Source organism: Macaca nemestrina, chromosome 16 (assembly GCF_043159975.1).
Source record: "Macaca nemestrina isolate mMacNem1 chromosome 16, mMacNem.hap1, whole genome shotgun sequence".
Taxonomy (NCBI): domain Eukaryota; kingdom Metazoa; phylum Chordata; class Mammalia; order Primates; family Cercopithecidae; genus Macaca; species Macaca nemestrina.
This window is the reverse complement of record NC_092140.1, coordinates 31,522,255-31,810,612: the sequence shown is the minus strand read 5'-3', so window position 1 is coordinate 31,810,612 and position 288,358 is coordinate 31,522,255. Positions and strand designations below refer to the sequence as shown.

The 288,358-nt window shown below is 34.9% G+C and overlaps 1 long non-coding RNA gene across 2 annotated transcripts; it reads left to right on the top strand.

Annotated features, from left to right (window-relative positions):
- Window positions 1-51,113: 51,113 nt before the first annotated feature.
- On the top strand, window positions 51,114-222,348 carry LOC105481686 (uncharacterized). Of its 2 annotated transcripts, XR_003018023.2 has the most exons (7): window positions 51,114-51,259; window positions 51,757-51,829; window positions 83,159-83,227; window positions 209,245-212,628; window positions 214,173-214,320; window positions 219,821-219,946; window positions 222,311-222,348. It is a non-coding gene; the product is annotated as an uncharacterized lncRNA (long non-coding RNA). The 2 variants fall into 2 exon arrangements; XR_011614710.1 differs by lacking the exon at window positions 222,311-222,348 and having other exon boundaries at window positions 219,821-220,532.
- The last annotated feature ends 66,010 nt before the right edge of the window (window positions 222,349-288,358 follow it).

Below are 288,358 nucleotides of genomic sequence, written 5' to 3'. Positions count from 1 at the left end.
AAACATTTGTTCATAGGGTTTTTTTTTTTTCATTGAGGACATATGATTTCAACTGCAATTGATGGATTATACAAATACACTATGTTTAGCTTTTAAAAACTACCAAAGTGTCTTATACAGTGGTTGCAACTATTTTCATTCCCACCAGCAATGAATGAGAATTCCTGTTACTCCACATCCTTACTAGCAATTTGGAGTTGCCAGTGTTTTATTTTTTATTTCTTTTTAAGTTTAAAAAGTAGTTTACTAAACAGCTCTCATAGCATAGGAAAAAGTCCAGAAGGTTACACACCAAAATTCTTACAGAGGTTATATATTTTCATGGTAGGATTAAAGAGGCTTTTTTTGGTTTGTTTTTCAAATGCTCTCTGGCCATTTAATTAGTAATTATATCAAAAAGGCCTTGCTTTCATATTTCTAAAGTGAAAATTAACCCTCTGAACATTTGTTAATTCTAATTGAAGTTTTCATGGTTTTTAACATAAAGTTCAAGCAAGGAGAACATTACCAAATAAACACTGGAATTATAAAAGTGTATTTTAGATATTGCTATTTGTTGATGAAATAAATGATAATCAGATACTTTCTTTAAAGTTTATAAAATACAGACAACTAAGCATATAGCTTAATATTTTGTTTCTCAATAATCTTCATATCAAGGCACATTTGTCATTGTCGGAACTGACCATAATACATGTCATTTACAAAAATATTTGTTGGTTAGCTTTGTTAGTGGAAAGGTGAGGAAGTTGGACACTTGAGAATATACTTGACCAGCAAAGTTAATATGGAGAAGAGTTGATTTGTTTTTTGAGTTTACATAAGGTATACTGTCATTCCTAAAGTCAGAAGTGTATTAAGGGCCCAAAATTCAAACATACCCTTGTGCCATATTATGGACAAAGAAAGACCATCTAGCAATTAACTAATCAGGCTTAGCTAAGACTTTGCAAATTCAGGAGTCCCACAGTAGCTTTCTGTGTCTGTACATACTGTGGCTCCCTTCTTTTGGATTAGAGCTCTCTCTTTTTACATTTGTATTTTGAAAAAAAAATTAAACTTAAATAATACTTGCAGGAATTACTCAGTGAACTTCCACATACCCTTTATCTGGATTCACCAGTTGTTAACATTTTGCCACATTCACTTCACCACTTTCTACATAATGGTAGCGTTTTACTTTTACTCAACAATTTGAGAGTAGGTTGCAAACATCCTGGACCTCTCTTCTAAACGTTAGCATGCATGTGCTAAAAACAGATGTTCTTTTATGTAGTCCTGATACAGTGATCAAATTCAAGAAGTTAAACTTCGGCACAATGGTATCATATAAATACAGAGTTCATGTTAAATTAGTTTCTAATTATACCAACGTTTTCTTTTTTCTTTAAAATTTTTTTTTAGGTTCAAGGGTACAGGTACAGGTTTGCTATATAGGTAAAGTGCATGTTGCAGGGGTATGGTGTACAAGTTATTTCATCACCTAGGTAATAAGCATAGTACTCAATAGGTAGTTTTTCCATCCTCACCCTCCGCCAACCCTCCACCCTCAACAAGGCTCCAGTGTCCGTTTTTTCCTTCTTATCATTTGAGTGTGCACATGTGTGTTTGTGTTGTCTCTTTATGACACGTAAGAGTTCTTAAATATTCTTGCTGTGAGTCTCATCAGATTTATGATTTGCAAATATTTTCTCCCATCTTGTGGGTTTTCTTTTCAGTTTCTTGAGATTGTCCCTTCAGGAACAGAAGTTGTATTTTGGACTAAGTCCAACGTATGTATTTTTTCATTTATTACCTGTATTTTGATGTCATATCTAAGGAACCACTGCCAGGTTGGTGGTTAGAAATATTTGTGCCAATGTTTTCTTATCACATATTTGTACTTTTTCTTCTTACATTTCTGTATCTGATCTATTTTGAGTTAATTTTTGTATGCGATGTGAGTTATGAGTACATCTTGCTTCTGTGCATGTGAATATCCAATGGACTCAGCACCATTGATTGAAAATACTGTTCTTTCCCTGTTGAATGCCTTCGCACTCTTGTCAAAATCAATTAACCATGTTTGTTTGTTTTCTCTGGACTCTCAACTCTATTCTATTGATTTGCAAGTCTATCATATGCTGCTGCCACACTGCCTGGCTTACTGTTGCTTTGTCACAATTTTTGAAAGTAGAAAGAGTAGTTCCTCCATCTTTGTTCTTTTTCATGATTTTTTAGGTTATTTTGAGTCCTTTGAGTTCCTAAATTAAATGTAGAACTGCCAGTCTGTGCACACAAGCCTGCTGAGATTTTGATAAGAATTCCATTGAATTTGTAGATTAATTTGGGGAATACTACCATATTAACAATATTAAGTCTTAAGTTACATTAGCATGGATGCCTTCTATTTATTTAGATCTTTTATTTATTTCGTGACATTTTTGTACTTTTCAGAATATAAATTTTGCTGCTTTTGTTAAATTTATTCCTAAATATTTTTAATCTATTGCAAATGAAATTTTTTTATTAATGTCATTTTCCATTTGTTCACTGCTGTCCTACATATTTTTTCAACTCCATTTTGAACCTTGATAAGTACTATAGTGAGTTATATTAAAACTAATTAACAAATGTCTGAGTCAGATGTAATCTGGTATGTTCTGACATTCTAAATATTTCATTAATAGTTCTAAATAAATGATATAAAAGACAAAAATAAATCAATAATATATAAAATATTTAAAAGAGAATCTGTTCCAGTAGAAACAAAACTCAGTGCTATAAAACTTCATATTAAGGTATGGTAAGAATTTTGAATAGATTAAAATAATTTATCTCTACTTTGAAGGCGAGACCTTCAAAACTGATTTTAGAGCATGAATATATTATATTCCCCTCCCAAGATTTGTAATACTAGTTTAAACTTAACTACTTACTCAATTTTCAAGAAAAGATTTTATGTGAAATATGAAGCCTGAAATAATAATTTTCCAAAATATTTTTATTCATTTTGTAATAGTAAATCCCATAAATTAGGAGGTAACAAATTAATACACATCGTCTTCCTGGAAGCTGTTATAATAAACAAAGTAGAGCAAATATCTGTTGAAAAGAAAATACTTTCAAGATTGTTAAGTGAAATTAGCTGATGTGCAATTTGTGAGTCCTTGTTCACATGTACATACAGAATTTGTTTATATACCCTTGTTTTTTTGACAAGAAATATTTCATGGGCAATAAAATATTATTACAAACCACATTTTGTTTCACATTTTTTCTCTCTTGAAAAATTAATAAATTTGATAAAAGCAACCAGCTTAATGGGAAATTCAGGCTTCACTTTGTAAAAAATATATATATATATATTATTTGTACAGAATTTAATACAGATAGAAGGTGAATTCCTGAGATAGAATCAGTCATAAGATCTCAAATCTACTGCTTTCCTCTGCTACATTTCTGGGAGGCTGAAACCCTTAAAACATATTTAAAACACTGCACTGAAAAAACATTTACGTGCCAGGGAATTGACTTTGCTCTTTTTAAATGCTAATATGTGAGTCAGCTACATTTATATGGATGTTGACAGAAAATGCCAGATTCCTGGATCAGAAACAAAGAAATCATATCAGCATAGTTGTTCTGGTTTCTTCAACTCTAAATCCCACAGGGCATTGCCTAGGGCCAACTGATGCTGGCTTGTGTGGTGGATTATTCCACAGGAGAGGAACTCTGAGCCTGAGAAAGACATTGATGTAATCACAGGCAGGAAACAAGCCCACTCTCTTTGCAGAGAGAGGCATTTCTTTTCCTCTCCAAATCCCATAATGCATAAACAGGGCAGAAAAAAAAATGATCAACATTCAGGGTCTAATAATCCCAATTACATAGCAAGATCTATATGAGCACAATAACTTCATGGTGGACTTCCTCTCAACAATCCATCTTAGGCCATACAATTTATTGACCTCTGGAACATTTTCATATTAGTATGATATTCTATCAACTACTCTAAATAATGTGACACATAGAGGCTGGAACCGAATCCTTTCAATTTGTTTCATACAAGATTTAGCTAGTGTTCTTATCAACGGGACTCCAAGCAGGAAGATAAAGCTAAGATATAGTGTTTTTCTTAACCATACCTTCAATATTTCATGCCTATTCAGATGGGAAAAAAAAATCCCATACATCATTGAGTCTACCTTAGAAAACTAGGAGGCTTTCTTCTTAAATCTCTATTTTGAATTTCCATTTGCCCCAAAGTAATAATCCAACTATTTCAGGATTCATCACTTATTTCACTGACTGCCTACATCTGCAAGGGGAAAGTATTGGGCAATTCCATCAACCAGATCCACTACGTCCAGTGACTTGAACCTGACCTGATCATCTTCCAAGCGCAAGGTGGTGTTAATGATACTTTAAGCTAACATCAGGGAAAATAATCCTACTACATTTTCTAATTGAACAATCCCTATCCTAGCAATAAACTCCTACAGGTTGTGCATAAATCGTAAGGCAGTGATCACTCTAGTGAACTTCATCAAGTAACTTGGGGTCACCTCCTACTGGAGAGATTCTGCAGTTGTCTGAGGGCTACCGATAGAACAGAATTAGCATTTCTTAAAAATGTGAAATTATCTTTTGACTTCAACAATGCACAATGCATTACAGTTTGAGTAGCAGAAACATTTCTGCCAGGCTTCCACATAAAAAGTTTAATCATGTTGACACACATGGTGCCCTCAGGATAAACGTGTAATTGTCTCAACTGCTGTTTAGAATTTTCACACTAGAAATTTCTTTAGTTGGGAAGGGTGACTTGATTCCAATTGGTTGCATCAGAGAGCAGATCCTTACCGTGGGCATCTGCATTCGTAAATCAGACTTTCTGGTTGGCAATAAAGATTTTATTCCCTGACAGTTTACAGCTTCAAAGAGAAGTTTCTTTAATCTTCCATTATCTAGTCTCCAAAGTGGCAGTACAGACAGCTAGAGTGTAGGCAACAGCCTGAGATAATAAAAATGTCCCTAAGTTCATCAAAAGAAGTATTGGCTTGGTTATGGGTACTTTCTTGAGCTCTGCCAACTGAACAGATAGACCATATTGGCTTTGGTTGTATCTAGCTTATGCCGATTTTGGACAGATGGTTTTCCAAAGCAGTACAATGCACAGTATTATATTTCAGCATGGGCAAGCAATCAGTGAACCAAGTCCAAGCATTTAGGGAAACCTCTGTGAGTGTAAAGCCTCATTAAGCCAGCAGTTTTACTTAAGGCAGTGAAGTGAGAGATAAATTTTCCCCCAAAGAGGTAGCTTTTACTTTTTAGTATAAATCTGAGATGTTGCTAAAGCCATGTCAGCTGAACTCCTAAAAATACCATTTTTGTTTTTCTTGATAAGCAAGGCTGGTGGGCCCATTTCACCTTGTTTTTCATTAAGTCTAAGGTGATCCATCACAAGATACGTACATTAAGCTGGAGACTCACAGGCCTCCATGAATTCAGCTTTTTCAAAAGAAGCATACTTGGTGTTTATATCAGACAGGTGAAACCATTGCTCTGGGAAATAGCTTATCTAGTACCATGACTGCAGCCAATTTTCAAGCTAAAATATTATCTTCGTCCTCCTGTGATCATATATCATTTCTCCTGGGCTACCTGGGAGAGGATAGGAGGGCAGGTTGTAGAGTGAATTACATGTCTCTCTATCTCTGCACACAATTCTTCTTGAGTGGGAGGATCCTGTCTGCCATATATGGACTAAGAAAGTGCAAACATATAGGACATCAAACATGGGGGCTTAAGCAATAGTCAATTTAACATTTTTTCCTACTATAGATGCCTTCCAAGGCCTATTAAAAAAATTTGTGGTGCCCCTTTCTTCTATGGAACCAGCTAAAATAGTAATTTGGGCACTTCTTTCCAGTAGAGTCATGAAAATGTGTGTCTTCCATCCCCTTCCCTGGAAAGTTGCCACAATACTCATATCAAGTATGGCTTTGTCCCCACTGGAGGCAAGGAGACTACATCCATATTTTCCTTTAAAGTAAATAAAGTCAGGGTAAAGAAGCAGACTAGGATCTGGAAACACGCATACACACATGCGTACAGAGAGGTCATTTTCAGAAGCATTAGAGAAAAAGCCTGGGACAGTAAGAGCCTAAATGCCAGTCAATGATTCATCTATTATTTCCCACAAGAGGTTTTCAGTCTTATAAAACTCTCCTTGTATGAACCATAGCTCCCTTATAGCAGCCAGGACTCACTGCTGAAAACTTGGAGAGGCTTTATTGTCATCTCAAAATAGATTAAAGGTTGGCAAAAAAAAAAAAAAAATGTATATATATATGTGAGGAAATGAGCAGTAGGGCTTTCCACTTGCTGTCATTTCTTATTGTTGAGCATTATATGCCTCAAACCTGCATGACTCAGGTGAACTAGCCAATGCTGTAAATGTGGTTATAGAAGTCATGAATTTCTCTCAGTTCATGTTCACTGTAAGTTTATGTCTCTGTAGATATTGTCATATTGTCTGAAGTTGGTAGAACCTTCCTTCAACCCCAGAAGAAATTCATTGCTAATTGTCACAATGGGGCTGACAGCTGAATTGGCGAGGAGGTCCACATGCCTACAGGAAAGGTGTTTTGGAGCCTACTACCTGCTATTTGTCCCCTTTATTAAAAAGCTGCATGGTGGAGAGCTATTTGTTGGACAAAAGACTATATAATTTGTTCAATGTATCTACCACGGAAACTCAAGAACTTCCCTTAAATCTCATTAATTGGCTCTATTCCAGAAGGTCATATCTCTATCAGTATCCCATCTGTCTCATAAAAAGTGTAAAGGGATTGACTTTACCCTATTCATAAGTCAATAAATTTGTCTGATACAGTCATTGGATGCCGACAGAAGACCCAAGTGTCTGTGTCAGAGACAAAAAACTGTATTACTCATAGAATAAATAACAACCAGAATATCAGCAAAGTTGTAATCTGCATGGGCAATTAATTGCCTCATAATAAGAGAAATATGAGCTTAATTTCTGTCACTTTCATCGTAAGTAGTAAGCAATAATGTTAGTTGTGTAGAGAGAGATATGATATCACCTCTCAGAATTGCCAGTTGCATAAACAATCCTAAAAAATGGTCCCAGGTGAAATAGTGATCAGGTCTTGCAATTTTAAAACGGTCTGCAAGATGTGCACAGTTCAAAGGCCCATAGAGAGCTGTCTCCAAACACCACGTAACGAGTATCCAGAGTAAGAAACAGGGTATTACCAGCACCTGACAAACCATCCTTGTGCTACTTCCTTTCAATTACCACTTGCACTCTAAAAGTTTCCTTATTTCTAAATGTATATATATCTTCATTTCTAAATGCATCAATTACATTTTTATACTCAGATAAATTAGGAACAACCAGTATATTTTCATTTGAGTCTGGCTTCTTCTGCTAGAAATTATGTTGATGATATTCATCCATATGGCTGTATATAGTTGTGGATTGTTCATTCTCATTGCTGAATAGGATTCAATTCTGGGAATATAGGATGCCTTATTTATCCATTCTACTACTGGTGTACATTTATATAGTTTTCAGTTGGAAGGTGTTGTGAGTAGTGTTGATACAACCATTATAGTGTATGCTTTTCGATGAACATATTTATATATTTCTATAGAGTATATACCCAGGAGTAATACTATTGGGTCTTCGAAAATGCACCATTGCCTAACAGAATTCTAAAGTGATTGTAACAATTTGCACTCTCTACAAATATCCAGGTATTAAAAAAACAGTTGTTCAACATCTTCAACACATGGCATTTTTTATCATTTTCATTTTAGCGATTCTGGTGAGTGTGTAATGTTATTGTATCATCATTTTCATTTGCATTCTCTTGATGACTAAAGATGCTGAGTATTTACCCACATTTATTGGCAATTTTGATATTCTCTTTTTATAATGTAATCATTCCAAAATTGTTGAATTTTTATGTCTTCTTCCTAATAATTTTTGTAAGAATTTTATATAATTCTGAATTAAGTCTTTTGTTAAATATGAAAATATTTCACATACCTTTTCCAGTCTTAGCGTTGCCTATGTACTTTCCTAATATTATCTTTTGATGACCAGATGTTCATAATTTTAACACAGTGCCGAACACACACACACACACACACTTAGGTACTGTGCGTCTTGTTTCTTCAATCTTTGTCTATTCCAAAATCTTGCAGATGTTTCGTGATAATGTTTTCTTAAGCTTTTGTTGTATCTTTCATAATTAAATTAACCATCCATCTGATGTTGATTTTTTGTGCATGTGATTGGCTAGGTCTCATAAAGTGATTATTCCAGTGTACATGGCACTATTTATTGAAAAGACTCTTCTTTCTTTCTGTGTTCCATTTGTCATGAAACAAGTTACCTTTTATGTGAAAGACTACCACTAGGCTTTCTATTCTATTCTACTGCTCATGTTTTCTATTCTTGCACCATTGCCTTTCTGTCTTAATTATCTTAATTCATAATAGGTCTTATTAACTTATGGTATTAATATTTAGCTATAATTATTTTTGTTCAAGATTACCTTATTTATCCCAGAAAAAAATTGATTTTCATTTTCATAGGAATTTTATAATCAGCTTTCAATTTCATTACATACATGCATGCACATGCATATATTAATATATATATACATACACACACAAAACCTGAGGGTCAATATGTACTTGGATCTGTGGACAATTGACAACTTTAGAATATTGAGACTTTTAATTTATGATGCTAGAATATTCCTTCATTTATTTAGGTCTTGTTTTATTTCTCTCAAAAGTGTTCTATAATTTTTGGTATGGAGGACTTTTATCATTTTTCAATTAGATTTATTATAATAAATTTGATGTTTTTCTTGCTAGTGTGAATATTAATTTAAATTTAATTTTCTGTTATCTTGGCATAGAATAAGCAAATAATTACTTTTATATGAATGCCTTATGAAATTACTTTATTAATTTAGATTGTGTTATATGTATGTTCTTTTGAAATCCTTACATCATATGTAAATATTGTATGTAAGTAAGGAAGTTTAATTTCTTTCTTTCCAATTCTTATACTTTACATTTATTGATACATGCTATATTGCACTGACTAGTACCTACAGCACAATATTGAATAGAAGTGTCAATACTGAGCATCATAATTTTCTTCTTGATCTTGAGGAGATGGGAATGAATGTTTCACTATCGAAAACAGCATGGTACTGGTACCAAAACACATATATAGACCAATAGAACAGAACAGTGACCTCAGAAATAACACAGCACATCTACAACCATCTGATCTTTGACAAACCTGACAAAAACAAGCAATGGGGAAAGGATTCCCTGTTTAATAAATGGTACTGGGAAAACTGGCCAGTCATATGCAGAAACCTGAAACTGGACCCCTTCCTTACACCTTATACAAAAATTAACTCAAAATGGATTAAAGACTAAATGTAAAATCCAAAACTGTAAAAACCCTAGAAGAAAACCTAGGGCAATACCATTCAGGCCATAGGCATGGGCAAGAATTTTATGACTAAAACACTAAAAACCATTGCAACAAAAGCCAAAATTGACAAATGGAATTTAATTAAATTAAAGAGCTTCTGCAGAGCAAAAGAAACTAGCATAAGAGTGAATGGGTAAGCTACAGAATAGGAGAAAAGTTTTGCAATCTACCTATCTGGCAAAGGTCTAATATCCAGAATCTACAAGGAACTTAAATAAATTTACAAAAAAATTTATGGCCAAGCGCGGTGGCTCACGCCTGTAATCCCAGCACTTTGGGAGCCCAAGGCGGGTGGATCATGAGGTCAGGAGATCGAGACCATCCTGGCTAACATGGTGAAACCCCGTCTCCACTAAAAATACAAAAAAAAAAATTAGCCGGGTGTGGTGGCGGGGGCCTGTAGTCCCAGCTACTCGGGAGGCTGAGGCAGGAGAATGGTGTGAACCCAGAAGATGGAACTTGCAGTGAGCCGAGATTGCGCCACTGTACTCCAGCCTGGGAGACAGAGGGAGACTCTGTCTCAAAAAAAAAAAAAAAAAAAAAAAAATTTATGTGATATTTTTCTTTCTGTCCCAGGCTTATTTCACTTAACATAATGACCCTCAGTTCCATGTTCTGCAAATGACTGAATCTTATTATTTTTTAATGGCTGAATAGTACTCTGTTAAGTGTATTATGGTTACTGGAGGCTGAGATGGGCAATGGAGATGGGAGACCTAAAGTGGGGACGGTTAATAGATGCAAAAATACAGTTAGATAGAATGAATAAGATTTAGTAAATGATGACACAACAGCGTGACTACAGTCAATAATAATTTATAGTACATTTGAAAAGAACTAAAAGAATATAATTAGATTGTTCATAACACAAGGAAATGATAAATGGTGAGATAATGTATTCCTATTTACCCTGATGCGTTATTACACATTGTATGCCTGTATTAAAAATCTCATGTTCCCCATAAATATATATACCTACTATCTACCCATAAAAATTAAAAATTAAAAAGATGTATTTACCAGTGAAGACCCCTATACTTAAATTTCTTGAAGGTTGGATTTCAGCAAATAATTCAATTTATTTAATCTGTATAAGTTATTCAGATCTGTCTCTATTTCTTAAACATTAATAAGTTGTATTTTAGCCAGGTTTTCTAATTTACTATTCATAAGATCCTTTCATCTTTTTAAGGTCTGGAGGATCTGTACAGATTCTTTACTTTCATTCGTAATACTGGTAATTTTTCCTTGCCTCTCCCATTCCTCCCTCACCTCTCACTCCCTCTTTTCCTTCTGAAACACCCTCCCCACTCCTTCTCTTCCTCTTCTCCTCTTTCCCTCCCTCTTCTTTCTTTCATCAGACTAGCTATGGATAGACCAATTGTATTCTTTGTCTTAGAAAGCAGCATTCGTCCTTTTGATTCTCCTTGTTCAATTGATTTACATCCATAGAATAGATTGTTTTATGTTTATTTTCTTCTACTTTTGCTAAGTTCGTTTTTATATTTTCCTAATTTCTTTTTATGTAGAACCTTAAGTGTACGAATGTTAGCCTTTCTCATTTCAATTTATCTTTAGAAACTGCTTGAATTTATCAATTTATTTAAATTTATCTTTAGACACCTTAGACACTGCTTGAGTGGAAGGCTATAGAATGTGACATGCTCTAATTTCATTGCTGTTCATTTCAAAACATTTTCTAATTTTCATTTGACTTTCCATTGATGCACATAATGGTTTTACTTGCCAATGAACAAACCTGATATTTCCTCCTATGTAAGAGAACTTCCTTATTCCTGTAACATGGTATGCTAGAAAATGTGGACTGGGTGAATTGGTCAAAACAGTTGTCTTACAAATATCATTTTATTTGTTGCTATATTTTCCCAACTATGGTATCTTACACCACAATAATAAACAAGCTTAAAATATCAACAACTTTTCAGAACACGTGTTAATTTCTTGCTCACCCAGAGTCTTCTGCAGTTTTTGGTAAGTGCCCCGGGTCAACCCCCAAGCTGTTTAAATCTTGCTACTCTACTATCTAAACATGGACATTTTACATTATCCATGGTAAGGGAAAGAGACCGGTGACTCATCTGTGAACTGTCTCAGTCTCAAGTCATGTATAATACACATACCTGTCAACCATGTTTTAGTTACAAGGACTACTCCTATGAAAAATATAAGTATCTGGGAAATTAGATTTTGTGTCTATTCAAAGAAAATTGAGAGACAGATGTCAATAAATACCAGTAATGCCTACCACAGTTGGAAAAGATTGCTTTATAAATTCTGGACGTTTTTTGTCTTGGGTTGGAAATTACTTGTGAATCTCAAATTATCTATTTAATAGGTTTATTTATTTATGTTTATATAATTTTATAAATTAATAAATATGATTTTATTAATACAAATACCAGTTAGTATTCTGATGTTCAAAATGTTCAGCTTTGATCCAAATGCAGCCAATAGAGAGAACTTACTTTGCCCATATAGTGTTAAAAAGATTGTTTTATTTATAAACCAAATATATCCACTTTTTGTCATTTATTTAAAAGCAATTACAGTAGCCATTATCTGAAGCTGAGTAGTAAAAGCCATTTTTTGATAGCTTAAGAGTGTTTTATCTTACTTAATTTCTCACCATTATCTACTTTTCATGCACTGCTTGTTAAATCCTGGATTAAATTAATGATCCCAAAATACTCTTATATATGTTTAAATATAAATATCAATCCTGTGATAAGAGAGATATTTTTAATTGCTTTAACCAACATCACTGGTTAGTCTTCAATCGAGTGAGAACTTATGAGTACAGGTAAGAGAAAGTGTGTTAGAATGTTTCTGCTTAATTATTAACAAATAATGGTGACCATACATTCAAAAACTAAAATAAATATGTATTGAATTTAACAGAAAAATAATTGTTTGCATTTTTAGTTTGTTTTTCATTTTTAAATCAATGATGAGTTATCATGTAAAAGAGATAGATTTTTTAAAAATAAAAAATATAGAAGGTATACTGTTTAAATTGCTCTTGTCATTACATTTTGTTACCTTGGGGTTCTATTTGAAGAACCATTTGACAGAAGTTCTAAATTTATTTTGTGTTTTTATCATGTATGTATTTTAATTCCAAAAACTACCAAATAAAAACACTCATTTACTTTTTTGATTATTTTTTAATCCAATATTTTTATCTATATTATTTTTCTCATTTTATTGTAGCACACTAATATTTTCAGGGGTTTTTTTGTTTGCTTTTGTTTTGTTTTGTTTTTAATCCAATACCTGACTTCAGCGTCACAGAACTTTTTATTACTTTCTACTTGTACTCTGTTTGCCTGCATGTCTACTAGCTAATTTCCTCTGTTTTTTTCACAACATCACTATAATAATGTAGAAAATTTGGACCCAGAGGTTCCAAATGGCAATTTTTTACAAAAAGTTGTATACTTTGTTCTATTTTATTTTTTAAAAAGTGTGCTATATATTTGTGGACAAATATTAGTGCCTCATACTGAAATGAGAAAAGTAAGTCTGGAAAATTTCTGCAGGCAGTTCTGACATGAAAGGAGCCTGGAAGTCATCACTGCTGTTCTTATAACAGGAAGAAAGGAGAACACTAAGTATCAAAGATTTTTTATGGACTCAAAAAATTGAAGTCACAGGGAAAACCGCCAGCTGAAAATCTAGAATACAGAGAACCATAGCCAAAATCAGCTTACAACGAGCATAAGTTAGTGGATCTGATGGTGTATAATCTTGTAAGAATAAGAATTTCTTGGGGCCACAGTCTTACAAAGCCCTATACTTTTATGGAATTTACCTCCTATTACCCCTGAGGTTTTGACGGTAAAGATGTAAGAAAAACCCTCCCACTTCTGGCAGGGTGAGGGGAAGAGCAGCCATTGTGAAATACTCCCAAAGTGTTCAGCGACAAATGTATGGTCAGCAAAGGAAGATAAGTTAGACAGCTTTGGCTCTGAGTAGACTTCCTTTCTCACCTCAGGGAGGAAAAGCAAGAAAACTTAAGTTCACATCCAGAGAACACAGTTTAACCAAGATAATTTGATTTGATCATACAAATAGTAATTTGTATAGTATAACTTTACAGATAATAACAGTCATTGCATATAATAAACAAGTAACAATACATTGTTAATAATAGTAACAATGAATTGGGTGATGATAGTATATACTTAAGTGAAGTGAATTACAGCAATATTATAAGGGATGGAAGGAAAGAACTGGAAATAGTATATTATAAGCTAATTGCAGTACTTGTGAAGGGTTAATAGTGTTATTTAACAGTGGGATTCGGTTAGTTTAAATTCAAGTCTAGAGCAATCAATTAAAAGCTACACAAAGAAGTAAAATTGATATGCTAAGAGAGTAGAGAAAATTGAATCATATAAAATTCTCAATTAAAACCAGAGAAGGCAAAAAATAAAAGGTCAAAAATAGATAAGATTACATTTTTTTTTTAAAAAAAAGAATAAGGTCAACAAATAGAAAACTATTATAAATATGGTAGATATAAAATCAACTATATCAATAATTACTTTAAATGTGAATGATAGAAATACAAAACTTAGAAGACAAGAGATTGTGAGTTTGACAATGAGTTTGTAGATAAAATACCAAAAGCATGATCCATGAAAAAATTGATTAGTTGGATTTGATTAAAATTAAAACTTTAAATCTGCCAACGATCCTATTAAGGTAATTAAAAATATAAAGATAAGTATTAAAACTCAAAAATAAGAAAACACACCAATTAACAATATACAAATGATCAGAAAAACATGTCACCAAAAAGGTATACACATAGACAATAAGCATATTTGTACCATAAATTTGCTCATTATTAGGTTTTCACAGAACTTCAAATTGAAACAACAGTGATCTATCAATATAAAATATTTTAAAAAACTGAAAATACCAAATGCTAGTGGTTCTGAGGAGACAAAAAATTGTAATTCAGAGGCTCTTAAGAAAGTAAACATTTCATACTCTAAATTGAATCTCTGATGGCCTAATGCATAGAGTTCAGAAAAAAAAAAACAGGAAACAGATCAGATAAATGCTGTTGGATTGAGGCTGCTGGGTGAAGTGGCTCATCACTGTAATCTCCTGCTTTGGGAAGCCTACGAGGGAAAATTGAGGTACATTGCCCCTAATCTAATTATCTGTTTGGTGATTTAGTTAAAATTCCTTGAGAAAAGATCACATGATTCTTGGACTCTACAATTTTTCATACACTTTTTCAAATATTCATTATAGTTAAGACTTTTCTAAAGCATGAAAAGATAACCATCAAGAAGTCATGAGCATAACCATAGTAATCACATCAATGAAAAATAAGCACACCCAGGGACAGTGTTCAGAGAGAGGACAGCCATGAGCTACCTTTTGGAGAACCGCAATACTGAAAGAGGGAAAGAAGGGAAAGAAGGGAGTTGCTATTCCATTTTTAATGTGTGCTCCTTCAAGTATTTACACAGAAGTTTCTAGACTCAGTAGCTTTGGTTTGTTGGAAGAGATCTTTTTTCTATTTATTTCATTGAATATAGTAACGATTCATGAAAATATATTATGCACTTCTTAAAAATGATTAGCTTACTTCCAGTTGATAGAGAAATTTTTATTTTGAGTACTGGAATCAGAACATTTGGAAACGTAAAAATGCCTTGTGCAATACTTGGCTAGATCATCTAACTTTTGTAGAAAGTCTAAAGGCCAAAAGATGTACAAAAATATGCAATGTATGCATAAGGGAGAAAAATTAATGATCCAAATCTTGGAATTAGAAGATATGAAAAGCTTAAAGGGAAGATGACTAGGTAGCTTGAGAGAAGATTGCTGGCAGGAGACTTAATAACTTGTATTCTGTATGAGAATGGTCATTATATTTTTAAAAATGAATCCTTTTTTGAAGCAAGAGCCAAGGAAGCTGTATTTAATTATGGCAAGAAAGGTTTACATTTCACTGAATGAAACCATTTCAGCGTTTAGAATAGTCACTAATAAAATGGGTCTCTAAAAGTCTTTTTTTTCTTTGAATATTTAACATAATACCGATTTTGGACAGGTAATACGTAATTCTACCTTTAAAAATAAAAACGTTAAGGGAAATCAAAAATTGATAGTTTAGAAAGGGCTTCTAGGCCGGGCGCGGTGGCTCAAGCCTGTAATCCCAGCACTTTGGGAGGCCGAGACGGGCGGATCACGAGGTCAGGAGATCGTGACCAGCCTGGCTAACACGGTGAAACCCCGTCTCTACCAAAAAAAATACAAAAAACTAGCCGGGCGAGGTGGCGGGCGCCTGTAGTCCCAGCTACTCGGGAGGCTGAGGCAGGAGAATGGCGTAGACCCAGGAGGCGGAGCTTGCAGTGAGCTGAGATCCAGCCACTGCACTCCAGCCTGGGCGACAGAGCGAGACTCTGACTCAAAAAAAAAAAAAAAAAAAAAAAGAAAGGGCTTCTATATATTCAATTTAATGCTGAAGTTATTATGCAATTAACAGATCTGTTTCACAAGCAACTCTAACCTACAGCTGTGGCAATTATAATAATTAAATTAGTTATTTGTAAGCTAATAAGAACAGTTTAAGTGTAAATCTAAATATATACATATGAATTACAAAATATAATTCAACAATATTTTTAGGGTAACATTAGGGATACCCTTTTAATCTAACAATCTCATTGTTGGAATTTTTTTAATAGAAATGAAATCACAGGAATGTAAAAAAATCTAAGATATTTTAGCTTGCACAAAATATTTATTGTAGTATGATTTACAGTTTCAAAAACTTGCGAAACAAAGTGAATGGCTGTCAATACAATTTATGAAATGATTTTACATACCAATCAATAAAAATGACTCAGTTAAAAATTATAAATTTAAAATTTACCAGAAACATTTGCAGAGGCTATTGTTGAGTGAAAAAATGTAAAACAAATGCAGAAAGGTGGAGGTATGGTTACATTTTAATAAAAATAACTCTCTGGGCATGCATATAAATATGTGCACATATACATTTGCAAATACTTTATGAACATGGAGATTACAATAGAGATTGTTGCTTGTCAACATGGGTTGATGTAATAAATAATGAGGAAGAAACAGGGAGTAAGAAGCCAGCCTCCTCCCCAGAAAAGACAAAAGAATTTATGATCACTCAGAAAAAGGTTTGAGTACATTATGATACATTACATAAATTAAACATATTTAAAAAATAAAATCTAAAATAATTTAATGATGTATCGCATACTTCAAATTTATATGTTGTTCATATGATTATGACAAAGCACATCTTTATGAATTATTGGTGGAGACATGAATGCAAAATTCAGGGAACACTGATGAGAGAGGCAAAAAAACCCAGCATCCTATTGTCAAGGCACATTAACGTTAATATTACCTAACAAACTCAGATATAAAATACTTTTTCTGCTTTTTACTTACTAAAATTAAATAAATATGACAAATATAATTAAATAAAATATAATTGAAAATGTTTGTTCTCTTGAGAAATTTAATATTAGTCATTTTGTGGCTAGTTGATGGGGTTTCCCTGCTCGGGGGTTAGACAAGAATCTCAGAAATTTGGAAAACCTATGAGATACAGCAAAAGCAATACTAGGAAGGAAGTTAATAGCTGTAAGGGCCTACATCAAAAAACAGGAAAACCATCAAATAAACAACCTAACTGCATCATAAAGAATTAGAAAAGCAAGAGCAAACCAAACACTAAATTAGTAGAAGAAAAGAAATAATAAAGATCAGAGCAGAAATAAATGAATTTGAAATGAAGAAAACAATACAAAAGATAAATGAAACAGAAAGGTTTTTTTTTGAAAAGGTAAAGAAAATTAACAAACTTTTAGTGAGACTAAGAGAAAAAGACAGAAGATCCAAATAATAAATTCAGAGATGCAAAAGGGGAAATAGCAACTGAAATCCAAAGACTCTTTAGTGGCAAATATGAGCAACTATAAGATAATATACTGGGGAATTCTAGAGGAAATGGATGAATTCCTTGACACTTAGAACCTACCGAGATTAAGTGATGAAGACATTCAAAACCTAAAGAGACCAATATCAAGTAACTAGATCAAAGCTATAATAACAAGTTTCTCAGCAAAGAAAAGCCCAGGACTTGATGGCTTCATTGCTGAATTCTACCAAATGTTTAAAGAAGAACTAATACCAATTCTACTCAAACTATTTCAAAATATAGAAGAGGAGGGAATGCTTCCAAATGCATTCTGCAAGACTAGTATTACTCTGATACCAGAACCAAACAAAGAATACCTCAAAAATAATTTAAAAATAAAGCTACAGGCCAATATCCCTGATGAATATTGATGCAAAAAATTGTTAGCAAAACACTAGCAAACCAAATTCAAAAAGACAATGAAAAGATTATTCATTATGGCCAAGTGTGATTAATCCCAGGGATGCAAGGATTATTCAACATATGCAAATCAATTAATGTGGCACATCATATCAACAGAAATAAGGACAAAACCATATGATGTCAATTGATGCTTCAAAGCAGCTGATAAAATGCAACATCCTTTCATGATAAAAGCCTTCAAAAAAGTGGGAGTAGAAGGAACATATCTTAACATAATGAAAACCACACCTGGCTTTTATTAGGCTCATAGCTAGTATTATTCTGAATGGAGAAAAAGTGAAAGTCTTTAAGGTCAGAAACATTACAAGAATGCCCACTTGCACCCCTGTTATTCAACATAGGACTGGAAGTCTTAGCTAGAGCAAATAGGCTAGAGAAAGAAATAAAGGGCATCCAAATTGGAAAGGAAGAAGTCAGATTACCTTTGTTTGCAGATGATATAATCTTATGCTTGAAAAAAACCTCAAGACTCTACCAAAACAAACAATTAAAACTAATAAAGAAATTCAGTAAAGTTGCAGGATACCATTCAATGTACAAAAATAAGTAGGATTTCTATATGCCAACAGCAAACAATCTGAAAAGGAAATCAAGAAAATAACCCTATTTACAATAGCTACAATACAATACAATTTCTAGAAATTAACTAAAGAAGTGAAAGATCTCTACAGTAAGAAGTATAAAACATTGATGCAAGAAACTGAAGACAACACACAAAAATAGAAGGATATTCCATGTTTATGGATTGAAAGAATCAATGTTGTTAAAATACCTATACCACCCAAAGCAATTTATAGATTTATTGCATTTCCCATTAAAAAATAATGAAATTCTTCACAGAAACAGAAAAAAAGTATAAAGTTTATATGAAGTCATGAAAGACCTAGAATAGCCAAAGCTATCATAAACAAAAAAGAAAAAAAAAACTGAAGGAATCATATTACTTTACTTTAAATTATACTGCAGAGATACAGTATCCAAAAATGGCATGGTACTGGAAGAAAAATGGACAAATATATCAGTGGAACAGAATACAGATCCTAGAGATAAATCCATACATTTACAGTAAACTCATTTTTGACAGTGGTGCCAAGAACAAACATTGGGGAATGTACTCTCTTCAATAAAGATGCTGGGAAAACTGGATATCTATACACAGAAGAATGACACTTGACTCCCAATCTCTCTAAATATACAAAAATCAAATCAAAATGAATTAAAGACTTAAATCTAAGACATTAGAAGACAATACTGGAGAAACTATCCAGGACATTGGATTTGGCAAAGATTTATTGAGGAATCAACCACGAGCACAGGCACCCAAAGCAAAAATGGACTAACAGGATCCTATTAAAAAACTTATGCATAGTAAAGGAAACAATCAACAAGGTGAAGAGACAATCCACAGAATGAGAGAAAATATTTGCAAACTACCAATCTGACAAATGATTAATAATCAGAATATATAAGGAGCTCAATTGTATAGGAAAAAAAAAATCTCATTTTCTTAAAAAAAAGTGCAACATCTGATAGATATGTCTCAATAGTAGAGATACAAATGGCAAACAGGTATATGAGAAGGTGCTCAACCTCACTGATCATCAGAGGTATGGAAATCATAACTACAATAAGATATCATCTCAAATGATATATATCTCAAAAAGATGATATATCTCAAATGAAATGGTTTTTATTTAAAAGACAGGCAATAACAAATGCTGGTGAGGATGTGCAGAAAGGAGAACCCTCATACACTGTGGAAATGTAAATGAGTACAGTCATTATAGAGAACTGTTTGGAGATTCTTCAAAACTAAAAATAGAGCTACTATATGATCCAGCAATTCCACTGTTAGATATAAACTCAAAAGAAAGAAAGTAAATATCATGAAGAGATATCTGCACTGCCATGTTTATTGCAGCACTATTTACAATAGCCAAGATTTGGAAGCAACCTAAGTGTCCGTCAACAGAAGGAAACATAAAGAAAATGTGGTACATTGACATAACAAAGTACTATTCAGCCATTGAAATAAAGAGATGCTGTCATTTGCAACAACATGGATGGAACTGAAGGTCATTATGTTAAGTGAAATTATCTAGTCATGGAAACAAAAACTTGACAGGTTCTCACTTGTTTGTGGGAGTTAAACATTAAAATAATTAAACTCATGGAGACAGAGAGTAAAAGGATGTGTATCAGCAGCTGGGAAAGGGTATTGTGGTGGTGGTGAGAAGGAAGAAGGAAGTGGAGATGGTTAATGGATATGAAAAGTAGTTTGCAAAAATGAATAAGACCTAGTATTTGCTAGCAAAACAGGGAAGCTATAGTAAAAAAAAATGAGCATTTAAAAATAACTAAAAATGTGTAATTAGATTGTTTGTAACACTAACGATAAATTTTTGGGGTTATGGATACCTCTTTTACCCTGATGTGATTATGACACTTTGCATGTCTGTGTCAAGACTTCTCATGTACTTCATAGATATACCTACTATGTACTCACAAAAATTAATTAAAATTTTAACAACTATTAAATTATTTTAACTAAATTGCATGTGGGAATTAATTTATTAAATAAATTTGTTTAAGCTTCTTTTTTTTTCTTATTCATTTATTTATTTATTTTTATTATTATACTTTAAGTTCTAGGGTACATGTGCACAATGTGCAGGTTTGTTACATATGTATACTTGTGCCATGTATACATGTGCTGCACCCATCAACTCGTCATTTACATCAGGTATAACTCCCAATGCAGTCCCTCTCCCCTCCCCCCTCCCCATAATAGGCCCCAGTTTGTGATGTTCCCCTTCCCGAGTCCAAGTGCTCTCATTGTTCAATTCCCACCTATGAGTGAGAACATGCGGTGTTTGGTTTTCTGTTCTTGCGATAGTTTGCTGAGAATGGTGGTTTCCAGCTGCATCCATATCCCTACAAAGGACACAAACTCATCCCTTTTTATGACTGCATAGTATTCCATGGTGTATATGTGCCACATTTTCTTAATCTGATCTGTCACTGATGGACATTTGGGTTGATTCCAAGTCTTTGCTATTGTGAATAGTGCCGCAATAAACATACGTGTGCATGTGTCTTTATAGCAGCATGATTTATAACCCTTTGGGTATATCCCCAGTAATGGGATGGCTGGGTCATATGGTATTTCTAGTTCTAGATCCTTGAGGAATCGCTGTACTGTTTTCCACAATGGTTGAACTACTTTATAATCCCATCAACAGTGTAAAAGTGTTCCTATTTCTCCACATCCTCTCCAGCACCTGTTGTTTCCTGACTTTTTAATGATTGCCATTCTAACTGGTGTGAGATGGTATCTCTTTGTGGTTTTCATTTGCATTTCTCTGATGGCCAGTGATGATGAGCGTTTTTTCATGTGTCTGTTGGCTGTATGAATGTCTTCTTTTGAGAAATGTCTGTTCATATCCTTTGCCCACTTTTTGATGGAGTTGTTTGTTTTTTTCTTGTAAATTTGTTTGAGTTCTTTGTGGGTTCTGGATATTAGCCCTTTGTCAGATGAGTAGATTGCAAAAATTTTCTCCCATTCTGTAGGTTGCGTGTTCACTCTGATGGTAGTTTCTTTTGCTGTGCAGAAGCTCCTTAGTTGAATTAGATGCCATTTGTCAATTTTGACTTTTGTTGCCATTGCTTTTGGTGTTTTAGACATGAAGTCCTTACCCATGCCTGTGTCCTGAATGGTATTACCTAGGTTTTCTTCTAGGGTTTTTGTGGTATTAGGTCTAACATTTAAGTCTCTAATCCATCTTGAATTAAGCTTCTTTTTACTCTTTGTTCAGAATGCCTCAAACATTTACCAAGTCTCCATAACATTGACATGGCGCACATTCCTCACAAACCATAAGATATTACAGGCCTTCTAAACAAAAGGTCAACAAGCTTCTTTAAATAGCTAAGTAGTAAATATCTTAAGATTGTGAGCTATATGGTTTCTGCAGAAAGTATTTAACTCTCTCTTGTAGCAGGAAAGCAGTCTATGGCTGCTTGCTTGTAAACCAATAAGGATGACTCTGGTCTAACAAAATTTGATTTACAAAAACAGGCAATAGAAAGGAATTGGTATATGGTCCATATTTCAATGACCTCTGCTCTAAACCCTTGCCCTTCAACCTTTAAAATAGATAGAAACCTCATGCATTGATGAAGTTTGTTATGATAAAGTTGTAACAGGATGTTATAATCCAGTTTTTAATCTGGAATATCTTTGACAATATATATCTCTAGAATGCTGTTCCACAAATAATCCCAAGTTATCATGGGCTATTACTTGAAGCTATTACACACATTGACAAGACAAGGGCACATGAGACTTTGAATCACATGCCAAAATGCCTTGAAATTGATAGTGCATATGTATGTATGTGTGTACATAAGTGTGTAAAAGAGTAAACATGTTTGTCATTTCTTCTGAAAATTTCCATGCACAACCCCTTATTTGTATTATTTACTAATCTTATAATGACATTAACCCTATAACCAATAATCTCTAAATTTTTCTTAATTTCCCTAGGTAGGAAAGCACAGCCATCTCTTCTCTTTTCTCCTAAGCAGCACTCTAATTTTATCTTACACCTCAATATTATTTCTAAGTTTAGTAGAAGTACAAGATACAAAATCTGGCTTTATGTATCCTGTGTAGTCAAAGTTTTTTTAATTTTTAAATTAGATATGCCTATACATATACATACTTTCAAAGTCTTTGTGAAAAAATATATTCAAAGATTGAAAGAATGTAGGCCTATAGTAATAACTAAAATGTATAGCCCATACTCAGTATCAGGTACTGTGAAAGCATTTGGTGTGAATTAGTTCACGTAATATCACAATTGATGGGGTCAGTACTCATTAGAGGCCAATTTCATATATTAGAAACATAAACCTATTTTAGTGAAAATAACATACTAAAATGTTCGTAGCTATGTATCAGACTCAAGCTCTAAGACACCATAATGATTATAGTACTTGAAGGTACACGATGATATAATGTGACAAGTATGTTAGGCAATGAAATACAATATCTTACTTCCTCTGAAGCTATTCATCTTTTTATATGTTAATAATGGTTTCTTTTGGGAAACGTGAGATGTCACACTTCTACTCAACAAATATTGTTTGGCTAAGTTTATCTTCAGCTACAAAATGCATGTATAAAGATTTTCAATTGTGCCTTTTGGGGCAAGGAAAAGTAAATGAAATAGTGAATGTATTAAAATATATGTATATATCTATATATCATACTTAAGCATCTAGCATTGTTGAAAAGTAGAGAAGAATTCCATATTAGCAAAACTACATCAAACGGTCTTAGTTTTAAACACGTTTAACAGCATGGTACTGGTAGAAAACAAAAACAAAAGCACACACACATAGACAAATGGAACAGAATAGAGAAACCAGAAATAACACTGCATCTGATCTGCACAGCCATCTGATCTTGGACAAAGTTGACAAAAATAAGCAATGGGGATAGAATTCCCTATTCCATAATGCTGGGATAGCTGACTAGCCCTATGCAGAAAACTGAAACTGTACTTTTACTTTTCATCATATGCAAAAGTTAACTCCAGATGGATTAAATCCTTAAATGCAAGCCTTCAAACTGTAAAAATCTTAGAAGAAAACCTAGAAAACAACATTCTGGACATCAGCCTTGGAAAATAATTTATGATTAAGTCCTCAAAAGTAATTGCGAGAAAAACAAAAATTCACAAGTGGGACTTGATTAAAAGAATTTTGTGTAGCAAAAGAAAAAAGAAGCTATCAACAGAGTAGACAGACAATCTACAGAATGAGAGAAAATACTTGCAAACTGTCAAAGATCTAATATCCAGAATCTGGGCAAAAGACATAATCAGGTACTTATCAAAAGAAGACATGTAAGTGGCAAAAAAAATATGAAAACATGCCCTACATCACTAATCATTTGTTTTGTGCAAATCAAAACTGCAATCAGATACCATCTCACACCAATTAGAATGTCTATTATTAAAAAGTCAAAAAACAACAGACGCTGGTGAGGCTGGAGAGAAAAGGGGACACTTACACACTTGGTTGGAATGTGTATTAGGTTAGCCGCTGTGGAAAGCAGTTTGGAGATGTCTCAAAGAACTTAGAACAGACCTACCATTTGACCCAGCAACCCATTACTGATTATATATCCAAAATAAAATAAATTATTCTACCAAAAAGACTATGCACTTGTGTGTTTATTGCAGCACTATTCACAATAGCAAAGAAAAAGGACCAACCTAAGTGGCCATCAACAGTAGACTGGATAAAAAAGAAAATGTGGTATATATAGACCATGAAATACTATGCAGCCCTAAAAAAGAATAAAATCATGCCCTTTGCAGCAACATGGATGCAGCTGGAAGCCATTATACTCAGCAAATTAATGCAGGAACAGACAGGCAAACACTGCATGTTTTTACTTACAAGTAGTGGCTAAGCATTGAGCAGGCATGGACGTAAAGATGGAGACAATAGACACTCAGGAGTACCAGAAAATGGAGAGAGGAATGGCAGCAAGGGTTGAAAATTATCTATCGTGTACCATGCTCACTATCTTCATGACAGGATCATTCACACCCCAAACACCTCAGTGTCACACAATACACCCATGTAACAAACTTGCACATGTATTCCCTGTATCTAAAATAAAAGTTGAAATTATTAAAAAGAAAGAAGTAAAATGATGAACGGATTTAGGCAGGACTAGCTGAGAGATGTCTAGTGCATTCGATGTAGACAAGTGCAAAGGGAATTAAATTTAACAGAAAAGAGGAAACATAAAGGTAAATACATAGCAAAATGACATTAATATAATAAGAATAGAGTAGAAAACATTAATATATGTTGTCTATATAAGCCAAATCATTTATGTAGCACTTAAGCACAAAATTTATGTATCAAAAATCATTTGTTTATTCAAGAAATATTTGTGATTTTGTTGGCTCTGTCTGAATGGTCTGAGGCTGGGTTCTGAACAATCCAAGAGCTTGGAGGCCTTTGAACAGGACTGGCTACAGGGCAATGTAAAGTCAATCAAGTGCCTCTTGGAGGAAAATGACCAACTGAGGTGTTGTATCATGGAACATTAGAACAAGAGCTAGGCAGTAGAGCATCCAGAACCAGCATATGTTACATAGAAATCTTGTTTACTTGGCTACCATACAGACACCTGCCTAACCATGCTTCAAAAGTAATGGTTACTCTTCCAGTTGGTGGTTGTAAGTAATTGAATATATCTCCTTTGAAATGTTGACTGGATTTTTATCAACTCAACTGCTTAAGAGATGAATGAAACCAAGAAAATGGGAAAATGTGTGGCTGGGCGCAGTGGCTTACACCTGTAATCCCAACACTTTGTGAGGCCAAGATGGGTAGATCATGAGGTCAGATCCAGAACATCCTGGCTAACATGGTGAAACCCTGTCTCTACTAAAAACACAAAAATTTAGCTGGGTATGTTGGCGCATGCCTGTAGTTCCAGCTACTCAGGAGACTGAGGCAGGAGAATTGCTTGAACCCAGGAGGTGGAGGTTGCAGTGAGATGAAAAATTTAAAAAAGGGAAAATGTGAAGAAAGCTACTAAGACAACTGTGTTCTCATCACAAATATTTATTTTATTAATTTATCATATTCTGTAATGAGTAGACCTGGATGTGTTCTTTTCTGAAGTGAGAGAATGGGTGGCAAAGACAGGATGGGTAACTTCAAGCATACCTTTTTAGTTTCAAACTGAAAAGGGAACTGAGTAAGTGTTGAACAGCAGGAATTGGTGAGACTCATAATGACATGTGGAGCACGTGGCATCTAAGACTAAAAAGGGTAGCAGTGCCCATGTCAAAAAGTTCCCTGTACAACACAGCAGGAAATTTTATTTTATAGACGGCAGTTAAGTGTCCTATATTTACATACAGAGATTAGTGAATAAAACATGTGTTTTGAAAGGTCACTCATTGTAAAGATAGGATGAGAGAAAGATGAAATTAAGATAGGAAAAGCAATCAGGGAACTCTTCAAATAAACTATGCCAAAAAATAACAGTGGCTTAGAGGGAAGTGCTGTCAGTGAGAATAAAAAGAAGTGGATAGAATAAAGAGATGTGACACAGATAGTGAATATTAAGCACATCAGGATGCTGAGGGACAGGTGAAAACCAAGAATTCCTTTATTAATTCCTTCAACAAATGTCTATTGAGCGCCTATTTTATGCTTAACGACTTTATAGACACTTGGTGACCATGAACAAACAAGAGAGAGAAAAAAATCACTGACATCATGAAAGTAATGTTTTAGGGAAATACAGATAACTCAATACATATAATAGATAGAAAACAATAATGTATTTGAAGATAATAAGCAATACAGGCACAAAGGCAAAGAGCGAGTAAATAACATTAAGGTTAAAAGTTTTGGGAGGAGAAGAGTTTGTCTCCAGAAATATGGACAATTCTTTCAAAATAATTTATTGTAATGGGGAGAAAAGTAATGGAGTGGGACGTTTAAAAAGGAACTGCAGTTAAGAGAATGCCTTTTCTCTGGTAAAATATGAGTAAGAATACAATTTTTTGTGCATATGGAAATGATAAAGTGGTTAATAAAAAAAATTAAGATGCAAGGGAGTGAGAAGGAAAAACTGTGGAAGCAATGTCTTTGACTCAAGAGAGGATGATGTATGGTGCACCAGTCACATGAATTGAATCTTTCAGACTCACTCAGCTAGATGAATAATGGCCCCATTCACTGGGCCAAGATACACGGGAAGAAAATTCTGGAAGGAATAAACATAAACTCACATTTAGATGTATTATAAAAGTGGCATCCTTATGAAATGTGTATGTATATCTATACTTTTACCGAGGGCAAGAGTTCAAATAGTGTTTAAACTATAACATGCTAAATGCTTAAAATTTGCATATTAAACTAACCAACAACTAAATAATATTTGTTTTATTCTCCAACTTGACAACCATACATTCGCACTGGAAAAATAGTCCAACAGAGTAACTATAATCGATAGTAATTTAATTGTTCACTTTCAAATAACTGAAAGAGTATAATTGAGTTGTTTGTAACACAAAGGATAAGTGCTAAAGGGGGTGGATACCTTGTTTATCACGGTGGGATATCATTTATTCTTTGTTCAGAATGCCTCAAAACATTTACCAAGATTCTTACATATTGCCTACCTGTATCAAAGTATCTCATGTACACCATAAATATATACACCTGCTGTGTACACACAAAAAAATAAAGAAATAGAATGAGTTATAAACTTTTGGTATATGGCCAAAGCTGGCAAAATTGTGAAGACAACTGGATTATTTAGATCTATATAGTATCCCTCAGGTTTATCTTCTATAATATTTTAATCATTATTCTAATAAAGATAGTAGCACTATATTACTGATTTGTTGAAAAACTTCTCAATTGATTCAAATATTTTCCCATTAAGATTTCACCTTAATCTATAGTGCTCAGGATATAGTTTCTAACTAATCATTTTTTGCTTATTTTTTCATTATTATTACTATTATTACTATTATTCGAGATGGAGTCTTGATCTATCATCCCGGCTGAAGTGCAGTGGTGTGATCTCAGCTCACTGCAACCTCCGCCTCCCGGGTTCAAGTGATTCACTTGCCTTAGCCTCCTGAGTAGCTGGGATTGTAAGTATGTGCCACCACGCCTGGCTAATTTTTATATTTTTAGTAGAGACAGGGTTTCACCATGTTGGTGAGACTGGTCTCGAACTCCTGATCTCATGATCTGTCCGCCTCGGCCTCCCAAAGTGCTGGGATTACAGGCGTGAGCCACCACGCCCGGCCATTTTCTAAATTCTTAAAAACGTTATTGGAATAAAATCTTAGTGTACATTTCATATGTTAACTCTTTTGATTCAAGAAAAAACGTAATTTCTACGAGCTTAAAAAATATTTTTAAAATTATTTAAAATTAAAATATCCACATTAGAATCGTAATTTTAAGCTATTGCAATATATTTAGCATATATAAGTATAATATTCTATATCATTAAATATATAGTATACATAATATATGTAAATGATATGTGTTATATACATATTCTGAAACTACATCACAGTCATTAATTGAGCGTGTAAATCTAAGGCAATTTCATTTAGAATTCTTATAATTCTCTCTTCATATAAGGGATAGTTTTTTTTTCTTCCGTTAGTTTATTTAGTGTCTCATCTAAAGTAAATACTATTGAGTCAAGAGTATTTAAAAGGCAACCTCTCTGAGTTTTTGAGAATATCTTTGAGGTATGATGGGATCATAAAGATATTCTGACTGCAAGCAGCTCCAGAAATATCCTGCATAATTTTTTAATTGATATAAACATGGAATGGCTATTCATTTGTTGATCTTATGTCTCATGGTGACAAATTTAAACTATATACTGACAATGAAAACAAAAAATTTCTGGGCTTTTTGCCAAAATTTGGCTGATATGAAAACACTAATTTTTCATTACCATCTCCCTTAGAGCCATCAATACAATTTGAAAGACTTTTATTTAAACAACACTAAAATTGTTGTAATTTATTTTTAAAATGTTAATGTATTATATTACATAATTTATTGAATATAAAACTATTCACAATTCTTGTATTTAATATCATGTAATTGTCAAAGAACTCACATATGCTATAACTATACATATGCATATGTATATATACACACTCTCACATATATACACATATGTATTTATAAATTGTTTAAAATTCCAAAGTCTTTCCCAGTTATCATGTTCAATGTTTGTAAATGTTACATTCACTGAGCATTTCTGGAACCAAGAAGTAGAGCGTGGAGACAATCAAGAAAATTAATGCTTGACTCTACTGGAAAATAATACTTTGTTATGCAAGAATTATTAATTTGATTGCTCTGAGAGGAAAGATTTGAAAAGATAAAAGATGTGTCTTTTCACTTCTGTTAATTAAACTAGCCCTGAATTCTGAAGCGGTGCCTCTCAACATCATTGACACAGATACAACCAATGTCTCTTCACAGCATTCTTATGGTAGCCTTAGTTCCTAGGAAATAGAGCAAGAATTTATTTCTTTCTCTTTCTCTCTCTCTCTCTCTCTCTCTCTGTGTGTGTGTGTGTGTGTGTGTGTTACTTTCTCTCTCTCTGTGTATATATGTTCATGTACATGTGTGTATGATATACTGGCCCTTTTCAGCTTGGGGCCCATGTCAGCAGATACTTTCTGCCTGAGTCTAAGGGAACCAAAAAATGAAAAAGAATAGGCTGAATATAGAATGTAAATATAAAACATGTAGCACACAAAACTGAAACTATTGGAATTAGTTTCATAACAAATGAGGAGTGAAAAGAAAAAATAAAATTAAATGTTTCAGGGAAAAATATGTTAGATATGAATAGAAAATTAAAGTCGATTTAAAAATTACAAAGATCAACACGGGAAGTGGGAAGAAAGAATATATGGAACCACTTACTCTAAAATGGGAGAATTTTAATGAGGTAAATGAATAAATGCTGCAGAAATGTCTAATAAGATAATATCCAGAAATAATTTCATGTAGAGGAATACTATTAGTTGTCTGCCTGACAGCATTTTCCCAATTTGTTCTTTGTAGTAGGAATCTCATTTTGAGAATATAAATAAAAATAAGAATCTGTGTAGAGGGTTTAGAAAAGAAAAAGAATAGCAGAAAAAATAAAAAAGTAAGGATTTATGTAAGTCACAATGAGCCAAGTTTAGTAACAGATAAAAATGTTTGAAATGTTACATATGGATTAATAATTTGAATTGAAAAGATCAGTTACTTGCAAAAGTATGATTGTAAGTCTGTATTTTGTGGTGAATTGAAAAGTGAAGACTATAACAAGAGTGAGGATTGAACTTGCTCAATATCCTTTGCTTAGGAAGTTTGGAGTATACCTAGATGGATGCATGAGCTTGAAGGAAGTTCATTTAATTTTTGTTTTTTGTTTTATTATGTACTTTATAAAGACAATTTTTAAAGTGTTGTATAGCCAGAAAAACAAATAAACTTAAATTCTGCTTTCATAATTTCTGTTAGGATCCTGAGCTATCACTTTATCCACTAGGCCTGCATTTCCATATTTTCAAAAGGGATTTTGATAAATTTAACATCCGTTTCATTTCTGCTTCTGGCTGAAAAACCAGAAGCACAATCCATGATAGGTAATTTATATATCTAGGCTCTTTCAACTAAATCACATTGCTCTTGAATTTAATATTGCTTTTGTTTGACAATGACTAATATGAATATTATTGATCATTACAAGTTGACTTTCAGTTAACTCTTGAAAAAGTATGCCTATCTGTTTTATAATGATAGATAACAGAACAACTTTATGATGCATAAACAATGAATCATTGCAAGAAAGGGGTCACTAGAAATTTAAATGTTTATAGATAATAAAATGCATCAAAACTTCGTGACAAGTTAGGCAATAAAGAGCATATTCATTTTATAACTGTCAATTATTTTAATGAGTAAGATATTTTTCATAAGGAGTGTTATAATGATAAAAGGTTGTAAAATGAGCAATTTTTTAAAAGCTGGTTGATTTCAATTTGTTTATTGCATTAGTAATATACAAATACTTACAGTTAAATCATAATAAAAATTCATATGGTTACAGAAGGTTGAACGCTGCCATATTAATTAGTGAAAAATACAGTTTTAAAAGACTCTAGCAAGAGATAAAGTGATTATTTCTAAACCACATAAAGATATGCATTTTTATTTATGCAATACTATTTTGAATATTTCTGCAAATGATTCTGACTTAATTGGAGAACAGTTGAAAAACATATTCATTAAAGACATATTTGTGAGAGGCAACATAAAATGCACTTAGTATTCTAGTACAGTCTTACAAAAACAGGAAATTTTCCATTTTATAAAGGAAGAAAATGAAACACAGCAAGATACAATAATTAACCAGTGATTTAACATTTAATGAGTGGTGACTACAAATTTATTTTCCTCTCTATCTTGCTGCTTCCAATGAAATTTAAATTCATTAATCCTCATCTTATATTTTATTTAATAACATTTTATTCAAACTAGAATGCCTCTTTTTGAAAAAATATTTATCATAATAGTAGAAAAACATTCATATATGAGTATGTATTTTAGGTGAGCAAAATGAGTAATTACTTTTGTAGTAATGACTGTATATTTCATAACTTTTAAAGATAGACAACCAGGATGATAATTTGTAGTGTTCCAAAATTTGAGATTTCATTATTGAAAGGGATGTCCTAAAGCAAGACAAAAAATAATAGAATAACCAGATATGTGTAGGAATAATCCTCCACTATGATTGTGACTTTTAATTCATTTAGTAGTTTAATGAGCTAAGTTATTTAGTTAGCTTTATAACAAGTACACCACAAGGTGATATTAGTCTGAACATACTGGCTGACTTTATAAACAATAGAGTCGGCAGGGCGTAATGGCTCACGCCTGTAATCCCAGCTCTTTGGGAGGCCGAGGCGGGTGGATCACGAGGTCAGGAGATCGAGACCATTCTGGCTAACAGGGTGAAATCCCGTCTCTACTAAAAATATAAAAAAAAATAGCCGGGCGTCGTGGCGGGCGCCTGTAGTCCCAGCTACTCGGGAGGCTGAGGCAGGAGAATGGCGTGAACCCGGGAGGCGGAGCTTGCAGTGAGCAGAGATCCGGCCACTGCACTCCAGCCTGGGTGAAGGAGCAAGAATCCGTCTAAAAAAAAAAAAAAATAGAGTCATTGTCCCTTCTGGATTTAATATTTCAGTGAAGTTGCCACTCCTGTGAGTTAGAAACTCACTTCTATCTAACTACATACAGAAATTAGTCTTTGCAGATGAACTCGTATCCTCTACATTCATGAACCTCTTATTCCAAAGCCAAATCCATATAATAAAATAACTGTTCATAAAAGAGCTTTCCAAATTTGGAAGACATATTGTCACCATTTCAAATGTCATTTTCTATTTAACATGGTTAAGCTTATAACATCACATTACAGTTTTTTAACTAGTGTAATTTCAAGGTATTATAGAAATTCCCTCTGCTCCCAAAATAACTCCTCCTTCTTTCACACAGTTCTACATACTGATTGATGTGAGTGGGTTTTAGAGCAGGAATAATTTTCAAAAGTATCTGAATAAAAGCAAACTCTCTGTTCTAATAATAATTAAAACACTTTTTCAATGGTGTATGGAGGTTGGACATATCTGGCTCATCCAGATGTACAAAAAAGCATTATAAAATATGAAGTTGGTGCTAGATCACACATGGAGGTGAGAAGCTTAGCAGGAGACTCAGGAGGATTCTCATATGCCAAGGCTCTCTACAGCTAAAAATAACATGCTTACATTTCTGAAGAAAAAGAATAAATATAACTTTGCCTCCATACCACAAGACAGATTGAATTTGACTAAAATGTGAAGCCATTTCTCCGTGTGATAGACAAATCACTAAGGCACCAAGACCAATTCCGTAGGCAACGGGATACATCTATGCCTGCTTCTAATCTAAAAACTATGGCTAGGCAGGGGTTCTGTTGTTAGATGTTGGCCATGCTAGCAGAAGCCTACTAACAGTTTTTTAAAAGACAAATGTACCAAGACACATTATCATCAATATGGATTTGGCTGATGAGGTTATACAAACCCCTAAAGTGACATTATGAAAGTGACAATAAAGTACAGAGCAGTTGCTTCAAATAGACAAAAGGTATTCAGAGGACACTGCACATATAAGAACCTTGTAAGAGGGTATACCTGCTACCTCTGGTTTGGTTAGCCAAGCAGCTCAGGTAACTGCCTATTCTAACTATTTTAATTCAAAACTACTTTTTCTTTTTTTTTCTTTTTTTTTTTTTTTTTTTGAGACTGAGTCTCGCTCTGTCGCCCAGGCCGGAGTGCAGTGGCGCAATCTCTGCTCACTGCAAGCTCTGCCTCCCGGGTTCACACCATTCTCCGGCCTCAGCCTCCAGAGTAGCTGGGACTACAGGTGCCCACAACCACGTCTGGCTATTTTTTTTTTATTTTTAGTAGAGACAGGGTTTCACCGTGTTAGCCAGGATGGTCTCAATCTCCTGACCTCGTGATTCGCCCACCTTGGCCTCCCAAAGTGCTGGGATTACAGGCGTGGGCCACCGCGCCTGGCCCAAAACTGCTTATTCTAATTGAAAAGTTCTTTGCTATTCCTGAAGTAAGGTCTGATACAAGTTTTCTGATCTTTCTGCAAATAATAATTCTTATTTCTGTCACCCCTCTTTCTATCCACCATTGTTTTTTTATTTCATTTCATTTTATTTTATTTTATTTTTGAGACAGAGCCTCACTCTGTCGCCCAGGCTGGAGTGCAGTGGCACGATCTCAGCTCACTTCAAGCTTCACCTCCCGGGTTCACACCATTCTCCTGCCTCAGTCTCCTGAGTAGTTGGGACTACAGGCGCTCACCACCACGCCCAGCTAATTTTTTGTAATTTTTAGTAGAGACGGGATTTCACCGTATTACCCAGGATGGTCTCGATCTCCTGACCTTGTGATCCGCCCGCCTCAGCTTCCCAAAGTGCTGGGATTACAGACGTGAACCACCGTGCCTGGTCTTTTTTATGTTTTTGTGTACATTACTTAGTCATAGCTGTTCCATAAAGTAATGCATCTGGAACTGACAAAAAGAGTTGACATGATTTAGTAAGAGGTAGAAATGTTGGGATGTTTTCTTTTGGGAAAAGATGAATAGGTTTTATTTAGTTGAGAATGCAACAAGTGCATGCGTGGCATGAATTATAGGTATAGATACCAAAACACAAGTTGATGCTTCCCATTTGACACACATTATTCCATTTTATAGCAGCTATGGTATTTGGGTACAATTAACCTCAACGGGGCTAAGAAATTATTATATAAATTTAATACCTGGAAAAAAAAGTTTTGCCTTTTATCAAAAAAATTTTAAGAGGCTTATAATAGGGAGATCACAAATATACATTATGATGCTTCCAACTGTAAATAACACAAAACCCAGGCTCTTCTGGGTTAAAAAAAAAAAAAAAAAAAAAGCAAGGACACTACTAGGTCACATGTGTGAAAAATAATTTCCATAAAGTGCACAGAAGTTGTGGACTTCAGGCACATCTGATCAAGGTTCAAGAGGCCCGTAAGACTGTGATTCTATCTCTCAATGATTCTTGCATCTGCTAGGCTCCAAAATTTCAGCCTTCTTTGCCTGGCTAAAGATAACGTGATCTGCAATCACCTTCTCCATATATGGGAATGAAACCATTATCAAGCAGACTGCCAAGAGGGCTGCTGCTTCTGTTGTCAACCAATCAAAATAAAATGTTGTCAGTTTAGGGGTATTCTGTGGTAAAATAGAGGATAATCCTGATTAAAGGTTCTGGAAATGGGTAATATGTTTTAATTTTTTAATTTTCATCCATAATTCTTGACTTCCTATTGACTTGATTAGTGAAAATGACATTGGTATTCTCTTTTACTTTTCTCTTTCAGATAAGATATTAATTCTTGATTTTTTATTTTTTGTTTTGCTTTTCACTCTCACTGCTTTCTTGAAAGTTCAGACAATAATAATCTCCCTCCATGTGTTGTTCATTTCCAAACTATTATGGTGGTAGGGTAGATGATTAAGTCCCCATTTATTTCAAGTGAGCAGTCCATATTTTTAATAACCTCCACACTGCATGGATATCATTTTACAAATGCATCATTCATTAGTGAATCAGTTCTAAAATATTTACAGAGCATAAAATATGTTCTAAATTCTAGTCTGAGTATATAGCACACAACATTGGCTCTTATAAAACATGGGAGTATCTCCATTAATGTGTCTTATGATTTCATCACATATGTCTTCATCTGACATAGATATTCCACTATGAAAGAACTAATAACAGGGAAAAACTGAAGTATCTCCTTCAGTAATTTATCCTATTAAAAGTGAACAAAAGAAAGTTGAAATAAGGCAGAAGGCATTATCATTGGTCTGAGTGCAAATGTCCTTTTTTTTTTTTTTTTTTTTACCATGTTTGGCCATATTTATGCTAGTATATCAAAATAAGAATGATCGGCAACTAATTATGAAATATATTTACAATAAAATAAAGATAATGAAACAACTATTGGTGTATTTTCAGTATATATTTATTGTACAACATTAGACATCACATTTTAATCATATCCTTGACAAATTAAAGTATTCCTGGAAAAATACATAATAGCATTTAAAGGTTATTGTTTTATGACTACATAAATATACTATATACTATACTATATTAATATAATTTTGAGCTATTTTAGTTGTCACTATAATTTGTTAATGTCAATAAGAAGTGACATTTATTGAGTCTAGAAGCACATAGAAAATTGCCTAATGAAAGTTATATTAATTCATGAATCACAAATATCTGGTTTCCAAGAATTACAAAGGTTCTCTATGTATGGGAACAAGAGAATATATATATATATACACACACACACACACAGAGAGAGAGAGAGAGAGAGAGAAAAATGAAGAAGGAAGAGGAGGGGAAGAGGGGAAGGAGGAGGAGGAGGAGGGGAAGGGCAAAAAGACGTAGAATAAGGTGAACTCGGTATTATCAACTTTTAGGATTTTGTTCCAAAAAATTCTTTATTTGACATTTATTAGATACATTTATTATATGACTGGCATTACTTCTGTGTGGTAAATTATTCTTGTCACAGTTCTAAGAGGAAACAAATACAGTAAAATAAAATATCAATTTTTTAAAAATGCCCAAGGTATAAGAAAACCACAGGGAATGTTCAGTACTATTGAACTAGAAAGAGTTGGAGACCCTAGGAAAACCGAGTGGCAAACAGAGAGAGAAACTGATTATAAGACACTGGAAAAAACATGGTAGTTCTTTAATCTCCACCCTGTTTTCCATAGAGGCCGTACTAGTTTACATTCCTACCAGCAGTGTAGAAGTGTTCCCTGATTGCTGCATCCACGCCAACAACTACTATTTTTTGATTATTTGATTATGGCCATTCTCACAGGAGTAAGGTGGTATTGCATTGTGGGTTTGATTTTCATTTCCCTGATGATTAGTGATGGTTGAGCATTTTTTCATATGTTTGTTTGCCATTTGTATATATTCTGTTCATAATTGTCTATTCATAGCCTTAGCCCACTTTTTGATGGGTTTTTTTTTCACTGATTTGTTTGAGTTCGTTGTAGATTCTGGATATTAGTCCTTTGTCAGATGTACAGATTATAAAGATTTTCTCCCATTCTATGGGTTGTCTGTTTACTCTGCTGACTGTTCCTTTCGCTGTGCAAAATTTCTTTAGTTTAATTAGGTCCCAGCTATTCATCTTTGGTTTTATTGCAATTGATTTTGAATTTTGGGTCATGAAATCCTTGCCTAAGCCAATGTCTAGAAGGGTTTTTCCAATGTTATCTTCTAGAATTTTTATAGATTCAGGTCTTAGGTTTATGTCCTTCATCCATCTTGAGTTGATTTTTGCATAAGGTGAGAGATGAGGATCCAGTTTCATTCTCCTACATGTGGCTAGCCAATTATCCCAGCACCATTTGAAGAAAAGGGTGCCCTTTCCCCACTTCATGTTTTTGTTTGCTTTGTTGAAGATCATCCCACTACTGGGTATCTACCCAGAGGAAAGTAAGTGATTATTCAAAAAAGATACTTGCACACACATGTTTATAGTAGCACAATACATAATAGCAAAGTTGTGGAACCAACCCAAATGCCCATCAATCAATGAGTGGATAAAGAATGTCTGATATATATATATATATGTGTGTGTGTGTGTGTGTGTGTGTGTGTGTGTGTGTGTCTGTGTGTGTGTGTATATGATGAAATACTACTCAGCCATAAAAAGGAATGAATTAACAGCATTTGCAATGACCTGGATGAGATTAGAGACTATTATTCCGAGTGAGGTAACTCAGCAATGGAAAACCAAACATGTATGTTCTCACTGATATGTGGGAGCTAAGCTATGGGAATGCAAAGGCATAAGAATGATACAATGGACTTTGGGGACTTGGGGGTAAGATGGGAGGTGGGGATGGATAAAAGACAGGAAATATGTTGCAGTGTATACTGCCTGGGTGATGGGTGCACCAAGTTGTCACAAATCACCACTAAACTTACTCATGTAACCAAATACCACCTGTACCCCAATCACTTATGGAAAAATAAAATTTAAAAAAATAAGACACTGGAAACAAAACTACCACACAGAAGCTGTGACCTTTGGCCGATGGGTGAAACTGATGGTGTCCTCACAGGGAGTTAACTGAAGAAATAAATGACAACACTTAACTGTCTTTCCCCCTTTCTATTGTTTACCTCTGGCTGAATCTCAACCATTTAGAATCCCAAAGGCAAAGGACCCATTAATATAGTCTATTAGAGTCAAGCTACCAGGGAACAGAGGAGGGCAGTGGAGGATAAAGAGCACCTCTGAAGAGAGAGACGCTTGATATTTAGTCCATAGGAGAAAATGAAAAATTACAGATACATGTTAAAAAATGTTGTTGTTGTTGTTTTTTTTGTCAACCTTGTGGGACTTAGAGAGCTCTGTTTTTCATTGTTCACAGTTATATCCACTGAACTTACAGCATAGTGCCTAGTAAATTTTAGCAACACAGTGCAAATTTTTAAATAAATGAATGCATGAATAAGGAAGCATTGACATCTACTCTTAAATTATTTAAAAGTGGAATAAAGAGTACTCTTGTTTTACCTTGCTCCAGAGAATTAGAATTATGAACAGAGGATTATACATAAAAGGAGGCCAAACAAATGGAATACATTGTTTTAAAAAAACTAGAAATTGTCTGCTAGATAATAAAATGCCATATTAGTGCTGAGCTTTCTGCCAATGGACTCATTCAAGTAGAGATATGGTCTTTTAGAAAGGATAGAGTAGAATGAATACAGGCATTCAATAGGTTCTTGAACTGGCTGAACACTAATATCTCTACCACTTCTAAGAGCCTTCAATTATGGAGCTCACAGGAGAAATTTATTTCAGTCTTAGGATCAGGAGAGCTGTGCTTTTTCTTGAGGAACTGTTTGTTATTAGTCCCTTAGGATATTCTATATCTCTGCAAGGATCTTTGCTTTGACAGTTAGAAATTTTAGACTCAAATTTGTTGTCCATTTTAGCAAATATGTAGAATGTTTTATAACTGTAGGATTTGCATATTAACAGTACCTCTGGGTTTATCTTATTTTTCTTATGTGCACCATATATCTAATCTATTTTTTTAATATTATTGATTATTGTCTGATGTATTTATATGCCTTTGGGGGAAAGAAAGGATATAAACAAAGTCCATAATTCTGTTGTTTGAAAATTCTTAAATTCAAAGAGAAAAACATATGTGGCTGAAAATATATTTAAATTCTCTTACAAAATGCATATTACAGGGATGTGTTTGCACTGTAAATTTTACCTCACCCCTTCACCCTTCAGGAGGTAGATTTATAATTTTCCCAAAAGGGGCTGATGAATGTACATCTTATAAAATAAAAGTTAAAAAAAAAAGAATTTTAGCTAATTTATCTCCTTAAGTTTGAAATTATAAAAATATTTCTGATATTTGAGATAACCTTAGCACGGATTTGAGTACAGAAAAAAATATCAATAAATTCCTAGGAATAATTAATTCAAGTAAATAGATGGCCAGGTTCAATGCCAGAACTGAATCCACTGTGGTGTCAAGGTTGTGTTCATGTCATGTGGAGGCAGTGGGAAACCTCTCTGAAATCAACAACTTTAGAACTAGAAGTATACACTAAAATTAAAGACTGGGTGTGAATGAAAAAAATAAATACATAAGAAAAACAATTGGACAAAAAGATAAAATGGTGCAAGTTAAGCACATCTATGCATAAGAACAGTCTTGCCTTGTTTTTCCTGGACCTCACTCCAACATACAGGCACAGACACCAGGGGACCTCCATCATGAGAGAAAATGAGTCACTGCCACTTTCAAAGGGAACTTTTTTTTGGCAGTAAACCCCAATGTATTTCTCTGTCTGATGCTTATAACTAGGATAGACCTTGCCAACAATGTTTTGGACGTAATTATAATTCATGAAAATATTTGTATGTGTATGTGTTGCTAGTTGAAATATTAAGAAATATTAAGAAAATTTATATTGATTGTAGAAGAAGAAAGATGTTTTTCCTCACCCATTGCAATGTTCATGGTTGAGGCTCTTATAACAGATGACAGATTAAGAAAAGAAAAGCATACAAAAGTATTTAATATAAGCTTTGTATGACACAGGAGCTTTCATAAGGAAATAAAGACTCAAAAAAACAGGAAAATTTGTGTAATTTTATGCCTAGGTTTGATGAAGAGTGGACAGTCATGTGTGAAGTATGATTGGACAAAGGAGGCATGATGTTATGACAACACACTAATGGAAATTAGCAAGTCCTGTTTCTTCAGAGTTTTCTGTGTACCTGTGTCTGCAGGGATCAGGATGTGGCTTTCCTCTGGGTATGGTGAGTGCACTGTTTGAAGAAGGGTGGTGAAACTGCTATGCTCTCTGGGGTATATAACCTGGGGTTCGTTGTCACGTGCCAAGAAAGAATTCAGTACATGGACACATGTGGGTGGGTTAAGGAGTGTAAAGTTTAATAGAATAAAGGAGAGAAGAAAGCAGCTCCTTGCAAGAGAAAAATGTCCAAAAAGGAGGGAGGTGGCAGACTGCAGCAGATTTTATAGGCAGGTTGCAGAAAGCAGTGTCTGATTTATGTAGGGCTCACAGATTGGTTCAATCAGGTATGACATCTACATAGTGTGTGGGGAAGCTTGGTTGCCCACCCTGATCTTATTATGCAATGGACTTTCCAGTTGATCAGTGACATCTTGTTTGCTTCTTACTGTACATGTGGCTAACAAAGAGAAGGGAAGATGGAGCTGCCATCTTGAACATGATTGGTTGAACATGATTGATTGAACATGATTGGCATGACCGCCAGTATCTATGTCTGCAGCTCGATTTTACAGGCTGCTCTTTGTTAGAAAGAAAAATAATTTGGGACTGCTTTTCATTAAAAAGAAAAGCTTTACCAAGGACTCCCATGCCCTTGCTATTTGCCTAAGTAATTCCTTCTTAACTCCTATATCATTGTTATGATCTGTTTCAAAAGAGAAGGGTGAGAGGAAGTAAGAGAATGACCTTCTCACATTTTATTATCTGCTTCAGGAGAGAAAGGATGAGTGGAAGGTGAGAGTCACCTGGCTTCTGCAGCTTTCTCACATGCCTATGTGCCATATTTTGGGGTAGTGTGTACTGAACTCCATCACCAATTAAACTAAACTTAACATGTATGTTTAGTTTCCAGTAAGGAAAACAATTTTCTTTTGTATTGGCATTATTTGATGCTCAAAAAACCAAGTGAAATAAAAATGAAATACTTTAATCTCATTCAACAATCAAGCTTAGTGGGTTTATGTGACCTAAAGATGTCACTTACTATTAAACGAAATTAGAATTGTCATTTAAGCCTAGATTTTGCCTAACAGTTTTTGTCAGGCCTCTGAGCCCAAACTAAGTCATCATATCCCCTGTGACCTGCACGTACACATCCAGATGGCCAGTTCCTGCCTTAACTGATGACATTCCACCACAAAAGAAGTGAAAATGGCCTGTTTCTGCCTTAACTGATGGCATTACCTTGTGAAATTCCTTCTCCTGGCTCATCCTGGCTCAAAAACTCCCCATCTGAGCACCTTGTGACCCCCGACCCTGCCCACCAGAGAACAACCCCCTTTGACTATAATTTTCCTTTACCTACCCAAATCCTATAAAACGGTCTCACCCCTATCTCCCTTCACTGACTCTTTTTTCGGACTCAGCCCACCTGCACCCAGGTGAAATAAACAGGCTTGTTGCTCACACAAAGCCTGTTTGGTGGTCTCTTTTCATGGATGCGAGTTTGTTAGTTTACACACTAACAAAATGGGACTTCCAATCATGACTTATTTTACATCAATGAATAATGATACTAAGAGTTTACTAATACTATATTGTAGAATAATGTAAAATAAGAAACATCGTGCTCCTTTTATGGATAAATATGAATTTCTATAAATAAAGAACCATGTACTGTTTTGGGAAGTCAGGGACCCCAAACGGAGGGACCAGCTGAAGCCATGGCAGAAGAACATAAATTGTGAAGATTTCATGGACATCTATTAGTTCCCCAAATTAATACTTTTATAATTTCTTACACCTGTCTTTACTGCAGTCTCTGAACATAAATTGTGAAGATTTCATGGACATTTATCACTTCCCCAATCAATACTCTTATAATTTCCTATGCCTATCTTTAATCTTTTAATCCCATCATCTTCATAAGCTGAGGATGTATGTTGCCTCAGGACCCTGTGATGATTGTGTTATCTGTACAAATTGTTTGTAAAACATGTGTGTTTGAACAATATGAAATCTGGGCACCTTGAAAAAGAACAGGATAATGCAATTTTCAGGGAAAAAGGGAGATAACCATAAGGTCTGACTGCCTGTGTGGCTGGGCAGAACAGAGTCATATTTCTCTTCTTGCAGCAAGCGAATAGGAGAAATATCACTGAATTATTTTCCCAACAAGGAATAACCCTGGGAAGAGAATGCATTCCCAGAGGGAGATCTCTGAAATGGCCGCTCTGGGAGTGGCTGTCTTATGCGGTTGAAGATAAGGGATGAAATACGCCCTGGTCTCCTCCAATGCCCTCAGGCTTGCTAGTATTAGGAAATTCCAGCCTGGCAAATTCTAGTCACACCAGTTGTCTGTTCTCAAACCCTGTTTCCTGTTAAGATGTTCATCAAGACAATGTGTGCCCAGTGGGACATGGAACCTCATCAGTAATTCTAATTTTGCCCTGACCTTGTGATCTCCCTTCTGCCCTTTTAATCTTTTATTGCCCCTTGAATCATGTGATCTTTGTGATTTACTTCCTGTTCATACCCCCTTCCCCTTTTGAAATCCCTAATAAAAACTTGCTGGTTTTGTGGTTCAAGGGGCATCACGGAACCTGCTGACATGTAATGTCACCCCTGGAGGCCCAGCTGTAAAATTTCTCTCTTTTATGCTCATTCTCTTTATTTCTCAGACCGGCTGACACTTAGGGAAAATAGAAAATAATCTACATTGAAGTATTGGGGGCTGGTTCCCCCAGTAATATACATGTAAAAATATTCTCCTGAAAACATGTATGGCTAAAACAGAAGTTGAACAATTACCTATTTAGTTGAAGCCTGTCATTTTTAAGAATTCCAGTCCCATTGAAAGTGGGTACTGAAAATTTTGTAAACATCTATGTTCTAATCACATTTCACTGGGTAAATTGCTGTTTTAATCCAAAATACTTGTGGAAAACTTTTTGGGAATTCCATTTTGGAAAATGTAAATACTTTTTTACATTCCTACATGATTTTGCTACAGGGCTCACTGCTGTCTCAGTTTTTGAGGCTCAAGGGATCCTCCTGCCTCAGCCTCTTGGATAGCTGGAACTACAAGCATGTGCCACTATGCCTGGCTAAATTTTTGAATTTTTGTCAAGACAAGGTCTCACTTTTTTACCCAGGCTGGTCTCCTGGGATCAAGCAATGCTCCCAATTTAGCCTCCCAAAGTGCTGGGATTACAATCATGAGCCACCATGCCTGGCCTGAATGTATATTCAAAAAGAGAGCACATGGCCAAAACTCTGAAACTCATGCAGTGTAAATCTGAAAGCTGAAGTCATAGTTTTTAATACGTAACAGAACTGTGAGAAAATTTAAATGGTTTGGTCAAAATTATTGCATAATTGGCACCAAACACCTAGACAATTATAGTCAAAATTTCCTTAGTACAACACTCCTAAAAACTAGCTCTTTATAGAACATAAAATTTTTGTAAAAATCATTTTAGTATATAGCAAAAATAATTTTGTATTTTTGAAAAATTTTAGTCATACTTTGTATCTCCTTCTGTCTACGAAATAAGTAAAACTATAAATGTAGTCGAGGGAAGCCAAACTTAAACAACTTGTCAATTCAGCCAGTCACCAAGAAAAAACTGTTTGGACACCAATCATCTAGCAAAATGTTGGTGATAAGTAAATGTGTTGAGTTCAGTTGAATAGTGTTAACTTGTTATAACTATATTGAATTAGTGATATATTAAATATGGGTTTACTACAATCTAACATAAATGAACCTCCAACCTACTGCCCCTTCAGTCAAATAATAAAAGAATAAGACAAAAAATTAAATGCATACACACTCACACACACATACACAGACCCACAGGCAATTCACTCGTATATATTACTGGGGTAGACCTCATTAAAATGGTATCACATAGCAAAATGTAATATAAGAAAGGCTATTTAATATCAAATTCATTATTCCTAGACGTGAATATTTTCGGAAATACAAGATAGGTTAATTTAGGGAAAAAATGAAGAGGGGAGTGAGGAGGCTGATTGATGTGGCTGAACATTTGCTCTTATTCTGATGTACTATTAGCCAAGAAGCTTTAATCAATTTTCACTTTTAGCATGAGATGTGAAGAGCATACGTTTTTCTTTTTCTTTTCTTTTTTTTTTTTTTTTTTTGAGATGGAGTTTCACTCTTGTTGTCCAGGCTGGAGTGCAGTGGTGTAATGTCAGCTCACTGCAACCTCCACCTCCCGGGTTCAAGCAATTCTTCTGCCTCAGCCTCCCAAGTAGCTGGGACTACAGGGGCCTGCCATCACGCCTGGCTAATTTTTTGTATTTTTAGTAGAGTTGAAGTGTCACTATGCTGGCCAGGCTGCTGGTCTCGAACTCCTGACCTTGTGATGCACCTGCCTTGGCCTCCCAAAGTGCTGGGATTACAGGCATACTTTTTTATGCAGATCACCTCAAATTGCATGTGATTGAATTTTAGGATTTATATCCATTAGAATTTTTCAACATGAGATATTCAAAATAATGCCTTAAAAAATTTTTTTAAAGGTAACTCAAACAACTTTTAAAAGTTTATGAAATTTGACAAAGTTTCCTCTAAAAATAATTTTTCCTTTTTCTTTAAATATTAGTAATTTATATTCAAGCTAAATTTTATTTTAAGATTTTGAGTTTTAAATTAATAACTTATTATTAATTAAAAGATCATATATCAAAAGGTTTTTTTCTTTTTGGTATCATTTCACAGTTTACTCACTAAGTCTCACCCAATGAGTCTTATCTTTCTTCAGTGGTCTTAACAATTTTGGCCTTGAGTTAATTAATTCAAAGTCTTCAGGAATGAAAGAACAAACTAGGTTCAGCCATCTCATTTTCCATTGATGGTAAAAGAACTTTAGTAATGCAAGATACTAATCATAAGGCTTAAAACAAAACTGGGTTGCTGCATTATCTTCCAATAATTTAAACATACTAAATATTCAATATGTTTCCTGAAAAAAAATTCACATAACATTTACCTCTAAGTATGTTTCATTTTATAAGCACAGATTATTATTCTGATTTCTTTTATTTATATTTCTTACCTATATATCTTTACTTATATTTCTATATTTCTTTTCATCCAGTTAAATGTTTAAAAATTAAGGACCATGCCTTATCAATCAATGCATCTTTTAAGTCCTGTCACAGCCTGAAGTTTATTTCCAGTTTCTCAGCTGAAGAAACAGAGTTCAGCAGTGCATTTAATTGGAATTTACATGTCCTAACATTTTATTTCCCATCAGAGTGGTTTCAATTTCTGACAAATGGTCTGCTGCATTAAAGTAATCATCAATACAGGAAGTGTTAGTTTAAGAAAAAGATACTAGGAAAGTGAAGAATTTTAAATTACCGAGAGACCTATTTACATTTGAGATTTCCATACCTTTGAAATGTTTAAAACCACTAGCCCTACAAGAGGTATTATGCACCAGTGAGAACAGTTTAGGAAGATTACATTAGAAACTGCTTGCATTTCTCATTGAAGCAAAGATAAATTCATGTGTTCATTACAGTCAAAAAAAAGAAAATATGCAAAACTTTTTAATACTGTCTCGTATAAACACTAAAGACTAATTTATTTCATTGCTGAGAGCAAGTCTTAATTCTTCAATTTGTTAAAAGTAAAATTACTAAAATTATCCTAAGAACTTGTGGTGAAAACAGAAACCTCTTTCTTTTAGTCATGTGACACACATACACACACATAAACACAAGTTTATATTTCTATATTCTGGGAGTTGTAAAAGACAGCATGGATTTGATCCGTTAAATGGCATAAAAAGTGTTGGAAGGATGGATCCAATGTGAAGTAGCAAGGGTAAGGCAGATAATGAAATAATGTCCATGATAACTCTATAAATGGGGCATGAGAAAAAATAACTGTCTAAATTGTTATTTATTCTATCATTAGCACTAGTCTACAATCAGCAACCAAAGAATATGTGGTTTCAATCACATGAATATTTAATACTAGCAAGACATTTAGACAGAAATCCGAATTTATTCCTAATTTTGTAAAGTGTTCAGCAGTTTTCCATTAAGAGATATGTCCATAGACACCAGTATTTCACTTAGTGAACTGGGATGGGATAACGTTCTACTTCCAAGCCATCTTCCACAGCATTATTTTGAGTTTTCTTCCACTGTTCAATCCTTAAGGCAATGGCAGAATACATGATTAGTAAGAGAGGAGAATGCATGTATGCTAGATTCTTTTGGCACTATATTTGGATAAAGAACTTCAATCCAAAGTAGTATGAGCATACTCAGGTTATCTCTGAGATTACTATTTTCAAAGTATAATTGAGAGTAAGTAACTCTAAACAAGAAAGGTAGTAATTTGTATTTATGCTATGAACAGGATAAAGAAAAATAAGTTGTAATTCTCTTAAAGTATAAAAAACTAATTTAAATATTGCAAATTAATTAAAGAAAACAAAATATTGTACAACTAGCTAGTAAAACGAGCCTTAATTTGATGAGGTATTGATACACAAAGCATTGTGATTAATATCAGACTTATTATCTTTGAAGTTAAATAATATAAATACTGAATTTGCTGTATCTCAGAGGTTCTGGTATGTTACATTTTCATCTTCATTAATTATTTTTTAAATTTCTGTCTTAATTTTGTTGCTGACTAAAAGACAGTACAGGAGTATCTTGTTTAAACCATATGTATTTGTATAGCTTCAAGAGTTCCTCTTGAAATTGATGTCTAGTTTTATTTTGCTATTGTCTGATAAAATACTTGGTTTGATTTTGAGTTTTTAAAATTTATTGAGACTTGTTTTGTAGCCTAACAGATGGTCTATCTTGGAGTATGGAGTTAGTCCAACCTCTCCGGAAAACAGTATGAAGATTTCTCAAAGAATTAAAAATAGTTCTAACATTTGAACCAGATATGCTATTATTGGGTAACTATCCAAAGGAAAATAAATTATTATGTCAAAAAGATACCTGTATAGTATTAAAAAGATAGCTGTATAGTATCAAAAGTAGTATATTTATAGCAACACTATTTATAGTACCAGTAGTATATGGACTAAACCAAAGTGCTCATCAGTGGATGGTTAGATAAAGAATAATTGGTATATACGTATATAATAGAATAGTACTAAGCCATAAACAAGAATAAACTCATGTCTTTTGCAGTAACACGGATGGAACAGAAGGTCAATTATCTTAAGTGAAATAACTCAGAAACAGTCAAATACTGCATCTTCTTACTTATAAGTGAGAGCTAAGTAATATGTACACATGGACATAGAGTGTGGAACACTATACATTGGAGACTTGGAAGTGTGAGAGGGTGGGAGCAGGGTGAGGGATGAGAAATTACTTAAGGGATACAATGTACACTATTCACATATTCATGTCACAAAACTGCACTTGGGCCCCCTACATTTATACAAAATATATATATACACACATATGTATATATACATGTGTGTATATATACATATGTATACACATATATGTGTATATATACTGCTATTACAGAAGCTTCTATTTAATATTTAATATTATGCTGAAAGATAAAAGTAAAACCATTAGTACCTTACTAGTATACTAGTACCTTACTAGTATACTATTAACTACTTTAAAAATCTAAAAGAAAAAATACAGCCGGGCGCGGTGGCTCACGTCTGTAATCCCAGCACTTTGGGAGGCCGAGGCAGGCGGATCACGAGGTCAGGAGATGGAGACCATCCTGGCTAACACAGTGAAACCCTGTCTCTACTAAAAATACAAAAAATTAGCCGGGTGCTGTGGCGGGCGCCTGTAGTCCCAGTTACTCGGGAGGCTGAGGCGTGAACCTGGGAGACGGAGCTTGCAGTGAGCCGAGATCGCGCTACTACACTCCAGCCTGGGGGACAGAGCGAGACTCCGTCTCAAAAAAAAAAAAAAAAAGAAAAAGAAAAAATACAGTGAAAAAAATATATATTCACAGTCAGAATGTTTATAAGATTTCAAGGGATAATTTTTATAAGGTGTGTACTAGAACATAGAGAAAAGCAGAAATGTTACTAAAGGTCAACATGATATAAGAAGTTCATGAAAATTTGCACTGAATGTTGGACAGATGACAGTTATCTGTACCAGTTAAAACTGGATTTAATGCCTGTATTAGTCCATTGTCACACTGCTAATAAAGACATTCCTGAGACTGGAGAGTTTATAAAGGAAAGAGATTTAATTGACTCACAGTTCAGCATGACCAGGGAGGCCTCAGGAAACTTACAATTATGGCAGAAGGGGAAGCAAACATGTATTTTTTCACATGGTGTCAGGAAGGAGAGGAATGTGAACCAAGTGAAGGAGGAAGCCCCTTATAAAACCATGACATCTCATGAGAACTTACTATCACAAGAAGAGCGAGAGGGTAACCACTCCCATAATTCAGTTACCTCCCACTTGGTCCCTCCTGTGACACATAAGGATTATGGAAACTACAATTCAAGATGAGAGTTTGGTTGGGACACAACCAAACCATATCAATGGCATATAATATATATGTGTACGCAGAAACATATTAACATCAGGGTCTATGTTACTCATTCAACGTTTCTGGGCAGAACCTTCGTGGCTTGGTGAAGCTACTCAATGAAATCATCAATATCTTGGCTTCTTTTATCTTTCTCTTGCATTAATCTTAGCAGGAACATATTTTGAAGATAAACAGAATTTTATTGAACACGAGATATGGGGCTATAAATGAAAATGAGAAATCTCAATCACTACAAGTTTTTGAGTATCAATTTGAGGAACAGAGTTGTTATCAACTGAGATTGGTAAGATGCTGGTAGATACAGGGTAGATCAGTAGCTCATTATCAGTAGTTATGTAGGAAAGTGCATGCACAAGCCTGGACATGTCTATTCTGGAGATGTAATTTGGGATCATGATCATACACAGATATGAGTTAATGTAATGATACTGAAATTTATCCTCAAAGGAATATATGCAGATAGAAAAGAGGACCAAATACTGAGCCCTGAAAGAGTTCAACAGTATAAGTTAGCACAGGAGCAGAGAAACCAGCAAAAGAATCTTAAAAGTAGTGCCTGTTGAATCAAGTGAAAACATAAGAGAATAAGCTGACTTGGAAAAAAGTGAAAAGAATGAATTGAGGGTAGTTATCACAAAGAAAGGCCAACCAATGCAATGGAAGGAAAAAAAATGCAAAACATATATTTGGTAATAGTATATTAAGGAATCTATATAAGGAATTTCTACAACTTAAAAACAACAACCCAATTACAAATTATCAAAGGATTTTCTGTATTAGTCTGTTTTCATGCTGCTGAATACCTGAGACTGGGCAATTTACAAGAAAAAGAGATTTATTCACTCACAGTTCCACATGGCTGGGGAGGTCTCACAATCACGGTGGAAGGCAAGGAAAAGCAAGTTACACCTTATGTGGATGATAGCAGGCAAGAAGAGAGAGCTGTACAGAAAAACTCCCCCCCCCCCCTTTTTTTTTTGAGACGAAGTCTTGCTCTGTTGCCCAGGCTGGAGTGCAGTGGCACAATCTCTGCTCACTGCAAGCTCTGCCTCCCAGGTTCATGCCATTCTCGTGCCTCAGCCTCCGGAGTAGCTGGGACTACAGGTGCCCGCCACCACACCCTCCTATTTTTTGTGTTTTTAGTAGAGACGTGGTTTCACTGTGTTAGCCAGGATGGTCTCGATCTCCTGACCTGGTGATCCACCCTCCTCAGCCCTCCCAAGTGCTGGGATTACAGGCGTGAGCCACCGCGCCTGGCCGAGAGCTCCCATTTTTAAAATGGATCTTGTGAGACCCATTCACTTTCATGGAAAATGGCATGGGAAAGACCCGCCCCATTATTCAATCATCTCCCACTGGGTTCCTCCCACAACATGTGGAATTATGGGAGCTACAAGATGAGATTTGGATGAGGACACAGAGCCAAACCATATAAACTTAAACATACATTGCTCAAAGAAACATATATAAATGGCCAATAAGCACATGAAAAGATGCTCAACATTACTAATCATTAGAAAAGCAATTCAAAAGCTACAAACCACAATGAGATATTACCTTACACACATCAAGATGGGCATTATAAAAAAAAGAAAATAATAAAGGTTGGCAAGAGTAGAAGTTGGAACCCTTATGTACAGTTGGTGGGAATGTAAAATGTACTGCCATTGTAGAAAACAGTATTGAGGTGACTCTAAAAATAGAAAATAGAATTACCATTTGGATATAGCCCCACTAGTAGAATATACCCAGCAACGCTACTACTGGATATATATCCAAAGTAATTCAAAGCAGATTCCAAAGTGATGTTTGCATACTTTCGTCTACTATCGCCTTATTCACAATACCCAATAAGCAAAAGAAACTCAAATTTCCACTGTTGAATGAATGGGTTTAAAAATGTAACTCTATATATATGTATATATATATATATGAATATTATGCAGTGTTTAAAGAGAAGAAAATCTTCTCTCATACTATAATATGGATGAACCTCAAGGTCATTAAGCTAAGAGAAATAAGCCAGTCACAAAAGGAAAGGTACTGTATGATTCCAGTCACATAAAGCATGTAAAGTCATAAAAATTATAGAAGCACAAATAGAAAGATGATTACTGAGGTCTGGCTAAAGGGGGAGGAATTAATGTGTAGTGAGTACAAAGTTTCAGTGTTGCAAAATGAAAAATATTATACAACTCTTCTGCACAAAATGTGAATGTACTTACTACTGAACTGTAAACTGAGAGGAAAATATCTTAGGTCCCTTCAAGCTGGGAAATGCTCAGGACAAATCTGCCCCCCATTCTATTCAAAGTCATCTCTCTGCTTACAGGGATAGATGCATATTCTGATTGCCTCTTCCGGAAAGATTTATCAGCAACTCAAAAGGACACAACCATCTGTCTCTCACCTACCTGTGACCTGGAAGCCCCCAGTTGGTGGGGGTGGGGTGGGCCTTGCTTTGAGCTGTTTCCCCCTTTCTACACAGAACTAATGTACTTCTTACATATATTGGTTGATGTCTCATGTCTCCCTAAAATGCATAAAACCAAGCTGTGCCCTGACCAACTTGGGCACATGTCGTCAGGACATCCTGAGGCTGTGTCACGGGTGCATCCTCAACCTTGGCAAAATGAACTTTCTAAATTAACTGAGACCTGTCTCAAGTTTTGGGGGTTCACAACACTTAAAAATAGTTAAGATGGTAAATTTAATGTACTGTGTTTTTTTCTTACATTAAAAAAAGGATAAACTTAGAGCTTATGCCAAATGGTTCTGTGAGATCAAGCAGAAAATGAAGATCAAAAATAGACCATTGGTTTTAACAACATTGACTCATTGGTAGCTTCAAGAGCTGTAGTTTTGACAGCTTGGTGAAAGCTAGATTGTGTTGATTCAGACAGGAGTGAAAATGGGATTTGAGCCAGTGAGATTACATAACTTTTTTATTCTTTGAAGTGTTTTGTCCAAGGCGGAGCAAGTAAATATAGCTGTAGCTGGGTAGATATTTAGAAACTTCCCTTTCTCTCTCTCTGAGAAAAGGTAAGTTCCTTCCACCAGTGAGCCTGTATAATCAAAAGCCAAGTTAGTTACTTCCTAGATACAATGGGGGTATAGGCATTGGGTAAATACACCTGTTACAAATAGAAGAATTTGACTAAAACAAAGGGACTACATGCAAGTCTGAAATCCAACAAAGTAGTAAGTAAATCTTAAAGCTCTAAAATAATCTTGGAGAATCTCTCACTATATATATAGATATCTATATCTCTATATAAAGACAAATATGTGTCTATCTTTAGTAAAAACAAAATCCATGATGTTGCAGAGAGAAAAGAGTGTTAACTGATGTTCTTCCATAGCTGAAAGGAGTTAGGATCTAGTGTACATATAGAATGACTTGATTTTGATGGGAGCATCCATATTTGTAGGTTAATAGCTGGGAGCAATGTATGTGTAGATGTAGTGGTGTGAATTTTTGAATGGTTCCACACTGGCTGCTATTGTTTATTTCAGCTTCAGCTTTTCTCCTGCCTTCCTGGCAAGGGAAAATATAATGAAATAATGGTGAGAAAAAAATAGAGTTTATGTCAGGAAAGCAAAATTATCCCAGATATTCTCAGCAAATATCATTTATGGATATTCAGTGACCACCATTTTACCTAATGCTAATGAATGTTTTGCTTTATTTTTTCTAGGTGAGCATCTTATTGCCCTGGAAAAGATTGTGGTTTTGTTTCAAGGAAGAAGAGAAGAATGACATTTTTGCAGGTAAGAGGCCATCTATTTTATACTCAATGATTATCTCAAAATAATTTTTCATAGAAATTGACAAGCTGGAGTTAAAAGTCTTATAGACAAGAAAATTGCCAAAGAAAAAAATGTTTAATTAAAAAAAGGGTAGGCCAGGCACGGTGGCTCACGCCTGTAATCCAAGCACTTTGGGAGGCCGAGGTGGGCAGATCACGAGGTCAGGAGATCGAGACCATCCATGCTAACACGGCCTCCACTAAAAGTATAAAAAATTAGCCAGAGGTGGTGGCGGGCACCTGTAGTCCCAGCTACTCGGGAGGCTGAGGCAGGAGAATGGCATGAATCTGGGAGGCGGAGCTTGCAGTGAGCCGAGATCGCGCCACTGCACTCCAGGCTGGGTGACAGAGTGAGGCTCTGTCTCAAAAAACAAAACAAAGCAAGGGCAGCACATATGTGTATTCAGTGTCTGGCTATTAAAGCATTATCAAGCAATAGCAATTAAATGAGAAATGCTTCAGTTATAAACATTTATTAATATGACACAATATGGTCCAGAAAAATTATAATTCTAATGTAAACTAGAAGGCCTTAACACTCCGTTTGGCTTGACTAAGATATTCTCCCGACTCTAAGCCCCTGTCCCTCCATGTCTTAGAGGGCTTATTTTAGAAAAGTTATAATTGTAATGAGTTCTCAGGTACATTGAAATGTAAATCATCTCCTAAACTCTTGCCAGTTTTACAACCCAGGAATGCCTTGGACCTTGGAGTTATCCCTCTAAAATGTAATCTTTAAGAGAAGTAGAGCCTGTATCTTCCTCTGTCTGTGGGAAGGTAGGGGCCTAACTTCAATAAACACAAATTAACAAGCACACTGGCCTAATTTCACTGGCAACCCTGACTTTAACGTCCTCCAGTTGTTTTTTTCACTAAGTCACTTCGGTGCTTAAAAATTCTCCTGCATTTTTTTTCCACAAGAATTGGGTTTTGTCTCCCAATTAGGATAGACTTGACTGCAATTGCAATAGCCTTGAAGTCTTCCTTGCCTGCTTAACTCTCTCCTGGAATTTCTCTTTGACAAATGAAACTGTATGTGATGGCAGTGATATTACAAAGCTATAAAATTGTATGATTCTTTATTCATAAAATTGCATGAGAAGATTGGGTATCCAATTGGGGAATATATTTCTGTTTCACACTAATTGCAAAAATAAAATCCAAATAAGTTAAAAATATAAATGCTAAACAAATTCATGAAATTATAAAAATGTAAATTAATGCAGTTATTTTTTTTTCATAAAAATATATTTTGTATGCTTAATTTTTTTAGGAGGCTGGTATAAGCACTAGAAACTGATAAGACATATTATCCTTACTGTCATTAAAAATATCAATCTAAAGACAACTACCAAACCAAATATTCAATACTTCTATACTTCAAAAGATGTTGTACAAATAGAATAAATATTACTGACAACCTAAAAGGAAATATATCATACACACATGCTCACACACACACACACACAAACACGCATATGTAAGAATGCATCGCTCAGCATGGTGGATCATGCTTGTAAACTCAACCATTTGGAGGGTTGAGGCAGGAGGATCACTTGATGCTCGGAGTTTGAGAACACCCTGAGCAACATAGCAAGGCCCCATCTCTGCAAAAAGATAAAAAAGTGAGATGAGAGTGGGGATGTGCACCTGTAGTCCCAGTTACTCTGGATGCTAAGCCAGGGGGATCACTTGAGCCCAAGAGAAAAAGGAAGAAAGGGAAGGAAGGAAGGAGAAAAAAAAGAATATGTTGACCATATCTATAAAACAAAAAGTAGAAGTCTGCAAAGGAAGCCAGGCAAAATATATGAATAGATAATATATAGAAGAGCAACTTGGTTACAAAATGTTTAAAAAGGAAGCTCATGCTTTATAGATAAGCAATGCAAGTAAGCAAAAACAAAGCGAAGTATGTCATTCAAATAATTACAACTAACAATACATAGAAAAGTTTGGAAAATATTTAAAAGTGATTATATCAACCATCATGAACAAAAGTTATCACATCAACATTTGAAGCATAATTTTGCCCTATTCATATAAAACACCATGATATTGGAAAGCCAATTCTTAGTATATAACTAAAATAAGTGAGTTAAGCAAAGAATGCATGTGCAAGAAAACATTGCAGCTTTGTTTGTGATACAGAAAAAAGAACAAAAACAAAGAGCAAAAAGCAGAATTGGGTGACTCAAAAAGTAAATTGCAACACAGCAATTTAAAAATATACCAGAATATATGGCCTAGAATGAAAAGATAAATTTGTTAGTGCAAAACAACAAATAGGATGAACTGAATTCCAGACACATATTGAAATAGGCTCTCACATATGAACATACATATGCATAAAACCCCATTATATATTTTCATGGAGGCCTATAAAAATTGAATAAATATAGAGAATAGATTGAAATCAAATGCATAAAGCTTTATACAGCCAGAAGACTTTGGCCTTATTTTCAATGTGTAAATTTGTACAATGAGAATGTAATCTGGCATTATTTGGGAATTAAATTACTGCACAGAATAGAAAATCATTCCTAAATGTCTTAGAAATAATAATAATATTTAAAAATATGATAGCAGTATCAAATTGCTGGTCTCAAAGAAGAGCACTAGAAAATGTTTGAGTTTCCAAAGAAATGTATATTTCATTTAAGTTGGTTCTTATATAAAGTATTAATTAAATAAGTATGATCAAAACCTTTGACTGTGGGAATATTTATCTTAATATTTCAAGATATTTTGGTGTAGGGGCTGTTTAACTTTGTGACTTTGAAATTTCTTATTTTAATTTCTGACTTTACTAGATAATACCTATCAATGTGATCTAGAGTAAGGTATTAACTATCTCTATGAGAAAACACAGTACATGAAATAACTTCTACTTAATATGTTTATCACGTGCTTTAAATGCTTTTAACTATGTCAAATGCTTGAAAAAATGTCCGAGACACAGTAACAATTCAATAAATGTACACTGTTATTATAATTTCTAAAAATAAAAGTAACATAGAACAAGATATGTATATACTAACTAAAAAGCAATTCACTCTGAAAAAATCATAAGGGTTGTTATTTTTAAGTTTTATCTAAAACAAAAACAGGCGTGGTTTTGAAAAAAATATGTATATAATTTAACTAATATAATTACATTGGCTCAATATGCCAATGTGATTTTTGGCATATTGAGATTATATGCAAAGGGAAATGCAAATGTTAATTGAATAAATAGGTACAGATAAATAGATGGAAATCAAATGCATAAAACTCTATTCGGGCATGAACTGCGTAAGGAGGACTCTGGCTTTATATTTGCATTTCCCTTTGCATATAATCTCAATATGCGAAAAATATTATTACTATCTCTGCCTTTGACAATTCACATACCTACAACCCCACACTGAGGCCTGCACAAAGTATACTTCAAAGACTGATGCTCATCAAAGATAGGAAGTATTACTTCATTTGTTTATTTCTCAGTAACTCTGCTTTTCAAGTCCTTTAACTACAGGAAAAACACACAAAATTGAGGTGGGTCAAATCTTCTACCACTTACTTTGTAACTAAAATATTAGTATCATTTCTCAGTCAGGCAAAAATGACAATAGCAAAATTATTTCTAGTGGTGATTAAAACAACAAAAGCAACACTGTAGTTTTAATGCAGTTTATTAATGTATTATCAATGTAGTTTAATGTATGTTCACTTAAAAATGCCATAATATTATTGCAAAGAATCATCAAAACTTGACTTTAGAAATTCAATTTGATCACAATATTTTAATATGCTTCATTAAATCAAGATTTGGAAATCTGACAAATAAATTTCTGTTCAACCAAGAGGCTGACAGTAATATCAACCAAATATTCTTACAGGCAATATACTATCTAAACATAGAAGTAGTTTCTGATTTACTAAGCTATATTTCTTAAAGCTGATAGTAATTGCAATCGTAATGTAAGTAAAATTTACATGTAGAAAATTTAATAAGGAGGCTGCTGTTTAAAATTAGTTTTGCTTTTTAATTGTCTGCTTTCTGTCACTTTCCAAAACTATAAAAGAAGTTTGGTAATGTGCAATTTAACAGGCTGTGGGGGGTATACTTAGTTTACAAGTGTAATATTTTTCTAGAATGTGAATTGGATACTCTCTTTGCAGTTACATACTGGTAACTGTCTGAATGGCATTTGCTATTTTCTTTCAAAATATGCTCATTTTACATATAATTTAGTCACATAGTTTAAATTTTGCACAGCAGATTGAGCTACATGCATAATTCTTTCTTTTCATTGTTTATAAAATGTTTAAAATACATTTCACTCATTTAAGCTCCCTACTAAATCTATACCTCTTTGTCTTAAATTTGTTCCTTATTCGAGTTTTACATTCTGAGAGCCTCAATCACAATTTAGCACTTATAAAACAGAAAGACTTTGCACTTTTAGGGAACTGACAACTCATTTCTGGAAATTATGTTCCATCTGTCACTTCAGCAAATTTCAAGTGTTTCTTTTTATCAGTATTTTAATGTTCTATAATTTAATTTATAATTATTTCTAAAGATGACTCAAGTTCTTAGTAACTATGAAATCTCTTCTAGAGGAAACAAGTTAAAATACTTGAAATTATTTGCTTTTTATTTTCAACTACTTTCATTAACTAGAGATGCCTTTCACCATCTTGAGAAATATATATATATATATATATTTTTTTTTTTTTTTTGAGACGGAGTCTCGCTCTGTCGCCCAGGCTGGAGTGCAGTGGCCAGATCTCAGCTCACTGCAAGCTCCACCTCCCGGGTTCACGCCATTCTCCTGCTTCAGCCTCCCGAATAGCTGGGACTACAGGCGCCCGCCACCTCGCCCGGCTAGTTTTTTGTATTTTCTTTTTTTTTTAGTAGAGACGGGGTTTCACCGTGTTAGCCTGGATGGTCTCGATCTCCTGACCTCGTGATCCGCCCGTTTCTGCCTCCCAAAGTGCTGGGATTACAGCCTTGAGCCACCGCGCCCGGCCGGCAATTCAACTTATTGGAAAGACTTTGGATTTAAAAGCAAGAGACATGAGTTCAACTACTGTCTCTGTGATTTCATATTTCTATAGCTTTGGTAAAACTCTATATTCTGAATATGTTTCCTTCATTCATAAAGACAAGTTTGAGATAATTTTATTTTACAGTTATTCAGCCACTATTGGTTGATCTCTACCTATGTGCCAATATGTTTCTGACTGCTGAAGACATAGCATTGAAAAGAAAAATCCTTATTCTAAAAATTCTGAAGATAATTGGTTGGGTGAGGGTGAAAAATAAACAATAGTAAAGAGTAAATAAAATTAATAGGTTAAACTCTGTCCTTTAGATGATACTTCTTTTGAAAATAATAACAGAAAAAAATATATAGGGAGCATTGGATGTGGGAGAGAAGTTCAGATTTTTCTGTTTGTTAAGATAAAGTATAAGTAAAGTGCCTGTGGCCATCTTCTTGGAATTTCTAAGGCAGTACATAAATATTGGTTCTTCTGTCAAACATATAATTACATTATACATTCCATAGTTTAACTGTATATATTAATTAATTAATGTTTAAGGACATTTTTTTACTAGCTTATCTAGGTTAATCACAGGTAGGAGCCAAGGAAACTAAAAGTAGCTCATTTTATGTTTTGTTTTTCCTTTACCTTTGAGACTTGCAAAATATTACTTTTTTCTGCAATAGACATAGAACATATAACCATGTTTAGGCAAATTTTAAAATTCTGAAGTAAAATATCAAAGGATGAAAGATTGAAAAATACCAAAAGCTAAATTAAGCAAATGAAGAAACTCATAAAAAGCTATATACAGATGCATGATTAAATTGAGAAGAGAAAGTGCCATATATAAAAAGAAACTAAAAGGAGGATGAACACAACATGTTATGCAGAGAAAAGGGATGGAGGAAAATGGGTTGAGAGACTTAGCATTTTGTTTGTGTATGTATATGCCTCTACAGTTTACAATATCTATGTTAAGTTCAGTTCTCAAGACACCAAAGGAAAACAGTTTCTTTTTATATGGTTTCTTTATATTCTTATGGATTTTTTTTTTTTTTTTTTTTTTTTTTTTTTTTTTTTTTTTTTGAGACAGAGTCTCACACTGTTGCCCAGGCTGGAGTGCATTGGCACGATCTCGGCTCAGTGCAACCTCCACCTCCCAGGTTCAAGTGATCCTCCTGCCTCAGCCTCCCAAATAGCTGGGATTACAGGTGCTTGCCACCATGCCCAGCTAATTTTTGTATTCTAATGTTTTGTATTCTAATGTTTCTATGTATGGTTAAAGGTTACTTAACCTTTGAAAATTATTTTCCAGTTGGGAAATGTTTGTGAATTAAATTGCTATAAAACTTGCTTCTTGTATAAATCATGCCTGATTTACATGAATTTGTTTCCAAATAAGATAAGAATATCTAAATTCTGTAATAAAAGATAACTTTTATTTTACACTTCACTATATTTTTATTTTTATTTTTCTGTGGGCCCCCCCACCCCACCCCTGACAGGGCATTACAGTACCTTTTGTCTTCTTAGCTCTTAGCTCCTGTTGAACAATTTGCAACAATCCAGCCTTGTTTATCTTTTTTGCAACAAACTTCAGAGAACATGGCTCTGTACCTCAGGAGCACAGAACTTATGCGTTTACTTGAAAAAGAAAACAAAAAAGAAAATAGCGTAGGTTTATTCTTATCTCAAAATGCGATGTCAAATCATTAAAATATCTAATCCCTTCTTCCAAATGAGAATGGAAATTGATTCTTCTTGTTAAACCAAGAAAATATTTAATAGAAGTTGACAGTACACTTCCTGTTTTTTATTCTAGACTAGAATTAGGATATTCGATTTCTTCTACTGGAAGGGAAATCAAGAAATTGAGTGTTGGCCGGGCGCGGTGGCTCAAGCCTGTAATCCCAGCACTTTGGGAGGCCGAGGCGGGCAGATCACAAGGTCAGGAGATCGAGACCACAGTGAAACCTCGTCTCTACTAAAAATACAAAAAATTAGCTGGGCGCGGTGGCGGGCGCCTGTAGTCCTAGCTACTCAGGAGGCTGAGGCAGGAGAATGGCGTGAACCCAGGAGGCGGAGCTTGCAGTGAGCCGAGATCGCGCCACTGCACTCCAGCCTGGGCAACAGCGTGAGACTCCGTCTCAAAAAAAAAAAAAAAAAAAGAAATTGAGTGTCTGGCAAAAGGGATACCATTTTTCATGACAGACTCAAATAAATTGTGATTTATCCCCCCAAGCTGAGCACTGGCATCACTTTTCCTGAGGTAATAGGAGTGAAGAGTGGTTTCTGAATAGAAAACAAATAATATATTTATTGAAGTCATTATTATAACCAAATATTTTATCAAAATATCCTTTCATTTTTATATGTTCAGTTACATTGTGAAAATTTTACATATATATACATACACAGACATATATACATGTATATACTCACACACACATATACATATATATACACACACGCACACACGCCCACACAGAGAAAAGGAGAACAGAGAGTCAGTTGGGTGTTATGCTGTTTAAAGCATATCAATTCATGAGTTTATTAATTTTATCTATATTGTACTACAATTGTGGCTGAGTTTCATAGTTTTCTCTGATTATCTGTGTCTCTCCTGTCTTTTTAGTACCATAACCCTTTATGTTGCTGAAAATTTCTAAGATCGCTTTGCCAGCGGATTTGCCTATCTAGCTAAATCTCTGGCAATGACATGTAAAATGATGTGTCCTTATGTAATTCTGTAAAAAAAAAAAAAATTCCCTGAAATGTGAGGGATGTGCCCTTGTTTATCAGCTATTTTTCCTGTTTCCTTACATGTGCAGGTAGAAAATGGAGATCCAGCAGCCATCTTGGCTTATGCTATTATCGGAAATATTAATGTAGAAAGAAAGATGGAGCCTAGGTCCTGTGAACAAAAGTTCTCTGGAAAGTAATTTAGAGGAAAGAGACTTTATTTCAGTGAAGAGCTTGCGAACCAGGGAGAGACACCCTGTAAAATAAAGGTACAGTCCAGAAAACAAAGGGAGGATTTTTCTTTTTCAGAAATGATTCTGCCCAGGTGCCCACTCAGGTCTGCTTAGGCAAATGAAACATGCAAACTTACTTAGTTCTGGAATGATTGATGCTTGCTGAGTTCTGGTTCACTGACACAGGTCAAAGTCTATCGATGGGTTTAGGTGGGGAAAACAAGAGAAGGCAGCTATGAAAGCCCCAAAGTTTAGCAGGTCTGTGGGTTTTCTAGGAACTCAAAGTATGAGTATCACTTCCAGTCAGCAAATGGCCAATTGATTCAAATTTAAATTTAGACCCAGTTAGCCGCTTTGAATTCTTCTTGAGAGCTTGACTCTTTCCTGGGTTGCAGTCTTAACACCATGGAGCCATCACAACACAACAAACTGCCTACCTCCGGAATACTTTCATATGAGAAATAAAAATTTGTATGCTTTTTGGTAGCATTCTAATATTTTATGACTTTATAGCTAAATGCTATCCAATTGATATAAATGGATGAATAGTCTTTCTGTTCTCTTTTTAAATACTATTTCCTTGTAATTTTTGGATGGGTAAAGTTGCTATTCTGTTTTTCTCGTTATTAATAGGAATGTTCAAATGTACTTTTCCATTGTCTTATGAACTGTCATCTTTTTTTAGAGACACATTTATAGTGTGAAAAATATAACAGTGGATTTTTCTAGAAATGTGATAGACAAGATATCTAGAGAATTTCTTATAACAGCAAATATTTAAAATATGTTTGCAATATATAGTTTTACTGGAGATACTTAATGCACTAGATGCCTAAATTTATGAGAAAGAGGGGATAAAGAGATTTGTAATTTCTGAAGCTGGTGTTTGTTCTGGGGACATCTCATCATTTCTGGGTTGAGAGTAGAATTTAAATGGGGCCTATTATGTAAAAAAGGAAAGTATGTAATTGCAGATTGGAGTTTTACAATTAATTCAGGCTCAAGTGAATACAAAGAAAATACAGGACTCTCAGAGGGAAAAAGTCACAGTTATTTTTTGCAACCTACACTGTTCATAGATTGAAATAGAAAGAAGGAAGAGATAAGGAAAACAGAAGGAAGAAGGGAGGAAAGAAAAGAAGGGAAAGAAAAGAAAAAAACAGGATGGGAATGGGATAAAGGGACAAAAGCAGAATGACACTAGGAAAGAGTTCAGATGACTTGTACAAACCATTACCCCTTCCCCTAAAATAAAGCCATATATATATATGGCTTTATAAAATATCTATTATAAATCATATATAAAATATATTTTATATATTATATATGATATATAATACGTTTTATTTTATTTTGCTTATTTATTTAGTTTTTTGAGATGGAGTCTCATTCTCTTGCCCAGGCTGGAGTGCAGAGGCACGATCTCGGCTCACTGCAACCTCCGCCTGCTGGGTTCAAGTGATTCTTCTGTCTCGACCTCTCTAGTAGCTGAAATTACGGCATGTGCCACCACCCCCAGCCAATTTTTGTATTTTTAGTAGAGAAGGGGTTTCACCATATTGGCAAGGCTGGTCTCAAACTCCTGACCTCAGGTGATCTGCCCACCTTGGCCTCCCAAAGTGCTGGGATTACAGGTGTGAGCCACTGCACCCGGCTCAATATATATATTTTAAATTATATATATATTTTCTGATATTAAATTAATAGTTCTGAGGTGGTAGTATGGAAAAGTCCAAATACATGTAGGAATTTAACTTTAACACAATTCTTACATATTACCATAAATAAAGTTTAAATAATGTCACCTAAGTCAGTACAAAGAAAACTACAAAATTGGATACACAGAGAATGAATATATAATAAATGTCAGAGAATTTCACGCAAAAAGAAAGGGATAGAAGTAAAAAAGAATATCCATATTATCACTAAGAATGAACAATTATTAAAATTTCCTCAGCAGATTTGAAAAAGAGAAAAATATAATACTGTGAGGTGAAACATTGAGTAATTGAGTGCAGGAACTCAGTGTGTGAAACACATAGAAAATTTTGTAGACTTTAAGACAATATTAGTTGGCCAAGTCAGATTTATTCCTAAAATGCCATCATTGTGCAAGAAACAAAACTCATTCCATGGAATACACCACATTAACAGAGTAAAGGGAAGAAGCAACAATAACAACAAATGAACATCTCAAATGATCCAGAAAAACATTTGATAAAAGTCAACAAAATTGAATCATAAATTCGCTCAACAAACTGGGAATAGAAGGAAACTATGTCGACATGATGGAGGTTATATGTGACAATTCACAGCCAACATCATACTCAGTAATGTAAGACTGGAACGTTTTCCTCTAAGATCGAAAATGGAACAATTTTGACCATCTTAAATCCTTCTACTCAACATAGCATTGGAATTCCTACCCAGAACAACTAGGCAATTGAAAAAAGGCCTCCAAATTTGAAAGGAAAAAATAAAATTATTTCTGTTCACAGATGACTTTATATTACATACTGTAAAAATATATATAATATTTCATATCCCCTCACAAATACACAAAAGCTTGTCAGAATTAATTTTAAAAATTAGCAAAATTTCAGGATACAAAATAATACTCAAATGTCTGTTGCATTTCTATATGCTAAAAATGAATAATTCTAAAAAGGTAATTAAAACAACACATCCATTTACGATGGCATCAAAAAGAACAAACTTCTTCGGAATAAACTGAAGAGGCAATGTACACTGAAAACTAAAACATTGCTGAAAGAATTAAAGAAGACATCAACAAACGAAAAAACAACCTATGTTTATGGATTGTAAGACAAAATTGTTAAAATATCAATACTACCTAAAGTAATCTACAGATTCAGTCCATTGTCTATTATAATCCCAATTATAAACTGCTAGATGAGCCTGCAATAATTGTCACACTCTAATCTGCATTTACATATTGTCTTTTTTTCCTTCTACATAATAGGCCCTATTTAAATTCCGCTTTCAATCCCAGTCGCAATTGTACTTTCTTTGCAGAAATTTAAAAAATTACTCTAAAATTGATGTGGAACCTCAAGCAACCCCAAATAGAGAAAATAATCTTGAAAAAGGACAATCAGAACAATCATGTTTTCTGATTTCAAGACTTACTTTAAAGCTACAGATATCAAAACGGTCATATTAGCATAAAATGACAGGCATATAGACCAACGGAACAAGATAGCCCAGAAATAAGCCCTCACATATGTGTTCAAATGATTTTTAACAGGGTACCAAGATGATTCAATGTGGGAAAAACGGTATTTTCAACAAATGGTATTGGGAAAACTGGATAGTCATATGCAAAAGAGTGAAGTTGAACTCAGATTACTCCATATATAAAAACTAACTCATATGCATCAAAGCCCTAAACATGCAAACTAAAACTATAAAATTCTCAGAAGAAAATATGGGAAAAGTTTTGTGACATTGAATTTGCCAATTATTTCTTAAATATGACACCAGGAACACAGGCAACAGAATAAAATAATAATAAATTAGACTATATCAAAATTTAAAACTCTTGTATATCCAAGGATGCTAACAGCATAGAGTAAACACAACCTATGGTTTGGGAGAAAATATTTCCAAATCATGTGTCTAGTATATTTGAGTGCTAATTAGTGCCATTTACTTATGCTGATAATTCTTCTCTAACTTGCAATTGTTGATTTTTTTGTTCAACTTTATCCTACATGCTTTTGGGTACAAAAATGCCTGTATGCAAGAATTTTGAAGACGTTTTTGTTATGGATTAAGGGTTACACACTAATTGGGCTATATTTTATTTTAAATTCTAAGTTGTATTTTCTTGTAGCAAAGATAAAATATTATTTCAAAAATCAACCTTATACTTCGCACCAGTTTGAGATTTCAGCTTTCTGTAGATTTTTTTCATCTACCTTGACAGCTGGAAAACAGCAAACCTTGTGGCTGCAGTCCTGGCCATTGTCCTTTTATGCCCCTACCCGCTTATTTACCCTGGAAAATATATCAGTGCTCCAGCGTTACACACAGTGTACGTTAGTTGTAGCTCTCTAACCCACATTAAATAAGTTCTAAAAATTTTAGGTCACGGGGGCTTTAAAATCCTAATGTTTAATTCCAACCAGCTATATCAGTGTCTGATATTCCTGTGGTCCAGAAAGCCTTAGTTTTTTTGTTTGTTTGTTTGTTTGTTTACTATGTGGCACAGAGTTCTTTTACATTTTTTGCCACAGAGATTTCTATTTTTTTGTTTTGTGCTTGACACATATATTAAAGTTTCAGGATATTTTCTACAACTGTGTGTATTTGTAGTAGAAAAGATACACTTCTACATCAGCCTAGGTTGCCATTATTTCCTGAAGTCCTTATAATGCCTTCCGCAATACATGCAAATACACAGTATTGTAGTAGAACAGGAGATAACCTGCCTCATTATGCCTGAGATGGTAATGAAAAATCTTATAAGCCATATGCTAAATAATAAGTAGATGTTTAATGTGGTTAAAGCATACCAGACAATGGGGCTAGGAAGTGAAATAATTTAATGACAAAAAGAAAGCCATTTAGCATAATGCAGATAGTTAACAATTTATAAAGTTCTGGATGAATACGCAGGAGTTTTAGTAATATGAACTCATAGATTTATGAGTATAAGCTATCTTGGGTCATTCCAGACTAATTTCTTTTTCCTCAGATGTGCTCTGTATTCCTGCGTCTCTAAACATTTTTATATTTGGAATACATTTTCTCCACTACTACCATCACATTCTACCCACGAATCACAAGCTCCACTTCCAGCATTAAGATTTTCTTAACTCTTCATCCTCTCTTCCTGTTTTCTCTCCTTCGGTTTATATTTTTAAAAATATTTCTGCATTTGTTTTTTAAATTTTTTTCAATAGGACAACACTGGTATATTTCACTTTATTTAATTCTCAGAAACCCAAAATAAATCATTATCAATTCGCTACCTTTAACAAATAAGACAAATACTTACCTTTCCAAATATTTTTCAATAATTAGGTAGCAGTGCAAAGATTAGAACTAACACTTCTTAACTTCTTCTAAAACCATGCTTGCACCTCTCTGCTTGAAGACTAAGAGCCTGTCTTTGTCGTATTTTTTGGGGGGTGGGCACAGTTCCTAACATGAGGAATCTCAAATAAGTCAGAGTTCATTAAATGCTTGTTGAATTTAATTGACTCAGCTCTTTTCTAATCCACTCCCTACCTCAAGGTCTAAAGAAGAATTGCCTTTTCCAGGCTGGCACATTGGGCCTTCCTATAAAAAGCAGTGGCTATTGCCATTTCTCCAGGAAGATATGAATAATGACTTCAATTTTATGGCTATCAATCATAGAAAATAACTGACCAACAGGCTAATACAGAGTAGAAATCTGAGGATGGTTAGCAACTAAAACAACTGTGTCTCACCATCTTCTTTGTTAACATTCTCTGAAAAAAAAAAAAAAAGTGTTTCTCTTCTTTCTAGTCACTAGCACCATAGTGGAACCAGTAAGAGCCTGTGTATGTACTGTCAATCATTGTCTCTTATTTACAAAAAACTCTATATGATTTCTAAGTTAAATGCTTCATAAGTCATAACATTCAACACAAATATGCCTATTCTATTATTATTATTACTATTACTACTACTATTAATGTATTAATAGTAATATAATAAGTAATTGTTTGGTAAAGCAAAAATTAAGCAAGTGGGGAATAGCCTTAGAACTATAGCTTTGAGTATTTTTTACAGTCACACATTCACATTAGCAGCTGCTGTTAAATTAACTGTGTGAAACAGCGTTTATTCAGTTTGTTTATATAGTTTTATGAAGTGTCATTTAGCAAAGAGACTCAAAAAGAAATTACATTCTTATCTTCAGTTCTCCTTAAAGTTGGTTACTTGATTGTTCTTGTAGATGTCATAAATCTACACCTAAAATTATGCTGTTTATTATTAACAATACAAAAAATGACATTGCTTGGGCTAAATTGTTGAAATCCTCAATTAGCAAACATTGAAGATAATTTTAAAGATTCTTCTGCAATCAGATTTCTTGTAACTCTAATTGGAATATACCTGGTCTAGTGTAGTTGTTAGTTAGTGTTTGAACAAATGATTAGTTGCTTTAATTTGTATTAAAACAGATAACAATTTCTCCATAAAACTTAAAATTGAAAGAAAATAATACCAAGGATCACTTACGGAGTTATCTATAGGACAGTAAGAATTGATGTACAATGAAGGTCTCTTTTTTATGAGTTGAAATTTATTAATTATGTTACTGTTTTCATTAGTAATTACAGTTAAAACCTGATATTTTTATAAATAAAATTTTCTGTTGCAAAGTAAATTGTAAGTAATTTATTAAAATATACCTATTCACATGTTAGTCCCATGCTTATGAGAGAAGATACAGGGAAGAAAGGCAGAGATTCCTCAGGCATGTGATCTATTCAATCGCATTCACATGGACGCTACTTCTCAAATACTCACGATTTTAAAAAGCATGGTTGATCTTATAAATTAGAAAATTAGAAAATTCAGTACGAAAGGGCAGAATTTTACAAGGAAATGTCAGTTATCGCTATTACAAGATCCCATAGTTTTGGTAATATAACTTGCCTCTAAGTGACCCTCTTTTATATTTGCTGAACTTTATACATAGGTTACTTCTTTAGGTTAAGTCCAACAAAGTCAAGTTAAAAAGCAAATGTTCTCTATAAAGAAACATAAAAGCCATTATGATCATTTAAAAAGTACCTTTGAATAATTTGTGTTTGATCATACAGGTTGAGCTTGAAATGAGAAAGAATATCAAACAGCAAACTTTAATAGAATATAATAATTTTGGAGAGTAACTATGGAGAAGTTAGTGGATCTATCAAAGACATATTAAAGACATTAGAATATTGATATTGTTTTTCAAATTTGATCATTTCTAGCTATAGAAAACAAATTATGCATACTTCTCAATTTTACTTAAACTAGGTCCTTAAGAAAAACATGTAAGAATTCGTGCTGTATGTGGAGTAGATACAGAGATAAACTTAATTTATACACTGAAAGTAAGAACTACACATTAATCTAGGATTCAAATCCTAGGGAATGCCTTGTTAACTGTGTTTATCTTGAGCAAGCTGGAAATAACTCTTTCTACCTCTGTTTCCTAATCTATTTAGTGAGTATGATAATAATTCCTACCTTAAAGGTTATTATAAAAATTCCAGGAGCTTATGCATGTAAGACACTTAAAACAATGTTGAGCTTATCTTGAACACTAAGGATCAACTATTGCCATGGATGTATGGTTGAAACCTAGGATTCTTCAAAGCCAGCAATGTGTTCATGTTGTCCCTTCAATGAAATAACATTCTAGAAATTGGAAGTATTCTTACGCCTATATCTCTTATATTACTTACTCTCACTAACATCACTTTATTACACTATTAAATTGTCTGTAAAATATTACTACATTTAACCATATTAAATTGCCAATATTTGACAATTGTTCCTCCTCAGAAAAGTCAGTTTAAAATGACTCAATCTACTAATGATCCTTAATTTTTCACTTTTCTTTTAACTCCCTGCTTCCCTCCCTGTTCAATCTATCTATTGTGTTGCTGCAAAATTAATATTCTAAAATATAGTTTTATAGTCTGACAGCTCTCAGAAATCCTTAGGATTCCACTGATAATTTATTTTTCTAAATTCAAATGTGGAACAAGATTCCCTGTAATTTTTCCCCAAAGGTAAATTTTCAAATATATCTCAAAGATCATAGTTAAACATGCTCCTTTGGCTCTGGGCGGCACAGTTACTGCTACCCAAATAGATGACCCTGCACTTTTCCTGTAACTGGGGGATCCTTAGGAGACTTTAATCATCTTAGGACCCAGTAGTTGTGATTATAGTGCCCCAACCCCAATTCAAAAAAGGACACTTTTTTAAAAAAAGGGCATTTGGGTTTACACTATCTTCCGTTAAGCAATATTTTTCAATTACTTCTGTGTTGTCTTTCCTCCTACTGGTTTAAAAAATCACTTGTCACTGTAAGCTGTTAGAAAAGCTATTTAGAGGGACAGTTATGCAAAGTGTACCTTTGCCTAAGACTAAGAGATGAACACTCTCAAAAATGTTCACCAATATTTCTTAAAATCTTGTCCCAAAGACACACCTGGGACCGTTTAGCCCCTCATCAACTCTTGACCATTATATTGACTTAATAGATAATATAGATATTAAATTGATACAAATTCTACACATTTCATATCTAAATAGAATATGTATTCATCCTATGACAAAAGGCTTCTGTCATTTTACTTGAGGGACTGATACATAGAGTGGGAAGTGAATATTAGAAACCTGTGACGGTACCTAAAGGGGTAATAAGACACAGAAGAACTATCAAAGGCAGCTAGGTTTCAGCTTCCTGTATTGAGTTTCTGTTCTCCAACACTGACTCTATTACTACAAATAATTTTAGGCTTGCTAATGGTTTCTATTCTCTGAATACCCTAATGCTCTTCTTAGTTTCAGATCTTTTAATTTTCACAGTCCTCTATTTAAAATCTCTTATTGTAACATATTCAAATCTTACTCTTTATTGAGGCTAATAGTGATAGTTTCCTTTGAAACCTTCACTCCACAGTAGAACATAGTGTAAGATGAGGGGGTGCGATTTTTTTTCAATTTTCCCGGTATAGTCCTGGTTTGCATCAGTGGCCCCAGAAATTATTAATAGTATTCCTTTTCATATTTACAAATTTTCTGTTTTGGAAGATAAATTAAATAATGATAATGAAAAATAATAATGAAGTAACAGTAGTGTTTTTTATTCATGAAGTTTGTATAAATTTTAAGCTCCCACAATTTCATCATTTTTAAGCATACAATGAAATGACATGATTTTAACTTATTAGTAAACTTATTTCAGGTGCCTCATAATCTCTCTGAAATAATTACATGTTTTTGTTTCAAAATTCCAATTCACACATCTCATACTATATATTATATGTATATATTTTAAATTTAAAAGCTTTTAACTAATTTAAGACATATTATCTCTTCTGTGCCTTTTTCAGAATGTAATCTGCTACAAATATAATGTGATATATGAACACATTATAAAACAATAGAAAAATATTGTTTAATAAAATTGTAAATGGAAGCATTTGCTTTAATGACTTTTTTCTTTTTATTTTGTATACTTGATAACCAATAATAAAAGTGGAGATGGTAGGGAAACAAAAATATTAGCAATCCAACTCCAATTGTTTTGTTATGTTAAAAAATAATATTCTAGCAAATAAAACACAATCTTGTCAACCCAACAAAGCAATAACTTTAGGTGATAATCATTATATAGAACACACAACTGAAGCCAAATAACTCTTCACATTGTGCTGAAGCCCTCACTTTATGAAATGAATGATGGATACTTTTGCCTTCCCAGAATTCATTCTTCACATTTCTGGAAATAGCATTCCTTCACAAAATCGCTTTGGTAAATACAAACTTCTCTCATGAAACACAGTCTTGCCAGGATAACAGTTAACTGCCCTCCTGTTTCATGTTGCCCCATGCTGCATCAATCATATAATTTCTCACTGAAATTTAACACTGAGCAATGACATAAATGGGGGAAATGGATGACTGTGTGTGCTCTAAGGAAATTCTCCATTACTGCTTGTTAGACTCTACTGATGGCTTCATTCTTGCCATTTTTGATATAATGTTCTTCCAATTATATTTAAATTCTCTCAATTAATGTACCACTTTCTTATGTTAGTAGAATGCATTTCTGTAGCTTGTCGTTGAGGAATCCAAATGAATATATATTAAGACAGATATATATCATCTGGAACCATCTAGTGACAGGTGATTTAACATATTGTCCTTGTTCGGTTTATTAGACAGTTTAGGAAGTGATCCAGAGAGGCTATTTAATATGGTAGTTAAGAACACAAGCTCAAGTCAGATTACCTGATTTTGAATCATGAATTAACTGCCTATCAGCTATATGACCTTAGCCTCCCTGTCAGTGGCTCAGTTTCCTCAATTTCTCATGAGGATAAGAACATTATTTACTTCTTAGAAATATTAAGAGGAGTAAGTGTGCTTATAGATTTGGAGTCCTTTAAGTCCACATGAATAATTGCATGTGGCCAATAACTGACTGACTTTTTTATTATATGGAAGTATATAATGTATTGTTAATGATGTTTATGTGACCTATTTTAGTAAGATCAGGATGATAAATGTGTACTACCTATATAAGGTAAATCTTAGTCACTCAAAGAAACAAAGACAATGATCTAGCCCTGGAATTCTTTATTCCTAAACTACAGCATTAAGACTCAATATCATTCATTGTTAATTGTCAAATATAAACAAAACCAGTGGTAAAATCTAGACAATATGAACAAAAGTCTCAACTTTCTCACAGTGTTTTTTAGGAAGAGCTTGACAATTGTATAATAAAAACAGCATATTTATTTTGAAATATAATATGTTTTCCTTCTTATAATTTTTAATAGTATATCTGGTTCAAACAACATATTACAATTACTTCTTAAAATGCTGAAATTCTCTTTTATTTCAAACCATGATGCAAAATACATTTGCATATTTCCTAATCACACTTTTCATAAGAAAGCAAAAACTTTCACTTAATGAAAGAAAAAACCAAGGTAATAACATTACAGAATTTTGGTGTTGAACATTACACTTATAAACTGCTAAATTAAAATTATTTGTTGCTTATGTGTTTCCATGGAGAGTAGATGAACCCTAACTGAAAGAAGTATATGTTAAAACTTGTTAAAACGATAATATAGATGACAGTTCTAAACCAAATTTTCTGTATGTTGGCGGGGTAAAATAAAATGTCTGTAATACTGTTTATCTTGATTAGTGTGTGTATGTCAACATAATTTCATTTTGTAAGCTTAAGAAATTGGCATTGTTGTTTTTCTAGTTGAAATTAAATTACATTTAAGGTACAAATCTGTGAAATTTAGCTAAGCTATAGTAGTAGTAGAGTTTATTCAATAGTGATTAGAAAGAGTTATGTTTCTTGCTATGAAGAATTACCTTGTTTTAACAAAATTTCCTTCTGAAAATAACTAAATATGTTGGACTATATATATGTGTGTGTGTGTATAACAGTATAACAGATAATATATATATATACACACACATATATAGCTATAGTTCTACAGATATCTATCTATACAGATATAGATATATAGTGGGTGGTTACACATCAAGATGGATTTCTAAGTCTATTATCCTACTATAACCTGAACATTAATAATTTTTCACATATAAACTATAGCAGTCAATTGAAGATCACTAGAAACGACCAAGTAATAGATTATCAAAGAAATAAACATAAAACAAACAATGCAAAAACAAAAGGAAACAAGGTAATCCAAATTTTAGACATATCAAAGGGTTTTTAAAATACCAACATATTCAACAAAATATAGGAAATGATGAAGAAGTCCCTATGAACATGAAAATCTACATGAAAGAGTCAAATGAAAAATCTAGAACTGAAAATATAAGTAAGATTTAAAATGTAATATATTGATTTAATAAGAGATTTGGCATAACAGAAGAGAGGATGGATGACAGTAAGAGTCATTATAATATACTAAAACTGAAGTATATAAACATAAAAGAAACATAATTCAGAAACATGATATTAAATACAGATAGTAAATAAAGTTCTAATGTGCATATAATTGAAATTCTGGAAGGCAAGGACACAGAAAATGACTCGAAAGCATTATAGGAAACGACAAATTTTTGAAAATTATGAAAGTCATAATTCACTGATTTAAAAAACTTATTGAAACTCAAATAAGAAAAGTATGGAAAAATGACATTAGAACATTGATAAAAATCAAAGAAATAGGAAAAGGAAGAAAAGTGATACCAGTGACCAACTTTACAACAAAAATGATGGAAGCCAGGAGAAAAATGAAATGATATTTTTAAAATGCTGACAAAAAGAAGCCAGAAAAACAAAATCTTGACAGCTAGAAATCTATAGCTGGGGAAGATGCACTTTAAAGTATAAGTGAAATAAGGACATTTCACATAAACTAAATATGATAGAAATTATTTCCAGGAAATATGCATTAAAATTGAAAGTGAAATATTTCATCAGACAAAAGGAAATGATCCCATATGGAAATGCAATAATTTGGCAAAGAAGAAAAAAAAACATAATTTGTAATTGTGGGTAATTCTAAATGAATATGGTCAGCTTAAGTAAAAAATTATTAACCTATTTAACATTCAGAATTTACATGACAACAGTAGAACAAAGAATAAAATATATTAATTGATTTGCATGTATTGAAAGGAAAGTACATATGGAAAAAGAAATAAACATAATTCTAAGGAAGATTTCCATAAGTCATATATGAGCATTATAATTCTAGAACAAATGAATAAAATAAAATAAATAAGAAACAAGAAAATAAATGGAAAGATTCATGAATAAAAACACGCTAGACTAATCTACAAGAAGTAAAAGAGAAAAAAAGAAAAGAGAAACAGAACAGGTGTAACAAATAATAATCACCATCATGAATCTTAAATGTATCAACAATTTCAGTAAATGTGAGCAAACTAATAACAAAAAAATACTCGAATTAAAACAAGAGTTATAGAAAGGAGAAAATAAAACAAATCAAAATAAAATCTTTATGCTGCTTTTAAGAGATCTTAAGTATAAAGTACTAGAGAGACTAATGCAGGAAAGATACAGCATCTGTAACATTCACCTCTCAATTAGTTCAAAATTTTACCTACCACAGACATGTGAAAGATTTTTGCTGCCCCCCACCCTTCATTTCATGATTAGCACCAAAAAGGAATTGTTATAGGTGGTAGCTAGTCAGATATGAGCAGAGCAGGAGAGGGCATCCCCCACCCAACCACACACAACAGGAATGTCAGGTGACCATCAAGTGATGGTCAAGTGATTGTTAACTGTCTCTCTAAAATAATAATTTGTCACAGCCAGCACCAGGGAAAGACAGTCTCCCAACAGATAAAAAATTCTGAAATTGGTGATTGGCAACTTCTCGATAAAATCTCAGGAGTTGAGCAAGTGGGCTCAAGCATGCACACTATGGAAATATTTTGCAGACCCTGTGCTTGATGGATCAGCTGGCACCACCCAGACTGATAAATGGTCTCATCTGGTCTTGTGGCCTCCTCACCCAGGAACTGACCCAGTGGAAGAGGACAGCTTCGACTCCCTATGATTTCAACTCTGACCCAACCAATTAGCACTCCTGACTCACTGGCCCCCTACCTACCAAATTATTTGCACACTAAGAGGAAAATGGTGGATGAACTTCTTTTAGGAACATTGGCCTGGTAAGGGGAAAATGCCTCAAGTAAACATGGGTAAAACTCCAGTAAACACACGGCACATGTTCGCCTCTCAAACCTTAGCAGGCCACTGCACACGCTGACAGCCCACCCCAAGGGAAGAATCAGGGGGAAAGAGATGCAAGACCCCAGAAGTATGCCAATGTTTAAAACCCCAAGTTGAAGTTCAAACAGTGCAGTTGATCTCTCAAGTTGCCTACTTGCCCCTCTTCCAAGTAGGCTTTACTTTCTTTCATTCCTGCTCTAAAATTTTTTAATAAATTATCACTGCTGCTCAAAACCTGCCTCGGTCTCTCCTTATGCCTTATGCCCCTCAGTTGAATTTTTTCTTGAGAAATCAAGGATTGAGGTTGCTGCAGACCCGTATGGATTTGCCATCAGTAACATGCTTTGGTGACGTGACTTGGATATGATTGTTAGTGCCAACAGGCACAGTATTACAAAAGCACCAGTTCTTTAATCCTAGATATTTTCCAAGAAACGTGCTTTACAAAAGACTTTCACTGTTGAAGACAGATATTGAATGAAATCCATTTTTAAATAGCCTTCCTCATGAATTTGCAATAATTGCTTAATTTATCATGTGAACCTATTATATCATTAATGGTTAAATTTCATGATAGAACTGATGATAAGCTTTTGGTAGCAGAGATGTTTAAAAGCAGCTATTTTCTTATTTAAATATTTTATTGCATTTTTAGAATTACATTCAACCTGTGGTTCCTTTTGAAGTGATTCTTTAAAACCACTTGATCATTTCATTATGATTGTTATTTAAGTCTACTATCTAAAGCCAAGTTAATATAATTAGTTATAAGGAAATTATAATATCTCACAATATACTGCATTAGAAGTTATAAAATCTAAAATCTGCAGATTGAAAATATAAATAAGAATAGATTAAACAGATTAGCAAGATTAAAGATTATAACTAAAAATTATAGAAAGTGTGTTTGCACTTATAAGTGGGAAGAGACAGGACTAGCTGGATTTCCTAGGTCGACTAAGAATCCCTAAGCCTGGCTGGGAAGGTGACCACATCCACCTTTAAACATGGGGCTTGCAACTTAGCTCATATTGACCAATCAGGCAATAAAGAGAGCTCACTAAAATGCTAATTAGGCAAAAAAAGGAGGTAAAGAAATAGCCAATCATCTATCGCCTGAGAGCACAGCAGGAGGGACAATGATCAGGATATAAACCCAGGCATTCCAGCCAGCAATGGCTACCCTCTTTGGGTTTCCCCCCTTTGTATGGGAGCTCTGTTTTCACTCTATTAAATCTTTCAGCTGCACTCTCTTCTGGTCCATGGTTCTTACCGCTGGAGCTGAGCTTTCACTCGCTGCCCACCACTGCTGTTTGCTGCCATCGCGGACCCACCACTGACTTCCATTCCTCCAGATGAGGCAGGGTGTCCTCTGTGGTTCTAATCCAGCCAGGCGCCCATTGCCACTCCTGATCGGGCTACAGGCTGGCCATTTTTTCTGCACAGCTAAGTGCCCGGTTTGTCCTAATTGAGCTGAAGAATAGTCACTGGGTTCCACAGTTCTCTTCCATGACCCACAGCTTCTAATAGAGCTGTAACACTCACCGCATAGCCCAAGATTCCATTCCTTGGAATCCATGAGGCCGAGAACCCCAGGTCAGAGAACAGGAGGCTTGCCACCATCTTGGAAGCTGCCCGCTGTCATTTTGGAAGCGCCCGCCACCATCTTGGGAGCTCTGGGAGCAAGGACCCCTGGTAACAGTGGTGGGTAAACAATGGGTATACATAGATATACAGAATAAATAAACAAACAAGTAAAGTTAAACACTGCATTTTTGCACTTATAAGTGATGGATAAACAATGGGTATACATAGATGTTAGGCCTCTGAGCCCAAGCTAAACTATAATATCCCCTGTGACCTGCACGAATACATCCAGATAGCCTGAAACAAGTGAAGAATCACAAAAGAAGTGAAGATGACCAGTTCCTGCCTTAACTAATGACATTACCTTGTGAAATTCCTTGTCCTGGCTCAGAAGCTCCCCCACTGAGCACCTTGTGACCCCCGCCCCTGCCTGCCAGAGAACAATCCCCTTTGACTGTAATTTTCCACTACCTACCCAAATCCTATAAAACGGCCTCACCCCTATCTCCCTTAGTCTCAGCCCACCTGCACGCAGGTGATTAAAAAGCTTTATTGCTCACACAAAGCCTGTTTGGTGGTCTCTTCACAGGGACACGCATGGCAATAGACATACAGAGTAAATAATAGATATTGGAGACTCCAAAAAGTAGGAGGGTGGAGAGGGGTGAAGATCGAAAAATTACTATCTGGTAGAATATTCACTATTTGGGCAAATGGTGCTGTAAAACCCCAGACTTCACAACTACACAATGTATCCATGTAACAAAACTGAACTTGTGAAACCACCTTTGCAAACATTGTATCAGTGAGAAAATTATGGCAGTGGGGAAGATCTGATCTAGCCAACCCCCTGTCTCTTGCCTTTAACTTTAAAGTTGCCTTAATTATTTCTGGGCTTAGGCCAAGCTAGCTTTGGAAGACATTTACATTATAGTTTAAATGATGATAGCCTTCCCCAAAACTCAACCGCCTTTGTAAAGCTAATGAGAGACCACCAGGCTAGGCATAACTCAGGAGCCTGAATTCTGCTAGGGTGTAGATGCTCACAAGACATGCAACTTCCCCCATTACCCCTACAGATAACATCATGATTGTGGATCTGCCTTTTGAGAAATCTTCTCAGGTTTTTTGCAGGGCTGACACCTGATGTCTCCATTTGGACTTGCAAACCACTCCTGGGGTCCCTCCCAGAAGCGACTCATCTCAAGAAGACAGCCTTGACCCCCTGAGATTTAATCTCTGCCCCAAGCAATCAGCAGCAAGCACCCATTTCCTAGCCACCTCACCCCTTCCTGCAAACTGGGTTTGAAAAAAACCTTAAACCTAAGAGCTTTTGTTGAGATTGATTTGAGTAATAACTTTGTCTCCCACATGGCCTGGCTGTCCTCATGTCTAGTAAACTCTTTCTTTACTGCATTGCTGTGCTCTTTGCACAGTGGGCAGGAAGACTCTTCAGGAGGTTTCACTTATACTCTCTGAATCTGTTTTTTTTAAAAAGGCTCTTTAAAACAGATATTCAAAATTATGTATGGAAAAACAAAAAGAATGGTCATGCATTATTCTACATAAAATATTAATGCAATCTATAGAATGGTAGAAAACGCAACCTGTGGAATGGTAGACAATATTTGCAAACCGTATATCTGATAAGGTACTAATATAAAAATATACAAGAAACTCACTTAACGGCAAAAAAATAAATAACCTAAATTAAAATGGGCAAAGAACCTGAATAAACATTTATATGAACAAAATATACAAATGACAAATAGGCATATAAAAATGTACTCACCATTACTAATTGAATGTACATCAAAACCACAATGATGTATTACTTCATGCCTGTTAGAATGACTATGATGAAAAAGACTAGACATGACAAATACTGATGAGGGTGTGGAGAAAAGGGAACCCTTGAACACTGTTGGTGGAAATGTAAATTGGTACATCCATTATAGAAAATAATATGGAGGCTCTTCAACACAATAAAAATAGAACTACTGTATAATTCAGCAATCCCGTTTCTGGGTATATATCCAGAGAAAATGAAAAAAGTATCTCAGAAAGATATCTGCATCCCCACGTTCATTGGAGCCTTATTCAGAATAGCTAAAATACAGAAACAAATGTCCATCAATGAACGAATGAATAAGGAAATCACAGTATATGTATACAATGCAATATTATTCAGCCATAAAAAGAATAAAACTCATTTGCAACAGCACAGATGAGCCTGGAGGGCATTATGCTAATACAAAAAGACAAATATCGCATAACGTAACTTCTATATAAAATCTAAAATCTTAAAAAGTGTAACTGATAGAAGCAAATAATAGAGTGGTAATTGTCAAGGAATGAGGAATGGAGGAAACAGAGAGATGTTACTCAAAGCACACACTTTCAGTTATAAGATGAACAATTTCTGGGGCTATAATGTACAGCATGGGTGATAGAAGCATTAATTAAATTTATTGATGGTAATCATTATACAGTATACACATATATCAAATTATCACATTGTTCACCTTGAACGTATTCAGTCTTTGTCAATTACATATTTTTCTTAAATAAAAAACTGCTTAAAGTTTCTCAACCGATAAGAAAATATCAAGTGTTTAGAGGTGGGTGCAATGCTTACAGAGTTCTTGCTCTTAAGCACAATTCTGTCTCTTCTATCTCTCATTCAGATGTATTACTATTATTTTAAGACAGCATTATACTCAAATACCTTAAAATGGTCAGCAAGGTAGTACACAAATTGACATCTCCCCTCATGGCCCGTTATCTTACTTATCACAGTGGAGTCACTGTGATTATGTTGGTCCTGCTAATCTTGCAAATGTAAAAAAACCATTCCTGTCCTGGGACATTTTCGTTAGCTATTTGTCTGTTGGGAAGCCTCTAACTCCTGATAGCTACTTATCACTTGACCAATTTCCTCCCTTTCAATCTTTGCTTGGATGTAACTTTTTCCATGAAGATTAGTCTGGCTATCTTACACAGCCAGCACTCATAAAACCTATAACTACAGCAACTGCTACAACTCTGTTTTGCTTCTCTCTTTCTCTCTCCTCTACTCCAAATGTGTGTGTGTGTATGTGTGTATATCTTCTAGCATATTATGTAATTTGCAAAGCCAAGTAGAATCATAACTTAAGTGGTTGCTAATAGATCATGGTTTTTCAGAGGCATCATAAAGAGAAGCCACCCAAAGTGCTCCTTAATTTGCATAATTATAAAACCTTGACAGCTAAGAAGCAGGTATCTGATATTACCCACGACAAACCTCACAGTCCACTTTATTTCTCAGGTCAGAACCCACAGTGCCAGAGATCAATATTTGTGGAACAAATAACACTTTGAGGAGGAACTCTGTAACTTCACCTAAATTAATTAATTTATTTCTCTGATTCTTTTCAAATAGATGGGTAATGGTTTTCCCACGGCAAATACATACTTAGAAAAGGAAATATCCTGAGTTTTTAAGGATTCAGATTCTTAAATATAAACTCCAAACTAACACGAATGCCTAATGACTCAAAACATCATCATGATCCAAAATTAGAATGAGAACTAATGAATATTAAAAAGTAGGTAAAGTTTTCAGAAGGTGTCTAAAGGGATCTTGAGCTAATTGTCCTGGTTCATTAATATATAATTAGACAGACATAGTTACCAGCAGGTTGAATACTAGCATTTGTTCTTGATCTGTAGAAAAAGGATTATTACAGTAGGAAGAACAAATTGAAACCCTTAAAACTGTAAACCAATTGTGGCTTGACAGTAACCAAAAATCAGTGATGTGTTATGTGAGGGATTGTAGAGACAAATGTTACCAACATAGATGTGAAATTTGCAAAGTTTATTGTCCTAATTCATCTCTGTTGAATTTATTTATCTGCCTCTATAAATTCAGCTGTCTCACAGCAAATGACTACACACTATCATGAATTTAGTCATGTTGTAATCTCAAATTTAACTGTGGTGGAAAATGTAATATATTTACTGGAATCATTCAACAAATTTCATTAAGTGCATTATACTTGATATATTGGTATTTATTTGGCCAGTACTCTCATGTCCATGCTCATCATTAAGAATGAGCAAGGCTGGGCATGGTGGCTCACTCCTGTAATCCCAGCACTTTAGGAGGCTGAAGGGGGCAGACCACCTGAAGTCAGGAGTTTGAGACCAGCCTGCCCAACAGGGTAAAACCTCGTCTCTACTAAAAATACAAAAAAATAGCCCATTGTGGTGGTGAACGCCTGTAATCCTAGCTACTTGGGAGGCTGAGGCAGGAGAATTGCTTGAACCCAGGAGGCAGAGGGTACAGTGAGCCGAGATCACTTCATTCCAGGGCGACAAGAGTAAAACTCCATCTCAAAAAAAAAAAAAAAAAAAAGAATGATCAAAATATATGACAGAGATAGCAGTATACTTTTATTCACTTAAGTCAGTACTATCAGCTCTCCAGGTTTCTGTGCTCATATACTTCACAGGGATATAATTTATATTATTCTGTAGCTTTTTCCTATAGAGAACTTAAATTATGACAGCATGTTAACTGGATATCATGTTAATTTGATAATATTAACTGGTAACTCAGAAGTTGCAATTAAACAAGAAAACTTTGTAGGAAATATGTGAACCAGAGTTTGGAAAAAAACCCATGGAGATTAGGACGTCTGCCGTTAGGTGAGGTTTTAGGATCCTGTCATCAGGAACATATCAATGATATTCCTGCTAAAGTAAAAAATACAATGCTGATGGCCGGGCGCGGTGGCTCAAGCCTGTAATCCCAGCACTTTGGGAGGCCGAGGCGGGCGGATCACAAGGTCAGGAGATCGAGACCACAGTGAAACCCCGTCTCTACTAAAAATACAAAAAATTAGCCGGGCGCGGTGGCGGGCGCCTGTAGTCCCAGCTACTCAGGAGGCTGAGGCAGGAGAATGACGGGAACCCAGGAGGCGGAGCTTGCAGTGAGCCGAGATCGCGCCACTGCGCTCCAGCCTGGGCAACAGCGTGAGACTCCGTCTCAAAAAAAAAACAAAAAAACAAAAAAACAAAAAATACAATGCTGAATCTTGCCTATCACACCACTGAAAGATGCTCAATAATTGTTGAGTTTCCTTGCCTTTAAGATGTATGACACATTGATGTTGAATATGCTATGTCCCACTATTGAGTTATCTGGACAGTTATATTTTCAGTAGAGTTCAGAGCAAGAAATGACTCTGTATCAAGTCCAGGCTGCAGTGCAAGTCACTTTGCTTTTTGAGTATCATGATCCCATGGATGTGAGGTAACTAAAAGTATCTGGTAGACAAGATATTGTGATATTTCTGGCAAAACCCAACAGGAGAGTTGAAGTACAAAACTTGTATTCATTATCTGTCGCTGTGTAAAAATTACCTCAAACCTCTGTAGCTTTAACCAATAAAAGTTTATTATCTCAGTGTTTCTGTGGGTCAGGATTCTATCCATGGCTTTGCTAGGTACTTATTCTTTCTCTCACAAGGCTCCGGAACTGGTCTCATCCGAAAGCTCAAGTGGAAGAAGGGATGTACTCAGGATTATTTACATTGCCATTGTCAATTTCTTATTAACTTTTGGAATGACAACCCCAGTTTCTGATTTGTTGTAGTCAAAGACCTCTCTTGCCACATGAGTCTCTCCAGAGGGCAGCTCTCAGCATGGTAGATAATTTTTCTTCTGTACAAGTGAGAGAAAGAGACTGAGAGAGAGCACACAAGATGGAAGCCAGACTTGGTTTGTAACCCAATTTCAGATGTTATATCTCATAACTCTCAAAGCAGTGTAATTTCTAGAAATGAGTCACAAGATCCAGCCCACACTCAGAGGGATAGGATTAGACATTGGGAATATCAGGAGACATAAATCATTCATGGGCATCTTAGAAGCTACCGGTGACATATATCTTAGGATTTGGGGGCAAAGCCATCAAGACTTCTGCAGTAGAGAAATATCTTCTATGAAAAATATAAATATGATATTCTAGTAGGACTTCAGTACAGCTGATGAAATAGTAATGCTATATTAACTGACCATATATCTTGTGTTGCCTATTAGGAAGTAGATGTTATCTAATTTACTGAGTCAAAGGGCTGAGTGGAAATATTAATGGCTATAATCAAGACTTAAAAGGTGACGCCTTTGCCATTAGCACCATCTGAATATTAGGATTATCTGTGAATGTGTTCTACACATTACCTATGACCAAACTTTTCATTTTACAGAAAAGGAGGTGTGATAATAAGATCATAGAAATCTGATTTTCTTGTGTTTCGATGTAGCCAGTAACACAGAAATAATCACCCTGATATAAATTGGATTACACTTCTGAAGACTTGGTTAGGGAACTCTGTACTGTGGGGGCATTACCTTTCAGGATACAGCATGCATCTGGGATCAAATAAAAGTCACTGTGTTACTTAGAGCTAGTATACATAGTTCCTGGAACTTAGTTGTGGAATTGGTAATAGGTCCTCTTGCTAAAGCATCTAATGATTTTTATTCTAAATATTATAATCTCAGTCTTTGCTATTTTAGAAATATTCACATCTGAGGGTGGTGTTAGGGACGATTCTAGCAGAATAGACAATAATGGTTTCAGCAAACTGGAAGTTATGAAGACTACCTGCCCAGCACTGCATTGAAGTAATTGATTCTGGTTGCAAGGAGGAGATATGGTTGCTATTACACAGTGAAAGCTGGGAGGATTAAATGTGAAACCCGAGATTCATTGTAACATTACTGCTACCTCCATATGTGATAATGACTAGGTGTGCCAAACTATTGTAATCTCAAAACCATAAAAACAGTGCAACTGAGAGCACTTGGAGAATGATAGTCTGGATTATCCTGCCAGGCAAACAACTTATCAGGTGAGATATGGAGAGCCAATGGCATTTAAATGTGCAATAGAAGAAGAAGATTATTAGTATTAATTGCAGCCTTAGGAACAGCTGCAGCAATGGAGGCTGTAAAGTTTTTGTTACTAGCTCTCTCACCTTAGCCTTTAAGAAAATTACACATGGCCATCACTTTGAGGGAAATCCTTTAAATTTAAAACTTTTCGTTTTCCTTTGGAAGAATAAAAGACATTTTATCCTCATAGGAAATAATTGAGGCCAGATAATATAGTTTGTCCCCTAATTATAAAGAAAGGGCCAAAAAAAAAGGACCTAAGTAGAACATGGGATGGATACATTTGATACAGCCTGTGCTCCTCATTTTTCCTAACCATTGTTGTCTTTCTGTTTTTTAATTGATTATCCACCTATGCCAGGTCACCATTCTGCTTTCAAACTCAGAAAAACTATAAAGCAGAAAGTGTGGTGTGCTAGACACACCACTTTGCTATCCTCTTGCATATGTGAGAGGCCAGAGTGAATTACTACCCTCTCCCCTCAAAGCAGACTTTGACAAAACACTGATGGAAATAAACAGACCTCTTTGACTGGGATAGCTATGAGCTGTGATAAGAGTTTTACATTCTTTCATCAAAATTCTGTTAAGGATAAAAAAATCAAGTCATGCTTAGTGGTAGCTTATGATAACATCCTCTTTATCAGCTGATTTCCCTTCTCTGTCTGACTTTACACTTCTCTACTGGATCTCAAACCTTCAGTATAAGCCACTTGCAATTGAACAGTTGTCTTGAGTTGTGCTCAAGATAAATGGCCTCTGGTGCCCTAAGTAGCTGTCAAGGGACAGTCAAAATTAGGAAATAGAAAATGAGAGGGAACTTCACAGTGACACCCTCCTGGCTTTATCTCTTTCATAGATAGGTTCAAGATGTATATTGATGAGGATGTGGGGCAAGAAAATAAGTTAGAATTGAAAATGCACAGTGGAGACATAAATAAGCTTCGATAAAAATGCAAGGCAAAATCATATTACTTTTATATCAATCCCAACCAAAACATGAGGAGTAGACTTTTTCCAGTATTGGTTCTAAGACTTCATAAAGATAGTGCAGGCAAAATTATAGTGAAAACAAAAAAGTGAAATTTGTTATAAAATTAATCACGGTACGCCACTATCAAAGTTACTAGGAATTTTAAGAGTTCTAATTTTTATGCAAATTAGTATTTGTAGTTGTAATCTAGGATTTGGAACAGTGGTGGACACATACTTGCCGTTTGATATTTATTCTATTCTTTTTTCTTGCTAACAGAAATCGGATATTGTTTTGCTTTGGAGAGGGAATGCATTCCAATTTAAAAAGAAATTCCAGTTCCAGCTTGTGAGTAATTGACCTTTTCTGCTGCTATTTTTTTAATATTAAAAAGAGTAAGTAAAAATTGTTGCTATATATTCTTTTCCATTCTTGTGGTGTGTTGGATGTAAGATAACTGAAACAAAGCAGAATATGTGGATTACAATTTAGTCTGTTTGATCACATAGCTTCAGGCCTAGGTTGACAAATGGTTAGTAACTGCACTTAATTGAAAGGATTCTAGTTTTGCCTGTTTGTTCAATCCTTTCAGTTCTCCCAATTAATGAATACATACATCCACACAAACAAAGGGTGAAACATTCCTTATTTAGTATGAAAATATCTGAGACTTTCATGAGTTTACTGAAGGAAGGTTTCTATTAATGTTAATAGATAAAAGTGTTGGCCGGGCGCGGTGGCTCAAGCCTGTAATCCCAGCACTTTGGGAGGCCGAGGCGGGCGGATCACGAGGTCAGGAGATCGAGACCATCCTGGCTAACACGGTGAAACCCCGTCTCTACTAAAAATACAAAAAACTAGCCGGGCGCGGTGGCGGGCGCCTGTAGTCCCAGCTACTCGGGAGGCTGAGGCAGGAGAATGGCGTAAACCCGGGAGGCGGAGCTTGCAGTGAGCTGAGATCCGGCCACTGCACTCCAGCCTGGGCGACAGAGCAAGACTCCGTCTCAAAAAAAAAAAAAAAAAAAAAAAAAGAAGCTTTTCCCTTCAATTTTCTTCCAGTAATTTTACAGTTTCAGACCTTAAGTTCAAGCATTTTGATTTGATGCTTGCGTATAGTGTGAGATAAGGTACCAATGTTGTTCTTCTGCATGTGGATATCCACGTTTTCCCAAAACCATTTATTGAAGAGATGGTCTTTTCACCATTGTGTGTTCTTGATATTTTTGTCAAAGATCCATTGATGATAAGTGGGTGGATTTATTTCTAGACTCCTTATTCTGTTCTATTGTTCTACATGTCTGTCTTTATGACAATATCATGCTGCTGTGATTGTTATAACTTTGTAGTATATTTTGAAATCAGGTAGTATGTTGCCTCCACGTTTGCTCTCTTTGCTTCTATTCTGGGTCTTTTGTGTTTCTACATGAATTTTAAGATTAGCATGGGTGTGGAGAAAATGGAAACTTGGTACAATGTTGGTGGAAATGTAAATTAGTACAACCATCATTGAAAACAGTAAGTTCCTCAAAAAATTAAAAGCAGAATGACTCTGTGATTCAGAAATACTATCTCTGTGTCCAATATCCAAAGAAAATTAAATCATTATATGGAGGAGATATCTTCATTCTCATGTTCATATTAGCATTATTCACAATATCCATGATATGGAATCAATGTAACTGTCCATCAGCGGAGGAATAAATAAAGAAAATGGTGCATGTTCAGCCTTAAGAAAGGAAACTGATATTTGCTACAACATAAATGAAATTGCATGGCACTATGCTAAGTGAAATAAGCCAGTCACCGAAAAACAAATAATGCAAGATCTCATGTATGTGTGAAATCCAAAAAAGTGAAACTGAAGCAGAGAGCAGGAAGGTTTTTGCAAGGGGCTGGAGGTTGGTGGAAGTCAGGAAATGTTGTTCAAAAGAGATAGTGTTTCAGTTATGCAGATTGAATAAGTTCTGGAGGTCTAATATACAGCATAGTGACTGTAGTTAAAAATACTATATTGTATGCTTGAAATTCACTAAGAGAGGGAATCATACATGTTCTTGCCACTCAAAGGTAACTATAGAGGTGATGCATGTATTAATTTGTTTGATGGTAGTAATCATTTTACAATGGTATACATATATCAAAGCATCATGTTGTATTTCTTAAATATATGATTTTTTGTTTTTATTATAATTTAATAAAATAGAAAAAAATTATTTAGGGATTCTCTGTTATTAATAAAATGCTATAAAAAGTTAAGGAAATGATCTGAAATTTTAAAATCTTAGTGACTCCTGTGTAAACAAGATTGATCCAAATTGCCGCCCTATACCAAAAGAAACAATTTTTTTGTTTTTTGTTTTTTGTTTTGAGATGGAGTCTCACTCTGTCACCTAGACTGGGTGCAGTGGCACAATCTCGGCTCAGTGCAAGCTCCACCTCCCGGGTTCACATCATTCATCTGCCTCAGTCTCCCAAGTAGCTGGGACTACAGGTGCTCACTACCATGCCCGGTTAATTTGTTTTTGTATTTTTAGTAGAGACGGGGTTTCACCATGTTAGCCAGGATGGTCTTGATCTCCTGACCTCGTGATCTGCCCGTCTCGGCCTCCCAAAGTGCTAGGATTACAGGCGTGAGCCACCGCGCCCGGCACCAAAAGAAAATTTTAAACTCAGACATCTACTTAATGAGAATTAGAAACTAGTAAAGTTTATAAAATAAAGTTTCCTTTGAAAGTTTCAAAAGAAAACAATTATACAATTTTAAGCAGAATAAGGAAGTTGGCAAATACTAAGATTTATTGATTTCCTATGGATATCATAACGTTATGACAAACGGGTGCTTCAAACAATAAAAATTTATTTTTTAAAAGTTCTAAAGGTCTGAAGCCTAAAATCAGTATCACTGGGTGAAAGCAAGGTTTTGGCATTGCTGCACTCCTAGAGGCTTTGGGGAGAATTTATTCCTTCCCTCTTCCAGCTTCTAGCTGCTGGCATACATTAATTTGTGACCACATCACTCCAATCTCTTCCTCTCACTAGTCATATCCTTCATATATGCTTCTCTTCTCTGAGTGTGTCATTTCTCCCTCTGCTTTCCTCATATAAAGAAATATTGTCCGGGCGCAGTGGCTCACGCCTGTAATCCCAGCACTTTGGGAGGTCGAGAGGGGCGGTTCACAAGGTCAGGAGATGGAGGCCATTCTGGCTAACATGGTGAAACTCCATCTCTACTAAAAATACAAAAAAAAAAAAAAATTAGCCAGGTGTGGTGGCTGGCGCCTGTAGTCCCAGCTACTCAGGAGGCTGAGGCAGGAGAATGGCCTGAACCTGAGAGGCGGAGCTGGCAGTGAGCCAAGATTGCATCACTGCACTCCAGCCTGGGTGACAGAGTGAGACTCCGTTTCAAACAAACAAAAAAAAGAATATTTAACCGCATTTTGGACCCTACTTGATAAATCAAGATAATTCACTCATCTCGAGATCTTTAATCATAGCTGCAAGACTTTTCCATATAAGGTGATATTTATAGATCTAGAGAATAGATCATTATCTTTTGCAGGGACCGTTTTTCAGGGATCACAAAAAGCAAATATTATTACTTTTCATTATTTTTACACTAGCTGTACAAACCACTGAGATTGCTTTTATAAAAGAAATATTTCCTTTGTCATGTAACAAATTATATTTATTTTCATTTTTGAGTTGAAATTATTTATGTCATTCTTCCATAATTGTAATTAATACCCTATTTTCGAAAGAATAACTAGCCAGGACATGTCAGTCATCTTAAACGACAGAGCAAGACTCTGTCTCAAAAAAAAAAAAAAAAAAAAAAAAGAAATTAGGTTTTCAACTTCTTATTTTGACTATTTAGATTGTACTGAAATAGAATTAATATGAAATTGATAGTTTCTCTATGGATAGTCTATGTAATTTTATTTATTTATTTATTTATTGAGATGGAGTCTCACTCTGTGGCCCAGGCTGGAGTGCAGTGGTGCTATCTCAGCTCGCTTCAAGCTCCGCCTCCCGGATTCATGCCATTCTCCCGCCCCAGCCTCCGGAGTATCTGGAACTACAGGTGCCCGCCACCACGCATGGCTAATTTTTCTGAATTTTTAGTAGAGACCGGATTTTATGTGTTAGCCAGGATGATCTTGATCTCCTGACCTTGTGATCCGCCTGCCTCGGCCTCCCAAAGTGCTGGAATTACAGGCGTGAGCCACCGCGCCGGCCGAACAAATGTTCTTGTAGTTTTTTTAGAGAAATACTCTAACCAAGAAGTGGCTGCTGCAAGATAAAATGAGAGCTATCATTTAAGTTTCCCATCTACAAGAAAATGACAACATATACAAAATTAATGCTGTATGAAATACACCTAATAACTCATCATCTAAAATTTAATTAATCAAATGAAATGATCAGTCATAATAAGTACATGGGAAAGAATACTCGGAAATTAAGAAGTTACTAAATATGTCAGAGTCGGACATTTTTCTAATATTTATGCACAAAAATGAGCACTCCACTTCATTTATGATTACTGGGAGTTGATTTTTCCTTACCCACCTATAATTATTATGTAATTGAATCTGGATTTCTGCTATATTTAATGTATGCTTTGAAATTTTGAGTCTAAGAAAGCCACCTTTCTTCTTAGTTTTCAAAGACTTGCATATAAACATAATCTAATTATTTGATCGCTGTTGATACTATTAACTATTGCATCTCTGTCAGCATGCTTCATCTCTACCAAAAGGCATGACAAAAATTACTAACTCAATAAACAAACATATCATAAATTACTGGATTCATATTATTATCTATATTCTCATTAAATATATATGAGGAAGTTTCCATTGATCAGTATAATAAAGTATGTTGCTGAATATTATTAGTAGTATTTTTATCCATGCATGTGTGTATATATGAATGTATGTAACACATTATTTAATAGGTATATAAATGGCATACTATTACTGCAGTTTAAAATAAAAATCTGTGCCCAAATAGCTTTAAATGACTTTATTAGATCATGATTTGATTGAAATATTTTCAAATATAGAGATGTTTCCCTTCCCCACTCCTCATTCTCTTTCACTCTTTTCCCTCTTCTCCCTTCATTCTCCTATTCCCTCTTCTTTTTCTTTGATTTTGTCATTTCTAAATCACTATAGGTAAAAGTTTCTCAAAAACAGCACTTGAAACATTTTGGATTGCATAACGCTTTGTTGCGTGGGCTACCCAGTGCATTGTAAAATATTTTGCAGCATTTCTGTCTTCTACTCACTAGAAGACTGGAGCCACTCTACTGTTGTGAAAATAAAAAGTATCTTCAGATATTGCCCCAGGTACAAATGGTCAATTAGCCTTAGCATTGTTGTAATACCTTGGTGCAATATTTTGCACTTTTGGGCTTCTCAACAAGGCCAAATGCTAGATTCCTTATGTTATAAATTGTGCCTTGGACAGTCATCTTGCTTTTCAGTTGTTAAGGCCTATTGAAAGCTACAGAGAGGTAAAAGAAGAAAGTATTTAACAAACACAGCAGTTGAAAACTGTATTTAATCTGATCGTGTCTACTGAATATCAGTTTAGCCTTTGTACAACTGTCCCCTAAACAAGTTTGGTTGCATGTATGACTAGTATTCCAAACTCCTTAACATGTCAAAATTGAAGACAACCCTTTTCTCCACCCTTGCTTTTCTTATCCTGTCAGTTAAGTAATTGACACTTAGGATTTCTAAACAACTTTTTTCATTTTACTCATTTCTTAGACTGATTCTCTCCTTTGCTTTACAAAACTATTGATAAGTAAGCTTTTTCATTTTCTTGTAGGAACTTTCATGATATTCCTTGTGTTTAATCCATAGTCTCCATTAACATAATCACTGAATTGACTATAACACGCCACAGTTTTCAGAAACACATACAGAAGCAAAATGTGATACTGTTGACAGAAAACAGTCAGAAGACAAATATAGACAGACACATACTAAGGACATACACGATGTACCAGGAAGAAGCTAGCAGTTTTCAGGAAGTGGAATTGAGACAGTGGATAACAGTAACATGAAAGGTCATTCATACCTCAAATAAAAAACATTATATGATCATTTGTACCACAATTAAACAAAGAATAATTTTCCCAAATACAGCATGATATTTTAAGTCATAATTATATGAAATATAGATTTGGTCCTCTCCCTCTCAAAACGATTTTTATATCCATATTTTTTAAGTGAAATTCCTTTTATTTTCCAGTATATGAGTCATTTGTAAGATCATAATAGCCACAAAGTTTTGCAATTCTTTCTAATCCTTAATCCTTATTTTAAAAAATGGCAGACAAAATTTTTATTAAATTTCTACTTAAAATTAAATAAAATTGGACTCAAGACAATCAGGAAACAAACTCACACTGTTTTCAAGTGACATAGCAACATAATAAGAAGGGATTAGTGAGCAATGGAATAAAAATCTGCTAACATCAATGAATTGTGAGTATCACAAAGAGTCCATTAAGGAGAGGGGAAAAAAAATTAACACTTTGATGATCTTTTTCCATAGCAGAGAAAAGAACATAACAAGCAGAAAGCCCAAGTAGTAAAATTGGGAAAACAAACAAACAAACAACAACAACAACAGCAAAAACCAATGATCTATTGAAATAAATGTGAGGATTCCCCTTTAGGAATACGGCTCTAGCATTGAGGAAATAACTCCCTTCAAACACAATTTATCGTTTAGAGCAGGAGAGGAACCTAGAAAATGTGTGGTTCGTACCTTCAAAAAGATTAAAAAGAATCATTTCTCCTGAGAAAGTAGAGTTAGCCTTCACAAGAAAGGACATATCTGCAATAAAAATTATTAGATATTATACAAAAGCAATGTTGCCAAATTAAAAATTGAGACATATGCTCAATAAAAAACATAAAATCAAGCAAGAACATAAAACTGAAAGGAAGTACATATACAAGCATAGGCAAATATATACTGGCATACATGTAGCACATATTCATAAACACACATGCATGTATATACACATGAACATACACACACTTGTACAGAAACTCACATACACAAAAGTGCACATATATATATATATATATATAAAGAGACCAGATACATAGTCATACACTCCATGGTCCAGTGTCCAGGTATGTACATACAAACACATTCACATACATGAAAACATGTTTCACATACAAACACATATGCACACAAATCTATAGAGCACACAAATATACACATGCAAGCCACATAAAGACACAAATATGTGCATAATGCCTACACACAAAAGCAGATGCACACCTAGACAACGACACACAACCACAGGTGATATACACAAATACACACACAAAGCAAGGCGACTGCAAAAATATAAGGACTTTAAGGGGCAAAGATTATGGCATTAAAAGGAAGGTATAGAGAAAAAAATAGAAATAGGGATAGAAACTAATGAATATCAGAAAAAAACATCAAATTACCCAAGAGAAACTTAATAATCGCTGACAACTATCTCTAATAATAATAATGTATTAAAATAGAAAATATAAACATAAATTAAAACTTAGGTCTTGAAAAATAATCCCTTGTGAGTTACCTAAAACTTTCTCACTAGCATTTAGGTGAGAAAGAAAATCAAATATACATTTGTGGCTTTCTAATATTAAAAATGTAAAGGGGTCTCCTTATTCCTAGTGGAGCTAACCCTTTAATGTGTTGATTACAGTATATTATAATTTCTTCAAACAACTGGATGCTGGAGTTCATTTCTGTTTGAGATATAAAAACAATTTCCTAAAGAATGTTTCTGGAATTTACACCTGGGAATGATATCTCAGGCCACACATCAGATGATTTCCAAAATACTCATTTTTGACCATAACTTTGTTCAGCTTATTTGTTCCATAAATGCAAGTTGGAATAATAAAATTTAGACCCCATTTGATAATACTGACAAAACAAAACTTTTAGCTCAATTATCATACACAATATTTACTAAAATATTTAGATTCTGTTAGTCTGAATCATACGCTTTCCTGAACTTAACGTTCAGTCATTAGTCAGTAAGACAGGAGATTTTTGTGTAAAGTATTAGAGTCATTCTGAAGTAAAATTATTGACATAATATGCACAATTCCCAAGGTTTCTTTGTATCAACCCTTTCCCAAAATCAGATTGAGGACAGGGTATCACAGGAAGGGATGAGAGGTGTTGAGTGAAGAAAAGTACATAGGATTGTACATCAAAAGCAAACCGCTCTACTGTAAGTCATCACTCTACTCTGAGACATATTTCAAGTTATATATTTTTTGGTGATATAAACATTCTTCTCTAAGGCACTTATTTTGGCACACAATTGAGTCTCTCAAATGTTTGTGAGTTTGCGCACTTGTGAGTATTATATTCTGAACCTGATGATTCCATACTTATTTATCTGAGGATTGTTTCTGCCAGCTCTCCATTACAGATTCTTGTTTCCCCATGTTCCTTGAGATGCTTTATTGGGCGATCATGTGTGATCAAACTTTACCTGTGGCAATTCTTGGAAGAAAGAAGTCCTCTAGGAGGGCTTTTGTTTGGTTTACTAGGTATCTGGCTTACTAAGAAACAAGATAAACATTTTAAAACAGCTCCTTGCTTCCAAGGTTGTTGGATCTGAGGTTATTTTGTATTTAGGTCACAAACTCACATGTGGTTTGTGGTTGTCAATTTTCTAAGCTTTATTTTGTTTTCCCCAAGTTTTCACCTACTCATTGTGTGAGACATGGTCTCCCTTGTGGTCTCTCCTGTGGTCTCCCTCTGTGGATTTAGCTTTATTCTAGTTTACCTTTTACCAAGGATTTAGTTTTGGATTTTGCAGCTTTAGGCTTCTATCTCCTTTTGTTATCTCCATATAGGAAGGGTCTTGCATCCTGCTATTAAAAAAAAGTCTACTTTCTTCAATGGGATTCTAATTTTTTTTCTCACAGATTCACGATACACAATATCTGTATTACTTATGTGGGCCTTCACCAAAATGGCAATGCTTACTTTTTAAATTTCAAACACTCTGTTCCAGATTCAAATTTTTTATTTCAATTCAATATACATAGACACATGAGGGTCAGTATATCAGATTTTAATGTTTGTAACTATAATATCCTTTTATTTTTGACCATATATACATTTGAATTTATTTTTTAATACGTTATATATAAGTGTGAATTATATTAGGTTTAACACAGGACAGAAACAACTAATTGCAGCCATATTGTCCTCAATCCATTCCCTAATTTTTTTCATTTCAAGACACTTTAGACAAATGCTAAACTAATTTTTTCATGTATGGGGGCCAGTATTGAGGAAAAATAATTATTTGCATGCAATATTTACATTTTGAAACATGAAGAAATGGCCACTGGATATAAAACCAATATTTAAAACATGCAAGTGTGTTTGACAGTGAATATTTAAACATGACGGGAGTACATTGAGAAAACAAAAATAGTGGGGAATTTTATTCATGAATTATGGTAGAAACAAAAACTTGTTTCTGAATAAAAATGCTATAGCTGATCTCTATGTCAGCTACTAAGTGCATATATGTTTGCCAAATATATCATAGAGGTACACATATATTTTTATTATACATATTGTATTATATCATATATTATAATATGCAGATTATATATTACATTATATATAGTTTGTTATAAAATAATAAACTAGGCAAATTTCCATGACTCAGCTTGTATTAGTCCATTTTCATGCTGCTGATAAAGACATACCTGAGACTGGGCATTTACAAAAGAAAGAGGTTTAATTGGATTTACAGTTCCACATGACTGGGGAGGCCTCACAATCATGGGAGAAGGCAAGGAGGAACAAGTCGCATCTTTCATGAATGGTAGCAGACAAAGAGGGCTTGTGCAGGAAAACTCCCTGTTTTTAAAACCAACAGATCTCATGAGACTTGTTCACTATTATGAGAACAACATGGGAAAGACCTGTCTCCATGACTCAATTACTTCCCATCGGGTCCCTCACACAACACAAGGAAATTCAAGATTATATTTGGGTGGGGATATAGTCAAACCATATCGCAGCTTAAGAAATAAAATATCATCAGTATATTTATGACTTTTTTCAGTAGCACCCCATTTTTTCCTGTGTGTGGCTGCAACATATTTGTGTAACTCATAAACTTTTCTTTGATATTCTCTGATATAAAATAAAATACAACCTGATTTTTCTTTTCTATCTACATGCTACTTTCACTTATACCACCATCCCTCCTCCACACGAGAGGTTATGTTAGCCATCCCTTATTTTCCATGTAGCTATACAATATGTACATGTAGCCCTATAGCTTCTTATCTTGATTAAATGGAATTATATTTGTTTTAATCATCTTTTGCTCAACATTGTTTTGATTCATTCTTCTTGATGTGCATAGCTTCTGTACATTCATTATCACTGCTGCATGATATTTATAGTATGGACACATCTAGTCTTGTACATTTGAGTTGTAATTTGTTATCACATGCTATAAGCATTCAGATAAATGATTTTGGTAAAAAATTACAAGGATTTGTGTATTATACATACCAAATTGTTGAAATGCTGAATCATGAATCTTCAAAGTGGATAACATCAAATGATTTTACAAAGGATTGTAATTATTTATATTTGAATTGGCAGTAAATAAAAGTAAGTTATTCCACTTCCTCAGCAACAAATTGAAACATCAAATTTCTTTTTCTTTTTCTTTTTCTTTTTTTTTTTGAGACGGAGTTTCACTATTATTACCCAGGCTGGAGTACAATGGTGTGATCTTGGCTCACTGCAACCTCCACCTCCTGGGTTCAAGCGATCCTCCTGCCTCAGTCTCCCACGTAACTGGGATTACAGGCATGCACCACCACACCCGGCTATGTTTTTGTTTTTGTTGTTGTTGTTGTTTTTGTACAGACAGGGTTTCTCCATGTTGATCAGGCTGGTCTCAAACTTCCGACCTCAGATGATCCACCCGCGTCAGTCTCTCAAAGTGCTGGGATTAAAGGCATGAGTCACTACGTCCAGCCTGAAATATCGAATTTCTTAAAAATTAATAGAAGTCTTCACCAATCATCTCCCCACAAGGACACCAATTTGACAACTATTTATACAGAAAAAAAATTACCTTCATAAGAACCAAAACTTAGGTGAGCACTTGTAGTACCCGGGTTTTACTTTATAGCACTGAAAGAGACATTGAAGAGACAGACAAAACAGTCTTGAACCACTGATGCCTCCCCTCCCTAACCTTAGCAGCAGTGGTGTGGTGTGGAGAGCATCTCTGGGCACTGAGGGAGGGAGAACACAGCAATCTGAACTCAGTGCTATTCTGTTAGAGCAGAAAGCAAAACCATACCAAACTCGGCTGATGCCTGCCCATAGGGAAAGTATTTTAACCAGCCCTAGCCAGAGGGAAATTCTGAGCCCAGTGGTCCAAAATTGAGTTCTTGCAGACCTTGTTACTGAGGGCCAAAGTGCTGTGTATCTCCTGGTAAAACTGAAAAGCAGTCTAGGTCATAGGGCTGTGAACTTTCGGTGAGTCTTAGTGCTGAATGGGGCCCAGAGACAGTGGACTTGGGAGCTGCAGGGCATGCTGTTTACTGAGGTACCACCTAAGGCAGCCAAGGGTGTGCTAGCATCATCCCTCCCATAACCCCAGGCTGCAAAGCTCATGGCTCCAAAAGGGAACCCTTCCTTCCACTTGAGAAGAAGGAAAGGAAGGGGAAAGGGAAAAGGGAAGAGTTTGTCATACACCTTGGATACTGTTTCAGACACAGCAGGATAGGACAGTGCTCAGAGTTGTGAGGCCCCTGTTCCAGGCCCTAGGTCCCAGAAGAAGTTTATAGACATATTCTGGTCCAGAAAGGAAACTGCTGCCTTAAAGAACAGGACTCAGTTTGGCAGCATTCTTCTTCTGCTAACTGAAAAGCCGTTGGGCCCTGAATAACTAGCAGACATACCCAGGTACTACATTAAGGTCCTTGGGTGAGCCTCTGAGACTTGCTGGCTTCAAGTGTCAGCATGGCCACAGGGACTAGAGTACCAGGCAAGTCCTTGGGGCCCATGACTCCAGGACCTGACTACTGAATGGCATTTCTGGACCTTCCCTGGGCCAGAGGGGAGTTCACTTCACGGAAGGGTGAGTGCCAAGCCAGGCAGCATTCACCACAAGCTGACTGAGGAGCCCCTGGGCCTAAGGAAATACTGCTGGTAGTCTGTCAGTACACCTTATGGTCTAGGGTGGTGGTGGCTACAGGATGAGACCTGTCTGCCTTTGGCAAGGGGAGGAAAGAGTGAAAAAAAATTGTCTTATAATCGGAGTGGCAGCTCAGTTGCAGTAAAATAGAACAGCAAGTAGACTTCTAAGGTTTCTGGCTCTAGTACCTGAATCTCGGGTGGCACCTCTGGACCTACCCAGAGCCCAGAGACCTCGCTTCCCTAAAGGGAAGGACACATGTCTGGCTGGTTTTGCCACTGACTGAGTGTAGAGACCCAGGGCAATGGGCAACCATAGGCAGTAACCTGGGAATAGGACAACAAGCCTTGGATGAGATACAGTGCTATGGTGGCTTCAGATCTGATTAAGCACATTTATACTGCTGGTAGCCAAAGGGAAGCTTGTATCACTCCACTCCCAGCTTTAGGTAGCTCAGCACAGAGAGATTCCATTTGTTTGTAAGAAAGTAAGGGAAAAGAACAAGAGTCTCTGCCTGGTAATCCAGAGAATTCACCTGTATCTTGTCCAAGACTATCAAAGCAATACCTCTATGATTCTGCAAGAATTACAGCATTACTGGGCTTTGGGTGTTCCCTAAAGCAGATACAGCTTATATCAAACACCCAAGTTCCTCCAAGTATCTGCAGAGCCATCCTAAGAAGGTTGTACAAATAAACCAAGATACTGACAACTACAATAAATACCCAACTCTTCAATGCCCAGACACTGAAGAAGATCTACTAGCATCAACATCATCCAGGAAAACATGAGGAATACAGAATTCTATCAGATAAATTTAATGAAGAGATTGAAATAATTAAAAAGAATCATGTAAAAATCTAAAGCTAAAAAATGCAATTGGCATACTAAATAATGCAACAGTCTTTTAATAGCAGCATTGATTAAGCACAAGAAAGAATTAGTGAGCTTGAAGAGGCTATTTGAAAATGCACAGTCAGAGGAAACAGAACAAGAATAAAGAACAATTAAGTATATCTACAGGATTTAGAAAATAGACTCAAAAGAAAAAAATCTTAGAGTTGTTGTCCTTAAAGAGGAGTTAGAGAAAGAGATAGGAGTATAAAGTTTATTCAAAGGGGGCCAGGCACGGTGGCTCGTGCCTGTAATCCCAGCACTTTGAGAGTCCTAGGCAGGTGGATCACGAGGTCAGGAGATCGAGACCATCCTGGCTAACAGGGTGAAACCTTGTTTCTACTAAAAATACAAAAAATGAGCTGTGCATGGTGGTGGGTGCCTGTAGTCCCAGCTATTCGGGAGGCTGAAGCAGGAGAATGGCGTGAACCTGGGAGGCGGAACTTGCAGTGAGCCCAGATTGCACCACTGCACTCCAGCCTGGGTGACAGAGCGAGACCTCTGTCAAAAAAAAGAAAAAGAAAGAAAGAAAGAAAGAAAGAAAGAAAGAAAGAAAGAAAGAAAGAAAGAAAGAAAGAAAGAAAGAAAGAAAGAAAGAAAGAAAGAAAGAAAGAAAGAAAGAAAGAAAGAAAGAAAGAAAGAAAGAAAGAAAGAAAGAAAGAAAAGAAGAAAGAAAGAAAGAAACTTTATTCAAAGGGATAATAACAGAAAACTTTCTAAACCTAGACAAAAATATCAATATTTAATACAAAAAGTTATACAAAGCAGATTTAATCCAAAGATGACTATCTGTGATATGAAGAAATACAAGAGACTGGGTAATTCATAAAGGAAAGAAGTTTAATTGACTTACAGTTCCACATTACTGGGGAGGTTTCAGGAAACTTACAATCATGGTGGAAGCAAAGGAGAAGCAGGTACCTCTTCACAAGTTGGCAGGACAGAGTGAGTGCAAGCAAGTGAAATGCCAGAAGGTTATAAAACCATCAGATCTCATGAGAACTCACTCAATATCATAAGAACAACATGGGTAAAATCACCCCCAGCAATTTCCACCACTTCCTCCACCTGGTTCTTCCTGTAACATGTGGGGATTATGAAAATTATAATTTGAGGTTATATTTGGGTGGGAATACAGAGCCAAACCATATCATTCTGCCCCAGCCCCTCCCAGATATTATGTCTTTTCACATTTCAAAACCAATCATGCTTTCCTAACAGTCCCCTGAATTCTTAAATTATTTCAGCATTAACTCCAAAGTCCAAGTCCAAAGTCTCATCTGAGACATGGCAATTCCACCACTGAGCCTGTAAAATCAAAAGTAAGTTAGTTACTTCCTAGATACAATGGGGGATCTGGCATTAGCTAAATGTTCCCTTTCCAACTGGGAGAAATTGGCCCAAACCAAGAAGCTACAGGCCTCATGCAAGTCCAAAATCCAATAGAGCAATCATTAAACCTTAAAATTCCAAAATGATCTCCTTTGATTCCATGGGACAGAGGCCAGGGTGCTAAGAGCAGCTCAGCGCAGGCCTCTGAGTACCCCTCGTCATGGACAGCCTGGTTGCCGTGGATGGCATGTTGATGTCAGAGGAAGGGAGACAGGTTCATAGGCAGGAAGAGGAGGGTCTCTGGTGAAACCCCACCTTCAAGCCAGATGGACTAAAACCTTGGGGCCAGGCTGCCACATCTGGGGAGAGTCTGTGACCCAGTGTGAGAACTTCATTGATGTTTTTCAGCCAATGGTGCTTTTTCCAGGCCTGCTCATAGCTGCCCATGGGCCAGTTAGCATGCAGTTCCTCCATTCTGAGCACATGAAAACCCCAGACTCAACCACACTCAGACACTCTCTGGGAAAATTTGCCTGCAGAAAGGAGCTACTCACTTTGGGTCTCCTGAGAGTTGTTGTCAGTAAAGCTCCTCTCTGCTTTGCTCATCCCGAGTTGTCCTTTGTAACCTCATTCTTCCTGGACATTGGACTTGAGAACTCATGTACTGCAGGAGCTGTAACAAGTTTCTAACTGGCTCACCAAGCCACAGTCAGTGACGCACTTCCAGACTGTGGGAGTGAAGAGTGGAGACCCTTCTAGGGGCCCAGACCTCAGGGTTCCCCAAGCCAGATCTGCTATAACACTATAACCCTCCTGCCCTGTGACGGTACTGGATGGCTGCCATTCATAATGGGAAGTAGTGGCAGGGCTGGGCCAGCCCAGGAGTCATGGGTCAGAACAGGGCAGCAGGACTGAAAAAGCTGTAACACAAATGGGCTGAAACATGCTCCACTGAAACACCTTCACACCCTGCTTGTCACAATTCAGGCAGTGAGAAGTAGAGAAGAGTTCCTTCCTTTCTGGGAGCCCAGATCTTGGGGCTCCCAAAGCCTGGGCTGTGACACATGGTAAAACCCTCTTTGGGGCTCTGTGGTTCCTGGGGTCTCTGAGCTTTCAGGTGCCACCATGTTTCCTGGTGCCTATGGTGGAAGCCACTTTTGGTACACCTGGTTCAACTGCAGCCTCACACAGAGCTGGTGCCTGTGCCAGTGCCTGGAGCTGCCCACCCTGCCTCAGCTGGCACACCTGGCTGTGGGCAGTGGCTGGACCCTGCACTCACTTGCTCACACACCCTTTGCCATTCTGCACCTGGTCTGCCCTTTTCAGGTGTGGGATCCAGGTGAGTGATGCAAGCTGAGTGCAGCCCGCTGGGCCAAGTGGGCAGAATGGGCCAAGTGGGCATAATGAGTCCAGTGGGCATAGCAAAACCCAAGCAGAGGCGAGGCCAGCCACAGAGGTTCCCAGCTGGTGAAGTAACATCTTAAGTATCCTGTGACAAAATTAACTTAACCAAAGAAGTGAAAGATCTCTAAAATGGCACCTATAAAATACTGATGAAATAAATTAAGGAGGACACCAAAAATGGAAAAATATTCCATGTTTATGGATTGGAAGAATCAGTATTGCTAAAATGTCCATGCTACTCAAAGCAATCTACAGAGTCAATACAATCCCTATAAAAATATGAGTGACATTCTTCACAGAAATAGAAAACATAATCCTATAATTTATATGAAACCTATATAAATCCCATATAAATTCTAAAATTTATGTGACTAGTATGAAGACCCGTAATAGTCAAAGCCACCCAAAGCAAAAAGAGCAAAAGCAGAAGAATCACATTACTGACTTCAAATTATTCAGCAGAGCTATAATAACCAAAGCAGCATGGTACTGGCATAGAAACAGACATGTAGACTAATGGAATGGAACAGAGCACCCTGAAAGAAATCCACACATCTACAATGAGCTTATTTTTTATAAAGGTCCCAGGAATATACAGTAGGGAAAAAACAGTATCTTCGGTAAATGGTACTGGGAAAACTAGCTATCCATATGCAGAATAATGAAACTAGACCTTTATTTCTCATTGTATTCAAAAATCAAATCCAAGACTTAAATGTAAGATGTCAAACTATGAAACTACTACCAAAAAAGAAAAAAGAAAAAAAAACTTTGGAGAAGATCTTCAAGATACTGTTCTGGGAAAAAGCTTCTTCAGCAATACACTAGCAACCAAAGAACACTGGACAAATGGGATCACATCAAGTTAAAAACCTTCTCCATAGCAAAGGATACAATCGACAAAGCGAAGAAACAACCCACAGAAAGGTAGAAAATACTTGCAAATTACCCATCTGACAAGGGATTAATAATCAGAATTTATATGGAGCTCAAACAACCCTACAGGAAAAAATCTGACAATCTGATAAAAAAAATTGGTGAAAGATTTCAATAGATATTCCTCAAAGGAAGATATACAAGAGGCAAAGAGGGATATGAAAAGGTATTCAATATCACTGGTCATCAGAGAAACACAAATGAAAACTACGATGAGTTATTATCTCATCCCAGTTAAAATGGCTTATTTCCACAGTACAGGAAATAATAAATGCTGGCAAGGATGTGGACAAAAGGGAACCCTCATGAACTGTTGGTGTAAATTAGTAGAATCACTATGGAGAACGGTATGGAGGTTCCTCAAAGAACTGCAAATAGAACTACCATATGACCCAGCAATTCCAATCCCAAAGAAAGGAAATCAATATGGTTCTGAGAAAGCTGGAAATCCATATGCAGAAGAATAAAATTAGACCCCCATTTCTTGCCATACACAAACATCAGATCAAAGTGAATTAAAAACTTAAATCTGAGGCTTGAAACTATGAATCTAGGAAATCAGTATATCAAAGAGATATCTGCAATCCTGTTTGATGCAGCACTGTTTACAATAGTTAATATTTGGAAGCAACTTAAGTGTCCATCAGCAGGTGAATGGATAAAGAAAATGTACTATGTCAGCCATTAAAAAATGGCTGTACTAGTCAGCCATTAAAAAAAAAATGACATCAAGTCATTTGCAACAACACAGATAAAATTGGAGATCATTATTTTAAGTGAAATAAGCTAGGTACAGAAAGACAAACATCACATGTTCTCACTTGTGGGATATAAAAATCAAAACAATTGAACTCATGGACATAGAAAGTAGTAGCATGGTTACTGAGGCTGGTAAAAGAGTAGGAGGGGTGTAGGAAAAGGAGAGATAATTAATACGCACAAAAAAATAAAAAGAATGAATAAGGTCTACTATTTGATAGCACAACAGGGTTACTATAGTCAATAATAACTTAATTCTACACTTTAAAATAACTTGAGTGTACTTGGATTGTTTGTAACATAAAGGCTAAATGTTTGAGGGGAGGGATACCCCAGTCTTCATGATGTGCTTATTACACATTGCATGCCTGTGTTAAAATCTTATTATATATATATTTATATATGTAATATATGCTTACTATATACTCACATAAATATAGATACTTACTATATACTCACAAAAATTAAAAAGTAAAAAGTAAACAGTACTACTAAGTATAAAGTGGTAATAACTGGGTATATTATTTGCCCCTACCTGATTGCTATTCTGATTGCTAATTTTTTTCACACAGTTGTAAGCCATTTCCATAAACATTTCTTCGTGTTCAAATCTTTTGACTTTCGTTCCATTAGTTTTTTATTGTTTAATGTCTTTGTACTTTATATTATGGAAACAATGCTTTATTACATGTGTTGAAAATATGTAATTTCCATATTTGAAATATTGCATTCTTTCACTTTTTTGACTGTTTAAATAACTAGATATAAGTACCAAAAAAAGGTATTGAGATCAACATACAAAAAGTTTATCAATTAAAGGGATTTTTAAATCAAAAGTTTATGTTTTAGGACATTTTTAGATTAAAAAAAACCCACCTTGAGGTATTTAGTATATTGTCCTATATTTTTTTCAAAGATGTTATTTTATTTTATTTATTTATTTTTTTTTGAGACAGAGTCTCACTCTGTCACCCAGGCTGGAGTGCAGTGGTGTCATCTCAGCTCACTGCAAGCTCTGCCTCCTGGGTTCACACCATTCTCCTGCCTCAGCCTCCCGAGTAGCTGGGACTACAGGTGCCCGCCACTATGCACGGCTAATTTTTTTGTGTTTTTAGTAGAGACAGCGTTTCACTGTGTTAGCCAGGATGATCTTGATCTCCTGACCTCGTGATCCACCCACCTCGGCCTCCCAAAGTGTTGGAATTACAGGCGTGAGCCACTGTGCCCCGCCCAAAGATGTTATTTTTTTTCTTTTTGCAATTATATCATTAATTTATTTGTAATTGATTTTTATTTGATCTAGTGTAAGGTAGTGACGTAAACTATTGTCATTCATGCATAGCCAATAGTACTAGCAATATTTATTAAACAGCAATATGTTTATTAGAAATTGAAAGTGCTGGTTCTGGCATATGTCAAGTATAGTCTGAATGCATGCAGTAGTGGTTTTGTTTCCTGTATCATTGATTTCTGTGTCATGTCATGTTGTCTTAATTACTCTAGCTTTGGAATAAATTATGCTATTTTGATTTAAATTTTATCTAATATATAGAACAATTTAGGAATATTTAAATATATTTGATATGAAAAATTGCTATCAGATTGCATGGCTCAAATTAAACATTGTCTAATGTCTTTCAGTAAAGTTATGTGTGTCTCTCTCAAAAAAAGTGTTTCATATCTCAGAATTTTCCTAAGTATCTAATTTTTGTTGTAATGATAAAATAAAGACCTACCTCATCACACACACACATTGTATTATTTCAATTAACTGTTTAAAATTTCATTTGGAAAGCAAATCTATGTCAGGAAAAATGATAATTAAGCTGTAGAAAATTAAAGAAAATTAAAACAAAAATAAAACCTTGAAAGCAGACTGAGAGAAAAATCATACTATCTACAGGGAATCACCATTTCAAAAGATAGCACATTACTTATGTGAAAAGAAAATACCTTGGGCTCCTTCAAGCTGGGAACCATTCAGGGCAAATCTACCTTTTCTATTCAAAGTCATAGTTTCTCTGCTTTCAGAGATAGATGCATATTGAGAATGCCTCCTTTGGAAAGACTTATCAGAAACTCAGAAGAATGCAACCATCTGTCTCTCACCTACCTGTGACCTGGAAGCCCCCAGCCCCCAGTGGGAGGGCCTTGCTTTGAGTTGCATCAGGCTTTCTGGATGAAACTGCAATAGTTTTTACACATATTGATTTATGTCTCATGTCTCCCTAAAACGTATAAAACCAAGCTGTGCCCCAACCACCTTAGACACATGTCTTCAGGATCTCCTGAGGCTATCACGGGTGTGTCCTCAACCTTGGCAAAGTAAATTTTCTAAATTAACTGAGATCTGTCTCAAATTTCCTGGGTTTGCACTTATGTGAAATCATGGAGGTCAGCAGGAATTGGCATGATATTTTTCAAATGGTTAAGGAAAAGTGTTGTCAACTGAAAATTTTATATGCAACATCACTGTACTTCAGGGAAGAAAGAAAAATATAAGTATTCTCAAACAAAGATGTAAAATACTTGGTAGTAGGCCTGAAGACTGTCTAATGGAAATTTTTCTAGCAGAAAGAAAATGGTAGAAGTAGCAAATTTGGAACACTGAAGGAAGAAATAAAATAGAAAAAGAAAAAAATATATATTAGTATTTATAAGAGGCTGTCCTCTTAAGTTCCCAAATCATATGGTGATTTAAATAAAAATTATAACACCATCTGATTTTAAGGCTATGATATGTACCAGTGGCCAAAATAAAGGGAACTAAACTGAAGTCAGGTTTCCACACTACACATGCAAACATACATACACATGCACACATTCAAAATGAAAAAATATTGTTACCAATAGACTCTGATATGTTACATGTGTATATTCTAAAACTCAGAGCAACCACTAAAATATGTGCAAAGGAGATATACTCAAAATGCTATTATTAATCAAGATGGAATCCAAACTCCATATAGAAATAACCCAAAAGAAAGGCAATAAAAGATAAACAGATCATGTAAAGTGAAGTAACTAAGAAACAGAAAGTCAAATACCATATGTTCTCACATAAGCTGAAGCTAAATAATGTGTTCAAATAGACGTAAAACGTAGAATAATAAGCATTGCAGAGTTGGAAGAGTAGGATGGTGGGATGGCAATGAGGGATCAGATAACACTTAATGGGTACGATGTATGTGGGTGGTGGCTATAGTAAAAGCCCAAACTTCACCACTAAGAAATATATCCATGTAACAAAAGTGCACTTATATCTGCTAAATTGATACAAGTAAGACTTTTTTTTAAAAAGAAACAGAGGAATGAGAACCACAGAAAACAAATGAAATGTCAAACTTAAGCACTAACATAGCAATAATTAATGTAATTGATCTAAACATGTAAAAAAAGACAAGCTTGGCAGAATGGATAAGAAAATATGATCCAACTATATTCTCTTTACAAAAGTTGTAATTGGTCATAGCAAGTTATTGCAAAGATTTTTTTTCTCCTTCAGCAGAGTTTTTTTTTGTCTAGCCTTGGTTTTGTTATCTAAACAAGGAAGCTCCTGTACCATTCTGGGATTCAAATGCATTAAAATTCCCAGATGAGGAGATTGCTGTGATTCCACGGACTCCTTCTAAAGTTTACTCACTTTTATCCCTTACTCTCTGAGTGAGTATTTTTAGGGTTCCCCCCCATCACTTTCCTACAGGAAACATAAGAGATTTACTAGAATGATTGAACCTTGATATGTATTGTAAATTTCTTTACTTCTATTGCTTGGTTCAGATGAAAGATTGTGAAAAGAGATGGCTTTTATATTTATATAATTTTTATGTCTAGAATTGTCTCCTGATCAGTAAAGGGTTCCATCATATATAGTAACTTATAAAACAGTAATATGAAAAATTTTTGGTGTGTTACATTCCTGAGACTTTCTACAAAATCCAAAAATATTGATTTTGCCTCCAAAATATGCATTGTCTTCATTTTTTTCTATTCAGCCTTGCCTCTAATTCATCAAGCCATACTTAAACTCTCACCAAGCCTCCATTAGTTTTCTAAATTACTTTATTTCTTGATTCTTGCTTTATTCAATTCATTCTCCATAAATAAGTCATTTTTATGAAATATAAATCTCATTTTTGTATTATTCTACTTAAAATTGTCATTGGCTTCATATTTTTCTTGGAATAGGTATGACCAGTTCTACTACAACATAATAGTTTGCAGCTTATTTTCATCTTCAGCAAGTTTTTATTTTTATTATTTTATTTTTAATAGTTCACTAATATTTTATTGATACATGTTTAAATTATATTTATATATATTGAGTTTTAGACACAATAAATTATTAAAATTAATTTCAACTGTTTATCTTTTTTTAACTTTTGTTTCAAGTTCAGAGGTACAAGTGCAGGTTCATTACATAGATAAACTTGTGTCATGGGGGTTTGTTGTACAAATTATTTCATAATCCAGGTAGTTTTTTTATGGCTGCATAGTATTCCATGGTGTATATATACCACATTGTCTTTATCCTATCTATCATTGATAAGCATTTAGGTTGATTTCATGTGTTTATTATTGTGAACAGTGCTGCAATAAACATACATGTACGTGTGTCTTTACAATAGAATATATTACTTTGGATATATACCAAATAATGGGATTGCTAGGTCAAATAATATTTCTGTCTTTAGGTCTTTGAGGAATCACCACACTATCTTTCACAATGGCTAAACTAATTTACACTCCCATCAACAGTGGGAGTATAAGTGTCCCTTTTTCTCCACAACTTTATCTGCATCTGCTATTTTTTGACTTTCTAATAACAGACAACCTGCCTGGTGTGAGAGGGTATCTCGTTGTGGCTTTCATTTACATTTCTCTGATGATCAGTGATGTGCATTTTTTCATATGATTATTGGCTGCATGTATGTCTTCTTTTGAAAAGTGCCTATTCATGTCTTTTGCCCACTTTTTTATGGAACTGTTTTTTTTCTTGTAAATTTATTTAAATTTCTTATAGATGCTGGATATTAGACCTTTGTCAGATGCATAGTTTGCAAAAAATTTCTTCCATTCTGTACATTCTCTATTTACTCTGTTGATGGTGTTTTTTTGTTTGTTTGTTTGTTTGTTTTGTTTGTTTCTGTGGTTGTTTTTTTTTTTTTTTTGCTGTGCAGAAGCTCTTTAGTTTAATTAGATGCCATTTGTCAATTTTTGCTTTAGTTGCAATCCTTTTTGGTGTCTTTGTCATGAGATCTTTCCTGTGCCTTCGTCCAGAATGGCATTGCCTTCCAGGGTTTTCATAGTTTTGGGTTCCAAATCAATAAAAGTGATTAATCACATAAACAGACCTAAAGACAAAAACCACATGATTATCTCAATAGATACAGAAAAGGCTTTTGATAAAATTCAACATCCATTCATGTTACCAACATGGCACGTGTATACATATATAACAAACCTGCACGTTGTGCACATGTACCCCAGAACTTAAAGTAAAATAAAATTTTTTAAAAATTCTCAATAAACTAGGTATTAAAGAAGCATATATGACAAACCTGCACCCAGCCTCATACTGAATGCACAAAAACTGGAAGCATTCCCCTTTAAAACCAGCACAAGAAAAGGATGCCCTCTCTCACCACTCCTATTCAACACAGTATGGGACAATCAGACAAGAGAAAGAAATATAGGGCATCCAAATAGGAAGAGAGAGAGATAAGCTATTCCTTATTGTAGACAACATGATCCTATATCTAGAAAACCCAAGAGTCTCAGCCCAAAAGCTTCTTAAGCTGATAAACAACTTCAGCAGTATCGGGATAAAAAATCAATGTGCAAAAATTACTTGCATTCCTATATACCAGAAGGCAAGCTGAGAGCCAAAATGCAAATTAACTTTCATTCACAACCGCCACAAAAAGAATAAAATACCTAGGGATACAGCTAACTAGGGAGGTGAAAGATCTCTACAAGGAGAACTACAAACCACTGCTCAATGAAATCAGAAATAACACAAACAAATGGAAAAATATTCCATCCTCACGGATAGAATCAGTATCATTATAATGGCCCTACTGCCCAAAGCAGTTTATACATTCAATGCTATTCCTATTAAACTACCATTGACATTTTTCATGGAACTAGAGAAAGCTATTTTAAAATTCACTTGGAACCAAAAAAGAGCCCAAATAGCCAAGGCAATCCTAAGCAAAAAAGAACAAAGCTGGAAGCATCATGCTACCTGACTTCAAACTATGCTTCAGGGCTACAGTAACCAAAATAGTATGTTACAAGTACAGAAACAGACACACAGACCAATGGAACAGAATAGAGAACTCAGAAATAAGAATGCATACCTATAACCATCTGATCTTCGACAAACCTGACAAAAACAATGGGGAAAAGATTCCCTATTTAACAAATGGTGCTGGGGTAATAGGCTAGCCATATGCGGAAGACTAAAACTGGACCCCTTTCTTATACCACATACAAAAATTAACTCAAGATGGATTAAAACCTCCTTACTTTTTATATGTAAACAAAGGTCACTTCCATTACCAAATGAACAGTCTATGCTGTTGATTCTATGCTGTTACATTCACTCTATGCTGTTACAGAGTGAAACATTTGCAACAAATACAGTATTGACTATTCTACTAATTTTTTTTAGCTTTCATTTTAGGTTCAGGGTTACATGTGCATGTTTGTTATATAGGTAAATTGCATGTCACAGGGTTTTGGTGTATAAAATATTATGTCACCCAGGTAATAGGCATAGTACCCAACAGGTAGTTTTTCAATCCTCCCCCTCCTCCCACCCTTCACCCTCAAATAGGCCCTGCTATCAATTGTTTCCTTTTTTGTGTCCATGTGTTCTCAATATTTAGCTCCTAATTATAAGTGAGAACATGCGATGTTTGGTCACTTTGAATAATGGTCTCTAGCTCCGTTTATATTGCTGCAAAGGACACAATCTTATTCTTCTTTTAAGACTACATAGTATTTCTTGGTGTATGTGTGCCACATTTTGTTCATCCAGTCTACCATTGCTGAGCATTTAGGTTGACTCCATGTTTTTGCTCTTGCGAATGTTGCTGTAATAAACATCCTCATGGATGTGTCTTTATGGTAAAATGATTTATGTTCCTTTGGTTATATACTCAATATTGAAATTGCTAAGACAACTGGTAATTCTAAGTTCTTTGAGAAATCATCACATGGCTTTCCACAATGACTGAACTAACTTACATTCCCATCAGCAGTGTATAAGCATTCCCTATTAAACGTAGTACTAGAAGTCCTAGCCAGAGTAATCAGGCAACAGAAAGAAGTAAAAGGCATCCGAAAAAGAATAAAGAAAGTCAAACTCACTGTATTATTTCATTCTCGTGCTGCTGATAAAGACATACCCAAGAATGGGCAATTTATAAAAGAAAGAGGTTTAATACAATTTATAGCTCCATGTAGCTGGGGAAGCCTCACAAATGTGGCAGAAGGCAAGGAGGAGCAAGCCATTTCTTACATGGATGGCAGCAGGCAAAGAGAGAATGAGGAAGATGCAAAAACGTAAATGCCTGATTAAACCATCAGATCTTGTGAGACTTATTTATTACCATGGGAACAGTATGGGGGAAACCACCCTCATGATTTAATTATCTCCCACCAGATCTCTCCCACAACCATGGGAATTATGGAAGTACAATTCAAGATGATATTTCGGTGAGAACACAGAGCCAAACCATATCACTAACCCTGTTTGCAGACGATATGATTCTATACCTAGAAAACTCCATAGTCTCTCCTAAAAGCTCCTTGATCTGATAAACTACTTTAACAACATTTGGGGGTACAAAAGCAATATACAAAAATTATTAGTATTCCTATATACTAATAACATCCAGGATGATTGCCAAATTAAGAATGTAGTTCCATTCACAGTAGTCACAAACGAATAAAAAACCTAGGAATACAGCTAACAAGGAGATGAAATATTTCTGTACTGCTAATTTTTAGGAACTTTCTTTCCTTTTGACCTGTGGTTTTTCTGCTCCTGTTTGGCCTCTTGGATTTCTGTACATATATTTTCATTATCTCCAATGTATTTTACTTTTTTCACTATGAAATATCAGAAATTCTAAAAGCTTCATTCTCAGTCTTTATTACCATTGATTTTTTGTTATTATTATTAGTATTATTTTTATTATGTGTATGCTGTCCTTTCTTTGTCAGTAGTTCTTATCCAGAAGCACATATATAATGGCTATTTTAAGCTTTGTTAACATGTACATCCTGAGATCCCATTCTGGAAATTCTTTCTTAATTGATCTGCAGTGTTGCTCAAGTATTTTTGCTTATTATTAAATTATGCAATGTATGTAACACTGAGAACTTGTACCATAGAGACAATAATATTCACTCATAATTTGAATACTGTCTTTGTCTATTCGTTCTAAAACCTCCTTCTCTAATCCAAAACATTTTATTGAAGCCCAACATTCAACTACTCTCAAGAGCAGCTCCAATAAATAAGACCAAAAACAGAAAACAAGATCCATGAATTTCTTCCCTCCACTGTGCACATATACCAAACTTAATTGTCTGTTTTCTATTCCTTACTGGTTGTACTAAGGGCTAACTGGTTAACCAGTTTCCATTGTAAAGCAATAAACTATGTCTCAAACAGATTATCTTAGGCAGTGCCCAACAGACAGTAAATGAAAGAGTTGAAACCCAGTTTAAGAGTCTACAAATTTCAAGATTAGGTTTTGTTGTTTGCTTGTTTTCCTGCAAGCCAAGAGATTTGTGATATGATTGAAATGACTGTAAAATAATGTTTGTATTAATTATTTTTCAAATTCCTTGATTGTGGTTTAAGTGTCCATTTGTTTTAAGAGTTTAAAAAAAAAATCTGGAACAGATACAGTTCACTGACTACATAGGATGATGGTAAATTTGAAACATCACCTAGTATTCAAATAATCTCAAACAATTTAACTCTTGCCCCTGTTGAACTCATTGAAAGGCAAATGTCACTATTTAACTCCAATTAAAAAGATGAAAGGTAGGGGAAGAAAAGAGAGTGGAGGAGAGGGAGAAAGAGAGTATTAGAGATAGAGGAGATCACATCAATTTTCAGTCAAACATTAAGTGCTTATTTACTAGTCCTAATATAAATCTCTTTATCAGTCAGTGATGACTACCTTGATACTCATTAATTTGGTTGAAGGATCTTCTCCAGATAATTAGTTGATATTTTTAAATTAATATAAGTGATTCTGTTACTCAAAGTGATTTTTGTTTACAAAGGAGAAAAGACATAATGGGTTTCTATGTGACATTTTGTGGAATAATGATTCAATGGAAGGATAATCTTACGTTTTCCCTTACATTAAAGGGCAGACATGAAAGAGCTATGAATTACATAAATAAAAATGATAACTTCAAAACAATTATGGAATGCTGTGGGGGATTTAACTAATGAGTCTGTAATTACTAGTCCGTAACATTTTAATTAAGGTTCTAATTTGAAAATATGGTTGGCTATTTCACAGGGGTCTTTAATTTTCTTCTTATTATCATTTCTATTAATTAACCTTAAGTGATAGTTAAGGTTTCTTTAGCAGGTGAAGAAATAACTTGAAGGAAAACAACACCATCAGTGGGATGACAGGTTAACATAAAATTGTTGCAAAAATTACAAACGTAGAAACCTGTCACAATTGAAAAATATCCTATTACTGTTCACTCAATAGATTATACCATTTTAATCAGAAAAAATATGTGCTTAATCCACAGTAACAGCATCACAGTATTTTCACTTTTTAAAATTGTTTAAGTACATGTTCTCTCTTTTAATCTCTCCCATATATTATCGCTTTGATCTCTCCCACACATTTTGACCAAACATCTGTTACAGGTATCCATTTTGATAATTTGAAGGGCTCAGATTTGGTAAAAACATGAATTTTTTTTTTGCGTATTTATCAAATTCAACTCATTTTCTTGTTCATGGTTCACTTATTGGTGTATCCATGGAACATATGCAATTTATTTTATTTTACTTTTTATTTTATTTTATTTTATTTTATTTTATTTTATTTTATTTTATTTTTTGAGACAGAGTCTTGCTCTGTCACTCCAGGCTGGAGTGCAATGGCATGATCTCTGTGGCTCACTGCAACCTCCGCCTCCAGGTTTCAAGTGATTCTCCTGCCTCAGCTTCCTGAGTAGCTGGGATTACAGGTGTGCACCACCATGCCCAGCTAATTTTTGTATTTTTAGTACAGACGGGTTTCAGCGTGTTGGCCAGGCTGGTTTCAAACGGTGACCTCAAGTGATCCGCCTGCCTTAGCCTCCCAAAGTGCAGGGATTACAAGCATGAGTCACTGTGCTGGCCCCAAGCATATGCAAATTTAGTGAAATAAGCAAACAAACAAACAATATAAAGCTAATGGCTTACTACTGATTAAATTTCGACTATACATAAGATGGTTTTCTCTAATAGATCTAGAGGAGAAACTCAATGGGCAGTGGGACAAGGGCAACTGAAACATGGGCAAAGAATGAAGAAAGATGTTAATTCAAACTAATTGACTCTTAGTAAGAAATAATTCTTCTTATCTAAAATAATAGCAAGAGCCAATAAATTCTTCATCATTTCTTTTTTTTTTCCTCCTTGGCAAATTATTTTAGGGCTATCAGAGACAAATTCTTGGCTAGGTGGAGAAGGCCTAACTTGCTTGTCAAATATAATTCTAGCTTGTTTGCCTGCTTTAAACAAAGATGCCTTAAATACCAATCATACGTTTAGCAAGTTAAAAGGAATCATGCTTTAAGTCAAATGTGCTCACTTTTTATTTGGTAGAAATATTACCTGTGCTTTATTTATTTATTTATTTATCTTTTTTTATTTTTTATTTATTTTTATTTTTTATTTTATTTATTTATTTATTTATTTATTTATTTATTTATTTATTTATTTTAGACCGAATCTCACTCTGTCGCCCAGGCTGGAGTGCAGTGGCACAATCTCGACTCACTGCAAGCTTCGCCTCCCGGGTTCACGCCATTCTCCTGTCTCAGCCTCCCCAGCAGCTGGGACTACAGGCGCCTGCCGCCACGTCCAGCTAATTTTTTGTATTTTTAGTAGAGACGGGGTTTCACCATGTTAGCCAGGATGGTTTTGATCTCCTGACTTTGTGATCCACCCTCCTCAGCCTCCCAAAGTGCTGGGATTACAGGCGTGAGCCATCGCGCCTGGCCCACTTGTACTTTATTTTTAATATCTGTTAATTGTTCATTAGTGACATAATATTGTTCATAACTCAGAATGGTATCAAGATCCACCACAAGGAAAGAACTGAAAATCAACTGAAATTAAATTTTATAATATTTCATTTCTAATTTCTAATTTTTTTATTTCTTCAAATCTGGAGAAGCAGATTAAAACTGACAGCTCAATGCATATTAGAGTGGAATATTAACTGAAAGTTGAAGAATATATAATAGATTTTGACTTCTTTGTGACTTTGTGTCTCCTTTTGAGTAAAGAGTTTAAAAAGCTAAAATAAAGTGACTGCAGGAGAAAAAATTAAAAGTTAACCTCTACAATGATAAATAAAAGTGAACAGAAATATGTGTGTATGTATGTATATAGTGAAATATATTACAATATTTTGGATACATATACAATTTTCCTTCTTCTTTTCTTCTTGAGTGTAAGGACATAGCAGAAAATTAGAAACTGTCCAGTAAAAACCCACAAAGGTGTAAACCATTTCTAGTAAATTCATATGGACCTCTCAACAATTAGGCTAATGGATAGATTAATGTTGTTCATATTACTGAAAGCTGTGAGGTATATTAATAATGCAGCATTTAGGGTGAGTTTAAACATAAGATCTTTACTGGTAAATTGCACATATTTGCATAACATGATAATAGGGTCTTATGGGGAGGTGGTTAGTACAAACATTTATTTTTGTGCTTTCTGGGCTGAATTAATAGCTAATATGAGAACACTGAACACACATTCTGTGAAGATTGTCCTTCTCTGAAGTATATTCCAGAAATTACACAGAATTTTCAGCAGTTAGAATTTCATAATATTTAACCAACCAAAACCTACCTCCATTCTCCCACACACAAGTGCCATTAAGAGTCAGGTATGAGGCCATTTGTGAATCCAGATTAAGTTTTAATTAAGAGATCAGAGACATGTAGCTTAACCATTGGAGCTCTTGGATTAATACAACCAGTGTATTGAACAAGAATCCAACTGCAAAAAGCATGATTAGTAAGTTGATAGGGAGTAGAAGTGGGGAAGTAAAGAGGTAAAATACAATTATCAAGCACATTGCACTTTGAGAAAATGCAAATATTGGTGACATTGTCTAGTGCAGGACATAATAGTCTGAACACTTATGGAATCTCTGATGCTTAAGCAGTTCATATATAAGGAAGCTTTCAACAGTTAAGGTGAATAAGAAATTGTAAAGTGGTAAACATAAGTTTTAAAAATATGTTACGGGGCAAACCAAGCTCTAATAGCTGCTTTCTTGAAATACTCTTTGAATCCCAGATGATAGGACTCTTTCTGTCTCCACATTCCTTCTACATGCCCAGAGTACATTGTTTTAAGCTCCTCAGAGCTATTTCTTCATCAATCCAGTCAGTAAATATCTACTGAGAAACAACTAGGCACCAAACACTGGTCTAATTTGCAAAGTGAGTGACAATAATGGGAAAAAAAAAAAAAGGATAAAATTGCTTGCCTCATGGGGTTTATTTCTAGTAGAAGCTGTTAAGAAAAAATAATAATTTGGTTACAAAATGGATCTGTTCTTTGAAATAAATCAACCCTTCTGGGGGCACATATAGGCTTATATATCTTCTGAAGTGTGTGTGTGTGTGTGTGTGTGTGTGAGAGAGAGAGAGAGAGAGAGAGGAAGAGAATCGTGACAGTGACTTGGCAAGCTTAAATTTACTTGTATCTTTGAATCTACTGATTCATGCAACTCTCCTATCTTCATCTTAGGGAAATTCTCTCTGGCTTAACAATTAGGGTCAGAGCTAAAGTAAAAAGTATACATTTAGAATATGAGAAAATTTGAGCAAGAGTGTCCCATTTAGTATTACGAGGCTAACCTCAGCTCTGGCTACCACTTCCAGAGACCTTTGTAGCTTCAGGTTTCTTAAAAAAAATGTCTTAAAACATAACAGAATGCCAACCGTATGAGGTGCCTGTAATACACCTGGGCACTGCAGAAAAGACACCTGAGCACCTTAGCAGATGTGACTAAGAACACAGAGAGAACAGTAGTACCACATCACTAGGGGCTTAGGGTCTACATTGATCTGCATGCCAGGTTCAATGAAAAGGTCAAAGACTCACCCCTATTTCTGGTGCTTTGTCCAAAGATAGCCTCTGCTTCCAGTCATCTATTTTAAGTGCTGCTTCTCCCATGGTTATTGCTAAATTGTGCAACATCAATGTTTGTTCTTTTACATTTTGCTCTATTTTATAATATCAGGAAGCAGGGAATATGCAATTTTCCCAGTGCTTGAATATAGTAAGTACTTAATATATAATGAATTCACTTTCCATGATAAGAGATTTTACATCCTGTAGTATGTTACTATCCAGCCATACATCACATCAGAAACCTACTGTGGCAGAGTTTATCTGGGATTCTAATTCAACAGTCCTGTGGAAGCTATTGAAAATAAAGTTGAAAAAAATACCCTCTGCTATTTTTCAAGTGTTTGTGTTTAAGGATAGGAAAAATATTACAGGAATGTATTCTTAGAATAGGTCAAACACACTTACCTGGTTTCTATTAAGCATACAAATAACTGAAATATAGACTCTTCTGGCAACAATTTTCCTTTGGATTAGTCATTGAGCAAATATAGTGATAATCTACCACTTGAATACATAGTATCTAATCTTGCATTTTTTAAAAAAAAAGTCCTTGTCTTTTATATTATTTTTCCTTTAGAAAAACAATAATTGGGTAGAACAGGTATTCTTGTTATCTGGCAGATGAAGAATTTAAATCATAAAATTAAATGATTTTTGAAAGTTAAAAAGTGGTCAATATAGAAATTTAGACTCAATTGTTCTAAAACTAAATATCTAATTACAAATAACAAATGCAAGCTCAGTGATGTAACTAATTTAACATATATTTATTATAGGTACTTAGAATATCCTTCATTAAGTATTTGAGTTCTATATTGTCAGTGATGATAAGACAACTCATGATTTACAGTTTTCTTTTATTCTACTTTGTTCATATATGACAAAACAAAACAATATTTTGCACAAGAACTCAGCTTAGAGGGCTTACAACAAACACAGTGAGTCATCCCCATGAGCATGTCAACTTGCTGTACCTCTGTCACCTTTACTTTTTTTTTCCATCGACATCATTTAGATTCCTCTATACTGCTTTCTTCATTCTTCTCCATTTTTTCTTCTATAAAACCCATTTTAATCAGGCATTTGATCCTAGTAAAAATTCTCTTGTCAAGGTCACCAACAACGGCGACTTTGGTAAGTTCAGTCGTCTAGTCTCAGAAATCTCACTGTCTGCAGCCTTTAGTACAGTTGATATTCCCATCTTTCTCACTCCTTACTGCTAGTACAGTACAGTTTGTGCTCTTTCTGTATCAGTAGTAGCGGCTTTCCTGTTTTTCTTTATTGTTGTTTTTTTTGCTCTTCTCCCTGACTTGTGTACACTGGAGTGCCTTAAATCTTGATTTTTTAACACTTCTTTTCATATGTGCATCTGATGTGCTGGAGGTCTCCATCAGTCTCAGTACTTTGTGTTCTATTTATTTGATAGGCGACTCCTCAACTTGTTACTGTTCTGATTTGTCTCATAAACTCTCGATGTTGTATACGTTAAGCTTGATCTATCTCAAACTGTAATAGGCAAAACTAAACTAATGATCTTCAGTCCCAGACCTGCCCTCCTGACGTACGTGTTCCCCTTTCAGTCAATGATGATTGCCTTCTTCCATTTAAACAGATTTATTTTATTTTTAATGGCTACTCTTGACTCCTCTCTCAACTCACATGTGCTATTTCAGAACATTTTCTTGCATTCTTTAAAAATTATCCTGATTTCAACCACTTCTCCCTACTTCTGTTGCTTTTCCCTTAACACTCTCCAACATTGTTTCTGGCCTGGATTCTTTTAAATACCTCTTAATTGATCTCCTTGCTTTGAATCTTTCTCCACCTTGTATTTTATTGTCATCATAACACCCATAATAATTCTACAACATCAATCAGAAAGTCATTTCTCTGCTCTCCCTGCAATGGCTCTGTATTTCACCTAGAATCAAAGGCCTTAACAATGGCCTGTCAGTCTCCACAGCATCTGACCCTTTTCCTTTAACACCCGGATTGCACATCCTATTACTCTCTGGACTGCGTACTCTGTCTCACTACACTGGACTTGTCTCTATTCCTCACACCTTCTGTACGTGCTCTTGTATGGCTGTTCCCTCTTCCCAAACTTTTCTTGTTTCCCCAAATCACCATGGCTCCCTAATCTCTTTCAAATCATGAATCATTTTTCAAAGAGGCATAGTATGGCTACTCAAATTACAAGTCTTCTTCCACATCCACCATCACTGTAAGCTATGTTTTCCCATAAAATCTATCTTTGTCTTACCTATATAATACTTAAAATATTTACTCACTTGCTTACATGTCTAGACACAAAAAATAAGATTTATAATGGAGGACTTTCACTCACTTTGTTCAAAGATTTATATCCAATGCCTAAAATAGTGCCTGTCACATAGTAAGGGCTCAATATGAATATGTTGAATAAAATGAAACCATGATTCAATATCATTTTTATGTAGGACTCATATTGTCACAATAAGTAGTTGTACAATACACTTGTTGAGCTTAACAATTTGATAAGATGATTGAATATTTAGCGTTTCTTCTATAGCACCTATGATTTCTTTGTACTGAAAGTATATGAAATAGTATTTTATTATTAAACATTAATGTTATTTATAACAAAACTATTGAAATATTTAAAATATTGTATATTAAAGGCATTGAAATATGTAGCTTCAGGTGAAGGAAAAGAGATGCCTTTCTATAGATGTCTTCTGTCTTGCTTTATACTTTCAGTTACAGGGAGTTTTAAACAAAATACACTTATCATTACCACATTGCATGATCAAACACATGTATGGCAACTATTAGTCGCATTTATGTTTTTAATACATCTTAGAGTTTAAAGGAGTATGGATGATACATATAAAATAAAAGTGATCATGTGATTTAAAGACAACACTTCTTTTTTCCAGCATAGGATGGAGTCTTAATATACTAATGATAATTGTGCTATCTGAAGTAGGCATGAATTATAAGTCCTCATTGCACAAAGATAGAATATGACTCAGAGTTTTTTGACATTAACAAGCTATTACTTACAGCCAGTAAACTAAGCTGAACAAAAATCCCAGGTTCTCTGACCTCTGAGGTGCACTGTTCTTTCTCCTGACACATTTATTCACAACACATGTTTTTCTTGTAAATTTGATATGAAAGCCAATCACCAAATATTGATATCCTAAGTCAGGTGGTTTTGCTCAGAGAATAGTTCAGTGGCATATAGAGGAAAAAAATTACCCAATAATCAATATACTGCACTGCTGTTCTCTTCCCCACCTTATCTCAATGTATATTCTAGTGAGGCAAGACAGGTAATGAACAATAAACAAACAGCATGAAGTCATGAAAACCACAGAGGAAAACGGGGTTAAAAAAAAGGAGAGGTAGAAATTTAAAGGGGTGGAAGGAATATTCAAAATTTTGAAAGGAATAAAAGGAAGTATTTTCTGCATGAAAGGTGATTTCTTAGGGATGATTAAAAACAATAAATGAGACTGTGTTCTATTAACCTTCCTAGGGAAACTTTACTAGGATACATAGCTAATAGGTGTGGTGGGCAAAATAGTCCTTCCCTTAGCCAATGGTGTCTCAATCCCCACTACGTGTGAATATATTACCTTATGTGGCAAGATGAAATTAAGGTTGCTAACCAGCTGACCTTGAGATTAAGAGACGGCCTGGATTGCCCAGGTAGCCCCTATGCAATCTCAGCACCCTTATAAGTAAAAGAGGAAGAGAGAGGAGTCAGATTTAGAGAAGATACAATGCTGGAATCGAAGTCAGAGTGACGGGATCACTGGCTTTGAAGAAGCAAGAGAACCACAATCCAAGACACATGGGCAGCACAAGAATTTAGGAAAGGCAAACAGAGTATCTGTTAGAGCCTCCAGGAAAGAATACAGCTTGCCAACACTAATTTCTGCCCCGGGGGACTCATTAAGGATTTCTGATATCTAAAATAGTAAAATAAGATTTTTTTTTTAAGACACTAAATGTATGGTAACTTGTTATAGTGGCAATAGAAAATTAATATAATAGCTTTTGTTTTCTATTGTGTCATTTCTAAATTAGGAAATATTTAAAATGTTTAAAAATAAAAATGAGATACATTTCTATTTCATCGTTAGAGAAAAATAATACCTACAGTTTCTTTTTCTATATTATTTTTCACACGTCAATTTAACATTGCTAAGATAATATAGTTTTGTCTTTTGAAACTTAAAATAATTTTGTCTATATTTTGATTTTTTTTTTTCTTTTTTTTTGACAGAGTCTCACTCTGTCACCCAGGCTGGAGCGCAGTGATGCAATCTCGGCTCACTGTAACTTCTGCCTCCTGAATTCAAGCAATTCTCCTGCCTCAGCCTCTCAAGTACCTAGGACTACAGGTGCTCACCACTATGCTTAGCTAATTTTTGTCTTTCTAGTAGTGACTGGGTGTCACTATGTTAGCCAGGTTCGTCTTAGACTCCTGACCTAGTGATTTACCCTCCTCGTCCTCCCAAAGTGCATGGATTACAGGCATGAGCCAACGTGCCCAGCCTCGATGTTTTTTATAATGATGTATAAAGTGGAAACTTCTGATATTGTTAGTATCACTTATTATTGTAATTGCTTCTTACCATTTCATTATTTACTTATACTATAGCTATTTCTCTTCTGCTAAACATTTAACCTTTTCTTTTTATTGCAAATAATACTATAAATAAATTGAGTTATTTCTAATATTACTAATGCGTCATAATACTCTAGGTCCTGCTCTTTTCGGGCTATCAGTATTTCAGCACTCAGAAAAAAATAACTTTACTGAAGTAGGTCAACAAGAAAACCTCTATTTTTTATGATAAAAATAGGATGTCTAGATCAGTGACCATTTACTCTCATTCCCTCACATCAGTCCATGAAAAAAATAAATGTGTTAGTTCCTGTCTTGACATTTAAAGAAAATAGTACATCCCACTGAGAGCTTTACCCTTCCAATTAGCATTCCCCCAGAGATTTCTTTCCTTCACCAGATTAGTCAGCAGTAGTCTTCTGATGAGAATTTGAAGATACCAGTTTTCTTTTATTTGAACCCACCAAGAAGAAAATACATTCATGTTGCTCTCTTTGGCATAGGTAGCTCACCGTGGGTGATCATAAAGACTTGTTATTATTATTTGATATAATAATTTGGCAAGCTGGGATGATCAAAATGGTCTTGCAAGAAAGTGCATATCTATAAAAGGTGAAAAAAGTTACTTGCGCAAACCAGGGCACTATTCTATGCTTGAAAATATGAAACAGCATATTGAAAAATTAAAATATTGTGTGAATAATTTTGACAGATGAAAAGAAGCATATTAACTCTAAAATTAGTTTTCCCCATCTACTATTCAGCATGAAGGTGAATAATCATGCTCCTCTGTTCAATTCCAACTATATTTTAGTTGTCGTAAAGTTAATTTTTTTATTATTATTATACTTTAAGTTCTAGGGTACATGTGCACAACGTGCAGGTTTGTTACATATGTATACATGTGCCATGTTGGTGTGCTGCACCCATTAACTCGTCATTTACATTACGTATATCTCCTAATGCTATCCCTCCACGCCCCCCACCCCCCACAATAGGACCCTGTGTATGATGATCCCCTTGCTGTGTCCAGGTGATCTCATTGTTCAATTCCCACCTATGAGTGAGAACATGCGGTATTTGGTTTTCTGTTCTTGCGATAGTTTGCTGAGAATGATGGTTTCCAGCTGCATCCATGTCCCTACAAAGGACACGAACTCATCCTTTTTCATGGCTGCATAGTAGTCCATGGTGAATATGTGCCACATTTTCTTAATCCAGTCTGTCACAGATGGACATTTGGGTTGATTCCAAGTCTTTGCTATTGTGAATAGTGCTGCAATAAACATATGTGTGCATGTGTCTTTATAGTAGCATGACTTATAATCCTTTGGGTATATCCTCAGTAATGGGATGGCTGGGTCAAATGGTATTTCTAGTTCTACATCCTTGAGGAATTGCCACACTGTTTTCCACAATGGTTGAACTAGTTTATAGTCCCACCAACAGTATAAAAGTGTTCCTATTTCTCCACATTCTCTCCAGCACCTGTTGTTTCCTGACTTTTTAATGATCACCATTCTAACTGGTGTGAGATGGTATCTCATTGTGGTTTTGATTTGCATTTCTCTGATGGCCAGTGATGATGAGCATTTTTTCATGTGTCTGTCGGCTGTATGAATGTCTTCTTTTGAGAAATGTCTGTTCATATCCTTTGTCCATTTTTTGATGGGGTTGTTTTTTAAGCATATGGCCTTTAACACATGCAGGCTTCTGCTGACACATTTATTTTGAAAGAATGGAATGGGAGAGATGGAGATGCAAGTATTTGTATTTTAGTTTTTTTATTTTTTATTTTATTTTTGTTGTTCCTTACATAATAATTTTTATCAAGCAGCTTTTTGACATATCCTTTGTTTTTCTGAACATATCTAATCAACAAAGAATGAGTCCTCCAAGCATATAAAAATAAAATACTCATGGGCATTTAGCAATGAGGGATTAACTCCTGCCCCAGGGTTTGATAATCCCAGTGTTAGTGAAAAACTAAGGTTCTAAATATGTCTTGATAAGGAAAGAGAACCTGAGGTTCTCTTTCACTGTGAGGTGTATGGTGACTATAGAAGCTCTTGTCCCAAGATGACCCTTAACAAGCATTGCCTACTTTTCACATCCTGTTGTGATATCTCCCTACTTGCAATAGATCTGACCCTGAGGCTCACTTTAACTCACAGCATGGCAGAAGTAAGAGTGCCAACTTTGGGACTAAGTCTTAAGAAGGTTTGATAGAAGCTACTTTTGCACTTTTGGGAGCCTTGAGCTGCCAAATATGAAGTTCAGTTTCTTTATCGTACATACAAATGGATAGACTGTGTGGAGAAGCCAAATGAAGAGGAGGAGGTCCTGAGCATCCATACAAAGAGATGCAGCCTTCACATCTTCCCAGATGATCCAACCCTTCCAGCCCTTCATTCCTCAGAGCCAGGCAAATGAGTGGAATCATCCCGGACATCCCAGTCCCAGTGGCCATCTAATTACAAGTACATGAAAGACCCTAGGCAAAAACAGCAGAACTGCCTAACTAAGTCAGATAATAATGCATTCGTGCTTTAAGTCACTAATGTTTGTAGTGGTCTTAGAAACCAACAACCAAAGCAGTGATCTATGAACATGGGAGCAATCATAGAGGTCCTTTGGTTTATTATATGTCATCTGTCATTTTGTTATTTAAATGGGCCTATCACACAGCACTTTAGAAAACTAGGCCCTTATCAGAGATAAGAAAGCTGAATGTTTATACATTTTATGACAGGTTTTAAATATACTGAACCTATATTACACTCCATCTATGAAAAACTCAGTGAAAACCATTCGCATATGCATAAGACAGAAATGATCCTGTCACATTTTTGCTTAAAACTTTCCAGTGTTGGCCAGGCGCGGTGGCTCATGCCTGTAATCCCAGAACTTTAGGAGGCTGAGGTGGGTGGATCCTGAGGTCAAGAGATCGAGACCAACCTGGCCAACATGGTGAAACCCTGTCTCTACTAAAAATCCAAAAATTAGCTGGGCATGGTTGGCGCCTGTAGTCCCAGCTACTCAGAGGCTGAGACAGGAGAATCGCTTGAACCAGGGAGGCAGAAGTTGCAGGGAGCCTAGATCGCGCCTCTACACTCCAGCCTGACAACAGAGCGAAACTCCATCTAAAAAACAACAAAAAACAAAAAAATTTTCCAGTGTTTTCTCTTATTACCCAAAGCTAAATCCAAATCTTTACTTTGGCCTGGAAAACTCTAAATGTTCTCTGTCTCTGTAAGGTGCCTGATTCCATCCCTATTGGTATCTTTCTCTCACTTTCTCTCCCTCTCTCTCTCTCATCCTTTTTACTCACTTCTTCCCCCATCCCAATTTTATGTTGCCCGATTCCTTGATGTTCCTAGATTAGTACGTACATTCCTTGGAGTGTTTGCTTTTGTTGTTTTCTCTGTCAGTAATAACTGCTTAAATTGCTGAGTATTTAGTAGGTGACAGGCACTGAGCTTTAAAATTTTTGATGTAAACTGCAAATCAACTCATAAGGTATACTGCCCATTTGGAGAAACTGAGACAGAGAACATTAAAACCCTTGCCAAGATAGCAAGAGTCGTAATTATAAAGACTTATTATTATTTGATATAATAGTTTGACAAACTGGAATGATCAAAATGGTCTTGCACGAAAGTGTATATCTATAAAAGGTGAAAAAAGTTGCTTGAGCAAAGCAGGGCACTATTCTATGCTTGAAAATATGAATTACCATATTCAAAAAATAAATATTACATGTTTGAGCGTAGTGAATAATTTTGACAGGTGAAAAGAAGCATATTAACTCTAAAATTAGTTATTAATGAAAGAACCAAAATTTGATTACAAGCTGCCTGGCCTAGAATTCCTATACTTAAGCACCATAGTACAGCTCTCTGAAATACTCTTCCACTAAATACCTGAACAGTTATTTCTCAACTTTCTACATGCCTTTGCTCTAATGCAATCTCATAAGAAGGGTCACTTTTCTAACTCCATATAAAATTAGAAGCCTTATCGCCTCTTTCCTCTTACCCTACTTTATCTTTCTTCATAACACCAATCACGGTTTGGCATGCATATTTATTTGTTCATCGTTCGTCTCTTTCTCCTAGAAATTAAAAAAGTAGAGAATTTTTCCTTGCAGGTCACTTCCAAGTCCTAGTGCCAAGAAAGATATCCACAAAATAATAGGCACTAAATAAATATTTCTAAATGAAAAAAGAAGACATAACTTCAATCCACTTTGCAATCTGAATATAATTTGACCATATACTGCTTCTCTATTTTTATTCTATCATTACTGCAAATTGTTATTTAAATACTAATTTTCATTTATATTTTATATTTTCATTTATACTTTATATTTTGTGGCTCAAGTTGGTTATGGATTTTTTAAGTGCAGGATATAACTTATTTTTTAATAATCTATTACTTTATGCATTATGAACAAACAAATCCATTTAAGTGTGCCTGATTCTCTTTCATGAATTACAAACTCAACAACAAATTCAAGTAACAATGACTTCCAGATCTATACTGCAATATGTATCTAAATTCTGATTAATAGCATTAGCTCATATCTTACCATCACTTTTCTTATTGTAAAATGGGGATGATGGTATTAATGTCTTTATGTTTACCTATGAGTAATGATAGGTTGCATTATCATGCAATGACCATATGTTTTGGAATTCAAAATAAGTTTTGAGGGTGAGCTTTAGAAATGGTATATTAAAAATCCCCAGCAATGATTACAGTCATGTGTAAAACATTTATATTTCTGCATTGAAATCCATGAATACTTACCAATAGTAGAATTTTTAAAAGATAGCCAATAGCCTTAGGATAGAATAGTTCACAATTTGTCATGGCTTAGCTGCTACATGTTCTACTAAAACTTTCATCTTTGGAAGTTTTTATAAATGAGTCAGAAAGAAAAATGAGAAGTAAAATGACAAAAGTTTATAAATTTCTAACTTATGGAAGTCACTATATATAAAAAGTTGATCAACCTCTCTAATAGTAGTTGCACATTAAGTTTACACATACTGATTTTAACTAACATTATTACATCAAAATAATTCATAGTGCTAATATGGAGAATGTTGTGAAGATATAACCAATTTTATATGCTTTTATAAATACAGACAATCCCTGACTTATGATAATTCAACTTAAGATATTTCAAATTTATGATGGTACAAAAGCAATATGCATTCAATAGAAACTGTATTTTGAGTACCAATATAATTGTTCTGTTTTCCACTTTCAGCAGCATTCAATAAAGTACATCAGATATTTAACACTTTATTATGAAATAAATTTTCTGTTGGATGACTGCCCAACAGCAAGTCAATGTAAGTGTTCTGAGCACCTTAAAGGTAGGCTAGGCTAAGTTATGATGTTTAATAGGTTAGCATATGAAATTTATTGTTGATTTACAATATTTTCAACTTCTGATGAGTTTAGCGGGACAGAACCCCATCATAAGTCAAAGAGAATCTGTAGTGTAAATTGATAAAAATGGTTTTGGTGGTGGGAGGATCTTTCTAACCTGACATCTTCGCAGTAAGCCCGCATTCACCAATTTACACACATGTGAAAAGAGTTGTAATGTGACATATTTTGGTAACTTATAAGACAGATTCCTAAGTCCTTGGGTTTCATTATCCTTATAAGATATTGACAATAAACTAAATGTCATAAATGCCATCATGAAAACACTCCTCTTATAAATCTCTCAGCACTTAGGAATGGTGCAATTAATTATTTTAAAATACAGAGCTGCTGAATGGTATTGCCTACTGGAAAATATTTCAACATTAATGCACAAAAATTAAATAGAATGTCTTAAAATATATAGAAGCTAAAAGGCCTAAGCAAAGGCTAATGGCTTCTGTTTATTTCATTGTCCACTAGATTATCCCAAGAACAGAAAGTGCTTATTAATTCATTTAATTGAACATTTTAAATTTCTATTGCTCAACCAATTTGAATTATTATATATTCTTGATACTTTTAATACATATAATACAAATAGTTTGTGAAATTTGCACATTTTGCTGGTTGTTATTAGCTGACCAAAAAGCAAACAAAAATTCACTAGAATTGTTGAAGAATGAAATAAAATAGAAAACATATTACAATGTAAAATGAATAAGAAAGAAGTAAAATTTCAGAATATCTTGAAATGCTGACTTCAATGGAGTAAAGGATGATATTTACTCTTGGCCAAAGCAAATAGTAAATGTATTATTTTGGAGTGATAAAAAGTTGAGATACAGGCCAGGCACGGTGGCTCATGCCTGTAATCTCAGCACTTTGGGATGCCGTGGGTGGGTCGCCTGAGGTCAGGAGTTTGAGACCAGTCTGGCCAACATGGTGAAACTCTGTACAAAAATTAGCTGGGTGTGGTGGTAGGCACCTGTAGTCCTAGCTACCAGGAAGGCTGAGGCAGGAGAATCGTTTGAACCCAGGAGACTGAGGTTTCAACGACCGAGATGGAATCACTGCACTCCAGTCTGGGTGGCAAGACTCCGTTTCAAAAAAAAAAAATAGTTGAGTTACAGTTTTCAAGTACTTTTTGGTAATCATGGCCAAAAAAACTGCAATGTTTTTGTCTTAAACGTGATCGTCAACTTTTGACAAGATTTGCCGAAATGGAAATGGAAAATGGAACCATCAGAAAAGGTAAAATGGAACTATCAGAAAAATTGATCTTTCAATCAAGTAGTCATGCAATCATGAGGTTTTGATTAATTAAATAAGTGTCATGATGTTGTCAGAACTTGGGAAACTATAATTTCATAGAAAAACATTTTTAAGTTGTCAAGTGCCCTTATTTCTAATAGTGAAGATCCTTAAAAAAATCTCTTGACAATTATAACCCCAATTTATAATCATGAAAATATCCCCACTGTCAAAATAAAGGGGCTCAGACCAAAGTGCACGAAATGCCTCCTGAGGGTTCCTCTCATTACATTCAAGTAGATTTAAAGTACACGTGAGTGCATGACCAAAGAAGGCTAATAAGAAAAATAATATATGCCCCCTTTAAGATAATGCCATGTGGACTCACTTTAGAATAACTAATAATTGTAAATATATAATGAATACATAAAATGTCTATTAAGCATAAATAAGATAAATAAGGATGAATAATTAATCATTAATATGCTTCAAATAAGAACATGCTATTAAAATATGCCAGAGAAAATGTAGGCACTGTTAAATCAGGTTTAGTCTAAATCTACCTCCTTATATATTTTAAGTTCAGCCTGAAGGTTTCTCTGTACATTATGAATTTAACCTAAATGGAATTGTAAACAAACTGTTTACTGAGTTTTGGCCAATCAAAGGTGGGTGCTGAAACTGTGCTCAGATAAGGAAAATGCCAAGCTGTAACCAATCCAGTTGTTTCTGTACCTCACTTCCGTTTTCTGTATGCCACTTTCCTTTTTCTGTTCATATATTTTCGTGTACCACATGGCTGCGCTGGAGTATCTAAGCCTACTCTGGCTTGGGAGGTTGCCCAATTCTTGAATCACTCTTTGCTCAATTAAATTCTTTTAAATTTAATTTGGCTGGAGTTTTCTTCTAACAGCATATTCAGCCATTTTACTATTCTGCCTCTGCCAAAATTGATTCATGATTGGCCAATGTATCAGACAGCTTAAGTAAATCAAAAACCAAGATTAACAAAAAATAAGCAATGGTGTAATTGGAGAGACAGCGGGAAGAAAGACACAAAGTGAAAAAGAGGCAACTTTGGAAATATACTATTACTTATTTATTGCTAGAAAAAAACAAACAAATTACTTATTGTTCATACATGGGAGTCTTGAGAATGAAGACCCAACTTCCCAATGAGTTACAGAAACTTATATACCATTTGAAGGTTACAGAAAAAAATGGAGGCTTAGATTCTGGTAAAATAGGGTATGAGAGAAGGAGAAGAGGCTTGGCTCGGAAGGGTGGCCTTGTTATTTAGATGAAGACTGCTTCAGGGAGAATAGATGGCAAATGTCTATTTTCAGAATTTTAAAGATGTCAGATTCTTAATCTCTTCTGGACCTGGGAAAGGGATAGAAAGGGAGGGGCCATGCCTGCGTTAATGAAGATTTCTACAGATGCAAATTTTTCTCACTTAAGACAGCTTTGCAAGGCCTGTTTTTTCAGGATGGCCAAGTGGTAGTCATTTAAAAATAGACTGTTTATATTAAGTATAAAGGTAGTTGCATTGGGCAGGACTGGTATATATTTCTGAAGAACTGATTTAGGAAATTTCACTTGATGTACAAATGTTGTAGTTACTCTTTTGATTTTGAGAAATCACTTGGAATCACAACATATCAATGTGAAATGTTCACTATTTAGCTTAGAACCAGTTACTTAAACATTTCCCCTATTAAATGTGTGTGACTCTGAATTGGTCTTTTGAACAGTTTTTCAAGTTCTTCATTAAGATTACTATTATCAAGATTATATTTTCAAGGTGATCTATCTGTTGTTAGGAATTATAAAAGGTATTATTACTGAAGCAAATTAAGAAAATGTTTTATGATTTTTAACCAAGGTTGTATATGTTTAAGTCTCTTAAAGCAAAAAGAGTCAAATCAAATGAAATCATTAATACTGTCATTTTACTTTCACAGCAATTCTGCTGCATTTCTGTTGGTCAGGCAGCAAAAACATAGAATAATAAACCTTCATGAAATAAACTAATGAATTCATTACTTATTTACTCATTTACGCATATACTATTTTATTTTTCAAAATAATTTTGTAAACCAAAATTAAAATTCTATGCTCCCCAACAGACTGAACGTGTTCCTCATCTTGGCCAAGGGCATTCCAAAGTAAACCTGAAAAACTAGTTCTGGCTATGATGGGAAGGAGGGTCTGACATGACTCACTTCTCTCTTTGGAATTCAGGCACAACTGACCAGCATTAACATTAAAGCAGAGATCTTTTTTTTTTTTTTTTGAGACGGAGCCTCGCTCTGTCGCCCAGGCTGGAGTGCAGTGGGCGATCTCAGCTCACTGCAAGCTCCGCCTCCCGGGTTCACGCCATTCTCCTGCCTCAGCCTCCCGAGTAGCTGGGACTACAGGCGCTGCCACCGCGCCCGGCTAATTTTTTGTATTTTTAGTAGAGACGGGGTTTCAGCGGGTTAGCCAGGATGGTCTCGATCTCCTGACCTCGTGATCCGCCCGCCTCGGCCTCCCAAAGTGCTGGGATTACAGGCGTGAGCCACTGCGCCCGGCCTAAAGCAGAGATCTTAAGAGTAACAAAGCAGACTCTTTTAAACCATGAGGTACCAAATTCCAACCTGACTCAAGTATAGAAATACATGTCAGATAGGAGGCACTGAACGAAATCGAAATATTTTACCGCAAAATATGTTTGATGTGTTTTGAAATGGCCCAAAACTTTCTCTTGTGAGCAAAATCTACACTCGTAGAAATCTTCTTCTCTTTCTAGGTCTTTTCCTGATCTAGGAGAAACTAAATATGGCATCTTTTTAGTTCTGATTGGAGATGTTAACCATCTATTCTCTCTGTAGTCTGTTACCTAGAAGCTTTTTTTGCGTAATAAGAACCTTGTACTCCACAATTCCTTGTCTTAACCCAGGCACTATTTTCTATTGATTCCAGGTCTTTGGCTAATAACATAACCCTTCTACCAAATTGCCAATGAAAAAAAAAATCTTTGAATCCACCTGTGACCTGGAAGCCCCCACTTTGAGTTGTCATGCATTTCCAGGTTGAACCAAGGTACATCTTACATATATCGATTGATGTCTGCCTATAACTTCTGTCCCCCTAAAATGTGCAAAATCAAACTATAACCCAATCACAGTAGGCAAATGTCTCTGGACCTCTAGGGCTGTGTCACAGGTATTGGTCACTCATATTTGGCTCAGAATAAGCCTCTTTAAATATTTTACAGTTTAATGCTTTGTGTCAACATTTTTGTCTCTTAAAAATATTAATGAGCAAATGAAATATACTTAATTTGCTCTAGGTTATTCCTTTATTTCAGTTTCATTAATTGTAAACATAATGGAGGGATCATTCATTATTTTCTCCCAATGACTTATGTAATCAAACATAAATTTTATGTAAATTAACACACAGCATGTGTGCCTCTTAACAGAACTATAAATTAACCTTAATTAATAGATTTTTGTAACTCTCCTTGGCTCTATTTTAGTTGATGTTCAGTCATTAGATCAAATTAACTAAAGTCTTTATAGCCCTTAAATGTACTTAATGCATATTCACTTCCATTTTCTCTTTTGCTTCAAAGAGTTTAAGTAATTTGGTTCCAAGGTCATGGTGCTGTTAAGTTGCAAATTTAGGAATATAGAACTATCTAATGTTAAATTCTCACATTTTTTATTTTATTTTATTTTTTATTTATTTATTTATTTATTTATTTATTTTTTTTTGAGACGGAGTCTCACGCTGTTGCCCAGGCTGGAGTGCAGTGGCGCCATCTCGGCTCACTGCAAGCTCCGCCTCCCGGGTTCCCGCCATTCTCCTGCCTCAGCCTCCTGAGTAGCTGGGACTACAGGCGCCCGCCACCGCGCCCGGCTAATTTTTTGTATTTTTAGTAGAGACGGGGTTTCACTGTGGTCTCGATCTCCTGACCTTGTGATCCGCCCGCCTCGGCCTCCCAAAGTGCTAGGATTACAGGCTTGAGCCACCGCGCCCGGCCTTTTTTTTATTTATGCTTTCTAAAAATCTCTCTATGATACCACAAATACACACAGCTGATATTACTCCCATTGATATTTTCTCTATGTTGCTTAGCTCCTCCCTATTTCTGTTACCAGCAGCAAATCTGTCCAGGTCTGCAGCAACCTCAGTTCCTGCCCTCCCAGAAGAAAGAATTTGACCAAGGGGCATAAAGCAGAGTGAGAGATTGAACCAAGTTTTAGAGCTGGAGGGAAAGTTTTAAGAAAGTTTTAGAGTGGGAACGAAAGTAAAGTACACTTGGAAGAGGGCCAAAAAGTGACTTAAGAGATCAAGGCATGGTTTGACCTTTTAACTTCGGGTTTTATATGTTGGCATGCTTTTGGGGTCTTGTGTTACTTTTCTCCTGATTATTCCCTTGGAGCGGCTGTCCATATGTGCAGTGGCCTGCCAGCACTTGTGGGTGTGGAGGGGCGCATGTGCAGTGCGTTTACTGAAGTTGTGTACACACTCACTCGGGGGGTTCCTGTCTTACCAGTTGAGAGTTCCTGGAGGAAGGCCATACACCAGTTAAACCCTGCTATTTTTGCCTCTTAGTGTGTATGCTCGAGCCCACTCACCCAACTCCGGGGATCTTATCAGGAAGCTGCTGATCACCAGTTTCAGGTTTTTGTCTATTGGGAGACTGCGTTTCCCTGGTGCCAGTAGCAGGATCAATTATTATTTTAGAGAAACAATGTAGCAACTGCCTGACCATCACCTGATGGTAGCCTGACATTCCTGATTGGGTTGGGGGAGCCGTCTCCTGCTGTGTTCATGTCTGACTAGCTGCCCCTTGTAACTCTTCAAAGTTCATCTTCCCTCTTAGATCTTCACTGCCCATGCTACCCATTTTCTTCTTAATTAGAAGATGGACAGCTCTGCTTGTATAACTCAAGTATTTAATTCTAACCCCATAGAATCTCATCTTCAACTCCAATATTTTCACTTTTTCTGTTGCATATAGATTCAGCTATCCCTAAAACAAAAACAAACAAAAAACTGCTACTGTGTATACATTCTTGAAATACCTCTTTATAATTCACATTAAGACCAGTGTTATTACCTCTGTTTCACAGATATGGAATATAAGATTCAGGAAATTTCATTTACACAAAGACCGAAATAACCAGAAATTAAAACTTTTGAAATAAATAGTGGGTCTCATGGACTGTCTAGTAGAATAAGGATACCCAGGCTGCACTGTGTATTTATTTATTTTTATTTTTTATTTTTTTGAGACAGAGTTTCACTCTTGTTGCCTAGGCTGGAGTGCAATGGCGTGATCTTGGCTCACCGCAACCTCTGCCTCCCAGGTCCCGGTTCAAGCAGTTCTCCTGCCTCAGCCTCCTGAGCAGCTGGGATTACAGGCATGCACCACAACACCCAGCTAATTTTTGTATTTTTAGTGGAGACAGGGTTTCACCATGTTGTACAGGCTGGTCTCGAGCTCCTGACCTCGTGATCCACCCGCCTTGGCCTCCCAAAGTGCTGGGATTACAGGCATGAGCCACCATGCCCGGCTGCACTGTGTATTTAACTGAGTTTGGGAACCATGTATTTTTAAAGAAATTCATCACAGCTTTATGATTTTCTACAGCAGTAAAAAGCACCATGGGTTTATGCTTGGGGAAAAAAAAATAGGAGAACTGAGCTGCATTAGCATTTTACTAAGTGTGTAAATGAGAGATAGTAATAGGAATTGTTGAAAATCTTTCCAAAGAGTTTTAGGAGTGATAGATTGGACCATAACAAAGGGATGAAGGAGGGAAATAAAGACAAGTGGTAAATAAATATAGAAATACAACAGAGTTCTAGAACACCATTGGATTTCTTGATAAGTTCAATTAATAGACATAGTAGAAGTACTCAGCATACATTTTGGAACAAAATAAAGATTTATGTAATGACTAGATAATTTTAGAATTTCAGAAATAGATTATTTTCTTCTTATAATAAGGTCTAGTCTATTATTATGGGTTAGGGACATTCATAAATTTTTAAGTTTAAGAAACATAAAGATGAAAAGATTAAGGAACCAAGAGCCAAGATTTTACATAATACAGAATTTGGATAAAATCAGAATTGTTGAATTATTCTGAGATCCTTATTCTACTGCTGTTAAAAATATTTTAAAATTAAGCAATAATTGAATACTTTTACCCTTCATTTAATTAATATTATTAGAGTATGTCAACTTTTATTATTTTTATCTGATAATAATTTATTTTAACCTTTGTTGGCATTTAGGATCTCTGTCTTCTGGGTGAAAAATAAGGCAATGATTCTTACTTGGGAACAATGCCAAATAATAGTACATATAGCTGACTATCACAATAGGGTTAGAGGTTCAAAAATGCTATAAAAGGGAAGAGTTCTACATTGACAAGAAGATAGTCATAGCCAATAACATTCATCAAAAATTACCATCAATGGTCATTTCTAATACTTGGCACTTTCATACATGTACAAACAAGAAAGTTGCCATTTGCTTCCCTTAAAGCTGGGATGTCACGTCATTCTATTCTTTATGCAGGCTAGTTGGTCATTTTAACCAGATAATTTACTCTGCTTCTTATCCCAAAGTATGGTGAAGAAAATATAATTTTCCCTGGACTTCTTGTTTATTTTAATTTAAAAAATTATGGTCATCTTAGCTCTCAATTTTTTCCCCTGCTTATTTGGGATGTCAGTTGATGCCACATACACAAGAGTCAATTACACAAGCTTCCTGCTGTCAAACACGTCCTGCTTTTGTCTTTACCTCAAAATTGGTTTAGTTATCTCTCGCTGGTTTAACAGAAAATGTTGGAGCAACTTAGTACATTCTTGGATTTACAATATTTACATGATTTCATATGATCTTAAGTAACCAAATTCTAGTGCTGTAGATACAATTAAATCAATTTAAATCTGATAAAAAAGCCAATGTAAGAGATCTCATAATCAAAATCCAGCAATCAGAACTTAATTCATTAGCAATAAGAATTCAAGAAAGATGTCGAGTGGAGGATATTGATATAAAGCTTGGCCACCATTTTTCATGCATCCCTATATACACATCTTTCTTATGGTGCCTTACCATACTGACTAGAGATTTAGCCTTCGGATTCTTTTTCCAGCGAGTGGACAGTAGCATATTGGATGTAAGCAGAAGCTTGACAATTTGTGTTATGTCTCTGCTTACTTCCTGGGGCCCCTGCCAACAGGGCAAATCTACTGACATACGAGAGAGACCATGGGGAACAAAGCAATGTCATTGGAGTTAAGGCCATTAGGCTCATTCGGCTTAGCAAATAATTGCATATTCACAAATGGGCAGAGTCAAGATCAGCACACTCACTTGGTTATTGGTAGATTTGGGAGAAAATGTAAAAGCTCACTGTTTTTACGCTATAAGTTTGAGAGTAGTATGTTATACAGCAGTAGTTAATGACTAGAGAATGTTTATAATGAATAATATTTAAGACACCCTTGAGGAACTATCATTCTTCCAGATAATATGTATCTTCTAAAGTGGAAAGTTGTAATAGTACTGAGGGGAAGATGGACCAAAGATGAATCTCTTAAGTTTGAAGATATAACAACAAAAGAAAGATTTTGCTTTAACAGTTTATATTCTGCTCCAAATATCTATTATAGAATAATATTCAGGAATGTTCATTTCCTGATTGCATTATATCTAGCCAAAAACCTATAAGTTAACTTCTTTTAAATCATTCCAACTACAAAGGGCGGTGGCAAGTTTAAGGATGATGATCAAACCAAAAACTAATGGCTCAATTATTGTACTCATTTCTAAATCTTTCGAGGTAATTTTCAAGTTAGAACAGCAATGAAGGCTGTGAGCAGATCAAATCTTTGAAATAAGTTATAAAAATTTCAGTTATAACATGTGACAGACTAGAATGTTTTAGAACCCCTCTAATAGGTTTTTAAAACCATATGACTCAAAGACATAAGAATCATTGTCTGGAAATGTCAGTCTCAATAAAAATTCAGATTTCAAAATAAGATACACAATGAATATTCAGTGAGAGCATATAAAATGTATAAACCCATATAACGGGAATTGTATACAGTAAGCAGATTCAGGAAATAGAAAGTAAAATTTTATCTGAAAATAAAAGAAAGCCCAGGGCAACATGCGGAGGAAATATGGGAGAGAATAGAATAAAAGTTTATCTATTTGATGGTAATGTAGTGTTCAGTCCCTGAAGAAATTTAGATCCAGAGTCCTTGAACTTAATGCACTGCACAATAACACCTGCAGAACTTGTCTGATTTCATCTCTGCCACTGATCTTGAACAAATGGAGCATTTTATTTATCCCAATTTCCTTAGCATATAAAAATAGCAACGATTCATAGATGATTTGGGAGTACTAAATAGCAAAGCATGTGGGTAGCCTTTCATAATCAGACAGTAAAATTAATACCGAAACTGGTTTTTAACTAATTACCTAGCACACACCTATCAACTTCATGGTCCGCATAAAGCAATTCAAAATATTATTACAAATTATATACAAGAATATCTCATCTACCTCTAGACAACTCAAAATAGATAAAAAGGAAAGAAGAAAATGTTAAATTCTCAAATGTCCAGAATATACTAATATATAAATAACTATATATAAATGTGTTGATTGTACTGTACTTAAATTCAATGTGAATTTTAATAGATAGTAAATTATAATGGAGGGGATTATGATGTTGAAAATTGTAAGAGAAAGTAGCAAATAATTTGCTTTGTATGTGTAATAGTGGATTTACAAAGATAAATAAAAACTAATACTTCTGAGCATGATATAATTAAAAAACAGTCAGATAAGCTTCTGTAAAACTATAGACTTCAGTAAAATAATTACTTACATGACATTCTGAATTTTATTTTAGGATAGATATAATTTTAATAAATCTTTTCTAATGTACATATTCCACAGGAAGAACATATTTTGCTTAAACCATTTTATTAAATTTGATGACACAAACTACTATTAATAGAAAATAATTCAAATAAACTATGACGTAAAGTAAATTTAAAATCTTGTGAAGCACAAAATTAACAGAGTGTGTTATTGAACCTGTGGTTTTAATGGGAATATTAATCATTCAAATGTGTGAAAATCGCTGCTGTTCTCAGGAAGCAAGTCATCAATATAGCCTACATCTTTTAGAAACCGTCCTACCACATTACCCAGAGTATAAATGGGAAACTCTTCTCATGCTCCTGCCTATTTTTACAATCACATCACAATTCCTGACTTATTATTTTAATTTGGATTGTGTTCACCTCATGTCTCTTTGATAGAAATCTTTTTGTTTTCTGTACTTCAGTCAATATTTAGACCCTGGGTTCTAATACAAAGTATAATTGATGCAGGCAAAGTTCATAAAATGATGTTATAGAATTTTTATTATGAGATCGCTTCAAACCTAAAGAAAACTTGCAAAGTTCATCACAAAATTTACAACTTTCACCCAGATTAGTTACCTGGTACATTTTTATGTTTTCTTAATCGTTTTGTCTCTCTCTACACTTAGGCATGTACTTTGGAACTATGTAAATATCATTCTCCTCATTAATGTTTAATCCACAAATTTTAACACCCATAAATAACACTTGCATAAATCCGTGATTACTATCATGGTTTCAAAAGTGATTTTTAACTTTATTATTTCTAAGTGTTTTAATAGTTATTTGAGCCGGGCGCGGTGGCTCATGCCTGTAATCCCAACAATTTGGGAGGCTGAGGCGGGCGGATCACTGAGGTTGGAAGTTCAAGACCAGCCTAACCAACATGGAGAAATCCTGTCTTTACTAAAAACACAAAATTAGCCAGGCGTGGTGGCACATGCCTGTAATCCCAGCTACTCTGGAGGTTGAGGCAGAGGAATTGCTTGAACATGGGAGGAGGAGGTTGCGGTGAGCCAAGATCGCACCATTGCACTACAGCCTCGGCAAAAAGAGCAAAACTCTGTCTCAAAAAATAAAATAAAATAAAATAATTAGTTGATATTCTTCTGTAATGGGGAGCTGACCTTTCTCTGTTATCTGTTCATTTACATATCTATCTAGCTATCATATATCTATTATTTATTCTTATTTATTATCTATATGGACTCATGGGTTTCTTTTTAATGGAGTGACTTGTAATCCTAAACTGCCACCTTTTTTTTAATGTTTGAGTTTTCCTAGATTTGTCTAAGTGGGGACCCCTTCGATACAGCTCATGTGCTAACTGACATGACCCCACGACTCTGAACACTCCCTTACTTTCTAGCACAACAAGATGTTGCAGTTGCAGTTGCATTTGCAGCTTGTGCTTTCTCTGCCTGCAATCTCTGCCTGAGATCAGCTGTCCTTCTCTAAGCTACCTTCATTATTTTTATTAGGGAATGGTTTTTAAAATCAAAATCAGGGTCTAGATATGTTCATTGCTATTGATGCTACTGGAAGTCTTGTTTCAAAGCCCATTCAGCAAATCGAGTTACAAAATATACAGTACATGTATGTATGTTTGCATATATTAAAAAGAGGTATATTGATGTGTGTGTGTATTAAAATCATGAGTTTACACTGAAAATCCCATCTCTAATGCCGTCCACAAGCTCTTTCTAGCCTTCCCATATTTCATAGTTGTACCACTCTTCCCTAACATCATTCCGCAATGTATAGAAAGCTTTTATATAAATGTTACACTAATACCACTGTGAAAAACAATCCTACTAAGTCAAGTTCAAGATTATTATTATTATTTATATCTTTAGACTTTAAGATATATGCTTTTCTCCTTGGGTTTTCATTCTGCATCAATTCATATTATAATATATGTACACACAAACATATATATGTAATGTATATAATTGTTCTCTTTTTTAACAGTTTCATAGCAAAACATTGTGTGAATATAACCATTTTTTCAGCAGTCTCCTATGTATTAGAGTTTAGTTGCCTCCAATCTTTTGCAGTTACAAAACAATGCTGTAATGAATCATCTTATATGGATATATTTTTGAATTCTTAGAGAAACATCTTAAAAATAAATTTCTGCAAGGGGGATTTGTAGTTTTATTCCAGTTTATGTCAAATATTCTAAAGTATTATTTTGAATCATTACGAAAGCAAATTAATTGGACTTTCCACCTTACTGCACATATTCTTTAGCTTCAGTCCAGAGCCTATGACTAAATCTACAAGAAACAAGTAAAATCTAGAAATTGAACTAACTATAATTATATGGAAAAATACAAACACATTTCACAATATGTGGAGAAACAAAACAAAGCACAAAGAGCCTATACTTTATGATAACACATACGCATATATATGGACTCTTTTTGATTACACACACACATATACACATATATGTATATGTGTCTATATATACATACATGCATATATGTCTATATATGCATACCTACATATATGTGTATATGTAATATACGTACATAATATACATATATATGTATGTGTAAACATAAAGTATGGACTCTTTGTCCATATGTAAACATTAGCTTTATATATATATATGTCTCTTTATATATGCTATATAGCTCTCTCTATATGTGCTATATATAGATTAGCATATATGTCACACAAACAAGTAAATGCCATATATCCATATTTATATATACATTTCATATATACAACATATGGCATAAAAAAAGTAAAGCTAATCTCAGTGTTAAGACATCAGAACAGTTACTACTTTTGGAGGCTGATAGTGACAGAGGAAGAACAAAGAAGGTCAAAGTTGTTGAATAATATTCTGTGTCATGACCAGGGTACTCGTGAAGTGACAGTGCCCAACTGGGACATATTTGTTAAGCAGACAATTTATCAATTATATATTTTTGTGTATAAAGTAAGAAATTGTTTAACAAAACATTTAAAAGATAAAGTAAATCTTTTTTTATTATTTTTTTGCATTCTTTCCAAGTGTAAGAGAAAATATTTTGAGTTTAAGGATAGTTGTAAATGCAGCAACTTTGGGGACATACGTAAAACTTTAGAAAGAATATGCAGATTTTACAAAGGTAATGTTTTTGTGAGCTTACAAAATTGTGTGTATTATTTACCAATGTGGATAAATTTGGGACTTTTTAAAGATTTCACTATGTAAAAGCTTGCAGTGAAGATAGTTAATGTTAACTACTTTAATGGCAAATGCTAAAATCTCAGTAACAACTAAACCAAATTATATTTCTCATTAAAGAAAACTGATTTAGATCTGGTAACTATACAGGACATATTTATCCTATTTAGTAACTGTTATTCCAACATGTTTTACAATTATGGCTCCACCATCTCCACACATGGCCACCAAAGGCATTGCAAGGGGTGAGGAGATAAAGGCCAAGCATACTGGTGTTAACAGTCTCAACCTGAAGTGACATACTCACCATTCACTAGCCAGATAAGTCCTTGTGGCTTCAGCGTAACTGCAAGAGATACTTCTGGAGCCCTAATAGGGGAAAAGGTGTCAGGCTGGCAGGAGCAGAGGAAAGCAAAAAGAAAGAGCAGACAAGCTGTTTTAAGTCGGCCTTTCTTCATCTTCCAGGGCACATAGCCCTCCTGCGTAAATAACACAATATTCCTGCACCAGACTTGCAACAGACCCTCGGCTCATAGAAAATTTCAAGTTAGCTCACTGCAACCTTGGCATTTATCAGTACTACACGTAGCCCTCTCCAGCACAAGCACTGTCGTATGAAATCCCCAGCAAGCCTTTGTCTGTTTGCAGTCAGCATCTCTCTTGCTGCTCTTCCTATTGCTTTTCTGTAACGTATTTTCCTACTTTCTCTAATAAATCTGCCTTTCTTTACCTACAATGGTCTTGGTAAATTCTTTTCACCCCCAGTGTTACTGGCCCTAGCTTGTTGCTACCCACAGTAATACTGGGAAATGGAAATTAGTACTTACTGTCTTAACGGTAATGTGGCAGTCTAGCCACTAATGTCTTTGCTCCTGTTGTCTCTCACACTATTCCTTTCAAAAGGGGGAAAAAAAGAAGCCTGCAATCACTGCATACAGGTAATTTGCTACACAGCCATAGTAAACAAACAGATGATGTGCAGGTTTGATTGAAAGAGAACACAAAGGCGGGGTGCAGTGACTCACTCCCGTAATCCCAGCATTTTAGGAAGCCCGAGAGGGTGAGTCGAGGAGTTCCAGACCAACCTTGGCAACATAGTGAAATCCTGTCTCTACCAGAAATATAAAACTTAGCCAGTCTCATAACCCAGTCTCAAAATAAATAAATAGATTAAAATTTCCAAATAAAATAAAAAAGACAGAAATATTACAGAGACTGAAAACATCGATGAAGCCAAGTAATTCTAGTTTCAAAATTAGCATATAAACAAATACTATTTGCACCTGTAATTCTTTTCCCTTTTCTCCTTGATGCTAAATTATCTCCTGTATGTCTCCCTTAATTAAGAAGTCAAATAATACATGTGAGACTTTTTGGTTTTAAGAGCTTTACCACATGCTCTGAACAGCCCAATGAATATTGAAAGCTAAAATGTATTATTTAGTCAATAAGGGTATAATCTGTAGTGACTGCATGGTGGTATTGATTTGCACTTTGCCAGTTCATTATTCATCAATAACTATGAGTTCTTAGTATATCTCTTCTTATAGTTCTATTATGTTTCTTAAGAAGTGATGCAAAATTCCATAATAAAGTAAAGTGCTGGAGTATTACACATTTTATAAGTGAGTGATTCGTCTGCTAAAATGTTGAGAGCCTACAGAAAAGCTAGCAGAAGTGCTTAGTATGTCTCTATTATCTCTACCAAGGTGTCTTGATTTGATTTTATAATTCTTGAGAAGCTGTCTTTCTAAAATACGCATAATTTTTATTACAATACATTTTTATGGTTTAAATGCATCTAGAAATAAGTCTGAGAACTGGTTAGCTTCTGAAATCTGATGGATTATATATATTGCCAGCTCCAATAGGTCAAACCCTTACTTTCCCATTCTATCAGTTCACTCCCTTTTGAACTATTGTCAGATGAATTAGAGCTTCTCATTCTTCCCTACGTGTATCTTAACCTCTTTTTGGCTGATTTTTAGCTATCTAAATTTAATGTCATTAATATTTTTCACCATTGTCTTTTGCTATCTGATTTTTCTAGTTATTTTCTAGAACTTCCAGTTTGCTTCTCCTTTTTCCCGTTCTTCATGATCTTTTCTTTTCATTTATCTCAGTAATCTTATTACACATCAATAGGTGATATTTTCACATTGTTGTGTATTTCTAATCCTTAGGGCTCTTAATTGTCTTTTAGACAACCAGCTGACTCTCTCCATTGTTTTTCCATATTTCATGAGGATTGTATTTTGTTGGTTTCAAAATAATTGTTATTTTCACTTTATCACTCATGGTATTATTTAGTGTATAAATTATTAAAGGGGACAGTGTGCATTTTACATAAAGGGAATCAATGCAACTTCTTGTTTGTACCATTAAATTACTGTGAGAGAGTAATTACTGTGATTTATTACTTTATGTTATGAAATTATTTTGTACTTAGGTACAACAAAGTCTTCAAAGTTCAAATTAATTTCTATGTTCCTTATGAAGTTTTCACTCTATTCGTAGCATGTTCTCCTCTCTTATTTACCATATAAAGCTATAAATATTGAGGCTGCAAGTAACCTTAATCTTATGTAGAATAAAATGCAATTTTTATATTCCCAAAAACTCAGAGTGTTCCAGATTGACTTTCATCTATCTGTGCTTCTTGTTCTGATGTGAGATAAATAACCATAAATGATCCTAACTCTGTGTTCCAGTAAATGGTTATGTGGAACCCAATGCAACTGACCTAGGAATTATCACACCAAAATCACAAGGCTGAGGAATTTGTAAAAACTTAGAGAAGGAATTGGAATTTGGAATGTCCCGGAAGCCACTACAACTATCTACTAAAGCCCTCTAGATGGCAGTAACCAAAAAGGAGTTTTTCAACCAAAGGTACTTCCCTTGGTTTCTTCTGCTACGAAAGCCCACTGCTTACTTCAGATGCTAAATAGGCCATTATCCATTTCATTTGCTTATATGTTCTTTTCAGCTGGTTTCTGATGTGTTTGAGCAAAATGGTTTATTTAAATATTTATCATATTTTTCTGTACACTGTTGGACATAATGAATGTACTTTTCTAGTATATATGAAATTAAACTGAAGCTTAAAATCTTTCACATTCTGAATCATCACTGGTAAGTCACCTAGTATTCTTTGTGTCACTTTTTTTCTGTATATATTTATATATCTACATATTTAGTTATCCATAAGGTAAAAAGATAAAGTATCATGAGAAAATTAAACAATATTTAAATATAAAATATCAACAACATGAATACTACTGAAAGATGAATTAAGGAATACTAATACTAATACAAATATTAATATTAACATGAATAATAATATTAATTCACTTTGGCAGAAAATGACAATACAATTAGTGACAGAATATTATACAATGTATTCATATGAATATAATTTGTGAATATTATAATAGTTTTAAAAGATGACCTATTTTTATAATATAATTACTAATTTATTATACTAATCTACTTTTCCATATATTTGTTACCTATATTAAATAATTAATTAGTATGTTAATATGCTAGCACTAGATTGTTCACATTTTAAATTTTAAAATATTTACAAAAGCCCTTTAAGTTTGCTTCAGATGTGAACTTTTGTTCTTCGTATTGAATAATTGAATGCCAAATCATGTAAATATTTCACAGTTTTATGGACATAAGAAACCAATATTCACTTATTCTTAAAAAAGGGAAATTTAGATTTTAAAAAATCTTTCTATGTAACACCTTTTTATTCACGTTATCTTGTATTTTAATATTTTTCCAGCACTAAAGTTTTAATTATCAGTTTTAAGAAGCTCGGAAACAAAATTTTCAAATCCTTACTTCCTCCAAGAAAGTGTGTTTAAGGTTACATTACTTATAGAAGCTCTACATGTTTTTTTTATTTTCAAAATTGTTATACATTCCAAATAAAACAGTATTTTCTTCTGTTACATTGTGACATTTCAGATTTTAGTACTTTGCATTTCTAATGGTATAGATTTACAATAACTGCTAAAAATATTTTATGACTATTTATTTTCTATTATTTCCTCTCAGATTTTCCTTAAAGTCTGTTGAATTTATTCTGTTTTTATGTTAGTATAACTATAAGTTTTGTAAGGAAAAATACTACCTCTTCTCATTACATGATTATCAGTTTGTAACAATGAGCACAGCATGTAGAGCATCTGAAATAGGTTTCAAATGGTATCCCAAGATCATACTGGCAATCCTTGATAAGTTATTTGTGCTCCAGGGACGTCTGCTTTTAGAAAGAGTCACATAAAGATTTGTCTCTTTTTTCCTAAAATACTTTATCATTTACATCTTAAGCAATCTCATGTGTCAAACTAATTATATATAATAGAGAATAAAAATATTCTTTTTTTATTTTTAAATAATTTTAGACTAACAGTTTATGTTTCAGTAATATCTCACTTTGACTCATAACCTATCTTTTTTTGGTCTCTCATTTTTTGTATTATTTATTTGCTCAAGAATGTCCTAGGAAATTTAATTTTCCTGGTCTTCATACCATCAGTTTCAATATGATGTTAATAATATCAGAATAGATAACGCCAATAATAACATTATTAATAAAATATTCAGTATCATTCATTGATCTCACTACCACAATAGGCTGTTTAGGTATGTACCACCTATAGAGTCAAAATAAATTATGCAGAGATTAATACATGGAATAATTCCTGCCTTCAGGGATTTGATATCTCAGAGCAACAAGCAATATCATATAATACAGTGGATAAATAATATAATGCATTTAATTAAATAATATACATCACGTTAAATTGTACCTTTCTCATTTTTTTGAGTTATTTTTCTCTCTGGCTAATTGCATTGCTTTCATTCACGAGTAAGGAAAAAGTATGGAAGGACAATGGCAGCACAGAGATCAGAAAAGCACTGAGAGGTAGAGCAGTGGGTAAGAAAAGCCATGACTGTAATTCCAGAAATTTGGGAGGCTGAGGTGGGCAGGTCACCTGAGGTCAGGGGTTCAAGACCAGCCTGGCCAATATGGTGAAAACCCACTTTCTACTAAAAATACAAAAAAATAAAATAAAAAAAGATTAGCCAGGCATAGTGGTGCATGCCTGTAGTCCAGGCTACTCTGGAGGCTGAGACAGGAGAATTGCTTGAACCCAGGAGGCAGAGGTTGAAGTGAGCTGAGATAATGCCATTGCACTCCAGTGCAATGAAGGAAGGGAGGGAAATGAAGGGGAGGGAACGGGAGGAAGGAAGGAAGGATGAAAGAAAGAAAGGAAGGAAGGAAGGAAGGAAGGAAGGAAGGAAGGAAGGAAGGAATGAAGGAAGAAAGAAAGAAAGGGAAAGAAAGAAAGAAAAGCAAGGCAAGGCAGATAATTTGACAATGAAGAAAGACCCTGCTTGTAAACAAAGATAGAGGGAACTATAGTTTAGGAACATCATAAAATATGAAGGAGTTTCAATGCAAAATTTAGGAAGATAAAAGCATGCCCAAAAATTAACCCAAGATGGATTAAAAATTTAAATTTAAAACCCCAAACCATAAAAACCCTACAAGAAAACGTAGGAAATACCATTCAGGACATAGGTATGGGCAAAGACTTCATGATAAAAACACCAAAAGCAATTGCAACAAAAGCCAAAATTGACAAATGAGATCTAATTAAACTAAAGAGCTTCTACACAGCGAAGGAAACTATCATCAGAGTGAACACGAAACCTACAGAATGGGAGAAAATTTTTGCAATTCACCAATCTGACAAACATTTAGTATCCAGAATTTACAAGGAGCTTAAACATATTTACAAGAAAAAAAAAAAGAAACATCAAAAAGTGGGCAAAGGATATGAACAGACACTTCCCAAAAGAAGACATTTATGCGGCCAACAAGCATAGGAAAAAAAGCTCAACATCACTGATCATCAGAGAAATGCTAATGAAAACTACAATGAAATACCATCCCACGCCAGTCAGAACAGTGATTATTAAAAAGTCAGGGAATAATAGAGGCTGGTGAGGTTGTAGAGAAACAGGAACGCTTTTACACTGTTGGTGGGAATGTAAATTAGTTCAACTATTGTGCAAGACAGTATGGTGATTCTTCAAGAATCTAGACCCAGAAATACAATTTGACCCAGCAATCCCATTACTGAGTATATAAACAAAGGAATATAAATCATTCTACTATAAAGACACATGCACACATATGTTTATTTCTGTACTATTTACAAGAACGAACACATGGAACCAACCTCAATGCCCATCAGTGATAGACTGGATAAAGAAGATGTGGTACATATACACCATGGAATACTATGCAGCCATAAAAAGGAATGAGATCATGTCTTTTGCTGGGACGTGGATGAAGCTGGAAGCCATCATCCTCCGAAAACTAATATAGGAACAGAAAACCAAACACCACATGTTCTCATTCATAAGTGGGAGGTGAACATTAAGAAAACGTGGACACAGAGAGGGGAAGAGCACACACCAGGGCCTGGTAGGGGTTGGGGGCTGAGGGGAGGCATAGAGGATGGGTCAATAGGTGCAGCAAACCACCCTGGAACATGTATACCTATGTAAATACATGCACATGTATACCGATTTTGATTTATTTTTAGAAGACATTTTAAAAAAAAAGAAAAAGAAAAGAAAAGAATGTTCCAGACCTGTGGACAAGATTTACTCACAAGATTGACTCACCATCTGGAAGACTTGGCTAAGGAGAACAGAAAAGAGTAAATATTCCTCTGCTGTGAGCTCGACCACAAAGCTTCTGTCTGCAGAGGTTAAAAGTTACTACACAGTTTCAACCCCAGGCTTTAGGTCATCTGAATTTCTCAGTGCAGACACCTGAATCCAATTCAAACTGTAAGTTACTTTTTTTTAATTCAAGAGTTTATTAAATTTGTTTTTCTACACATTGCTGTCAGATTTTGGAGAGAAATTCTAATACTGTAAGAATTATTTTTTTTAGTGAATGGTATTATATGAAGGGAAGTAAGCACATAGAAATGGGTAACTAGATGATTTACCAAGGGTGAGTTTTACTCTTGGTTTCCCTTTATTTTGTTCTCCAATTATGTGACTAGTAATGGAAAAGAACATATACTATAAGATCCAAGACGCAGAGCTCCATAATGAAGACCAAATGTCAATACAATTATATAATAATTAAATACATCTTAGAAAATCTTCCTGATTATTAATTAATAAACATATTATTAAGTCCTAGTTTACATTACAAAAGAAACTACACTAAGAATGAAATCCTAAAATGTATTTTAAAAGGATCTAGAATATCTTGCTAATTCAGGGAAAGAAAACTGCCTGAAGCAGAAACCTAATCTTAGCAAGATTTATCATTTAGAATTGCTAAAAATAAGAATGGTGTAGGTGTCTAGGGAACTTACCCGTCATTCTGACATTTAAACTTTTTTTAGACTCTCACATTGTTCTTTGTTGAACCTAAATGCTCATGACTGTTTGTGCAAAATTCTTTCTTTGGAATTATCCTGAGACTCTAATTTACTACTTGACTTTGAAAATCCATCATTGTACTCAGAGGAACATGGTAATTTTACTATACTTTGGCAGAGTGACCTACTTAGAACTCAAGTTAGTAGATAAAGGTAAGATGAGCTTTTGTAGTAGTTACTATGATCATAGGTGTAAATAAAATAATGTCATAATTTTTGTGGCATTAAATTTAGAAGATATTATTAATTTTGTATCTCTTTAAATGAAGATAATCAGTTTTTTATTGTAACTACTGACAATAAAATTAGAGTTAATCAATAAATAATTTATGGCTGTATATTCTGATTATAAATCTTGGAGCCAAATGAAAATGAGTCAGACAAGTCATAGTATCTTTGCTCTTAGTAATTTTGTTTTGTTGGTGATTTCTCAGGAATGCTTAGAGATCTCTGCTATATAGTCCAAGCTAAAATACTTAAGTAAGACATTATTTCTTGTTTTCTTTTAATATGATTAGTAATCCCTCTTGTACTTCGGGCAATAGCACAAACAAACCTCTGCTTACCACTCACAAAACAGTACACCTAAGCAGATTTAAAAAAAAACACAAAAAAACTATTATTGAACAGAAATCAAAGGTGAGAGTATAGTTTCTGTCCATGGCAAAGAATCAATTTAAGAATTGAATAAAATTCTAACTGTAACATATTTCAATACAAAATTGATGCTGCTCATGTTAATTTAGCATTTTGTTTTCTTGCTAAAAATAAATTTGCAGTAGAAAGTTGAAAGCAATTTAGCATGAACAATTAGATAATTCCTCATACATATTGGGGAAAAATAAAGATAAACATGCAATTGCCATGGAGAGATTACCAGATGAATCTAAGATATCTGGGCAAGCATTTTAATCACATAAATGCTATCACTTTCAATTTTTTATTGATAAATCATTATAACATGTCTTATCATTATATATATAATATGCTGTATGAATTGCAGTTTAGAATTAAAAGTATATAAAATTTAAAAACCATTAATAAATTACAACTCTTTTAAAATGATATATTTCAGTTTGATTTTAATGTTATCTATAGTTTTTAATGTAAAAATTCAAGGAATGTATCATTTATATACTAACATACATGTTGAAATGTAAAGCCAAAAAAGACAATTAGGTGTATTTGTTTTAAAGGGAAAAGCTATTTGTAAAGCATTTTTGCTGCATTTCTGTAGATGTGCAGTTTCAGGTTAGTGGTGTTTGCTGTGCGTGCATCTCAAGCAACTTAGAGCAGAAAGCCATGGAGGCAGTCACAACAGGAGGCGTAGAAAGGCTAAATTCCCCTGGTTGCAGGCTTGTTTTTCTTCAGGAATCAAAATCTGTTAGCACAGAGAGGGAACAGAGAACAAAATAAAACAGAGAAATAGGGAAAAAATACATACATTGTGTGTGTGTGTGTGTGTGTATATATATATATGTATGAAATCAATGCAGTTATTTTGTAGTATATGTGGAGAAAACCCCCACAAAATATGAGGGAAGAATAGCCTTGAAATATATTTATTGTTGAAAATGACAACTTTTGTATACCTATTTTACTTCTAACCTATTTGGAAAAAGCCTCTTTTATGTGAAACAACATAGAAAAGTGAGGAGGACTTTAAAAAATTTGCTTTAAAATTAGACCAGAAGACCCAGTTAAACATGGCAGTTCACTGTATATGCTATTGTCTGTCTCTTCAACTAAATAACAACAAAAAAATAAAATGCCAACAAGGGGTGAAAAATATAGTTACCTGGAGAGAAAAGAAGAAATATGATAGAGTAGAAGTCTGAAAAATGGAAAGTGGAAGGCAGAGTTGATAATAGAGTTAATAGAGCAAAGCCTATTAGACTCAAATGCCTACAGCAACAAATGGCACTGATAAGAATAGAAACATTTTGTACTTTGAGAGGCTGAGGTGGGCAGATAACTTAAGCTCAAGAGTTGGAAACAAACCTGAGCAACACAGTGAAACCCCATCTCTAAAAAAAGAATAATAATAAACACAAAAATTAGCTGGGTATGATGACATGTCCTATAGTCCCAGCTACGCTGGAGGCTGAGGTAGGAGGATCACCTGAGCTAAGAAGGTCAAGGCTGCAGTGAGTTGTCACTGCACCACTGCACTCGAGCCTGGGTCACAGAGAGAGACCCTGTCAAAAAAAAAAAAAAAAAGAAAGAAAGAAAAGAAAGAAAGAAAGAACAGAACTATTTTTTGGCCACAGGATGAAATCTTTGAAAGCAGGCATTGAGTAAGGACTATGGTGTTATGTATTTATTAAAATTGACATCTGAATAAAGAATAGGAGGAGCATAATTAGGCAAAAAAAAAAAAAAGAAAATGTTGAACCATGATGAAGTCGAAGTAAAGCCTGGGTCAATCCCACAGAAATCTCTGAAACATACATGGCCTGTCAGAGTTTTTCACACGATGAGTCAAAATAGATCTTGATTCCATTGCTGAATACCTTAAGGTGTTGTTTTGCCAAGGGTGGGTCCTTGTGTAAGGAGGCTCTTGTTTTAAGATAATGCTTCTTAATCTGTAACATTTCAAGTCTCACAAGCAGGGGAACTGAAGCTCTTGGTCTTGCCAGTGATGTTTTCATGGCAAATAGTCAGGGAGGTTAGACATATGACCACTCCAAGGCAAAAGTCTGGTTTGTTTGATGTCTAGTACAAAAGAGACAAGGTCTCCTTTCAGGACAAAGATGGAGCTCCGAATCCCTCATAATAGATTGGGGTTACTGAAGTTTGAGGTTCCTCAACTACTATACAGCATTTGCCTGGTCTACCTCTGCATCACCCCTATAGGAATTGGGGAGCAAGAGAACTCATGCTCCTTGTGCCCTGAGTAATCATGTCTTTTGCCTCTGACACAGGAGTCTCTTGTCTTCTTCCATCATCTAGGAAGATGAGATGCCCAAAAGTTGTCGTAAAAGTAGGGTAAAATCTTTAACCCATCACAGTTCTTGACACTTTGTAGGGATGAGGATGGGATGCTAACAGAGATACGGCTTCCAAAGAAAAGCACAATGGCTCCCCATAGGCCGGTTAGGGCATTTAAGAAAATTCTATGGGATCTGATAGCAAATGCTTTACATGTGGTGGGTGATGGGGGAGAGTAAGGGTTCCCACTGTTTAGGGACTATCTGTTAATGAATGTTTAGAAGCTGTGTCAATAGGGATAATTAAAATAAGTTCCTTGAACATAGTTTGTTTTTTCTACATTGCCCTTTGGGTTGGGGGAAGATGAAATGTTATCATGGGGCAGCAAGGGAAAGTGTCAGTGAGGCAGCAAGCCCACCCAAAAGGCAATGTGTCTGCTGCTGCTAAGAGAAGGGATTCCCAAAGTGGACATAGAACTTTAGGTGCATCAAATTGAAAATCCGTTTTGGGGAACTGTGAGCATCTGTCACGAAGTTTTTGAAAATAGAAGTAAATGTGCTTTGCTTAGTGTTGTAGAATTGCTGTCTCTCTCCATGCCCTGTGATCCCTCTCTTGCCCTGTATCCTGATCACATTTGGTTTAAGAAAAAAAAATCAATATGATATTGGCTGTGGGTTTGCATTAATTGCTCTTATTATTTTGAGATATGTTCCACCAATACCTAATTTATTGAGAGTTTTTAACATGAAGCAATGTTGAATTTTATAAAAGGCCTTTTCTGCATCTATTGAGAAAATCGTGTGGTTTTGTGTTTGGTTCTCTTTATGTGATGGATTACGTTTGTTGATTTGCATTTGTTGAACCGGTCTTGCATCCCAGGGATGAAATCAACTTAATTGTGGTGGGAAAGTTTTTCGGTGTGCTGCTGGATTCGGTTTCCCACTATTTTCTTGAGGATTTTCACATCGTTGTTCATCAGGGATATTGGCCTGAAGTTTTCTTTTTGTTCTTGTGTCTCTTCCCAGTTTTGGTATCAGGATGATGCTGGCTTCATAAAATGAGTTAAGGAGGAGTCCCTCCTTTTCAATTGTTTGGAATAGTTTCAGAAGGAATGGTTCCAGCTACTTTTTGTATTTCTGATAGAATTCAGCTGTGAATCTGGATTCACAGAGCCTATTTGGGGGATAGGGTGAGGGGAGGGAACTTAGAAGATGGGTCAATAGGTGCAGCAAATTACCATGGCACATGTATACCTATGTAACAAACCTGTACATGTATCCTGTTTTTTGTTTTTTGTTTTTTTTTTACTTTTTTAGAAGAAATAAAGAAAAGATTAAAATAAAATAAAATGAGTATAAAAGGCAAAAAAGAAAAATAATAACTATGGGAGAAGATGAGGTCTCCCAGTTCCAGTGAAGGTTGAAGACCATTGCACTTGGGTGGGTATGCTGGGGAACTGGGGTTAGGAGGCTACAAAATTTTATGGCCCTATTAGATATAGGCATCAAAGTCACCGTCCAACCCCATCCTGTGGGCAGAGGTTTAATGATGGATTGTGGCCAGAGTTGACAGTTGGTGAGGTAATATAGTGTGACTTTGTAGGTGAGGCTCCACAGGCTAATTAAATATACTGCTTCTGTTGGTTTTATATGTGAATATATAATAGGAATTGATGTGGCATAAGTTTGCACATCCCTATGCCAAAACTTCCAGGGGGAAGCATCACTGTGGAGGAAGAGCTGCAGGTAAAGACAGGCTAGTGGGTCAAACTTCCCATTGATTTGCTGCTGGTATGTAGGTAATATTTTAACATGAATGATGCCTCTACCCACTGTCCAACGTTCTCACTCTATAGTGTTCTGTATTTGGCAAGTCAGAATCCTCAGTGCCCATTGTCCTGATTAGTATTATCACAACTCCTTCAGCAGAGTTGGCTGATAAATCCTGATAAAATTGGGAGGCTTGCTTCTGCTTGCAAAGTAAAGTTCCTTAGGACTATATGAGCAGAGTCACAACTCACTGCTAACAGCAATCAAGAAAAAACTGCTATCTCTCTGACCTTCACTGAGAAAAGTCCACACAATATTATTGGGTTCATTGGATATTGGAGAGAGCACACATCTCTGTGACTGATGGTTCTGTTGATTAGAGTTGCTGAGAAAGAGAGGCAGCCAACTTACAGAGGTGCCCTTTGAGATTTTGGACTCCTTGCCTCCCTGACATGGCTCTCAGGTTCATTATTATCATTATTATTATTATTATTACTATTATTATTATTATTGAGAAGCAGCTATTAGGTTTTCATAGACTCTGGTCAAGTTTAAATGGAGGCATTAGGAATGTCAGATTTTATATTCACATTTAATTTTTTGTCAACTCAGATTCTATGACTAATAGGACAGGAAAAGCCTAAAAAGCTTTGCTTGTTAAATGCAAATGATAGATTTAGGAACACATCACAAAGGGCACTAACTTTAAATAAAAAAGTGACAGATAATGCTTTAAAAAAACCCTTCATCTCCCACACTTCCCCAGATAGAAAGTTCCTAGCTTAATGGGGCACTCAAGTCATAAAATCCCTGAAATTTCTGGGCCTGATTCACAGATGTCTCAGCTAAACATAAACCTGGTGGTGCCCAACTAGGCTACCGTAGCTATTCAACCTCAGCACCAGTTCTACAGAAAATGAAAATGATAATTTCAGTCACTGAACAGACTAGCCAGTACTCTTCTTGATTAAACCTATTATTTTCTAAATAACTCTTAAGCTGCTATTAAAAGTCTGCAACTTAAAAAAAGCTATAGAAACTACCAAAATAAATTAATTTCTTTTTAAGTCCACAAACTTAGGGGTCATAATCACAGTCGTTGTTCAAACTCTGAAGGTCACACTTGTAAATACCCAACCTAAAGGCCCATTTTCTGCTGAGACTGAAATCAAGGTGCTGATTCAGCTTGCACCAACTAGACTGCCACTATTTGCTGCCTGGATTCATCATGAAATATTCACTGTTAAAGACTGAGTAGAAAGTTAAGGACAACATGTTTATGACGCAGAAGCTGCCACTGCACGTCATACTTACTCATCTGCCAGAAGCTGGCCTATTTGACTTGTAGTTGGGGAGACCATATTATGCAAAGAATGGTTCTCATCTGCTACTGACAGATTGACTATGTCGGACTTGTGAGACCCCTTTTGGGTTATCCATGGTGCCTTACCACTGCTGATATTTTTTTCGGATTACTGTCAGATGACCCTATTCACGTATTTGTAGCCCTTGAAATTAATCTGTGCAGGTTTCTGTTTCCTGGAATATTTGGAGCCTATTAACTCTGCTCCTTTTATCACAAAAGCCACTCAACAATGGACTATAGGCATCTGGTATGGCTGAGTGTTGGAAAATAAATATATTCATTTTCTCCTTCTACTTTCCTCACCTCCTAATCTGCACCATTTAGTAATGCAGTTGGAATATTGAATGTGACTGCCCCCCAAAAAGGGTTATCACTTCGTGGCTACCTCTTGTCTGAGATCAGGACAAAAGTGATGATGGCTTATACTGATCGATTTTCAAAATCAATACACATCCTGACTAGTTCCAGGCATGGCAAACTGTTTCCCTAACAGCAACCCAAGGCCAGTCTGCTTGGTATATTCACTGGATAAAAGCCTTGCTCAAAGAGAGCATTCAAGTTTAATTAAAAATATGAGTAAAAACAAAAGAAAAACAATAAATTCATAGTATACCAAAAAAGAAAACTCATTTATAAATCAAGAAGTTTATATATATATATATGAAGTTTATATATACATATAGAATTTATATTGAATAATACTAAATAATGATGACAAAATGAAAGAATATACAAATAAATAAATAACTGGTCTGTGTATATTTATTATCCATATTGGTAAGATGATAATGTAACCTGTGCAGTCTGTGTAATCCCAACAAAAATATCAGAAAGATCTTTTGTAAATGTTAACAAACTGATACTCCAATTTATATGAAAAGAAAGAGAAATTACAAACTGTTTTAAAACAGAAGAACAAAATAGGACAACTCCCAGTACCCAATTTCAAGACTCACTATAAGACTACAATAATCAAGGTATTATGGATTGGAGAAAGCATGGACACAGTGATCAATAAAATAGAATACAGAACTTCAAAATAGACCTACTCAAATACAACTAATAGTTGACAGAGATATGAATGTAAATCAATGGAAAAATGATAGTATTTCCATAATTTCCATGCTGTTGGAAACATTTAATGTTCATATGAAATGTTAAAAATTTGAATCTCCTAACATAACTCTTGTTTTATTGAAAAATTAATTTGAATGTGTGTTGAACCAAATGTAAGTGGTATAGGCATAGGATATTCAAAGGGAGATATGGGAAAACATTTGTGTCACCCAGTGTTTATCAAAGTTTTTACACATAATACCATAACACAAGCCATAGAAGAAATAAGTTGATTTATCCAAGTACATCAATATTGACAAATTTTTTTTACAAAATAAATGCTAAAAATACAAAGACAAACTACACATTAGAAGAAAAATATTTACTAATTACAACTGATAAAGAATGTTTATCCAAACTACATAAAATTTTCTCAAAACAAAACATTTATTAGATAATTTTTAAAATGTTTAAATGGGCAAAAGTCTATACAGACATTTTCTCAAATTTTATGTATATTGTTACCACATTAAGTATAAAAAAGTGCAGCATCAACAGTTATTAGTATAAAAAATACAAAGTAAAACCAAAACCAGACATCACAACATACTTAGTAGTCATACTTAGTAATAAACTCTGTACATTGTAATTGGAAGAATTAGTACAAATGGAATGATTCAGAAATATATTTATGTGTGTGTGCATATATACAGATAGATTCAGAAATGTATGTGTGTAAGTACACTTTTTGAAAATTTCAACTTTTATTTTAGATCCCGGGGATACATGTGCAGGTTCGTTATAGGTGCATGTTGCACCCAGGTAATTAATGTAATACTTAACAGATAGTTTTTCAAACCATTTCCTCCTCCATCCCTACTCCCTGTAGTGTGTGCAGCGTCTGTTGTTTCCATGTTTATGTCCATATGTGCTCAATGTTTTGCTCCCTCTAAGAAGTGAAAACATGCAGTATATGGTTTTCTGTGCTGTTTTAATTTACTTAGTATTAGGGCATCCAGCTCCATCCATGTTTTTGCAAAGGATATGGTTTCATTATTTTTGTAGCTGCATAGTATTCCATGGTGAATATGTACATTTTCTTCTTCCAATACACCATTGATGGGCACCTAAGTTGATATCATGTCTTTGCTATTGTGAATAGCATGGGGATGAACATAGGACTGGATGGACCGGATGTGTCTTTGGTGTAATGATCTATTTTCCATTTGGTATGTACCCAGTAATGGGATTGTTGCGTTGAATGATGGCTCTGTTTTAAGTTCTTTGAGTAATACCTAAACTATTTTTTTATAGTGGATGAACTAATTTACTTTCCCACCAACAAAGTAAAATTGTTCTCTTTTCTCCACAGCCTCACCAGCATCTGTTGTTTTTTGAGGTTTTTTGTTTGTTTTTTTATAGTAGCCATTCTGATTAGTGTGAGATGTTATCTCACTGTAGTTTTGATTAGCATTTTTGCATTTCCCTGATGATTAGGGATGATGAACATTTTTTCATATGTTTGTTTGCCACTTATATGTCTTCTTTTGGGAAGTATCTGTCTGTTTATGTCCTCTGCCCATTTTTTAATAGGATTATTGGTTTTTGCTTGTTGGTTTGCTTAAGTTCCCTATAGATTGTGCTTCTTAGACCTTTGTTGTATGCATAGTTTGCAAATACTTTCTCCTGTTTTTTAGAATGCCTGTTTACTCTGTTCATGGTTTCTTTTGTTGTGAAGAAGCTCTTTAGTTTAATTAGGTCACACTTGTGAATGTCTGTTTTTGTTGCAATTGCTTTTGGGGACTTAGCCAAAAATTATTTGCCATGATTGATATAGAGAATGGCATTTCCTGTTTTTTCAGGGATCTATATAATTGGAGGTCTTACACTTAAATATTTATTCCATCTTGGGTTAATTTTTGTTTATGGTGATAGGTAGGGGTCCAGTTTATTCTTCTGCATATGACTAGGCAGCTATCCCAACTTCATTTAGTGAATAGGGAGTCCTTTCACTATTACTTGCTTTTCTCAGTCTTGTCAACGATCAGATAGCTACAGGGACGCAGCTTTATTTCTGTTTTCTGTTCTGTTCCATTGGTCTATGTTTCTGTTTTTCTTTCTATTTATTTATTTGTTTATTTTTTATTATACTTTAAGTTCTAGGGTACATGTGTACAATGTACAGGTTTGTTACATATGTATACATGTACCATGTTGGTGTGCTGCACCCATTAACTCATCATTTACATTAGGTATATCCCCTAATGCTATCCCTCCCCCTCCACCCACCCCATGACAGGCCCCAGTGTGTGATGTTTCCCTTCCTGTGTCCAAGTGTATTCATTGTTCAATTCCTACCTATGAGTGAGAACATGTGTTGTTTGGTTTTCTGTTCTTGTGATAGTTTGCTGAGAATGATGGTTTCCAGCTGCATCCGTGTCCCTACAAAGGACATGTACTGATCTTCTTTTTTATGGCTGCATAGTATTCCATGGTGTATATGTGCCACATTTTCTTAATGCAGTCTGTCACTGATGGACATTTGGGTTGATTCCAAGTCTTTGCTATTGTGAGTAGTGCTGCAATAAACATATGTGTGCATGTGTCTTTATAGCATCATGATTTATAAACCTTTGGGTATATCACCAGTAATGGGATGGCTGGGTCAAATGGTATTTCTAGTTCTAGATCCTTGAGGAATCGCCACACTGTGTTCCACAATGGTTGAACTAGTTTACAGTCCCACCAACAGTGCAAAAGTGTTCCTATTTCTCCACATCGTCTCCAGCACCTGACTTTTTAATGATCACCATTCTAACTGGTGTTGATTACTGTGGCTTTTTAGTACAGTTTGAAGTCTGGTATGTGATGCCTCCAGCTTTGTTCTTTTTGCTTAAGATTACTTTGTCTATTTGGACTCTTTTTTGGTTCCACATAAATTTTAGAAATGTATCTTTTTTAATTCTGTGAAGAATGACATTAGCAGTTTGATAGAAAAGCTGTTAAATCTGTAAATTGCACTGAACAATACAGCCATTTTAATGATATTGATTGTTTCAATCCATGGTCATGGAATGCTTTCCCGTTTGTTTGGTTTATCTATGATATATTTCAGCAGTGTTTTGTACTTCTCCTTGTATTTATCTTTCACCTTCTTTCTTAGTTGTATTCCTAGGTATTTCATTTTCTTTGTGGTTATTGTAAATGGGATTGTGTTTATGATATGACTCTCAGCCTAGAAATTACTGATGTATAAAAATACTACTGATTTTTATTAATTAATTAATTCTGTATCCTGAAACCTTGCAAAAATTATTTATAAATTCTAGTGGCCTTTTGATGAAGTCTTTAGGTTTTTCTAAGTATAGAATAATTTTGTTGGCAAGGAGAGATAGTTTGATTTCTTCTTTTCCTATTTTGATGTCTTCTTTTTTTTCTCTTGCCTGATCTCTCTGACTAGGACTTCTAATGTTGTGTTGAATAGGAGTTGTGACAGTGGGCATCCTTGTCTCACTTCAGTTCACAAGGAAAATGATTTCAGCTTTTGCCCATTCAGTATGATGTTGGCTGTGGGTTCATGATAGATGGCTCTTATTATTTTTATGTATGGTCCTTTGATGCCTAGTCTCTTGAGGGCTTTCATGATGAAATAATGTTGCATTTTATTGAAGGATTTTTCTGCAACTACTGAGATGATCATATGGTTTTTGCTCTTAATTCTGTTTATGTGGCAAATCACGTTTATCAATTTGTGTATGTTGACCCAGCCTTGCACTCCAGTGACACAGCCTGCATGATTGTGGTGTATTAACTTTTTAATGTGCTGCTGGAGAGTAATGGCTGGTAGCTAGGCCAATACCCAGCCACAAAGCTATTTTGTACTCGCCCAGGTTGGCAGGCATACTCTCCAGTGTGAAGGGGAGAGAGAGAGCACCCTCATCCGGTCCTATGCCTACTTTTTTTTGTTAGGTGTTCTGGACTTTGGGGCCCCCTTGGACATGGGCTGTGGCAGAGAGATAGGCCACATCCTTTCTAGACCAGACCTGTGGAGGGAGACACACTCTGCTCCCACTCCTACTCAGGAACTCACATGTCTCACCCCTTTTAGTGTTCTGAGAACAGGGCTTCTACCCCTCCCCACCACCCGCCCACCAGTGCTGGTCATAGATCTTAGCTCCTAAGCTATCCTTAGTACTCCTAAGCTGTAAGTCACAGCCCTTGGGTTGCCAGGATGTACCCCAGCTTAGGGTCAGGCTCTGGCTTCACTGAGGGATCTGATGTGCTCCCTAGTCACCAGGAAAGTACTCAGGTGGAGCAATGTGCTAAGGCTGGGATGCAAGGCTGTGCTGTTCATCTATGACTTGAACAGCACAGCCTTGCATCCCAGCCTTGGCACTCTAGGGATGGACACTTGGAGGGACCAGCAGCAGCAGGGCTTTCAGAACAGACATGCCCCAGTCCCACAAGGAAACTGACCCACACGTCTTCTGACTCAGAAGAAGTCAGCTGTGGCCAGAGCCTACTGGAAGGAAATAGGGAGATCTGGAGGATTGGTGTCTATGACCACATTCTGCTGGAGCTTCCCAGCACACAAAAACTCCTGGGCTTTGCACATTCTGAAGGCCTGCCTCTGTCTGCTCACCATGGAACTCACACATCCACGGAGAACACAGAGTCCCCAGTAGCTAGAATCCTGGACGTCCATAGCAAGTTAGCCATCCATCATTTACCTCACTCAGCCTCTTCCTAGGAGCTGCTGGGGTCTAGAAACTAGCCCTAGTATTCAGGTACCCCATGCAGTGTTCTCAGCTTCCCCCTGATCAGCTTCAGCTTCAGTGTCACCTCCGTGCACTCTTGGCATTTCTACTGAAGATCTTTCCAAATTAGGGTAGTCTACTAGATGATTTGGTCGCTCTCAGTGGGCGCAGCACTTTCTAGCTGTGTCTTATCCCCATCTCCACATTTATTTTCTGAAAGAATGTTCAATGTCCAAAACTAAAATATTGAACAGGAATACAAATAAGGGTAGTATATGTTATAGCCCCCCCAAAAAATAAATAATATCAATGAGTTCATACTAAAATAATTGAATCAATAAACATGGAAAAAAAGACCTCTTTACAGAAAAATTCCGAGTAATAAAACTAGGAGGAATGAGGGAAACATAAACAACCATTAGAACGGCACAGTGATAATTTCTACTGGCAAAATAAAGAGATGAATGCTAAAATTAAGTTTTAAAAATAGTATAATCTCACAGCTTCAATGTGTCTCCTCTAAAATATTAGTTGAATATATATAAAAAGAAAATAATGATTTTACATTGAAGTACTGGGCAGATACGACCTTAAGCAAGATATAAAAGTTAGTATCACTGGTGTGTCTGGTCCCCTGCTAAGGTCTCTAAGAAGGGCACATTAGCTTTGAAGTATTTTCCTCAAACAATTTCCATGGCCTCTATCAAAGTAAATGTAACAGAAACCAAAATTGAGGAATATTTTACAAGAAACTTCACCAATCCTCTTCAAAAATATCAAGGTCATGAAAATTAAGAACAAACTAAAGAACTATCACTTATTGAAGGAGTATAAAGATCTTGACTAGCAAATTAAAAATGTAATCCTAGATAGTACCCAGGAATATAGAAAGCATATTGGTTTAAAAACTGATAAAAAAGAAACAAGATCTATAGTTTCTTAGTTTTGATAGTTGTACCATAAAAATATGAAATGTTAATATTATGAGGTACAAAGAAAATCAATTTTATCTGTATTAGTCCATTTTCAAGCTTCTGATAAAGACATACCTGAGACTGGGTAATTTATGAAGAAAAAGAAGTTTAATGGACTCACAGTTCCATGTGGCTAGGGAGGCCTCACAATCATGGGGGAAGGCGAAAGGCATGTCTTACTCGGCAGCAGACAAGAGAGAATGAGAGCCGAGTGAAAGGAGTTTCCCCTTATAAAACCGTCAGGTCTCCTGTGACTTATTCACTACCATGAGAACAGAAAGGGGGAAACTGCTCCTGTAATTCAATGATCTCCCACAGGGTCCCTCCCATGACATGTGAGAATTATGGGAGCTACAGTTTGAGATGAGATTTGGGTGGGGACACAGCCAAACCACATAATTCCACCCCAACCCCTCCCAAAACTCATGTCCTCACATTTCAAAACCTATCATGCATTCCCAAAATTCACCAGTCTTAACCCATTTCAGCATTTACTCAAAAGTCCACAGTCCAAAGTCTCATCTGAGACAAGGCAAGTCCCTTCCACCTATGAGCCTGTATCAAAAGTAAGTTAGTTACTTCCTAGATACAATGGGGTATAGGCATTGGGTAAATATAGTCATTCCAAATGGGAGAAATTGGCCAAAACAAAGGGGCTACAGGCCCCATGCAACTGTAAAATCCAGCAGGGGAGTCAAATCGTAAAGCTCCAAAATGATCTCCTTTGATTCCATGTTTCACACCTACATCACACTGGTGCAAGACATGGATTCCTATGTGGTCTTGGATAGCTCTCCCCCTATGGCTTTGCAGGGTACAGCACCCCTCTAGGCTGCTTTCATAGGCTGGTATTGAATGTGGGCAGATTTTCCAGGCACTTTTTCACAGTGCCACCTGTCAGTTGATCTATCATTCTAGTGTCTGGAGGGTAGTGGCCCTCTTCTCACAGCTCCATTAGACAGTGCCCTAGTGGGGACTCTGTGAGGAAGCTTCATCCCCAAATTTCCCTTCTGCACTGCCCTAGCAGAAGTTCTGTCCATGAGGACTCTGCCCCTGTAATACCTCTGCCTGGACATCCACACATTTCCATAAATCCTCTGAACTCTAAGCAGAGGTTTCCAAATATGAATTACTGATTTTGTTTAGCTCCAGGCTCAACACCATGTAGAAGCTGTCAAGCCTTGGGGCTTGCAACTTCTGAATCCATGGCCTGAGCTATACCTTGGCCCCTTTTAGCCATGGCTAGAGCAGCTGGGATGCAAGACAACAAGTCCCCAGGCTGCACGCTGCATGGGGGCCCTGGGCCCAACCCACTAAACCATTTTTCCTTCTAAGCCTCTGGGCCTGTGTTGAGAGAGACTGCCACAAAGGTCTCTGACATGCCCTGAAGGCATTTTCACCATTGTCTTGGCAATTAACATTTAGCTCCTCATTACTTGTACAAATTTCTGTAGCAGGCCTGAATATTTCCTCAGAAAATGGGTTTTTATTTTCTATTGCATCATCAGGCTGCAAATTTTCTGAACTTTCATGTTCTCTTTCACTTTTAAAACCGAATGCTTTTAGCAACATCCAAATCACTTCTTGAATGCTTTGCTGCTTAAAAATTTATTCTGCCAGACACCCTAAATCATCTCCCTCAGGTTCAAAGTTCCATAAATCTTTAGGGCAGGGGTGAAATGCTGCCAATCCTTTTGCTAAAACATAGCAAGAGTCACCTTTATTCCAGTTCACAAGTTTCTCATCTCCATGTGAGACCACCTCAGCCTGAATTTCATTGTCCATATCATTATCAGCATTTTGGTCAAAGCCATTCAACAAGTCTCTAGGAAGTTCCAAACTTTCCCACATATTCCTGTCTTCTTTTGAGCCCTCCAAACTGTTCCACCCTCTGCCTGTTACCCATTTCCAAAATCGCTCCCACATTTTTGGGTATCTTCACAGCAGCACCCCACTCTACTGGTACCAATTTACTGTATTAGTCCATGTTCATGCTGCTGATAAAGACATACTTGAGACTGGGCAATTTATAAAGAAAAAGAAGTTTAATGGACTCACAGTTCCATATGGCTGGGAAGGTCTCACAGTCATGGCAGAGGGTGAAAGGTACATCTTACATGGTGGCAGACAAAAAAGAATGGGAGCCAAGTGAAAGGGGTTCCCCCTTATAAAACTATCAGATCTCATAAGACTTATTCACTACCATAAGCACAGAAACTCCCCAAGAATTCACTTATCTCCTACCGGGTCCCTCCCACATTATGTGGGAATTATGGGAGCTACAATTCAAGATGAGATTAGGGTGGGACACAGCCAAACCATATCATCATCTATCTAGCTCTATAAAAACATCAGTATCAAAGATAATTTTATTTACATCCCAATGCATAATCATTTTTCCAAATTAATGCTCAAATAGGAAATTTACAATTTACAATGTTACCATATTCATGTACATTCTTGGAAATACTATTGATTAGGATTTGTTTTCCAGTTCCAGATCTTTATTTCTATTGAACTTGCATAATTAATTCTCAGTAAAACAATGAAAATATGCCTAGTATTATTCCTTCTTTTTCCAAGTTCTGCTATCTTTTTGTCTGCATATTACCCTGTTTTTGCTTCACACACATTGTATAGGTGTTGCCCTCTATTTGTTTCAGGCTTCTTCAGTTTCTCTAAAGCTTGTGGGTAATTTTCTTTAAGCAGGCCTTTCATAATAATTATCTATTTTTTCTACAAGGATAGTAACCTCACATACTTGTTAGCTTTGTCTGGAACTCTCTCTAACTTGAGTCATTGTCCTTTCTAGCATTCTCTTCTAGTGTCTGTGTACTGTCCATTTACACAAATTATGGATTATTTGTAGAGTTTTTTCCTCAGTAAAAATTCTGTATTCCTAAGTGGGTAACAGAATGTCTACTGTAGACTCCCATGAAAATCACTGTGTAATGCCCTTAAATACACTGCTGGAACTAGAGGATCGGGGTACTTACAAGCTGCTTATGCATTTTATTCATTATACAAGCCTGTTGTTGTGAAGAATTGATCATGTGCTACCTGCTTAACATAGTCACATGGACTGAGCACTGAAATGCTGTATAGACATGAAACATCAATCTTTATTTTCAAGGATATAGTAGGTAATTGGGTAGCTATTTTTGTAATCCAATAAGAACAGTGTAGGCATAGTCTCTGAATAAGCTATTATAAAAAATTCATATTCACAGATTTACTGTGTGTGTGCTTTCAAGACAAACTGATGCTCCTTTTGCCCTCCTCAACTACAAAGTTTCTAGGGGGGGCTATTAATCCTTTTATAATTTTCAGACCTTATATTAGCAAAGATTTTTCATGAACTTTCTACATATGGGAATTTTGTTGAATGATTAATTATAATTAGTCGACTTAGAATAATAACAGTAAGTGAAAAGTATCCTTTAACAATGTATGCTTTCTGCTTTTAGAAGAGAGTACAAATCATGATACCCAGAAGACCAAAACTTAACCAAGGCTGTTTCAAGGAATAATCTTTCACTGGGGGAAAAAAAACCTCCACTTCTTCTTTGGCCAAAATGTAAAGCCACAATGCAAAATACTTGAGTTGGTAGTTCCTGTATATTGTATTTTGTTTCTTAATTTTACTTCACTCTGTGTATTTTAGGACAGTCTAACTGGTTTGAAAAAACACATTGTCTCATTGTGTCCAGCTTTTTCATTTAACTGCTTCAAATATTCTATAAACTAATGTATTACAATGCTTAAATAGATGTCTGGTATATAGTAGGTGTTTAGTAGATGTTGTTTTTCTTCGTTTACTTGTCCTTAGCTGTTGTCATCATCATCATCATTGACAAGTTTAAGCTGCAGTCAGGATTTTTTGACATAAATTTTCTGAAATAGTTCCATTGACATCATCATTTGTAATAGTATTAACGTTACACTTTTTCCGGCAATCCTTTTTTTCTCCTATCTTCTTTCCACTTTTAATTTTCAGAGGGAGGGAGGGAGAGACTGGGTAGGGGGGTTCATAATATTGGTATTAAATATTGACCATTAATAAACATTTGTTTCAATTCCAATTTACAGATACTAAAATGAGAATGAATAATCATAAACAGATTAGTAGAGGAAGCAAATGTATGAATTTAAACATATTATGTTTGAGGTATCTATTAGACATCCACTCTGCAGTTCTTAGTTTAAGTTTGGATTAAAAGCGCATATTGGAGCCATAGTTAAGCCTATAAATGAGAGCACCTACAAAGCTAATGTGGACAAATAATTGAAGAGATACAAGTATTGATCCTTGGATTCTAGAAATATTTAAAGGTCATGAAAAAAAAGAACACCCTGAAAAGGGAAGTGAGATGGAATGGGCATGAATTAACATCGAGATCAGACACGGTGCCCTAAAGACAAGCAATGAACTTTTGTTTACTTTCTTTTCTTTTCTTTTTTTTTTTTTTGTCTACAGACAAGGTCTCATTCTGTTGCTCATGCTGGAGTACAGTGGTACAGACTTTGTCACTGTAACCTCAAACACCTGAACTCAAGTGGTCCTCCCACCTCAGCCTCCTAAGTAGTTGGGACTACAGGTGTGTACCACCACGCCCAGCTAATTTTTCCTTTTATTATTATTATTATTATTTATAGAGATAGCATCCAACTTTTTTGCCCAGGATATTTTCAAACTCCCAGCCTCAAGCAATCTTCCTGCCTTGGTCTCCCAAAGTATGGGGATTGCAGGTGTAAGCCACTATGTCCAGCTTAACAACATTTTTTCAAGGTGGAGAAAAAAATAGAAGAGGTTGAGAAACTGGGTATGTAGAAGTTGTGGATGACTTTAATAAACATTATTTATTTGTGTTTTATGGTTAAAAGATTGTAATGAACTCAAGGGACAAGAACAGAAGGAATGTAAAAATTAATAGCATAGACAATTCTGAAGATTTTCAACAGTTGCTGAGATAGAATTGCACCTATAGATAGAATTGTAAATATCCTTTAGTGTATTTGAGAGTCCTCTTAATAAGAGATGGTCTATAAACATAGCTGTTGCTATATATTCAATCATTTAATTGTCAACCTGTAAGAAAATTGAATACATTTTTATTTAATGTTTTAACTGATAGCAATCATTGTGATTAGTGCAACTATACAGATATAACCACATAAGCATGGTTTCAAACAAATAATCTACTCATTCATAACAACTATGGTTATCAAGTGATGATCTAGGGCCATTAATCTGGCAAACATATGGAGATTATTTCTGTCAATTTGTCATTGTTAACAAATAAAACCAAAGTGCTTTGGAAACTTTATAGACACAAAAATTCAAATATTTTGTTCTTTTAAAAGTGTTTTTCATCTTTACTGAGGTAAAATTGATGAAATTGGCATATATTTAAGATGTTTAACTTGATGTTTTGATATACACATACAATAATATGTATAAAATAAGTGCAGCAACCAAACTAATTTACATATCCATCACCTCACATGGTTAACTTTTTTGTGTATGGTGAGAACACTCAAGGTCTACTCTTTTATCAAATTTCAAGTATACAATATAGTATTGCCAACTATAGTCACATTGCTATAAATTAGATTTCTAGGACTTATTCACCTGACAAAATGGAAATTTTATAGCCCTTGATCAACACCTTCCCATTTCTCCCTCCCTACAGCCCGTGGAAACCATCATTCCAGTCTTTACTTCTATGAGTTCAACTTGTTTAGATTTCATGTATCAGTGAGAGCATGAAGTGTTTGAATTTACGTGCCTGGTGGCTTATTTCAATTAACATACTATACTAAAAGTTCATCTATATTACCTCAAATGGCAACATTTCCTTTATTTTTTGAGAGTTGGGCTCTCACTGTGTCATCCAGGCTAGAGTGCAGAAGTGCAATCATAGCTCACTGTAGCCTCCTCTAACTCCTGGGCTCATGTGATCCTCCTGCCTTCACCTCCTGATTAGCTGGTACTACAGTTGCATGCCACCACACCAAGCTGCCTTTTATAAGGCTGAATAATATTTGATATAAATATATATCTCATATTCTATTTCTTCGTCTGTAGATAAACATTTAGGTTGTGTCCATATTTTGGCTATGGTGAATAATACTGCAATGAACAAGGAAACACAGATATCTCTCCAAGATACTGATTTTATTTTCTTTTGCCATATACTTAGAAATGAGATTGCTGAATCACAGGTGGTTCTATTTTTTTTTTTTTTTTTTTTTTTTTTTTTTTTTTTTTTTTTTTTTGAGACGGAGTCTCGCTCTGTCGCCCAGGCTGGAGTGCAGTGGCGCGATCTCGGCTCACTGCAAGCTCCGCCTCCCGGGTTCCGGCCATTCTCCTGCCTCAGCCTCCTGAGTAGCTGGGACTACAGGCGCCCGCCACCGCGCCCGGCTAATTTTTTTGTATTTTTAGTAGAGACGGGGTTTCACTGTGGTCTCGATCTCCTGACCTTGTGATCCGCCCGCCTCGGCCTCCCAAAGTGCTGGGATTACAGGCTTGAGCCACCGCGCCCGGCCTCTATTTTTAATTTCTTGAGGAAACTCCATATTGTTTTCCATAGGGCTGTACCAATTTACGTTCCTACAAAACAGCGTACAAGAGCTCCCTTTCCCCAAACTGCTGCCAGCACTGATTTTATTTTGTCAGGTCAACTGTAGGCAGGCCCATCCCCAGGAAGCACAGATGGATGTGGCTCCTCCCAGATGCATGGAAGATTGAGACTGATTGAGGAGGGCTAAAGCAGAGAAGACAGAGGAATAGGGTTGCTTCCCAGTCTGCAGCCAGGATGTTGATCAGGGATGTGACCTGTCTTCTCAAAGAGACTTTCCTTTGTCTTGGGATCCACTGGGGTTGCGGCAACCATTTATCTGAATCATTGAGTTCCCACAAAGGAATCCTTGTACATATATGGTTGCCAAGTTTGTGTTTCTGTGGGTGCACAAGGGCTGGGCACGTCCCACTCCTCGTCTTGCTAATATCACTTCTCTTACTCTGTTCTTAAGAAACAGTAGATACTAAGTTTTCTAATAATTTTTTTCTCAGTCAAATGAAAAGGAGAAAACATGAAGTAATAACTGAGTGAACATTTATCTCAAGAAATATTTCAATGACTTCCTCTTCATGTTATATCAATGATCACAATATATTTGTATTAATTTTAATCTAATCACATGCATATAAAAGAGCAAATCTCACATTACTTATTAATAAAATACAAGTGCTTTTTAAAGATTGTACTAGAGCATTAGCTGAAGAACAGAAAATATATCAGCATATGCCTAAGCTGCATTGTTTGACATGGTTATGTTTTTTAGTAATTCTGAAAAGTATATTTTTTTCTGATGTAAAATGACATTATTTTATTGCGGAGATAGAGGGTTTCTTTTGAGAATGAGAAACTATGAAATTCCACTATAAAGATGAATGATTTATTGTCTATTGCTTTCACAGCATTCTGTATATAATAATGGTGCCTATGTTTGCTGTAGGGTACTTTAGAAGGTCAGATAAACCCAACAGTAGTAAAAATATTTCACATTCGAAGCAAATACAAGAATAAGAATTATTTGACAGTATTTCTGAGATTAAATTTGTTGCTTATGAATCAATTACGATTTTTCTTTCTTTTTGTTTAAAAAACTATCATAATAGACTTACTATATTTTGGAATATTTAAGTATTTGCCTTTAATTGTTATCCTTACTTTTAGGGTACCTTTGATAATGTGGTTGTGAATAGGTTCTTGTCACAGAACAAAATTACTCTTATGATATAGTCTTTAAGAAACATAAAGTGAAAATTCAAAATTCTATTAAAAGTTTTGTAAAGATAATAGGTGAAGGGTATTAAAAAGATTTTGTTTTTTATGGTAAGAACATTTGACATGAGCTCTGCTCTATTACCAATTATGGCAAATTGGTATTGTTAACTTATAAGTACAATACCGTAAGTACTGAACAGCTAAGTACTGAAAGGATAAAATGTATCTAAATACAAAGGTGCATTGACCACCTATTAATTATCATACCCTTAAGTAAGCCATAAAACAGCTTTACAGAGAATAACACACTCTACCTACCAATACAGTCTTTTGATTTGGTGATGCCTTAATCTGTGTATACCTATTTAGGTGAAATATGAGTAAAATTAATGATCTATTTTGTATGGTAGGCTGTGATGGGGACTTAAGGGAAGAATAATTATAAATGGCTGGAGACTTAAGTAAAATAGGGTAATACTGTAAAAGTATTTATATAAAAAAGAGAATATTTAGTCCAAAGAAGTAGCATCAGAAGATAAATTAGAAGAAAGCCATAAAGTGTAAATGTACTGGTAAAATAATAAACAACTTTAGAAACTTAATTTGGTCTGCATCAAATAACTATCAGCTAGGTTCATCTGCTGTTCAAATCATTGCTTCTAAATTTTTTGAGAAGGGGATAAAGTTTTCTCTTTTAAAATTTAAATGTACATGAATATTTTTTAAAATTTGCCTATAAATTTTCATATTAACCAAGGAAACTTCCAAAGGTATATTTATAGTATATATTCTTATTAAATGTTTACAAATTACAATTCTTACTCTGCCTTTTATGTATTACAGTTTGCTAATTTTCCTCATATTTTTGTAATTGAATGTAGCAAGAGAGTGTAAGTTTTTAGGGTAACTGTGGTGAATGTCAAGAAAAACTATGTTTAAATGTTTATTCAATTGAAAAGATAGTGATAAAGAAATGACTAATATTAAAATTAAGATAAATATATGATAGTAAAATTCAAGAAAATAATTATTTAGAATATTTGTCTAAAAAATAAATTGAAAAAATAAATCTATAGATTGCCTTCGGTAGAATGGATATTTTTAACAATATCATTTCTTCCATCCATGAATACCGCATATTAATCCATTTACTTATGTCTTCGATTTCTTTCATCAATGTTTTATGGTTTTCAGATCTTACCTCCTTGGTTTAATGTATTCCTAAGTATTTTTTTAGCTTTGTAAATGAGATTGTTGTATTGATTTACTTTTAAATAGCTTGTTTTTAGTGTATAGAAACACTACCAATTTTGAATTTTGACTTTGTGTCCTGCAACTTTACTGAAGTTTTCAATTAGTTCTAACAGTTCAATAATAACCATAAATAAATGAAACTGGAAGTTTACAATTTTTAATTAAAAAAAGATAAGACAGGTGCTTTATAGACATAATCATACATTCTAAAAAGAGATATCTAAAATTTTCATAAACTTTCCTACAAAATATGTGGGAAAAATAATTTAAGAAAAGAGTACAAACTGTCAATGACACTACAAACATATATGGGAATATTTGAACTAAATTTTAGAAAACTGTATCAAGAAATATTCTTAAAAGAAACATATGTGGATCAATTTGTTTTCCTAGAAATGCAAGATTGTTTTAATTTTGGAAAACTGAGTAAGAGTAACTTTCTGTTAAATAATTATTAGTACAAATCTATTTTTTTATAGTCACAATATTTTCTGTTTTCTTGAAATGTTTCTGTTTATATTATTGATAAGTCTCTAACATTCCTATGTGGCTTGTGATAATTACACCACAAAGATATTAGTTGTTCTTTAAGGTTGTTTAGATACATACATAGAGAAAATAGTATTTATATCTTCTGTCATTAAAATGGATATTTTAAATTAGTCTACTTTTGTGTAAAAGCTATTGCATTTTGTCATATACAAAGTGGTAACCAACCAAAGGAAGATATAAAATTAATAATTGTTTTTCAAAATGTTAAATAGTATATATAAATTTTTATCAATGAGATGTTCAGAAGAGAGTTTGCCACACGTCAGAAAAAATCTAATATGAAACCAAACTCATGGTATCCTTAGAAATTGAGTGTAAATGTAAAGATGACACAATTTTATATTTTCTGTTGTTTTAAGAATTTAATTGTGTTAAAATATGCATAATATAAACTTTGCAACCAATTGGCAGAACTGTTTTATGTGGCAAAAATGAAACTCTGTAGTCATTAAACATTTTATTTCTTCTTCTCCTCAGCTCCTGATAACCATTATTCAGATTACTATTTCTGTAAAGTTTGACTACTTTACATACCATATAAGTGGAATAACATAAAGTTCACCTTTTTGCGCCTGGCTTTTCAAAACTAAGAGAATGTATTCAATATTCATTTATATTATGAATGTTTAGAAACTTCTTTGCTTTTGAAGGCTGAATAACATTTTATTTTTATGTATATACCATATTTTACTTATCCATTCTCCTGTAGTGAACTTATGGTTTGCTTCCATCTTTTGCTTATTGGAATAATGGAATTGGAATAATGCTTTTAAGAACATGGGTATACAAATATCTAATAGAGACCTTGCTTCTAATTATTTTTGATGTGTCTGGAAGTAAAATGCTGAATAATATGGTAATTCTATTTTTAAAATTTTTCTGAGGAGCTACTGCACTGTTTTCCATAGCACTGCACCATTTACATTCCCGCTAGTGGTGCACAAGTTTTCTAATTTCGCCATAGCCTTGTCAACACTTGTTATTTTCTGTTTTTTACTTGTTTCTTTGTGTTTTTTGGATAGTAGTCATTCTAATAGGTGTAAGGAGATATCTCACCCTGGCTCTTATTTGCATTTCCCTACTGATAATGACATTGATCATCTTCTCATGTGTTTCTTGGCCATTTATATGTCTTCTTTCAAGAAATGTCTATTTGACACTTTAGCCTATTTTTGAAATTGGTTGTTTTTTGTTATTTATTTGTAGGCATTGTTTATATATACTGGATATTAACTCACTATCAAATATATGATGTGCAAATATTTTCTTTCATTCTATATATTGCCTTTTCACCCTCGTGTGTCCTTTGATGCACAGAAGTTTTTAATTTTGATGCAGTCCAATTCATCTATTTTACATTGTTGCCTGTGTTTTTCCCATCACATGCAAGAAATAATTGCAAAATTCAATGTCATGAACTTTTCTTCTATGTTTTCTTTCAATAGTTTAATAAGTTTCATTCCTACATTTAGGTCTTTGATCTATTTTGAGTTAAATTTTGCATATGCTATAAGGTAATGGGGCAACTTCATTATTTTGCATGTGGATATCCGGTTCTTTTTTAACACCATTTGTTGAAAAGTCTGTCCTTGGAATGAACTTGACCCCTTTGTCAAAAATCATTTGACCATGTATGCATGGTCCTCCATTTTTAAGTTTCTGCCTTAGTATTTTCTTATTATTAATGTTGCTATACATGGAATCATTTTCTTAATTTTTTGGATTGTTATGTCTGTTAAGATTTTCCATTTCATGATTCTTTCTTTATAGGCTGTTTATTTCTAAGAAATTTACCTATTTCAACTAGGTTATTAAATTTATTGGTATATAATAGTATATAGTATTATTCTCCTATAATTGTTTTAATTTCTGTAAAATTGGCTGTAAGCTTCCCTCTTTCATTTCTGATATCAGTTATTTGATTTTTCTCTGTTTTTCTCTCAGTTAATCTAGCTAATAGTTTATCAATTTTGTTGATCTTTTCATAGAGCAACTCTTGGTTTCATAGATAGGTTCCATCTGTCTGTTTAATATTAGATTCATTCTCCACCATTCTCTACCATATAAAATAGAATAATATGCCGCAGCCTGCTTTACCCTCTGATTTCCTAATTGTTTCGTGTAGTAGAACACATGGACAATATATGCAGAAAGAAGAACATGAGGAGTGCCCTTAGTGTCCTTATCTGTGGTTGTATCTATCCTTTTGCTCCAGATTTCTCCAAATAAACCTTTTTTTTCCCCCATTCTTTTAAACACTATAATTTGCTTATTATCTATATCACTGCATTTGGTCATATATTAATCCAAATTTCAAGGATAATGCACTAATATCTGTCTATACATGTTGATACAGACATTATTAATCTTTAAGATATATTTTCTGCCTGTTTATAAAGAAAATTTATCTTGAATGGATGAATAAATACTAATGAATACAAATCTATGTGTTACTGACAGATTTTTTTCACTAAGAATATCCTTTTATCACTTTTACTCTGTTTTTTAATAAAAGGGGTATATATATTTGAAATGCTTTTGATATTGTCTTTTTGTCTTTATCATTAAAGATTTGTAATCTTTTTATATGTCAGAGTATGTTCTTTTTGTTTTCTTCATCTCATTTTTGATTGATTTGCCTATTTTTGGATATTCTTGGAACTTAGTATGTTTACATAATTTTATAATGAACTTGGTATTTACTGCTCACATATACTTTTATTCACATACACATAAACAAATGAAAACACACCTACAAATTTGACTGGAAATTTGATTGAAATTGAACTGAATAATAGATCAATTTCATGATTAACTTTTTCCATTCATAGACATATTACTTCACAATATTTAAATTACCTTGTCTTATCTTAAAAAAAAAGTCAATCTCAATCTCATGTCATACACAAAAGTAAAACTAAGTAAATTGCAGATATCAATGTGAAAATCAAAGTATAGAATGTTTTAAACATATAGTATAATAACTTTTTAACTTGAACATGGGCAAAAAATGTGTTAAATAGGACCAAAAAATGTTCTTATCTGTAAGGAAAATCACCTGGATTTTATTAAAATTAAGACTTTTATTCAAATAACACATCAGTAAGAGTACTAGCATGGTTTTGAAACTTAATATAGTTTCACACATCTGGCTAAAACAGGCAGAACTACCAGTTTATCCCAGCCGATTGTCCACTCTCAACACCATGAATTAAATAATGATTGATATTTTAGGTTTTGGAAGGGTATGTTATGTAGCAAACACTAACTTTAAAACCAAATAAAACTAAATGTCTAAGTGATATATTGAACTGCTGAGGAAAAAAAACACATGCCCAAATGAATTATGAGCTGGTAGATGATTTCAGCAACCATAAGCACATAGTGTATTTTTAACCCCATGTACCCAAAAGAATGTGTATTTACAATTAATATGCGTAGAAATAAAGGGATATCATTGGGTAATTTTTTGTGTACATGATTTTGTGGGAGAAATGGGGGAATGGTACAGAAACTTAAATAAACTATTTTTCTACTTTTTTCCTCTATTTTATATGATTTTGTAGTGCCAGGACCTGCATTTCATTTATGAGGTCCAAAAGAAAAATTAACGTTTAAATAGGACACCACAACAATACCTCAAATATTATTATTCAGATTCCTCATAGAAAGTTCAGGTGGGTTATTCCTTCCCCCGTGGCTAGGCTGGGAAGAACAGTTTCTGCCTATCTCCTGCAAAGTGATTGAGACAATCTTATGAACTTGTGTATATTCAGCCTTCCTCCATGTGACTAGGGATGGATGATAGGGTAGAATTGCCCATTTTCATTTTGCTGACAGATTTATGAGTTATGCAAACCATCTCTTTAGTTCCTTAACACTCCTCAATTTAGTAAGCAGATGTTTCTATTGCTTTGTTTAATTTTTAATCACTCCATTATTTTCTGTATGACGATGTGTATGATAAGTCCATTGTCTATGATGATTCTTGGCCCATTGTTTTACCACTTGCAGTTAAATGATTCCTTGATCAAATTACATATAAACACAAAGTCCAAATTAAAATAATATTTCTTCTATAGATCTCTAATAGGGTTAAAGTTTTTGCTTCTATAAGCCAATATACTAATCTAAATTGAAATGAGCCCAGGGCCTTGCGCAACTGCCCAAGATCCTTTGCTTTTAGCCTTTAATGGTCTTATTAGTAAACAGAACAGTTGTTAGTAACATTGTGAGTCTCTGACAGAAACTGGGAAATACTTTTTGGTTTTCTACTCATGAGTGCATTTATTGAATGCCTACATAGTCATTAGTCTTGTGTGCCTGTGGGACAACCTTCAAATAGTTCAGAAAATCATCCATTTGTTGTCACTTGTCCCCTTCCTGAGTTTAAAGGTATTTTTAATGGCCATAGACATGACTTATTTGATGCTGTCTCTCCAATTCCATAAAGTTATGTATCACATTTTATCTTTTAGTGATCTAAACCTCATTTTCCAGAATATATAGTTAATTTAGTGATTACTGCCCAAGAATCATTAAAAATCCATGCCATTATGTTATATTCTAGTTCCTCTCATACCTCAAGACACTGCAATTTTAATTATGCTCTTTGTGTGATTGTATCTTTTCCTCAAGAGCAACCATCACCTAGATGCAATGCAATTGTTTTTCAGACTGAACATCAGTTACCTTCGATCTACCATTGATAACCTATGCTATTGGTATCTTCTAAGAACTGGTCATGGGAAGGAGCTCCTTGGCTATAGAGTTAAGTAAATTCTAACAGGAATCTAACATAGACCTAGCCAAAAGCCAGGGCAGCCACCAATTCATATAGTCCCTGATGCTCCAGTAGTCATGTAAGTCATAAATTCTTGAATATATAATTTCTACTAAATGAGAGAAATCTTTACATCTTCATCTGTGTGGGACCAGAATTTGTCCTAAACCAAAATATGAAGGTTATTTCAACTCTTAATACAGTGTAAATTCTGCTGTAATAGAAGTTTAAATGCAAATTCAATAAGAAGTCAATAAATTCATTTCAAATTGTGTGTTCCTTGAAGCTGTATCAAAGTCCCAGCAGTGGACTGAAGGTGACAGTTATAGTCTTTTCCAGGAGATTTCTAATAATTAGTTCTGGCTGATTTATTAGTTGAAATTTTCTTATTGCCACTTCCCCTCTATGTATCTTATAATGTTTTAAATTAACTACTTGAATTGGTACAGGTAATAATAAAGGTTCTCATTTTGCATGCCATATTAAACAAGATGAAGAGCAGATTTGCACTATATCCCTTTTGCAAATAGTTTGGGTATGAGAAGTACTGCCAATTATTTAATTATTCAGACATCTTGTGAATTTCAATAATATATTTTGATGAGGGTGAGCAAGAATTGTACGTAACTTTCCTTCATAAATTCTCCTGTGAGATATATTTTCAGTTGTAAATTATCTACATTATACTACCTATTAGCATAATTTCATGCATTTATGTTATCTTCTAATATTTATTAGATTTAGGAGTATTGTTTCTTAATTGTATTTTACTTGGAATTATTTGGACTTCCTGATTTGTGTTTTTCAACAATTCTTTTTTTTTTTTTTTTTTTTTTTTGAGACAGAGTCTTTCTCAGTTGCCCAGGCTGGAGTGCAGTGGCACCATCTCGGCTCACTGCAAGCTCCGCCTCCCGGGTTTAGGCCATTCTTCTGCCTCAGCCTCCCGAGTAGCTGGGACTACAGGCGCCTGCCACCACGCCCGGCTAATTTTTTGTATTTTTAGTCGAGACGGGGTTTCGCCACGTTAGCCAGGATGGTCTTGATCTCCTGACATCGTGATCCACCCGCCTCGGCCTCCCTAAGTGCTGGGATTACAGGCGAGCCACCGTGCCTGGCCTCAACAGTTCTTAAAACATACTTACCCTATTATATTTTTGAATACCGCCTCGTCACACTTCTCTATACTGCTCCTTCCAAATATCTGATTAGATATTTAAATCCTCTTTCTCTAATCTCTGGGTTTTCTACTCTCTTTTTAATACTTTATTTTTCACATTTTGCATCATTATGTTTGATTTCTTGTTTTATGGTCAGGGTTACTGATTTTATTTCCATTTGTAGTGAATCTCCAGTTTATCTCATATACTTAGTGACTAATTCTCTTTCTTATGTTTTTTATGTCTAGAAATATATTTGATATTGTGAAACGTTTTCCTTGTCTTTTTTATAGTGTGTTGTACTATCATATTTCTGATGTTCTCTTTTATTTTTGAACATATTGTATATTTGTGTTTTATATGCAGTATCAAAACTCATTTCATCATCTGCAGTATTTGGCAGGTCGATTCTGCTCTAAATGTTCTGATTTTTTAACATAGCAGCTTTTAAGTTTTTTTGATTTTTAAAAACTATTTAATGTGTTATTTGGTACTGCCTAAGAAAAGCCTGGGAATATATTATTTATCAAACAATTACTTGCATTTATCATTGCAAATTACAGGTAGTAAATATAAATTGAAAATCCATTTAAACTACAATTTAGCTTGAAAACTTTTTAAGTCACTCAAGTAATGCAAATACAAGTTTATAATTAAGAATGTACAAAGACACTGTTATTTTTTCTTTTTCTCCTTTCATGTGGACCTCTGGCGGAGTATTTTTCTTTCTTCATTTATCCTTGGAATATGCTAACTTTAGAATGGTTGGATTGTGTGTTATTTACTTGAATATTAGTCTTTGTCTGTTACCCCACGTGCCACTTTCCGTGCCATCTGTGTAGCACATTAAGTGCAGTTTCAAGGACAATAGGGATCTGCAGTTACCCCAGGTTTGGTGACTACTCATATCTCTGAACTTGTGATTAATTTTTGCTTCTGGTTTCTGAGGAGTTCCCATATATTCTTGTCAACTGGTCAGGATTTTTTAGATACGTAATCATCCAACATTCAGTGTTTTTTCCTGGAAAAATTTTTATACTTCTCATTCATCACATGCTAAAAACTAAACAGTACATAGTGTCATTTGCAGGAAATACTTTTATAGAATAAAGTAGAGCAACAGTCTTATTACAATGTATATAATTGCATTATAGAACATTTTACAATAGCATACTTGTCTGAGTTGCAAACACAGTTAATAGTAAAAAAACAAAGACCAAGAAACTGTAAAATTAATGTATCATTTATTAAGTAATTGCATATGTTGCTTTCTTACATTATGGTATGTAACCTTCTGAATCCTATAAATGGTAGTCAAACACAAAACCTACATCTTTTTTTCTTGGAAGCTTTTTGTGATCAAAAGAAAAATAAAACCAGTTATATCTTATTTATACCAATATTGTCTCTTCTGCATACGTTTATCATAACAGTCATCATACTCTAGTTACATGCAAGTTTTCTTCATATTTTTTAAGTCGTAGCACCAAGCATAATATTTGCTAGGCACACGATAGGTATGTGATTTTCAGCTTTCTAGTTGTAAATCTGAGAAAATAACCACATTATGAGTAAGATGTTGGGTAAGAAAAGAAAAATGTCTTAAAACAATGAAATTATACATCTTGATGATTTTTATTATATTTCCTCAGTAGCATGCTAAAATACTGAAGACTATTTAGCTTCCTGTATGAAATGCATCATAAAGTATTTTAATTGCAATACTTTTAACATTCTTTACAATATTTATTAAACTAATAAATCCCTAGTCTATAAAAAGTTGCCCTAGCATTTTTAGATATTGCTGATAAATTAATACTCCAAATGCTAATCCTCTACAATCAAGCTATATTAAATGAGTATTTTCATAGGGATTTAACATTTGCTAAGATCCTTATTATAAATGAGGAAATACAAAGTCAATTTTGTTTTAGGGGATGCTTCATAGCAATATGTTATTTTTACGGTGGCTAACATACATTCTCTTTCCAGAACAAATTGAAGAAAAAAAAGTGCGATGAAATTGTCACTTAGATAAAGTGTTTGCAATGAGTTTTTGTGTGTTGTAGAAAACTGTTTTATATATGCCTGTCATAATGCTGTGTTTCTGTTCAGTAAATATACAGCCTAAGCCAAATAACTGTGTCGGCAGTTGATTACAGATCAATATGTTCACAATACTGCCAAGTGCTGAATTAAAAAGAAAAAGTTATGTTTCAGAGACAAATAATATTGATGACTCAAGAAAACTTTTATTTAGGATATACTTCTGATGCTGTATAAAGTTGTATATTATGCAGCATATGATAGCTATATTCTTAAATTATTGCTTCTTTAACTGTTTTTTGTAAATTTTTATTTAATTGCACTATTGTACAATATTTACTAAAATATTTTATTGTAACACCCTTACATTTAGATATGTCCACCAAAGATGTAGGTCAAGATATATTTCTTAACAATATTACTTATAATAATCTGATTTCTTTTAAATTTAAGATATTCAATGCTAATATGCATAGTATTACAGTTAAGTGAATTCACAAACTAATGTAAAATGTTTTTGTACTATACTGTAGCCTTGGGGTTTGCCTATCAAAGATGTTTAAATTTTTTTGTGAAAAGTGAACAGACATTTTGCAATTTTACTAATTACTGTTAAATTAATTTTGCAAGGATATTTAGATAAATGCTGTAAAGATTTAAACTTAATATACCATGTTAGTAATTAAATATTTTTAGTAAATAATTTACATCTATGAACATAGTTTTCTTTTCCCTAGTGACTTCAAAGAAAAATATCTCTCATAACTCTGGAATCTCTATTGAAATTTTCTACAATTTTATATAGCTTTCTGATTATAATAACTCAATAAAATTTATACGCTATTCATTAAATTATTTGATTCTTAAAGAGATAAGAGACTTTGGAATCATCATCACAATTTTTGTGAGTAGTGAAACTTATTTTGAGATGGTAAATCATTTGTATAAGGCACTGATGTTAATAGCAATGGAGGCAAGATTCGAGATGATGTCTTCTGATTCCAAATGCTACCTGTGCTTTATCCAATGAATTTATGAAAAAAATTACTTGAATTTGTATTTTGCCAAATGATGCTGCTAGAGTTATCCTATATGAAATAAATTACTCATAAAGTAATATCAGTTTGAAACATGCAATTCACCTATCCCATTGCAGATAGCATTCAAAGATGTGGCTTTTGAGATGGCAGTGTAAAGTAAGGATCTATGCCTTTAAAGTGTGAAAGCTTCGGTAGGGCTTGATGAGGTGGGAAATACTGTTTCTTTATTTCTGTCTGCTTCAGTAATGGCAAAGTTCTACTGATCTTATAACATGTATGAAACACTGAAATTTTTTATCATACTTGGAAAATCTGAATCAGAATTTTTTTACCTTGTAGAGTAATAATACCATCTTTATTGTAGAGCTTTGTCACTTCACATGAGTGCTGCCAAATAATGCAGTAATCCTGTCTGCTCTGGGACCCAGAGAATTATTTTGTTTTGTTTTTGAACCTGCAGAAACATCTTTTAAGTTAACCTTTTCCAGATTTTTGAAAGCCAATTTAGCATTTCTACATACTTGCATCTTCTATCCCTGATGGAATCTGGAAATATTGATCAGAATATCATAGAGCCATTTTCAATTTATTCACCTGCCATGTACATTTCCTGCAACAATAAAGAACAAAGATGGAGAGTGCTCAGTGAATGAAAATTGATGATGAAAAATGAAGTACAGAAATGGTTCAATATAAGAGAAAAGAAAATAAAGTGTCTCAAAGTGATTTCTAGTCATGATTTAAATGATAGGACTAATATGTTTTAATACATAAAATGAAATATCTACTAAATGCACTGAGCAACATTTAATCATTATTATTGCAAAGCATAGTGGATGCATAGTCCACTCTTTGTAAACTATTTGGCATATTTCTAACTCTAAATTATATGCTTTATATACCATGTTATACACGACTGATGCTATTCTTATAACTTAATGAGTAAATTCCATTTTCCTAAAATTCTCATTCTCATCTCATGTTTATTAAAATTTTATTCACAAATGAAATGTCCAAATATATGAAAATTAATGGTTGTACTCTTCAAATAATTTATTAAATAGTATAATTATAATAATTTTATGCATACACAAAACCAACACACATAAGTTGGGTCATAAGGTATAATGTAAATAATACTACCTGTGTATTTTATATATTAAATAACACAAATTTTATGATATATGATACATTTTAATCATTTTTGAGTTATATATCTTCATTATAAAAGCCCTAAAGGTAAAAAATAGTTAAAATAATTTGAGCAGATATTTATTGCACAAACATAGTTTTTAAATTATAATTTGATAGGAGCAGTGAATAGTTAAAGGTGAGAAGTTATTGAGGCATATCTATTTGGTTGTTTAGGCTAGTTTTAGATGTGAATGTTTAACAGCATGAGAGTTTCACCCACAGCTTTTAGAAATTTATGAAAGTGCTAACAAAATGGAAGATGTTATCCTTGCTATAAGAAACAAAAGTATACTACAATAACACGTATGGTTGAATAAGAAAGCCAAATCTATCTGGAAAATCTTAAAATAAGACAAAATAAAACAAAACAAAAACCTTCTGTGGTATTGTCATAAGGTTATTTTTTTCCTGAGATCAGGTGGCTCAAGTAGCCAAAACAAATTTTTTTTAAATACACACATAGATAAACTGATTACACATTCATAGAAGTCTGTGTCTTTGTGAAATTTAATGTCATCAATGAAAACATTTTCAAGAAAGAAAAAGATGTAACTTAAAAATTAATAAACATGATATTAACTTTGGGCTTAGATTTCTAAACTGCAATGAAGCAACACCTTAAAACTTAGATAGACAATTTCATTTTGAATTTAGAATCATGTATTCAACCAAGTTATTAATTATTTGTAAAATCAAATATGGATATTTCTGGACAATACTTGTGTTCCCATAGGAATATCACTTGAACAGATACCTAATTAAAATGTGGGAATTAACTATGAAAGGTAGTACATTGAATGCAGGAATTGGAGGATCAAACCAGGAAAAGTAGCTCTGATATGACAGCAGTGTTGTGGGAGGAAACAATAGATCTAGGATGGAGGAGCATAGCAATAGACTTCCAAAAACACCATATTAGAATATTTTTGAAAAGCTGTGTTTTGTAATATCAAGAGAAATTTCAAAGAAGATTTTATCTTCGCTGAATATAAAAGTAAAGGAAGTTCTGAGTTCACTTTAAAATCATTTTTTTTAAAATTGGAAAATAATGCTTGGGAATAAATCAACCACTGCTCACAGCTCAACGTTAAGAGGAAAAACAGGTATTGTTCACTAATAACAAAAATAGTCATCACTTACAAAGTGCATCTTACATCATCATGTACTCTATATAGATACTTTGCTTGCAAAATTAAGGAATTATTTTTCTTGTACATGGAGCATGATAATTTCATTAAGGTATAGATATTAGAAAGGAAGTTTACAACAAGCAATCACACATTTTTATTCATATTCATCAAAAACTAGAAGCAACCTTGAATAGGTGATTAGATTAACAAGCTGAGATACAGCCACAAAATTGAGTATTATTCACCAATACCAAAAAATTCCTATTGCTAAAACAATAAGAAGCTATAAATGAAAACTCTTACTGTTAAGAAAAAGAAAAAAGTCTGTAAAAGCTGCCTATGTATGATTCAAATTATAGAACATTCTGGAAGAGGTAAAACTATAGCAAAGATAAAAAGGTGAGTGGTTACCATGAGCTTGAGGGTGTTATGGGCTTACTGGTATTCTCTACAATTCATATGTTGAAGACCTAAATCCACAGTGCTTCAGAATGTGACTACATTTAAGACAGAGCCTTTAAAGAGTAATTAAATTATTAGGTAACCAGAGTTATTAAATAATTTAGAGGTGGGCTCTAATCCAATCAGACTGGTGTCCTTATCCCAAGGGAAGATTAGGACATAGATAGAGGCATCAGGATGTGTGTTCTCAGAGGGACCACCACGTGAACAGGCAGCAAATGAATGGCCAATTGCAAGCCAATAAAAAGTCCAAGAGGAAAACAAGTCTGCTGACACCATGATTGCAAACTTTTATCCTCCAAAACTGTGAGACAGTAAATTTTGGTTGTTGAAGCCACTCAGTCTGTGGTATTTTGTTATGTCACCTAGCAAACTAATGCAGGGAGCCTGGGAGAACCTTGAATAGTTAAAGCACAGGGGATACTTTAGAGTGGTGAAGCTATCCTGTACCATGTGGTAATGGTGGATACATGACATTGCGCTTTTGTCAAAACTCATGGATTTTATAGCACAAAAGTGAAGTTTAATGTATGCAAAATGAAACAAAATTTAAGTGATTAGGGAATTCCATGATGGAATGAAGATTATTACAAAACAATCCAACTATGGATTGTAAAAACGTATGAATGCATGGGAGACAAATGTTGCAGACCTTATAAATGATGGATATATGTTAGAATAAATGCAAAAGCATTATAAATAAACAATGTTCTCTAGTTAATATTGAGTTTCTTATTTTCCATGGGCATATAGGTCAACAATTATAATAAGACCATATAAAACACTAAAATTTTTAAAATTAAATGAATATGTGGCAGATATTGGGAACAACCCTACTATTTCACTTCAACATCTTCCCATTAGTAATTTACCCATCCAGCAGACAGAAATCAATAATAAATCAATAATGATATACCTAACCTGAACAGCACTACTAACTTGATAAATGACATTTTTGTAATATTTCATCTAATGTATATATTAGGATATACATTCTTTTTCAGCTCACATGAAACTTCAACCAAAAGAGACACATTCTGGGTCATAAGATACAGTTAGATAAAGTAAAAAGTAGAATTATACAACTAATATTATCCGATAATAATGTTGTTAAACTAGAAAGCAATAACAGAAACATAGCTGCAAAATCTTAAAATATTTAATGATTAAACAAACATTTCTAAATAGCACATCAAAAATGTCTCAGTAGATATTGAAAAATATTTTAAAATAAATGAATATATAATTTATCAACATTTTTGAATTGCAATAGAAATTATGCTTAGAGAAAAATATTTAAGATTAAATATGCATATTAAAATCAATAATCTGTGCTTACAACTTAGCAAACAGGAGGGAGGAGAGCAATTTCACCCCAAATGAAGATAAATAATCAAATAAAAGAGAGGCAGAAATAAATGTAATTGAAAAAAGGAAAATAATGGAGAAAATGACCAGAACCAAAACCTGATTTTTTGAACAGATCAACAAATTGGAGAAGCAGCAAGCAGGCCAGCATAGCAGAAGTTGAGTGAGCCAGAGGAGAGTGCCAGAAGAGGTTGATGGTTGATTAAAAATATCAGAGGCCAGTTCACCTCAGAAGGAAGATCAGAGTTACTGGTGAATGTATTTGTTCTGAATGGAAAACTGAAGGAAGAGAGCCGGGGCCTATTGGAGCATCCATGGGAAGAAGCTGGGGTGCAGAAAAGGAAAGCAGCAATAGTCCTGCAAAAATTAACCCTTGAGAAACTTAAATACCACAGAAAAGGTAGATGGGAGTGCTCCTCTGCTCCCCTCACCTCTCTGACAATCTAATGACTGCCAACTGTTGGGAGCCTCTCTGCCCTCGTTATGCAGGGCAGTGCTGTTTGTGATGATTTGGGAACTTCTCAGGGACAGAGAACTGGGGCACCAGCTCACATAGATTACCCTCACTCCACCCAGACCCAAACAGATATGGCAGGTGTCATACTAGTTGTGCAGCCATTATGGGTCATTGCCCTGCCTGGGGATTCTTTGTCCTTGAGTTACCACACCACTAGATCCCCTGCAAACACACCCCACAACCCACTCTGACTTTGGCAAGCACAGGACACTGATCGATGGGTCCTCACAGAGCTGTGGGACACCTGGAAATTTAACACTTGATGTGGACTATCCCTAAGGAAGAGAGAGGCACAGTCCACCAAAGATCCCTCAGGACAAAGGAAATGTGGGTGTGGTGCCACTCCCTGAAGAGGTCAAAATTGATACCCAGAAGACATGAAAAGGGGATTCTCTCCCACCCTCTGCACAGTATTGCAGACACAGTGGTGGTTCTTCCAGTTGGGCATCAGTGTGTGTGCACTTCGAGAAAGTGTGTTTTGGGATATTTACCATAGCTCTATCATGACTAAAAAGGTTTCCACACTGCTTGGTCTTACCCAAAGGATGGGGCCCAACTGCCTCTCACTACACAGAGTGTCAGTGTCCTGGCAACAGAATGTGGACAAGTCACAGAGTTCCCTGCTCTGGACTGGGAGAAGAGGCTTTGCCCTGAGCACAATTTGGTGGTAACCATCAGAAAAGTGTATCCACAGCCTGCAGCTGCACTGCAACTGGGAACCAAAGGATGAAGTGTTTATGAACTGAAGGTCATGAGCCCTACAACAGAGGTTTGATAGGAAAGCTGATCCCATTCCTGCCAGCTCAGGATGAGAAGCTGATGAATCCTCTGTTTCCCTAAAACTTCAGTACACTCCAACAGAATCTCTTCACAGCCCCTCCATCAGGATGGGGGCTTCCACTGGATATCAGCCTACCTGAGGGTGAGCTAGCTCTTAAGCTCTTGAGCACTGTTTACTGGACTTTAGGCTGAACTGCACCACCAATTACAAACCTGCTACCAGAAAGGGGTTAGTGCCAGTCTACAAGATCAGCTTCCCATGACCTCTGTATTCTCAGCTTTGAACTCTGCAGAAGATAGTATGTCGACTCTTAAGACTAATATATCACTAAAACAACAACATCTGATAAAGCCACCACACTGTAGCTCTCCACAATCAAGGAAACCACACAGAGACATGACCTCCTGAAAGCACCCCGAAGCAAAGCCAAACAATCATACACAGTATAAACCAAAGTCATACCCCCAAGGTAATAAAGCATTAAAAAATTAAGAAGTCCTAGGCTGGGCACAGTGGCTCATGCCTATAATCCCAGCACTTTGGGAGGCCGAGGTGGGCAGATCACCCGAGGTCAGGAGTTGGAGACCAGCCTGGACAACATGGTGAAACCCTATCTCTACTAAAAATACAAAAATAAGCGAGGAATGGTGACAGGCACCTGCAATCCCAGCTATTCAGGAGACTCAGGCAGGAGAATAGCTTGAACTCAAGAGGCGGAAGTTGCAGTGAGCCGAGATCGTGCCACTGCACTCCAGCCCGGGTGACAGAATGAGACTACATCTCACATCTCTCACACACACACACACACACACACACACACACACAATTAAGAAGTCCCATAGAGATGTTGGCAAATTAAAAAAAAAAAGAGAGAGAAGTGACTGCTCCTTCACATAATGAGAAGGACTCATCACAACTGCAGCAATACAAAAAGCCAGAGTGTCTTCCCACCTTCAACACATTGCACTAGCTCTCTAGCAACGGATCTGAACTAAATTGAAAAGTCTAAAATAACAAATAAATAATTCAAACTATGGATTGTAAGAAAACTCAGTGAGATCCAAGGGAAAGTGAAATCCAACACAAGGAAACCAGATAAATGATTCAGAATAAAAAATATAAGATAGCTGCATTTAAAAAAGAATATCTGGAATTTAAAAATTTACTAAATAAATTCCAAAATATAGTTGGAAACTTTACTAATAAACTCCACAAAGCAAAATAAATAATTTTAGAATCTAAAGAATGGTCTTTTGACTTAATCCAGTCAGAGAGAAATAAAGAATATTTAAAAACAAACACAACTTTTGAGAAAAAAGGGATTATGTACTGTGACCAAACCTATAATTTATTGGCAGTTCTGAGAGAATAAAAAAGTAAGAAACTTGGGAAATATATTTGAGAGAATAATTGAGGAAAATTTTCCGAGTGGTCAACATATAGATATGAGAAATTCCAAAAAGATTTTTGAGATACTATACAAGATGACTATAGTCAGGGAATATAGTCATCAGACTATCTAAGGTCAGTGTACAAAAACTAACAAATAACAACAACAAAAACCTTTAAAGGCAACTAGAGAAAAGGGCCAAATCACCTATAAAGAAAATCACATCAAAATAACTGAAGATTTCTCATCAGAAACCTTACAATCCAAAAGAATTCAGGGGCCTATTTTTAGCCTTATTTAAGAAAAAAATAGTTCAGCAAAGAATTTCACATCCTGATAAAATATGTTTCATAAATGAGGAAGAAACAAAAATCTTTCCAAGTCAAGCAAACACTAAGGGAATTTGTCATTACCATACAAATCCTACAAGAAATACTCAAAGGAGTTCGAAACATGGGAACAGCAGAACTATACTTGCTACCATAAAAGCACATGTAAGTACAAAGCTCACAGATCCTATAAAGCAATTACCCAATTGAAACTTCAAAACAAGCAGCTAATAACACTATGAAAGGAACAAAAACACACATTTTGTTTGTCAAAATATTCACCAACATGTCAATATTAACTTTGAACATAAATAGCCTAAATTATCTACATAAAACACATAGAGTGGCAAATTGGATTAAAAGAACAAAACAAACAAACGAACAAAAAAACAAGACCCAAACTTCCCCTGTCTTAAAGAGAACAATGTCATGTGTAAAGCCACCCATAGGCTCAAAGTAAAGGAATGGATAGATACTGTATTTTCCTTATAGATTGTGTTACTGGCAATCCCAGTTATTTAATATTTAATACCTAATATTTTGTTCAGATATCATTGTTGCTAAATTAAGTGTAAATATTTTTAAATGACACTATCAAAACAAGTTATCTGTGGGAGAACATGTAAGAAGCATAATTTTAATTTAACTGGAGTCCCTTCTATATTACTATTAAACTCCACCAAAATAATAATTTAAGAAAGTTAAATAAAGTGTGCGTGATTAAAAATTAGCAACATAATTTACCAATATGTCTGTTTGTCCCTTTAATGTAAGTTATTAAACTTCCTTGCCACTTAATTTTAATTAAAATATTTTTTCTACAGTAACATAGAATAACTATTAAAAATTTTATACTATTTTTTTCTTCTGAGTATGTTTTTCCTAATTATCAATTTTAAGATTCACTTAAAATGATTTATTTCCGAATCCCACAGTTTCCATCCTGTACTCTTGAAGGTTTAATAGGAAAATATCTTCAGATAATTGGTTGATATGGTTTTGCTCACAGCATGGTCTGACACATTTGACAATGATTCTGTTTTTGACATGCCTACTAATAAGTAATGTATCCTTATTTACAGACAATTTCTAATTTTGTCTTTGATGATATAAATAAGAGATGTAAAATAATACCATATCACCCTTTTAAAAAATGAAGAAATGAAGAGGGAAAATCCTAAAAACCATTATTTTCTTTAAATTATGAATGTTGGTTTACAGATAAATAAGAAAGATAGGGGATACAGGAGATGAGTAAATGATAGAGTATCTATTCTATGATCTCATTATGGAAATAATGTCTTATTTGTAGTCCATACAGCAGTGTAAGCACTTATAGCATAGACCAGTTTCTGTCTGTCAGGAGAAAATGGAGATGTATTTTAACAGGCTTCATAAAATGATTGCATTGCAAAAACAAACATTTACACACACACACACAAATACTAATAATGCTTGGCACTAGAAAGCGACATCTGTGGTAATCACTGCCACTGGCTTCTCGCACAGTACTTGACAGGGCTATCTGGCAATAATCTGTTTAACAATTTGACCAATGAAAATAAATTGGATACAAATAGCCCATGACCAGTATAAGATCTAACTCAACTTGGAAGTTGGCAGGAAGACATGATGGTACAGAGAGATAGTGCCTTTGAAACAGCTGAGGAGGTCACAGGAAACTCTGAGGTATTTTACATTATAGTAACTCAACTGTGTGCTTCATTTTTAACTGTGCAGGTCTTTTATAGTCACATAATTATACGATCTTTTTATCCATTTTTAAAACATATCAAAAACACGTATCTACAGTCACTATTCTGAAAGTGAAATACCTTATATCAGACCATTCCAACATTCAAGGTGATGAGAATTTACTAATAGTCTCTTTAGGTAAGGGGGCTCAGGCTAAAACACCATGGTCTATCCAGGTAGTTTTCTAAACTTCCGAGGCATTCAGGTCTGAAATGCTGCCCCCAGGTCATGCTCAAAGTTCTTTTGCTTCTTAAATATCATCTAAGCGTACTAGGAATTAAATGATCTTGGAGAAATTCTCTAAAATCTTTCAGAAAACAATTTACAGCAACATTGGACAGCTCCACCCTTTAATGTTGACACTTTAACTTCTGTAGGAAATAAACTCAGAGCCTTTTCTAATGATTAAATAGAAAAACTCAATGCTATTGCTCATTGGGTCATTCCCTGGAGGATCATAGTTTTCTTTAATCTTGTATTGATGAATACGTAGGATCGTTTGATAAAATACTTGGACTTAATGAGACTCAGGAACAAAAATGGATTGTCTCTAAACCCTAACACCTCTCTGTATTTAAAAGGCTTACCTCCACTACCAAATTCCTCTTTATATGGCTTACTTGCTGCAAAATAATACATGTTGAAATTTAGTCACATCAAAAAATGTTTTTCAATTTCTATTTCCATTTAGCTATGTGACTAAGCGTGTTACTTTTCCCCTCTGTGCAACAGTTTTCTCAAACTTAGAACAAATAGTGTTGACATAATAATATATACTTTCCTTTTTTTTACTTTAAAATTTTATTCCTGCAGTTGAAAAAAAATATTTTAAAATATCCCTGAGTGACATTTAGCAGTAACTTGTCAAAAGAAAATTGGATTATTGCAACCTACTTAAAACAAATTTCCATCAGAAACGCCAAACCATCAATGCATATCCAAGTGTATTACTGTGAGCTTGCATGAAACTGTATCGGTTTTACTTAATAAGATTTATTGAAGAGGAATGAAATTTTATTTGCCATGATTTTGTGTGAATAGATCAAAATGTTGAAATATCAAAAATGAGGGGGAAAAATAAATATAAACAGGAAGATAGTTTTGAATTTTACATTGTTATTTTTCCATTTTTTTCTCCAAGCAACCGTTTTTTCAATTTTTGTTTCCAATAGTTTCTGGTTATGTACAACCTGGTACTAAGTGAGTTAAAAATAACTCTGGGAGTTTCAGAATTATTTAACTTGACATTTATATGGCCCAAGAAGTCTAAGTAAAATAACTGTATTTTAATAAAGGTATAAGGCAGATAATTTATCATTCTCCTGGATTTGTTTTAAATATGCTTTATTATCAGTGACAAAATAGCTTTTACTAATCTAAGATTTTAGTTCGTGGCAGTTGTTTCAGAGAGCTTAATGCTCCAAAGGCATGTCATGGAAAACAGAGTAATGTAGACATGATGTACTTATACATGAAAAAAATAATCTCTATTCATAGTCCAGCAAAGCTTCTGTATAACAAAATAAACAAACAAAATTTTATGAAATGAATGTGCTAAATTCCGGCCATCGCTGTAAATAAAATGGATTCTAAGAAGCTGAAAGATACAATTTAGAACCTGCAAAATTCATGACTTGAAACTTAACCTCCATGTGGTGGTATTGAGAGGTGTGGCCTTCAGGGAAGTAAGTACTTCATGAGGATTCCGTCTTCCTGAATGAAACAGTGCTTTATATGAGGACTGGAGGGAATAACTCAGTTGCTATTTGTTCTTCCTCTCTTTTGCCATGTGAGGACACAGTGTTTGTCTCCTTTTGCCCTTTTTATCCCTCTCATGCAAAGCACCTAGATGGTAGCCTCCAGCAGATACTAAACCTGCAGATGACTTGACCTCAGACGGCCCAATCTTCCAAACTATAAGAAATAAATTTCTGTTGTTTATACATTGCCCATTCTCAGGTATGTTGTTATAGGAGCACAAATAGTCATGGATAGGAAATTATACTGGAGGAATAGGTATTGCTATAACAAATACTTGAAAATGTGGAAGCAGCTTTGGAACTGGGTGATAGAGGCTGGAACACTTTTGAAGCAAATTCTGGAAAACGCCTAGATTACCATGAACAAACTGTTATAGATAATTCTGGTGGGGACTCAGATGCAGAGAAATCCTATAGGAAAAGTCACATTCATCTTAGAGATTCTGTAAGTGGTCATAATCACAAAGCTCATAGAAATACAGACAGTAAAGCTCATTTGATGAAGTCTTAGGCAAAAATGAGGAGTATACTAATGCAAACCCAAGGAAGTGGCTTGTAATTCAAAAATATTCTAACACTATCAACCAACTAAATGGACCCTTTCTCTCAGTCAAAGTCATTCCAAAGTTAACCTGAAAAACTAGTTCAGGACATGATGAAAAGTGAGGGTAAGACATGCCTCATTATACCCTCCACCCTTTGGAATTTAGGGACAGCTGACCAACATTAACATTAAAACAGTGGCCTTAAGACTGATAGGATAGCCAGGCATGATGGCTCACTTTGGGAAACTGATGTGGGTGGACTGCTTGTCTCAGAGTTCAAGATCAGCCTAGGCAACATGGTGAAACCCTGTCTCTACAAAAAATACAGAAAAATTTGGCAGGGCATGGTGGCACACACCTGTAGTTCCAACTACTGGGGAGGCTGAGGTGAGTGGATCACCGGAGCTCAGGAGTTCAAGGCTGCAGTAAGCCATAATGGTACCACTGCACACCAGCCTAGATGACAGACTGAGACCCTTCCCCAATCCTACCCCTAAATAAGGACTGATAAAACAGACTCTTTAAGTCTATTAAGAAATATTTACAACCTATTCTCTCTGAAGCCTGCTACCAGGAGGTTTCATCTGCATAACAAGAATGTTGGTCTCCACAACCCCTTATCTTTACCCAGACACTCGCTCCTATTGATTCCTTGTCTTTAGATAAACTCTTTCAACAAATTGTCAATCAGAACATCTTTGAATCTATCTATGACCTGGAAGCCTCCTACTTCAAGTTGTCCCACCTTTCTGAACCCAACCAATGTACATCTCACATGTGTTGATTAATGTCTCAAGTCTACCTAAAATGTCTGAAACCAAGCTGTAGCCTCATTATCTTGGACACATGCTGCCAGGACCCCGTGAGGCTGTGTCACAGGCATATTCTTAGCCTTGTCTAAATAAATTTCTAAATTGATTGAGACTTGTCTCAGATACTTTTTGGTTTACATTGCTAAAAAGTGGCAATAAACCTGGCTGAATTATGTCTGTTCCCTGATATTTTATAGAAAGTGAAATTTAAGAGTAATGGACAAGGATATTTGGCAAAATAATTTTTTTCTTTTTCTTTTTCTTTTTTTTTTTTTTTTTTTTTGAGGTAGGGTCTGTCTCTGTCACTTAGTCTGGAGTACAGTGGCATGATCACAACTCCCTACAGCCTGGAACTGCGGGACTCAAGTAATCCTTATGCCTCAGCCCCTGTGTAATTGGAATGATAGGCACACACCACCACGCTCAGCTATTTTTTTTTTTTTTTTTTTTTTTTTTTTTAGAGACAGGGTTTTGCAGTGTTGCCCAGACTGGTCTTGAGCTTCTGGGCTCAAGTGATCTACCCACCTTGGCCTCCCAAAGGGCTAGGATTACAACTGTGAACCACCGCACCCAGCTTGCGGAAAGAATTTCTAAGCAATGTGTTCTAGACACTGTATGCTTCTCTTGACTGCTTATAGTAAAATATAAAAATATATAAATGAATTAAAGAAAAGTTTATAATTAAAAGGGAAGGAAAACTTAAAGAATTAGAAAACTCTCAGCCTAGACATCTAAAGAATGAGAAGTCCTGTTTGGGAGAGAAATCAGGGTGTGGACAAACAAATTTATGATAGGGAGATTAGAATGAATAGAAGAAAGCCAGAAGCTTTTTATTAAGACAGTGAAATAATAACCCTAAAGGCATTTTGGAAATCTTTCAGGCTGTCATTCCCATCCCAGGCCCAGATAAATAGGGCCTTGAAGGCAGAAAAGTTTTAAGTAAGGGCCCAGTGTGCTCTTTGGATATAGGGCTCACTGCCCAGGGCCACATCAAGTCTTTATTCTCCTCTTTCCAGTGCAAAGCTTTTTGCCACCCCAGGTGCAATGCAGACTATTGCTTTGGAAGGCACAAGCAGTACACCTTGTTGGCATGATGTGGTCCTTACTATGAAGAAAGTAGAGTGTACAAGTGGTGGAGGAATGGTTACTTCCACCTAGATTTCAAAGGATGCTCTGGAGAGCTTCACTGCTGAGCCAAATAACTGCCACAGGGTTTGGGCTGTTGCAGAGAGTTTGGTTTGAGCTGTTGCAGACAGTTTCTGCTAGGGCAATCCTTAGTGAAACCATGGGCTCACAGCCACTGTGAGCCACCATTAGGACAATGTGTAGTGGAACCACGGAAATGGGGCTACTTCTGAGACCCCAGAAATACTAGCATGCAGTGTTGCATACAGGAATGCAACTACAATGCAGATATCTTAGTCTGTTTTGCATTTCTATAAAGGAATACTAGAGGCTGGCTAATTTATTTTTTAAAAGGGGAGAGTTATTTGGTTCATGATTCTGCAGGCTGTACGAGAAGCATGGCACCAGCATTTGTGTCTGATAAGAACCCCAACCATGGCAGAAGACAAAGGAGGAACAGGCATTTTATGTACATGCAATGGTGTGGGGAGGGTGACACACTCTTTCAAACAGCCAGTTCTTGCTTGGACTAAAAGATCAAGAAGTTACTTCTCACCTCTACAACAGCACCAAGATGTTCATGAGAAATCTGCCCCACAATGGCCCAAACGCCTCCCCTAGGCTCCACAATGGGAATCAAATTTCAACATGCAATGTGAACAGGACAAATATCCAAGCTATAACAGCATGAGAGGTGAACCATGGGGTCCACCCAGCAAAGCCACAGGTGAGAAATTGTCCAAGGTCTTGAGGGTCCAACCCCTACACAAGTATATTAGAAAGGCAGGACATAGAGTTCCAAAAAACGATTGTTACTGAGTTTTAAGATCTAATTTTGTTTGATTTGTTTGGTTTTGGATAAACTTGGGACTTTTTATCCACCTTTTTTTGCCTATTTATTTATTTTGGAATGGGACTATCTAGCCTATTCCTCTCTCAACGTGGTATTTTGGGAGCACATACCTTGTTTGATTTCACATATTCACAGATGGAAAGCAATTTGCCTCAGGATGATTCATATCTTGAGTCTCACCCATATCTGATTTACACGAGACGCTAGACTTTAGGCTTTTGAGTTGATGCAGGAAAAAGGTAAGATTTTGGGGGCTGTTGGGATGGAATTTATGTATTTTTCTTATGAGAAACACATGAATTTTCAGAGAAAGAAGCAGAATGCTTTGGTCTGAATATCTTTCAAAATTTATGAGTTAAAATTTAATCTCCAGTGTGGTGGTATTAAGTTGTGGGGCTGGTAGGGAAATGACTAAGCCATGAGGTCTACACCCTCGTGAATGGATTAGTGCCTTATAAAAGGGACAGAGAGAATTAATTTATGCCCTTTTAGTTCTTCCATTCTTCTCCCACATAAGAAGTCAGTATTCATCCCTATTTGACCTTCCTGTCCTTTACACCTAGGTGAGGACACCTAGAAATATGTCAGGTATGAGGAACAGTCCTTCACCAGATGCCAACCTGACAATGCCTTGATCTTGGACTTCCCGGCCTCCAGAACTGTGAGAAATAAATTTCTGCTGTTCATAAATTTTCCTCAGGTATTTTGTTTTAGTGGCACAAACAAAGACAGCAGCCTAATCTATACAATTTAGTAATTATCTATTGACTAGTTACTGTATAAAGAGATTGTGTTATTGTAAGAAATGTTCTTTGCACATTATATCGAAAGTCCACGCAATAAGAATCAGTATGCTAATTAATAGATGTCACATGATGCACAAAATTAATGAATAAAAACACTCTAATGAAGATCTAATAATCAGTAATAATAATATCTATTGTGTGCATGCATCAAGTTCTTACTACACTAGATTTCCAGTATTCATTGAGGATAATTAGAATAAAGACAACTTGAAAATTACATTTAGATAATTTAAACAGCACAGAAATCAAGAGTAAATGAAACTAGAAAATATATACAAATTTGTACTTGGGACATAAGCTACTAAGGAACTTTGTAAAATGAGAAGATAAATGTGATGATATTACAATTCTCAAAGTGATGGCAATTAGGTTCATAACAAGAGTTATTTTAGAGGCATATAATGGTAGATGCCTTATTTGTGGTGGCTCACCTGAGAGCCACACAGGACAGGTGAACCCTCTCCCTCCAGCCAAGGGAGGTGGTGAGTGAGCGTGCGACCCAGCTGGAGAAACTGTGCTTTTTCCATGGAACTGTGCAACCCACAGATTGGAAGATCCTGCTCATGAACCCACGTCACCAGGTCTAGTGTTCCAACCCCGGAAAGTGTATGTTCTTACAAGCAAGTGAAGATGGCAGATTTAAAAATAAAGCTAATGAGAAGAATAGTCATATGTTGTATGGTGCATAAATGGAAAATCAATAGGTACTTCAGATTACTACAGTATGTTGTGGCAAATCCATAGAAATTTTCTAAATAAATGATTTTAGGAAATGTCCATTACAAATATTTTTAAAATTTAGTTTTAGGTGATGATCAATACAATTAATACCCTCAAAATTGTGAAAACTTGACAATGACTCCATCAGGGATATTGAAAATGTATTAATCTAGAAATATTAGTTTTCATCATTTCCATTTAATTCTTTTATTTTATTTATTTCAGCCAAACTTTGTCAATGTTTGGAAAATAAATAAATAATCTTTCATTATAAATCATATAAGCTAACCTTCTAATCAGTTTTTGGATATTTGCCAGAAAAAAAATGTGTCAAAGGAAAGAAAGCAAAATGATAAAAATGCTTTATTAAAAGATGGCCTGAGACTTGGGATATGTAAGCATTTCTAACACTTTGCTGCTACAATCCCTAGCCTTTCCCAAAGCAACACATAAATAGAAAGTTCTATGTGGTGTTAGTGGGCATTTTCAACTGATTGAGGATGATTTCTCAGACTTCCTTTGTTTTTCTCACTTTGAAAGCATTGAGGTTTTCTGGAATATGCTCCTCTAGAGAAATTTGTCTATTTTTTTCTCATGATTAGAGTGGAGATTTGGGTTTTGGGGTGAAAGATCAAAGAGGTAAAGTGCCATTTTTATTATATCATATCCAGGATACACATTATTATCAACAGGATTTATAATTTTTGATGTTGACCTTGATCAACTGGCTGAAGTAGTATTTGTCAGGTTTCTCCATTATCAAGTTAATCTCTCCCCCTTCAACCTCTTTCTGTACTATTTTGTTTAAAGGTAGTCTCTATACATAGCTCACAGTTAAGGAGTGAAGAGTTATGCTCCCTCTTTTCCATGTATTTTAAATAAAATATACAAATAAAAACCATTCTTGGTTTATGGGCATAGCATAAACAAACTCTTAGTTTATAGGCTGGATTTGACTTGCAGGTCATAGTTTGCTTACCCTTGATCACTGGTTAATTGTTTTTTCTATTTGTGACAAATGACATATACAGAATGTTAAGATGGTATGCAGTGAAATTTATTTCTGAGTCTTGATTTTTACCTCAATTGCATTTAAGTTTAGAATATACTTGAACTATAATTTTAAGGGTATCTTTTACATTTACAATTTAACACATGATAAATATACTGCAGATACATGGTATAAAGTAAAAAGTACATATTTATTTATTTTTTATATTGTTGGACAAATGCTTTCACAATAGCTACTGAATGAATGCATAATTTTTGTGGTAGGAAGAGGGTTAGGAATTTATTCTTTGTCCACACAGGATTCTTATATCTTTCTTGATTCTGCCCACATTATCTGCACTTTGAAATGATTAATTCTGTATAAATATAGATGTGCTGTTTATAAATATAATGCTGAAAAATCTGAAAATCAGCATTATTATATTAGGAAGAGGAAATAAGGTGCTAATTTATCCCTTATAAATTGATGATAGGAAATATTTTTGATAAAATTTAAACAAATTGCCCCATTGGAAAATAAATATAAGATATACTCTAAAACTAAAAAATTATAAACACTAAATATGCTTAATTTCTAAAATGCATAAAATCCATGCATTTTCTCTATCAGTTTTTAATCTGTCTTTCCTATTTATCTATCTATATCAGTACTTGCAAATAAAATGTTGGATAAAATAAAATTCTGCAGGTCTCCAATTAATCACCTCAGTAGAAGTAAAAGGCTTAAAAATAAAACTAAGGTGTTCTTTGAAGCTGTGATAAAATTCAAAGAAGTGTGGCAATTTAAAAGCTTTCATGGCCGGGCGCGGTGGCTCAAGCCTGTAATCCCAGCACTTTGCGAGGCCGAGACGGGCGGATCACGAGGTCAGGAGATCGAGACCATCCTGGCTAACACAGTGAAACCCTGTCTCTACTAAAAAATACAAAAAAATAGCCGGGCTAGGTGGCGGGCGCCTGTAGTCCCAGCTACTTGGGAGGCTGAGGCAGGAGAATGGCGCAAGCCCGGGAGGTGGAGCTTGCAGTGAGCTGAGATCCGGCCACTGCACTCCAGCCTGGGCGACAGCACGAGACTCTGTGTCAAAAAAAAAAAAAAAAAAAAAAAGCTTTCATAATAAGACAGAAAGGTAGGAATATTTACTAAGACAAGATTTGAGATGTAAATACATAAAATGACTCATGGTGAGACAAACTGACATTTTTCAGTTTATATTTATCTTACATGTTTCAAACCTTTATTAGTTTCTGTAAGTGTAAATATCTCTAATGACATTTGGTAGGGTTTGGCTGTGTTCCTACCCAGGCCTCATCTTGAATTCCCATGTATTGTGAGAGACACCAAATGGGAGGTAATTGAATCATGGGGGCAAGTCTTTCCCATGCTGTTCTTGGGATAGTGAGTAAGTCTCATGAGATCTGATGGTTTTATAAAGAGGAGATCTTGCTCTTTTTGGCTGCTGCCATTCATGTAAGATGTGCCTTGCTCCTCCTTACCTTCCACCATGATTGTGAGACCTCCCCAGCCACGTGGAACTGTAAGTCCGATAAACCTCTGTCTTTTGTAAATTACCCAGTCTCGGATACGTCTTTATTAGCAGCATGAATACAGACTAATACAATGTTATTTAAAATTTTTCCTGTTTAGAAATTTAGAGTCCAAATGTGTAATGTTATCAATGGCGGAATAAAACCAAAAATTTTCAGTCTATATCTTTAGTTACATCATGAAACACAAAATATTAACCTAGAAAAACTTACAAGCGAAAAAGTCTTATAGTGATTGAAATAATCTTTAAACATACAAATTCAAGCTCTCTGATCATTCCCTAGCTGCCACCTATAACTTTATAGTGAAAGCAAAGGTGTTCATCCATTTGTGTAACTAACTAATAATCATATGTTTTAAAATATGCTATTCTTCATTTAATTTCCTTACAAGAGCAAGAAGAATCAAAACTGGTAAAGATTAAAAGAGTTTCAGACTATTCCCCCAAATCTCCCCTACAGAAAAATGGACTACAAAATTTGATGATTATATGAGAAGCCATAGGCTTAGTACAAGCTATTTGTACAATTATATATAATAGCTCATATTTCTACCCTAGTCAAATAAGTCTCTCTTCTTGGAACCTCTAAGCAAAGATAGTCAACATAAGCATAAATATTTGTTTATGAATTCCATGAGTTTGCGAAAAGCTGGTATTATTTTGTAACTCATTTGCTCACTGACACATTTTGCTGTTTTTTTTTTCTATTCCTGAGCCACTATCAGACTATTGCAAGTAATTTGACAATACATTTAATTGATAGATGTAAATATTTCCTTCTCACTTTTCCTTACAGAAATGTTTCAATGTGCACCGATTTATTCTTCCAAGTAAATTAAGAAAAAAACTTAGTCACATTTTCTATTTTTTTTTAAATTTTGTTGGAAGTAATACATTTACAATTTTTATAAAACTCTTAAATACATAATTACACTATTGTCATACTAATAAAGAATGTTGAAGGTGACAGGGCAGGAACACCATCATCTTGGACAAACATCACAATTTGAAGTTCCAGGTCCCTTTCTAACCTCACACATTTCAGGGAAATCACTTCTCTTCTAACAGCAAGCAGCCTGAAAGAGCAGACAGTATAACACAGATAAGACAGCTCGGGCATGGAAGGAGGAGTAAAGTCTCTTGGGTAACCACCAAACTTCATCCTCATACAATGGGCTCCAGTAAAACAGTGGACCCAAATAAGCACATTCTTTTCCCTTTAGGTGCACTAAGATGGGGAAGCTAAAAGCAGACTCAGGGGTTATGCCTGCAGCTACAGAAAGATGTATGGGAACAGACACACAACTCTCTTACCTAGATAAGCAAGACAGAGACACAGATACTCTGAGCCTGCGATAAGCAATCCCACCCTGAACCTTTAAATGCTCTTAGTCTGTAAGAGAGAGTGCTCCTGAACTAACTCAGCAGAAGCCCCTCTCAGGTTTATTCTTTAAAATAAACCTGTCTCTGACTGTTAAGCTGCTCTTCATGTTTCTTTCTTCTTTCTTCAACTCTTACAGAAGGAAAAGTAGAAGGTGTGAACTTGTTTAAATTTTCTTCTTGAGGATAATATTTAAACAGGTATCTGAAGAATGCATAACACTTAAATATTGATTTTTGTGCTTTACTTTGTAAATTGGCTCTTAAGTGAATCTTATTTTTAGATATAATAGCTTTCCAATTGATTTATCTAAAGTTTAAAGGTAGACTATTATGTCAACTGCTGATAATGGAAATTTTAGTCTCTTACAAAATGAATTCGCTAAACTTCCAGGAGTTGATGAATCATATTAGTAACTGTGAGTGTCAACTTTTTAGTGTTTCCCCTACCTAGGCTAAGCCAGGTCCTCTCTCTGCTAGTGAACTACATCTTACTTTACTACATTTAATGCGAATAATATGTATTGACTCTTTATTATTTTTAAATCCTTTAGCTTAAATGTAGCATCTTTCCAAGAAACCTTTGAATAGAATTTGAATTTAGGATCCTATAAATAGAAATAATACCTGTGTGTTCATTATGTGAAGAAAAACTATTACTTTTCTCTCTTTTATATTTCCATAAGTTAAACATGTTATTCAAAGTGTATTGAATACATGTAAAACAAGCTTCTTTTCCTATTAAATACTTTGCACAAATATTCTAACAGCTTAATGGACGTTAGGTATTCATGATTACTTTCTACACAGTCCTTTATCCATACAAAACTCACCCTTGGTTAGGCACAGTGGCTCACACCTGTAATTCCAGCACTTTGGGAGGCTGAGGTCAGGAGTTCGAGACCAGCCTGGCCAAGAGGGTGAAACCCTGTCTCTACCAAAAATACAAAATTAACCAGGCATGGTGGCATGCACCTGTAGTTCCAGCTATGCAGGAGGCTGAGGCAGAAGAATTGCTTGAGCCTGAAAGGCAGTGGTTGCAGTGAACCGAGACCATGCCACTGCACTCTAGCCTGGGAGAAAAAGCAAGACTCCATCTCAAAAAAATAAACAAATAAATAAATAAAAATAAAATAAAAATAAAACAACTCATCCTTAAATATCTTCAAGAGCCATATTTTGTAGTTTTGCTTTATAAACAATTTTTATCTGGTTTGGGGGCATTATTTAAAATTCATAATTCAGGATATTTAATATTTTCTGCTTAAGAAAACACATGGATCTATAAAGGAAGTGTCATGTGGAAAAGATCTGTGTTATTGTTAATAATGCAAGTTTGAGGATTATTTATTTATTTTTTTCAAAAAAATTTTATTTTTTTAATTGGCAAATACAAATTGTATACATTTATTGTGTACATCTTGTTTAGAAATATGTATACGTTGTGGAAGTCTAAATCAAGATAATTAACATGCATTACCTCATGTTTTTATCATTTTTTGAGGTGAGAACACTTAAAATCTACTCTTAGCACATTTTATGAATACAATACATTGTCATTAACTATAGTCACCATGTGGTAAAATAGGTCTCTTGAACTTATTCCTCCTAACTGAAATTTTGTATCCTTTGACCAGAATTCCATTGTGTTTTTTTTTTTATTATTGTTGTTATACTTTAAGTTCTAGAGTACATGTGCAGAGCATGCAGGTTTGTTACATATGTATACATGTGCCATGTTGGTGTACTGCACCCATTAACTCGTCATTTACATTCGGTATTTCTAATAATGCTACCCCTCCCCTCTTCCTCCACCCCACGACAGGTCCTGGTGTGTGATGTTCCCCACCCTGTGTCCAAGTGTTCTCATTGCTCAATTTCCACCTATAAGTGAGAACATGCGGTGTTTGGATTTCTGTCCTTGTGACAGTTTGCTCAGAATGATGGTTTCCAGCTTCATCCATGTCCCTACAAAGGACATGAACTCATCCTTTTTTATGGTTGCATAGTATTCCATGGTGTATATGTGCCACATTTTCTTAATCCAGTCTATCATTGATGGATATTTGGGTTTGTTCAAAGTCTTTGCTACTGAGAATAGTGCCAAAATAAACATACATGTGCATGTGTCTTTATAGCAGCATGATTTATAATCCTTTGGGTTTATACCCAGTAATGGGATGGCTGGGTAAAATGGTATTTCTAGTTCTACATCCTTGAGGAATCGCCATACTGTCTTCCACAATGGTAGAACTACTTTACACTCCCACTGACAGTGTAAAAGTGTTCCTATTTCTCCACATCCTCTCCAGCACCTGTTGTTTCCTGACTTTTTAATGATTGCCATTCTAACTGGTGTGAGATGGTATCTCATTGTGGTTTTGATTTGCATTTCTCTGATGGTCAGTGATAATGAGCATTTTTTCATGTGTCTGTTGGCTGCATAAACGTCTCCTTTTGAGAAGTGTCTGTTCATATCCTTTGCCCACTTTTTGATGGGGTTCTTTGATTTTTTTCTTGTAAATTTGTTTAAGTTCTTTGTAGGTTCTGGATATTAGCCCTTTGTCAGATGGGTAGATTGTAAAAATTTTCTTCCATTCTCTAGGTTGCCTCTTCACTCTGATGGTAGTTTCTTTTGCTGTGCAGAAGCTTTTTAGTTTAATTAGATCTCATTTGTCAATTTTGGATTTTGTTGCCATTGCTTTTGGTGTTTTAGTCATGAAGTCCTTGCCCATACCTATGACCTGAATGGTATTGCCTAGGTTTTCTTCTAGGGTTTTTATGATTTTAGGTCTAACATTTAAGTCTTTAATCCATCTTGAATTAATTTTTACATAAGGTGTAAGGAAGGGATTCAGTTTCAGCTTTCTACAGATGGCTAGCCAGTTTTCCCAGCACCATGTATTAAATAGGAAATCGTTTCCCCATTTCTTGTTTTTGTCAGGTTTGTCAAAGATCAGATGGTTGTAGATGTGTGGTATTATTTCTGAGGACTCTGTTCTGTTCCATTGGTCTATATCTCTGTTTTGGTACCAGTACCATGCTGTTTTGGTTACTGTAGCCTTGTAGTATAGTTTGAAGTCAGGTAGCGTGATGCCTCCAGCTTTGTTCTTTTGGCTTAGGATTGTCTTGGCAATGTGGGCTCTTTTTTTGGTTCCATATGAACTTACAAGTATTTTTTTCCAATTCTGTGAAGAAAGTCATTGGTAGCTTGATGGGGATGGCATTGAACCTATAAATTACCATGGGCAGTATGGCCATTTTCACGATGCTGATTCTTCCTATCCATGAGCATGGAATATTATTCCATTTGTTTGTGTCCTCTTTTATTTCTTTGAGCAGTGGTTTGTAGTTCTCCTTGAAGAGGTCCTTCACATCCCTTGTAAGTTGGATTCCTGGGTATTTTATTCTCTTTGAAGCAATTGTGAACGGGAGTTCACTCATGGTTTGGCTCTCTGTTTGTCTGTCATTGTTGTATAGGAATGCTTGTGGTTTTTGCACATTGATTTTCTATCCTGAGACTTTGCTGAAGTTGCTTATCAGCTTAAGGAGGTTTTGCTTGAGATGATGGGGTTTTCTAAATATACAATCATGTCATCTAGGCCTTCGACAAAATACAGCAGCCTTTCATGCTAAAACTCTCAATAAACTAGGTATTGATGCAACGTATATGAAAATAATAAGAGCTATTTATGACAGACACACAGCCAATATCATACTGAATGGGCAAAAACTGGAAGCATTCCCTTTGAAAACTGGCACAAGACAGGGATGCCCTTTCTCACCACTCCTCTTCAACATAGTGTTGGAAGTTCTGGCCAGGGCAATCAGTCAGGAGAAAGAAATTAAGGGTATTCAATTAGGAAAAGAGGAATTCAGATTGTCCCTGTTTGCAGACGACTTGAGCATTATTAATAATTTATTATGTAGTAATCATTTGAAAATTGAGTCTTGTAGTTTTTGAGCTGAGTTTTATAGTATTGCATGGTTTTTAATAAATTTTATACATACTATTTCATAACTATTTTCAATCACATTCAACTGATAAGCATTCCTTTTGTTATCAATTTCTCCAATAACTATTGTTCCACATTTTCTTTATTTTAAATACCTAGAAAATGTACATACATGTTGTGTTTGAATTATTTAATGAATGGCAAAATACAATACATGTAATTCTCCAACTGATCTTCTAATTCTAATCATTATGCAACATTAAAAATCACAATTATATGTTTCTAATTTTGATGTTGAACCAAACAGAATTACTTAAACTAATGTGAGATAAGAGTGACTTACACCAAATCTATGATCTGGTCTATTTTGGTTTGCTGTATCAGCAGTGAAACTGCAAGCCAATAAATATGTCAATTAAAACTTGTGAGCAGGTTAATTTAAATTGATTTCCAAATGCTTCCCTCTCTGAAAAAGAAATCTATGGTCATTTTAGTGAAGCACTTGAATCATTGAAGAAAGAAATGTTGCACTGATTTCTCTTACATTTTCAGGTGGAAAATTTCTGAAGTATTTTGTAAAAATAAAATTTTCATTGACTAAAATCAATCTAACTTAAAACACTATTCATCTTGTTTAAAGGTTTATATCACAGCCATATACATCATTTGAAATTTTCTCATGAGTTCATTAAGAATATTAATAGAAAATATATTTGACCTTTCTGCATAAATATTATGGGGAGTATGCTGTGACTCTCAGAAATGATTCTTGACTGATAGACGATGACAGCCAGAATTATTCAGTGGACTCTTCTGGAACACTTTCTCTGCAGCTTTTAAGGAGTTCCTCCTCAAGCATGGGTCTTGGTAACTGAGAGCTGTAACCATAATTGTAGTAGCTCACCCATGGAGAGCTCCCCGACCCTACCTGCCTGTATCACTCTTCCCAGTCCTCCACTTCTGATACATGTGATTGCTTCCCCAAATAAGCTTTCCAAACCCAAACCTTGTTTTAGAAGGAACCCTAGATAAGACACAAAGGGAAAAATCAAAACAAAATAAAACAAAAAAAACCCAATGAATTTTGTTATAGTTAAGAGTGTTACATTAAAAAAATATGTCTGGCCTTTTCTTCTTATAGACACTACTATTATATTATTCAGGATTACAATATGGTTAGGATCAGGACTAACTAGCAAGGCAGCAAATAGACTTTATTTGTTTATATATATATATAGAGAGAGAGAGAGAGAGAGAGAGAATAGAAAGCTGTTGGTATTCATGAAAAAATAAGACAGAAAGGGAGGAAAAAGGAAATAAAAGAAGAAAGGTAACATGTAAAGAAGGAAGAAAAGAGAGAAGGAAGAAAGAGGAAAAAGGTGACAATGAGGAAGACACAAAGAGAGAGACAGGGAAGCAAAAAGTAGAATTTCGTTTTACGTTATTAGGACTTTCTGAGACATTATGGCAAATATCAATATGATGTTTACAAATAACGCAACTAAAATAGTTGTGCCATCATAAATAACTATAACATGAGTAGGTTTATTCTTTTGAAAGTACTTTAATATGTTATAATAATCACACAAATATGTGGTGCTCAACTTTCATGAGGAAGTAATTAATATGAATCACATGGTCTGTTTCTAGTTTGGTGATATTCAGCATACACTTGTATATATTGCTGAACATTTGGATGCTACCCTTTCGCCTACCACAACTATAATATTTATGTAAATTGCATTATACTTACTTCATAGAATATTGTATACATATTACTCCAATAGCATAAATCTTTTATTAAAATGAAAATATTTTTAAAATCCATTATTTATAAAACAAAATTATAAATAAGACTGCAGGGAATGTGTAGAAATATTTATTTTTGTTAGGGTTATGGGATTTTTCAAGTGCCTTATCTTTCAATATTTTTCAAATTATTAGAGTGGTGGTGTTTTATGCTAATTTATAATTCACAGTTTTCAATGAAATATACATATTAGCTAAAGTGATGATATTTAAGCTAACAGACACCAATCATCATTTTTCATATCTCAACATCATTCTGATAGTAGTTCCCATTCTGAAGTAAATGCACAATTTTAATTAGTTCACAATCCCTGCTAAATCTTGGATGGTTTTCAGATACTAGTATTAGATTTCAGATACTGGCTCTTCTACACTGATTGTCCATGTGTAATTGAATGCAGGTCTGGCTACTCACCACTTGCAGAGTTCACTTAACAAGAGCAAGGTCTGGTGGAAAGACGGTGACTTTATCAACCAAACCTAGTAATCAAGAAATGTTTAGATTCCCTTTCAAAGCAATCACGTCCAATTTCTAGAGAGAAGGCAATGGTTTATAAAAGGGGACTTGGACCTGGGTGTGGTGGCTCTATAATTCCAGCACTTTGGGAGGCCAAGGCAGGAGGATTGCTTGAGCCCAGGGGTTTGAGACCAGCCTGGACAACACAGGGAGATTTTGTCTCTTTAAAAAAAGGAGGTTGTGGGACTTGGTGTAAAAGGCATGCAGTGGAGGGGATGAGGAGGTCTGGGGTCTTTGTGACTCACTTCAGTGTCTTGTCTATTGGGCAGTCTGGCTGGCACCTTCTGGGGCAGAGTTAGGTTGTAAATTGCTCGAGGTAATCTGGTGGGAAAAAATTCCAGAGGCACCTGGTTTATTGTAAAATTTGGTCCCTGGAACTTCAAAGCACACACATAGTTATATAAGCTTGCAATTCAGAGAGTGTCTGGTGAAGAGAAGGTAGAGGTTATACCTGCATTTCTAAAGAGCTAAGTAGGAATGAGGAAAAAGAAAAAAAGTGGAAATAATTTTTTTTCTCAGGAAAATGAGGTACATGATTATAGTTGTACATGCTTGAGAGAAAAGGATTGGTTTCAAAATAGAATAGGAACATAGAATAGTAATTGTCTTTCAGTATGTTTCTTCTCAATGACTCCAGTATGTATTAGTCTAGATAAAACTCATCCCCAAACTCTTTGTGACTTAAGCATTAGTTTCTCCCTCAAAATGCATGTACAGTTTAGGAAATATGCCTGCGGTTGAGAGGGTCCTTTATTCCATAAAGTGACCCAGGGGCTCAGATGGATGAAGAATCTAATTCATTATAATTCATTATAACAGTATCTCAATATGTGACTTCACAATACACTGTGTTAGGAGCCAATAAAACTGTAGAGTAACATACAATCTCTAGCATTGTATTTTATTGGGAGGAATTGTCTTATGGCCACACTCAAATGGAAAAGGGCTGATTAATATACAATAGCAAATGAGTTATTGGGTGACCAATAATTTTGCTTTATGTTTTCGTTGCCAAACACCTCTTTGTGTTTGTTTGTGTCCTTTTTTCTTTATTACAACATATAATACACACTCAGCCATCCCTGAGGAAAACAACCTAAAAATTCATTCATTCACTACATCCAGCTCAAATCATAGAATCTCTGGGTGCTGTGAGGGATTTCAATGACAAGTCTGGCTGTGGCTCTTATTAACCTGAAAAACCTTGCACTATAGGACAAGTTATCTTCCCTCTACAAATTCCCAATATTAGATAGTGAAACAAAGACTGGATATCTGCACTGAAGTCTCCTGATCAGAAAGGGAGATATGAAAGATTCTCAACAGTCCTTTGACTACAGCTTTCTGCGATCCTAGATAGGCATTGTGAGCAGCACCCATCGTAGTGTTGGTGGGTATTCATTGATTAGGCTCTGATTCTGATGTACAGGTCTTGTGCCACAGTGCATTGCATTCTATTGTCCTGGTCCTGCACTCAGAGAGATTCTTCTTTCCCTTACAATCGTTCCCTCTTATCCACAAGAGGTTAGTTCTAAGGCTTCCATAGATACCTAACATCACATATAGTACCAAACGCTATATATTCCAAATTTGTTTTTCCTTCTTCACAGTTTTACAGGTGTAAGATTCATTCTTACCATAGATACTAGCAACTTCAATATACCATTTTATTGTCTTTTTTATTGTTAACATATTTCCATTTTTCACTTCAAGGAAGCACTTTATGACTCCTTTCTGGCATATCTGAATTGCCGGCATCACTGCTCTTGTACTTTGAGACCCTTATTACATAAAATAAGGGTTATTTGACCACAAGTGTTGTTATACTAGAACATTCCATCTGATAACCAGATGGTTACTGAAACAGTGCAAATACACTAGACAAAGGAATGATTTACTTTCCAGGTTAGATAAAGTGGGGTGGTGTGAGATTTTATTACACTGTGATGAATTGTTTATTTCTTGAATTTTTCACCTAATATTTTTGAACCACAGTTGCCCGTGGGTAATTGAAACCACAAAAAACAAAACTGGGGATAAAGGGAGACTACTGTATTCATTTTTTTTGTTTGATTGTTTGTTTGTTTGTTTGGCTTTGCTAGAAGGAATCTCCCTATTTTGGACTTGTTCAGCTTTCTAAACTCATTTCAATTAAAAGATTCATGGGAAAGGGGCAAAGTCTATAGTAGTAACAGCTATTTATCTCTTTGCTATTAGATTGCTGCAAAAGTAATTGCAGTTTTGACATTACTTGTAATGGCATTATTACTATTATAATTAATATTATTACTTCAGGTTTGAATTTGTTTTAGCAGCTTAACTATTTCAAAAAAAAAGTAAACGTTTTTATTTATTTGGTGGCAGCCCATTCTATATGCTAGTAAATATTTATACATACATTTCTTATAAAGATATAGTTTGCATGTGTACATGTAGTGTAAACTGAAAAGGTTCCTGAGAGAGTTGTCAATCAGTTTGGAGGCTTATTTTGGTTGTGAATGCACCAGGGATTAAGAGTTACAAGCCGTTGTGAATAGTGCTGCAGTAAACATACGTGTGCATGTATCTTTACAGTAGAATGATTTATAATCCTTTGGGTATATACCCAGTAATGGGATCACTGGATCAAATGGTATTTCTAGTTCTAGATCCTTGAGGAATCGCCACACTGTCTTCCACAATGGTTGAACTAGTTTACACTCCCACCAATAGTGTAAAAACCTTCCTATTTCTCCACATCCTCTCCAGCATCTGTTGTTTCCTGACTTTTTAATGATCGCCATTCTAACTGGTGTGAGATGGTATCTCATTGTGGTTTTGATTTGCATTTCTCTGATGACCAGTGACAATGAGCATTTTTTCATGTGTCTTTTGGCTGCATAAATGCCTTCTTTTGAGAAGTGTCTGTTCACATCCTTTGCCCACTTTTTGATGAACCAACCCAAATGTCCATCAATGATAGACTGGATTAAGAAAATGTGGCACATATGCACCATGGAATACTATGCAGTCATTAAAAAAAAAAATGAGTTCATGTCCTTTGTAGCGACATGAATGAAGCTGGAAACCATCATTCTGAGCAAGCTATCCCAAGGACAGAAAACCAAACACTGCATGTTCTCACTCATAGGTGGGAATTGAACAATGAGAACACTTGGACACAAGAAGGGGAATATCACCCACCGGGACCTGTTGTGGTGTGGGCGGAGTGGGGAGGGATAGCATTAGGTGAAATACCTAATGTAAATGACGAGTTAATAGGTGCAGCAAACCGACATGGCGCATGTATGCCTATGTAACCTGCACCTTGTGCACATGTACCCTAGAACTTAAAGTATAGTAAGAAAAAAAAAGAAAGAAAGAAAGAAAGAGCTTTAGTATCTTACAAAAAAAAAGGAAGACAATACTTTCAAGGGCTAGAGAGATCCTCTTGGTCTGTAAACTGTTCCCACTCAGTGACAGGTTATCCACAGATTCTTGGTGCATTCCCCCTGCCTCTTTCCAATCCCATCATATAATGACCACCTTTATGGGGGCTCATGAAAATGGCATTGGCCCCAGTGGTTGGCAATATATTGGTACGGTGCCCATGAGAGAAGCCCCCGACCCATCACTACCCACTCAGCAAGTCCTCAGTGGTCGCTGCAAAACTTAGCTCTTTACGACCAGCTGTTCAGGTTAATTATAAAAGAAAGAAAGAAAGGAAAAAAAAAAGAATTACAAGCCAAGTAGAATCTGTGGTCAACGCTTTTTCCAGAAAGAGTTTTGAGCACTTCAATATTTAAAGGGGGAAGGTGGGCAGGAGGGGAAGGAGGAAAGAAAAAAAAAAGGTGGGAGGAGGTAAACAAATGAGACAGGCCATTACATTCCTTTGAGGTTTTGATTAGCACTCACTGAATCCACATGTTGCATGTGAAAAGGAGGGAGTAAAAGAACAATTACTTATTCATGTCATGCTTAGTAAATCTGCACTTTACATAAGAAAAATATAGAGCAGAGGAAGATGACAAATATGTATTCCTCTAAGGGGCAGGGGCGGCGATGGGGGGAGGATTTCTAGTTTCCTCTTGCCTCATGAAGATAAGCTGTTAATTTTTCATTGTCAGGGTGAGGGAGGCTATCTGGGGAGATATGTAGCCTTCTATCTATAGCTGTATGTTTAGGAACAAAGGGAAAGGCAGTTTTCTGCAAGCCTCAGTCTCCAAGCTTAACTGTTCCTTTTGGCGTAGTGAGTTTGGGGTCCCGATATTTTATTTTCCTTTCATATCTATTTTTTTTCTACATGTAATTTCTTACCCACAGATCTTTTATTCTGTCTTCAAATTTGAAGTTGATAACTCAAATTCTTTGGCTTCTGGGGAAAAACTATAGCCTGAAATTCTCTAAATAAATTAATTTGGTTTTGTGGTTTAACTGTTCTCTATGAGAGTGATCTGATCTTTGCCCTGAGGCACTTGAATCTTCTGAGAATTTTTAGCAATAAATGGGAAAGCTACACTCTCATTTTTGTCTTGGCCAAAATGTCGAGTTTTGATAGAGTGTTGCCTCTCAATTATAGCTTTTACTGTTTGAGCTTCATAGCATCAAAGCCCAAAATTTCAGAAAGTGTTTACTTCATTTTATTTCTGCTGTTCAGCAATCCCTTTCTTCACTCATCTTTCTGGTAATGCTTGATAAAATTTAGTCAATAAAACCCCAAAACGCGAACTTTGTTTTTTGACCTCTTTCCCTACAGCTACAAAATAATTGGACGTGCAATCTGTCTCACAAGATATTTCACAGATAAGTTGTTGCCAACCATTCCACTACTGCTCAAGAGTGACATCTACAGCTTTTCCTAATTGTATCCTCCACTCCCTGTAGAGAAGCTTGTGTCACACAATGACTTAACTGAGGTGGCATTCTACTGAAAGCAAGACCTATATTAGGCAGGCAATGCCAGATAATGCTGTAGTATCAAAGAAACCAAAAGTATTAGTGGCTTAAAATAAACACTTATTTTGTTTATTCTTCATGTCCAACTCAAGTCCTTGGTTGAGCTATACTCTACATTATTACTCGAAGTCCAAAACTATTAAGGATTCATGTCCTAGAAGGCTCAACTACAGTAGAAGCCAAAAGAGAAATCCAGAAGATTAGATGGTGACTTTTTCGCGTTTTGTTGGTTACTACTGGTTAGATGATCATTAAAACAGTTTTAAACACTTCCTCAAAACCACAGAGCATCACAAAGGCTTTTTCCTCTCCGCATCTAAGCCCCTGACCTTCCTTTCCTAAGAGGATTTATTTTAGGGAATTTGTGACTGTAAATTATTTGTCTGCCCTTTTGAGATGTACATCTTTTTCACAGCCACTTTTACAACCCAAAATGATTTTTTCCCAAGGATCTGGGAACCATCCTTTTGAAATGTAAATATCATGGAAATGAGTGATCTTATCTCCTAATTTACATGTGAGATTAGATGCCTAATTTAGGTGAACACCTCCCTCTACTGCATGTTGTAAATTTGCCTTCTGTCATGAAAGTACAAGAAAGTTTACTTTTCCTTTGGGTAAAGTCAATTCGCAAACACAAATGGCCTAAAATCCTCCCACTTACTTCTTAAAAACTCTCCTCTGAGCACTTATGCTCAGACTGAGTTCTGACTTCTCTCCCCTACTGTAAATAAAGCCTTCCTGGCATGTTTAACTTTGTCTGGTGCAAATGTTGTGTTGACAATGGAAACAATTATAAGAATGGAAAAATAATGGGGAAAACAAAAGGAACATTTAGTGAACAGTGCTGTCTCTTTTATAATGTACTAGAGGCAACAAGTCTGTACTCACCATATATTATACATATATAACACTGTCTAAACCTGAAATTCCAGAAATTAGTAGCAAATATATACCTCTTGTAAGGTAGGTTAATTTAATCTAAATTAACTTCAATATCTCTGTAAGAAGTTTCCGAAAGCTCTGGTTACTCGGATTCCTGGCTGCTCCACTCTTAACTGTCTCATATGCAATGCATTGAAGGAAATCACAAGCATACAAACAAATAGGGCCCAAAGCCAAGTCAAACTGGCTTAAACAAGAAAGATTATTATTTGGCTAATATAAACTGAATTCTAGAAGTATATTAGCTTCAATGTATATTTGTGTCAGCAACTCGATGTCAACTTTTTGTTTTGCATTTTCTGGCATTAGTATCATTCTAAGGTTTGTTCTCTTTTACAAAATACCTGCAAATCGCTTCTATATCTTCGTTCAATCAGTGTCATAAAGGAGCAAAAAAAGTGACTTCTATATTCCTCCAAAAATACAATATGAATAGAAATACAATCCAATTTAAAAAAATATTTCCAGAGACTTCTACAAATGTCTTCTCTTTTTTCCTCAGAATTAATTGAATCATGGCTCACATTTTTAGCCATGGGAAAATACTTTGCCCAATAAATCAGGCTTTTATCACTGTTTTGTCTGGAAATCTTTCCCTAAAATACTTCAGTACTTCCGTACTTTTCTAAAGAAGGAGAATGGATGTTGGTCTATGTAACTGTTATCATTTAGCCAATTTACAATAAATAAGAATTCATTAAAATCATAGCCATACTAGCACACATTTCAGAATTTTCTTTTTTATTCAAAACTCCTATTCAACCATTTTTCTCTCATATCCAAGAAATTCATATATTTACTTTTGCCTAGCCATTTAGTCAATGCGTGTCAAACTCTGTTCTAGCTTTTACATATGGTAAAACAGCTTTTACAAATTGTATTTATTCACAATTTAAATTGTCTACTTGCTTTGCAAAAATAGACAATACTGTGTCTATTTCTTCTAACCATAGATTGCAAAATAGTTTTTTAGAAAAAAAGAACAAATTCAGGGCTTCTCAACTCTATAAATTCCACTACTTATTCACATAACACTGATCTTGCAGGTTTTTTTGGTGTCATTTTGTGAAATACATTTTATGTTTACAAATTTGCCGTTACCAATTCAGTGCAATCTTTATAAGTTCATATTTTTTCTCCTTGGAAAATTCACTACCTGGGTTTTTTTAGTGAAGGCTTGCTAATAGTAGTCTATCACTTTTGTTTGCATGCAATGTCTATTTTGCTATTACTCTTGAAGGTTAGCAGAAGCAAATAAATAGTAGTGGGTTGACATTTTTTTTTCCTCAGAAATTTGAAGATAATCTTCCACTGTCTTCCTTTTTCTATGGGTCCTGTTGAGGTCTCTTACTACTTAATTTCAGGTAACCTGTTTCTTGTTTCTGGTTTTTGATAATTCCACTTAGTCTGGGGTGACCAAATATGGTATTTCCATGTGGGTATTTAGTAATTTTTGTTCTTTTAGATATCAGAGAAAATTTTCAGTCATTATTTCTTCAAAATCACATATTTTCAGGGTGACTGGTATTTTCCAGCTTTCTTACATGCCCAGTATCATATCTGATGTAACATTTCTCCTACATTTTAAAAAGTTTCGATGAAGTACACTATAAATAAGAATTTTAGACCGGGTGCAGTGGCTCATGTCTGTTATCCTAGCAATTTGAGAGGTGAAAGTGGGAGGATTCTTTGAGCTCCAAAGTTCAATACCAGTCTGGGCAACATAGGGAGACTCTGGCTCTATAAAATAAAAAAAAAAATTAATAATAATTTTAAAATTAGACATGATACATTAGAAAAAACAAATTTTAAGACTAAAATTACTTTTAATTGGAAGAGCCACAATTACTTTTGCACTAACCTAATGATTTGTTAGTCTTCAAGTTTGTTTTTTCTAGATTCTACCAATGTCTAATGTAGTAATTTGTGAGAGACTTAAACTGTGAACACATCTCTCACATACTTCAGAAATTAAATCTGAAAGAATACTGCAGCTAAACTCTGTCTTTGTCAGACCCATTACAATGTGAAGAAACTAGTATCTCCCTTTCAGAACGAGTATGTAGGGGGCTATTTGATAAAAATAAATTCACTTGGACAGAGCAGGCACAGTCAGTCCTTCACCCCTTCTGATCTTAGGGTGTGATGAAATAAATGATCCATGTTGCTGTCTCTGCTAGCCGCTTGGTGAAACAACCAGTTTTGTCATGCACATTGACTAAGTCTTGGGGTATGAAAAGCGACTACGGAAAGTCATTCTGAGCACCTGCAAACTTAATCCCATCTGGAAGCCACCAAAGCTAATGGCTTGCTCCCTCCAGAATAATAGGCTGAGCTCTCCTTTGTACCATTTGAGCCACAAGAAGTGTCTGCTAGTTGGGCTAATTTGACAAAAATATAAGAAAATTGAGAGTGAACAATACTGTAGTAAAACTCAGAGCAAGCTATCAGATTAGCCTATATAGAAAGTGGGTATATCATTCATTCTAACCTGGCTACAGTGTGGTACACAGACCAGCAACATGGACATCACCTGAGAACTTGATGGAAATGATCGCTCCCAGCTGATGCCTGTGCTCCTGCTCTTCAAAGTTAATTTGAGTAGCAGAAATTTAGTGCACAGTATAAATAAAACACTTTTAAACAAATACATTTTATTCCATTCATTGCTAGCACTTTTCTTTTGCAATAAATACATTCAACAACAATAAGCTTAAATAAATAAAGTACAGTTTAATAAAAACTCAAGTACTTCATATTTATTTTACAAGAAAGTTGATTCTAAACTGCTAACTTTCACAACACATCTGGTAACTTTTATTATTTACCCAGACAAGTATAGTAATTACTATAGAGGACACAAGTGTGATAAGAAATCTTCAATATCTACTTCAAAAGTTTCTTATTCTTTAAGGAAGATAGTGCTTCTATCCAGATAATTGAGACAGGGAACTTTAAAAGGTACATTTACATATTACTCTGTGAAGCATGACTGCATTTACATCAGAAGGGGTTCCTCTAAGTAATATTCCATAATGAAGTTGGTTCCCATGCATGCTGTGACAGAGTTTTTGAATTTTCTTTTAAATCATTGTTTATATGCCTTTCTATACTGATTATTCTGTTCTTTGTTGCATCTGATATACATTTAGATTATGTCTTTGACATTTGAGTTGCTTTGCAAACATTTAAAAATCAGACAGCCCCAGTGAAGATTCCTCATTTCAGTCTTTCTCATCATCTTGCTGTCCTCTACCGATGATACTGTGGAGGTTTGTGATAAAACACTACTAAATATTAAATCCTATTGCTTACTAGGCCTTACTTGTAATACATCTTATGTTTGTGTTAGTCAGTTTGCATTGCTATTAAGAAATATCTGAGCCTGGGTAATGTATAAAGAAAAGAGGTTTATTTTGGCATATAGTTCTGCAGGTTGTACAGGAAGCAAGCTGTCAGCCTCTGCTTCCGGTGAGGCCTCAGGAAGCTTACAATCAAGGCAGAAGGCAAAAAGAGCAGACAGTGCCACATGGTAAGAGAAGGAGTTGAGGGGAGAGGTCCAAACCTCTTTTAAATAGCCAGATCCCATATGAACCCACAGCAAGGTCTCACTCATTAATGTGGGGAGGACACCAAGTTATTTATGGGGGATACACCCCCATGACCCACGCACCTCCCACAAGCCCCCACCTCCAACATTAGGGATTAAATTTCATCACGAGATTTTGAAGGGACAAGTATCTACACAGTGTCATTCCCTCTCTGTCCCCCAATGTCTCATGTCCTCTTCTCACATTGCAAAATTCAATCATCTTTCCAATTGACCTCCAAAGGCTTAACTTGCTCCAGGCCCCCAAAAAAGTCTCAAGTCCAAAATCTCATCTGGACATGAGTTTGTTCCACCTATGAGCCTGTGAGATAAAAAAAAAAAAAAAAAAACTATTTACTCCCAAGATACAATAGTGATACAGCATTGGATATGCATTACCATTCCACAAGGGAGAAATCAGCCAAAAGAAAGGGGCAACAGTTCCCATGAAAGTCTGAAACCCAGCTGGGGAGTCATTATGCTTTAAAGTTCCAAAATAATGTCTTTTGACTCCATGTCCTGCTTCCACAGGCACACTGGTGCAAGGAGTGGCCTCCCAAAGCCTTCCTCAGCTCCTCCCCTGTGTCTTTCCAGGGTGCAGCCTCTGTGACTGCTTTCATGAGTTGGAGTTGAGTGTCTGCAGCTTTGCTAAGATCAGAGTGCAAGCTGCCAGTGGCTCTACTATTTGGGGATCCGAAGGGTGGTGGTTCCAGTATCACAGCTCTTCTAGGCAGTGCTGTGGTAGGTACTCCATGGGAGGGACCAATCTCATATTTCCCCTTGGCACTGCCCTAGTATAATGTTTCTGCAGGGGTTTCTGTTAGGCTTCTGCTTGAATACCCAGGCTTTTTCATACATCCTCTGAAATCTAGTTAGAAGCTGCCAAGCCTCTTTCATGCTTGCATTCTGAGCACCTGCAGACTTAATGCCACCTGGAAGCTACCAAAGCTAATGGCTTACACCCTCCAGAAGAGTGGGATGAGCTGTACTTGAAGCCATTTGATCAACAGCAGGAATTGGAGCAGTAGGGATGACTCATCGTTCTGCAAGCTGTACAGAAAGCATGGCACCCGCATCTGTTTCTGGTGAGTCTTCAGAAAGCTTACAGTCTTAGCAAAAGGCAAAGGGAGTGCAGGCAGTGTCACATGGTGAGAGAGAGATCAAGGTGGATTGAGGTTCCAGACTCTTTAAACAATCAGATCTCACGTGAACTCAGAGAAAGAACTTACTCACTACCACGGGGAGGGCACTAAGCCATTCATGAGGGATCCTCCCCCATTACCCAAACCCTTCTACCAAGTCGTACCTCCAATATTGGGGATCACATTTCAACATAAGATTTGGAGGAGACAAACATCCAAACTATACTAATGTTTATTGAATGTAATTCTGCAATAATTATTATCGAATTATACATTCATTAGAATTATTGTTTATGTTCCTTGAGCTCTATCATATTGTTTGCTTCTTCTGAAATTGCATTCTCTTAAGTATAGAACTTAGAACATGATAACATTGAGTAAATATTGAATGAATAAACTGATAGATGAGCAGATGAGTGAACAAATGGGTAAATACAATGCTTGGATGCCAAATGCTACATTTAATTGGTCTGCCATGATTACTGAATGAAATAATGAAAATCCAAATAATGTTTGATTGACAACTTTTTTCTTATTGTTATGATCTAACCTAGGGCAGTTCAAACACTCCATATGAGATATGCATTTTTTATTTCTAAATCTGTTCCATAAGTTTTTGTATGTTTGATTTTTATTTGTGTATCTTTCCAAAATAAGAGAAAATAGTTTTTAATCAAAGCTGGTTTACAATGGTTTAAATCTTTTTCTTATTTGTTTATATTGTATGAATATTATCGAGTAAATAAATACATTTATCCATTTAATTGCCAATTCAGATATTCAAAATTATTCATTATAATTATAAAGTACTTATTTCTCATAGTAAATTTATATTTCATTTGTGACAAAGTAGAATAAAATAATTTCTAATAATGATATATGTTCTCAATAATCTAAAATATTGTTTTCTGAGAGAATGAAAAGATAATAATTTAGGGTGGCCAGAAAAAAAATCTTCTGGAATTAGATGACATTTAAGCCAGATGAGAGTAAAAACAAATACAATCACATATGAGGGGGAAGAGGGGCAAAATAGAGACAATAGGAAGTGTAAAATTCTGAAGCGCAAATTTCCAGAAACAGGAAAAATAATCGTTTGGAATATTTCAAGAATAGAGCAATGCTCACTAAGATTTTTATACAGAGAATGGACAACAGGAGAAATACTAGAAGCTGGGAGAACGGTTAGGGGGCTATTGTAATTGTCCAATAAAAAGAAAGCTGTGGCTGCCTATGAATAATGGCTGAGTTAATGGTGATAATTAATGAGATTTAGTGTATATTTCAATAATATGAAAACAGGACCAGATGAGACATTGCATGTGCAAAGAGACATATATTAGGTATCAAATACTACAAAAATTTTCAATATGGGCCATTGATGCAGATGAAGTACAGGTCATAGAGTATACTCCTCCATTTCTTCTTTATATTTTTCTTCTCTTTCTTCCCTGTCTCCTCTTTCTATTCTATTTTTCTCTTAATAGGTAGGAACTAGTAAACTGCAAGCAAAATTGTTGGTTTCTGGACTGATGCATTATGTAAATAACAAATATTTGGATCCAGCTTCCCAATTGCGGGTTGGCCTATGATAAATGCAGTTCATTTTGTTTTCAATGTCTGAAATGGACGTAGGTAAGTTGGTACATTTGTTCTAAAGAATAAAATACTTTATGCTGACTTGTAAATATTTCCTCAGAGAAGTATTATTTTGGAGCAAGAGGCAAATATAGAGTGAGCAACAATGAAATTACTTTCAATAATGCAAAAAGCTCAATCTACAAAAATATTCTTATTTCAACTTCTTTCTTCATAGAGTTCTCAGGTTTTTTTCTTCAAATAATGTATGTTTTCCAAACCAGATCTAACTTCCCAAAATAAGGATTTGATATGGTTTAATGCTCCACTTTGGAGGTGTTATTTAAATAGCATATATTTTTAAGCTTTATATCTAGCAAGCATAATGCTATATTATATAATAAGATATAATCATTAATATAAAATATATGATAATTTATTTCTAAACTCAAAGAATTATGAACTGAAATTTGTGTATTTCTATGGATACTTGTTCATGATATAGAGACAGATACATAAGAGAAAAATACTAGAGAACATTCATTAACTATTTGCTAAGAAAAAATTCTTTCGTAAAAATGTCTAATTTTAATATTGATATTTTAAACAATCCAGAAATCAATATCTTTCACACTGACTTATTCTGAATCTTGATAGTGTTGGCCTTGAGACTGATTATATAAAGTTAGATGAGAAAAATCAAAAGGATAAAAAGCTTAAAAGGAGATAGGTTTTATTCTAATCTTATAAGAAATTTCTGAAGTCTAAATAAGTTACCCAGTCTATTATTTTCCAGATAATTTCCCTATGGCTTTCTTCAAAAAGAATTAAGAATTAAGACAATGTAAATCTAGCATTGATAACTTTATGTTTGAGTAAGTGGGATTGGGTATCTTTGCTTGGTTTTGGAGAATTCTTTTAGATATTCTACACACACAACATTAGTAACAGCCCATAAACAAACAACAAATACATAGAAAAACAATTACAACAAGCTAGTGAAGTAAAGTTAACAAAGCAATCACTGATATTGATCTCAGGATGAAATTACACATTTGCATGTAATCATTTTGTGTATACCCTATTAATAAATCATAATGCCAAATTTAGATTAATCTATCAATACCTCATACTTTCATGAGCTCATTAAAACAACTTAGATTATATTTTTGATATTTTCTCTTAAATTCCCTTAATAGTCTCAATGCCGTTTTTTTGTTTTGTTTTGTTATGCAGATGCTCTATTCTTTCTCACATGGTAATCTCTAATTCACATTTTCCTGAGAAAGTGTCCGTTCCTTCCAGATTTTCAAATTTATTAGCACAGAATATGTGACTATTTCTCTCATACTTACTGGAATTGATGCTCTATCCATTTTTATATTCATCTTCTGATTTCTGATGTTGTGAATGTGACTTTTTTTCTGACATTTATTTTCTTTATTAGATTTATTAGTAGTGGATTGTGTGCCTTAAAAAAAGATCTTTTAGTTCGTGAGGTGTAATTTGATAGTCTACATTGAGCTCTTGTTAGTTACCTTTGTTCAGTTCTTGAATTAATAGTTAATTCCACTATTTTCATCCATTTCTTTCTTTATAAACAAATTCGTGTATCCAAATTTGTCTAATCTACATAATTTTTACTATGTAAAGTATATTGTTATTATTTTTAAATACCTCTAATTACAATTTTGCATTTCTTTCTAAGACAAAATTTTGATCTATTGTACTTTTTCTCTTTCATTTGTTAAATGTGTGCCTGTTCCACTTGCCCGCAGGTCTGTTAAAATATATATTAATGTTTTTTTAAACATTCTGGATTGGTTGGTAGGTCTAGATCCTGAATTATTGTTAAATGCCATATTTGTAAAGAACCTTGAAGGGTTTGAGATTTTACTTTATTTGCAAGATAAAATGTTAGCCTATCAAAATTTCATGGATTTTGTCAAAACACAAGATTCTTGGGTTGGAGGCCAAAGCAGTTTATTACACATTGTAAATGTGTAGCACATGTACACATGCTACACATTACATGGTAGCATGAACCATGTAAGTGTGCCTGCTCCACTTGCCCGCAGGTCTGAAAGGGGTCACGTAGGTGAGCAAGATAGATGTCTGCCTATGCAGTGGTTTATATTATTAGAAGTAAACCCAAACGATATACAGAGGGCAGATATCATATCTGCCCATTTTCTGGAGAAAGATAATCTTATTTTACTGAGGCTGTAAACAAACCTGTCCTTTCCTCTCTAGGGAGACAATGTATCTATTTCCTAATGCTATTGACTCTCCAATCATCAGATAATCTAGAACAATGGCAGAAAGAGTGTCTGATCATAAGACCTGTTAGAAATGAGAGAAATCCATAAATAACTGCCTCCCAACAGTATTTTCTCTGTATTTCAAATATTGCAATAATTATGTATTCATCGTATATATAATCAGTTAGTAATGGTTACGTGTGCTCAAATACACGTTAAAATATCTCACATGTTCCAAAGTAATATATATTAGCATAAACATGTGTATATATTTCAATGTTTTAGTTCTGTTTTCTACCTACTTAAATTCTCAGAACAAGAGAGGTATGGTGATTCTCTGAATTCCTTATAGGTATTGACATATTGATGTGAATATTTAATATACATTTGCTTTAATCAAAATGTATTATAAAATATATATAAGCAGCAAAGTATAAATAGAAATCATGGCACAGTTGTCAAGAATGTCAGCTATGAAAGCAAACCGCTTAGGGTCAAATTTAGTTTTCAATGTTTCTATCTGTGTATACCTTGGTAAATCATTCAATTTTTCTATATCTTTTCTTCACCTGTTAAGTGAAGGTCATAACAGTTAACTGTAAGGATTAATTTTTATAAAGTCTACAGTAATTGCAACTATAAGTTAAATGTACTTATGTAGACATTCTTAATTTCCCATAATATTTCAAACATTTTCTGTATTCACAGACAATCAATTCTACTCTCTTGATAATGCTTATATCTTGAGGAATGAAAATATTTTTAGATAAATTACAAGACCTCACCATCATATTTTCTGCCTATGTCATAGTAATTTTATTTATCTATAGTTTAGAGAAGCTATGTCTCTGGTTTGGGATAGTATGTTAATGTAGTAAAGTCACTTATCTTTTGAAAAAGGCAAACATAAAGATTAAGAAAGTGTTATGATTTTTAAGTCAATTTGATAAGGAAGAATTCTCTGTAGGCACGCTGAATCAGAAAATGAGGCATGTCTGATATTGTTTGACTGTATCCCCACCCAAATCTCATCTTGAATTGTAGCTCCCATAATTCCCACGTGTCATGGGAGGGACCTGGTGGGAGGTAATCAAATCATGGGAGTGGGTCTTTCCCATACTGTTCTCATGATAGTGAATAAGTTTCGCGAGATCTGATGGTTTTATAAAAGGGAGTTCCCCTGGGCATGCTCTCTTGCCTGCCTCCGTGTAAGACAAGCCTTTCTCCTCCTTTACTTTCTGCCATGATTGTGAGGCCTCCCAAGCCATGTGGAACTATGAGTACATTAAACCTCTTTTGCATTGTAAATTACTCAGCCTCAGATTTGTCTTTATTAACAGCATGAGAACAGACTAATACAATTCTATTTCCTTACTCACCATTAATAAATATTTCAGATTTTAACTAATATAATTCTCATACTCAAATTAATTAAAATTTTTATGGTCCAATCTAAAACTTAGTTAAGGGTTGTAAATATTTATCAGTTTTATAAATAGTACTGTTAATTTTAAGTAGAATGTTTTTAAAAATTGGTAGGTTTTGTTTTTAAATTCTTTTTATTCTACATCTTCTGAAATAAGCTACTAAAATTCACCTATTTACACGGATATGAATTTGAAGTAACATATTTTTAAATATTGTTTGCCCAATAAATGCCTTACATAAAAATTCCAGTCAATTGCAAATTGGTTCATTACTGGGAATAGCCAACTCTCCTTAGAATTCTATATCATCTGGTCATTTGAAGGTAATTACAAAACTGCTTTCTGCTATATGAATTGTGGCCTAATTAAAATTGCCTCTGGGCAGCAATGGTTCTGATGCTAGATAAGCAGTATTTTCCCAGATTCCCTCAATACCACTATGTTCTCTTAACTTTGCTGATTTCATGTGTTTCCTGCCAACTAAAATTTTTTCATATTTTAATATGACTCAATGCTGGAATAAAATCTTTCATGGGCAAAAATTCAACAAGCCATCTTTTGACAATGGTAATAAAAGAAAATTTATAAAATTGGTAAAGGCAACTATCAAATAAAAATGTATACATTTTATGAACAGGGGACACAATTATAATAAACACTTGCTATGTTTTGCTCAAGTGTAAATTAATGAGAAATTAAACATGTTAATTTAATGGCTACTCTTTCTAAACTCAATGTAACGTAGATACACATATCTACAGTAGGTTTAAATACATTTTCTAAGGATTGTTATTTTCTAAAGAAATAACACTTTCAACACTTCTATGGTTGGTTTTTAAACAGCGTAAATTGGCACTTACTTAAAACTAGTGTCACAATAAATATGTGGAAAACTGTATATGGAGTTATTAGAAATATGTTCACAGTTTCCCAAGCATATTATGTATAAATCATTAATCCATAAATATATGGGAGTTTTCCATTTTATACAAGAATCCACCTTAAAGAAATCTTGAAGATTTTGTGTTCTGTGTGACAAAGCATACCAAAAAAGAATTGTTTAAATTAACTTGTGTCTTTTTAGGGATTCAATAGTGGTTATTGTGCAATAAAAGTTGTATATTGATGATAATCTATATACAACTGGTTTATGCCACATTCATTTTATGTTTTAGAAATATATGACAGCACCACAAATTTAGTTTTTGTACAGCAAATATATTTTTATTTCATTTTTAATTATAAAATATTCTAATCAATTGAAAAAATATGTGGCTAATGACATAACAAGGAGCCATATCTTTTCCTTTAGTCTTCATAGATTATATATAGTCCTACTTATTTAAAATATATTTAATAAAATGAAATATTGAGATAGTCCTAAGCACCTTTTACCATTTTCTGTCCATCAGGAATACCATCTTTCTGAGGTTTCTCTTCCTTTCTTGTCTAAACAAAAAATAAAATAATTTATGAAAACATATAGAACTGTGCATGAGCACATACATGTGCAGACAGACATACTCATATGTGTGTGTGTGTGTGTATATATATATGTGTATATATATATACATTGGAGGAAAGTCACACATGAAAACAGTGATTATCCCCTGAGAAAGAAAAAGAAAATTAGGTTGTTGAATTCTGGCTTTCTAATAGCAACAAACTGCTGCTATTGGTTACTAGTATATTTTGTCACTTGAAATATATTTCTTTTATTCCTGTTATATCCTGCTGCTGATGAAAGTTATATTGGTGTTGCTTCCATGTTAATGATCTGCTCTTTCTATGATGCTGCCAATATTTATTGTAAGTCATATAGTTTCATCAATATGTTATTTATGTGGATTTAATGTTTTTATATTACAGTGCTCAGGACACAGTGATTAAGCCCGGCTTTCATCTGATATTTCCTAAGGACTTCCTATGGGTCAAGCAGCATTCCAGGTGAAAGGGTACCCTGAAAAAGCAAGACATAATTTTTACTCTTACCAGGTGCATAGGCTAGAAGAAATAATATTGAATAAATCAGTATGTCAAAATCTATACAATCTGAAATGTTTTAAAAATAAATTTGAGCAAATCTAAAAGAGTATTTCTTAGAATGTGTATCATTCTAGTCATATCTGTTTTCTGCTACTGGATCCTATTAAATTCATTTTGAAGCTTTTCCTTCTATTATCAAAGTTTTTACTTTATTGTTCATATTTGTTTTTCTGCTTCGTGAAGCCCAATCTGTTTTTCTCAGTTCCCTTCTTTCATTCGTCTGCAAAGCTATCTAATTTTGATCAGGGTGAACTGATACGGGCAAATATTTATTATTCAAATGTGTGTGACTTTTGAGGTAAATATTATCACAACTGCTCCTTAGAAAGTAAAAATGTCTAGAATTCTGTGTATGCATATTATCTTTGAATTCCCATTGCACAGCAATGTGACTGGAAAAACACTCGTTTATGAAGTTAATTAAATGGCAATGTATAAAGATGCATAGCTAGCATCCGTTGTGGCATTGAAAATACTTGATTTCTAACTATCTTCTAACTCCAGAGTAGAGCTAATAGGTAGCCACTAATTATACATTATATGGCTATTTAAATTTAAATTAAGTAAAATTAAATAAAACTATTTACTTTCTCAGTCACATTTATTATTTCAAATGCTCTATAGCTACATATAACTAGTGGTTATCATATTGGGCACCTCAGATATACACTTTTCCATCACTGCAGGAAGTTTTGTTGAAGATCACTGCTCTATAGGGTATGATATTCCAACAGTTTCTGTTACATGTATCCTCAAGATTAGGTGGACACAGGGGAAATCAATAGTTCTTGCTTGCAATGTTCCGATATATCTTAAATTATTTCAAAATCACATAAGCCTGAACAAATTGAGGTGTGTTGACCTGAAAGAAATAGCCAATTAATAAGGATACAATAGTTTAACAGAAAATTTTACCTAAACTGTAGCACACCTTGGACAATTATTCAGTTGGCTCAATACTGGCAACATGGAAAGAAAGGAAGGTGGTTTAGAATGAGGAGGCAGATTTGTTAAATATCAGTTTGTTACTGTTTCACAAAGGCTGAAATAAAATCTGTATGGTTGCATGGTGCTAGCCTAAAGGAGAACATCATCAATTCTTTCCTGTATGTTGTCCTCACATTGTATATCATCTGGTAGCACACAATGTTTTCTAGAGTTGAATCTCAAAATTAAAGTTAGTCTGAGCAACATAGTTAGACCCCATCTCTACAAAAAATAATAAATTAGCCAGGCATGCTGGCATGCACCTATAGTCTCAGCTACTCAGGAGGCTGAGATGGGAGGATCCCTTGAGCCCAGGAGGTTGAGATTGCAGTGAGCCATGATTGTGCCACTGTACTCCAGCCTGGGCAACAGAGAGAGACCTTGTCTCAAAAAATAAAAAAGAAAGAAGGAAAGAGAAAGAAAGAAAGAAAGAGAAAGAAAGAAAGAAAGAAAGAAAGAAAGAAAGAAAGAAAGAAAGAAAGAAAGAAAGAAAGAAAGAAAGAAAGAAAGAAAGAAAGAAAGAAAGAAAGAAAGAAAGAAAGAAAGGAAAGAAAGAAAAGAAAGAAAGAAAGAAAGAAAGAAAGAAAGAAAGAAAGAAAGAAAGAAAGAAAGAAAGAAAGAAAGAAAGAAAGAAAGGAGGGAGGGAGGGAGGGAGGGAGGGAGGGAAGGAAGGAAGGAAGGAAGGGAAAGGGAAAGAAAGAAAGGAAGGAAGGAATTTGTCAATTGTGTTGTTTTCACAATAGACAATACAATACATGAGTAAGGAAAAAAGAAGTGCATTCAGCTGAAAAGATGAGCATGAACAAAGTCTGTGTCTAGTAAAGGATTTAAGAAACTGGTACTATTTAAGTAGAAGTGTATGAACAAGGCATGAGAGAGTTGAGGCTGAAGAATGAAACAAAAACACAATTGTGGAGAGCTTGGAATTATTCTATGGCCCACATTTGTCACTAATAAATAATTATACAAAATATCACAGCTATTTCTGCAGAAACATGCTTATAATTGTTGTAATGAATGGTTGCTTTCATAATATTACTGTCTTTTGATGTCACACTTTTTGTATTTTTTAGTGCTTTATGGAAAAGTATCACATAATGTTAAATCTTTTGTTACATACTAATATAAAAAAGCCATTACAATAGAATGTGTAACGAGGCAACACTCTATAAAAGTGAATTTTAAGAATTGTTAGACATTTTAAAGTTACTTCTGGGAGTTAAATATCTTATGTTTAAAAATAATATTATCAAATATGTCCTTCATCTCTTTTAGTCTTAACCTCATTCTTTGCAATTCCATTTTAAACAATATTTAACTTTATAGTTACTGCCACTGTGGAAAAAAAGCTAGGATTCCTTCCAGAGCCTTTTCATGTATAAGTCTTATCTTCAAAGGAAATACTCCATTGCTGGATTTCATTCATCTATACTACTGGAAGCTATCCAAGATGGTAAGGACCAATTTAATAAATTGGTTTTTGCGAAATTCATAGAGGCTATTATCCTCATTTATTTGACATCAAAACAAGTCTTTCTTTTTAATCATTAGAAGATTAATTACAACCATGGTCAGCAAATCGACAGCATGGAATTGAGGTAATTTCATATTGAAATAATAAGAAACACATAACATATCCTGTGGCAATGTATACTGATCTCTGTAGAGTTCAGCAGAGTGATTTCCATGTTTTAATTGAAACAACTCTAATTGACTCTTACAGTTCTATTTATAAACTAACATTTAGGACATTAGAATGGGGAGATATCATAAAATATTCTTCCTAAGTATTTAAGATTCAGAGATATGGACAGATATTTAGACACATTATACTACAAATAAAACACATTTAGAATTAGATATAAATTTTCCCAGGCATTTCATTTATAATTAATATACAGATATATGGACGTTTTCCATTTTCTAAGAAATCTTAACAATTCTGTGTTCTAGGTGACACAGCATCTTGCAATATCCAATGACTATTTTGCTACGTTATAGAATGACACTTCCAAGTGTTCATTCTTAAAAGATAAGAATGTTCAATTTTTAATTGTTCACGATAATCCACCTTCCCCCTCTTGGTTTTGTAGTAATATAAAGAGAAAGAAAGAAATCTGTGATTTAATGAGGCAAGATCTAATTAATGCCTGGATTGCATAATCATATCATGAAAGAGCAGAGACACAGTCACATGCCACCCTGTCCAACACTTCTTCAGCCCAGTGAGGCTATGCTCTTCTCTGAGAGTTTTCAAGTGTCCTATTTATTTTTCCCTTATCTCAAATAATCACAATCTTGAAAGTCTTCTAACAACTTATCGTCTAACAACTTACGATGAAAATGACAACAGTTATCAAATACTTCTTACGTGTTAAAACTTTTTAATTGCTAAATTAAAAGCAATTAAATTTTATTAATTTAATTAAACAATAAGGATTGTTGTCCTTGCAGCAATCCTCAAATGAGAAATCCTATTTTTATTTTAATTTTTGTGATAATGAAACTGAAGAACCAAAGGAAAGTAATTAAATTTTCTTTCTTACAGCAAGTAAGAAAGAGAGCCAGGTTCTGAACATTGGCCATCTGGCTCTAGGTAATGCTCTGTCCCTCCTTCCATGAACCAGAAACAATAAAATGAGGTAATTCACTGGCATTCCATTACCTACAAGTTGTATGTAAGACAAACAGGATAGTCACAGCACCCCATCTCTTAAGAGTAAGCATGTTTATTTGAGTAATAGTGTGGAGAAAGAAAAAAAAAAAGCAGTGTTTATTTCCTTTTTCCAGGCAAGAATACCCTTGTCTTGTGAATGTCGTTTAAAATAGATGCAAGGGCAGTGGTTGGTGCAAAGAATGGCAAATGGAGTTAGTGAACAGATCTTAGCTAGCCTATGAACTTCATCATCATTTTCATAAGTCCTTTCAAACAGTAAACTTGCTAAATAAATACAATTTCATCATTGGTCTCTTAGCATGCACAAGGCTTTCACTTATACTTTTAACCAGAAAGCTTCTCATAACTCTGTTTTATAGAAAATTCTGGAGTAGTCACTGTGTGAATGACAGTCGATGTATGGGTACTGGCTTACTCTTAAAACACAAAGAAATCCCCAAAAATGAAACAACAAAAACAAAAAACTTCAGCTTTAATAGGCAACTTTGAGTTGCTGGTCTGTGTAAAGGAAGAAGAGAGAAGAAACTCATCTGACTGTATCATGTGGTCATTTAATGAGCTATTGTAAATATTCAGCCACCAAAATTGTGTCCACATACGAGATATTTTGTAGTTATTTTCTTCTATTTTCTGTATTAGGTCTTCAAGTTTAGGTGCCTCATTAAATAATATACACAGCAAATTTATTTATCTTTTTGGATTTTCAAAATTATTGTTATGGAAATATTTCAACATATACAAAAATAGAGGGGAGACTGAGCCATCACTCAACTTTAACAGATATCATTACATGGCCAATGTTGCTTCAGTATATCTACACACCCTTACATCTGTATTATTTCAAGCCCAACCAAGGAGATACAGCATTTCTTCTATAAATATTGCATTATGCATTTCTGAAAGGTAAGGACATTTTTGTTTTGTTTTGATTTGTTTTTTGATTTTTGGTTTTTGAGACAGAGTCTTGTTCTGTCTCCCAGGCTGCAGTGCCATGGCACGATCTTGGCTCACTGGAACCTCTGCCTCCTAGATTCAAGCAATTCTCGCCTCAGCCTCCCGAGTAGCTGGGACTACAGGCATGTGCCACCACGCCCAGCTAATTTTTGTATTTTTAGTAGAGACGGGGGTCTCCCCATGATGACCAGGCTGGTTTCAAACTTCCGACTTCAGGTGATCTGCCCGCCTTGGCCTTCCACAGTTCTGGGATTACAGGCCTGAGCCACCATGCCTGGCCAAGATAAGGGCTTTTTGAAAGCACAGAGTTCCATTATCACATGAAAATTAATTATTTATTTATTTCATGGAGTATCTAGTCAATGTGTGCTATATATTCCGGTTTGTGATTGATTGGTTTTTACCTTTTGCTTTGGGATCCAGATAAGATCCACGTATTACAATAATTTGTTGGTTTTCATTTAAATCTCTTTCAATCTTCAGGTGCTGCTCTCATCTTTTTTTTTTCCCCTGAAATGTTGATATTGTTAAAGACACTAAATTCTTTATCATGTAGAGTACTTATGGTCTGAATTTTGCCCATTATAACCTTGTGATGCTTTTTCACATGCCCCTTTGTCATTTTAATACTGAAAAGCAAATTGGAAGTAAAATCACCAGGCTTAAACAGATTCCATTTTAATTTTGTGTTGGCTAGAGGATACTGTATTTTTTCATCAGAAGGTACATGTCTCACTATTACCCTTTTTGTTGTATTGAACATTGATAATCATTTCTTAGATCTAATCATTCATTAGGAGTTGCAAAATGTGTATAGTTTAATTCCATCTTTCATTTTCTTGCATTATGCAGGATATTTCTATAAAATAAACTTCCATTAATTAACTCTTCTCTTAAAGTACCAAGATAGTGAATAAAAGACAAGATGAATGATTGTTTCTCTTCTAGCATTTTTTTGAGATTTTCTTTCATTCTTCAAAGATGAGAATGACCTATAAGAATATTTTGAGATTTATTAAGAACTCATGGATTTAAACACATTTAATATGTATTTGCTCAATTGCAGTCATTATTATTGTGATGCTCAAATTGTCGCAGATTGCATAATGTGAGGTTTCTTAGGCCACTCCTTAATTTTCTTCACATATGATAAAGTAATCAAGTATCAAAGGCACATAGTCTTTTATAACTATGTTGTCATCTTTAATATCAAGACATTGTATGTAGGATCCCACCCTACATCCAGAATCAGTAATTTGTCCAAGGTGGCTTGGCTACTTTCAGGTATAAATACCTTCAATTTCAGCACAACTTCAACCTGTGAGCTAAGGATGCTCAGTGCTCCTGGTTTGGTCATAGTTCTAAACAATTTCCAATGAGTGCTACTAGGGAATGTTTATATTAAGGAGAATATAATTAACGGAATATTTATATTGAGTATCAAGCATTGATGCTTTCCACTTGAATTCAATGTGGCAGAGTTTTTGCGCAATTTTATATCTTTTTCGTATATACTTTCCCTACAGAATGAGGAATATCTCTTCTCAATAACACTCACACAATTATTCATATGTTTTATTTTACAGTACATTTACGACAGTCTCAGGATAAAAAACAAAGCACGAACACAAGCAATATTATTACAAAAAGCAGTCTGCTGGCAAATATTGTAGTTTTTCAGTACTTAAATTTTATACCAGTAGGAATGCACAGTCAAAATATTATCATAAATCTTTTGAAGACACTTGTAATACGTTCTCTCTGTAGTCATTCATTTTATTTTTAATTTTAATGATTCATTTAAAATACATTTACATTATAATTACACAATTTATTCATTTGTTTTTACATGTAACTGTTTTTTCTAATTTATTGTTTTTCATTCCTTTGTTCTTTTTTCCATAAATAAAAGTGATATGTGGATATATCTGTATGGTTGTGATTTTGTAAGTATTTATGAGGATACATTTGAGTGCACAAAAATGAATACATGCCTATGAATTGTCAGGGTCTCTGGAAAATTCTCCATTCCTAGTAATTTTTTATTTACCCAACTAAAACCTGATCCTCTCTAGCCGCATAACATGCTCATCTTTATGTCAGAATTACTTCTGCCTTTTCACCTTAATTTGGACACATAAAAATGCACCAATTTTCTGTCCTCAATTGTATGAAACTGCACACATTGACCCTCCAACCAACCAAAACCCTAAGTAGACAAATCATATATAAATCCTTCTATCTTAAAAGGTAGTAAAACAGTTCCTTCCTCAAATGATGTTTTGTGCCACCTTGCATTTCAAATAAAGACTGAAGATTTTCTTGTTTAATACTAGTATTATAAACAAAAGTTTCACAACTCTTTGTTTTCACATTTAATACTAAATTCCAGAGATCACTCCATGCTTGTGCATTTTGATATTTCTCTTTAAATTTTTAAAGCTGCCTAGTATACTATTAGAGATTTTACATAATGTATTTAATTGGTACCCTAATAACTGACAATTAATATGTTATTTATAAAATCATACTATTACAAGAAGTGCTGAAAATATTGAACTCACGTGTATGATTTTTATAATTTTACAAATGCATCTTTAGGATAAGATTTTTTTTAGTTCAAGTGTTACAACTTCTTTGTAAGAGTTGTACTATTTTGCAATTCACACTAACAACATATAAGAGTGCCTGTTTTTCTTCAACCTTGCCATATAATCAGTAAACTTTTGGACTTTTCGATAATTTCCTCAGTAAAAATTAGTCTCTTGGTATAATTTTAATTTACATTTCTTTTATTTTTAGCAAACTGGACTTTTTTTTTGCATACACAAGAGAGAGATGTTTACATTTCCCCCCATGGACTGTCTTTTCTTATCTCTAGTTTCAGAGTTGTTGACAATTTTATTCTTTATTTTCCAAAACTCTTTATTTATTACAGATTAAAATTGTTTACAGTTTTATTTCTAAGGCCACTCAGATAAAGCCAATTGTTGGTGTATTGAACAATTATCTCAACAAAAGACGTATCTGGAAGTTTGTCTTTATCACATTGCACTATTATTTGCAGTGAACTTTTAACATAACATAGCCCAGTATTTTTTCAATCACTCTTCAAATGGGGAAACGTTTTCCACATTTTCAATCTTGAATCTTTAAAATAGAAGATAAATATTTACATCTCCAACTTCTGTGGCAACAAGGATATAGTCTAGCTAAGGGAACTGAGTAAATTTTGCCAAACAACAGGGTAAAGGACATGAAGATTACCATGATTTAGTGTGCACTGGCTATGTATAACTAAACTAGAGGTTTAAAGAAAAAACTTAAGTTCAAAATCACAAACATTTGATTCAGGGTATGGTCTGATAAACACTAACTTTCTCTAACTGAAAACAGATGCTCTGTTCCATTTTCCAATGGATTTTCGGTTCACTGCCAAATTATATCATTTGAATTATTAGATATGTCAACTTTTTAAAGTGAAAGCTAAGGCATTTCCCAGGAAAAGGGTGGCACCCTAAGAATTGACATGAAACGGTGTGTGAGACTTGGATGAGCCCAGGGACCCCCATGGCTCACCTCTCCCTAACCCTCCCACCCCATCAGATGCAGTACCTTTTTCCCCCTGATGAGGCAATACTAGCCTTGCTTAGTGGCCCTGTGGCAGACCTTGCAAATGACTGTATATGGTCTCATGCTGAAGTCTCAAACTCCTCAGTCTCAAAGCCCCCCACTATAATTATATTCCAATCCGTGTATATTCAGTAGCAGTGGATTGTCACATGAAATTGATATGCTTTTTAAAATATGTGTGATGTTTTAGAATAGATTTTCATGGTGTCAGGCCATGGAAGTTAGAATATAATCTTATATTAAATAAACATAGAAACATGGATAAACTTAGAGTTTACAGAATGTTCTTGCTCTGGCAACCAAGAGAGATTCTTCAGTTTTTTGTTGATTTGGTTGTTTGAAACCACTAATCTCAAAGTTTTTCCACAATAAATATTCCAAACCAACAAACCAAAACAAGATTCCTAAAACCAAAAAAGAATAGTTGAATGTATTTAGTATGCTGATCCATTCACCAACCCTTGAGTTTACCTAAGACACTCTCCCACATCATTGAAGTGAGTGCCAGAGTATTTGAAAACACTGTATTATATTTCCTGTAGACTATAAAGGTGAACGGCACAGATTGCAATTAAAATATTCTGTGGATATTATGCTTTGGCAGCTTTTATTTCTGTTTCCTTTGTTCCTCTGCTCAAGTTGCAGGTAATTTAAGGCTAAAATATCCACCCAACATCCCCTGACTCCACTGGAGCTTTGTTTCTGGATTTCATTTGTGTTTCCACCAAAGATATGCACTGAAACCAGATTTGTCAAAAGAATTGACACAGAGGCAGCATATTCCATATCTTGAAATTTAGTTTGACTCTTTTTTAAAAAAACTGGGTGTATGTGATTAGTGTATGTAGTTATGGGATACATAAGATATTTCGAGACAAGCATACAATGAATAATAATCACATCTGGGTAAAATTCTCAACTTTTAATGCTAGCTCTAGCTCACACCCTTCAAACTCAGAAAGACATAAGCTCATGTCTTTCACACCCTTCACCTCAATCATTTATCACTATTTTATGTTACGAACATTCAAATTGTACTCTTTTAATTATATTTAAATGTACAATAAATTATTGCTGACTATAATCAATCAGTTGTGCTATCAAATACTAAATCTTATTCTATCTAACTATATTTTTAACTTTTTTTTTTTAATAAATTACCAGCCAACTTGCAAAGTTGAACAGAGAACTTTTTGGAACCAGTAGTCTGGATAACTGGATTGCAGATACGGGTAAGACATTCTGTCTTCAGGTCTTTCTTCTGCTTCAGTTATGGAGTTGCAATGTCTGGGAAAATACGTATCGATGGCGAGCCCATAGCTGATTGAAATCATTTGTCATTTTTGGTCCTGGAATTTAAAACTCAAGGACTTTTTATTTTATCCCCTTTGAGTGGCAGTGTTCCCTTTTACTGGACCTTAGTGAAAGCAAATCATCTTGCAGAAGAGAACATTGTTTTACTCAGATATCACTTTCCCATACTGCAATGGGTTGCTTCTGAACCCAAACTACATAATATGAATATAAGAATTATCTGTAAAATGTAAATGTCACATCCAATCAACGGCTCAAAACCTTATCATACTGGAAAAAATGAGCAGCTGCTTAAATAATTTGGAATATAAAAATGTTCTCATTCGCTTTTTTTTAAAATCACTGTTCTAATGGGCGCTACTTACAAGATTACTATCTGATAAAAAAGCACAATTCTGTTGTGGGATAGCCCATTTGTAAGATGGGCAATTCAAAATCATGCTACAGTACAATTCTTCCTAACTATGGAAAATTGGTGACAGCCCACAGTATTGTATGTTCAATGGAATAGATTAAGCTCCAGTCAGCATTCTTTGCCATACAGTATGCCACTGAAATTTACTGGAACGTACCACTGTAATTGCCATTGTTAATAGCTCTGACAAATAAACTTCATATTCCTAGACAATTAGAGGGAGATCCATTTGAAGAGTCAATTTCAATGGAGGCAAATACATCATGTATGTGCTCCCCAGAAGGGACGTATCTGGAAGAAAGTAACAGAAGAAATAATGCAGATCAGTGTTTATATTAGCTCACTGGATCCACACTTAAATTTGCTATGAAAATGTAGGTACCGTGAAGACATTTGGTGCTAAATGAGGGATTTGTGGGGCAAGCCACCAAGGTTCACAAGGCAGAGGCTATCTGGATGGACACGTTTTGAAGAGATCTTAGCATATAATTTGTGGACATGGACCAGCTTGTAATTGTCAGATAGACTTGGTAAAACTCTATTCTCAAACAGAGGTCAGTGATGGATTATGTTTTCCATAAACATTTTGTCAGAATCTGAAGATGTCATGCCTCTTGCAGGAGCAGACAGCACATACATACAATTAAATTCCTAAATGACCTTTTTTCCCTCTTTGTACTGTGATTACCAGATATCACAAACGACAATAAGATTCTTTCTGTAGCTACAGCTACTCAGGAATGAATACCTTGGCATAGTACTGCAGTGTAATTGGTTGTTCCATGCCTGCCATTACCCATAGGCAACATGCACTAATGGCTTTCTAAAATACATTTTACAGGCTGGCTGGTCCAGCTGTGCTCTGATGTTGACACTCTGAACATTAATATAACTTGAAAAGCCCCCTCTGACTTGGCCAGGGTTTTAAGTACTTCCTAGCACAGTAGAGAAAAGCAGTGGAAATTGTTCTATCTGGTATACTAGGAAAGAATTTCTGCATCTTATCTCTGGACATTCATCTCCACTTTCTGCTCCCAAAGTGACTCCAGTGAATGGCAAAGGAGTTTCACATTGCTTAAATGGGGGATAAGTAGATAAGACAAGCACAGTATTAATTATCTTTGTCCTTCAGGATGGTCCTACTAGCCTTTCCCCTGGAGAAATAACTATAATGATAGCCCGACTTGGAGTGATTATACATTTTTGTTGAATGTCCACTCTGAAGGTGGAAAATATTTCCCTAGTCATTGTCCCTCATCCGAGGATTCCACATGCTGGGCATGTGCTTATCCATTTTCATAAGCACTATTTGTGAACCCAGTGATTCACTCCTGTCTTCATTAGACTTTATTACTCCAAGAAAAAGGTACAGTGTGGCCAATCTCAGCAGGAATAACAAAACACCATTAATCAAGATTAAACAAATCTTATTCACAAAAGAAAGGAGGAAACTCATAGAGGAAGTGAGTGTTTACATTGAAAACATTTATCATTCTCAGTTTGTATTCCATGTACAGGCAACTAGTCTTGAACAACTTCCTCTGACTACACTAGTCAGTACAGACAGCTCAGCTCACAATATGAATTTATTATAATGTTAAATTTGTCATGCTCAGCATTACATGGCACAAAAGTGGTTTTGTGAAAGCACTTCCAGATAATGTCTTGGGAATCCCTTCTTTCTAAAATTACCTGAGGCTCCAGTTTGTTCTTCTTGATAGTATTCCAGATAGTCATACTAATGTGTCAAGCTCTTTTAATCTTCTTTGGCATACGAATGCTCTCATTTTTCTTCTTGGCTTCCAGTATGTTGTACCTCTAATATTATTAAACATTGATGAATATTTTACTTAAAGCCAAATGAATTACTTTTCCAGATGAAGAAGTTTATGTTAGATGATCTCCTATGGGCCAAGTGTTATACTGAGGAACGACGTAAGTTTTATCTCAGATGGCCATAAGGTTGGCCCTGACCCCATCTCATCTAGGAATTGCAAATATTCTGGCTGATTTCAGCAACATTCATATGTAATTTCCCTAACTGAGCTCCAAAGACATTTCAAGGTTGTTTCATGAATTTGAAGTCCCCTGTTTCCTCAAAAGGAGTTATCTTCATAGTACATTAATCTTTTGTTCCACAACTACACCACTCTTTTAAACAACTGTGGAAGCTAAAATAATTTTGTGCTCTTTGATCTTTCTCTGCTCAGACATTCTCAATCTGTTAATTACTAGTATGTTTTGATTACATGGAGATAACTGTGTACCTCGCACAATATGCAATAAAACCTAAAGAACACAGTACTTCTTACCTGGAATGATTGCAAGGAGAAAAACTGAAAAGACAGGATTATGGAGGTGGTTTTAACCTGATTGGGAGACTGGTAGTATATAGGAACAGTGGGAAAAAAAAATCAATCTATCATCTGGAATCAATTCTCTATTGCAAAAGAGGTAGTAAGCTAAGTGGCATAATAGAAATGAGAAATATAGAGAAAGTGAAGGCGATTGGCTGACTCTGCATTCACTGGAGCATTTAAAGAGAGAATGTTGACACTAGATTGAAATTATCTAACTGAAATAGGCAGCTAAATAAGTTTTTGAGTCACCACTCTAGAGTTCCAAATCCCTCAAGCATCTATCAAAACTTTACATACTGAAAGCAAGCGTTCTCAGCTTCTGCAAGATAAAACTTGAAATGCAGTTTTCTTTTCCTTATTTTTCCTCCACTCCCTAAATATGCTTTTGCAATTTTCTGTGGATAATTTACACTTGAGGGTGAAAGTATGTTCAATTTAAGCTCTCCCTTCAGTAGAAATGGCTTAAATGATATTTCTTCCCACGTGCCGCAATAATCTTTATGAGAGATAAATGGGAGCTTCCACATATTGAGCAAATGCAATATTCCGGACATTTTACATGCTAACACATTTAATTCTCCCAAAACACTCTATGAGGTGAACAAAATTTTTACCTCAATTTTACACTTGTGGAGTCTAAGGCTTACATAGTTTAAATAACTTTCTTGGGATTATAAACCCAAGTGAAATTTTTAGAGTGGCATTGACTTGTTTGCTGAACTGTGCTGAATGTCTCCTTCTAACTTCTAGACTGTTTTAGCATTCATTCATTCCAGCTAACTCGTACTCCTGGATTTTATTTATTTATTTTTCCTGAGATGGAATTTCGCTCTTGTTGCCCAGACTGGAGTGCAAGGGCGCGATCTCGGCTCACTGCAACCTCCGCCTCCTGGGTTCAAGTGATTCTCCTGTTTCAGCCACCCAAGTAGCTGGGATTACAGGCATGCACCACCATGTCGGGCTAATTTTGTATTTTTAGTAGCAAGGGGTTTTGCCATGTTGGTCAGGCTGGTCTCAAACTCCTGACCCCAGGTGGTCCACCTGACGCGGCCTCCCAAAGTGCTAGGATTACAGACATGAACCACCAGGCCTGGCCATACTCCTGGATCTTTATAAATTTCTACACTATTCACTCATGGCTGCTCCATTAACTTTTTTTTTTCTATTTCTGTGAGTTTAAAATAGAATGCTTTGACACATTAGTATACCATTATGAACAAAGTACATCACAAAGTTTCTGTTTCTGGCTAAGATGGAGTGTGTGGGAAGATAATTGCCCTCCCACCTGAAGCAACAAAAAATGAATAAAATAAATTTAAAATGGTTTTCAGACTATGGAACAAGGCGAAGAAATGCCAATGAAGATTGATGTATTCCCTGAGTTGTAAGAATAGAGCTGAGAGTGCAGGAAAACAAAGGTAGCTAGATGCCATGGGCTGAATGTTTGTGTCTACCCAAAATTTCTTTGTGGAAGCCTAAATCCCTAATGTGATGGTATTTGGAGATAAGCCTTTGGAGGGTAATTAGGTCTTGATGGTGGAGCTCTCAGATGGGAGTAGTGCCATTATAAACAGAGAGAGGAGAGTTTGCTTCCTCGCTTTTGTATTCTCTTTCATGTGAGGGCACAAGAAGATGGCAAAATAAAGACACAGAGAAGATGGTCATCTGCAAACCAGAAATAGAGCCCTTACCAGACACTGGATCTGATGGTGTCTTGACCTTGGTCTTCCCAGCCTCCAAAACTGTAGGAAGCAAAGTTTTGTTGTTTAAGCTACCCATTCTATGGTATTCTTTTATAGTAGCCTGATCTAATGCACTGGAAATCACAGGACAGAATGGCAAACATGAGAAAGAAGCAGAGAGGAAATCAAGAGATTTCTCAGAGGATTAACCTCAAGTGTTCAGCAGAATGCTGAATGGCACACATGTGAGAGAAAACTATCAAAGATTAGGAAAACATTTAAAAAGATTAGAGTAGTAGTGTCTGGTACACACCAAGTATAAGGAATAGTTTATGTTAACACCGGCCAAACTGGAAAGACTCATAATTCATGAATAACTGGATAGAGCCCTAAGAAGTGTTTTCCCTCAGTAGTTGGTAACAAAATAATTAGCACTATACCAAATCCAGAAAATATCATTTCACACTAGAGCAAAGCTCAGAAATATTGAATGCAAACATATTCAGCACCCCAAAATGTAAAATTCACATTATGTTGCTGCTAATTACAAAATATCAGACACTCAAAGAACCAGGAATATACAACCCAAGGCTGAAAACATCAATTATTCAAAACTGATTAAACAGGACAGAAATATTATGCAACAATATTTAAAAAAATTTCTTACAAATGTATTCTGTTCATTTGTTAAGTAGACAAACGTAAAGAATAAAAGAAGGACCCAAATCAAACTTTGAGATGAGAAACAAAATGAATGAGATGAAATACACCCGGTGTGATAAAATCAGGTATTTTGAAGGAAAAGATTAATGAATCTGAAAACATAGCTGACTTAAAGAGAAGTATCCTGCATGTAGAATAGTGTTCACTCAATCTGTTCCTAATGCCAACAGTTATAAACCATTATAAATGAAATGGACATTCAAATGGCTTAACATAAAACAATAGCAACAAAAAACAAAATAAAATGAAATTAATATGCAACTTTTATTAACACATTGCTACTATGATTGCCAAACTAAATTTTCCTGAAATATATCTTATTGAGTTTTATTATCTTTAATTTAATATATTTTATGCATAATTAGAGAGGTAGGAAGAAAACAGAAAAAAAAAGTATACATTTTCCAGAATAGAGGAGAAGGAAAAATGAAAATTTTATATTTGTTGGTTGAACACTGTATTAGGATGAGATCATAAGATTCATATTATTTAAGGAATAGGATGTTTTAGTATGTTTGTGTCACTATGTGTAATAGACATAGCTAAGAAAATATTTTTAGAATGATAAAGCTATCCTATATGATACTATTTTACTGGAATCATAGTTATATGATTAGATATATTACACCATGCATTTGTTAAAACCCATAAACCTATAAAACACAAAAATGAAACAATGTATACAAATTAAAGAAATACTGAAGAGTATCAGTATCTCTGGATGGAATTCAGAATGTGCCAATAAAATCTAACAGTATTACAAATGTATGATACAACCTCACACCAGGAGGTGGGAGCTGAAGGTGCTGCACTGAGTCACTTTGTTTATGAGTGGAAATGTAACCGCATAAGAATTGCATTTTAGTTGATAAAAATCATTCCCTATAGGGTTACAGGCTAACAATTCAGAAACCACTAGACATGTTTACTGAAATTCAAACTTATAGTACATCGATATCTGATGGTTAAATCAGTGTTTCTTACTACTGGACCGAGAAGTTAAAAACAAGCAAGTGAGGAAAGCAAAATGTATCCAAGTGGTAAAATTTTACAATAGGAGACATCATAATGACTTCATGTTATCTTAGTATAGATATAGATGTATGCCATATAAATTGTTATATATCAGGTATGTAAAATTCTTTGTATATACACATATTTCCTTGCTCTGACAACTGAGAGGGCCTAAAACAAAAGGCACCCAAAACCAATGAACGCATCTAGCACCCATATCTTTATTATGATACTATCATCCAATAAAAAATTAGTGCACCTTGGAGAAATGTCTGATTATAGGACTGGAAGTGGAAATATACAAGGTTAGACTGGATAACCTTGTAGTAATAGAACGTGAAGATGTGCTCAAACAAAATAGAGCAAAACCAATCAAACAAACAAAAGACCAAAAAAAAAAAAATCCCCCAAATATGGGTATGTTATAGGGAGACATTTACCAATGGAAAGATCTACTTATGGCCAAACCTGAAACAATAAAAACCACAAACTAATGTAGTATTGTATTTTAACCCTTAATATTAAATCAGTATTCATAATGTCATACTGATATAAACAAATCACTAAAACCTAAGTAAAATAGAGAAAATGGACAAATCTCCTCTGCTGAAGAATTACAATTTTCAAAATAGATTTTTTTTTTTCAAACAGGTAGAGTGATAACTCCACACTCCTCAAATCTGGGTTACGTATAACTTTCTTCCAAAGAGTATAGTATGAGAAGAATGAAAAATGAATCATTTCACAGTAAGTAAATATTTTTTAAAAAGTTTAGTAGAATCACAAAATCTTGTGTTTTAGATTTTGGTAACTGTGAAATATTTGCACAATAGAATATTTACTGGAAGAAGGAAAACTCAAAGGCCAGAAAAAGTATTTGAAAGGCATGCATGGAAAAGGTAAGAGATGCTGGGGTCTCTGGAACTAATTAGCTAAAGGGAAAGATAGAAACAAGGTATTTGTCTTTACTTTTTATTTCACTTTCCATCATAATTCTATAAGCTAAAAATTACTTAACATAGTAAGATTTTTATCTTTAACTTGGTGAATGATAATAATCATAGGTAATTATTGTATATTAACTGAATGGAACACAATAATAGGTTCTTAGTTGACTAGTAAACAGCACAGACATACACACACTCATTGCATACATTTGAACGTACTAGATGTAATACTAAATAAATATAATTTCATTTGCTTATGTTGCTTTGTATTCTATATTAAACTGTTGAGTAGCTACTGAGAATAAATACTTTATTTGAAGTCTGCTGTACTTTCATGATTGTTGAGTTAAAACTCCTTTTGTGTACATTTTGTAACAGGTCATGTCATGTAATAAAGTCACAATATATTTTATAATTAATTATAGATGCTGCTAATTTTCTATAGTGTGTTGAACTCCTGGACTTGATAAAAAAGATGCAATGAACTATATTGTATCTTTACCAAGAATTATATAGATTTAGTATAGTCTGTGGCATATTTGTTGTCTAGCCCTTGGATTATTTCTAAATATGAAATTTTATTTGATAAGTTTATCTTATATTTAAAAATGGTTTGCTTTGTATTCTAGATCCATTTAATTCTCTGTTACCTAGAAAACTGCATTTGCCTGATGTGCATGCACAATAATCTCATTTAAGTTGGGTCTACTCTGAATAAATGTGATAATCCAAATCAGTTCATTTCACCATTTCAGCACTTGCTTATATTTGTCAAGTGGCAAATACTTCATTAACTCAAAGACATACTTCGTCAATTTGATTGCATATCTTGTTGGTACAGCTGCTTGTTTTCATAATCCAGTTGCATATTAGGGCATTTGAGTCTGTAGTTACATGACCACTCTTGTTTATTTGCTGATGACTCTCTGCTTTAATAATTGAAGTCATCAGTGTATGAAAATGTGTGTTTTGCAAACACCGATCCATTGACCAAGCTGTGTGTTGGTACGCTAATTAATAGTATCTATATTGAAATGCTTTCATTAAAAGGGTGGTGCTATAATATAAAATAAGAGAGTTACAGCATATTATTTGTAATGTAAATATATAAACTAGAGGAATATTTAAATAACTTTAAATATATAGTGAGCTCTATTTATTGCAATAGAAAATTTTAAGCAAGGCAGTCACCTGTGACCTTTTTCCCACCTAAGGATTTGTTTGGTGCAAAAGATGCCATTTAAATCATTCTTCTGAATCAATACATTTTAACAAGATAGACTACTTTTCTGTATGTTTTATACTACGTTAGCAAGGTCATGAGAAAGGCCAATCAAAGTTAGAGAAGGCTTTGAAGGAAATATATGAGTTGACTTATTTCTGTAAGTCATTTTCTAAACAGGTAAGTTATAGAATTTCATAGACAATGAGAAAAATGAGTATTAAAATACCATTGAGTTCTGGTCTGACACTTAAGCGTCCTGGACATTATAATTCCATCCTAGTAAGTAAAAGCTCAACAAACCAAGGGTGACCAACTCTTTTTAGATCTGTCATAAAACTGATGTCACAGGGCAAACTGCTGCCCCAAGAAGAAGCCATCATAGAAACGAGTTCCAGGGTAGAAAACCTGATCTATAATTGACAAATTGTTGCAGGTTCAATGGAGAGAAGTCTGAGAGTTGGGAAATTCAGGGTGTTCAGCCTTAGGGGAACACACTCACACTTTTCACAGTTTTACTTCCAGGAGTTCTACTATGTTCTCACAGTAAAAATCTGAGGAGAATTCCCTCTTGATTCTGGCAATGGGAGGGAAGAAGTAGCCATTTAGAAACATGAAAAAGCATTTTGCTTTTCTTAACAAGGCTTGCCCTCATGAGAAACTACTTTACCGGAACGTAACATGTTGAAGCTTATCAGAGCTTCACTAATGTTGGGGAAGGAAATTATCCAACTCTGGCCAGCTTTAGTCCTGCTTTAGTCTACTCCTAGCCTTCCATGTGGAAAAAGAAAAATACCAGACTTCTACCTTCTCTAATTATCTTTTGTCACCTAAGGTGAGGGGAGTACTAGAACGCACTCACGAAATTCAGTTCAGGGTCCCAGTATCACTAAATGACTGAGACCTAATTATAAGACTGTAGAATGCTTCCTCCTTTCCCCCACACATTACCATCACGTTACTAAAGGCTGCTTAAGAAAACACAGTTTGAAGGGACAGAGCAAGCGTCATAACCAGAGTCATATATTAACTGGAATACTGGAATTATCATACCAAAAATCTAAAATAACTATGATTAATATGATAAAGGCTCTAACAGTGACAGAAATTTCCCAGAAAAAAAAAACCAAAAAGAAATGCTAGAGATAAAATACACTGAGACAGAAATAAAGAATGCCAATCATTGACTCACTAGTAAACTGGACATGGAGGAGAAAATGAAGCTTGGGTTATTGGTTCGCTTCCAATTCAAGTGAGGGTTAACAGGATTGTGATTAGGAGTCAGAATAGAAACTGGCTGAGTGGGCGGAATATTATGCTTTGTTGTTTGGATTTGTGAAGTATAGGGATGACTGCTAGGACGAAGATTGATAGGAAGAGTGCTAATACGCCTCCTAGTTTATTGGGGACAGATCGCAGGATTGTATATGCAAATAGGAAGTACCACTCTGGCTTAATATGTGGGGGGGTATTTAGTGGGTCGGCTGGAATATAGTTATTCGGGTCGTTTAGGACGTTAGGTGAGAGTAGTGTTAGTATTGCTAGGATGAAGAGAAGGAGAACTAGACCTAGGATGTCTTTGATTGTGTAGTAGGGGTGGAAGGCGATTTTGTCCGAGTCGGAGGAGATTCCACAGGGGTTGTTTGATCCTGTTTCGTGTAGGAATAGTAAGTGTACGGTTGTGAGGGCGACGATGATGAAAGGTAGGATAAAGTGTAGGGTGAAGAATCGTGTGAGAGTGGGGCTATCAATGGCGTATCCACCTCAGATTCATTGAACGAGGTTAGTTCCAATATATGGGATTGCTGATAGTAAGTTTGTGATTACCGTTGCCCCCCCAGAATGATATTTGGCCCCATGGGAGGACATAGCCCATGAAAGCTGTTGTTATGGTTATAAGAAAGAGAATAATGCCAATGTTTCAGGTTTCTAGGAGGAGATATGAGCCATAGTAGAGGCCTCGGCCCATGTGTAGGAAAAGGCAGATGAAGAGTATAGAGGCACCATTGGCGTGGAGGTAGCGAGTGGTCCAGCCGTAGTTTACGTCTCGGGTAATATGTGCAATTGAGGAGAAGGCAGAGGAGGTGTCTGGTGAGTAGTGTATTGCTAAGAATAGGCCTGTGATGATTTGTAAAATTAGGCAGGCTGTAAGAAGTGAGCCGAAGTTTCATCATATGGAAAGGTTAGGTGGGGTGGGTAAATCGATGAGGGAATGACTGATTATTTTTATGATTGGGTTGGATTTGCGTATTGGAATCATTGGTGCTTTTATAGTTGAAGTACAACGATGGTTTTTCATATCATTAGTTACGGTTGGAGTCCATATGGAAGCAATGGCATATATTTTGTTTACGTTGAGTGTATTATTAGTTATGGGGTTTGTGGGTTTTTCTTCTAAGCCTTCTCCTATTTATGGGGGTTTAGCGTTAATTGTTAGTGATGTGGTTGGTTGTGTGATCGTTTTAAATTGTGGAGGGGCTTATATGGGCTTAATAATGTTTTTGGTTTATCTAGGGGGTATGATAGTTGTTTTTGGTTATACTACAGCAATGGCTATTGAAGAGTATCCTGAGACATGAGGTTCGGGATTTGAGGTTTTAGGGGGTCTTTTAGTAGGGTTGATGATAGAGGTGGTGTTGGTTTTATGGGTTTTAAGTTTGGATGAGGCGGTGGTAGTGGTGGTTAGTCTTGGTGATACTGGTGGTTGGGTGATTTTTGAGGGGGAGGGATCAGGACTAATTCAGGGTGATTCTATTGGTGCGGGTGCCTTGTATGATTATGGGCGTTGATTAGTGGTAGTTGCTGGTTGAACACTGTTTGTTGGTGTGTACCTTGTGATTGAGATTATTCGGGGCAATAGATTATACTATTAGGAATAGGGCTAGGGTAAGGGGGATGAGGAAAGAGAGAGAGTAGAGTTTGATTATGCCTTTTTGGGTGGTTACAGTTATGGAAGCAGTGATATGTGCTTGTGAGATTGTTTTAGGTATAGATTTTTCTAGTCATGTCGAGTCTAATAGAAGGAGGGCTAAGTTTTGGCTTATAAGTAGATTTTGATAGGGGATTGTGTGGTGAATTGTGGTGGGAAAATATCCTAGTATGTTGGAAAATTTGAATATTTGTGATGGGTTTTTTATTTTTAGTTTGTTTGATATAAGGGTGAGGTCCAGGGCTGCTAGGAAGCCTAGAGCAGTTGCGCACAGGGCCGAGAGTTTTAAGTAGAGGGGTATTATTGGTTGAGGGGGTGAGGTGGGGGGGATGCTATTGGTGATAAGAAATCCTGTGATTATGCTGCCTATTGTGAGGCATTTGATTGGGTTTAGTAGGGCGGGGTTGTTTTCGTTAATGTTTGTTAGAGTTGGGAAGCGGGGTTGTCCTGTTAGGGTGAGGAGGATGGTTCGAGTACTGTAGGCACTTGTTAGGGAGGTAGCGATGAGAGTGATAAATAGGGCTCAGGCGTTGGTGTACGACGTATTTGTGGCTTCGATAATGAGGTCTTTGGAATAGAAGCCTGTGAGGAAGGGTATACCTGTGAGTGCTAGATTGCCGATGGTTAGGGAAGTTGAGGTGAGGGGTATTGTTTTAAATAGGCCTCCCATTTTTCGAATGTCTTGTTCGTTGTTTAGGCTGTGGATAATGGATCCGGAGCATATAAAAAGTATGGCTTTAAAGAAGGCATGGGTGCAGATGTGTAGGAATGCTAGGTATGGTTGGTTGATGCCAATGGTGACTATTATTAGACCTAGTTGGCTTGAGGATATGTCAATAGAGATTTTCAGAACTGAAAAGCAAATATAGAAAAGACTAAAAACATTATTTGAGAACTTTGGGACAATGATAAAAGGTGTAACATGCGTGTAATGGGAATGCAAGAAGCAGAAGAAAGAGAGAAACAAAGGAAGAAATATTTGAAACAGTAATAACTGGGAATCTCTCCAAAGTAATGTCAGACATCAAATCACAAATCTAGGAAGCTCAAATCCACCAGACTTGGCAAATGCAAAACAAACAAACAAAACAAAACAAGAAAGCCCACACCTGAGCATATCATACAAACTGCGGAAAATCAAAGATTAAAAAGATAATAAAGGAATACTGTGAACAGATCTAGGACCACAAATTTGAAAACCTAGATGAAATAAACCAATTCCTTGAGAGACACAATCTGCCAAAACTCATACAAGAAGAAACAGATACTATGAATAGACTTATATTTATTAAATAAATTGAATCAATAATTAAAAACCTTCCAGAAAATAAAGCACCAAGCTTATATGAATTCACTGGTGTGTTCTACCAAATAGTTGAGAAAAAATGTTACCAATTATATACAATCTTTTCCAGGAGAAAGAAACAGAATGGACACTTTCTAACTCATTCTATGAAGCTAGCATTATCCTAATACAGAAATCAACAACGAAATGGCTGTAAAACTGCAAACCAATAACTCTTATAAGCATAGATTTAATCCTCAATAAGATATTAGCTAACTGAATGCAACAATGAATTAAAAGAACCGAACATCACAACCAAATGGAATTTAGTCCAGGTAGGCAATGCTGGTTCAACATTTGAAAATCAGTGAATGTAATTTATCACATAAATGGGACAAAGACGAAAACCGCATAATTATATCAATAGATGCAGACAAGCAATTGACAAAATCCAACACTTTTTCATGACAGAATCTCGTGGTTAACTAGAAATAGAACTTCCTGAAGTTGATAAAGATTATCTACAAAAAATCCAACAGCTAACATCGTACTTCATGGTAAGAAACTTCAGAAGCTATACTGATAAGATCAGTAGCAATGCCAGGGTTTTAATTCTTACCACTACTTTTCTTTTTTTTTTTTTTTTTTTTTTTTTTTTTTTGAGACAGAGTCTCGCTCTGTCGCCCAGGCTGGAGTGCAGTGGCGCAATCTCGGCTCACTGCAAGCTCCGCCTCCCGGGTTCACGCCATTCTCCTGCCTCAGCCTCCTGAGTAGCTGGGACTACAGGCGCCCGCCACCGCACCCGGCTAATTTTTTGTATTTTTAGTAGAAACGGGGTTTCACCGTGGTCTCGATCTCCTGACCTTGTGATCCGCCCGCCTCGGCCTCCCAAAGTGCTGGGATTACAGGCGTGAGCCACCGCGCCCGGCACCACTACTTTTCAACATTGTATTGAAAGTCCTAGCTAATCTAATCAGACAAGGAAAGGAAACAAAAGGTATACAGTTTGGGAAGGAAGAAATGAAACTGTTTTTGTTCGTAGATGACATGATTGTCTATGTAGAAAATCCAAATGGATCAACAACAACAACAGATCTCTTGGAACTACATTATTATAGCAATGCCCACAGAGATTTACAGATTAAACACTATGCCTATGAAACTATCAACTCCCTTTTTAAACATAATTTTAAAAAATATTCTGAAATTCATGTGGAACCAAAAGAGTATGAAGAGCCAAAGTAATTCTCAGCATAAAGAACACAGCAGGAGGCATCATACTGCCCAACTTCAAGGTAAAGTGATCCTGACAAAGGACAACGAAGCTGGAGGCATCACTATTTATGATGTCAAAATATATTACAAATTTACAGCAATTAAAACTATGTGGCACTGTCATAAAAACAGACATCTAGACAAATGAAACAAAATAGAAACCCAAAATAAACACAAATGTTCACAATAAACTCATGTTTGACAAGGGTGCCAAGAATATAAAATGGATAAAAAATAATTTCTTCAGCCGATGGTGCTGGGAAAACTGGATATTCATATGCAAAAAAAAAATGACATTAGACGCTTTCTTACACCATACACAGACAAAACAAATTAATGTGGATTAAAACTTATATTTAAGACTTAAAACTGTAAAAATTCTAGAAGAAAACAGGGAAGTTTCTTAATATGCTTAGTGGTGATTTCTTGGATATTATGCTAAAACCACAGGAAACAAAACAAAAATACACAGGTAGGACTACATAAAACTTAAAAGCCTCTACACAGCTAAGTAAACAATCAATGGAATGAAAAGGTAACCTATGGATTAGGAGAAAATATTTACAAATTATATATCTGGCAAAAGGCTAATTTCTGAAATATTTAAGGAACTCCTACAACTCAACAGCAAAGTAATAATAATAACCCGTTTAAAATGGGCAACTGACTTCAGCAAATATTTGTTTATAGAAGACACACAAATAGCCAACAGGTATATGAAAAGATGTTTAACATCATTAATAATCAGGAAAATTCAAATCAAGACCACAATGTGATATCACTTCTCATCTGTTAAAATGGCTTCTATCAAAAAAAAAAAAAAAAAAAAAATCGAAAGGTAACAAGTGTTAGCAAGGATTTGAAGAAATTAGAACTCTTTTATGTTGCTGGTAGAAATATAAAATAGTGCAGCAGCCACGGAAAATAGTATGAAGGTTTATATAAACTAAAAATATAATTACCATATGATCCAATAATCAAATTGAAATCAGAATCTCAAAGAGATATATGCACTCCTGTGTTTATTTTGGCATTATTCACACTAGCCAGCATATGGGAACAATCCAAATGTCAATCAACAAATGAATGAATAAAGAAATTGTGGAATAAAAATCCAATGGAATATTACTCAGTCTTGAAAAAGAAGGGAATTTTGTCATTTACAACAACATGGATGAACTTGAACATTTTGCTCAGTGAAATAATTCAGTCCCAGGAGAACAAGCATTGCAAGATTCCACTTCTATGCAGGGTCTAAAATAGTTAAACTCATTGAAACAGAGAATTCAATTATGGTTGCCAAAGACTGGGAGGTAGGGGATATGGGAATGTTCCATAGGTATGAAGTTACAGTTATGGTAGATAAATATTTCCAAAGATATGCTGTATAACACAGTACCTGTAGTTAATAATACAGCAATATGCACTTTGATATTTTATGATGTGTAAAATATACAATAATAAAATCATTTAAAATTTTGTCATCATAGTGACAAATTTGCATTCAGTGAATCTGAATATCTTTTGCTGAAAAGAATACAGCATCATTGAAAATTTTTTCTAATATATATACAACAATGCATATGTTATATAAATTGTTACATTGTTACATATATAAAACCAATATATAAGAACATATAACATATACAATATGTTCTTATATATTGGTTTTATATATGTAACAATTTATATAACACGGATACTGGAAAACCAATATATAACGTATATATAAAAACAATATATAGCAATATATGTTATATATTGGTTTTATAAATAATATATATGTTTTATATAGTTATATACGTTATATATAAATGTTATATATGTTGAATATGTTATGTATGTTATAACATATTATATATAATAACATATATGTTTAATATGTTATGTATGTTATAGCATGTTATATATTATAACATATGTTGAATATGTTATATGTAACATATTCAATCATGAATATAAATCAGACTCAATATTTTAATTAGTGGTGATATAACCTTCAGATATGCATGCTTATGTAGACCAAGAGACAAGTTCAAGTAGAGCTTGAGTATCCCTTATTCAAAATGCTTGGGAAAAGAAGTGTTTTGAATTTCAAATTTTTTTGGATTTGGAATATTTGTATCTACATAGTGAGATATCATGGGGATTTGACACAAGTCTAAAGAAGAAATCCATTGACGTTTTCTACGTGTCTCATGCAACAGCTTGAGGTAACCTTATACAATACATTAAGTAATTTTATACAATATTTAAAATAATTCTATTAAATTGGAGATTGAGGTGAGACGATCATTTGAGGCCAGGAATTCAAGACCACTCTGGTCAATATAGCGAAACTTTGTCTTTACAATAAATTAAAAAATTTCCCGGGCCTGATGGGCACCTGTGGTCCCCACTACTCAGAAGGCTGAGGTGGAGGAATACTTTGAGCCCAAGGCTACAGCAAGCTATGATCCAGTCTGGGGAACAGAGCAAGAAATTGTCTCTGAAATAAATAAATAAATAAATAAAATAATTATGTGCCTAAAATAAAGTTTGTGTATATTGAACTGATGCATCAGAAAGCAAAGGTGTCACTAGCTCAGTCACCTATGTAGACAACCCGTGATTACTTGCCATTGCCATCATGCTGTGTGTGGAAAAGATATATTGCAGTTGCAGGGGGCTGGGATGGTGTTTTTTTTTTTCTTGGGGACACTGAAGAAACTGTGTGTTGTGTGCTGAAGTTTCTTTTAAAAAACTTTTTTTTCATTATACTTTATGTTCTAGGGTACATGTGCACAACATGCAAGTTTGTTGCATACGTACACATGTGCCATGTTGGTGTGCTGCACCCATTAACTCATCATTAACATTAGATATATCTCCTAACGCTATCCCTCCCCCCTCCCACCACACCACGACAGGCCCCGGTGTGTGATGTTCCCCTCCCTGTGTCATGTGTTCTCATTGTTCAATTCCCACCTATGAGTGAGAACATGCGGTGTTCGGTTTTCTGTTCTTGTGATAGTTTGCCGAGAATGATGGTTTCCAGCTTCATCCATGTCTCTACAAAGGATATGAACTCATCCTTTTTTATGGCTGTGTAGTATTCCATGTTGTATATGTGCCACGTTTTCTTACTCCAGTCTGTCATTGATGGCCATTTGGGTTGGTTCCAAGCCTTTGCTATTGTGAATAGTGCCACAATAAACATATGTGTGAATGTGTCTTTATAGCAGCATGATTTATAATCCTTTGGGTATATCCCCAGTAATGGGATGGCTGGGTCAAATGATATTTCCAGTTCTAGATCCTTGAGGAATCGCTGCACTGTCTTCCACATTGGCTGAACTAGTTTACAGTCCCATTGACCACTGGGATCTCATTAAACTAAAGAGCTTCTGCACAGCAAAAGAAACTACCATCAGCGTGAACAGGCAACCTACAGAATGGGAGAAAATTTTTACAATCTACTCATCTGACAAAGGGCTAATATCCAGAACCTACAAAGAACTCAAACAAATTTACAAGAAAAAAACAAACAATCCCATCAAAAAGTGGGCAAAGGATATGAACAGATACTTCTCAAGTCATGTATGCAGCCAACAGACACATGAAAAATGCTCATCTTCACTAGCCATCAGAGAAATGAAATCAAAGCCACAATGAGATACCATCTCACACCAGTTAGAATGGTGATCATTAAAAAATCAGGACACAACAAGTGCTGGAGAGGATGTGGAGAAATAGGAACACTTTTACACTGTGTGCTGAAGTTTCCACTGAGACCTGCCACATAAGGTCAGGTGTGAAATTTTCTACTTGGGGTGCCACATCGGTGCTCAAAAAGTTTTGGATGTTATAGCACCTCAGATTGTAGATTTTCAGATTAGGGATGCTTAACCTGTATGTGTATGTCAGTGTTATCCACAATAGCTCAAATATTGAAACAATTTATATGTACATCAATATTTTTAGAAATATGTAATATCTTCATGCAATGGAATACTACAGAAATGAAAATAAACCATCTTGAACTGCCCTCAGCAACATAGACACATTTCACAGACACAATATTGAGAAAAGAAGCCAGTTGTAACATGCTATATATTGGGCTGTTATTGATATAAACTGTTAAAAAAGAATAAAACTAGGTTTTAGCTTTCAAAGTAAGGATTATGGTTAACTTTGAGAATTGAAGAGGATTAATGGTGAATTTCCTGTATTGTCAGTATTATTCTAACAGTTGACCAGAGAAGTAGTTACATGGGACTGATAATGTATTGAGCTATATCTTTATGATTCATAAAATGTACCCATATGTGTTATAATTCATGACAAAAAGAGTAATTTTAAAATTTTAAGTTAACTGAATTGTAAAAAAAAAAAAAAAAATGAAGAAGCTGTACACTGCCTTTTAAAAAAATTATTATTATACTTTAAGTTCTAGGGTACGTGTGCACAATGTGCAGGTTTGTTACATATGTATACATGTGCCATGTTGATGTGCTGCCCCCATTAACTCGTCATTTACATTAGGTGTTTCTCCTAATGCTCTCCCTCCCCCAGCTCCCCATCCGACAACTGGCCCAGGTGTGTGATGTTCCCCTCCCGGTGTCCAAGTGTTCTCATTGTTCAATTTACACTGAAACAAGTAAAAGGTTCTTTGCAAGGCACCTGAGTCTCTTCCCACATTGTTTCTGGTCTGCTTAGATGCTATTGCATCCCATATCCTGTAAACCACTTTCTCTCCTATCATAAATTTCATCCAAATACATTTCCTTGACTTTCCTCAAGCAACATTTTGTTGTTGTTGTTGTTGTTATTTTGGTTGTTATTCAACTTTTATTCTAGCATTCTATCTACCGTTTCGTGTATAATATCTCAAATTACGGCTTTTCTAGTTATTTGATACTTAAAATCACCCTTTCTATACAGGACAATTTTTTTTCCTGTGATCTTGAATGTTTTAGAAGTAGCATTGTTCTAGACAAGCCTCAGTATTGGACCTGAGAGAGTTTTTCTCATCTATTTTCTGAAGAAGAAATACTCATCTCTTCTAACTAGTTACTAAATGTCTGGTGTATTACATTTTTCTTGCTGAGACTTTCGTAAATTTCTTCTTTTTGTGACTGTTAATGAAGAAACAACATGCGGCTCTCAGGGTGAAAATGGAGCCTTTGGAATCAGAATCTAACAAGCTTAAATTTCAGTCTTGGATGACTTATTTAACATGTAAAACTCAATTTAATCATCTGTAATGTATAATATATTCTAAGTTTACAGGCTTTCTGTGAAAATTTAATAAGAAAATTTATGTGAAGTGCTTAGAGTAATGCCTTGGAAACATGAAATACAATGAATCTTTCTTTTATATTTAATTTCAACCAAAAAATAACAGTTATTTTTGTGACTGAAAGGACAAATAACATCAATTCTGTCTGCAATTTCTGGGTGGAGAAATTTAATTTCCCACTTTGGCAACTATAATTCTTTATGCCGAATTCACATGATGCACAATGAAAATATAAACTGATATTCAAAAAGATGACTTAATTTAAAAATATTTTTAAAGAAATGAGCAAAACATTTAGAAAGAATGACGCAATTGCTAAAATAACTTATTTTATTTCAAGACTCCCCAGTGGATTTTCAACAGTCCTTTCATAATGATGAACTAAGAACATTTTCAGATTAGCTGTGTAGAAAGATCAAACTAACTTTACATTTGTTGAGGTAAAAAATAAATGTTAGGTTTTGTGTGACACACATTGATATTTCAAAATTACTAAATTGTTTACCTTTAAGTTTAATAGAAACATCTAAAATATAAAAGGGAAAAAAACCACATCTAAGTTAGTTACATTAAGTATGAAAGAATGCTGGCAATGTGTTTTTTCCTTATGGAAATATGCTTTTATAGTCTAGACAATGTTTTTAATCCAAACAAGCAATGTCTTACTAATATTCTGTTTAGAATAATGTGATTACTTAGGAACTTAATTTGTGATGGAAAACCATAATCTTTTTCCATATTACATCATATCACATTATTTTATTTAATAAAAAGCATTAGCTAAATGTCTCAGAATAATGAATACTTGGCTAATTCAGGCAGTAACCAATGTTTTCAGCACACTTTCCCCTAAAAGAAAGCATAAGTATTTGAGGAACTATAAAGTATTTCACTTGTCAGACAGAGAAATATAAGGGCTCCATACAGAATCCAGGGCATGGCACAATAACTTCATCCTAAATGGTTTTATAATCTTATTGAGAATAAAAACTATATGACATATTAAGAAAAAATTTAATGCCTGTGAATAGATGGTAACAGAGAGGACAACAGAGGCTTTAAAACCTACCCAAGTTAGCAAAAATGACATTGAAAATTCTTCGAATCAACTGATCAATTGACTGATATAGATAAATAACTGTTTAAAAGGCTGCATATTCATTTGCAAATTATGTAATAAAGTCCATTAATGCGAATATATGAAATATTATAAACCATGAGGCAAATTATTTTGCAGCCTTTAAAATTTGGTTCCTTTATACTTTCTCAGCTTCAGCTTTTCCCATTGTTGCATTATAGACCAGCTGTGTTCGGATCCCTATCATGCAAGGCTGTTACATACCTAGACGCATTTTGCATCAACTTTTATTCTACTTAGAAAGGCTTTAACGTCTTTTGTGTGAGCTGGCCTACATTTTATGTCTTATTTGAGTTTCTCTGAATCTAGCACATGAATACAAATATTCTAATTATTGCCAGTTTATTAGCATTGCTCATTAGATAACAGCATTTTCCTTCTGCTGCAAAGTACAAGAGTGCATAGGACATATATTATTTTTTTATTGTTGTTATTCTTGTTTTATCTTCTCACACACATAGTCAGTGATCAGGAAATGTTAATTGATGTACTGATTAGAAATTATGAAGCAATTCTTACCCTTAATTTTTACGGAGTTGTACATGAATGGCCACTGTATTTTATTGCCTGTGCCATAAGTGAAGAAATCCAAAATCCAAAGTCACATCTAAGGTCTCACCCAGACATTCACTCAGCATATAACTCCAATGGTCCTGTTGCATTAAGGGTAAGGGCATGAAATAAAAATGTGCTCAATATGAGCTAATTCATAGCAAATTTTCATGGACTTCTTTCTCCCAGAAGAAAGGCAGGATGACAAAGACATGTACCATGTTCTTTTCAAGAAACACATCTGGAAATTCTTAAAATGTGAAACTTTTTTTTTTTTTTTTTTTTTTTTTTTTGAGACGGAGTCTCACGCTGTTGCCCAGGCTGGAGTGCAGTGGCGCGATCTCGGCTCACTGCAAGCTCCGCCTCCCGGGTTCCCGCCATTCTCCTGCCTCAGCCTCCTGAGTAGCTGGGACTACAGGCGCCCGCCACCGCGCCGGCTAATTTTTTGTATTTTTAGTAGAGACGGGGTTTCACTGTGGTCTCGATCTCCTGAGCTTGTGATCCGCCCGCCTCGGCCTCCCAAAACATGAGTTGTTTTTAATAGTGATAAATATTATGAGTAAAATAAAGCAGGAACATGTGATGAAAGGAAATGGACATGTTAATGATATTGAATTATTCTGGAAGGTCTCTAAATAGAGGCATTTCAGAGCAGCACAGGATCAATGTAGAACCATTAGCTAAGTCTGAAGAAGCCTGATTAAATGAGGCTTTAATTTAGAGTGCAAATATCCTGAAGTGAAAGTATTCCAACCGTAATGGGAAATAGTGGAGTAACACAAGATCAAAAATACTAGAAATTTTTATGATATTTTAAAAGCCCATTCTGGGTGTTAAATGAGTACAAAACTGGTGGTAAATTGACATGTGAATGATGAATGTGGATTGACTAAAAAATGCTAACATGAAGAGTAGTGAAGTGATATCACTCAGACTATATCCTGGTGATACATATGATTTGTTAATATAGTAAATAAGTAAAAATAAAAAAGAAGGAGAATGCAGACACAGAATATCTAGACTGATCACGCCATTAGCTTATGTTTCAAAATTCCCATCTGGTTAACTGAATATTTAGCTTATTATTAGTGCTTCTTAAAATAACAAAAACACGAGGTTTTAAGATTTCAATAGAAAGATCCAACTTCTAACTAATTACTGAAGTCAGACTGAAAGAGGCATTTTAATCATCTTAAGCCAGTCTTGGGAATCAAAGCGTCCTTAGCTCTAATCCGATTGCTGACATTGACCCCCTTTTTTGCCTTTGGAAAATTGCTTAATTCTTCTGCTTGTTTTTGCTTTTTGTAAAATGAAGATAATAGCATGTGATTATATAAGTCAGAAATGCTATCACATAAAACAGAATAAACTGACAAATATATCATGCATATGGAATTTATTGTGAAGCATCTTATTTTGCAATATACTTAAGAGGTATTTCTAAAAAGTAATTAAGACAGATTGGAAATTTTATAAAATGTTTAATTTTATGAGCCATTAATTAAAGGCAAAGATATTTAAATATTCATAACAAAGCATAACTTATTTCAAAGTAAAAACTATATTCTTTGAAAATTTAAATATTTTTGATATGATTATTTGGAAAAATATTTGGTAGCAATCAGCCTCTAAATTAGCTTGAAATAATGTCTAAATGAGAAACATGCTTTTCATCCATGGATATAAATATAAAACATAACAAAATAAATAAAAATAAGAACAAAATAATTTACTCTAAACAGAACCTATCAACTTTTTTTTCCCCCAGAAGACTCTTCACTTACAAATACAGAATTTGTGCTAAGAACCAATAACTACATTTAGGGGTCATACAGTTTACATAATCATTTTATTATATACACATCCAAAGTCATTAATGACTACTAGTAATCACATTTTCTCTTGTTCAAGAGGAGAGGAGAGCAGTTTATTTAGCCATATCACATAATAGAGTGTTAGTAAAAGGTGAGTCACACCAAGATCTATAATTAGTTTCAAATAATTTCAAATGTGAATAATGATAAAAAGTAATTGGACCATGAGGCAACTGCATTGTTCAGTAATTGCATATTCAGTTTCATTTTGTAAGCTCACCCCCTTGCTGCTTGCATTTTCCATTTCTACTGTGGATAAAGTTTACATCAGTCACACCATATGACATGGAATGTAAAGGGGAATGCTCTTTCTACTCAATAAAGGTAGTTTACATTCAGTGTCTGTTCACAATTGTGTAGCCACTAAGATAAGTACTTTAAGTACATAATTTAATCTAATTTTCTCAAGATTCATATGATAATTTCACAAGGGTATTCTAAAAATTACCCATTTTAATAGTTGAGAAATCTGACACCACATTAATTTCAATATCTAATGTTATACAGTTAGTGAATGGGTGAGACTCAAGGTTTTCAAATTCCAAAACTACATATCTTCTTTGTACTACTAGTATTATGACATATAACTTTAGCACATTTTCATTTCAGAGTTAACTTTAATACTGCTTAAAAGTGTAAACATTGATTGAACTGTCTTTCATTAAGAATTTATTTCATCTAACTTTCATGATGATCCAATACATGCTTAAAGCAAAGGACAAAGGAATATGAGTGTAAAGATCACCATTTTGCTTAAATTGTATACATTTACCGAATTGCTATCTACATGAAACAGAATACTATATAGAATGAGTAACTGTAAATAATGAGATAATTTGATCTTGGCACATAATTCTACTCTAGGTTATGCCATTAAACAAAATTTTACTTCGAAAAACGTAGTAAGAATTTTGCTTCAGTACTATGCTTTGATTTTACGCAGAGACATGAAATCTGGCTAATTTCAGAAAGCACAGAAAGGATCAAGGGACAACTAGAGATTTCAAACAAATGCTGAATATTTAAGACTCAGATAGAATGGAAACAAGACATTATATTTAAAATAACAATCTAATTAGCAGGAATTAATGGAAATATCCTTAGGACAGTTTATGATATGAATAGTATACACATTTTTCTTGTATTTTTCAACATGAGTCAAATTTCAAGAGACAGAGTCTCAGGTACCAAGACTGAATTTCATGTTCCAGTGAACAGGAAATTTTAATTTTTCCCCATTAGCAGCTGCTGCAAGACTTTTCCTTAGTTCAGTTAAAGACCTAAATTCTTGTGACTGTCCCACAGCCACAAGAATTTAGGCTTGCAGATGGTTTGAAGGATGAGTGAAGCAGGGTGTTATTGGGAGAAAAGGAAAAAAAAGGAGGGCTGGGAAACAGGGACCCTCCACAAGTCCAGAGTTCCTGCTAGAGCGCTCCCTACCCGCAGGTTGAATCCCAGGCCCTACATAGAAAGAGAAGAAGCTTGGCTCCTCCCCGCTGCAAAGGGCACTAACTTCTGTGGCTCCACACCAGTGCGGAGGCCGCTGGGAGTTTCTCCAGGGACCCCTCTCACCTGGCTGTCTCATTCCCCCCTCTAAAAAAGTACATCTAACTGCCGTTAGATTAAAGGACGAAGACCAGTCTTAACTGCTTCCTGCTGATGAGGGTAGTGCTGTTTAGGGGAATTGGCAGTCAGAACTCTTTCAGAGGCTTATCTAAGGGTCCCCAGCAGAAGGGCCATGGGTCCGAGGCACCGGTTGCATGATCATTTGGATTTTGATGGCCTGAAGGCAAGAACAGACAAACCGGCTTATTAGAAAACATGTATCACAATGAAATAAGGGGAGGGATGAGAATAGCTAAAAATTTCAAGGCCTTTTACCAGTTTACACAGGGAGAGGAAGGCCAAAAGCCCAACTGACAGAAAAGAAAAAAATAAATAAATAAACCTTTACCCTTTTGCTGGCATGTTGGGCTTCCCGGTTCCCTTCGCCTGTGTCCAGTCCTAAGACAACCAGTTTAAGGTTTGGGGAATTAACTCTTTCCAGTTTGGAGGATGCATCTGAGGGGAGTGTCCTGTAGTAAGGAGACATGATTCACTATTATTGAAGAGAGAACAGAGAAGAAGAAAGAAAAAAGAGGGCACCTCTTAAAGGAGTCCCAAGGGTTCAGGATTCATTTGAAAGGGGTACAGACTGAAGATGAATGGCTACCCATCTAGAAGGAAGGGAGCAGGTGTCCCTGGCTCCCTTCTCTTCCTAGCAGATACCCAGGGTACGTGAGGGAGAGAGGTTAGAGCGTCCTCTTTCCCTCTTCCATCCTTGTATTCCCGAGTTCTGGCGACTTTGGCAGGTAAGGCCATGAGTGCCAAAGCGACTTGCACCCATGAAGCAGGGGTGCCTGGTGGGTGGGAATCACTCACTCTTACCCACCTATGCCCTATCTCCGCTGCTGTCAGTAGGCTGGGATTCCATGGACCTCATTTATCTCATGGATATGAATGTGGCCTTTATCCGTGAAACAGGAAGCTTCAGGTTGGCTTAATCCACAGGAATCAGCCACGCTCACCTGCAATGTGCCTTTTAATTTCCATTATCATCTGCCTCTGGATCCCTCAGATCCAGTTTTCTTTTCTAGGGCTTTGACCCTAAGCTTGGAATTGAGTCTGGGACAAAGATGTGTCTCAGAGTGGGGGTTGTATGGACTCCTTATCATAAGCCAAATGCTAAAGTGAAACTGTGGAACTAAGTTCTCGTCCAACAAGGGAGAGAAAAGCAGGTCTTGTGACACACCCAGATAACTAGTAGCTATAGTTATGCTTGCTGGGATTTGGGTGCATGGTGCTTGGTATTGGTTCGTTCTCTTGGTCTCACTTTCCCAAAAAGGAAACCTCTGGATGATGGGCACCCTATGTATTCCATCACCTGGCAGGATTTGCATAATAGCTCAGAACTAGAATATTGATCCAGATTTTTATATTACCCATCCCTTTTGATCTTTTTGAGCTGTCGCTGGAGAGTGTTGGTTGGGTCACAGAAACAAGCAGGGTTAGCCTAAAATGTAAGTGAAAACTTAAAAATGACTAGTGAGTTTAGAATTTAATGACAAATACAAGTTTTGAAACATGATTTCTCTTCCTCCAATCCCCATGTGTGTTTTAAAAAAACCAAATAATCATAAGACTGAATGGTTTGCAAAATAGACTGTAGTCTAATACTTGGCCTGATTATTTGCATAACATGCAGCAAGAATAATTATTTCTACATAGGTTTTTTGGATTGACTTTGATGGAATTTTGTTCCACAAGGAATCTCAAATAAGACCTTTTAAAGCTGAGCACAGCCATGAGTTTATCCTCAAATACCTGTGAGGTGGGTGATTCTCTCCTCTTAAGGTCCCAAGATAAACTTGGAGCTCCTAGACCTGTTAGAAAGTGACATTCTTTACTGACTAGAGGTCGGGAACCCTACACAGGGACTGTGTAGGCAAGGGTATGAGGCCATTTTCCTCACAGAGCTTTTATTGTTTCTGCAAGTCAAGATTGACTCCTTAAAGAGAAGCAGTCAATGCTTTGGTAAAATAACCACTTTCTCCAATTGTGTTCTGTTGCAAAAGAAAGTGAATTCTTATTGCACTGATGCAAACAACTATATTTCCCTAAGTTAAGAATACTCACAGATAGGTTCCAAATTCTAGAGGAACCAGGCAGAGAGAAACAAACGTGCTCCAAATTTTGATCACAGGGGGTATATTGTACTCAATTATTAAAGGCTATAAATAATTTGAAATAAGTTTCCTTGACGCTGAAAAACAAAACAAGGATCTGCAATATTCCACCAAAAGTCAAAAAGGTTGCTTCAGCTTCCTGAATTCAGTCCATTTAGTTAACTCTTGTTTTGCTTGATATTTGAAAACATTTCGGCTCTTTATGAGTCCTGTACATTTTCCTCTATTCCAATGTTACAGTTTCTAAAGTCATCAGAAGCCTGTATTTGAGAGCACTTGTTAATGTTCTATGGCTCATTATAAACCATTTTTGAAAAGGATTAAAACAAGACAACAATTTTCTGTGAATAGCAAAATGTCTATTGTAGTTACAGTTAGAAATACAATTGAAAAAGCAGTTGGGTTATCTCCATGGTTTACAATAATTTAACATAAAACCTTAATTATGATTGATAGCACATACTTAGACAGTAGAATTTTAGAAATTCCATATAATTTGAAACATATATTAGCATTATTCACCAAGATATAACCTAAAGAAGATTGAACATCATTTTGTCAATCTCATTTAACTAAACATGTAAAATAATACTGTTTACCTCTCTTTTCTGGACACTTCAGGGACCCTTTGAACTATCCAAAAAGCCAGGTGTCAGGGAAGACAATTTTGAAACTGAAGTTTTATTAGGGGAAGGCTGCTAAATGTTTGAGGTTTAAAACACTTGATATTATAAAACAGAATTCCAGATTACCATAAGTGATTTATTTTGCAAAAATGATGACTCAGAAATTGTAAAGAGGCAAAAACCTTCTATAACACTTTATAAATTTTGTCACCATACTCAACTAATTTTTTTGTACTTTTGATAGAGATGGGGTTTCATCATGTCGGCCGGGCTGGTCTTGAACACCTGATCTCAGGTGATCTGCCCACCTTGGCCTCCCAATGTGCTGGGATTACAGGTCTGAGCCACTGTGCCTGGCCGAGAAATATATATCCTGTGGTTGATGGGTGGACTTATTCAACAGGTGTCTATCAGATTTGGCTGTCCAAGTGTCCAATTTAAATCAATATTTTCTTTGTTAGCTTTCTGTCTCAATGATCTAATGTTGTCAGTGTGGTTTTAAAGTCCATACTATGATTGTTTGGCTGTCTATGTCTTTTCATAGGTCTAGAAGTACTGGTTTATGAACAAGTATTTTACGTTCTTCAATATTGGGTGTGTATATGTTAGGATAGTTAAGTCTTCTTATTTTATTGAACTCGTTACCATTATGCAATCCCCATCTTTGTCCTCTTTTACTGTTTTTGGTTTAAAGATATAATAGATATAATTATATTATAGATATAATAATTGCACCCTGCTCTTTTTTTTTCCATTTGCATGATAGATCTTTCTCCATCCCTTTATTTTGTGCCTATGGGTGTTTTTATCTGTGAAGTGGGTCCCTTGAAGACCTGAGATGAATGAGTTTTGTTTTTTAATCCAACTTACAACTCTTTGCCTGTTAAGGTTTCTGTTGAAAAGTCTATGGTAGGCTGATGGCATTCTTTGTATGTGATCTTTTTTTTTTTTTTTTTCCCTAGCTGTTTTTAAAAACTTTTTTCTTTATGGTTCACCTTGGACAATCTGTTGACTACAAGTCTTGGTGATGCTCATTTTGTATAGTATTTCACAAGTGTTCTCTAGGTTTCTTGTATCTGGATGTCAATGGTTTAGACCACTGACATTTGAAGTTAATATTGAATATTAATATTCACCATTGTGAAGCTGTTGCTTGGCTGCTTTGTAGTTTATATTGTATGGTTGCTGCACAGGGTCTGTAGGTATGTACTTAAGTGTGTTTCTCTGGAAGCAGAAAGTATTCATTTCAATATTTAAACTCCCTTAAGGACTTCTTGTAAAGATCTCTTGTAAGGCTAGTCTATTGGTAACAAATTCCCTTAGCACTTGCTTATCTGTAAAATATTTTATTTCTCCTTTACTTATGAAGCTTAGTTTGGCAGGATATGAAATTATTGGTTGGAATTTTTTTCTTTAAGAAAACAGGCCCCCAATATCTCCTGCTGTCTAAGGTTTTCACTGGGAAGTCTGCTGGTAGCCTGATAAGGCTCCCTTTTTATGTAATCTGTCCTTTTCTTCTAACTGCTTTTAAGACTTTTTTTCCTTAATGTTGACCTTGCACAGTCTGTTGAGTGAAATGAGCCTTTGTGATACTCATTTTGCATTGCATTTCACAAATGTTCTCTAGATTTCTTGTATTTGGATGTCAACCTCTCTTGCAAGATTAGAAAATTTTCTTGGATTATTCCCTCAAATATATTTTCTGTGTTGTTTATTTTTTTCTCCTTCTCTCTTAGAAATGCCAGTCATTCATAGGTTTTGTTGCTTTACATATGCTCATATTTCTCTTAGGCTTTCTTACTTTTTTTTAAATTTTTCTCTGTCTGGGCTGATTTGAAAGACAAATGTTCAAGCTCTGAAATTCTTTCTTCTGCTTGGTCTTCTATTGATAAAGATTTCAACTGTGTTTTGAAATTCCATTAGTGAGTTTTTCAATTCCTGAGGCTCTAATTGATTTCTTTTCAGAAAATTTAAACAGTAATATCTGAAACAATCAGTGATTTCAGGTTGGGCTATTAGGTTTCATTTTTATATGTAAGATGAAGTATACATAAAATTTTCTGATTTGTCAAAAATCCTATCCCTTAAAATTGTGATTTTTATTGTGCTTAACTTCTCTGTTTATTAATTTCCCTCTAAAAATCAGAATCGGTATACATATAGGTATAAATATAGATATAGATCAGTAAGCTATGGTTTCTCACAATGTTTCTATGAAACATTGTGGCTTAAAACACCATGAGTGTATTATTTCTAACAATTTTATGGTTCAGCTGGAAGGCTATTCTAGTCTGAACTTGGCTTACTCAGATATTTGTGCTTAGCTACAGATTTATAGGCTGCTCAGCTGAACTTGGGTGGACACTATTTAGTAATTTGGATCAGGCTGATCAAGGATGGTTGGACCAGGAGAATTGAGCTGTCCCCCATGTATCTCACATCATCCATCAACATACAGCAAACTTGGTTCTATTGAAGTGGCAATTATATGGGAGGGTGGAAGGAACCTGCCAAGCTTCTTAAAGTTGAGTCTTAAATTAGGCACAGTGGCATTTTTGGTGGGCACAGCAGGTCACAAGACCAGTCCTCTGTAATGTCAGAGAAGCAGTTTTACCTTGCAATGGAATTGATCTTAAGGAGGAATAAATTAAGGAAAAATTTGGCCAGGCCCAGTGGCTCATGACTGTGATCCCAGCACTTTGGGAGGCCAAGGTGGGTGGATCACCTGAGGTCAGGAGTTCGAGACCACCCTGACCAATGTTGTGAAACCCCAACTCTACTGAAAATACAAAAATTAGCAGGGCATCGTGGCGGGTGCCTGTAATTCCAGCACTCGGGAGGCTGAGGCAGGAGAATCGCTTGAACCCGGGAGGCGAAGTTTGCAGTGAGCCAAGATTACACCATTGCACTCCAGCTTGGGTGATACAGCGAGACTCTGTCTCAAAATTAAATAAATAAATAAGGCAAATTTATAAATTAGTATATAAAAAATGATTCTTACTTCATGGCATTGTGGACAATGTAAAATAAAAGACGCTGTTACCACATAGAGGATCCATGTGCTAGTTCTGGTCCAGACAGCTGTTAACACAATGCAACATTGGATATCTTTAGGGACATTTAACTAAGTCTGTAATTTTTTTAAAAAACACAATCATCAAGTCCTTTTACTTACAGCAATGCTATTGTCTCTTCCTATTTCTAATGTTGTGATTAATTCTGTGTAAGAATAACAACAGCATCTATAGTAATATTGAGTATAAATAACCATTACTTTAGTTCTTCATACACTTCAGAGCTATTGTAAGAACTTCATGTCCAGGGTCTCATGCTTAAAATAAGGTCTATGAGGAAGGTAACTTTTTTATTCTTTGTGCACAGAGGCATAAAAATGTCCAATAATTTTTAATAATAAAAAACAAATAAGTGGTGAATGATTAGGTAGATTCCAGATGACTTTGAAAGCATCAAAGTCACTGATGATTCATATGAATTTGATATATTAAAAACAAAAATGCAGATAAATCACCTTATACAGAATAATTGCTCCATAAAGATTAACTTCAGTTACACCTTTATTTTCTCACTATAAGATAACATAAATAAAGTTAAGTCCTATAGTCTAAAAATAGTACGTTTTTATTGGTGGATTTCAAGTTTTGTGGTCAGTTTATTAGTATGTGGCCATAAACATGCTAATATGCTAGAATACTTGTAATGTGGCAACTATAAATTTCCTATACTAGGATAATTCCTCCTTACTGCCTCTATTTTTGTCTGTTTTGTATTTTATGGATACTTGTATTTGTGTTTATGTGTTTTCCACTGGCTCAACAAATCAGAAAAAAAATCACTGTTTCTTATAGTCTAAAGTGACTTAATGAAGAATGATTTACTGTATATTCTTATTTGGGTTTAACAAACCTCTTGCAGATGTGTGGCATATTAAAGGAGAGATATAGTTCTTTAGTCAGTATGTAAACATAATTAGGTTTTTAATGTTCCCAGTTCTTGAAAACTAATAGTCCAAGAAAATGTTTTTATGTAACATAAAGTTACCTTGAAAGAAAACAATTGTGGGTTTTATTTCATCAAACTGGGGAATTCATGTGTCAAATTTGCTTATGGTAGAATATGTGATTATGTAGTCCATCTACACCATTCCGTTTTATGGAAACTTATTAGGCAGACTTAACTGATTAAATAAATAAATAATAATGAATTTTTTAAATTTAAATTTATTTTAGTTTATTTAATTCATGAGTTTAATTTAAATAAATTTTAATTTATTTAAAATTCATGAAATAGTTTTCATGAGTTGAAGCCCTCTCCTTTTCTAAATGAAAGTATTTTAAATACCCTTACAGTTTATGTCAATATTTTATAGGTATTCTCTTCCTCATTCCTATAGTGAAAGATAAAGTTTTAATTTTTAGATTATTTTCATGTCTTTAATTTATCCTCAGGTTAATGAATCTTCTTTGCCATTTTTAAAGCCCAGACATCCAAGCTTATTGACAATTTCTCAGTAAGAGGAGGCCATGCAAGAAAGTCTTAATGTCAAATTTGCTTCTTCTGATTTAAAATGTCTTTCAAAAGAATATAGAATTCATCATGGAAAGAAAATATTGAACATACATTACAAGCTTACACAGGAAAAGAATAATAAAATGATTTAAATATTCAATTTTTATTTAGTGGACATGTATTATTATGTCACTTTTTCACTATTTGCCCATCTTCTGATTAATTATGTACCCTTCTCGGCCTTTCTATTGTGCAAAGCTGATCACTACATCTTAGTTCACCAGGGAGGGCTTCTTTGCTCTTCATTTTTCCCTTGGGTTCAGCAAGTAGAAAGCGTAGTAGAGTATTAGAAGGCAGATGAAGAAACACATTGGAGATGTATCCCCCTTTGCATTGCCATCATTCTAGCAGTGATTGTTCTGTCGTTTCAACTGATGTCAGGTGATCCCTTTTCCGTGGAGCCAAAGTGTCTGGTAACACCATTTTTTTTTCTTTCAGACTTATTGTGTGATGGTTCTTTAATGTGGCCAATACCTAAGTGTATCATATTCCTCTGTGGTTCTTTAAACCTACCCACCATTCTTTAAATCCTACATCCTTTAAAGTCCCTTTTGTGAGTGTGTGACAACTCTAATTGACATGCTTTCTAAAGTAGTTATTTGAACAGTCTTATTGACAATAAAAGGAAACTATTGAAAGTCGTATAATTTTAGCCTGCATTTTTCCCCCTAATGTAAGGATAAGAGTGATTCACATGCCTTTTGTAAATATATTTTTCTATTCTTTATTCTTTTAGGCTAATTAAGAAAGAACAAAATTTTAGTGTATTTTTACTTCTGGAGTAAAAATGAAAATCTTTTCATTTGTACTTTTACAAATGTAGTCTTTAGAAATCAGAAAAAATATCAGAAATACCACAGGTATGAGGACAATATGAAAACTTATTTTTATACAGGTGATATGGCTTGGGTCTGTGTCCCCACCCAACTCTCATCTCAAATTGTAATCCTCACATGTTGAGGAAGGGGCCTGTAACCCCTGTGTGTGAAGGGAAGGAGGTGATTGGATCGTAGGAGAGGTTGTCCCCATGCTGTTCTTGTGATAGTGGGTGAGTTCTCATGATATCTGTTAGTTTTAAAAATATTTGACAGTTCCTCCTTCATATGCTCTCTTGCCTGCCATCATGTAAGACGTGCCTGCTTCACCTTCTGTCATGACTGTAAGTTTCCTGAGGCCTCAAAGCCATGCGGAACTACAAGTCAATTAAACCTCTTTCCTTTATAAATTACCCAGTCTCAGGGTAGTATCTTTATAGCAGTGTGAGAACAGACTAATAAAACAAGTTAACTAGTGCCAAAAGGCTAAAACCTGATAATCTGCAGTTAGTATAAATTAGTTCTAAATAGCTGAGATTTTTCACATATTTATTTACTCTGCCCACAGGAAATGATCAAATGAAACTATTATTTATAATTTCTAAGAAATTCAAAGAAGGCATGAAAATATTAACCTTCAGTAAAAGGCATGGAAGAATTGTGTATTTGACAAAGAATAAAATCAAAATTGATTTAGTAAGCTGTATACTGTAAAAGATAAAAGCAGGCTATTTCTATTTTTTGCTCAGTGAAATAAACTTGTAATGTTGATGCTTCACACAGAAAAGAATATTATTTTTCTAATATATTAATTGTGAAATATTAAGAATGTATTTGAACATACAGTGAAAAAAATTCTCATAATAGCAGCATCAAAATAAGTTTAATACATTTTTCAGTGCCACTGAAAGTATTGAACAACTAATAAGATAGATTACAAACCTTGTTAAATGCAAGCTTTTTACGTCAATACTGTAAAGTATACTCCCTACTGTCTCTCACTAAACACATACATGTTTCCTTACTGTAATTAGGGTACATTGACAATTTAAAAAGAATACAGATACTAGCAATATGCTTTTTAGTTAAATACAATTAGTGTTAAACAACTTAGCAAAATAAATATATATTTTTAGAAAGGGCCTTCACTAAATAATAACGTTTATTAATTCATATTAACAATCAAACTTATTGTAATAATGTAAGACACCTTCCACACAGTCATTACCTTACATATATAGAACACAGTTGCTAGCCTGGCTCAGCTCCAAACCCAAGCTTCTATACTCTGATCTGTGACACCGGGACTAGGATCATGTCTGAGATGACTTGCTGTGAGGTTAGATCAATAGAAAGGATTTAGGGGAAAACTAGAAGGAAGCAGATGGGAGAAAATACTTGACCCTTCTTGTTTTTTCTGTTTTTCCTGCCAGCAGCTCCTTAGAAACATCTCTTCAACTCAACAGTAGCAGTTCAGTTTCCAGTCAAAACACACTTAAAATAGCATAAGATTAATAAATAAAAGATTAAAAAACAGAATCTATTACCAGATCAAGAGAATTTTTGTGTCTGAGCTCATCAAGGATATTGGTCTGAAGTTATATTTCTTTGTTGTGTATCTCCAAGGTTTCGGTATCAAAATTATGCTGGCTTCATAGAATGACTTAAGGAGGAGTTCCTTCTCAATTTTTTTGGAATAGGTTCAGTAGGAATGGTACCAGCTCTTCTTTATACATCTGGCATGATTCAGCTGTGAATCTGTTTGGCCTTGGGCTTTTTCTGAGTGATAGGCTTTTTATGACTGATTCAATTTTAGAACTTGTTATTAGTCTGTTTAGTGTTTCAATTTCTTCCTGGTTCAATCTTGGGAGGTTGTATTTTTCCAGGAATTCATCCATTTCTTGTAGAAGTTCTAGCTTGTGTGCACAGAGGTGGTTGTCATAGTCTGTGTTTTTTTAAATTTATTTTTATTTATTTTTTTATTTTTACTTCCACAAGGTTGGGTTGGTAGTAATATCCCCATTGTTATTTCTGATTGTGTTTATTTATTTTTTTCAACTTTCTTTATTTTTATTTTTCCAATAGGTTTTTGGGGGACAGGTGGTGTTTGGTTACATGGATAAGTTATAGTGGTGATTTCTGAGATTTTGGTGCACCCATCACCTGAGCAGTGTACACTGTACCCAATGTCTAGTCTTTTATCCCTCCCCCTCCCCCCATGCTTTCCCCTGAACCTCAAAGTCCATTATATCATTCCTATGCCTTTGCATCCACATAGCTTAGTTTCCACTTACTAGTGAAAACATGAAATGTCTAGATTTTCGTTTCTGAGTTACTTAGAATAATGGTCTCCAATTCCATCCAGGTTGCTGGAAATGCCATTATTTTATTCCTTCCTATGGATGAGTAGTATTCCACGATGTGGGTGTGTATATATATGTGTGTGTGTGTGTGTGTGTGTGTGTGTGTATATATATAATATTTTATCTGCTTATTGATTGATGGCCATTTGGGCTGGTTTCATATTTCTGCAATTGCAGATTGTGTTGCTATAAACATGTATGTACAAGTGTCTTTCTTGTATAATGACTTACTTTCCTCTGCTAGACACCCAGAAGTGGAATTGTTGGATCAAATGGTAGACCTACTTTTAGTTATTTAAGAAATGTCCACACTGTTATCTTGATCTTCCTCTTTTTTTCTTTATTAGTCTAGATAGTGGTCTATTCATATTATTTATTCTTTCCAAGAAGCATCTTCTTGTTTCCTTGATCTTTTTTATAGTTTATTGATCTCAATTTCATTATCTTAGTTTTGATTTTGGTTATTTCTTGTCTTCTGCTATCTTTGGTGTTGGTTTACTCCTATTTTTCTAGTTCCTCTAGTTGTAGTGTTAGGTTGTAATGTGAGATATTTTTAACTTTTTGATGTGAGCATTTTGTGCTATAAAGTTTTCTCTTAACACTCTTTTAAATGTGTCCCAGAGCTTCTGTTATATTGTATCTTTCTTCCCATTAGTTTTAAAGAATATCTGGATTTCTATCTTAATTTTATTGTTTACCTAGAAGTCACTCAGGAGCAGGATGTTTAATTTTCATGTAATTATATAGTTTTGAGATAGATTCTTAGTATTGGTTTCTATTTTTATTGCACTGTGGTCAGAGAGTGTGGTTGGTATAATGTTGACTTTTTTTTTTAATTTGCTGAGAATATTTTTGTGGCCACTTGTGTGGTTGATTTTAAAGTATGTGCCATGTACAGATGGGAAAATATATACTCTGTTGTTTGGGATAGACAGTTATGTAGATGCCTCTTAGGTCCATTTGGCCCAGGGTCAAGTTTAGGTCCAGAAAATCTTTGTGAGTGCTCCGTCTCAATGATCTTTATAGCACTGTCAGTTGAGTATTGAACTTTCCCATTACTGTTGTGTGGTTATGTAAGTCTCTTCGTAGGTATCTAAGGACTTGCTTTATGAATCCAGGTGCTCCTGTGTAAGGTGAATGTATATTTAGGATAGTTAGGTCTGGCTGAATTGAATACTTTATCATTATATAATGGTTTTGTCTTTTTTTTTATCATTGTACATTTACAGTCCATTTTTTCCTGAAATTAGAATAACAACCATGGATTTTTTCTGCTTTCCTTTTGTTTGGTCATTTTTCTCCATTCCTTTACTTTGAGCCCATGCGTGTCACTGCATGTAAGATGGGTCTTTTGAAGACAGTCATCCACAGCCATGTAATCTTCAACAAAGCTGACAAAAACAAGAAATGGGAAAGGACTACCTACTCAATAAATAGTGCAGGGATAACTGGTTATCCATATGGAGAAGACCGAAAATGATCCCTTCTTTATACCCTATATAAAAATCAATTCAAGGTGGATTAAAAACCTAAAACCATAAAACTACTTGAAGAAGATGTAGAACATACCATTTTGGACATAGGCCCTGGCAAAGATTTAATGATGAAGGTGCCAAAAGCAACTGCAATGAAAACAAAAATTGACAAGTGGGAGCAAATTAACTAAAAGCTCTGTACAGCAAAATAAAGTATCAACAGAGTAAAGAGAAATCCCACAGAATGGGAGAAAATATTTACAAACTATGTATCTGACAAATGTCTAATACCCACAATCTATAAGTAATTTAAACAAATTTACAAGAAAAAAACAAACAACCCCATTATAAAGTGGGCAAAGGACATGAACACACACTTCTCAAAAAAAAAAAAAAAGACATAAGCAGCCAACAAACATACAGAAAAAAACGCTTATGATCACTAATCATTAGATAAATGCAAATAAAAACACATTTAGATAACATTTCACACCAGTCAGAATGACTATTATTAAAACATCAAAAAATAATAGATGCTGGTGAAGCAGTGGAGAAAAGAGAATGCTGGTACACTGCTGGTGGAAATGTAAGTTAGTTCAGCCCTTGTGGAAAGCAGTTTGGATTTCTCAGATAACTTAAAACAGATCTACCATTTGACACAGCATTCCCATTATTGGGTATATACTAAAGGAATGCAAATCATGCTATCATAAAGACACATGCACACATATGTTCAAGGCAGGACTACTCACATTAGCAAAGACATGGGATCAACCAAGATGCCTACTGATGGTAGACTGGATAAAGAAAATATGGCACATATACACCACCAAATATTACATAGCCATAAAAAAGAATGAGATCATATCCTTTGAAGCAACATTGATATAGCAAGAGGCCATTATTCTAAGCAAATTAATGCAGAAACAGAAAATCAAATAACACATGTTGTCACTTGTAAGTTGGAGCTAAGCATTGAGTACACATAGATACAAAGAAGAGAACAATAGACACAGGGCCTACTTGAGGATGGAGGATGAGAGGAGGGTGAGGATAAAAAACTGCCTGTCAGGTACCATGCTATTTATCTGGGTGACATGTACACCAAACCCTTGCAACATACAATTTACCTATATAACAAACCTGCACATGTGCTCCTGAAATTAAAGCTTAATAAAAAGAGAAAATTTTTAACCACAATAGAGTTTATCCAAACAGTTCAAGATTGTTTCAATATTAGTAAATCCATTACTATTGCTTAACAGCATAATAGTAGATCTACAACAAGACATTTATAAAATACAATGACATACCACTTCACATCCTTTAGAATGGCACAGTAAGAAAGTAGAAAAACAAAGAGGAAGGAAGGAAGGAAGGAAGGAAGGAAGGAAGGAAGGAAGGAAGGAAGGAAGGAAGGAAGGGAAAAAGAAAAGAAAGAAAAAGGAAAAAAAAGAAAGGAAAGAAAAGAAGAAGAAATTGTTAAGGATGTGAAGATGTTACAACTCTTTTCATTGCTAGCAAAATGTAAACTAGTGCAGTCACTGGGCAAAATTGTAGTGATTTCTCTAAAGAGTAACATATGATTACCACATGACCCAGTAGTTCCACTACAAGACATATGCTCAAGAGGAACAAAAATAGGGACTCAAAGAGACATTTGTATACCAATGTTTACAGCAGCATTTTTCATAATAGCCAAAAGATGGAAACAACGAAAATTGTTATCAATAGATCAATGGATAAGCAAAAGTAGTATATATATACAATGGAATATTATTCATCCTATAAAAACAGAAGGAAATTCTGGCACATACTATAGCATATGATAAACCTTGAAAAGATGATAATAAGTAACAGTTGACACAAAATGAGAAATATTGTATGATTCCACTTATACACTTTTATGTGGCACATAGAATAGTCAAATTCAGCTGTGAGTGGTGGCTCATGCCTGTAATCCCAGCACTTTGGGAGGCCGAGGTGGGCGGATCACCTGAGGTCGGGAGTTTAAGACCAGCCTGACCAAAATGGAGAAACTCCTTCTCTACTAAAAATACAAAATTAGCCGGGGGTGGTGGTGCATGCCTGTAATCCGAGCTACTCAGGAGGCAGAGGTAGGAGAATCGCTTGAACCTGAGAGGCAGAGGATGGAGTGAGTCAAGATCGCAGCATTGCACTCCAGCCTGGGCAACAACAGTGAAACTTTGTCTCAAAAAAAAAAAAAAATGTCTAATTCATACACACAGAAAGTAGAATGGTTGTTACCAGGGGTTTGCAAAAGGAAGAAATGGGAAGTTAGTGTATAATGGGTACAGAATTTCAGCTGGGAAAGATAAACAGTTTCTGAATATAGATGGTAGTGGTTATTGTTTAATATGCAAGTACTTAATGTCACTCAATAGTAAATATAAACATAAAGTGATAAATTTTACGTTATGTAAATTTTACCACAATAAAAATCAGTGAAAGAGAAAGACACCTTATGATTATTTTCATAGACACAGAATAAAAGACATCAAGAAAATTCAATACACATTTGTTGATTTAAAAACTCACAGAATAGGATGTTTTAAAAGGATAAACCATATTCCTAAAGCCTGCATTTTGATTTTAATGGAAACACAAGTGATACTGCCACTATGATTGGGGAAAAAACAAGGATATTCCTCATTTTTAGTGTAACTAGAATTGTACTAAATATATTAGTCAATGCAACTAGCAAAAGGAGTCAAAGAGAGGTTGAAGAATAAGAAAAGAAGAAATAACATTCATTATTTTCCTATATCATGACAATGTTACTATCATAGAGAACTAATCATATATTTAATTCAAGTAATAATTCAAAGAGGTAGAAGGTCAAAAATTAACATACAGAAATCAACAACGTTCACATAAACACAATAACCTGTGAGAAGATATTATAGCTTAAAATATTTATTTTTAATAGTGAGTAGGATAATAAAATACTTAGAAATAAGCCTAATAGTAATGAACAACACATCTATAAAGGAATATATAAAAATACCAAAAGAAATACAAAATATTTGTCTGGAATGAGTAAAAAGCCATTTCTAATTCTTGGATGGGAGAAACACATAAAGGGGAGTTTATTAGGTGTTAACCTACATGATCACAAGGTCCCACAAGAGGCTGTCTGCAGGCTGCGGGGCAAGGAGAGCCAGTCCAAGTCCCAGAACTGAAGAACTTGGAGTTGGGTGTTCAAGGGAAGAAAGCATCCAGCGTGGGGGAACGGTGTAGGCTGGGAGCCTAGGCCTGTCCCTTTTCGCGTTTTTCTGTCTGCTTCATATTCGCTGGCAGCTGATTAGATTGTGCCCACCAGATTAAGGGTGGATCTGCCTTCTCCAGTCCACTGACACAAATCTTAATCTCCTTTGGCAACACTCTCACAGACACACCCAGGATCAATATTTTGTATCCTTCAATCCAATCAAGTTAACATTCAGTATTAACAATCACAGAGGGGTTAGTAATGAACAAGAAATTAAACGTATTACACAGCATCGGCTTAAAATTACATTGTCTCAGGAAAGATAGAACTAATTTAGGATTAATATTTGCAAACATATAATAACTGTTACAGTTGAGGGAAAACAAAAGTACGAAATATAAATAAGCAAATACATGAAGAGGCAATTCACAAAATTTAAAAAATGAAAACCCTGATACACCGTTTTGCCTTACTATACTACTAAACAATTAAAAGCTTGACTGAAAAAATAAAGGCCATCTTGCTGAAGCTGTGGGGAAAACAGGCACTCTCACACTTTTACGATTGTTACTTACTACAACACTTAATGAGGGAAACTTGACAATATCTAACAGAAATACAAATTTTTACCTCTGATCCCGTAATTCCACTTCTAGGAAATGACTGAAAATGTATGTCTGATACCACGTTAACTTATATGCAGTGGTTATTCATTGGAGCACTGTTTATAGTTATATAGTATTAGGGGAAAAAAACTATCTTCCATGAATAATTAACTGATTGAATAAACCATGCTACTTGAAGACAATGAAGTCCATTGTAGTTGTAAATCAACGACAACAATCTCTATAAGGTCATGCAAAATTTTATCCAGAATACACTGCTGACTGAAAGTAGTAAATTCAAAAATATGTATAGTAGATAATAGTTTGTGTAAGAAAAAATATAAGAACATATAAATATATCTCATTATGTTTATTAAAAATGCAAAAATAATAATTCAAAATATTATGAGAATGAGAACCTGCAGAGAGTGGATGTCAATGGGGGGAAATGATTGGGGGGGTGGTGAATAGAGTTTAGTTTTGTTTTAATTTTTGTAAGCATGTTTATATCTTACATAAAATATAAAATAAAATCAACATTGAAAAATAAAACAAATTACAAACAAAACAATTGAATTGATGTCTATTCCATGTTTGTAATATGGTCACACTAAACGGAGAAAATGTCAACCCAAATAAATTTAAACACAGCTTATACCCTAAGGTTTAAAATAAAAACAGGACAACTATAAACTAATATTGCCCTCTATTCTATTTCATGATATGTTTTTCCTCCCAAAGATATGTTTCAGAAATTTCAAAATAAATGTATAATTTTCTATGCTTTAGCAAATAAGTAGACATTTTGAAGTTAATGTGTGCCAGGCTTGTCACAGTTGGAGGACATAGTTACTAATATGGGAAGGTAGAAAGAAAGAATATCTTCTATCATGTTGAACTGGAAGCAGAGGTATCAATATGACCTTATAGTAGATAGAAATGTACGTAGGTGGGTGGATGGATAGAGAAGAGAGGGAAACATACATCTATCACGCATAGCACATGTGTATATGTAAATATCTTTAGAGCTTACACATGACAACCAATGGCAGTAAACACACCTAGCACAAATATATTAGTGTCTCAGTAATATTTTTCTCCAGGGATTTTTGGAATAATGGCTAATTCTAGAAATAGAAGAGGAAAACTCTTGGATGCTCATGGAATATTTCATTATACTAGAGAATAAGGAAGTTTTTTAAGTGTGGAGGGGGCACGCTGAAGGTCACAAGGATCAGCCTGAAGGTACACATACTGACCAAATACAGTATAATGAAAGTTTCAAAATAAATAATGATAGTGGAATGTAATCCACTAAATAAAATAGGTAACCCTGAGTCCATCATGTTATCAATAAATTTAGGAATAAACTAATGAAGTAATAGTAAGCAAAAGCTTTTTTAAAAATATATTGAGACAGCAATAATAAATGTTGAAGAAATAATAGTGTTAGTAAAACAATCTTCGTCAACCATAATGATTATTTTAGTAGCAATGTATGCTAAATCTAGCCAGTGCAAGTTTGATGAGAAACAGAATATTTGTTTTAAAGTATTTCTCCTCAATATGTTGTTTAATTATAAAGTAAATAATCATAAAATTAAAGTGGGGGAAAAAAACTTTACAGTCATTATCTTAACCCAGTGGCCACAGTAAAGATACCAATAACAGGAATGGCAGGCATCTCGTGCCTCCTGACATGAAGCACATAGAAGGGCACAACACCATTTTTGTGGTACTTTTGCTGAAAGTGAATAGCTTGAATTTCATCACTAGGAAAATATGGACTAGCCCAAATATGAAACTCTGTAAAATAAATATTCTGAACTCTAAAAATGCAAGGGGCTGAGAAACAAACAAACAAACAAAAAAGATTGAGAAATTGTTTCAGATTAAAGAAAAATAAAGAGTCACAGTAATTAGCTATAATGTGTGGTTATGATCCAGGCAAGGGAGACTAAAGAGCATTACTGAGAGAATGAGAAATTTGAATATGGACTCTGATTAAGGTAACAGTACTATATCAATACTAGATGTTATGGCTTAGGTTCTACAGTAGTTTTCTTCTGTTGTTATTTTTTTGATATGTACTTTGAAAAAATGAAATAAAATAACAAAAATGTTTAATTCTGGGTAAAATGTATATGAAAAGATTGGGAACAACTGTTGCAAATTGGACATGGATCTATTCGACCATTCTTGATAATTTTGATATTATTTTATTTTATTTTTGTTGCTCCTTAATGATTGTATGCTTTATTTATTTTTATTATTTTTTTAACTAGGTACATGGTATTTTTTTTCAAAAAACTTTTAAGTTCAGCAGTACAAGTGGAGGTTTGTTATATAGGTAAACTGTGTATCATGGGAGTTTGGTGTACAGATTATTTCATCATCCAGATAATAAGTATAGTACTCAACAGGTAGTTTTTCAATCTTCTTTCTCCTTTCATGCTCCACCCTCAAGTAGGGCCTGGTCTCTGTTGTTTGTTCTTTGTGTCCATATGTATTCAGTATTTAGCTCCCACTTATAAATGAGAACATGCAGTATTTAGTTTTCTGTTCCTGTGTTAATTTGCGTAGGAGAGTGGCTTCCAGCTTCATCTATGTTGCTGCGAGGACATGATCTCATTCTTTTTTATGGCTGCATAGTATTCCATAGTGTATATGTACCACATTCTCTTTATCCAGTTTACAGTTAATGGGCATTTAGGTTGACTCCATGTCTTTGCTATTGAGACTAATGCTCCAACAAACATTTGTGTGCATGTGTCTTTATGGTAAAATAATTTATATTCCTTTGAGTATGTAGCCAATAACAGGATTGCTGGGTCAAATGGTAATTCTGGCTTAAGTTCTTTGCCAAGTCACCAAGCTGCTTTCCACAATGGCTGAATTAATATGCATTCCCACCAACAGTGAATAAGTGTTGCTTTTTCTCTACAACCTTGCCAGCATCTGTTAGTTTTTGACTTCTTAATAACAGTCATTCTGAGTGGTATGAGATGATATCTCATTGTAGTTTTGATTTGCATTTCTCTAATGATTACTGATGTTGAGCGATTTTTCATATGCCTCTTTGTGACATGTATGTCTTCATTTGAGAAATATCTGTTCGTGTTCTTTGTCTGCTTTTTTATGGGGTTGTTTGTTTCTTTGTAAATTTGTTTATGTTTCTTATAGATTCTGGATATTAGACGCTTGTCAGTTGCATAGTTTGCAAATATTATCTTACATTTTTGTAGGCTGTCTGTTTGCTCTGCTGTTAGTTTCTTTTGCTTTTGCTGTGCGGAAGCTCTTTAGTTATTAGGTCCCATTTGCTCTTTTTCATTTTTGTTGCATTTGCTTTTGGCATCTTTGTTACAAAGTCTTTCCTATGTCCGGAATGGTGTTTCCTAGGTTATCTTTTATAAAATCAACAAAAGCAAGCAATGGGAAAAGGAATCCCTTTTCAATAAATTTTGCTGGGATAACTGGCTAGCCATATGCAGAAGATTGAAAGTATACCCCTTTCTTACACCATATACAAAAATTAACTCAAAATGGATTAAATGCATAAATGTAAAGCCAAAAATTTTTAAAACCCTGGAAGATAACCTAGGAAATACCATTCACAGGGCTACGAGTTTTATTTCTTTAAAATTTGGCTGTATCAACTGAAAGAAGTAGGACAGTGCTGTAGAAGAAATTTAGGAGGTATGTCACAACCGAGTTATACGTAATTTAAAAATGAAGACACAACATATTGAGGTTATAAAAGGAATGAAAGACGATGGTTTCACCTAATAGCATATATAATGACTCCTGACTCAAAACTAATGGTTTTTTGCAACATAATTTTCCCTAATACAATTAAATATCACTTTGCACTATGTTCAGAAAGTTTTCAGAAATGCCTCAAGCACTTCATGATTAAATTAAATATATACTGAAAATTGTATTTTAAGATATTAATATAGAACTCTTATGAGGAAAAGAGAAAAGCAAAAATTCATCAATAATGAAAAAAATACGTAAGTGTGAACTTGCAGTAATAATAAACACTAAAGTATAACTATTACTTTGGATGCTATTAGATCCCAGAAAACAGCCTCCGCAGGAAAAACAGCAGGGATATTAGCCTAATCTCAAGCAGTTAAACTTATGCTAATCCTCTAACTGTATAAAATAATTACTTAGTTGACAAAATTTTATTTCCTAATAAAATATTGAAAAAGAAATTGGCTTTGTAAAGTCAAGTTCCTAATTACAGAAATTCACAAATGTATTATTTATATGAGTATCAGTAGACTACGTTACTAATGTAAGTAACCTCTGAGATTTTCCCTTAATAGACATATAATTAAATATCTCTCTTTTGAGGACTTGAACTAATTACTTTAAATCTCTAATTTTCTCCTCAAACAAATAGGATTAAGAATATTAATGAATAATTAAAATGGTCATAGTACCTGTTGTACATATATTCAGGGTTTTACATACAGCAGTTCATCCTTACATAATAGCCTTCAGTACTATATAAAATTGCGTAGAGTATCGGACCCTATATACACTATGCACAGATGCATTTTTCCTTCTTCACAATTTAAAAGAGAGAATATTTGTTCTTATTGTAGATTTTAGCAACCTTACCATACAGTTATTTTCATTCCTTATTAAGTCAAAAACCTTTATCTTTCCACTTAAAGAAAGCACTTCATGGCTTCTATTTGGCACATCCAAACTGCCGACATCACTACCCTTGTACTCCAGGGCCACTATTAAGTAAAATAAGGCATACTTGAACACAAACACTAAGATAATGTGACAGGTAACCTGATCACAGAGAGACGGCTGCTAAGTGACTAACAAGTGAGGAGTGGATAAAGTGTGGATCCCTTAGACAAAGGGATGATTCACATCCCAGATACAATAGAATAGGAAGGTACAAGATTTCGTCACACTACTCAGAATGGTCTGCAATGAAACTTCTGAATATTTTATTTCTGGAATTTTATATTTAATATTGTCGGACCATGTTTGACCTTGGGTAACTGAAATTGTGGAAAATGAAACCTTGGGTAAGGGGGCTACTCTATTAATTTTCACCTTTTCTCGTAATTTTTCCTTATCCAAAATGCTTGGGACCAAAAGTGTTTCCAATTTTGATTTTTTTTGATTTCTTAATATTTGCATTATATTTAACAACTGAACATCCTTAATCCAAACATCTGAAATCCAAAATGTTCCAATTAGCATTTCCTTTGAGCTTCATATCAGAACTCAAAAAGTTCCAGATTTTGTAGCTTTTTGGATTTCAGATTTCAGATTAGAGATACTCAACCTGTATTTCCCATTATTGTATTTCATTCTGTTTGTATTATTACATGGAAAAAAAAATAAGTGGTAATATAAACTTGAAAATAGAATGACTCTTTTACTTTTATTATTCCTGGCAGATGGCCTGGATATTTTAATGTTTCTAACTTATTTTTTTAAGTATACTGGGTTAAGATTTGTGTAGAATTATTTATGTATCTGGTGTATCCTTTGTCATTAAGAGGTTCAGAGCATCAACTGAAAAAGGTTTAAATTAGAAACAATAGCAACAAAAAGAAACAAGTAATTTTAAATGTTAAATGTAGTCATTTCATTTCAGTAAGTTCTATTTTATTTATTTCAGATACTATGATTAAATAATTTACAAACCAATTTTATCCCTGATCTATTTTCTAAAATATTTATTTTCACCTATTGAAGACTTAACTGAATACAGATTTTTTTCTATGTTATATTGGTTTGATAAAAATTCAAAAAATATTGATGATGTACATTGCTTAATCTTGTGATTTTACGAACAAGTATGTGTTAGTAAGCATAATGACTAAAAAGTTGAAATTTAGTCATGTAGAAGTAAGGAAGTAAAGATTAACCCCGATGTAGAAACAAAAACATGTCCAGTGATTCAACAAACCACCAATAGTTGAAATGGATAAAGCCACCTGAAAGGCTAACAGAAAATTGTATTTTTCCCTGGGAAGTGCTGCAGTTGTGAAGTACCATAAAAAATCCTGTTTTTTTGAGGGAGGCTGCTGTTTTATTTCTCACTGAAAATATTTGTTTTCTAAACTCATAGATTATTACAAACTTTGTTATTTGATATTGTATTGGTAAAATATATATCATTATTACCTGCAGGCTCTAAGTCAGTTTGACAAAGAGAGACACCTCAATGTAAAACCCTGGTGAAGAGATTTGGATAAATGATTTCTGGACATGGAGTTCCACATTTACCTTAATTTTGTAGTTTCTAAAGAAATAGCACTTTGGGTTCAATTTGCATCTAGAGCCAATGTTGACTTTGTTACACACAAGCCTGCTTTGTCCACTTTATTTTAGAACTGAATAATGGTAAACGAAGCTTCCTATAGTACATCTTTGCTGAAAGTTTAAAGTCCTCTTAATTTTGTAAGATGACCTGACAAAACATGGGCAACATATAAAAGAATGTTGCCCAATAAAATGTTGCCTCCAAATTGGGCAACACCAAAAGCAGCAGTAATCCTAGATGTCCCACTCTCTCTTACCTCACCGATTAACGGCATTTGATATTTGCCATACAGTTAAACATGCCACATGCCTCATGTTTCTCTGTTTCATAGTTTCCAGTAAATAAATGTGACCAGGCCTGAGGATTTACAAATTTTGATTTGGTGTGGCAGAATCAAAGTTTATATGAGGAATATACAAAAGGGTGCTCAGAGAGCTTGTGTTGGTGAATGTGTGAGTCTTTGTGGAGGGCTTGGAGAGGAGATACCGATTTCTATATTAATAGGGCTTAATGGAGAAGACACATATATTGAGTAAGGCAAAGAGGCAAATGGGAAGTGAGTTGAAAGACATTCAGAAGAAAAATGCAGAGGGAATAAACAAAGAACAGAACCTATAACACTTAGGTTTATCCCCATTTTGAAGGACATAGGGCATGTAAAAAATCAAATTCTGTTGATTGATTGTGGATACTAAAAATTGCAAAATATATTGAAATTTTTAAGTTAAACTTTCAAATGCAATTTATTTGCATTATTCATGTACTTTGAAAAGTTGTTAAAAATTAAGAATGATATGTTTTAAAGAAACAAAAATAAGAGCTCTTCTAACCTAGGTTTGGAGAGGAAAAATAGAAGCTACAGACACTATCCAAGAATCAAGGTATAATACCTGTTGGCTACATAACAGAGTGACTTTGCCCAATGTTATCAGTATTTTAATGAGGACCTCTAGCTTTCATACTGTGTGAGTTAGGGAAATGTAAGAGATTAGAGTTTTGAATGAAAATATAGAGACCTTTGCCTATATATGTACATATGTATGTATGTATGTATCTATCAATCAATCTATCTATCTTCTATCTATCTACCTATTTGATGAACTCTGTCTGTTGTGCTGAGATTGCTTTCATAGGAGCAAGAACAATAAATGGGTGATAAGCTGCTTCTGAATTGAATCAGGAATGCAGAAATGCATGTGATCAGATGGTTCTGAGTATATTTTGGAAATTGACACAGCATGATTTTCTGACAGATTATATAGGTTTTAGAAGACAAAAAGAAAAGTCATGGATGCCAATGACTTTCAAATGTGTATTTCCGCACAGACATTTTTTTTCCTGAACTTAGACTTGCATTTTATATGTAGAAAAACATAATTTGAAGAATGAAAATGATGGTGTCATTTATGGACAAGAGTTTAAAAACCTAACCAAAGACAGAAAAAATCAAAAATAAATGTCTGACTCATTTATGCTTAGATGTATAGAGGAGAGAAGGAATAAATGAAAGAGATATTCTTTATTATATGAATATTTAAAAGTTATCACTTTATCAGAATGAAGAATGGAATGCTGGCAATATTCTCATGAAGACACTATCACTGTGAACGTTTGATTGTATTGCACACATTATTTCGATATTTCATCTACGTCTATATTCACATTTATATTCAAATGGCTATATCTGCATCTGCAGTAAGCATGCACTACTTCATATTTTAGTTTTTGAGACAGGGTTTCATTCTGTCACCCAGGTTGGAGTGCAGTGACACAATCATAATTGTCTGCAGTCTCAAACTCCTGGACTCAAGCCATCCTCTCATTTCAGCCTTCTGAGCAGCTGGGACTACAGGCACTTGCCATCATGCCCAGCTAATTATTTTATTTTTTGTAGAAACATGATCTCACAGTGTTGCCCAGACTGATTTTGAACTCCTGGGCTCAATCTATCCTCTCCTTTTCGCCCCTCAAAGTACTGGGATTACAGGCATGAGGCACCATACCTGGCCCGTGTCATCTAAAATGTTCATAAGTATTCTTTAGCTTGCAATATCTTTCTATATGAAAATACACTAGTTGGATTAACCTTGCTTTAAATAGAAAATATTTAATTATAAAAACTGATGTTATTTACATTCTAGCAAAATTTTATGTGAATTTACCACAATTTATTATTTCCTTGTAGTCTAAGATTAAATTAATGATATAAATATTTTAAGCTGTTTACTTAAATATTTCCAACACGAATGAGGGTGAATATACCACTAAACCCTACACTGGTTATCTTTTTTACATTATGTTTGCAAATTTGCTTTTTCAGACAGAGTCTCGCCATGTCACCCAGGCTGGAGTGCAGTGGCATGATCTTGGCTCACTGCAACCTCTGCTTCCCAGGTTCATCTAATTATTGTGCCTCAGCCTCCCAAGAAGCTGGGATTATAGGCATGCACCACTATGCCTAACTAATTTTTGTATTTTTGGTAGAGAAGGGGTTTCATCATATTGGCCAGGCTGATCTGGAACTCCTGGCCTCAGGTTCCAAGAAATTCTTAACTTGGGGACCAAAAGTAGAGGAAAACTGTGTCCACACTGTTATCTAAGTTTTGAATGAGAAAATATTCAACCAGAATTTTCCACAATGTGATGGAATAATACAGTAGAGCATAAATAGAAGTATTGAGTGCCTTGGATATACATGCTGAGACAGTCTGACAGTGTGCCTTCATATCTGACTGGACATGCAAAGCAGTCATATATACTTTTTCTGTGCAGTTGAAAGTAAAGCAGTCTTGATTAATAGGCGTGTGACCTGAGGTTGTCTTTTGATCATGTCAACTGGATTCTTAATAATAATTGGATTATCATCATAGACTAAACTACCGGAGATCAGATAAAAATGGAGACGTTTCCAGATAGGCCAGAATAGAAGAGATGAGATAAGTTTAGTGGAGAATTGGATAAAAATAGAATGATATGTTTCCAGATATGCCAGAATAGAAGGGATAAGTTTAGTGGAGAAGTAGACAAAAGTAGAATGGAACAATATACATCCCTTAGAAAATCAGTTATTTAGATGACTCACAAGACTTAGATTTTTCTTTTTTTCCAATTCTATAATAAACATAGGCTACTGGAACTCACTATTCACCAAATGAGAAATGGTGAGAGTGAGAGCACTAATTTGATTAGGTTTTCCATGAATTAAGTAGGAAAAAAAAAAAAAAAAAGAATGACTTAATTAAATTTGACTCAACAAACCTAGCCAAAAAGTGACTCAAAGTAGAAACATGTTTGAAGTATTGAAAAATAGTTACATATTTATAAACATATGTGCATTTAAATGTGTAATCATTTATATATTTATATAAATAGGTGGATATCTTATATATATTTATGTTTATTTATATGTGTGTATATACATAAATATAACTGTTCATGTATGTATGTATACTCAATAGTCACCCATCTCCAAGACACCCAGTGTATCCCTAAAACCACAGAGAGCATCAACTCTATACATTCTATATTTTTCTTATATACACATACCTATGATAAATTAAATTTATAAATTAGGCACAGTAAATTATTTTTTAAAAACTAATAATAAAATGGAAAAATTATAAAAATATACTATAATAAAAGTCATTTTAATGTGATTTCTTTCTCTCTTGCTAACTCTTTTCCTCAGAAAATATCTTAATATCTTAAGACCATGGCTGAGCATGGGTAACTGAAACCATGCAAAGCAAAAACATGGATAAGTGGAGACTGCTGCAACTACACATATATGTATGCATCTATTTCACACCAGAGTATGAAAACATTACACTTTTAACAGTTTAACAAAGAAGGAAACAACAGGCATTGAGGTCTACTTGAAGGTGGAGGGTAGGAGGACTGAGAGGAGCAGCAAAGATAACTATTGGGTACTGAGCTTAATTCCTGGGTGATGAAATAATCTGTACAACAAACCCCTGTGACATGGGTTTACCTGTGTAGCAAACCTTCACATATAGCCCCAAAGCTAAAATAAAAGTTAAAAAAAGAAATATGAGAGTAAAAATGTTAAACAATGTTCATAAATGTTGTGATTGTTTAGTGACTACTTTTATATTAAACTTTTATCTAGCTAGAATTGACATGGCTATTAGGTATAATTTATATGGATTTTTGCATGGCTATCCATACTGTTATTGCTTATTGAATATTAAAATATTCCCCATTTACTCTAGTTTTTTGTAATTATATGTTATTTATTCTGACTCCATGTGTTTGTGTGTGTGTGTGTGTGTGTGTGTGTGTGTGTGTGTGTGAGATAAAGGTAAGGAACTGGTTTTATTCTTCTGCATATGGCTAGCCAACTATCACAGCACTCTTTGTTGAATAGGAAATCCTTTCTCCATTGCTTATTTTGTTGACCCCCTACACCAGGATCTTTGTACAGAAAGGTTAGGGGAGCTCAAGTTGCAATCTGGGTGAGCAGGTGCTTTAAATGTCTGGAGAGTTGCCTGGGTGTAGAGCAGAGGGGGTCCCGCTACACTATGACCTATGCACAGGAAAGCTGTCATGGCACAGGCTGGTGATACAGGTAACTAGGTGCTCTGAATGCCTGGAGATCTACCTGGGCATAGAGTGAAGTAGGCCCCACCAAAATATCTATGCCCAGGAAGAGTGGCATGGCTCAGGCTGCTGAACCAGGCAAGCAGGTGCTACAAATAACTGAAGATCTGCCTGGGCATGAAGTGGAGACACCCCTGGTCCCCAGCACCAGGATCTTTGCCCAGAAAGGGTAGAGAGGCTCAGGCTGACAATCTAGGCAAGCTAGTGCTTTGAATGACTGGAGATCTGCCTGAGTGTGGAGCAGAGAGGATCCCTATGCACCACTATCTATGCCCAGGAAGAGTGGGGCAGCTCAGACTGCTGGTCCAGACAAGTGTGTGCTCTGAATGCCTAGATATCTGCCTTAAGGTGGAGTGGAGAGGGCCTCAGTGGATTGCAGTCTCAGGGAAGCATGCTGGGGCACGCAGCAATGGCAAACAGAGACCAGTTCCATCCAGATCACCAAGCTGGTCCTGGGTGTAAGTCTCCCAACCCAGGAGAAATCACAGCTGTAGAGCTCTCTGATGCTCTCAGGCCTGTGACTGGGGAGAGCACAATTCCAGTACCTACTGTTATGGCGATTTCCACAGTTCTGCTGTGGAATTACCAACTGCATTCCAAAGCAAGTGCTCCAATATTTGGCCTGAGACTCAAATGCCTTTACAGCCATGCTGCTGGGTTGCCAAAGAATGACAGAACTTGTATGTACACAGATTAAAAATAATGTCTTACTCTCAGTCCCAGGTATGGGAAAATGACCACAGCTTTTCTTGGTGTCCTTCCGTCTCAGCACCTTCAAGTCTCTCCCCAAGTTAGCTCCAGGGCTTGGGAGAAACAAAATGCTCTCCGTTGGCCAGTGAAAATGAGAGTCTTAGAGGGAGGCTCTCTGCCTCTCTCGGGACTGTACTGGGGCTTAACTCACTTTTATCAGCTGGACATCATTATGGGGACTGTTTGTCGTCCTGGGTATCTGGTATCCTTCACAATTCTGGTGAAACCCATTTTCCTTCTCCAACTAAAGGTCACAGAGCTGGTATTCATGCAGGATCTTTGCATTTTTAGGGGAGTGAGGCATGCCAAAGATATTTGATCTACAATCTTGGGGAAAAACATATATATATATATATATGTTTGCCTATATATGCCTATATATGCCTATATATATATATAGGGGTTATGATTGAATGCTGATTTATTATTCTGTAGATCAAATTTGTTTCAGCTTTAAATATTGGAAGCTCTTTCAGTTGACTCCTGCATCATTTTAGCTGCTTCCATCAACATAGGGCTTGTTTTAGAGCTATCTGACTTCCTGGAGTAACAAGATAGTCCAGGTTTATTATGGATATTCCTTATCCCAGTTCTAGAATCAGACATTTTTCCAGGGAACATTGGTTTATTTTCCTGGAGAATGGCATTAGAAATCAAGACATGGGTGCTAGGTGTGCTCATTGTACTGGAGTTTCTTGCTTCTAGTTGCTCTCTGCTGAGAGTGTAAGGAATTATATGCATGTATACTAACCTCTGCATAAACATAATTAAACATATTTCTAGATACAGATATCTCTGGGTATATTGAGCTGAAAATGAATTCATAACAATGGCTCCAACTCGATTCTATGACCATATGTTTTATTCTAACCGCCTCCTCTTGCTTACCTGTAACTTCTCACTCCAACTGTGAAAAACCTGGCTCTCACCATCTGCCATCTATTTACTTAATTGTTCAGCTCTTGTATACATGTGTGAATACACATGCATTGATAAATATTAAGCATTGAAAACATCATTAAAAAGCAGAAAGGCTTCCAAAAGAATTTCTTCATCTGAAAGGTATGAATACACCAAATTAAAAATTATCAGTGACATGGAAATTTAGTAATATATTACAGACATACGTCACCAAGAGCATGCATTCCATCAGAAAAGGACCTCCTATATCTCCAACCTGTTGTGTAAAGTTTTTTATTTGCCTTAAACTAATTGAAGTGATTAAATCAGAACTATGTGTCCAAAGCAAAACTGTCCTATGCCTAGTCTCTATAATAACATAAACCAGAGAAGTGAACGTTCATAACCCAGTCACCTTATAGAGAGTAAACCACATTAAATATATCCAGCAGTGTTCAAAGCCTTGCCAAATTCTGGTGTAAGAATAATTACATTTTACATTTTACCTTTACCTCATTTATGAGAGTCACCATTATATACCAGAAATCTATATAAGTAAACCCCCAATGCTTACATATTAATCACTATATATTTCTGTATATCACTGTATATCATTTGTTCTCATCTAAATTCCCACACCTCTCAAACCCCTAGCATGCTTATCTTATGCCTTCTGAATCCCACATTCTATCAGGGCATAAGCAACCTATATATTCAACTTGTTGTGCAAGAATTTATGTCTTTGCCCTGAACTAGCTGAAGCTAGGTCTTTCTCAAAGGATACTACCTTCTTTGTACCAACCTCATACTAAGTCTGGAAGCAGTTTAAATTTTTCCATAATTTCTGTCTGCCATTTCTAAATTAGTCTCTTTTCCCTGTCTCTAAAAATATAAATTTTTAAATTTTATGTCATCCAAGTGACATAAAATTTAACTCAAAACCTCTCCTTTTGGCAGTAATATGCAATAGTTCTGATCCACTGAGTTTTACTCTGTAAAACAGTGGTTCACTGTGACTATCTTAAATTGTGCTTCTGTCAGAATTCTTGGGGATTCCACTATTATGCTACTTCTCTTAATACCGTATACTCTCAATAGATTGCCATTTGCTTTTCCAAAATGCTTATTTTTCTCCTTTCCTCAGCAACTCAATTTCCATATCATCATCTTGCCATTACCAATAATTTCAAGTTTAACACATATATCATCCCAGTTTCAAGGATCATATGCTTTGAAATTCGTTCTCTAAACACATCCTATTACTCTGAGTCTCATCATTGTTCTGACTTCACTGGGGATTGCTAACTACTTCTCCTGCAATTATGTTATATCACTTACTAGTTCCCTATTCCTTATCTGATATTCTCACTTTCCTTCTTACTTTCATACTAAAATATCTGATCATTCAATAACATATTTTTTCTCCTTTTTTGTCCACTCCCTTAGAAATGCTTCAATCTTAGTGAAATTCAATTCGTTCCTTCTCCATGTCATGAGTATACACACACACACACACACACACACACACACACGTACACTACAAATATATGACTATTGAAAACATGTCAACCTGGAAATAATATAATTTTTTATGGCCCTGACTATTCCTATGCTCCTCTCCCAGGTATTTTAATTTTGTTATAGTAGGTAGCTAGTCAGAGATGAGCAGAACAGGAGAGAGTCCTCTCCACCAGGAATGTCAGATGACCACCACGTGATAGTCAGGCAGTTGTTAAGCTGCCTCTCTAAAACAATAATTGTTCGCAGCTGGCACCAGAGAAAGGCAGTCTCCCAATAGATGAAAAAACCTAAAACTCTTTATTAGCTTCCCGATAGGATCTCAGGAGTTGGGTGAGTGTGCTCCAGCATGTGCACTAAGAGGCAGAATGGTGGAGTTGAAATTGTATATTACCTTTCTCCAGGAACATAAGGGAAAAGTGCCTCAAGTGAGCATGTGCAGAATTTCAGTAAACACATTGCACATGTGGCCATTCCCAAGTGCTGGCAGGCCACTGCACATGGGGGCAGGCCACTGCAATGGAAGAATCAGGGGAAAAGGGATGCAAGGCCTTGGAAGCATGCCAAGGTATAAAACCCTAAGTCAAGGTCAAACAGTGCACTTGATCTCTCAAGTTTCCTGCAATTATACTTTACTTCCTTTCATTTCTGCTGTAAAGATTTTTAATGAGCTTTCACTCCTACTCTAAAACTTGCCAGTTTAAAAGACTGTCTAGTCCCGTAGGAATCCAAATCAAATTCACAGGAATAACATTAATAGAGTAAAAGATTTATAAACAAGAATTTCTTGGACTGTAGTTAAGAAAGATGAAAAATTGGTGAAGTTTGAACTAGATCTTCATGAATGTAAGTACTGCAATATCAAGAATGCATAATGTTGCTCAGATAGCTTAACAATACCATCCTCATTTAGAAAAAAATAAATTTCTTTCTTTTTTTTTTTTTTTTTTGAGGCGGAGTCTCGCTCTGTCTCCCCGGCTGGAGTGCAGTGGCACGATCTCGGCTCACTGCAAGCTCCGCCTCCCGGGTTCCCGCCATTCTCCTGCCTCAGCCTCCCGAGTAGCTGGGACTACAGGCGCCGCCACCACGCCCGGCTAATTTTTTTGTATTTTTAGTGGAGACGGGGTTTCATTGTGTTAGCCAGGATGGTCTCGATCTCCTGACCTCGTGATCCGCCCGCCTCGGCCTCCCAAAGTGCTGGGATTACAGGCTTGAGCCACCGCGCCCAGCCAAAAAAAATAAATTTCAATAGAAGGACATAACATATTTGAGGAATGGCAAAAAGTTCAAAGTGTGTTTCATTGAATAAATGGGCATAGACATATAAGATAAGGAAAGTCAGGATATATTATTGTGATTCACATCCTACAGGAAAACCTGATTAGTTGTTATCCAAATAAAAATGTGACCAAAAATCATGATTGTACTTATTCAAAGACAGCCATTTGATGTTTAAAGTTTATATTTTATGCTTACAGTGAAAGCAATTTTTCCTATCTTTGAATACTAGCTTGGCAAGAGGGTCAGCAATGCTTAGGGAGTAAATAGGCCTTGTGCTTTTTTAGTGAAACTATGACCTTTGAAAGATGCACACAATCTAGAAGTTGCTGGAGCCTAAAATGTGCATCTGGAGAAAGGTATCGATATCTTTCATGCTCACTTGGTGCTCCACATGTGTCAAAAATGAGAGAGGAAAGAAGACAGTTTCTTAAGAAAAAATTCTATGGAAAAGAAACTGGCAACAAATGTTGTGAAAAAAAAGACTGAAAATGTCTATCCCAAAGATACTCAGGAACTATGCCATAAGACAGATCACACAAACATTTCCACATTTCAGCTTGGGAAATAGGGGCATGAAAATTAAATAGCTACATAATCAAGAAAGCTACTTCAAATTAGCCTGTATTCTTAACTTTGAAAAATGTGCCTTAGATGTTACTCTCTGAAAGAGCAGCATATTATTTAAGAAAAGGCAAATTGTCAAAATAAAAGACTCAGAATATCTCAAATACTTAACAGAAGAGAAAATTGTTTTATCTCATTTTAAACCATTTGATAATGGTATTTGCTGGGTCTCCTTCTCTATGTAGATTCAAGGGTCTAGGCTTCTTCCATCTATGGTGCATCATCCCCAAGAGTCTCAATGTCCTCTGGAGGATACTCTACATTTTGTGGCAGGGAGAGAGAGTATGAAGAAACTTGTAGGAGGGTTTTATTGTAGAGAATAGTCTTAGGGGTGACCATAATGTTTCTACTTACATTATGTTGGTTGGAACTCAGTCATATAACCATATCTAGTGACAAGGAAGTTTAAGAATCTCTGTGCATGGGAAAATGAAATTTTTCATGTGCCCGTAAAAGTATCTGGATTTGTCTTTTCACATGTATCCTCATGGTCACAAAGATTTTAATTCGCTGCATAGTATTCCATGGATGCAGCTGGAAACCATCATTCTTAGCAAACTATCACAAGAACAGAAAACCAAACACCGCATGTTCTCACTCATAGGTGGGAACTGAACAATGAGATCATTTGGACTCGGGAAGGGGAACATCACACACCAGGGCCTATCATGGGGAGGGGGGAGGGGGGAGGGATGGCATTGGGAGTTATACCTGATGTAAATGACGAGTTGGTGGGTGCTGATGAGTTGATGGGTACAGCACACCAACATGGCACAAGTATACATATGTTAACAAACCTGCACGTTATGCACATGTACCCTAGAACTTAAAAGTGTAATAATAATAATAAATTAAAAAAAAAGATTTTAATTTGCCTTTTAACCATGAAATACATATACTCCCCACTCCCCCAAAGAAGACAACTCAAAGTCCTGTCTATTTCCTGTCTCTAACTCAAAGTCCAGGAAAAGTGAGTGACTTGCAGACTTTTCCATGTTATACGGATATAACTTTCTTTGGTCTTGTGACCTGTGACCTGAACAAACCTGTAACTGACCATTGTAAATCTCACTCTGATGCATAGCCATGTGTAATAGAGTAATAGTGGCCAAAAATCAATCACACAAACAAACAAACAACAACAAGAAAAGCCCCTCCCATCTGGAAAAATAGAATGAAAGACACTGAGAAGCTACTGGTCCATTACAACTTGGAGTGCTAGATTGGAGTTATTTGATTAGATCCTGATTTTGCTTCCTGGGAGGGGTTCTTTCACTAATTGTTCTCATATCCTGGCTTTGCCCTTCAAAAAGTTCCTTCTTGTCTATTCATCTCTGTGGTTATATCTGTGTTAAGTGTTATAGAAGCTTCCCACCTATTGCTGGCGCAGGTTTGAAAATCTGTAGGTTGTTTTAACCCCAAGAGATTTGCATTTGTTTGTTTGGTTTTCTTTTATTTTGCTGCTTAGGTGTTTCTATAAAAATACAATTTAGTAAAAAATTACCAGGTATCTAGTGATCTGTGCATTTCTTATCAGTTCCATGTAGCTATCAACCCACCAAGGTTCCCTACTAGATGTAATTTTTAGTTTTCTCTTTTCTGTAGTGTAGAGAAGGGCCTTTTATGTTGCCCAAGCTGATCTTGAACTCCTAGCCTCAAGCAGCCCACCTGTTTCGGCCTCCCAAAGTGTTGAAATTACAGGCCTGAGCAAGTGTATCCGACCCGTTCTTAATCTGATTCATTAATTATTATCCTGTACCTCAATCTCTTAAGTTGACAGTGGCAATGATGAAACTATCTGAAACAACAGGCTAAGTGAGAAGATAATGCCATTAAATTTACTCTTGTAGCACGGCTGATTCATTTTGTAGCCCAATAATCTTGTGAGATTTCTGACTTTCTCCTTTTCCTATTTGACATTTAGGATCATTCTGAACTAATGGGCACATATCACCTAGAAGAGTGTCAGAAAACATATTTATTGGCCAAATTTAGACATACTAATTATTTTGCAAATATTCTGTGGACACTTTTTTGTTACAACAGTAGTGCTGAATGGTTGTGATAGAGATCATATACAGTAGTCCCCTACATTACTTTTCAAGATTTCAGTTACCGACAGTTAACTGCTCTCTGAAATACTAAATGGACAACTCTGGAAATAAACAATGTATGAGTTTTAAATTGCTTCTCATACTAAATAATGTGATGAAATCTCATGCCATCGTATTCTGTCCTGAGCATCTCTTTGTCCAGTGTAACTATGCTGTATGTCAAATAGTTTTATTAGAATAATCTAAATTCAGTATTTTTTCCAGGCAAAATATTAATTGGAATAATTGTTCAAAGAGCTCAGGATTGGGTTGACTCCTAAACATTTTGAGCATGGGCCCAGTATTAGGGTCATCTTTTATGTCCTCTAAATTCTTTGTTCTCCAAAATTGGGCATTGTGAGACTTATATGTGGAATCAAATTTGAACTCATAGAAGTAGAGAGTGGAATCATGGCTACCAAGGAATGGGAGTGGAGGTGGATCTGAGACTGGGGGATGTTTGTCAAAAGGCACAAAATTTTTGTTAAATAGGAAATACAAGTACAAGAGACCTATTGTGTGAAGTGATAGCTATAGTTAATAACAATGTATTCTTGCAAGTAAATAAGACAGTA